Below are 274,309 nucleotides of genomic sequence, written 5' to 3' on the forward strand. Positions count from 1 at the left end.
GGCGCTGCGCTTCCTGCGTTTGAAGTGCGCGCCCTGGGGCAGCGCGCGCCCGGCCTCGGTCACTCTGATGGGCGTCACGATCTCGTGCGCTCCAGTGTGCTGCGGTGATCCGGCTGTGGATGAGCGTTTGGAGATGATGCGTTTCAAAGACAGACAGACAGAATGCGTGCAAAAATGCACAATAACTTTACAATCACTGGGGGCTGACTGAAACTTTTCACAACTCAGCACTATCAGGAAAAAAACAAAACACTTTCCTAGTCTAAACATTGTGTCAGCATATTTTATCTACAAAGGTCCATGCAGTGTAATATGAAAGCATGCAATCAAGTAAGTAGAATCATCATTTATATTGTAAAGCGCGACATTTTACATTGTTTTGATGAATGCAGCTAATAATTAAGAAATACTGTAAAATATCTATAGTCCAATTTATAATGATTAACTTTTCACACCACTGCATTATATATATATATATATATATATATATATATATATATATATATATATATATATACACACACACACTTTCCTTGTCTCTACATTTGGTCATTTTAAACTCTATCTATCTATCTATATATCTATCTATCTATCTAGATCTACGCACTAGATAGATAGATGTACGATAGATGAAAGGTGTACGCAATATAACAAAATCTTATAATTAAGGAATAATGTATAATATCCATTCTAAACGTGCCGGTGATACCGTGAAAACCGTGATCATAATAATTCTGAGTCAAACAGTTTATTTTAAAGCATCTCCCGATTGATTATTTGACACAGACCAAGGAATCATGCACAAAACCCATTCATTCTGTCCCATCGTCTCTTAGGCGGAGCGCACGATATACCGGGAAGCCGAAAATGAATGAAACGAAAAAAGTTTTCCTTACCCTGTGAGGAGTGTTCTGGAGATCTGACGGTCCAAGCTGCTACATTCACGAAGTAGGGGAGTAAGATGATGAACGAGCCCAGACCCCAGGGAAAAGCGTGCATGATTAACCTGCAAAATGAAAAGTTCGCAAACAGCGCGCGCAAATCCACTACAATGTATCCGGAAGGCTGTTTGATCTTATCCCTCTTATCCCTGCTGCTCCTGACCGCTGCTGCTGCTGTTGCGCTCAGGGGCGGATTACATGGTCGCGAGCGTGCGTCCGTGCGTGCGCCGGGGTCCGCGAGCTCTGTCCGAGTTCTTGACAAACTTGTCTAGCCTATTAAATGGGAGGGAGGGAGGGAGGGGAGGAGGAGGGAAGAGGAGGAGGGTGTGGATGGGAGTCGAGTCGTGGTGGGCTCCGGTGCCCCCGGTTCACTCTGACTGAGGAGTGAGAGATCAGGGGCGGGGATATCGGGGCGAGATGAAGGTGTGTGTGAGGAAGAAGGTCCTCATGCACAGGCGGGGCTTGGGCTTTCCCAGTACTGCAGCTTGGAGTTAGAGATTATTTAGAATAATTTTTTTTTTTTTTTTAGGAAATGCATGCTTTTCTATCTAAGACACTAAGTGTCTAAGTGTGCATTACATCACTGTATATCACTTTTAGCCAAGAAATTCTACTGACTTAACAAGCTATCTGGTAATTCCAACATAATATGATATATATGAAAGATCTTTACAATAACATAGTCATCATTCATCATTAAGTGGTAGTTTATATATACAATACGCCTCAAAAGTTTGGGATAACTTAGAAATTTGATTGTTTTCCAAAGAAACACACAATTTTAGTCTGAATGAAAAATATACACTAGTAAAAGGACAAGACATGCTGACATTGTCAGAGATAGAAAGAATTATTTTGATAAAAATGATAAATGAGTTTTCTTAAACGCCTTCATAAAAAAAAGTCCATCAGACCATAGGCATTCTAATCTGATGAGATTTCTCCTCATGCTTCCTGAAGCATCTCCCACAAGATGGATTGGCTTGATGGAGTCTTCCTCTGTACCGCACGGTCAGGCTGTGCCCACAACAGCTCAGTAAAGGTCAGGAGAATGTGCTGGCCACTCCATTACAGTCAGGATTCCTTTAGTTAACTTGTGGAATGGATAAAATTGTTTGTGAATTGCATAAAAATGTTTTTATTCAGAACACAAAGGAATTTGCAAGTTCTTCCAAACTTCTGAGCAGTAGCGTGTATGTATAGTTGTCATTGGTCTTTCAGCTGCTCCCATCAAAGGGTCACCACAGCTGACCATCTGATCCACAAACAACTTGCACACCTGATTCCCTTCCAGATGCAACCCTCATGTTTTATCCAGGCTTGGGACCAGTACTGCTCGGGTTTGGGCATTGGCTAAGAATCGAACCCGGTCCTTCCACATGGGAGCCAAGAAACCTATCTAGTGAGCTACCAATGACCCAGCATCCTAACCGAAGGTAAAAGTAAACAGCGTCCTCACAGAAGGTAACAGTGGGCGGCATCCTCAACAAATTTAACAGTCGGTGGTGTCTATACTGAACATAACAGTGGGCATTTTTCTTTAATATTTGGGTTAATCCCCCCGCCCAAAGAACCCCAAAACTTTCCCAGCAGTTTGGTACTTGGTTGTAAAATTGTAAAACTTAAAAAAAATACATTAAAATTTTAAAGTTTTTAAAAGTTTTACTCCTTGAGTCTGTGTGCATGGAGTTTGCAGGTTCTCCCCGTGCTTGGTGGGTTTCCTCCTGGTTCTCCAGTTTCCTCACATAGTCCAAAGACAAGCAGATTAGTCTAATTGGCATTTCCAAATAGCCCGTAGTGTGTGAATGTTGATCACCACAGATCACCAAATGTTCCTAGATAGATGGATGAAGTTATTTCTAATAAGGGTTAAGATACCTAACACCAGCCATTAAACACATTTCTTAATAGCTAAGACTTTTTCCCTTTAAAAATGCTGTATAAAAAGTCAAGGAAAGGGGTATTGATCACATGACTGAGAAGCTGCTAATTAGGTCCAATTACACCTGTATATTAATTGAATTGACGTTGTTTGTTCGTAAGGGTTTAGAGGCTAAAAAATGTGCCAATGATCTGAATTTTATATGAGCCAGAATAATACAGTGAGTGTGAATGACTTGTTTAATAGCCGTACATGTTCTTCTGCTTTGCTACAATATGATAGTTCAGGCACATGTCTCAATTTATAACTCAGTCATCATCATCAGATATATTTCTAACAAATTGCTGATAGATATATATTTTTCACGTTTAATAAAAATTTACCACACACTGATTTGCATTTGTAAAGATCCATAAGCACAATAATGTTATAATGTAAATATTATTTTAAATTCCACATTACTGTCAGGTTTATTTATTGTACTTGGAGAGTTGACTTTTCAAATACAGGTTTATATTAATAACGCTATATTTATGTAGCAGACTGCTTGCTTCACGTCTGAAACGCTGGTCTCCCAGGAACTCCTGTAATGGCTCGGAGTGAGGTCAAGACTGTACAGGGGTCGTGGCAATAACTCCCAGCTGAGTTCCTGTAATGTGCAAGTGGCATTTGGCAGTGGGCTCTGAACCACCTCGGTCAGGGTCAGCATTTACAGACGTACAGCCTTCTTTAAAACGTTTGCACCGTTCAGGACAAGCTGCATTTTTTGTTCTCTACAGGAGAGGGAGAAAAAAACTGTGAGGATATAGGAATTTTAAACACTAGAATTTAAATGTAACCTTAAATGGATAAAAAGAACAACATGCATCTGATGCTGGCAAATTGTCATGGTGGAAAAGGACTGAAAGCACTTTCTTTTGCGGGCACCGCTGCAAAAGAATCAACACTGGTCTGTATTGGATCACATCGCCGCTGATTAATTTTCCTTTTCAGCACTCACTGTGTCATGTTTTATTCTTTGCAAAGCAACCTGAAAGATTTTCAACCAGTGGCCTCCAATTAAGGTGATTATTTTAATCAGTGAAACGTGTACACACACATTGAAGATTACAAAACAGATGAAGAGCACTGGGTGACTGGAAACTAGCATGCCTGGTCTATAGGTAATTATGGGGGAAGGAGTGTATACGTTGCACAAAACAAGCTGAGAAAGCACATGTACTAAAAAACACACGTGTGATTTATGCCATTTGTCCCTCAGCAACGTAAAGCTGCAAAATGTTTTCACATGTGAAAGCCGTCACTAATTGTCTTCTGTGTAAACACACAAACACACACTCATTTTGAAAAGCAGAGTGCGGTTTTGTGCAGGTGTGCAACTAAGAACAATCGCATGGTGGAACATACTTTTTTCCCCTCGAGAACACACTTTGATATCAGCAGTGAATCTGGCATGTGAGGACACTGCATGCACACGCTACACTCCCTACAAACACGGCCATAAAAGTACCCAGAGTCGCCTCTTTACACTCATTATCTGCTGGGTAATCTATGATGCACTCGAACCATAGGCTTACATCAAAGACGTTAACTCTAACAGCTGGGGGGACAAAACATGGCAATAAGACCTAAGAGGAAAGAGAAATCTTCCTGCAATAGGAATAGACTGTGTGCTTAAAACTATTACACACACAAAAAAATTATTCTAGAAAAAGACATACTCTAAATGCATCTCTTCGAGATTGTGATAACTTAGGGAGGTTTTAAGGTCTTAGTTGTCTTTTTTTTTTTTCTGCTCTACATACTGGTCATGAAGTTTGGTCGTATCTAGTTCCGGTCAGTTCCAGGGTAAAAAAAAAGTTAAATTTGTACTAAATACACAATAACTTTGAAAGATACCAAGTTGATTTAGTTCAGTGGGTCTGCAGAAGCTTTATATGAGTCTCAGCTAACCTCTGGAGTGCATTTTTGGACAGAACGACAGTTGTGGAAGTTGGCCCCAGTTACTTACATTGTACTCGAGTTCAGGATGAGAAACTTCAGGGTCAGCTTGCAGAGGAGAAACTTGGAACTGCCAAGACCTATGGTAATGTACTTATATGTTGTTAGTCTTTCGGCTGTTCCCTTGGAGGTTTACGCCAGACACCCTTCCTGATGCAACCCTCCCATTTTTATGGGTTTGGCTTGGGTTTGGGGATTGGGTGGAAATGGAACCAGTGCAGGCGAGGAACCTGCTACTGAGCCACCATGGTGATGTACTTACAGTATATGCACCTTAATTTTGATTTAGGACAGACTTTGAAAAAAACAGAACTATCTCTTTATTGTACTCATGTACAATAAATAATGTTGGAGTTTTTGTATTGACAAATTACTCTAAGCCTAAGTCTAATAATAAACTACAAATTCCTTAAAATAGAAAAATATGCACTTGTTAATATAATTTTTTATTCTGTAGAGCATTTAACACATAGTTGAAGTTGCTACTGAATCCTTCAGGACTAAATAAAAACACTGTGGTATAAAAGGAATGAAACAAAAAAAAAGTGCAGTAATGGATATTACGGTTTCTTGAGGTTCAGGAGGCTTTCATTTAGAATTTATGAAAGGAGTCCCCAGTTTTAGAACTTTGTAATTTTTCTTACGACTTCTTAGCCACTCACTATGCTCGTTATATTCCCATTTTTATGAATATCATTGTGGACTATATATTATTTTGGAAAATAATAAATATGTTAGTCTAGCACATAAAAGTTTATCAGTTGCATTATTTTCCAGTTTTTTTTTTGATTGAAGTAAATATAAGGGGCTTTTTGCATTGCAGCAATTTTTGCCCATCCCTGGAAACACCTAAATGTTGTTTATAGAACTTGTGTGCTACTTGCTGTTCCACGTGAGTCACATTCACTGTACACTGATCACTGTAACATGGTGTCCATCTGATTGTAGAGCGCCTTTGCATCTGCAGTTTGCTGAATGAGCAATCCCAAAGCGAGGGGGGGGGGGGAGGATATGTGTCAGCGGGGGCTTTTGGTCACTCTTGAAGGCTTGACTCTGGTTCTGATCATGTGTCCCGAGTGACCTCACGTCTCTGTAAACTTCACTTCCTCTCAAGCCTGATGAGGGCAGATAAGGAGCAGAAAGTTTAAACGGGACTCTGCAAGTTGGCCCATATTCTCAAAGCGCAGAGGGACAATTTGCCAGGCTTTTAAAGCGCCCATGCCGTACAGCTTTCCTCGGAGTCACCCTGCGAGTTCTCATAAAGACTAAGCTGTCGTCACGTAATCGCGATTTTTGAAATGGGGTACTGTGCGTCAGAGAAGGGCTGGTTGTAGTTACCACCGAGGAAAGGGGATAATTGTGTTTATGTTGATGGCTTTAGTTGATTTAATGCTCAATGGATTGGCAGTATAACTTCATTTAAACACAAACTCTATCTTGACTGGACGCGAGAGTCCTTTTAACAGATATTCGATGGCAGAGTTATGAGGCTACACTAGGCTTCCTCCTAGAGTGGTCAGAGATACGCGAGCCAAAACACCAGATCTTAGCAATCATATTTTGGGTGGTTTGTCCAATCTGACGCATTCACACCACACTGGTTAAAAGGTTAAGTTTTTTCTCTTTTAGGATCAAATGTTTAAAACAGATTAGTAGAATGTAAAGCTTGCGTTAAGACAATTCGTGGTAAGGACTTCCTGGAAGACAGTATTGCTTAAGGGCAAAGCATTAATGGGTGTGTGAGGGTTTGGGAAGCAGTGTGTGTGTGAGATGGGCATGATAGAGGCTAATCCTGTTCCTGTTGGTTTGATAACTCAGCCTGAAAACGGTCTCTGACCCATTTCATAGCCATCGGGCTGACACAAAGTTAGCAATAATTAGAGCATGTGACGACCTTGGCAGGAGGTTTGAGCTAAAGGAAGTCCAGCCCTCAGTAAAAACTTTAGACAAAAAAGAAGTTAAGAACTAATAAGACTGCACCAGTTTTAATTATATTATGCATGGAAGGTGGAATGGCGGTGCATTGGGTAGTCTAATCAACTCCAAGGTCTGTGGTCTGAGTCTGAGGTTTACTGGTCTGTCTGTGTGGGCTTCCTTCTAGCTCCTAGAAAACAAGCTAGTGTTCATGTATTGCACAGTTCACAATCAATTAAAGGTCTCATATTATACAATTTCTGTACCAAACTAACACTTATCTCAGTGCTACTGATTCAGTAATGAAATGTAGATTTCAGATACTACATTTTCCCACACCTCAAACTCCCTCTGTCTCACTAATCTTCGGAATGTTTTAGGGCATTTCCAATTGATTAACCCAGGATCGTCTCGAGAACACTTCACTCCAAAGTCTGGTTCATTTTGATCAGTGAGAACACAAACGCTCCAGACGCTTGAAAAGCTGGTCTTAAAATTAAGCACGATACAGCATACTCGGGGATGGGTCGAATCAGATATGTAGGCCAATTGTCCCTGAATGCAAAAGTGGACCAGGGTTTGGAACGTGATGTCATCAGTGCTGTCTGTCTCCTTCGAAATCTCTGTATGCACGTAGCACACACCTCTCTCATGCACTGACGTACATAGCCAGGGCTAATAAAGTAGGAAGGCACATAAAAGCATTGTTATTGACGAAAATTGACTTGTTCTCTTCCTGTCTTTGTTGCAAACCAACTAGGTGCATACTGCCACCTGCTGTACCGGAGAGTGGAAATATGCAAGTGAGTACAAAGAATAGAAAAACGCTGCAAATCAATCATGCCTAGTGTGAAAGCGCCCTTAATCCCGACAGAGAACAGCAGAGCCGAGCAATAAGTCGGGGGAGGGGATCTTCTTATGTGACGTCACACAAGGACGAAAAATCTAATTGGCTTGTTTAAGACCTGGCCAATCCAAAAATGCAAAGATGACTAAAAGCACATATCCACACACTGAAGATCTGAATGTTTTAAAATGATTAAATTTATCTATAATATGTGTCCTTAAAAAAAGCAAGATAAAGACAAGGCTTTTCCATAGATAGAATGAAAAAATTTAAAAATCTTATTAACTAATTAATGAAGACTGAAAACCACTCGTTCACAAAACAGGACTGATTGTTCCGGGTCTAAACCTATACTTTCTCTCACGATTTTTTTGCTGGGATGTTTTTAGAAACCAGTAGATTATAGTGTCTTAAATTGCAGTTGTTTGGAAGCACACCAAACCACTGTTCTTGGATTCTGGGTCACCGGTCTGGCCTCCGAACACTACGAACACACGACACAGCTGTTTGGGGTCTTTTCCAAAACCAGACAGATCTCAGATCTTCCCCCGTTCTCTGGAACAGCATCGTTACTCGACCAGGGATCCATCAAGATTTATACACAAAGATTGGGATTGAGGACTCCCGAACTCACAAACGAGTGCGAGGTTTCGAACGATAACCTTTAAATTCTTGCTTTTTTAAGCCGTGCAGTGCCTCCTCACAGGATGTTTCTTGTTGCACATCTGTCTTTGGGCAAGCTGTCAGTCCTTCTACGAATCCCACAAAAATATTTATGCGTACCTTAGGCTAGAGCTGAGTAGAGCTAATCACTCAGCCAGGTTCTAGAGGTTATGAGTTTAAAATATAGGAAACTAGATGTGGCTGGGGGGGTCGGGGGGGGGGGGGGTGGTCATGATAGGAAGTCTTGCACTTAATGCACTCAATTGTATCACTTTTGGTTGATAAAGAAAGCAAGAGTAAACGGCATTGTGGTTTTATGCACCAGACATGGAAGAAAGATCAATTCTGTCCAACAAAACCTTATACTTTCTCCCAAACCCTTAACAGGACACCTAATAAGCTTACTTTAAACTGTTTATTAGAAACCCTTCTTGAGTAACACCTGTGATATAGCGGATATAAAACTTCCTTTTATTTTATTACACACACAGATTGCTTGTAACACATTGGCACTGTAGTAGAAGACTCTTTTTTCGCTTTCTTGTCTTCCCCAAGGCTTAATCCTTCTGTTATTCTTGGCAGTCTTGTGTATCATCAGGAAGCTTTTTTCCTCCCCAAGTCTTACACATGCTGTAGTGATATACTGCATTTCTTCTGCAGTGGACATAATGCAAGATGGTTTAAACACAACTTTTGATGCAGCTCTCATGCAACTGGCAAAGGGCACAGCGGTTTGGTCTTTTCTGCCTTGTTCCAGCTCCTGCTGAAGCTCCAACCTCATTCAACCCAAGTTCAGTTTTTTTGGGTCAGGAATCTCATTCTGTAGCTGTTAGAGAGGCTGACCCAAGATACGACAGCCTGATTTACCCCAGAGAAGAAAAGGAAAAGAGAGTGAGCTGCGAAAGATAAGTTAAGATGAGTCGGTGGTTGAATGAGGGAAAGAGACTGAAAATTTTGATGGAAAAAAAGGGGTAGGAGCCAAAGAAGAAAAAAGTAACAGAGAGAGCGTGAGGCAGTGAGCCAAAAAGAAAAATTCTTGAAAAAATAATTCTTCCTCAGTCTAACCCCATAGTTGCTATCATATGACTCCAGTGGGATCAGAGCGTATTGGCCAGGCTGCTAAACCATAGCTCACAATCTTAAGCTGTGGACTGTGTACAATATTTCAATTATGAACACCATCTCTACATGCTTTATTTAATCCCGTGGAGCCTTACAGAAGAAAAAAACAGCAATGCCTTCTTGCAGAAATCATGGCTTTATTTTGAATCCATTTGGAAATATTTGTGCACGAAATGTAGCTTGTTGGTGGAAATGCTTTTAAAAATAAAAAAATCGTGGTTTTCAACTTTGGTGGCTTTCTGGTACAAAATAACAACAGAGTCGACTCTCTGGAGTGGGCATGTTAACAATGTACAGTATTTCTGAGTGGCATGGTCATGGTAGAGTTGATGCCTTACTGCTTCATGGTCACTAGTTTAATCAAGGTTTTTCTTCCCACGTCCAAAGAATTTAGCAGAAGGTTGATTGTCGACTCTACATAACCAATAAGTGTGTTGGGAGCAATGTGTCCAAGAAAGCTCGCCCTGAGATCAACTGGTGTCTCCTACAGGCTGTAGTCCTGCCTTATGTCTAGTGTTCCAGACAATAGGTTTGGAATCAAACTAGTGCTTGCCTTTAATCCATTTGATATTTTCTGTGTTTATAAGAGTGAGAGTAGTATACTTGGTTATGATGTCTTCTGACATGTTCTATCAAATAACACAAGGAATTAGCAAGCAATAGTATTAAGTGAGGAAAAAAAGACGAACAAATTATGTGTCATAGTCACCGCTTACCTTGAAGGCGGCATTGTACACTATTGGCAGCCAACAAGTCCTCAAGATGTACGGGAACTCCTTCAAGTGGTTGATTATCTTCTTTAGGCTGCTCCCGTCAAGGGGTCACCACAACAGATTTTCTGGTCAGATTGGATGCCCTTCCTAGCGCAAGCCTGCTATTCTATCTGGGCTTAGACGGCACAGTACTGTACAGTGACTGTGTTTGGGCACTGCAAGAATCCTACCACTGAGCCACAAATGCCCACGGGAGCTCCTTCAAGACTGCTGGGAAATCATACCAGGTGACTCCCTCACAAAGCTGGTTGAGGGAATGCCAAGATCGTGCAAAACCCTCTACATCTTCAAAGCTAAAGGTGGCTACTTTGAAGAATCTATAATTTTGCATTATTTTTATGCTTACCACATATTTGTACATAGACTGTATGTCTTCATTATTGTTTTATAATGTAGAAAATAATAAAAAATAAAAGAAAAATATTTAGTGAGTAAGTGTGTTCAAATTTTTCACGGTATGTTATAGGCTAAGTAAATCTTCATATCCTAAAGTTCTAATAAAAACTTTGTGCTGATCAAGCAAGAGCAGAAAGGCGACGTATCGCTCCGTCCAGCTGGCAGAGGGAAGGGCTACAGTGTAATGATGCTGAAAGTACAGCTGTGAGAATGAAGAAATTGAGTCTGGTGGCTTTCTTTCTCTCTGTACCTCTCTGAGGCATTTGCATTACAACCGCAGATTATCTGCTGTGACCATGTCTGTCGCAGAAATCCCTGTAGCCACAGATTTACAATTTGCATTTTACAATGCATTTTTATGTCCTTATGTTATTTTTCTATTTCGAAAAAAGTAATACTAAAGAAACAGTGTTATACTGTACGTGCATATGAAAAAGGAGGTCTGAAACTGGTGTTCTAGTTGATATGTATGAAAAAGGAACCCTCTGTTGCTTGGTTTCAGACAGAATCCATTAAGGGCTCTCACTTAAGAAGGTGTTTTTTTCCCTCTCAAAACAGTAAGCCATGGTTCATGTCCAAGTATGTTGGAGGTAAAAATATAAGGTTAGCTCTGTAACCATTGAGAGCTTGTCTCCATGTCCCACTGGGCAGACACTTACAGTAAGAGAACATTTAAAAGCAAGTGCATTAAAGCTATTTCGAGGACGTCTGTGTGAACGCTGGATTTCAGAAGCTCCAGGGTTAGTGGGGTCTGGAGTTCAAAGGTCGGCTTAGTGTAAAAGTCTGTGGCCAGAGGTTTGGGGAAAGGCCACTTGGTTAAAAAGAATATTTATGGAGCATCAGCAGTCCCAGAGCAGGAACAATGAAAGTAAGCTGAACTGTAGTTATTGCAGTTGGTATACTTTACATACAGTGGTTTAGCACATGTTTGGATCATGAACTAAGGGTGGTCACACTAAATTAGATCCCAAACATTTAGCAGAACTTGCAGAACATTAGTTTAGGAAAGCCAGTGATCTCCACAGCTTGTGATGTACTTTATTATACACATTCACCTTACAATTTATTTCTAAATGATGATCTAACAGTTCAACACCATGTTCAATTAAGCGATGGTGAAAGCTTTGAAAGATAGAAATAGCCGAGATGATTTTTGCCAAAAAAAAATATTTATGAAGCTTTGGTTTGACCCTACATCTAAAGAACATTCTTATCTTAAGAACACAACCATGACACTGGTGTGGACAAAATAAGAATGTACAACAAGGGGTTCACAGCATAATTATGTTTGCTCCTCATGGGGAATCTTTCGAAATTTAAGGTAGAACCCTACATCAGAAGGTTCAGCAATGTTTCTTTATAGAACTTGTTCCTTTGAAAAAGAAATGCTTCATTAATGGCCATTTCTTTATTTTATAACCAAGAACTGGTGGTGACGTGATTAGAACCTCCATGGATGGGGAAGCAAATATTGCCTCTGGTCTGCATGCATGGAGTTTGCATGTTGTCCCAGTCCTCATGGTGCTATGGTTTCTACTCACAGGCCAAAGACATGTGATAGAGGCTGAATGGATGTTCCATTAGATGTATGAATGTGGCACATCATCCAGGGTGAACCATACCTTGGATAGGCGTCAGGCCCACATTTCCCTGCACAGCATAATCGGTATAGATTATGGACAGATAACCAAGAACCTTGTTGATTAACCTAGAAATCTACAACAAAGGGTCCAAGCAGAACCTCTTTAACTGGCTTTGATTCCGGAGCCATTTCAGTTTGTTGTGTAAACCTCTACATCAAAGGGTTTGCTGTTAACAAAAAAGAAATAAATCAAAATGTTGAACTGGTAACCATCCAGAAAACTTTTTGAAGAATCATTTTTAAGAGCATGACAAACACACAGTTTTTCTTTTATTAAATTACTGTGCATTAAAATCCCTTGTGGGAAGTCTCCAGTCTTTGTTCAGACAGCCAGGGGAAGTTCATCCCACCACCTGTGTGGTTTGTAGAGAAAACCAATTTTCTTTAAGCGCGTAACAGTAAACTCAAGTGTTTAGTCAAATGCTCTTGGAAAGAAAACATTTAAAAGGGTAATTATCAGTCAACCTAAGCAAGAGCAAAATTCCACAATCAAGTAATGATGCTTTAATGACAGAAAAAAACCTGCTACACTGCCGCCTAATTCTGGAACGACCCACCATTAGAAAGTGGTTTCTTTTTACAATGTACAGTCCTATGAACCTATTGTGTCTGATTTTCACTGTGAAATTGTTCATTTCTATTGAGATTCTTTTTCTGTCCTCCAGTCCTCCATAAAATGTACACTGACTGGGTCTGTAGAGTTCGGGCTTTATTTTAGTCTCTTTCATGAGACCACACTCTTCCTTTGTAGTTTGTATACCAAATGCCGTCTTGCATCTCTTCTGCATCTGTGGTTTCCTGCACCCATTCATCTGCATAAGCTTTTCAACAGCCACTAAAGACAAGTACAGACTGATACAGGATACATTTATATTTCTGCAAGAAATGTTGGTTTCTGTCTGTATTTGACATCAACAGGTCATTTGTCAAGCGAGCAAATGCGTCTTTATCATACACAATGCTGAAATTAGAACGGTTTTCCCTGTGGTGCACATCCGCTTGAAGGGATTTTTTTTTCTTGTGGGCTGATTTCTTTGATTGTGGATGGTCTCACATGGATACCTTGAAGAGTTGCATGTCCCAAAAACGAGCCAAGTCTGTACGCTGTAGATTTGCATCTAAGAACTGCGAGCATAATCATAAAGTTTCCGGTTCTCATCCCGCGACTCCACTTTAATACTATTACTCGTCACACTGACGAGATTATCTTGTCAAGTTATATGATGAAAGAATAATGTTCTGTTTACGTAATTAGTGAGTGACATCTGGGCTCGTTCCGCAAACCAGAATTTGATTGATTACAATTTTCAATTCAATTTAATTGCCAAATGTTTATTTTCTAATTTGTCCCAAGCAGCTATATTTCTTACAGAATACTAGAATCATATAAGAAATATTTAATTGCTGGGTAACATGTCTTATAAATTTCATATCTTGTACAAACTGGTTGTCTTTTTTCCCATTCCAGTCTTCTGCCCTACCATCCAATCCTATAGGTGGCAGTATTGCACCAATTGCACAAAAAAAATTACAAAGCAACGAAGAAGAGATATTCTTGAAGAGAAATTATTTTACAAAGGCCAATCTTTATTTCTGCAAAAAAGATTTCAGTGCAGAAGTGCCAAAACATGCAGTTCCACCAATTGACCACTGGGGGCTGTCTCCAAAAGTAGGTCAATCCCTATAAAACCCCATGTTAAAATGCCCAACTTTTTTTTTTAACAACAGAAAAACATGTTTACAGCCTGGTACGGAAAAACGGTTTTGGTCTCTATAGCGTATATTTATGACAACTGTACAGGGGGAGGTTTTTATGTAACTAATTAATTTAAATTATATTAAGCCATAAAACTATATGCATAATTAGAGAGTTGGCACGGGACGACGTGTATGTAAGAATAAAGGAATTTTCTAAAGTTAGCATATACAGTGTTACAGTGAGCATATATATTGTTAGCCACTTTAGTATTTTAGTTAAACTAAAGCTAAGCTAGCTAGCCTGAGGTAAGTAGGCATGTTTCAACCATCTGCCTGGCTCTGTTTGTCCCACCCATTTGCCTATTTATGAATTAACCAGAGTTTAGGAGGAGTCAGCCTCTGCCAAGCAGGCGCGGAGGCAGGGGGTGGCCGGGGGGCCAAGATGGTGACAACCAGAGCTCCGTCGGTTAAGCTTCAAAACTGCTCTTCAGAAAACTTATGGGTGACGTCACAAAGGTTTTGTTAAGTTCTTATACAGTCTGTGATGTTTTGCTTTGTAATGTTTTTGATGTTTTTTGCTACAGCTGCAATGTGTTAAATATTTCAAGAAAAAATGATCAGATTGTCCCTGATAAGCTGAGTGTGACGGGGACAAGGAAAAACAACCCGAGATGACAATAGAAAGAAACCTTGAGAGGAACCAGCCACAAGTCATCAGAGTTGTACAGGTGTCTGCATCAGCTGAGTCCAAGACCATCTTCTTGGTCAAGTGGAATCGTCCACAGTCACCACATGCATCCCGAGCAGACCACATGGAACCATCCTCAGCAACGAGCCATTTACATTTGCAAGCTTAACGATTAGCACAACAATTTGATGATCAAATAAATTGAAAAATCAATTAAATCTCAGCTCTATTGATTACCACATTATATATTTATATTTTTATTTAAATAAAAGGCATGCCTGTTGGAGCTTGGTGTCAGTGTTCACACAGACTTTAATCAGAATTTTAATACACTTCCAGAACTTTGTGCAAACATTAACCCACTTTGGCTTCAATGGCATTACTTCAGTTAGAAGGTAACATTATGCATTCTAAGAAAGTTTGGGCCAAAACTCTTAGTAAAGCCAGCTGTAAGTCTTTTTGCCTTCAGTGTTTGACGTGTCTGTATGTTGATTGTTGATGATCTCACTGTCCGCTGTCACCCAGGAGAGGACAGGTTCCATTACAAGTCTGGTTCCTCTCAAGTTTTTTTTTTTTTCCCTGTCACAGGATTCCTCATTAAGGATGTAAATCTACATCCAGATTTCTGTAAAGCTGCTTTGTGACGTCAATCGTTAAATGCGCTTTACAAATAAAATCGAAGTGAACCGAAGGAGCTAATTGTCTTTCTAAACAGGAGGGAGCAAAAGCCCTGACCTCAAAGGAAGTTCTAGATACTGATAAAAGACCAAAGGAAAGGAAGCGTTGTCCTATTACATGTTCTTATCACAGGAGCTAACGGGATCTCCTTAGGCAACAAGATGGTACAGGACAATAGGATGTTAATGATCTCGATTCTCCCTCTCTGACACCAACCAGAGCCAAATGTGAGAAAAAATGCCTTTTTCTAAAAGGTTTTACCAAAAAGAAGAAAAAAAAAACGCCAGGTTCGACCACCTCGCTCCCGAGCACGTATGCGAAGTTCTCACCTGCCTGAGCAAACACCAAGAGAACAAACACACCAGGGTCCAATTCAGACAGACTAAACAGCATGTGTAAAAGCACTTTCAGTGCACATTTTAAGTGCACACCACACTCTTTTAATGTTTGTGCCAAATGCAAATAAGTTAACCAGAATCGCTAATCTTCCAACCTAGAGATGCTATTTGCCTTTCAGTCGTACACTCCTTAAGTGCTGTGATCTGGTTTCTTTCTCTAAATTACACACCCTGTCATTTTGTTATTCTTAGGCTCAAATTGGGAATGATCGGATGACCACAGCACAGCAAAGCCGGTGCAGCAAGAAGCCAGCTGTTTGAATTCTTCCTAAAGGGACGTTTTGCTCCTCATATATTTCTGGACCGCTGTGAAGTTTCAAAGCTTTCAATAAAACAGACTGTTTTTGGATTTCTTTAAAAACTCACCCAGAAAAAGTTAAGCACTTCATCATGGAGGACAAAGGAAGCAGGATTTCTGATCTGAACACGAGTTATGGGCCGTCGTGGTTTCCTTTCGGAATTAGTGGAGTTTTCCCGTTCGGTTGTTTCCTTGCCAAGTACTAATAACAGAGTCGTCAACTCCTGACCTCGTGTTTACAGCAGATTAAAAAGTCCAAGCTACTCAATTTTCTAATATTGTCCAATATTGTTTCTAATATCGTCAGTGAGTGTATTATGGTTGTTTCTAATATTTTCGCATAATATTTATGTCATGTCTCAATCATAGTACAAAAGTTTCCTTGAGATTGCAGTCATGTTAAAGCAAAGTTACTGCTACGTTTGAACACAGAATCTTATGAGTTGAATGTTTTCACATACTTTGCCACGAATGTCCTAGTTAATTTCAGGAAATTCGGGAACTGATTTAATTTGTTTACTTTGATTCCAGCCATCATTTTCCAAAGTGACATCTGGAAGTGGCTCAGTTTTGGCTCCGTTATTGATTGTGGTGAGCCTTTGCGTTACAAAACCATATGCGGTTTAAAATTTTGTACTTTCCTGATCTATCCTATGATATCCAACCATGAATGTGTAGAGGGTTATTGTACAAATATATTCCCGGACTCTAAATTGGAATAATTTCATGATTAGTCTGTGGTAGCATGACCTTTTAAAGCAATTCTACTATGCAAAACTTAATTTAAACTGTGTATGAACTTTGCAACACATTTTTCTGCCTTACAGTAGTGACTCACGAGTCGCAAATGGACAACAGATGAACCACGACTGGTTTCAGGGTAAGGGCATTAAATGAGTGCGGAATCTGAGTAACCTAATTTCAGACGAAATCTTTTTCAATAGCAACAAATCCATGAGCCTGTTGCTGTATTTAGGTGGTCATCAGTAGATTGTAGCAGATGGCAGCCAAGTAAATATGACTTCACTATGTTTGGATGCTTGTCAGAAGATGTGTACACAACATTGAGAGGAAGGAAGTTTCTTTTTCCTCCGCTTTATTAAAAATAAACAGAAATGGTTATGCTTCTTGCAGTTAGATACAAAAGAAAAACTAGAATACAGTATCTATATTCAAACTGAACTTTCATTGCTGTGTATAACAAGCTAAGTGATGCTTCAGATGGAACACGTGAAATACACAGCAATAAAACTGATCATTGTTTCAAAGTTGTTGTTTTTTTGCTTTATTTACCATTGTGCTCTAAAACGTCTGGACAAAATAAGACAAACTCTTATTATAGATTTATTACAAAGCAATTTAAATATTTCAAGTCTAATTACAGTTTAAAAAATTAAATTTAATTACAGCTTACAGCTCATAAAAAAATCTAACATCAAATAACATATTTCATGAGATTAATCAAACAACACAGAAATGCCCATCTTCTAACAAGTAAGTCCATATTATGCACCCAATACTTAATCGGGGCTCCTTTAGGAGGAATTACTGCATCTATGCAGCATGGCACGGAGGCGATCAGCCGGTGGAGATACTGAAGCATTACTGAAGACCAGGTTGCTTTGATAGCAGCCTTCAGCTCATCCGTATGGGTGTTTCTAATCTCCCTCATAACGATACTCCATAAATTCAGGTCAGGCGAGTTGGCTGGCCAGTCAAGCACTATACTGTAATATCACGTTCCTCAAACCACTTACTGGTTTTAGTACTGTGGGTAGTTGCTAAGTCCTGCTAGAAAAGGAAATCGCCATCTCCATAAATCTTGTCAGCAGATGTTGATGACTTTTATGATCTCCTGGTAGATGGCTGCATTGACTTTGGAGATGATAAATTTGAAGCACTGAGTAACCGTCTAGGTCTTTTCTCCTTAGCAGAGGTGACGTTACCATTAGGCAAAAGTAGGCGAGGGCCTAGAGCCCTGAACTGCCAGGGCCCAATGACTTAAGCCTAACTAAGTAGTTTAGTTTTCCATCTACAGCCATGAAACGAAGTTACCCAAGTGGTGCAGAAAAAACGGAAATAACGGGAGGAGAACAGACAATTAACAGGATTTTTGGCTAAGGTAACGATTTTTCACCCCTATGCATAGTCACAAGTCACCTCACTAGAGAGGCTGTCTGCACTTGCTGTTCTCTCCATTAAACACAAAGTCAGAAAATCAGTGAATATGGAGTCAGGAATAACAAAATTTGTTGAAGCATTGCAAAGGCCAGATTTTAGTGTCCTGACCTACACTATTTACTATTTACAACATCCATGCATACAATAATACTAATAATTTAAAATATTTTTTAAATTAACATTATGTTCATATTATTCTTAATCCAACACCCCAATATTGTCATGTTTTTCCCAACCCACTAAATCTCATTTGATGAAGGAAGACTAAGCTATTAAAAATAATAATAATAATAAAAATAATAATAATAAAAACAGTTAGAAAGAATAAAAGCTGGAGAAATACAGTGCCAAAAGAGGAGAAGAGAAAGAAAAGACATGAAAATAACATTTGAGGAGAAGAAAGCAAGAAGAAGAAAAAGAGAGAGAGAGAGAGAGAGAGCATAAAATCAAATAAAATCGATAAGGGAGAAGGACAGAGATGCAAAGACAAAATATTAAAAAAAAGAGGAAAGTAAATAAAGTGATGACAAAGATTTAATGCAGTAAAATGCATTAAAAGGATTGGAAGGAGAAAAATTAAGCACTCAAGTAACAGGAGAAATACATAAAATTAAAAGCATTAAAGGGACAGAAGAAGAAGAGCAAGACAAAGACGGGAAGGCAAGGATAAAGGTAAGAGGTAATCATTTTAATAAGTATTCTTTGGTATTATTTGTGTCACTCCATTGACCTGTCATGGGTTTTCTTACTTTATTGAAACAGCATAAAAGACAGAGGGCAATCATCAACTATTAATGGGGTCAGGGGTAGCTCAGTGGTTAAGGCATTGGACTACGGAACCCCACAACCACCAAGTTGCCACTGTTGGGCCCTTGAGCAAGGCCCTTAACCCTCAACTACTCAGATGTGTAATGAGATAAAAATGTAAGTCGCTCTGGATAAGAGCGTCTGCCAAATGCCTAAATGTATTAATCTGCTGATCATGTTAAAATACAAAGGGATCTGTATCAGATATGTGACAATGAGTTACGTTCTTATTGTAGATAATTGTTTGTGCATTAGTTAACCTGTTAATGTTTTGTTGTTGTTTTACTGTTCTAGACAGCTGGATAAGATTGCTGTGGGATGATGATTAAATGGAAGTTTAAGGTAAGACTTTTAAAAAAAGCACTGAATGCAGAGGGCCCATATCCATTTTCGAGAATTTATATGGGGGGTCTCTGTTCAAAACTCACAAATATATAGCTTTAGATTTAACATAATTTGGAAGCATAAAACAAATTTTAGGAAAAATTTTGCACAGATATCCAAAGGGGGACTCAATGTTTCCAAAATATCTGCATTTAATGGTCTAAATAGTAGGTGAGTGTGTCATGTTCAAGGCACTGAAAGACAGGAAGCAGACTGGAAGTCTTGAGGTTGACTTTATTGACCTTTTTTATTTAACTCTTTTTGCAAAGATGGGACACATTCAGTTCTATTTCTCTTTTCTCGCTCTCTGTCTCTCTCCCCAAAGCTCTATCGTCTTTCCTGTTTATTTCATCCGAGACCTACTGCATTACAAAACAATCATTAGACAAATTGTCCAAGAGGTGTAACCTCTTTGTCACTCACCTCTCTCGGCTCCCCCTCACTTCATAGACAGACTGCCTGATTTGGTCTGGGGAGCCATCCAGCATGCTGACGAACCCAGCGTGTGGACTGCTTTGAACTTGACTGGCTACATGTTGGCATCCTGCAAGCATTGGAGCCATTGGAGCAGCTGCTGCTTCATTGCAGAACACATGTTATAATTGGTTAAAAGCCTGTTGGCACAGATCTGTGCTCACTTGTTAAGTAAGATCAATTAACAGATGTCTAAAAAAACTAGGCACAAACCTCCTATAATAACCAGGGAGACTCATGAACTGGTTTAGCCGTGAACCATGGACTTGTTGACCATAAGCCTTGACCATCTCAGCAATCCTTGGACAGCCTCCAGGTGACAATAGTGTCAGGATATATAACAGCATGAGTAGTGTAAGGGCGAAAAAGTCTATTAGTTCCATTAGGTCTTGAAACATAGTGAAGCGAGCAGAACGTAAAAATTGGTGTAAATGGGGCCTTGTAGTCAAGGAAATCTGCCAATATTTGTTTGTCAAATCCGATGTTGAATAAAAGCAAACCACACCTAAACAATTGAACAGTTTGTCAGTCCAGGGTATTAAGTACACGTCAACACTGTGCTGACTTTTTTAAAGCCCACACAATACCCAAACTGACCTGATATGTTGGACACAAAGACCACTGGGCTGTCCTTATCGCTGAGGGAAACACCCTCGATTACCTCTATATTAAGCATAACTTGAATTTTATGCCAAGCCACATTTTTTGTTTTCTTGCAACCTGTAGGGGGGCTGTAAATAACCACCACTGGTGGTCTCCATCTGGTCCATCTGAGGTCAGTACAACTGGGTCGGGGCAAAAAAACATGTTTAGGGAAAATCCCTACTGCAACTTGGCTGTGCTCGCTGTGATACGGAAAGCTGCTCACCGCAAGTAACCGGGTTAAATTTAAATTTACATTTAGGCATTTGGCAGACGCTCTTATCCAGAGCGACTTACAAAAAGTGCTTGAAAGTTCACAATATCTGAATACATACTTACACTGGGTTAACTAGGTTAATAAGTGCCATTAGTCCAACACAGTTGGGAAGAGTTTTTTTTTTGTGTCTTTTTTGTTTTTTTTTGTGTCTTATTGAATTGAATCTGCTCTCTACTTGTCTGAAAATAACAAGGGTTCTAGCCAGTAATCCCAATTCCAAATCATTACTGTGATTATTATAAGTCATCTGTCCGAGGATAGTAAAAACTACTCAGTTTAATCCTCCAGTTTGCAAAAAGTGCATGACCACCAGTATCATGGCCTGATCAGTCAGAATCTCTTTCAGGTTTATGACATTTGTGATGATGTGGCAGAGTGCCCTTGCAACAAGATTGTACATAGGGACACTGCTTCCAGGTGTTGCGTTATCACGTTGCAGGTATTGCAGTCCACCAAGACTCCAAGATGCCTTCATACAGTATTTTCTAATTTAATTGCCTGACAAGGCCCATGCCAAGGATTTTAATTAACAGTAAAGGGAACAATGGTACTTTTGGCCACTCTTTTATTCAATTTCATAAATGGTCTTGCCAATAATAACAAATCATTATACATTACATTGTCTTGTGCCCCCACCCTTAGTGTCCCTCTGACATGGACCTCACATAGATGGTCGGCTCCCTGGATGAAATCAGCAATAGACCACCCTCTGGATTTTTGGGGCCAGTCTTACATTTGCCCTAAAAGTCTCACACCACCATGATCAAACAGCTCAATAAAAGCCTCAGCCTCTTCCTTGGCCCACCCTTTGTGAGTATCCCTGGGCCTAGAAGTGATGTTCCTGCTTCGCTCTCCATTTGAAGGAGTTCCTCTTGTTTCAATTCAATAAAAAAAAATTTGTATATGGCTTTTAACAATTGACATTGTGACGAGTCAGACAGCTCTGGAGAGCAGAGGCGGTCTGGAGCACTGGTAGCTCAGGAGCGACATGTATAGCTCGACCGAAAGACAGGTAGAGAGGAGAAAAGAGAGAAGAGGAGAGAGCAGAAGAGAAGGAGAGATGGCAGTTAGGTATGGTCACAGTCAAACAATGTATAATGTGAATGTATATTTAGTGCAGAGTGCAAGCAAGGACTCTGGCAGGACTAACTATGACAGCGTAACTAAAAAGGAGAGCCAGAAGGAAACACAGACATGAGGGCTCCCTGAGATGTAAAGCAACCCATCACTTTACCATCAACAAACCTAACTGATCAATGAGAGTGGGGAAGACAGCATCTAAACATACAGGTCACCATAATACTCTACGTCCATGAGTCCCCCAGATCTGCTCCTTTACCTAAGGCTCATCTATTTACAAAAATGCTTGGCTAAATAAATAGGTTTTTAGCCTAGACTTAAACACTGAGTCCCGAAGATTAATTGGAAAACTATTCCATACTTTGGGAGTTTATAAGAAAAAGCTTTGCCCCCTGCTGTAGTTTTCATAATACGTGGTACTGACAAGCAGCCTGCATACTTTGATGGAAGTAGGTGTGGCGAATCATAAGACACTAGCAGTTCACTCAGATACTGCCGGGCGAGACCATTTAATGCTTTATACGTCAATTAGTAGTATTTTAAAACCGACAAGACAGTAAGGCGTTACAATAGTCCAACCTAGAGGTGATGAAAGCAGAAACTAGTTTTTCTGCATCATTTAGTGACAATATATTTCATATAAAGAATGCTATCCTGGTAATATTATCTACATGTGCTTCAAATGAAAAGGCTGGGATCTATCACACCTAGGTATTTCACTGTTGCACTTGATGAAACAGAAAGGCCATTTAAAGTTATAGTGTGATCAGAAAAATTACTTCTAGCTGCTTGTGGTCCTATGACTAGAACTTCTGTCTTATCAGAATAAAGCAGAAGGAAGTTAATTAACATCCAATCTCTTATGTCCTGCACACATTGCTCAACTTAAGTAAACTGTTTTTCTCATCTGGTTTTGCTGAGACTATTTTATTTAATTGTGTGTCATCAGCATAACAATAAAAACTAATACCATGCTTGCGAATTATGTTGCCCGAAGGAATCATGTTAAGAGAAAAAAGCAGTGGACCTAAAACTGAACCCTGTGGAACACCAAACTCCACTTGAGAACATGCAGAATGGTCTCCATTTAAATCAACAAACTGATGATGATCTGGGTCACAAGAGGTGCTTTTTTCCATGCGCCCTCTCTCGGCACCTCAAACATGCCTCCAGTAGCATACTCTCCCCAAAACACCTTAACAGGTGAAGAAATGTACCACAGCTATCTTGCCCTCAGTGGTGGCTCAGAGGGCTAAGGCACTAAGTTACTGATCGGAAGATCAGCGGTTCGATCCCTAGCTCCACCAGGTTGCCACTGTTGGGCCTTTGAGCAAGGCCCTTAACCCTATCTGATCCAGGGGCACTGTATCATGGCTGACCCTGCGCTCTGACCCCAGTTACGCTGGGAAATGCGAATAAGGAATTTCACTGTGCTGTAATGTACAGTATATGTGACAAATAAAGGCTTAACTTAACTTGCCCCCCTACATGTGGACTGCCTTGGAACACCGCATATCAAAAAGTGATCTGGGCACTGGGCACCTCATGATGTGGAGCCATTGGAAAGGTGTGTGGCTTGCAGATTTTTTTTACTTAATGAAGGCTTGTTATTACTAACGAGTTTCATTAGGACCACTAATTGCACCAGGAGAATAATCCACCAAATAAGAAATAAAAACAAAAATTGATTCCATGCTGCTAAAATATGTTCTACATACATTCCAAGAAGGTGGAAAGGGATTTCTAAAATTGTTTTAGGACATTTGCTTTTCACTGTTTATTTTCGCTTTCTTAGCCTTTTCCCTGCTCAAATCTTCACTCCTTTCTTTAAGTAAAGCAGAAGATTTAATTTAACGCTGTCTTGGTTATTTTCCACCTTCATTGCCACATCTTTCCTCCGAAGTACATGCTATACATTTCCTATTAAAATGAAAACCTCCATCCCTTTTAAATTCGTCCGGATGCCACGGTTGGTCAGTTGGATTTGGACAAAGAACATAAGCTGTGCATGTGACTACCAAGCCATAGACATTGAAGGAATAGTTTTTTTTGTGCTTCCTCACTTGCTGAGGTTTTACTGAATGTAACACCCTATCAAGGATTCATTTGCATATGGATAAAGCTAGACAGAGGGATGACATTTCTTTACGTTAGCCAGTAATGCATGTAAATCAACTCATAGATTTAACTATCTATAGCCAAGGTTATAGTTGTGGACAAATTATAACCATATTTGCTTAAAGTGGCTTAACACTTGGTCTGTCTACAGGAAAAAATAAATCACCAAACCCTTTAACAAAATTGCAAAGTGATGACAGAGGTTAGGCAACATCCAAAGGAAAGAGAAAGATGTACTATGACATTCAGTGTGAGACCAAGCCGTGTTTAGAGAAAGCCATGCTGGCCAGAGGGGATGTTGCTGGAGCAGTTGTTTAACAGTCATACCATCTAATAGAAGAGATACAGATGTGTGTCCTGTTTTTCATTTCAGAGGATTTTACCCAAACATGGTTTAAAAAAAGAAAAAAAGAAAGGCCATTTAGTACACAGTTTCTAAAAATGGTATATTATACGTACTGTACCTGGTAAAGTACTTATATGTAAATCTTTTCAGAATGGATTCGGTTCAACAATCAGGATCTAATACATAAATTGTGAAGTTCATGATTTTGAATTTAACAAAAATCTGTTTATTGGAACTATTTTATTTAATTTAGAAACCAAAACTATGGGTTGCACATTAATTCAGTTAACATTGATTTAGAAGCTTGTTAAGGTTAAAAATGTTTGAAACTATTAAAATACAAACGCATATGATGTGCATTAAGTGCTGTTTTATAAGCTGCTGAATAATTAAGCCATTCCGGTAAATAAAACCATATTTGCAGTGGCTGGTGTGATGATGGGAAAAGAGTTTGTAGAAACAGTTAAAAGTGCTAAAACCTTAAAATAATCTGATCAGCTTTATATAATCAGTAATATTATTATTTCAGGTTGAAGCCCACGTACACATCCAAATGTCTTAAAAAAGTAGATAAAATAAAGGTTACGTTTTGTCTTAAAACGACTCCAGCGTGTTAACATTCTCTTATACCGTACCACTTCAGCGCTGTTATTTCAGCGGTGAAATGATTAACTAATCATAGTCGAAATATTCAGTTTAGCTTTTTTAATTCATATTTATTGATGCAGGTGTTTGTTTAAATTGAGCAAGTCGCTTATTCGTAGCTTACTGTGAAGTAGATTATTAAATCTGACACATAACTGTTCATAACATCGCTTTTAATTAACATTTTGATTTCACTTATGGTGCAGGTTAAACTTCATGCAGATATCTAAGTACTGCAAAGGTTTCATTAAATTCTGTCCATTTAAAACAGGCCTACAGTTTAATGCATCATCCGTCATCCTTTTTCTGCATGATGAATACATTAAAAGAACATTATATGCACCTTTGGTCAGTATTTGTCCTTTGATGTAATGGAGTATTTCATTCATTGTTTTTTCTGAATAAAAGGTTTGATATTGCTTTATTCCCTTTGTTCTTTAATGACCGCCCTGACTTTTCCCCCTCTCTCCTTCTTTCCTACTTTCTTTCTATGCTCAGCCTTCCTTCTTTCCCCTTCTTTCCTCCATCTGCTCGGCTTTCGCCTCATCCTCATGCACATGCTGTAAATGGAAGGATGTAGATTACGTCCTGTTGGGTTACTTTGTTTATGGGAGAGTCAGGAACAGTTCAGATACGGACACAGTGTCTAGTCCCTGTGGTCATCGCACCGGCACCCTCCCATCCTGCCCAATGAATGAAAATCAGATTACCTCCTTCAAAAGCAGTGCTGATTATTATAATACTCTGCTCTGTACCCAGTAGCTTACCAAATAAACTTCATATTCAGGAGCATTAGACTCGCTTACTCATTGCTTCCGCTGTTCATCAATTTTTTTTTTTTTTATAAGTCTTTTTCCCCCTGTCTGTTTATTTGGACTCAAATTGCAGGTCACGGAGTGGAAGTGAAATTGGAGCATTGGACACAGTTCCAGATGTGGTGTGGAGGGTTTAAGGAAGGATGGCTGCTTGTTTGTGATCAGAAAAACCCACACACCTTTCCCTATCACTCGTATGGTTAAGGCATGCTTGTGGTGTGTTCAGGTGGTGTTTTTTTTTTTTAATGAGAGAAATTAATGAACTCCGTGTAATAATTGAGATATTATTGAGTTCGGTTTCACCTGAGAGAATGCATGAGTTTATGAAAATAAGGCGAACATTCAGGTCTGTTTACGCAGAGGAAATGCAATAGATCATTATGCAGCTGTAACCCGGGTTAGAACCCGTTCCAAATCAGAAACACATTTAGTTAAAATGTTATACTATGGTTAGAACAACAGAAGAAAGATTGGCCATAACTTTGGAAAGTTGGAAATTTATAAAGTATGAGGAATCATGTTAATGTTGGATTGAATTCCTCATTCAATACTGTACATTTTTGAAAATCTTTCTGGAAGTCCTGGTCTGACGAGGGCTTGCTTCTGCTTACATCGTCAATCAGAGCTGTGGCTTTTGTAAAGGGCGATAATATCAGCTGTCTTCCATCTCATTGCCAATAAATTGTACATCCCTCATGCAATGTAGGTGATCTTCTGTAGGTCCATTCAGTTCACTGAGTTGATGGGACAGCTCCTGGTTTTGAACTTCGGAGCTTGATTCACACTTTTAAAATGATTTATGTAAATTCTTTAAAAATATATACAGTAACAGCATCTACAAAAAAAAATACAATCCAATTATTCTTATTATGCATGATTGCTTCTTTTCTTTTTCTTTAGAGATTATGGGCAGTTGGGGGGCAAAATACCACCAACTGGATTGGAGTGTGGAGCAGAAGACTGGCAGACAAAACGACTTTCAGATTCAAATTCAAATCAAATGAAAACTTTATTTGTCTCATACACAGTATGATATGAAGTGAAATGCTTATACGACTGCCTTTGACCTTAAAAAACAAAATTAACTATTAAAAAATTAATTATAGAATAAAATAATAATAAAAAATAGTAAAACTTTAGCTATAGAAAATATAGCTATAGAAGATAAGAACAAAATATAATTTTTTTTTACAAAATATAGACACAAATATAGAAAATATAGAAATTGTTGTGAAAATTGACATTTAAATTTAAATTTAAATAGAAATGTCTGGGAAGTGTGTAAATATGCATGAATGTGTAGATGTATCAATAAATCAATAAAACAGGTTGCACAGCATTTGAGTGTTAGATACATTTGGTAGTGTTTGTTGATGCAAAGCAGTAAGTAATGTAGCTTCTTAAGGCAAATCAGACAGTAAACATTAATACTGTTGAATAAAATCAAATCAAAAATTGCAACACCCCCCTCAATAAATAAATAAATAAATAATTGAAGCAAATCAATAGTCTACCTATGATTAACAGCCCTACTAAATTGGCCATGATTCTCAATTCAGGATGAAAGAATCGCCACAGCTGAAAGAAATCGTGCTGAAAATCGTGTGGTGTAAATCTGGCTTTAAGCAGGAATTTTGGCTTCACAGTCTTGGCTTGACTTCTAATTGAAAGAATAAGCTTTCTTCTTCGATCCGAATGCAACCGTTTCCTCGATTCTGTCCAGAAAAGATCGTATCAAGGACAACGCTTCATTAAATCTTTCTGTGTACATACTCAACCAAGGTGCTTTGAATAGTTAAAAAATAAGCCATTACTTCTCAAAGGGTTTTATTTGGAATCTTAACTGATGTGGAAACCCCACTGTGCACCATTTTCTATATAAAACTAAAAAAAAGTTATATTTTCTTCTTTTTTTTTTTTTTAGGTTCTACTAATGTTTGTACCTTGGTGCAAGTCCACCAGGAGTAGGATTGTGATAACACTTTTAACGATTCCAACAAAAGGAGCAAAAGAACCGATACTGATATTAGATTTAACGTTTGCATATTACTTCTTGGCTTTCAGGGCTTCTATGAATTCAGTGTCTCATTCCTAGCATTAGTCTGCAGTCTTTCAAGGTTACAAATTAATGCAGAATCCCTAATTAACGGATATCGTTGCTCCTGCAGCTGTGTACACATTTTGTAAGATGCTTTGGATAAGAGAGCCTGCCAAATGGCTGAATGTAAACACAACGTATCCACAAGGTCACTGGTTTATTCCAATAAACGTCACCCTCTTACTGCTGTTCCGGACAAATACATTTTAAGCAAGTGAAGATGCCTTCAAGCCACCAAAGCGTTTGCCTATTAATGGTACTAATGATCACTGTAGTAATCACTGACTTTACACACAAGTCACTTGCAGGATATGCAAAGTATAATTTGCATGCCTGGATTACGCAGCTAAGGAGCGTTCATCTTGTTTAAGAGCATGCCAGTGGAATTTTGTAGGCATGAGAGTATCTTAACCACTAGGTATTGTGCCCCAAAAGGTGAATTTAATAATAAATTGATCCTCTTATAGCCATAATCACATTATTAGTTTTTTAAATTTTTTATTTTGGAACAAGTTTCTGGCTTGGCTACATTGAACACATTGTAACGAACACATGTAACTTTGACAAAGCTGATGAATAACAGTCCTGTGCAAAAGTCTTGAGCCACCCCTCATATCTTCATTCATCTTCTATACAGCATCATCCTGTTTACAGGGTCATGGAGGTCTGAAGCCTCCTGAATCAACCTGCATATATTTGGACTGTTGGAGGAAACCAGAGCACCCACTACGCATGGGGAGAACATGCAAACTCCACTCACACAGCCCCGCGGTGGGAATGGCATCCTTGACCCTAAAGGTGAGAAGCCACAGTGCTAACCATTACACCACATCTTCATATTAAATGTATTTTTATTGAATTAAAGAAATGGAAACAAGTATTTAACTGCAAAGTGCCTAAAGATACCATTAAAAAAAACGGTTGTGTATATAAAAAAACTCAGCAGCGACCTCATTTCCCCTCTCGTCTCTTTCAACCACTCAGCATTCAGCATCACCAGTATAATAATCACCGGCCTGATAATCTGCAATCATCTGCACCTGTTTCTCACTGGTTCATGTCTTAACTTAGATGTATTTTTATTCTTAAATGATTCGAAGGAGACAAACGAAAACATTCCTCTGGAACAGGTCAGGAACAGGGACTGGACAGAAAATTAAGGGGGGAGGGGGGGGGATGATGGGGGGGAGCGTGCCAGAAATAAGAGACACAAAGTCCTTCATGAAGCCCGAAGAATTAGGCCTCAAGACTACATTAAAATACAAAAAACTTAACAAAAATACAAGAAGCTAAATTTAAAGATAAGCTACAGTACAATTTATTTCCCCTGTTATGCCGACCAAACTGCCAGTTTAAGGTCCTTGAGCAAGTCCCATAACCATATCTGCTCCAGGTCCAAGGGCACCACATCATGGCTGACCCTGTTCTCTGCCCCTGACCTCCTCGGTTAGGCGAATAATATCATTTTACTGTAATGCATACGCGATGACTAAAACCTTTCTTCTTGAAGATGTATTGGGTGTAATGAAGTGTATTAGGGCAGTTGATTATCAGTATAAATGAAAACAGAACTTCTTAATGAAGCAGAGACGCAATAACATTGATGCAATCAAGTCGCACAAAATGGCAGCAGAACTACAGTGTGAAATCATGTGAAATGGAAAAGATATTCGGTGAGTTGCGCATTGGTAAAAATTGCCCTACGGGTTTTTGCGAAATCCACTTCCAAAAGCTGTTTATTTTACCAAGGGTACAGAGTAAACCTTTCGCTGGCCGTCTCACAACCAAGCTGAACACAAGCTTTTCACTAAGATCCAGACGATTCACGTGTTTTAAATCATCCACGTCTATTCAACGAATGCAGCGCTGTCAAGATCTGGTATCAGGTTTCCTTTGGTCACCCATATGCATGTAAAGAATGAGCTTGATGTCCTTATCTCAAGCCACAGAAACCATTAGAAAGAAGTTTTTCTTTCAAAAGTCTACGGCAGCGGTTACAATTCGCAGTGGAAGGCAAACATGCTTACAAGAATCAACATAAAACAGATTCGGATGAGCCGCTGGGCCGCTTATGTCTGGTGAGCTGCTTATTTGGTGATAAACCCCTCAGCTACAGTAGAATAAGTAGTGAGACTGTGTCTGGCCTCTCTATGTCTCTGGGGGGGAAAAAAAAGAGGGTTTTCTGATTGAAGAGACAGAACAGGGGGTTTGACCCTTCTTAGTGATCTTCAGCCACTTCGTCCTTGCACTCGTCTCGACCTTTACTATTACAAGAAAACTCGGCTTGAAGCCAACATCTTTCAGTAAGCCAAGTACACCTTCTAACAGTAATAGTCGAGAGTATCATGGCAGTCTGCCATGTGACTAATGTGTGTGTGTGTGTGGTACATCCCGGATGTTGGTAGAACGTCCTATATCGCTTTAGTTATTGCAAAAGAACAGTGATTCAGTGGTTTGTAGTACATTGTGTGCAATCAGTAATTTCTTACTCTTGGTGAAGTCGCATTGTAAAAAAATAAACAAGAGAAATCAGAGCCATGTTTAACAGTGAAAATACAAGCATTTCCATATGCACACAATGTAAACCACTTGTTAGTGAGACTAATCAGAAAAAGACTTCTATCTGAGTGATGGGCGTGTCAGGGTAAGGAGGGAAGCGCATGAAGCAATGCACCCATCACACATAGTGTCCACTGTACAAGCCTCTGGTGTCATAACAGTGTCGTGATCTGGGGTTGCGACAGTAACGTCAGCAACGTTATAGGGCAATAAAATGAAGTCAGCTGACCACCTGAATGACCAGGTTATCACATCTATGGAGATTTTCTTCCCCCATGGAATAGGCGTATTTCAGGACTCACGTTAACCGGACACCACGTTGTGTCCTGACCTTAAAGTCTTTGGGATGTGTTTGAGACGACTTTACAGAGTGGTTTGACTCTGGATGGGAATAAATGTCAGGATGTTGCATAAATTTCTCCAGATATTTCTTCTTTCTTTATTTATTTATTGATTTTTAATTCATCCAGGCAGTGTATAACAGATTATCAGTACGTGTGACATGAAACCATTTCACATTGATGTCATTTTAAATAGCTGGGTATCATGTCTCATATGAGTGCATTGGGTCACACAGGGGTTGGAGCAAACCTCTACCTAAAAAGGCAATCTCGAGTTATTTTCGTGATTATATCCTTGCCAAAAAAAACTTCTGCACCAAATAATGAAGTAATAAGATCTGGCCAAATAATATATTTTTTACAGATTTTTGTTTTTTCAACTGACACTGAGCCAATAGAGTTATTAATAGTTACTTTAAGCCTCTGGAAAAACACATATACGAGGTACCTTCAGGTGAAACAGGGACTTTTGATTGTGAATAACAGAACACAGCTATGATGTAGTTATATCTAACATTGTTTCTTTTCTCTTTTTTTTTTTTCAATAATGCATTTATCCCAGCATTTCACTATTGTTTGAATACCATCAAGGTGGAAATATTTCTCAGTACAAAGTAGCCATAATGCCTGCTTCATGTCTGGAACACCGGCCTCCCAGGAACCCTTTTAATGTCCCAAACATGTGGAAATGGCTTGGAGTGAGATCAGGACTCTACAGAGATGTGGCAATATCTTCCAGCCGAGTTCCTGAAATGGTCAAGTGGTGCAGCGGCCGTGCTTTGCCATTAAAGGAGTTCCTGGGAGGCCGGTGTTTCAGGCCAGGGTTTCAGACTCTGGTGTACTGAGAAAACTTTCTACCTTTATGGTATCCAAGCACTAACGAAACCCTGGACGAAGTGCATTAGTGGAGCAGGGGATTATATAGAGAAATAACGTCCCGGTTTGACTTGAACATCCCTTTTATATTAGCAGTGAGCAAATCCTACGCAAAAACATACATAGGCAGGAAAAAGCACAAATGAAACTATATGCAGACCCTAATGCAGCATGAACCGAAAGGACAGGCAGGAAAAACACACCCACATACATCTGTTTGAATATCTCACCTTGAACGTGAGGAAGGCACTGATGTGGAGCTTGGAGGAAATGTGATGTTCCTCTTACTGTAGGTGTTAGCTAACAGAGACGGTTTGTTCTTGGGCTTACCTCGCAGGATGCGCTGACTAACAGAGGAAGATTAGAGTTCATGTGAGAATCCTGGACATGTAGTTATCAGTTCTGGAGGAATGTTCTGCACACATACAGTACTGTACACATGAATAGCAAAGAGTGCTGAGATAACAGGATAAATAAAGGACAATAATATAGATATATATAATAATATAGATATATATGTCCAGGATGCCATCAAAACAAGTCCAGGATAAAGTTCTGGGAAAATCACAGACAGCATTTATGGGTTTAATTGAACACATCTGGAGCTCCGAAGAACATCTCACAGAACACAATTAAATCCAGCATGTGTCAGTGTTCATTGTGACACCAAATGTAGTGCTTGTGCCAAGACTAAACAGTTCAATCCTGGTCTCATCAGACTAAAGAACCTTTTCCAGAGTTTTGCTGAAACTCCAGCGTGCCTTTTGGCCATAGTGTCTGGGCTACTGAACAGCTTCTATCTTATCCGAGCTGTTACATCATTTAGTGTGTGATAGAAAACAATCTATTGGTTAACCTCTGTCGAAATAGCGTAAAAATTCAGCATCATCTGTAGACAAAAAAAAAATATGCAGAGCCGGGATACAGCAGACTCGACGGCGTCTTGTAGATTTCAGCTACAAAATCAGAGTAACTCACAGATCTACAGATCTACTCTCTCAAACTTCCTTCCACTTTGAGGTCAGATGCAGACATGAAGCACGCCGAGACATTTCAAGGCAGACATGACCTCCCAGAGCAAACTGGTAGAGCTTGAAATGTTGAGCAAATACAGACTTTCTTTCCAGACGATAATACAGCAACGCTTGCCTCGTGGGAAAACCATGGAACTCGGAAAGCTTTAAAACTATGCGAAGACAAAAAAACACACCAAAAAAAACCTAAGTGATGCCCTTCTTGCGTTTTGATGGAATTTAGGCATTTTACTCCAGTTTCAATAGAGTTTTATGGCACCCGCTGCAAACAAATAAATAAATAAATAATTAAATAAATAAAAGGTCCAGTCCAATCTTGTGTTTATAACTCTGAAGCAATCCATTTGTTGTCAGTTAGAAATAATAAGGGTTTAAAAATACGTCCAGACGAACCCCGGATCGGAAGCGTCCAATCAAAGGTGTCAACCTTGAGAACCGAGAGAGTGAGACAGCGTAGAAACCAATCCGCGGCTCTCACACTCTGGCTCTGCAGTTCATTTTATAAGGACGGGTGTTAATTAGTTCCATCTTCTTGGCTCACGCGTGACAGAGTAAACAAGCCCATCTTTTAGATAATCAAAAAACATTAGGATTTCATTAAACATGAAGGAAATGATTAACATTCCCTGATTGTTCTGTCTTTTATCGGTCATACCAGTTCCGAACAAGAAGCGCTGGCAAAGTCAGAGCGTGACATGAGATCCAGCTGACAACAAAAGACTGTGGCGACAGAAGAAACCAGTCACAAAACATATTTCTTTCCACAATTCACGATTGCAAATTCATTAGACGGAACATGAGTCAAGCTGATTGAGTTATACTGAATGTGTCCCCATGTTGCACAAGGGGATAAGGTTTTCCAAAATGAACATGGAGTACAGGCCAGTCGTCATCATATGACCATTAATCATGTAGTGACGTCTCTAACAAGAGTGTTAAAGTCACATTCCTTCTTCTGCTTTGCACATTTAATATACTCACTATGAAATGCATGAAGTTAAAATCCCCCTTAAAAAAGTACTTTCAGATTAATCTATGAAAGTTATTAGCTTTAAATCACGAGATCGGATCATGGTTAGGTAAATAATCTACTCATTATCTATCGATTCAATCTCGCAGGGGCTGATTAATCAAAGTATTGATCACTGTAAATCGTATCATAAATTATATGACTGTCCGGTGAAATGATGATAAGCATAAGATAAACAGCAGCTCACCCACAAATGTGTGTGTGTGTGTGTGTGTGTGTGTGTAAAACCATCTCTACAGCTGTATTCTGTGACTTTGTTGATGTTCTGCTGATAGGTCCAAACGCAAGATGTGTAAATTTTCTTGCAGTAAAAGTCTCTGACAATGTCATTGAAGTCCAGACTTCGGACCAGTTTTCTGCCTGTGGAGTGAATGACGAGTCCAGAAAGTATCTCCTGTTTATTCAGGAGCGCTTGTCATTCCAGTCGAAATGTGTTGTAACAATATATATATAATATAATATATATATATTACCTTTCTGTAATAGTTCTTGCAAGAACAGTATTGTGTCAAGTGCATTTGCAAAATCCGTCAAGCACCGTAATGAAACTGGCTCTCATGAAGGCCGTCCCAGGAGACGGAGACCAAAACCCACCTCTGCCGCAGACGAGAAGTTCATTTAGAGTCTGAAAAATGACCAATTAACAACCAGCACCTCAGATTAGAGGCGTTATGAAGTCTTTACAGAGCAGAAGGAGCAGAAACATCTCACCATTAACTGTTCAAAGGAGATTAATGCATTTTTTGGACGCCTTCAGCGTTCCTTTACAATGTAGAAAGAAATAAACATCAGGAACCATCATGGAGTTAGAAAGTGACCCCAAACTTTTGAACGGTAGTGTATATACTGTATATTAAGTATCTGATTAGATCAATTTGGTGTGGTGGGACCTGAGGAACCTCTAACATGTGCAGGGATGGCAGCAATTAAGAGTAACAGCACCGGGATATGTTTAACTACAGTATATCTATCACTCCATGTCACAGATTTTAAGTTCTAATAATCGTTAGTGACACTAAATGTTGGATGATCAAGGCTGAATTATAAATCCCTCTCTAGCCCTTGATCAAGGGCACTACTTGGTGTGTGGAACAAGGGATCGTACACCCTACATACTGTAGATAGCGCACTAGATTAGCATTTTATGCTATTTGATATTCAACCCTGAAACTCTGAAGTCAACAGTTGATATTCTAAAGTCGAATAAGTTGAAATATAAAATAAATCTGGTAAGTTGCTCAGGACGGTCCACCGGCTCCATGGTTTATTCTCCTTCCCCCCTGTGACATTTCTATTGTATTTTTTTTATTTTTGCACATTGCACATTTATGGACGTCGCATCTACACATTCATGTGTATGAGAGAAATAAATTTTAAAAGGAGCAAAATAATTGTTTACTGATAATAAATGTTTTTCGTGGAACTGTTGTATAAAAGCAACATCACACACGAATGGGGAAAGGGAATACTGTTGGGCTGAATATTCCGATATTCAGCACAACGGCACTCCTCCCTTTGTAATATTGCTTGATTATAACATTTTGCATAATTTCCCTTACGACAGTAGTTAATATTTCTATTCTTATTGTTACCTTTTTAGCGATACTTATGTTAAGTAGCTAGCAATCTAGCTAACATTAAGGCAAGTAAAACATTGTACAAACTAAAGCGCGTAGGCATATTTCCAAGCAAGCTCCCTGACACCTTAGTATGATATGATATATTTTTAGATTTATTTGTCTGATCAAATCTAACACAAGCTTTGAACTTGGATGTGAAAAGATAAGAACAAGGAAGGAAACCTGCTTGTAATTTTTAGAAATATGGATGTTGAGGAAAGTTTAAGGACGGAAAAGCACAGAGATGGCAGAAAGCGAGCGAGAGATACCGTTTATACAGTGTTTAATTGGATGAACGGATGTTCTTGTGAAAATTTGGCTGCTCGTCTTTTGCGTGGTGCTTTGGAAGACTTTCTTCCTGTCCCCCGGTCCACTCACATGGCGCGCACCGGGGATCCTGACGAACGCGCAGAGGCGGATTTTAGGGTAGCACTGAAAGTCTCACAGCGGCGTCAGGATCTCACGGGGAAGTCGCATGGCCTCCTTTATACGGGAGATAGCTGCCGCTGGTGTGGATCAAAAGCAGCAGATGTTCTTCATATCTTTTATTCTGTTCTTGTTTCTGGCCCAATGCAGGTCAAGCAGGTTGGCGGATCAAAATACTGCAAACAATCACAGAGGAGACATTGGGTCATGTGGTTGTGCTCATCTCCCTCCTGTACTCGATCCTGTCTTTCGCTCCCTTGGGCCAACAGTTTTGTCCCAGAGCCTCCAATAACAAAACTGGACTCCAGCAATTCTCTAGCATATTTTCTCACACAATGTAAACAAATCTTTTCAATTCAATCACCCCCTCACTGTCTATACTGCTTTATCCTGTATTCAGGGTCGCGGGGGGCCTGGAGCCTATCCAAGAAGGCTTAGGGCACGAGGCAGGGTACACCCTGGACAGGGTGCCAATCCATCGCAGGGCATCTTTTCAATTCACCTAAATTTTATTTATATAGTGCTTTTAACAATGTTGATTGTTTCAAAGCAGCTTCGCAAAATCAAAAGGAAGTTATAAGATGTGAGAAAATGCGCATTAATCATAATGCTCAGATTGTCCCTGATGAGCAAGCTGAGGGCGAAGGTGGCAAGGAGAAACTCCCTGAGATGGCAATAGGAAGAAACCGTCAGAGGAACCAGACTCAACAGGGAACCCATCCTCATTTGGTTGATATACATTGTTTTGCAGACATATTGTGTGTTAGAAGTTTAATATAACAGAAGTTACCATGGAGTCCAGTTCAGCACCAGGATGAGTCAGACAGGGGCAGATGGCAGATCACTGGATCACTGGGAGCTCAGGAGCAGCATGTGTAGCTCCAAACCGTCACGAAGCAGAATCCAGCTGGATCTGGTCCTTGGGAACCTCACAGTCTACTGGAGCTGGCACAATTTCCAGATGCCTCAGGATGGGTAAAAAAGAAAAACAGATGGAAAAGAATTAGCGCTGCTGCCGTTCATGATATTAGCATCACTAGTTGATGAATGACCATTGTTAATCCGGCTCAGCGCTCAACACCTCCCCACTGAAGATTATGATAAATTAATGTATGATAAACTATTGAGTCACACACACACACATGTATACACACATACAGACGCACATCGCTGTCATGCAGAGATAGGAGAAAGGTTGATGATGATGATGATGTTCATGCTCAGCTGCAAGAGCTGACCTCACACTACAGCTGCATGCCTTGAGTGGGAGCACGAGAGGAAGAAAGGAGGTAGAGAGTGTCTCTGGTTAACTCACACAGCCTCAAAGAGCAGTAAACTCAGCAGGGAGGTAAGCCGCAAACAAAAACACACAAAAAAAAAAACGATCCGGGGTTCACACACAAACTATGCGGGACATCAGGACAAGTCCTGTGCATTGGTGTGATGGATTTGTTGAGTCTGTAAAAGGCATTAGGTCATTGTTATGGAAGGTTGAGTAAAGCAGGAGGGAGGAGATAGCGGAGCGAGGGAGTGTGTGTGTGTGTGTGTGTGCATGGTAAGTGGTTCCCCTCAGTGTGAGATGTTTAACATGGGAAAGTCATGCTGACACAACAACGCTGAAATGGTGTAAGAAGAGCTTGGAGTGCACGTGAACCAGGAGAAAATAAAAGAGTGCTGTCTGTTAATCCTGAAGCGCTCTAGGGGACGAGAGAGGGGACGAGAGAGGGAAAGACAGAGAGCAGGCTAATGAGCTACGAGGGTGTGTGTGCACCCTTTACGACTGTGAATTCATGTTAATGCGTGTGTTAAGAGATCCTGGTGAGGATTAAGATGACGTAGAGACGATGGAGCGAGATCGCTCAGAGCTCCGCGCTGGGAAACGTCTCTCAACACATTCGGGACAGGCACGGTTTCAGCATGGAGCAAAAATTAGTTTGCAGAAGGGGTAAAAGTTTACAAGCGCTCAGCATGATGAGAGGGATCTTCATTATTATTATTAGATACAGAAAATGCTTTTTTTTTTTCCCAAGAAGACATGCGTTGTCCATTTAGGGAGGCATTTTTACTATAGTTATGTCCATAATAGTTGCATCCTTCACCAGCCTCAGGCCACAAAGTTAATAAGACAAAAAAAAAAACAACAACAGAAAAACAGCTTGTCTTGTGTTAACAAGAATCGATAAAACATAAACTCCTTTAATGTGAGGGAAGGTTCACTGAAACTGGAGACTCCTTCCATCACAGGCTAAAGAAACTGAAATGAGAGCGTTTTTTTCATTTTTTCAGCAAATGCATTAATGAAAGAAGACACAAGAGTCATACTTTAACGTCGATTTAGAGATGCATTTATACTGTAGTTACGTCCATAGCATTTTTCACCAGCCTCAAGACACAAATTTAATAAGACAAAACAAAAAACAGCTGGTCTTGTAGGCGGCACAGTGGATTAGTGGTTAGCATCGTGGCCTTAGACCTACAGGGTCGAGGTTTCAAATCTCACCCCAGGATCTGTGTGCATGGAGTTGAAGGTTCTCCTTTTGCTTGGTGGGTTTCCTCTGAGAACTCCAGTTTCCTCCCACAGTCCAAAGGTTAGGCTATTTAGCGTTCACAAATCTCCTGTAGTGTGTAAATGAGCGTGTTGGTGCAAACAAGGATTGGCACCCAGTCCAGGGTGTACCATGCCTGGTGTCCTCAGAAGCATGGTGCATCGTGTACCTCATGTACTAGGTCTCCTGGCCCCAGGATGTCCCCAGGCTTCAGGTCCTTCTTGAGCATGGACACAGAATAACGCAGTATAGACAATGAGTGGGTTTTTTCTTATGTTACCAAGAATACACAAAGCATATATTTCTTCAGTGTGATGCGTGTTTTACTGAAACTGGAGACTCCTTCCATCACAGACTAAAGAAACCGGAAATTTACCAACACAGTATCAATAATGAGACCTTTCAAAAACATGTATAGGTAGAGGGGGCAGTGGTGGCTCAAGCAATTAAGGCTCTTGGTTACTGATTGGAAGGGTGGGGGGGTCGGGGGGTAGGGGGGCAAGCCCCAGCATCGCCAAGTTGTCGCAATTAAGCCCTTGAGCAAGGCTCTTAACCCTACCGTATCCTGGCTGACTCTGCACTCTGAACCTGTGATTTGCATCAAATTAATTCCACTGCACTGTAAAAAAAAATACACGACAAATAATTGGATCTTATCTTACCCTAGATTGTTCTTATAACTTTCAACATATCTGACTGCAGTTCCAGCTGTTTCCATTCAGCCAATTCTAATAATACATTGTTTCCATGGTAACAACTTACCCAGAGACTTATATGAAGGATGCTCGATATAACCAGAGCCAAAGCCGTTGTCGTGTTAACAGTCAAACCTGAAGCACCATGTCGTCTAAGAAATGGTCCTGCGCATAAATTCATATCGATGCTTAATATCCGACGGCGGTTCTGGTCGAGGGATCAGATTAGCGGATACTTTAGCGTACGCACGGCGCTGTTTCTGACAGATTGAGCTTCAGAGATTACGCGGCCAGCTTGAGATAGTCAGGCTCTTGCTCGTCAATCACACATTCCAACATCAGCGCTAAAGAGAGACGGAGCGTAAATCGCACCGGACTTCATCGTGTGGGTTTTAGTGTAGACAGGGATGACGGTCTGAGTGCGGGTGATAACGGACGGTCCCCAGAAGGATAGGAATATAAGAGAAAGAGGTTGTGGAGTTATGAGTGCTTCGCTCGATATGTCTGTCTTCCCTTAGCTGTGTTCAATACACACACTTACACACACATACTGATAGCACCAGAATCTTGGGAATGTTTCTTAATGAAAACACTCTGCCTAAGATCCATGATAAGTACCACCAGGGATATGATCGAAGACAACACTCTCTTTCTCACACACTATCACCTTGTCTCTCGGCCATCATTCAGAACCCCCCCCCAGACCCCACCCCACCCTACCCTACACCGCTCCACACCCACCCACCGATCGTTCCCTCTATCCGTGAGGGAGGATGATGGATCCCACAGCAGCAGCGTTTGCCAGGACACACTAGTGCTTTTTATCTGACTACGAGGCAACAGGGAGGGATGACAAAAAGGAAGACACACACACACACACACACACACACACACATACACTAGGGGAAGGTTGCACTCGTTCACTCTCTCCACTTCCCCACTACGAAACACACCAATGCTATCTGTCCGGTGCGCAGCTGTGAGAGGATGGGAGGTCTGGTGTTTCCACAGGATGCATTCGAATGCTTTCAGTTGTTGCACACACACACACTCTTACACAAACACACACACACACACACATAAGACCTAAGTGCTTTTAGCAGCGGTCTCAGGTCCATTTTGTTTCCTTGATCAAGTGAGACAAGGACAGCCCCAGTGATCGGGTGGATGGACTTCATTAATACATAAAGACAAATACAATTGTCACTTAAAAAACTCTCTCTCTTCCTCTCTCTCTCTCTCTCCCTCTCTCTCACACACAAATAAATCTTACAAAGGAGACTAATATTATTATAACAAGTGTTCACTTTTGAGTGAAGGTGTAAACCACTTGACTTGGTCATTCTCTCCATATTACTTTCGACTGTAGCGCTGCCAGGGCTCATTGGACTCATTGGACTCAGCTTGTCCTGATCTACAGTATACAGTATGTGACTGAAGTTTGGTCACTGGAGGCTTTTCAGAGGCAAATGGATGAACTTTGAAAGCATGAACCACATGGGGTGGATTATTCCCTCCATATTACTTCTCCGTAAATCTCGGTATCATAGACGGACTTGTTGGACTCATCTTGGGCTGATTTACACTTTACTGAAGAGGTTCGAGTTTCAGAACTAGGACCCACCTTAGCTCCATTCCTGTTTGGTTGTTTCCACTAAAGACATCAAGCAGCATTGGGTTTGAGGGTATTGTGGACATCCCGGGTAGCTTTCTGTTAAACCATGCACCATGCACCATGCAGGACAGACGAGCTCTACAGAGGGTGGATCAGCTGAGCGCACCATCCGCACCGAGCTCCCTGACCTGCACTCAATCTACAGCAAGCGGTGCCGGACCAAGGCCAGGAAGATGGTGAAGGACCTCAGCCATTCCAACAATGGACTGTTCTCTCTGTTGAGGTCAGGAAAGCGATTCCGCTCCCTGAAGGCCAACACAGAGAGACTGAGGAGGAGCTTCTTCCCGCAGGCGATAAGGTCTCTCAATCACAATCACACCACCACACAGTACTGACCCACACATATGGCTTTTTACACACACACTGGACATTCATTTACACTAGTGGCCACTGCACAACTACACTTCGTGGTCATCAAATCACTCCATCACAAGTCACTTTAAATAAATCACTTTAAGCGTATTTGCACTGCGTAAGTCACTTTACATATGTGTATGATTGCACAACCATGGACATTTATTCGGCTGCTCTTATTGTTCTACATTTCTTCATATATTCTCCATATATTTTCCATATTGTGTATTTTTGTGTACAGTTATTTTATTTTTAGTTAAGTGGTTTAGGATCAATCAGACATGACCTTTAACCTCTAAGGAAGAGCTGAGGAAATATTACTAGCTAGTCTTTTGTCAGTCTGTGTTTGTGTTACAGGAAGTGTAGGTAGAGCTGCATGTGTTTCAGAGCGCAAGGAATAAAACACTTAAGACTTGGGGCTTAAGGCTTTATTGTCCACGTAGGAAAATAATCAATGATGCAGTGTTGATCGAAGCTACAGTTTAATTATTGTGATTTTTTAAAAACCATTTCTGATCACATTTAATACTGTGGACCATCTCCAAATCAAGTTCCTGCAAACAAGAAACTGTCTTTATAATAATTTATACCATTATTTATGACCAAAAAAGGATGCTAATAGCAATTATGCTAACAACTTCTTACATAAAACAAGTTTATTGTTTTGAATTTGTATGACTGATTCTTGTTCATGTGGAACATCCCTGTTTATGTGCTGTCTTTTTGAGATCAAGTACCCACACTGTTATTGCTACAAAACACTAAGGGCTAATGCGGCGTCTTACAACAGACCGACTCCAGAGCAGCGTGACATCAGCATCAGTGTTCCGATCCCACAGTTCTCAAAAGTGAGATTTACAAGAACCGTAAAAAAAAAAAAAAAAAAAGGATCCGTCTTGAGTGGAGCAGCTTCTGTTCTCTCAACACGCTGCTAATCTCATCATCTAAACATCTCACTCACTGAGAGAGAGTGCAGGCGTCACTACGCTCACTGGTTCTCAGAGAACACACACTCGGTAACGTCACCCAGCAGCCGGCCAACCGGGACGCTACGCACGCGAACGCAGACACACACACGGGCTCTTACGCATGCCTGAGGAGTTACACACGAGAGCAAGTTGTGTAACATCAGACTGGGAATGCTTTTTTTTTTTTTTTACTTGTGTGTGTGTGTGTGTGTGTGTGTGAGAGTACTGGGTAGAAGCTCAGTGTTTATGAACACTTAAATATTAGTTTAAGGAAACCCTGCACTTGTGTGAGACATGGGTTTGAGTCTGGTTAGTTGTTTGTGGAACTATAAGTTATCTGGAGGGGATTATTGTGTATTTTGGCTTGATGTGTTTTTAAAGGGAGCAAAAATTGATGATTAAATAGTAGAGACAGAGGAAAAATCAAGTCGGTTATGTATCACAATTATCTATGCATCTGTATATTTTTTATTTATATATTCTTGCATTTGGCGGCACAGTGGCTTAGCACTGCTGTCTTGCATCTCCAGGGTCCCGGGTTCGATTCCCACCTCTGTGTGCATAGAGTTTGCATGTTCTCCTTGTGCTTGGTGGATTTCCCCCATGTCTAAAGATATGCAGATTAAGCTATTTCACAACATGTTACCCTGTAGTATGTGCGTGTGCCCTGTGATGGATTGGCACTCCATCCAGGGTGTACCCCACCTCGTGCCCAAGGTCTCCTGGGATAGGCTCCAGGCCCCCTGCGACCCTGTACAGGATAAGCGGTGTAAAAGATGAATGAATGAATAAATTAATGTTTAAATTTGAGGTGGTAAAACATTGCTGTTCCTGCATCATCCTACAGGTGGCGCTCTATAAACTATTCAGACATTGGCAGGCAGCACAGCAAAAAAGAAATATGTCATCAGTATACTTATAAAATCATGATACTTACAAAATCGCAATACAAATCAAGTCTGCACTTAGGTATCGTGATAATATGGTATCGGGTGATCCCTGGAGATTCCCATCCCTATTACAACTCAAGGATGGAAAATCAATTAATAAATAGATCAATAAGTTAGTAAAGGTGTGCCAAACCCTTACTTTAAAGAAAAAATGATTAAATAAATGAGTAAGATAATAAATTTGCTAAATCATAAGCAAACGTTATAGTCATGTGACTCATTTATTATAAAGCCATAATCATTGTGACGTTAAAGTAAAAACACAATACATTATTATTATATTATTAAATCAAAGATTTCCCAGGATAACTAGTTTCACGTATTCCAGTGAAAACTGCAGGTCATCAATCTGACCCCGTCCCAGTGAGACCCTACAGCGTAAGCACAGAAAACCGTCTGACTGTGTGAACCTCATCGTTTCGTCTTCGCAGCAGGCGATCAAGATTTGTCCCGAGAGGTGACGCAACTGCCCTTTGTCCCAAAAACCTACTGAGCATGCCCGGTCGAGTTTTTCCCACAGAGCCGGAGAGTTCTGGCACTCTCACTACTCACGCTGCTCGCAACTACTCTCCCTCTCACTTCCTCCTTTTGTTGCTCCTTCACTCTACTACGTGCTGCGTCAGAGTTATGCAGCCATGTCACTTCCCTACGTGCAGCTCACGGTGTCCCGGACATCCTATCAGCACTCAGAGCATGCCTCGCTCCTCGTCCCGCTCATGAGGGAATTGCATAACAAATGAACATTCGGGTCGGGCACCACACCTTCCATTCATGTCATCTTCCACACCCGTGCTTGGTCACAGCGCAGGAGGATATGAGCCCCTCCCCGGTCACCGCCTTACTGTAAGAAGTGACTCTTTAACCAGGACGGCGCTCTGGAGCCAGGAGATTGAGGCTCGGGGTTGAATTAGTGGAAGGAAGTCCATGCACATGAGAAGGATGAGCTGGGAAGGGCCGAGAGCAAGACGCACAGCCGAGCCAAACGCAAGAACAAGGATCATGTAGGAAATGCTTCTGATAATGAAGGCGGTGTTAAAATTGGCAAATAAGTGCATAACTATAAAGTGGGTCTGCTACTTAAACTGTAATAAATTGTTGTTCCAGTTAGAGCTGTATACAACTTCTATACAACTATTTATCAACTAGTATTAACCATTTAAATTATTTATTCATAATGATACTATAAATAATAACCATCCCAATAACCAACAACTAATTCCAAGCAACCATGTGCACTTTTACTGCCAATTAGGGGTCCAAGCACAATGTAGTACCCAAGACTGATGGGTTTCCTCTTCTTCCTCATCCTTATCTTTTCCATCATCCTCTTATTCACCTTCATGTTCATCATTTTAGTCACCTTCATGTGTATCTTCATCATTATCATCTTTTTCTTCTTCTACTTCTTCTTTTTCAGTGTTCTACTTCTTTTAAACAGTGTTTAGTGCCCTAGTGGATTTCTTCATCTTCTTGTTCATCTTCATGTGCATCATCATCATCATCATCATATCTTTTTCCCTATAATTCTTCATCAGTCCAAACACTGTTTAGTGCCCTAGTGGATTTCTTCTTCTTCTTCTTCTTCTTCTTCTTCTTCTTCATTTTCCCGTTCCCCTTTATGTTCATAATTTTGTTTAACTTCATCTTCATTGTCATCATCATCATCATCTTCTTCTTCTTCAGTCCAAAACCTCTAAGTGCCCTAATAGATTTCTTTATCATCATCATCATCATCATCATCATCATCAGTCAAAGCACTGTTTATTGCTCTAAACTGATGGATTTCTGCTTCCGGTTCATTTTTGTCACCATTTTCCATCATGTTTGGTTTTCTTACATGTATGTTATTCTTCATCATGTTCCTTGTTCATTTTTTATGTCTTATTTTCTTCTTCATTATTATCATTATCTCCATTTTTTCCTTTTATTTTTAGTTTATGTCCATTCTCTCCTCCATCTTTGTCTTCATTTTATCTTTTTACATCTCCACCTTCATGTTAGCCATATTCAATCATGCTCACCTTTATATATTTTTTACCTCTTACTTTATTTATGACCCTCTTCTTTAATCGTCAATTTTATCATCTTCATGTTCATGTTCTATTTGTTTGTTATCATCTTCATGTTTATCTTCTGTTGATCTTCATCAACATTGGTATTATCATCTTTAGCACCTTCATGCTTTCATGTTCTTTTACTTTACCTTTCTTCCTGAGCAGCTTAATATTTATCCTCAGTTTTTCATCTTCATGTTCATCTTAGTCCTTATCTTGTTCCTCCTGGTCATATTTATCTTATTGTCATCATCATCATCATCATCATTATCATCTTTCATTCTCTCTTCTTCTTCTTCTTCAGTCCAAAAACTGTTTAGTACTCTAATAGATTTCCTTCATTTCTTCCTCCTTCTTCTTCTTGTTCATCTTCATGTTCATCATTTTGTTCACATTGATGTGCATCTTCAGGTGTCATTTTCACCTTTCACTTTTCAGCCTCATATTCATCTTTAACATCTTATGTATGCCAAGTGGAGGCCCGTGGCAGCCCGAAGAACTGTGCGCGCATATTTAAAAATCATTTTGTTTTGTTTTTTTGGCCAAAATTACTAACTTGCAGCTGTTAGTAATAAATCAGTGAAACAAGAGCTTTAAATAGCTCAACACAACTAATATATCAAATTATTTCTCCAAAGTCAACACAAATGGCCCTTTTAATGATTACTGCAGTCTCAGAATTATTCAACCCCTGAATAAAATCCCTTATCAGAGCAAAAAAATGTAAATCAGGTGTTGTCTCAAGCAGGGGTGATTCCAGGATTGTGTAAATATGGGGGGTTCATGGGGGGGCCATGGGGGGGCCATGGGGACCGAGAACCACTCAGGGGTGGGATTAAGGGTACATGGAAAAGTAGATTAAATTAGAAATACATACTGTAATGGTTTAGAAAGCATTAAGAATGATTTCCAAAATCTTGCCCTTTGCCCCAATACAGACGGTTTTAGGTTACATTGTGAGAGAGAACTGCAAAAATTGGGCCAAACAATTCTGTTATACAGAATAATTCTATTCCCAAACACATCCGTGATCTTTCTTCACTACAGGATTTCAAAACCCACCTTAAAACATATCTTTTCTCGTCCTGTTTTCCCAATCTTTGAATATGTGTTTAGATGAATACTGTATTACCGGTTTTCATGTTTATCTGTATTTTGTTTTGTTGTCTTTCAGATGTCTCTTTCTATGTGTAAACATTTTTGTTATTGTTAAGCAGCCTTGAGTCTCTTGAAAGGCGCTATATAAAATAAACGTATTATTATTATTATTATTATTATTATTTATTATTACTACAGTAATAAATAATAATAAAAAAATCAAATAGGCATTAATTATTCATTTAACATTTAACATACTTGGAAAATATTGATAATGCAACATATATTTTCTTATATAAGGATATATATAGTGGTAACATGTAGTTATTAATGATAACATAATTGTTCGAAACATAGTTGTTCGACTCCTTTTTAAAAACTAATTATAACTGAAACAACCCTCATCAAAAGTTAACATCCTTGTAATGGCCACATTATAAACACAGGTTGACACACACAGGTTTAAATGGCCATTAAAGGGGAAGTTACTGCACCTGTGAATGCAAAAATAGTCAATGCCAATGGACCTGCGTAATAAGGTAGTTTAACTTTATACAGCAGAAAAAAGATATAAGAAACCAACCACTACTGCACTACAGAAGAATTGTTTGGGACGCAAAGACACAAAAACACACAACTTTATGGTGTTGTTGTTTCAAAGAGCACAATAAGGAGGTGCTTGGACACAAATGACCTGCATGGACACGGTGCGAGAAGAAAGCCGTTAGTGCGCGCATGCCACAAAGCCACCCGCTTGCAGTACACCAGATAGCACGTAGACAAGCCTTACAGCTTCTAAAGCAGAGTCGTTTGGAGTGATGAGATCAAAATGTAACTTAATGTTTGGATAGGAGTCAAGAAGGTGATCATGATGGTGGATTTCTTATGTTTTCAGGTGTGTGTGAGCTCCAGTGGCACAGGGAGGTTAGTCATCATTGTTGGCAAGATGAATGCAGAAAATCAGAAGATACTGTCAGACAATTTGCGCGAAAGCTGCACATGGGATGCTCTTAGACAATGAGCATAATGCCAATGACCCTCCAATGTCTACAGCAGAAAAAGATGAAGGTTCTGGAGCGGCCATCACAGTCTCCTGACCTTAAACATGACTGAGCCACGTTGGGGGAGATCTTAAACATGTAGTGCATGCAAGAAGCCAAAACATTTACAGGAACGGGAGGCATTTTGCCAAGAAGAAAGGGCAGCTATACCACCTGATAGAATTAAGGACCGCGTAGATTATTATTACAAAAGACTGCAGTCATCATTGATGCTAAAGGAAGCAACACACGATATTAACTTTATTTCCTAATTTTCTTATTGTCATGTTTTGTTTGATGATTTTGCCATTTTGTTATGCATTACTTATGATAAGTCCTATAAGAAATAAAATCCATTTGTTTCGCCTTGTTCTACACATTTTGCTAATTCTCCCGAGGCATGAAAACGTTTAGACCACAGCTGTGGTGATTGGTGTTCATTAATAGTCAGGTGATTGGTGCTGTTCTTGAAGGTGTTCCACGTCTTCATGGAGCTCTGTTTCTATACAGGTGTACCGTCATGCCTTTTAGTTCCAGTGTAATGAAATTGTAATACACCAGCATGCAAAGACATCCTAGATAAGTTTGTGTTTATAACTTTGTGGCAACGATTTTGAAAAGAATCACATACGAGTGTGATGGCTACTGTAGGTGTCGGAATCACTTGGCCATATAGTGCACCCTGGGTTTACTGCATAAAACCCATGAAATTTAAAGCGAGTAAGGCTTAAACAGAACGTTTCTGACTCACATGTCCTTATTGGCATCTTGTGTATCCTGTCTGTATTTACTTTGTAAAAGCCGCTCGCACAGTTTGTAGTTCTCGGTCATGGATGTGTGAATTTAATGTAGGAGATAAGAACTTTCTCAGTGGACACGGAGAGAGAAGTCCCACTTACTTTAAGTCAAGGAGAATGAACAAGGCACTCTGACGCACCATTCCAAGGCTGATTAATCAACTTTACGGAAGTGTTGCTGATTTTAGGGGTGAGCTTTGCTTTATGCAGGTGGCAGCTTCACACTAGGAGTCAATCCACATCCAGTTCATCCTACAGAGAGAGAGAGAGAGAGAGAGAGAGAGAGAGAGAGAGAGAGAGGGATTACTTAATAAAAGCAGACTGCATAGACACAGTTCCTAATTTAAAGGTAAATGGAAACTGATGGAGTGCAGTACAGCAAGAAAAGCTTGCAAGTAATAAAGATGTTGAGCTGAACTGTGACTATAGAAATACTCATGCAATGTTACGGTTCCTTTACTTCTTATTTTATTTCTTTGTATATAAATAACACTGCATAAGTATTTCTTTTCTCTTTTTTATAAATATATATATATATATATATATATATATATATATATATATATATATATATATATATATATATATATATATACAGTATACAATATAAAAGAAATGTTTTTTGTCTGTACATTGGTCAGAACTCACTCTTTCAATGAAATCGTTATGTTTTATACATTGGAAGACGCGAAATCAGTCTTTTTTGTCTTTGTATGTCTGCCTGTATGTACTGTACTGTATGTCCAGCATCAGTCTGAACTGGATAGACAAAATTTTATGAAACTTTGCCAGTCCTGCGTTTTCATTTGCCTGAACTTAAACCTGCACCTTAAATCAAAATGACTGAGAAGTGAAGTTATGAGCAGTTAGAAACCGCAAGTTTTAACAGCGTACTGCGCATACTGTACATCAAATTGTGGGCGTGTCTTAATGACCGCTGGACAGAATTATTATTTCTTTTATTATTATTTTGGATTTTTTCCCCCAATTTTCTTCCTAATTTAGTCGTGTCCAACCCCTCCCGTCACTAAAGGGCTCCCACATTAAGGCTACTACTACCACTCAATCAGGATAGAAGACTATCACGTGTTTCCTCGGAACCACGTGACGCCAGCCGAACACATCTTTTCGAACTGCACGCTCACGCACCGTTAGGGGCGGAGTAACACACTCGGAGGACAGCGCTATCCGCTCCTTCCGCTTGCGTGAGCTCACAGACGCCCCTGATTGGCTGTAGAGCCGTGATTAATGTGGGAGCACTAAGTACCGCTCATCTCTCCCCTCTAAGAGAGCTCGGCCAATCAGCTCTCTCTAGACCTCCGGCTGCGAGAGGTTACAGCATCACCCGGGAACCGAACTCGCGATCTCCAGATGATAGGGCGAGCACTTTACCACTGCACAATACTTTCCAAAGAACAAAAAAAGAAAACATGTTCTTATCATCATAATCATCTATATTTATAATATACGTCCTAAAGAAGTAAAAGAATCCCTGCTGGGATCGTCGGAGCTGCACCTCCTCCCGAACATCACCCGAGTCATTCTGTCCACATGGTGAGAAGCCAGGTCTTTACACCGACTGATTAGGACATACGCTGCCATAACAAACAAAGCTAAAGTTTTATGAAGACAATTTTGAGCCAGGAAAAGAAAAAATCTGAAGATTGTTTGGTCCTGTGAGAAAACAATGCTCAGTGGAGTCTAGTCAGAATGTGACAGCGCTGGATGATGCAATAGTGCAATGTTTAGGAATGTTTACTCAAAATGATTTGGCTGGAGGTTTTTTTCTTTTTAAACCACATATCTGTATGTGTGTGTGTGTGTGTGTGTGTGTGTGTGTGTGTAGCTCAAGGCATGACAGCAGCAGATGTGTGTATCGCTGTTCGTTGTTATCACTGGCAAACGCTCAGGTCAGTCAAGGCTTCTGTGAAAGTAAGTCTAACAATTCTCCAGTAATAAAATCCTAAACCAATTTACTGTGTATTATAACGTATGCATGTTGGTGGGATTTCATTCTTATCTGTTTAAAAAACAGCTTCGCTTTAGCTTTTAGAGGACTCTTCCATTCATCTTGGCAGGAATGTTCAAGCTCAACCAAGTTAGAGGGGAAGCCTCAGTTACCAACTGATTGCAGGTCTCTCCAGAGATGCTGTATTCCGTTCAGGTCCAGACTTCAGGACTTTCACATAGTTCTTCTGAAGCCCCTCCCTTGTGTTTTCTTGCTGTTATGGTCTTGTTGAACTGTAAACCGATCCTCAGCAATATTTTTCTGTATCTGTTTTTCCCCTTTATACTGACTCATCTCCCAGTCCCAGTTGCAGAAAACCATCCCCACAGCATGACGCCGACACCACACTGTTTGACTGTAGGAATGGTTTTAATAAGGTCATGTGCACTGAATGGTTTCTCAAATAGTTCAATCTTTGTGTCATCAGACCAGTTGATGTTGTTTCTCATGGTCTGAGGGTCCTTTAGTTGCTTTCTGGAAAACACCCAGCGGTCTGTGATGTGCCTTTTACTGCGGAATGGCTTTTGTCTGGCCGCTGTACAACTGGTGGAGTGCTGCAGTTCTGTAAGTCTCTCCCATCTCCACAAGGGAACTCGCGAACTCATTTATAGTGACCCCTGGGCTCTTGGTTAACTGTCTAACCAAGGTCCTTCGTCTCTGATTACTCGGTTTGGCTGAACAGACAGATTTCTGAAGATTGTTGATTGTTCCAAGTCCCATCAATTCGAGCATGATGGAGGCTACCGTGCTCTTGAGGACTTTCAAGACTGCAGGAATGTTCTTGTATCCTTCCCAAGATGTCTTGATATAATCCTGTCTCACAGGTCTACTGGTAATTCTCTAGACCTCATTGTTATGTTTTCACTCTGATGTACTCCATGTACGGTGACTACCTTTATATGGTATACAGACAGGTGCATGCCTTTCCTAATGATGTCCAATGAATTCAGTTAGGCACTGGTGGACTTCAGTGAAAGACCTCAAAGACCTCAAAAACCACTGATAGCAGCAGGATGCACCAGATCTCAGCCACAAGTGTCATAATAATGGATCTGAATACTTCTTAAGATGAGTGAAACATCAAAATGTGGAAAATATAAAAGGATTAAAAAATATTCCATCAGCACTGTGTGGGGTGTGTGTTATGAAGTTTAGAGAACAGGTCAATGGTTAACATGTATAGAAACCTTAGCATGTTTTCACTGGCTGCGTTAAAATGGATATTACATAATAATAATAGGAATAATTGCCAAATAGGAATAAAACTGCAGCATGTAAACACATTAATTAGAAGTTCAGTAGGTAAATTTCAGGTATGTAAACTCTTGATTTGGTTGTATTTCTCTTAATGGAATACATTTATTCTGTCTGCATGTTTGCTGCAAGTGCATGTAACATATTAGATGATGGTTTTGAAAAGGAAATTTCTCTCCCACCTGTCTTTACTTCAGACTTTTATCCACTGGGCCTCTGTCTGAGAAAGGGGCACTGATTGGCTCATATCTAACATGTAGTAAAGCCTTTAGCTAATCAAAGATGAGATTGAATTCTTGTAACCAAAAAAGATGGGAAACTACTTTGCACAATTTCAAACACTCTGATTTCCCCAGTCGGGATAACTGCTGGTTGGCCGAGACTCCATGAGCCGCATTGAGGAGCCTGCAGAAGTCCATTCTGCCACTCTACCCACCAGTCGAGTGCCCACATGCCAGCTGGGCATGGTCTCTAAACCTGCACATGCACATCCTCACTTTTTTCCTGCCCTCTTTTTCTCCCTCCCTCCTTAACTACAATGCCTTCCTTTCCCTTTTCTCATTTTGTCTAACGAAACTACCTTTCCCCTGGCAGCCCATTTGCCTTTGTCCACTTCTCTTTAAGGCTGTCAACTATAAATCATCCATAAGGCGCTGTAATGTGTTGTCCATACTGCATTCTAATTTATTTGAAATTCTCTTGGAACAGAAACACACACACACACATGCGTGCTAATTGCGGTAATGCTACAGATAAACAACGGCTTATGTTCAACTCTGAGAAACCACTTATTTGATGCAAACATTTGAACATTTGGGCTTTTTTTTTTTAGACACATAAACACATGCCAAGCTAAACCCAGGCTCAAGTCAGAATAAAACAAATCCCCAAACATTAGACGTAAACCCTCAGAGAAGATTTCTTGCTAATGCAGTGTTTTCGCAGATAGCCACACTCTCTCTCTCTCTCTCTCTCTATCTCCGTTATCACTCAGTACAACCAGCCCTTACAGAGCTCTCCATTGAACATGTGCTGCATTTCACATCGATGAAGGACGACTTTGCTTGAATCGCAATTAACGATTTGTAAATGAAGCCGCCTGCGATAAACAGGGAGTTTTAGGAGTTTATGCTTGAGAAGCTTATAGCGGAGTCAGTCTGGAATAAGAGCAACGAGATAAACAAATACATCGCTCCAGGACATGACAGCTCCTTTGCAGCTATCTGAGAGCTAGTGGTATCTTTAATGAATGATAGTCTTAGCGAGCCTCTCGATCACTTCAGGAGTCCAGTAAGGAGAACCACTGACCCCGAATCATCACATAAATCTACCTCAAAGAGAATGAGAGCAAGGACGGAGTTAGGCAGATGTACAGTACAAGGTGAAAAAGCGAAACATTCTTCAATCTATTGTGTTGCGCTTCGTCTTCTACATGCCTTAAATGATAATCTTAACATTAATACAATTAAAATGATCTACTGTAAGAGTTTACATCAAGTATTAAATAAATAACTGCACTTAGGGAAGCTGATATATGTTGTATAGCTGATAAATGTTTTCTAAATTTTTACATGGCGTGCATTTGTATTCAGCCCACCTGTACTCTGATACCCCTAACTAAAACCCAGTGGAACCAACTGCCTTCAGAAGTCACCTAATCATTAAATGCAGCTGTTCTTATACAGTAGGTCAGGACTAAAGTTGTGGAGATGTTTAAAGTAGGGTTAGGTTATTTAAAAAAATGTGTTTCAGAGCACTGTTCATGGTCATCATCAGAAAATGGACGGAGTATGGCACATCTGCAAACCTACCAAGACTTGGCAGTCCACCTAAACTGACAGCACTAATCAGAGAAACAGCCAAGAGGTTTATGGTAAAACTGGAGGAGCTGCAGAGATCCACAGCTCAGGTGGGAGAATCTGTCCACAGGACAACAATTAATCATGGCCTCCACAATCGTGCCTTTATGGAAGAGTGGCAAGAAGAAAGCCATTGTTGAAAGAAAGCCATAAGCAGTTCCGCTGACTTCTTATGGTTTTCTATCACATAAAATAAAATACATTTACATTTGTGGTTGTAACATGACAGAATGTGGAAAAGTTCAAGGGGAATAAATACTTTTACAAGGTACTGTATATTAGAAAGCAAGTGAACAGGCAGTCATCAAAGTTTCTTTATGGAAGGACAAAAAAATGGGCATGTGTAATCAGAGATTTTGACACGGGCAAAATTGTGTTGGCTAGACAACTAGATCAGAGCATCTCCAAAACTTGGGGTCACCTGAGGTTTTCTCAGTATGCAGTAGTCAGTACATACTGTACAATAAGCAAGCCATGGACACATTAATATCACCTAGAACCTGCGATCAATGGAGCCCAGAATGCTGAAAAGATTAATGCTGGCTCTGATAGAAACTTGTCAGAACTCTCAGTGCATCACTGCTTTGGTCAGGGTGTCCATGCTGATCCATGTCCCCCACAAGGCGCCTACAATGGATAAACAAAAACATTAGAACTGGACCATGGTGCCAAGGTAAGAAGGTGGCCTGCTCTTATTAATCATGTTTTATTTCACATCATGTGGATAGTCAGATGGGTGTGCGTTAGGTACCTGGGGAATAGATGGCACCAGGATGCACTATGGGAAGAAGGCAAGCTGGCAGACGCAGTGTGATGTTCTGGGCAATGTTCTGCTGTGAATCCTTGGGTCCTGCCATTCATGTGTATGTTACGTTGATACGTACCACCTGTCTTAACATTGCTGAAGTCATGGAACTGCTGTTCTCTTATAGCAGTGACAACGTTCGGCAAACATTGTTTAGGATTGGTTTGAGGAACATGACAAAGTCGAAGGTGTCGACCCGGCTTCCAAGTTCTACAGAACTTACAGATAAAAAAACTGAAATCTGATCCATGGAGGCATTACTTTAGAACTTACAGGACTTAGGATCTGCTACTGATGGCTTAGTGCCAAATATCCACACACACACACACACACACCTTCAGAGGTCTAGTGGAGTCCATGCCTGGACAAGTCTGAGTTATCTTATCTTCGATATTTAATGAACTTGCCAGTATTCAAGATATTTTCTACTTGTTGTAGTATCAAACTGTTACATGATGCAATGGGATGCAGAAGAAAAACAGAACAGCAAGATAAGAAGACTTGTGTAAACAGTGTCAATTAATATGGTGATCAAAATCATTCCTTAATAATGATGCATTTTGGTTCTTCTATAAAAAACAACTTTGACACAAGCACACTAGTGCACTCATCTACAGTAGTGTTCTAGCTGAGCAGGATGATCCTGAAGCAGTTTGTATGAATAATAAATTATTCTGCGCTTTATTATGTTTTCTCCTAGTGTGCCTGTAATGCGGCATTATAACAGCAGAGGGCTCTTCTCAACTGCTTTACCGCCCCCCACACCCCCCAACAAACACGCACCCACCCACACACACACACACACACACACACCCCTCAACCCTCCTCGCCCGGAGCAGACTGAATGATTTCTGTGGCTGCTGCAGCTGCTTTCTCAATCTTCTGATCAATAGATAAAAGAGATGCTATATTTATCAGCATGCTGCTTCTCAGAGACAAATATTTGACAGTCATTGATCATGCATGACCGGTTCTGACAATTTGGAAACATTAGTTGTTTGTATCCGAGTTTTGGTGGAGCATTCTGTAGTGTTGCAATGGTTTTAAAAGACCAGAGTGTGACAAGAAAAAGACAAAAACACAAGGTTGATGTGGCTGGGTTTGTTTATTTAAAAATAATTAGTTTCTTGTTTGAGCAGTAAAACTATATGGAATGAACATACCATTAGGTGGCAACTAAGATGCAGTGATGAGATGCTCATAACAGAGTTTTATCCAGGCAAACACCTTAACAAGTGTTTTTACTAAGAATAGACAGTTTACGCCCCATGTGACTTACAGACTCTTATGTCTGCTAGAGCTCAGTGGATTAGCATTAACACAGCCCAAGCATATCCTGCTGACCGATCATATTTGCTAATCTGTTCTGCAGCACACTTGTCTGCCTTCTTTGCTTACCCACTAGTAAGAGGCTACACAGGACAACAGGACAACACGGGACAACAGTTGCTAATCGTCAGACATGAATGGCACAGAGGGCCCAGATTTCTACATCCCAATGTCCAACGTGACTGGGGTTGTCAGGAGTCCTCACGAGTATCCTCAGTACTACCTGGCCGAGCCATGGGTGTTCTCATTCATCAGTGTCTACATGTTCTTCCTTATCCTTATCGGTATTCCCGTCAACTTCTTCACACTCTGCGTCACGGTCATGCACAAGAACCTGCGCACTCCAATCTACTACATCCTGGTAAACATGGCTGTGGCTGACCTTCTTGTCCTCCTGGTCAGCTTTCCTTTTACGACACATGCGGCCATGCATGGATACTTTGTCCGCGGACAGGTGGGATGCAATTTTGAAGCCTTCTTCGGAGTCCACGGTACCCACATTTCGTTATGGTCCTTGGTCGTCCTAGCTGTCGAGAGGTGCATGGTGTCCTGTCGACCAGGTATAGACATTCGCTTCCGCCGGAGGTTTGTGGTTAAGGCTATTGGCTTCACCTGGCTTATGGCTTTCAGCTGTTCTTTGCCTCCTCTGTTCGAGTGGTCACGTTACATCCCTGAGGGTTTGCAGTGCTCATGCGGTGTTGACTTCTACACCCTGAAGCCTGACCTCTTCAACGAGTCCTTCGTTAACTACATGTTCACTGTGCACCTTATCGTTCCGTTAATGGTCATCACTGTGTGCTTTTGCAGATTGCTGTGCATCGTTAATAACGATGCGATTGATAAGAATGAGCGAGATGCCAACCGCTGGACAGTTGTCATGACTTTGGGATTTTTCATCTTATGGCTGCCATACTCTAGCATCGGCTGGCAGGTCTTCAAAAACCAAGGGAGTGCTTTTAGTCCCTTGGCCTTGACACTGACCTCATTCCTTGCCAAGGGTTCGGTTCTGTACAGTCCTCTCATTTGCATTTGCATGGACAAGCAGCTCCGTCAGTGCATGGTCACCACACTGTGCCAAGGAAAGAATCCTTTCTCAGATGACGTCGGAGCCTCAAACACCAAGTCCACGTCTGCTTCGTCCAGCTCGGTGGTTCCTGCATAAGCCTAGTTCTCACAATCCCTAAGCGTTTCAAGTTTACACATCTGTGAATAGATATCAGCACAACTCTTTAAAATCTGATTTACTGTACCTCACTGATACAGTTGCCTAAAACTCCACTTGGAGATCTTTTGGAAACTTTTATGTTTCTTAATGTCTGTTATGCTAGGATCTCGTAGGAATAAACAGAAGAAGGAATAAATGTTCTTGACTGCGCTTTGAATGCAACTTTACTTCTATCGTTGCAGACAGGCTGTACGGATTGAACTTTTTCTTATAGAGAAAAAAAAAAGAGTAATAAATGTACTCACCTGTCATATAAAATAATACAGAAATTTAAGTGGATGTATGTAATGTGTCCTTGACATTTATGACATTAAAAAAAGTTGACTGGAGTATTAAGGGCTTGAACACTTATGTCTGTAATCTTTTCCCAAGGTCATGTTGCATAAGGAGATGATACTGATTAGGACTATCAGATCAGTCTGGATCTATCTGAGATAAATCGCTAAATTATAATCACCAGCACTGATATTGAAAAGATATCCAATAAACTTTTAGGCAAATTTTAACTGTTTTTTTTTTTTTTCATTTTAAATTTTATTATTTTAGTTTAGACTTGCATTGAAGATGTTTGTGCAAGTTATCAATTTTTCCCCAACTAGTTTATTGCTTATCATACCTTCGAGATATCATACTTTACAACTTTTTAATAATTAGAATGTACTGTAAACAGAGAGTCCTGGTTGTAAACGCCTGTCCAAAATAAATAAATAAAAACAAAATCCAATGCAAAAACTTTAGAGCCTTTAATATTCTATAGAGATTGAGTTCAGATTGACTCTATTCCAGAGCGAACATCTTTGGGATGTGTGTACTGTGCATGATGGGGATCATTTCATGTGTTGCCCTTCTTACCCCGACGCACCCGTGATTCATAGTGTCCACTCCACAAGCCTCTGGAGGCAGTCGTGTTATCAGGTGTTGCTTCAGTTGCTCAGGTCTAGGCTCAGCAACATTAGGTGGCAAGAAAATGAAGTCATCTGACAACCTGAATGTACTGAATTCCCCGTGCTGATACTCGGTTGGTACTGAGTTTTTCTTCCCTGGTGGCATATTGTGATCCTCAAACTGTGAGTGGTTCTGGAAGCATAAGGAATCATTTTCATACATCAGTCCTGAACTTAACCCCGCGGAAACACTCTGGGAAGTGCTGCAGAAGACTTTACAGCGCGGTTTGACTTTCCCCTGTCATCAGTAAAAGATCTCGGCCAAAAAAACAAAAACAAAATGCAACTCCGGAGGGAAATAAATGTTATGGTGTTGTAAAAGGTTGTAAAAACAATGACACTGCAAAACGCTAAAGGTGGCACAATGAAATATCAGAGTCTGGATCAGACTCATACCCTCATCAATAACTTTAGAGTCAATTAACTTATAAATTATGGAACAGCCGTAGACCCTGTTAGGAGTCAAAGGAGTCATTGTTAGACTTCTTATGTGAAGAAGGTTAATAGAACGCAGGGAAAATTCTTCACTGCAGCCCTTTTTATATTGGAAACTAAGAGTTCTAATATTTTATATCCCATTATACAACAAAGATGGCTTATTAGTTAGCACTGTCACCTTGCACCTCAAGGGTCCGGGTTCGATTCCTGCCTCTGTGTGCATGGAGTTTGCATGTTCTCCTTGTGCTTGGTGGGTTTCCTCCGGGTACTCCACTTTCCTCCCACAGTCCAAAGACAAGCAGATTAGGCTTATTGATGAATTGATGTTCCCAAATTGTCTGTAGTGTGTGAATGCATGTCTAAATGTGTGCCATGGATTGATACCCTGTCCAAAGGTCCAAGGTGCACCCAACCTCATGCCCAGAGTCTCCTGGGATAGGATCCAGGCCCCCTGCGACCCTGTACACAGGATAAAGCGGTACAGACAACAATTATACTACAGGGAGTGAAATTCTGCTAATTTGACAAGACAAGCAGTGTTCCAAGATGGACAAGTACACTACTGAACCATTTTACAGTTTGCATTGTTCTTCTTGTATGTGTTCACTATGTAAAATTCCAACTCTAACAATGGTTTGTTGCATTAAAAATATGAATACATTTGCTCTCGGCTGTCAGTTAATCTGTGCATTGCATAACATTACAGAACTCTATATAACTCTAAAACACACACACACACACACACACATATATATATATATATATATATATATAAAATATTAAATATAAATATTATATTTTATATATTTTGGAATATCAGCATGGATATGAATAACTATGGCATTTTATCTTCTGACCAATCACAGTCATGTTAAATTCTTGATTAATTAGTCAGAAGGTGTTTATTTTTATACTAATCTTCTCATTCTAATATGTTCTAGTTTCTATAGTAACAGCTCATTCACATGGACTCGTATAGGGGCGGTGCACAATAATCTCAAACTAAGAAATAAATTGACAAATGATTAAAAAAAAAAACCTTGTCAATTATATGGACTGTAGGTTTTTACTTACCATTATGGAAAGAGTCTCCAGTGTCTGCTTTTAGTAAATTTTTCCACCATTGGAGATTTTTTTATGATGTTGACAATGAGACGCTGCTGACAAGATACGTTTGACATGGGACAACTTACAGTAATTCCATATACACTCACTACCCACTTTATTAGGTACACCTAGCTAGTACTGCTTTTACAGCTACTTAAATTCATCATGTCACAGATTCAACATTTGCTGGAAACATTCCTTAGAAATTTTCATCCATATTGAAAAGTCATCATCAAACAGTTGCTGCAGGTTTGATCCATGATGTGAATTCCCTGTTCCACCACATTCCAAAGGTGTTCTATTGGATTAAGATCAGGGGCCTCATGTACAAAGACTTGCGTTGAATTCATACTAAAACATTGCATACGGACAAAGCTGTAAATGTGCGTACGCAGTAAAAAAAATCTGATGTATGAAACACTGCGTACGCGGAATCCCACGCATATTCTCTTTGTACATCCAAATTAATGTGAAATTGAGCGCACGTGCACGAGCGCAAAACCCCTCCCTGCCTCCTTCCCCGTATAAATATGTTAATGACTCCACTTTGGCAAAACCAAACGAAAAAGCAATGGCAAAAAACAAGCAAGAAGAGAAACTCCACAGAATGTGAATTGGAGGTGCTCCTATCGGAGGTAGACCAGAGAAAAACTGTTATTTGCAAGTTTGTCCTCCGGAATTAATAACAAAATAAATTAAAAAAAAAACTTAGCTGGAATAATATCTTTAAATACATCACTCACCAAGAAGCCACCCATCGCGCACCCTGCCACCTTGGAGCCTCATCCCAACCATGCTGTTTGTGAGGATGAATGAATCATGGGTTGACCCAGGCCACCTTGCCACAATATTTGTTAGGCGCATTTGAGCATCACATATTATTTGCACATTTATTAATTGGAAATATTTCCGATTCACGTATGCAAATTCGTCTTTAGATGGCGCCTTTATAGCAGTGTGCATGCAGTCGATCGCTCCGATTACATTAGGAAAACCGGCGATCGCTGCAAATTGTGCTTTAATGTTCGGCTGGTCAACTGGTATGGAAACCTTATATAGGCTACCTGCTAGACATGCGGATGATCCCATCCCATACAGCTGGCTCAAAGACGACTGGCTTAACCCCGAGCGGTCTGCCAGTTCCCTTTGGACAGAACCAGTTGCCAGGAAACCAAGCGTTGTCAGCACCTGTAAGGGAACGGGTAATGCGTGGCTCCTCGCTGTCTCTCTTTCCAAATTTGGACCCACCTCAGCACAGAGCTCCAAGAGAATAGCTCTTGGAAATCTGAAACGGCTAATAAGCCGGTCATCATCGTGGGCCAGAAAATCACTGTGATCCCTAAAACACGTCCCTTCGGATTTGGCCATTGACAATGTCCTCTAATAAAGCCAACACTGCCATTGCCATAGACTAAGGGTTGTATACATTTGCAAATGCTTTTATATGATCTAAATCAAATAATTGGTAGAAAAATATTGTGTTAATTAACCCATTTTATCAATTATAAATTCATAGCAATGTTTTTCACGTGTTGGTGCGACACTTTGTAGTGTGCAATTTAACATAATTGCCTCTAGGAGTCGCCAACGGAAATAAAACCAACGCACACAAGAAATACACGTACGCCGGACATGAAGTTGGCGTGGAAGAACGCACATTCTCACGTTAATTTCACTGTTAGTGAATCCGACCGTGAGCGTGAAAACTGGTGTAAGCAAAGTTTTTGTGCGTACGCAGCGTTGATACATGAGGCCCCTGGTGACTGTGGAGGCCATTTGAGTCCAGTGACCCAATTGTCATGTTTAAGAAACTAGTTGGAGATGAGTTTAGCTTTGTGACATGGCGCATTATTGTCTGGTCATAACCGTGGGAAGGACACGGTCCAAGTAACAATACTCAGGTAGGCTGCGACAATTAAACCCTGCTCAAATGGTACTAAAGTGTGACAAGAAAATCTCCCCCACACTATTACACCACCAACAGCAGCCTGAACCCTGGGTCCAACAACCATCATGCAACTTTCAAAATGACCCATTCTTTCCCATTCTGATATCTTGACCATGTCTACGTACATGCTCTGCAATGTGATCAAGCAGGTGTACCTAATGAAGTGGCCGGTGAGTGTATTGAGAGAAAAAGAGTGCCTTTTATTTACTGATAACAGGAAGTAATCTGGCTCGAGGACATGCGGTATCTCATGCTGTTAATCAACTTCTGCTTCATAGAGTTTGCATAACGCATGATATTTTTGATAAAACATGCATAAATACTGTAATCATAATCAGTGGCTAGGAATTTCATGCTTCTCTACTGTAAAGGTATCGACACCGCTGGGCATTTTATTGCTGTCGTTTTTTAAGTCTTAAAATAACTGTACATTTTCATAATAATGAAGAGACCCAAACTCAGTTCAAGGAAATTAAGAAAAAGGCTGCTGATATTTTTTACTTTTCTTTTTTGTTTTGTCATGGAAACAGCCAGATGATGTTAGGGTTGCCGTGGCAACCCCGATGCCTTCCTGTTTTTCTTCCACAGATTATTACTGTGCCAAAGACTCCATTAACTCCCGAAACAAGATTTACAAAATGATGACTTTTTTTTTTTTTTTTACAGAGCAATACAGCTTTAGCGTGTGTGTGTGTGTGTGTGTGTGTGTGTGTGTGATGCTTGCTACTGCTTTTGTTGTTCACTCAGCCAAAAAGTGAGTGAAACGTTAGCAAAATACACGGCTTCAACCAAAGCATTCAGAAGCGTAGTGTTTGCTGTGTCTTGTATTTCAAATAAAACCACACCAGCACTTAGATCGCAGGGGTTACACACTATACTCGGCTGTTTGGCCGGCGATGTGTTAAAATGCAATAAAAAAATTTAAAAATCTGCTCTTAGTCAGGACTGAAATGATTTCCATGTGACACATTTAGACTTCAGGGTCAAATTCAAGCCGGTTACATGAAGCAGGCGTGTGTTGGGGGGAAAACAAATCAGACATGGTGATGAGTTCAGTCTTAGCATGGGGTGTAAAGATTAAAGTCCTAAAGAATTTTTTTTAAAAAAAGGACGTTCTGGAGCTGATCAAATCACTATCCTGGAGTGAGGCTTTGTATGTATCTCACTCCTCTTCATGTATTTAAAGAAATTCTGTATTTTGTTTGAATATAATGAACATATAATGTATTATACACACAATCCTATTTTGTTTTTAATATTTCTATATAATTCCACTCAATTACAATATCACACTTATGGGTATGCAGATTAATGTACAGTACATAGCAAACGTCCGAGTGCTGTTACAGTCTATTATCATCACTCATAATGACGAATTGTCCAATCAGATTATTTGGTGGAAACTAAGTGTTGTGTAATAAGTAATAAATGTGTAATCTACTTCACATGAATCAGTCCATGCTGCTTAGGTTTCCTATTTTAAACATCAGAAATGAAACTAGTACTTGGGCTACTAGTTATTTAAAATTGATTTATTTAATTTAGCTACCTTGGTTTAAATAGTATTACAATAAAGAGTTGGTTTTGCTTCAGTTGTAAGTTAAGTACATGACACTGATCTCCTTTCAGCGTCAATTATCTCATCATTTACTAGATTGAGACAATAAAGATAAATTTATGCTCCATTGTGGCCTTTTTAGACTCTTTGTGTAATTTTTGAGTTGTTTTATACAAAAGTCACAAATTCCACAAAAAAAGTATAATAATAAAAAATAATTTGTACTTACAGTAGAATACACTTACTGTAGTAACAGCCCATCTAAAGCACACGGGGCAAACTGGGATTCTTCTTTTAAATAGCGGACATTTCTTTACTGTTTAAAGTGAACATGTCTGCGCAGACTTTAAAAATATAGAAATCAAAACACAGCTATCACACTGCTGGCATTTTGGATCCTTTTTTTATTTTTGTATATCTCAAAAATTCTGACTTCCTACATTGTGAGATTTTGAGACAAGACCATGGCTATGTATACACTCCGCCGAATATAACCGTGCCCTGTTTTTAAATAAAGTAACACGGAGAAGTACTTGATGCTCATCTCCTGTATGTAGTGTTAATACTTTTAGCAAGAAAATAAAGTCGCAAACATTGTCTGCAAAATAAGCAAAACTGAATTTCTCTTAATTGATTGATATTGTAATATACAGATAATGTACTGTATGTTTGGCCTTCAGGAAGCAGCTTTTTCATACCAGGAAACAAACTGCTGGATGGATTTACAAGCATTCTGGATAGTTCACTATAGTTCGGAATACTTCAAGGCAAAACATTTACTTGCCTAAAACCCCTGAATGTCAACGTGCAACTAAAAAAAAAAAAAAAAAAAAAGTTTTTAAATATGGCAAGGCCCAGATATCATGACTAATTAACTATTACAGTATTAGTTTATAAATATTTACATGTTTAAAATAGGGATGATGGAGCGTCTTCATTCCCCTTATTCAAAGAAGCACACTTATACGTAAAGGTTTTTGTTTTAGGCCTCATCTTCCACCGAGTATACACTGTCAGCCAAAACACAGTATTGGTGCTGGTTTTCTTTATTTTTATGTTATGCATGTAATACAGAACATGTGTGTGCCAAAGAAGCTACTACTGAAGTTTATGCAACATGGAAGTAAGCAATCTCGCTTCCCTAAAAAAAGTGTCTGACTTTTTTCCGTTTTGGAGAGATGATTTTATATGTGGCCCCAAAATGGCTGTTTTTCAGTGTTATCCTGACTCACTTCAAACAAGAATCATTTAAAAAGCAAATTATTCATATTTCTGTATTGTATTGGATTGAGTATTGATACTAAAATTGGTGAAGCTTCTAGAAGCATGTGACCTGTAAAAAAAAAAAGTTGTTACCTGAAAAGTTTTGTTTTTTGGTAAAAATAAAAAACAAATAAAAAATCTGTAGTGTCCGTAACCATGTCAGATTCATGTTGCGATATCCTAACAATTTAGCATTTTAGAATAATGCACTTTTTTAGGTTTATGTTTTTTCATGTGAAATCTAAATTGGCCGAGTTTCATCTGAATGACAGTTAAGATCTTTGAAAGATTTTAATTTAAAAAAAGTTACGGACACTATGGGCATAAAAGGGTGTGAAATTGTATTTAGCAAATGTGTTTTTTTTTATCTGATAAAAATAAATGTGTAGCACATTTACAAAAAACAAAGCATGGATCGGGAGATAAAAAGCATCAAGTATTATGCGAAATTGTCCTATATGATTCTATCTGAAAATTCACTTTTTCATCTTAATAAAGCACACATGAACTTTTTTCCATAATACCATACCATTTAAACTGAACCTCCAGTCTCGCACTTGCTCATATCATGCTTCATTAATCTTAAAGTTCACATCTTGTTTTGCTATTGCTAGTAATGTCGAGCTATCGTTTTTAATTGTCTAATGGATGAGCTGTGATCCACTACCAGAGTCCCTTTGTGCTGTCAGACCACAAAAACCTTCTGTATCTGTGCCTGACTAATTTTATCTAGCTCTGACAGAGAGAAGTGTTTTTGCAAGCCTAAAAGCCTTTCCTTTGCTCCCACATTTATAAAAGTCCACCGAAAGGCATTTTACGCGGCGTAGATCATCCACTTGAGTGGTTCCTGAGCTGGCGCGCGTCGCCCTGACAGTCCTGTAATGGTAATTCTCAGTCAGAGCCGAGCCAGGGTGTCTGGCCAAAATTGGCAGGAAATTTGCACATCATTTGTCGTACGCCAGCTCAGATGCGTCAAACGTAGGCACGGTGCTCCTTAGGCATGAAATGAATCACAGTGGAATCAAAGACGAGAGACAAGGATGATCAGTTTGATCAATAAGGGGACATCTGAATCAGGTACGATGAGGCTTTTTGCTGCTAAACATATAAATCATTTATTTCTCCCTTTTTTATGGAAAGAAGACGTGAATTTCACTGTGTCAGGGAAGACGTGGCTTAAGCCAGAACCCCCAGTTCCCAGCAGACATCATGGTCTATAAACATACCTGACAATAACTGTATTACACCCTATACACCTTCTGTCTTTGCTTTCTTGCTGATCTCCTGTTTTTGAACCATGCTTTCGAACATGGTTTTGGTATCGTCTGCCTTGGCTTTTCCATTTGTGTCATCCTGTCCATACCTAGTGTGGAATTTGTATCTTTACCCAGTTGCAAATTGTAAGACACAGAGATAACAGCCATACAGCAGTGACGAGGTGATCCAGCTGTTGGGTAAAATCAGCAAAATAACAACACAGGCTTCAATCGCTTGGGTAATTCCTACTGTACTGTGTCTGTCCAAAGAAAAGAACCGAAAACTCTCATTTGTTTCCATTATAGTGGAAGTGATGTCTAAGGTAGGTTGACATTTACAGTAGTGATGGGATCATTTTAGTGACTCGGTTCTTTGAGTCATTCAGTTTATTTCGTTCTTTTGATCAGAAATAGAATAAAATGTTGCATTTTTAACAAACAGACCCCAATATGTCTACATGCACAAATATTGGCTATAGTTCCAGTATACAATGTAGCTAAGGACCTATTATAATAAACAGAATGAGTAGCTCACCTCTCATATCTTCTAGTCTGAGTCGTTCGTTGTTTTGAATCTTTTGCACCGTACAGTATAGCGTCTATGGGAGTCACGTGACAAAGGAACGAACGAATCGAACTAAAAGAGTCATTGAGAAAGAATCGCTCAATTTTGTTTCCTGTACATAACCTACGGAGGTTTTGCGATGATTTGCGTGTGCGCGCCCAGTAGAAAACTCTCTGAGACTACTCGTTCTTCTGATTCACGTTAAAGACTTGTTCATAAAGGTGAATCGTTCATGACTGACCCATCACTAATTAAGAGAGGCACAGTGCGGTGATGAGACTCTCATCCACAGTTACGCGCTTTAAAGAAAGCCGTACGTCCGTGAGTGACGAGGTGACAGGAGCCCACTGCAGTCATACCCGTGAACATTAAGCAATAGGTAACGTCACTTGTCATACCGTAACTTGTCACCAACTCGTGGAAGAGACGCATCTGTCTGTGGGAACTGTTCACACAATTATTCACCAACACCACTTGCACACTACAGGAACTCAGCTGGGAGTTATTGCCACATCGCTTGTACAGTCCTGACCTCACTCATTTCTACATGCTTATGGCTTTAAAGGAGTTCCTGGGAGGCCAGCATTTCAAACATGAAGCAGGCAGGCAGTCCAATTATGGCCCCAAGGTACTGAAAAGACTTTCTACCGTGATGGTATCCAGACGCTAGTGAAACTCTGATGTAAGTGCATTAGTGTAGCAGTGGATTATATAGAAAAAGAAAAGCAGTCTCCTAACTGCATTCAGTTATTCTGCACAACCAAAAGTCCCATTTTTACTTGACAGCCCAATGCATTTAGATATACAGCTATACGGTAAATATGGCAAATTAATCCTTTCAGAGATGGGAATAGTTTTAACATCTAGTTTTAACATAATCTAACATCAGATTGTGCACGGATACCAAAAAAACACAAGTCACCAGATTCATTTGAATCGTATTATTCTAAATGTTGGGAAAGTTGGGTAAAGCTATACAAGAAGGATATAAAAGAGACTTTCTCTTGGGTGTATAAGTTGTTGTTTTATAGCTATTAACTACAAAGTTGTGTATTGTTTTAAAATTTCCTGGTAATTTCGCTGCAATTAAATTTCAGTTATAACTAAGCAGGCACTGATTTTTTTTGATTAAAACAAAACCAAATAAGAATCCACGATTTGGTATAACCTGATAATGTTATCCTAAACATTGTTTTTTTTTTCACAGTGCATTTGGTTAAGACTAAAGATGTGCATCACTGCTGGGATCCCCTGGGACTTGTCTGTGGGAGGTGTCTATGTTTATGTGGGCAAGCAGTCAGATATTTTAGGAAATGCAACTATTTCAAGCTATTTGTTAGGAAATATAATGGAATACAATAAAAAAATAAGTTTGTGATTGGGATTTTGTACTTCTTTGCATGTCTGTATGTTGAAAAACTTCAGAAAATTAACATTGGCATTCAAGTTTAAAGAACTTTTGGTTTGGATCAAGCACACTAGAGATCCAAATATTTCAAGTCCTGTTCAATTTAAGATACAAGAGATGGCATTGCATTACACCTGTACTAATATATACAGTGTACTGTGGAAGTAATCTCCCTTACTCATCTATACTGCTTTATCCTGTATTCAGAGTCACGGGGACCTGGAGCCTATCCCAGGAGACTTAGGGCACGAGGCAGAGTACATCCTGGACAGGGTGCCAATGCATTCCAGGGCACACACACATACACGCACACTACGGGCAATTTAGGGAACGCCAACTAGCCTAAACTGCATATCTTTGGTCTGTGGGAGGAAACCGGAGTACCCGAAGAAAACGAGACAAGGGAATCGAGCCTGGTCTGGAATTGAACCCAGACCGTGGAGGTGCAAGGCGACAGTGCTAACTACTACACCACTGTAAATAGATACATAGATACATCTACAGTTATGGATGTAAAAAAACATAGATGATTCTACAGTATTATAAAGGCAACCACAGATGCGACCGAACTCCTTTAGAAAGGAAGGTACCCCACTGGATATTTAATCACCGGATTATATAATCTTTCCTATCCTGTTTGAAATAGATTAAAGATATGCTCCTGTCTCTTCCAATCAATTTGTTTTAAGCCACATTAAAATGATCTGTCTACTTTCTCTGCTGTCTGCCCCTCTCTTTGTGTAGACTATACAGGAATAAAATAATATAGAATGAAAAAACAGACTACAGAATAAAGATTTATAGCAATTAAGACAAACGTGAAGATTGTGTATATATTTTATTCTCACATTATCATATTTGAACTTCGTATCCTCTTCATTCTCGTAAAATGATCACCTCTGAATGTACACGTACTGCAAACTGTCAAAAATATACAAATGAATGCAGACTTGTGCTATACTCTGGTCAAATGTGTAAAAATCATTGGCACCGAGGAAGAGAAAGAGAGAGTGAAATAAAGAAGAAAGACACTGAAAGTCTATAGACATGCACAGCATACATGTGAGCACCCGGTGAGGAGAGATGCTCGGTGCATGGGTGTGGTCTCTGAAACCGAAAAAAATACTATAATCAGACAGTAGTTCAAAAGACTGCCCTTTATAAAATAAAAACCATCAAGAATGGTACTATTAGGCACATAATCGTTTTCTTTATACATATTTGTCGATCTCTGATAGATGTGGAACTGTTTGTGAAATTGTAAGAAAAGAAAATTTATAATAATAATAATAAAAAAAAGAAAACAGCCAACAATTCCTGGAACGTACAGCAAAACCATTCTTCCGCTGTTTGTTACAAGTTGTCAAGTAATCTGTCTAGGAAAACACAGGAATGTCAAATCCATAGCATAGTATACAGAATCCTCAGAAGAGGGCTTGTATGAAGCAAGGGCGTGTTTGCTGCTCTGCACCAGTCTGTCAGATGCTGAGATCTTTGGAGTTCTCTTTGTAGGCCTTCCTCTTGGCCTCAGGGGGTGGGTCGTTGGCTCTGCCATAATTGGACTTGAGTTTGCTGTAGTAATTTCTTACACTGCTTTCCTTGTCTTCCTCATCTGAGTCGACCCTGTTTCGGGAACCTCTTGTAGGCAAAAGGTCTGGGTCGAGGCTCCTGGCTCTGTAGGGTGCTGCTACTGGGGAGTCCATTCGGGAAAACTGGCTCGTTCTCTCAGGAGATCGACCTCTTAACAGTGAATTGTACTTCTGGAAAGCTGATTCAGAGTCAGGGGTTCTAATGCGGGGAAGACTCTGGTCCTGGTAGGTTCTTCTGGGCAGGCTGTCCCCCTTGTCCGTCCGCTCCATGGTGGAGAAGCGGTCTATTGACTCTCGGGGAAAAGTACTGCTTTCATAAGACCCTTGGCGGAGAGCTCCGTTTCGGTTCACACGGTCATATGACAGTCGGGGTAGAGTGTCATCATGGTTTAAGTGGTCGTAAGACCGTCGGGGAAAGAGGTCATCGCGGTTCCAGCGGTTATAGGACTGGGGAAGGCTATTACTATTGTTTACAAATTGTTGTGGGAGGGTGTTGTTACTGTTTAGACGACTGTAGGACTTTCTTGGGAATGTCAGGCCATTGCCATGTTCTAAACCATCGTATGTCATCCGAGGCACGGGGCTTTCGCGGTTTAGCTGATCCAGTTCAGGCAACTCATTCAGGACACTGTCCAAGTGGGAAGAAGGCTCAGGAGATGGAGGCTCCCTCAAGCTCACATCCTCATCCTGCTGTGGTTTGCCATTGCGTGGTTTATAAGGAGGAGGGTTTGAACGCCGATGCGGGGATTGGTGTCTGGAACGATGTGGGGAGCGATGTGGTGATCTGTGGCGGTGAGGGGACCTATGGCGGTGTCCTGAGCGATGAGGTGAGCGGTGCCTTTGAGGAGAGGAGTGGCGATGGTGGCGTCTTTCCGGTGATCGGCCATGCCGACGTTCATGTCGGCTGTCCAGGGTGTTTTCGGCACTTCTTGCCCGGCGTCTCCTCTCCGGCGAATGGTGCCTCCGGTGGTGCTGATGGTTGTATGAATCATCCTTGCTGTACCTCTTATCGCCTCTCTTGTGATTAGAACTGCTCCTACCTTTCTTATGATGGTGTCCGCTCCTGCCCCTTTTGTCAGGGGAGTGGTGTCTGTGGTTGCCATGGTGATGGTTGGAGCGGTGGCCATGTTTGCGCTGACCTGACTCTTGTGTCCTCCTGTCCTCATTCCGGGATGTTTTATGAAGGTCTTGTGGAGAGCTGGAATCTAATGGTGTGTGGTGCTGACTGTAAGGAGGTGCTGTGTTCACTTCCGAAACAGTTTGAGCCCTGCTGACTGGGCCATTGTTGTCGTCGTTGCCGTCTGGAACATACACAAGGAATCAGGTGTAAAATAAAGCAAAAAGAATCAATCTACCCCAGCCTACTTTGCCCAGGGTTTATTTTGGTTTTCCTACAAATGATTAATACAAATTATGTTGGAAATTCAGGAGGGGAAAGGTTGCTGTACAATTTTGTCATTTGCTCCCGTCCTAGCACACTTGATTTAACTTAGCATCTAATTTTCCTAGTTCTTGACGAGTTGAATTATGTGTTTGAGTTCCCCAACACCCCAGCTCTTAAGCCATTAACGCAGAAAAATATACCAACATATCTAGTGGCATGACAAAGTAGTCATTAATCATGCTAGCAAAACCGTATGAATCACTTTAGCAGGTAGTAATGACTTGTCCCTAAAACTAATTTTGGCGAAGAGACAATGAATTATTAGTAACTGTAAGCCAGGATCCAGTGTCTGATCTGATGAGCGCTGATGATTCAGGCAAATTGTATATAGAATAAATGATACATGGTTATATGAATAATGGTACAGCAACGATTTTAAGCCATGGTGGAGAAAATGCCTGACTGGAATGAAATTTCTCATGGGTTTAAAGCAAATCTAATATATAGATGTTTATCAATTTTTTTCTCACTTAAAGTATATAAGTAGGGATTGGTCTGTAGTTTGACGTGAGTTTCTTGAATTTCTTGGGTAAAACTACTCATAGCTAAACTTAAATTCACACCTCAAGCTTTTATGCCCAATTATGGTTTTTGGCTCATATAAGATCAGTCTTGATTAATTTTTTTTAATTGACACCAAATCAGCCATAACATTATGATATAAAACATTAAGCACAGTATTGTGTAGGTTCTGTTTGTGCTACCTGGGCAGCTCTGGCCCTTGTGGCATGACTCCACAAAACCTCAAGTGGTGTGCTGTTGTGTCTGGAACCAGTATGCTTACAGCGGATCCTTTTGTGTTGTGGTTTGCAGGATTTGGGACTCCACGATGCTCGATCAGATTAGGATGTGCAGTTTGCGCTTGAACCCATGCAAAGCTGGTGGTGCATTGGGTGTTCTGGTGCCTTTATATTGTAAAAAAGGCTAATATTGCATTATTTTTGTTAAGGAACTTATGATCCAATGACCCTTCTGTGGGACCAGACAGCCTCCCCACAGGCATAGATGAGCCTTAATTGCTTATGATCCTGTCAAAAGTTTACTGGTATACAATTGATGATCGGTATGTGGTGTTAATTAGGGCCCAAGCTTTATGACATCTGCCTTATGTTTTCTTTACCACCATCCGGGGCTTTTTGGGGGTCTTAACATGCTCAAGAAGTTATGAAAATCAGCAGACAGGTTGAAATCTGCTGTCATTAGGATGCCTGAGAGTCTGGGCCCCTACATGAGATTTTGCTACATAGCTCATACACACTTATGCACACAAAACCCGGTATACATTCAGAGCTCATTGAGCGGAACAACTTTTGCATTGCATGCCATGGGCTCTACTCAACAGGAAGTCAGTTATTTTGGGTCATTTGAAAAACACACCCAATGGATTTTGATGTACTCCTCCTAAAGAATTTATACGATGGCCATCGGGCCAATGTGATGTAAATACATTGAGGATGCAATATGCAGAGGGATTTATTTATATCTCAAACGGGTCAGTGCCTTAAACTTATGCCAAAAAGTCGTTAATAAAGTTTTGTGTGACATTACATTGTAACATCACATTGAGAGACATCATAGGGTAATGCTTTATTTCCTAGCATCTGGGACTTTTTGGAGGGTCTAAACATAAAATACCACTTTTCCTAAAATTATTGTCATAATGGTATTGGTATGTCCCCTTTTAAATGCATTTGGCCACTGTGCCCATTGTCTTTCTTGTGCGACCAAGTGGCGATGGCACAGGGTGCTCATATTTTTATGGCTGTTTTGTGTATACCCATCCCTTATGTGCATGTGATTTTATTTTTTTAGTCAATTTTAGCGGCTTCCTTTGAGACTGATTGCTTAGACTGATTCTCCAAATATAAAGTCACCGTTTTCCCTCCGACACCCCCTCCCCGCCCCGTCCTTCCACTTAATAAAGTCATTGCCGCACTGTAGATGCACTGCATGATGACGAAGCAGTGATAAGCGCATACAGATTGAAGTTGGTCTAAAGTGAGGTTGGGGGCGCCGCATCCAATCTAATGCCTAAAAGTATCTGAGTACCACATGTAAAAAGTGATTTTTACAGAGAGAAATAAAGTCAGGAATGTGTGATCACAGATTAAATGTGTGAATCAATTGAATTTTCACTTAAATGAGACGAGAAAGGAATCACAGAATTGGATTGCAATGCATTGTGGAGGAATGACGAGAATGAAGAAATGACGGAACGGCACGGAACGGCACGGCACGGCACAGCATGGACACGGCAGCTACAAACCGTGGTCTGGTTTTGGAAGAAACCAGCCTCTCCTGCCTTTTCGTTTCTCGCGCCGGCTGTGGCTTGTGGAGCGGTCATCGCTGTGAGAGGAGGCAGAGAGAGACCGCCACAACCGGTTTAAACCAGAAAAGAGAAAGAAAGAAAGAAAGAAAGAAAGAAAGAAAGAAACAGAGAAGCAGATCATTTAGATACCAAGAACCCCCAAAATAAAATAAAAAAATGAAATCCAAGAGTAATTTATTTGCAATGGAAAAAATGTTTATTTTGTTCAGAGAGAGAGAGAGATTGTCCATAAAATGTCCCCCACCACTGAGTGAAAAATAAACATTAATAGGAGACAGATTTCCAGAACACCCAAAAACACCAGATACACAACGCAGCAGCAAACACTTAGACCCAAGCTGCATAGATAATGTGCAACATACATACACACGCGCACACACAGTGAATAATGCAATGAACTTTGCAAACAGAGCATGGCAACATGTGCATGAACGTAAAAGAAAAAAAAGTAGAAAAAAAATGGTACAAAAATATACAGAGAGATCATTTGTAAAAAAAAAAAAATATATAAAAAAATGTCACACATTCTGAACTTGACAAAATACATGGAAAAAAAAGAATGCATGGAAAAAAAAAAAAAAAACAAAAAAACACTGGCAGTTTAGCTACAGTATCAGAACATTTAAAACGAATCTTCCATAAATATTATGGATTTTTTTTTTTTTTTACTGAAGACATCATGCAGCAACAGACATTGTGGCTGGACTGAAATCATATGACCTGACGAATCCTAATGGTCAACAAAAGTGAGTGGACTGTACCGAAGCGTCTGTGGACGCCGACTATGCACGGCGAAAAATCCGTGAACGGCTTTACTACAGTATCTTTGTGGAGTGGATGCGTTCATAGTCTCTTTAAAATCTTCTCAGTAGCGTATATTCACCTTCAATAAATAGCATAAATATATGTTACTTACACGGCACTGACGCCGGACGTCCATCAAGTTTGCGTTTTTCGAGTACTTAACGGCGTTAAAAACCTACAGCTCTGTGAGTCCTTTACGAAGTAATAAATCCAGTTATACTTTTAGAAATAAATCTTTCTATAGCCTGTCGCTTATGTGTTTTTTTTAGCATGTGCGCATGGAATTTTCCCAGCGTCCCCTGCACAGATGCAAAGAGAAAGCCAAAGGCAACATGGAGAAGCCCATCACCAAATAGCAGGCGGCCATGACAGAGAGGGCTGGCGCGTGTGTGTGTGGGGAGGAAGAGGAGAGGAGAGAACAGGAGGAGAGGAGGGTTGGTGCTCTGTCATGGTGTGAAGACTGGCGAGAAAGGGATGTTTTCGTAGATGGACCCACCATATTCGGGTACGGAGCCGTCGCCGCGCTTTAGCACGAGGTGCGCCGTCCGGCCGCCGCTTTTGATCAGCTCGATGGCACGTGTGTGCTTCATGCCTTTGGTGCTCTCTCCGTTGATTTCCAGAATCTCATCTCCTACCTGAGATAGAAAGAGAGAGGGAGAGAGAGAGAGAGAATATGAAAGATGATGTACAAAAGTAAGTCTACAGTACTGTGCAAAAGTCTTGACCCTCGTCATTTATTTATATTGTGCTTCCAGAGAGCCAGACTTTCTTGTATTTTTAAGGTAGTCTTCAGGAATAGTTCCCCAGGCTTCCTGAAGGCCCAGTACCTGAGCAGTTTTAGAGGAATGTTTTATAAAATGTTTTATGTTTGTTAAGAGACACAGTTACCCATAAAATCACTCAAGCATTAACACCAGTGAGAAACAGGTGTAGATGATGAACAGATGATCAGGCTGGTGATTAGTATACTGGTGATGCTGAACGCTGAGTGGGAAAGGAGGTCGCTGCTAAGGTTGTTACAGTGGGGGAAATAAGTATTTGATCCCCTACAGATTTTCTAAGTTTGCCCACTTACAAAGAAATGAAGGGTCTATCATTTGTATCGTAGGTTTATGGCAAAGGATTGAGATAGAATATCAACCCAAAAGCAAGAAAAAGCACATGATACAAATGTTATGAATTAAGTTGCATTTCAATGAGGAAAAAAAGTATTTGATCCCCTACCAACCAACAATAATTCTGCCTCTCACAGACTGGTTATGTGCTCTTGTGGTACACATTAATTTAAGAAGGTGCGCCCAACAACAATGTGGTTATGTGTATAAAAGCCAGCTGACCACAGAATCTCTATCTTCCATTTAAACCTCACCACCATCGGCAAGACCGAAGAGCTGTCAACGCAAGTCAGGAACAAGATTTTAGACCTGCACAAGGCTGGAATGGGCTACAAAACCATCATCTAGAAGCTTGGTGAGAAGGAGACAAGTGCTGGAGCGATTATTTACAAATGAAAGACATACAAAGTAACCAATTAATTGCCCTATATGCAAGATTGCACCTCATGGAGTAAGAATAATCATGAGAAAAATGGAGGACCAGCCCAGGACTACATGGGAGGAGCTTGTGAATGATCTCAAGGCAGTTGGGAGCACAGTCACCAAACAAACCATTGGTAACGCAATACACCTGTACAGTCCCATCTGATGTTTGCCAATGAGCAGAGAAAGATTGGGATAAACTGCTGTGGTCAGATAAGACCAAAATTGAGCTCTTTGTCATCAACTCGACTTGCTGCTTTAGGAGGAATTAAAATGCTGACTATGACACTAAAAACACCACAGTCCCTATAGTCAAGCACGGAGGTGGAAACATTATGCTTTGGGGCTGTTTCTCTGCTACAGAGGTACAGATTGACTTTGCTGCAGTGAGGGGGCCAATGGATGAGGCCATGTGTTGTACAATTTTTTATAAGAACCTCCTAAAGATGGGTTGTGGATGGGTCTTCCAGCATGAAAATGACCACAAACATCCTGCCAAGGCCACTAAGGAGTGGCTCAAGAATAAGCACATTAAGGTCATGGAGTGGTTCAGCCAGTCTTCAGACCTTAATCCAATACCAAATTTACGGAGAGAGCTGTAACTTTGAGTTGCCAAGCAACAGGCAAAAAACTTTAAACATTTAGAGAAAATCTGTAAAGAATAGTGGATCAAAATGCGTCCCAACTACAAGAAACGTCTTCCCACTGTGCTTTCCAGCGAGGGTTTCTCTACCAAGTACTAAGTCTTGTTTTGCTTGGGAATCAAATACTTATTTCCCTTATTTTAAATTGTATCTTTAGGCACTCTGCAGCCTGTCCCAGTAAAACCATCCAGTAAAGATCCAGTTTCTTTAACTTCTTCATCAATTAATGGGGGTTTAAAACTTTGGCACGGTACTGTATATTGTCTACATTAATTTTTTTTTTTTCCAGAATAAATTTGCAATAAAAGTTGCAAAAATCTCTTTGGGATAAAAGTACCAAACGCTCTTTAATGACCCGGGGTAGAAGGGAGTGAGAGGAGTAACGGTCAATATAAGAATAACTGTAGGGTTTTAAACATAGTAACAGAGTGTGATGGAAAGGCAGGGTGTCTGAAAACATCAGATCCAAACATTTTACCATCTGTATACGACTCAACCTGACGATGTCATCTTGCTGACATCTTTTCGCTATATTCCCGTTCTTTCCTGTTCAGATCCATATATATTCCTCTGCTGGTGACGCCGCCATGTGTGGATCAAGCGGATTCAAACATTTTTAGATTTTCATATTTCCCGGTTGACCGTTCGAAGCTGCCGCTTTCTTCTGCTTCCAAGTCGGCTCTGAGCGCTCACGCATACTTTTTTGGAATCTTTTTTTCATAGCTGGATCCATGAATATTTGATGTCTAGACTTTTAAAAACAAGCCGGTATTATATTCTTTCTGCAGTAATTTCATGGGGGAGAAAAAAAGATGATCATATTTCAGTCTGTGCCAAGAAAAACAAAAAATAAATGTTTTCTTGTAGTTGCAATTTCATTTCAAAATGAAAATCAAATGAATGCGGCGCACACGGACCAAGGAACAGCTGGAAATCAAGAACATCTTCATACATCAGTGACAGCACAGAAGTCAGAGAAAAGCGTCGCTGAGACATCAATGCAAATGAAAAAACAAAGACAAGGTACTGTAGGAATCCTTTTGTTCTGGTTTCCTGCTTGCCTTTAGGTTATCCGTCAGTCCTGTTCTCCAGGGAAACACCACTTCACCGGTGTTCCAGCGTTCCTGAGCCCGAGTGCCGTTACCTTCTCACATCCTCCCTCAGCTTTAACTCCAGCACAATCCAACGCTAACTAGCGATCTGAGCTGCACAGGCGGCTTATTACAGGAGCTGGAGCTCACGATTGCTCCAGCTGACCCTTTCACTCAACTGAATGAAAAACTACTGACGTCATTTTTATTTTTCTCTTTCTCACTGCATCGTAGTGTTCTCTGAGTGCTCAGTGCACAGCCAAAATCAGTGAAAAAGTCAATGTCACTTTGGGAAAAAAAAAAAAGGATCAGATCACATACAGATCAGCACTTAAACTGGAAAACTGGCAACCGTTCACATCCTCTTCAGCTTCAGCTTCAGTTCATAGTGTACAGTATGTAGCTGTTGGACAACACGATTTGGTTGCCTTGGTAATCTCCTTTATATTAACTACGGTCACATTTCAAGTGCCATTTTTAAAAAAGATTATTATTCACTCATCTTAAGATTCCATGCGCTTTATTTCTGTGGATGTGGAGTCTGTTGCAGCAGCACCGGGTATTAGGTGGGAATACATTCTGCATGGAAATGCCAGTAATTTACAGAACAGAAGTTAAATAGTTTTATATACAGTAGTACTGTGCAAACGTTTTGCAGCCTGAATCATTTCTTTATATTTTGCTTCCAAAGAGATGTTCATGTTTTTTTATGTAATTCTCCAGGACGACTTTTTGTCTCTCGTATGTTTTTTGTTTGTTAAGCCACACGGTGACCTCTGAATCATTCAAGCATAAAAAACCCATCTGACCTAAAGCATGGGTGCAGATGATGGCAGATGATCAGGCCGGTGATTAGTACACTGCTGATGCTGAATGCTGAGTGGATGAGAGGGGAAATGAGGCTGCTGCTGAGGGCGTTACATAAACACCCGATTTTTAAATGATATCTTTAAGCACTTTGCATCCTGTCACAGTAAAACATACGAAAAAATTCACTACTTTTGGTCAGTACCGTATGGAGATGATCAACTTCAGGGAGCTTAGAAGAACTCCAAGTTTCTGGGCTTTGTAAACGTTCACTGCGGTGCTGTTTAAGATGTTCTGTACTACGCTGTGTTTGGGATACTCATCCTTGCAGGCTCAAGTTTGTCTGTTTAGTATTCAACACATCTGGGTTTTGGGGGTTAGTCCAGTAGTTGAGGCTGGAACGCAACCTAATCAATCAACCTGATTAAGATCTGTCCGGACGTACCCTCATCTTGCCGTTGCGCCCCGCCGCTCCGTCTTCGGCCAGTCTCAGCACGTACAGGTCCATGTTGTACTCACGTCCCCCACGCAGACTGAAGCCAAAGCCTTTACTGTCTCTCTCCAGGTCCACTGAGTACAGCTCCCCCTCCTAAACACACACACACACACACACACACACACACACACACACACACACACACACACACACACACACACACACACACAATTAAGCATGCGAGCACAGATCAACATGTATATAAACACTTTATTAAACTCAAGGTCAGTAGGGCTGGGTGTGTTTATTTTTCTCTCTCTTCTAGTTTAAAGCTCAGCTCTGGTTTCCTAATTCACCTGCAGGAAAGTCACCCACAGAGCTGATAGCGGTGATGACGGAGCCACAGTATGAATAATAGATAACAGCAGCACACTAGAGTGTGTGTGTGTGTGTGTGCGTGTGTGTGTGTGCGTGTGTGTGTGTGTGTGTGTGTGTGTGTGTGTGGGATGGAGGTATTTTTGGTTAGGTATAAAGTGGAAGGAGAACAAAACAAGGGGACATTGTGTCAAGTGAAAGGTAGATGATGGATTACCTCTATTTGGATCTTAATCGAATGTTAAACAGATTTTAAATTGTTTATGTTGATGCTGCTAGTCAATACTTATCATTATCCTTATGATGAGGATGTTGTGGTTGTTGAATGAGTTTAACTTGTGTACGACACGCAGAACAGAGCAACATGGAAAGGTGGTAATTGAAAGGGGGCAATGTTACGGTCACGCGATTTCCAGAAATCTGACACCAAACTAGAAAAGTTGGCAAACAACAAAACCACAATGAAAACACAAGCCGCCTTTTCGAATTTAAGACATGAAGCAGGGACTGAGTGGATTCTAGCTAACGATACGGTACGGACAAAAGATACAGTACTGAAACTCGCTCATATCGGCGGACGAGCACATGCTTTTATAGATATGGCATAGCTGCAGAAACGCGTGTTCCCAGTAGTAAAAAGGAAGTTGTGTTGTGCATCTGTAGGGGAAATGAGTCTCTTGATTATTCATAATTAACTATTATTTATTCCTTCCCATTCCCCCGATCCTGCTCAACGCGATGCCTAAATGTGGAGAATGTTGAAGGAGAGTGTGTTCAACTGTAAAGATCTGCCAAGAACTGTGCCTGCATTACGCGAGCAAGTCGTCTCCTTCTAGCCGAAGTCTGCAGCAGGGAGACGATTTGCTCCGGGAATCCGAGTTAAGAATCTGCGTGAATGAAGTGAACACACTTCGAACACTTACATTACGCATACTGTGGTAAAACAACACGCTAATAGTGTGTATGTTAGTTTTTTTAGGAAAAATAAACTCACAAATGACCGCATGTTAATACTGTTTGTCTTTTCATTTCAGTACTGTATATTTTGGCGCATACTGTAATGTACCAACGGACCGTGCTAGGAAATAATACAGCCCAAAGATCAGCCTTATCAAGCGACCCCTGGGTATGATGACCAAAAAATAGTGTGTGTGTGTGTGTGTGTGTGTGTGTGTGTGTGCGCGTGTGTGTGTGTGTGTGTGTGTTGGGGTTCTACTGTTGCCACACTTCTACAGACACGTTACACCCAAGCATTCTTCAGGATCGGACAAGTCGTCGTCTTTGTTAACCCATCAAGGTTTAGTTCAAAACGGTACTGCTGGAACTCAAACATCAAACGAGTCCTTCCACTAAGATATTCTACGTTTATTTATACCACATCTTGTTAAATTCTCCCTTCTGACTGGTTTTAATTAGTTTTCTATAACAGCAGTTTTAACAGTTACAACCCAGTTTCTATAGTAACTTCATTATAACGTTGGTTCTACACCAACATCATTATAACACCGTTTCAATAGTATAGTACGTTCAATAGTAACATCATTACGACAGTTTCTATAGCAATATCATTATAACATCGGTTCTATCGTAACATTATTTTAACACTGTTTCGATAGTAACAGCATTATGACATTGTTTCTATGGTAACGGTCTCATATTATTGGCATATAGTCCACATAAATCATTTAAAGAAAACTATATATATATATATATATTCCATGCTGTTTATTAATAAGAATATCTATAAAGCACTTAAATTCTAAGTGTGAGGTTTTCTGTGTGGGATTTCTTTAGTGTTTACACTCCTTCAATTTCAGCACTTGGAAAAGACAGAGGCTGGCGTGGCTTTTAGGGATTTCCCTGCATTACTTTTATCTTATTAATTTCAAGAAAGGGTAAAGAAGAGAATCTGGTGAGGGAACTATTTTACATGACATTAAACATGACTATAAACTGATAAACAGGAAAAACAAAAACTAAATTATTTTGAGTGCTTTAGTCTGGTACAGAGGGCAAAACGAAACTTTTGAGAAAAGAATAAAATATTAAAGGAATGGGTAGTAAACTAAATTCTGCTTTATGCCAGGCTGCATCATTGATTATTGCGCAATAACAGCATGTCTTCAAGAGTTGTATTGCAGCTGTGAAGCCGTAGTGTAATTTTATAACTTCTATAGATTACTCTAGTCGTCTACTTTACTATTAATGGTAGATTTGATTATATACACACACACACACACACACACATATATAGTATGTTTATACTGTATTAAGGCAGGGAATCAGTGATACTGTACATTTACACGCGGCGATTCAGCTTGCACTGCTCGATCTATTGATTGTTTTATCATTTTATTGATTGATTTTTATAAATATCCTAACTCTAAACGAACGTTCCCTTCCACACAAGATGCGGTACTGCCTGCCACCGTCTGAATAAATTAGAGCACGCCACGCCACCTGTAGGATTATAAAGGAACGACAAGATTTTCCCACCACAAACACGAACAGCGATACATGAACTGACACACAAAAGAATCCTGATATGAATCTCGATGTATTTTTTTTCTCCCTCAGCTCACTCACGGCAAACTCAGATCGAGTGTGTGTGACAGTGTGTGTACCTGGTTGGTAGCTTGTGTGGGGGCTGGCGGAGGAGGAACCTGAGGCGCTTTGAACTCGAAAGATTCCTGTTTTGGTTTGCTGTTGTTCCTGAGATAAACAGACAAAAGTCATGTTGAGTGGAGGCTTGTAAGAGCAAATATATATATAAAAAAAACAATCAACTTTGACAGAAGGTTTACGTTTGAGTAGGAGCAAATATGAACGTGTGTGTAGGCGTGTGCGTGTCTCGCCTACCTTGGCTCAGGTGCAGCTTGCTGTTGAGGTGTGTGTGTGGTAGTGATGGTGGCGATCTTCTCAGCGTTGGTCAGCAGCGCCGCGTTCGAGGACTCTGAGGACGGACGCAGAAACGGATGGTTATGGCGCAAGAATAAAGAGAGCGGCTGAGTAAAGTGGAGAAAAGGTCAGCACATAAATGGCTTCGTGCATTTTTATTATTTTTTTTCCTGTGTGTGTAAAACAGGGTTCTTTGACTCCTGCATGAGAAAAGCATTTCCACTACAGTGAAATGCTAATGCATAAACGCAGCATATAGATTAAAGCTCTGCTCAGGAGCTGGTCTGACACCGCTGAGGTGTACCTGGGGAAAATATCTGTATATATAACATCCATCAGAGCGAGGGAACGCTGTCTGCTGTCTGCTGTCAGCGCGGCTGCTGGATTTCACTCTACGCAGATGCACACTCTCGGAAATAAAGGTAGGAAAAACTTTTTTTCCCGTGCCGTCGTGGCGGTGTTAATCAGCGTAAACATTTTTAAAAATATTAACTTTAATACCAAATTATTAAATCTGGGATCACTCCAGGTTTCATTAAATGTAGCCCGTCGATCCGTGCATTTTTCCTTCCACGAAATTCATTAAACCTCACCGGAGATTAGTTTTGCAGGTCGGTCTGGTCTGCACCACCACCCTGACTACGTGATCACGTGAGTGTGTGAGAGCGCCTCTCTCGATTCACCTATTCCTCTGAGCCTCTCTCTGTCATTTCCACTCCGCTGATCATAGCAGGCTTTTGTTTCTCACTCACTCTTTTTTTTTTTTTCCCCTCCTTCCCGACGTCGCTGAAAAATTCAGCGTGCCCGCTCACGTGTCTCAGGCACAAGAGGAGTTGTTGTTGGGAAGATAAATTTACAGCGAACCAGAAGAAGGAAAGCTACATTAGAAATATCCACAGGAGGACAAAATTACATCCACTCGTCTCAGTCACTGTGCATACAGACCACGAAATAAAGAAATAAATAAAAAAAAACGGCAACATGGACTATCCTTCTCCTCTGATTAAAGCTCAGACAGATGCCACCGGCAACAGAGAGTTCGCCATCATAAATTACTCCTCTTCGCTCCACCATGCTGCAGTCTCTCCAGTCTCTCCACTCCAAACAGCTTGAGCTAGATGACTTGTCTAAAGAATCAAAGTTCACCTCTGAGTAAAACATACTGCCTTCTTCAGCAGGTTCTCTCTTCATTACGCAGCTCTTAATGAAGCCCAGGTCCAGGCTTTAGCCACACACACACACACACACACACACACACACACACGCTCTTAGTGCAATAAGCTCTAGTGACCAGAACAAACCGGAGCAGAACTGGCTCATGCTCATTATAAGCTCATTGCCGTGTGCACTAATGGAGAATTAAGAGCTAAATGAGAAAACAGGTCTGGATTAAAAGAGGGAGCAGTTTAACACGGCAGGGAACGATGTGCGTAAAAACAGCTCAGTCGATTAGGATAAGCAAACTAACGCTGAACAGGCTTCAGGTTATAAACAATACAATACACAACCCAGAACATAGATTGGTGCATGAAACATACATTTAAAGTAGGAGTACTGTATTATCTGGAACTGTATACATGTGAAAATGGACAGAATCCAGAGACTTCAGCACCTTCTCCAGGACTGACAGGATCTGACAAACACCACACCTCTTTACAAAGACCGACTAGAGTCTCACCACTGATCTTTAATAAAAGTGATGGAGCAGAAGACATAACTCCTTAACTTCATATGTGGTTAGTGGTCTAACAGGGACCCCTGCCACATATGACACGCCTCCTTCACTGGGTCTGGCGGAGGCCACGCCCCCTTCACTGGGTCAGGCGGAGGCCACGCCCCCTTCACTGGGTCAGGCGGAGGCCACGCCCCCTTCACTGGGTCAGGCGAGGCCACGCCCCCTTCACTGGGTCAGGCGGAGGCCACGCCCCCTTCACTGGGTCAGGCGGAGGCCACGCCCCCTTCACTGGGTCATGCCTCTGCTTCTTTGGTCTAACAGTGGCGAAGTCTCATTCACTGAGCCCGACACAAGCCACACCTCTTTCACTGAGTCTTTTACTGACTCTCATCCTTTGGGCCTCTTTTATTGGGTCTGACAGAGACCACGCCTCTTGGAATAAGAATGACAGGGTCAGAGACTACACATCCTCAGTTAAGATTTACGGGGGTCTCACAGAGGTCACATGACAGGGCCTAATCTCTTACAATAACGCAACAGGGTTGGAGGTCACACTTCTTTCCTTCATTTCAATAAGATTGACAGAAATCTATAAGAAGTCACACATCTGGCGTGAAGACTGATGGGGGGGAAACGGCCACACCTTCTGCACTGCCGCTGACGGATGCGCCACAGCTCCCTTACGGATATAGACATTCACAAAGGCCATGCCACCATCACTAAACTGGGTTTATTAAATATTCTGAAATGTTCCTAAATAACAAAAATGAGTAATAAAGGAAGTCGTGTGTGTGTGTGCTATTGGGTTTACTGACATACTGTAACCTGTCCCTGATGCACACACAGTTAATATAGGTTAAAAAATGTCTAGATGTTAAATAACTATTCTGTGAATCTCACCGTCTCCTGGAATGATGCGCAGCGCGACCGTGTTTCCGGCCTCTTTGATGAGGTTGACGATGTCCGAGTGGGACTTGTTTGTGATGGAGCAGCCGTTGACGGCGAGGATGCGATCTCCCACCTTCAGCTTCCCGCAGCGGTCCGCAGGACTGCCCTCGATGATCCTCCCTATTTTATGAGGCATGGCCACACATGTGTTTCCGGCTTTTTTGGCATTTGCAAAATGGTGTTTTTCATAAAGAAAATGGATAGGTCCATAGAGATGTAATAGAGAGAGAGAGAGGGAGAGAGAGAGAGAGAGAGAAAGGAGAGGAAGAGAAGGCAGAGGGGTTAATACACCAAGCCACCCAAGATGGAGTGAAAAAAAACTACAGTGTAGAATGACCACGTGTTACAGTGTAGAACGATCACAGCCCCGATTCCCAAAGAGATCAGTGCGTAAAAAAAGACAGTAAGAGAAAGAAAAAAAAACAAAAGTAAGGAAAGAAAAGGACCAGACCACCACTTTTGTCATTATTTCAAGGTGGAAAGCATTAACTCAGCGCTGAATGAAGAGAGCAGAAGGTGAAGACGTTTTCCCCCTTTAAATACGTCAGTGGCTCATATTTAGCGTTCATAATCTTTTCATATCCAGAGTCTCTAAATTATTCAATATATCTTTTCAAACTCGAAAAAAAAAAACCTATATTCCAAACACTGTACAGCTGTGCGTTTGTGCCCTCACAGTGCGCGCGTGATGAATTATGGAGAACGCAGAAATAAATTCTCAAAGATGCTTTAGGGGAAAAAATGCACCAGGCGTGCCTGTATGTGGAAGATCATTACACAGCTAGCAAAAGTCACTCAATCCTCCACAGACACTCAATTAGAAAGGAGGGGGAAAAAAACTGAAATGAAATAAATTATCTGAAATATTCACTCATAGGTCGCTATTATTTACTGTACAGATTATATTATTTAGATGTTCTAAAGTATTCAGCACGTTAACCTTGTAATTAAGAGAAGAAACACTTTACGGTATGAATAACGTTGACATCTGTAAATACTCAGAAATCCTCTTAAATAAACCAGACGCACAGCAGTACTTGCTTTTTTGTGAAATATGGCCTTGTGTGCTGCATAAAGAACTGAGTACACAAGACTCTCAGCATCTCTGGCTTTGCCCCGAGGCTTTCTTTCCACCCACACGCTTTACTGCCCTGCGCCTCGATTCTTCATTACCGAGAACGAATGAATGCTGCTTCCCTCGCGCTTCATCACTCCTGTAAGACGGAAACCCTTCAACCGCTCGCTGTGCGTTGTTTCAGAGGTGAGAGATTCTGGTTGCTGGATTAGTCGACGACATCTGCTCATAAACTGAGCAAACAGACATACGGTAAACACCGGTTATTGGAAACGGAGAGTCAATAAAATTCCTCCGTTCTCGCCCTTTTCTTCCGAGTTCTGCCTTCTGTGGCTGTGAACACCATAAACTGTTCTCGTCCCGGCGTTTTTACCGATCCTCTTGGTGTTTTTCTTTCATGAGAGCTTTGAATACTAAAGCAGGGCGTGCTATTAAGATGCTACAAATTCGGCACTTCTGGTGGAGACGCTGCGAAAAACCTACGGCATGTCCTAAATGGTCGACTTTATCGACTATTTCTTATTATAAAGACTGCAACAAAACACACGCACTGATCAGCCTTGGAATTAAAACTGTAAAATATTATGCAGGCTCCCTTTATGCCACCTGAACCCTTTAGGGGCGTGGCTCTGTAAGACCTCTGTAGGCGTGCTGTGGTGTCTGGCACCGGGACATTAGCAGCAGAGCCTGGCGTTGCAAGGTGGGACCTCCGTGGATCTGACTTGTGTGTCCGGTGCATTCCATTGATACTTAATCGGATTTAGATCAACGACTTTGAACTAAGGCCCTGAAATGGGTGTCCTGATACATTAGCTACATCTGCTACATTAGCTTTTCTGTGGGATCAGACTGGACGGACTGGCCTTTGGTCCCCACGTACCTGGAGTGCCATTCCTCCAACCTACACCAATCTACACAATGCACAAATATCTGCCAGGACAATAAAACTAAAAAGCTTACAAATATTAAAAGAGCTCTAGAAACCGGTGACTTCATTTTAAATATGATTGAATGTCATGTTATATTAGAAAAAGTTCAATAAATTTGACTGGCTGTCAGTTTTCTGCAGTGCACACTCCAAAGAGGCGCATAAAGAAACCTAAAGTTGATCCAGAGTTATCTGGTCAGAACCAGATAAAGGGTTCCTGACACCCCAAACTCTGGTATCCTCCACCAGAAAGCAGAGTTCATCCATCATCGCATGTTTTATTGTTAACTTACTGTAAGAGTAAGACACTCAGGTTGTGCTGCCAAAGGAAAATAATCAAGGTTGGGGGTAGCAGCGTGACACTGCCGAGTCAAGTCACATTATTTGTATAGTACATTAAATAACAACCACATGGTTGATCTAAGCGCTTTACAATGTTAATAAAAAAGTTGTTGAAAATAATAATAATAATAATAATAAAAAACTAAAGACATTGATTAAAATCAAATCGAATAAAATAGTGTAAGGAATAGAAATTCCTCTCGGACGGACGTGGAGAGGGGTAACGGTGTAACATAAAATCCTTAAATGTTTTATTTATTAGAGAATGACACTACACTTTAAATAAAAATAAAAAAATTCTATACATTAGTAATATGCTGAGCATCCGCAAACGTCTTCAAAGACTTCAGACAACGACCTCAGACTGTTACTGGAGACTCCTTACAAAATATATATTCTTAAAAACGTATAGTTTTCTCACGGACGTTAAACCATATCATCAATATTTTCATGATTAGTTTTAGATTATGTAGAGGCTCGGCTGTGCCTCGGTGTAAGCTTTCGCGATAAAGGATCAATAATGCATTAGAACGGCGGGATTATACGCCTTGTAGCGGTGCTCTTGTCACAGCTGCTCCTACGGTATGCCAAATTAACTATCAGCTTTGAGACTCCACAGCGCTGTGGTTTAAAGTGCGCTGACAGAACAGAAGAAGTTTAAAGATTCAAAAGTAACCCTTCAGCCCCAGAGCACTAGGAAAGTCCATAAAGAAAAAAAATGTCTCCACCAAAGTGCATCAGTAATAAAAAATAATAATAAAAAAAAAAAATAGCAGCGTTCATCTTACCAAAAGTCGTCCCTGCGTCGGGTCTGGAGACGGACGAGACGATGACGAACCCGAAGCCCTCGTTCTCTCCGCGCCGGATCTCGACGTCGTACGGTTGGATTGCACTGGGCACCACGCTGCTGTTGCCACCTAGTCCTCCTCCACCGCCGCCGCCTCCGCTGCCGATACCGCTGGTGGAGCCTGAGCCCGAGCTGACCGTGTTCAGGGAGTTCTGGCTGCCCTGAGGCGTGCGCTTGTCCTCGGTCAGAGACGCAGCCTGGGTGCTGCTGTGATGGGACGAAGCCGGAGACGGAGGAACCTCACCGTCTACCTTCGCTACTGAGAAGATCAGGAGGTGCGAGGTATTAATATTACACAACAACTGCCATAAGACACTGTACAGAATCAAAAATAAATAAGCATCATGAAACCGATCATGTGGGTCTGAATACTTGTCTTTACAGTAAATACTGATATTAATAGACCAACATTAGCATCTGTTCTGGAAACATCAGCCATCATTTGGTGCCCTGAATAACATAATGGAGTGTAATCATATTTTGTCTCTCTCCATAAAGAACAAATCGACGTTTTAATTAATTTTTCAATCTGCAAAAATGCTCTCATCAAGTCCAACCCTTCATGAACCCAGAAAATTTCAATGCTTAATAAATTATCTCATTATTATGAGACTAGAATAATATTCTAGCGTTTCAGTTACTGTATACAATGTTTCTGTTGCTGACTTCTAAAACAAAACAAAAAAACACTTGCCTTCATAATTGGAGATTATAAATAGTGCTTTGACAAAACCAATAATAATAATAATAATAATAAAAAAAAGCCTGTTTATGTACTCTAGGTTCTTTCCCCTGAAATTGCTGATACCACTTAAACTGTCAGAAAACCTTCCGAATGAGTGTTTCCCTGCCTTCTTTTCCTTTTTAGAGAGCCTTAAAGCAGTTAAGAACATTGCTTGATGTTGAGTTGTCCTTTAATGCTGACTTCTAGCTAACAGAGCAACGAGGCAGCGTGCCAGGAAGTCGTGCTTCACTGCTGCTTGTTGGAGATGTATAGCATGTCGTCTCAAGGGGATTATTTAGGATTACGTTTGAAGTCATTCTATGGATGTTTTCATGGTTTGCATGCATATTATTATTATTATTATTATTATTATACGACAGATAAATGGAATTGTGCCAGCTATATGTAACGCTCCCCCAAAAAAATAGTGAAGTACACCGAAATCTGATTTGTATCCTGTTGGTCCATTAGGAATGAAGCTCATGAGTGCACACACATTATAAAATTATCCATTTAGGAAATGAAAATCAAATCAATAAGGAGTCCGAACTTCCCTTTTAAGATGTCTTCCTCCATATCATCGGTTTCCATCCTAACCCAAGATGATACATATTTGGAAACCGGAATAAACAATACTGGTTGCCTCCATTTTGCAGCAGTCCAATAATAACTCGTAAGGTCCCTGAGGAACGAGTTGACCTATTTTCTTTTTCCGCTACAGTCTACTGGCTCCGCTGTCATGGATCAGGCACGGAGCATGAGCTGGAGGTTCGGCCACGGTGGAGGGAGATTCGTGAACGTAAAGCCGCTTAGCGGTGCACCATTATGTCATAGTGTACAAAGTCTGGACTTTTTCATCAGCTGGCGGGACGAGGAGGAGGAGGGGAGGCGACTGAAGCACGCTCGATCATGTTTACGATCGCTGCTCAGCCTCCCGTCAAGGCTGCAGAGACATTTTCACACCCACAACAAATGCTCCGAGCTTGGTTCTCGATTCATGCCGTAAATGAGGCATGGATAATGTCAGATGTTTAAAGAGATTCTCAGAGGGTGCCAGACGGGGGTTTGTTTTGGGATGGCATCCACTGCCTTGCAGTTCCATGCTTGCTTGGATCCACCGCACTAGATCACTCACGTTTGGAGCAGGAACACCATGAAGCTGAGCGTGGTCGCTATTTCACATGGTCCCTGGAACAGCTTGTTAAAGAGACCGGAGCCGGGGATCCGGAGATGGCTACTTCATTAACATGCAGTGTGAACCATCATTTAAATAAAATCTGTCCTGTACAGATGAATAATTAGACCATGTTTTGAATTATTTATAATCCCATTAAAAGGGGCACAGTCACAGGGTGTTACAGTACATTAGGAAGGCAGGGCAGGACTGTAATATCAATTGTACATAGACCTGACACCTCCTGGATTTTGCTAAATAAAAATTATTCCAAAGACGGTGCTTTCATGAAAAACTTTGTTCTGAACATACATTTCCGGCACATCATCCTACAATGCCACAAATAATAGTAGTATAAAGCAACACCCGAATACATCTGCATTCATCTTCAGTGATTTTTACACAAATTAGTCACGACGCTGTTGTGCCAAAGGATAATCTCTGATAAATGTCTACACTCTTAGACAGAGCCAGTGTGTGAGAGTAGGTCGGTGGGTCAAGGCTCCTTTCTTACTGATCAGAAGGTCAGAGGTTCATGCCTCATCTCCACCAAGTTGTCATTAACCCCGTTTCCTCCAGGAACACTAATCGTGGGCGACCCATGGGTGCACTCTAACTCTACCTGAAGATAAAATGTTTCACTGTACTATAATATAAATTTAGTATCGACTAATAAAGACCATTTCTTCTACACACATGGGTTCCTCACTGTTTTTTTTCCTTCATCTAGTTAAGGGCTGTTCACTTTCCACAGTGTTACTTCTTTTTGTACTTTGACAAATCCAAATGATTCGCTCTTATAGATATCACTTTCGGAGAGATGTCTTCAGAAGGAGTTTTTCAGATAGTTGAGGGTTCTTCACTTTCCAAGGAACCTTTTCAGTTTGTTCTGGGAAATGTACTGTAGCCTGAAGTGACCGATCCAAATGACAGACTCCAGTAAATTCCTTCACGCTTGAAAGGTAACGTAGGTAAACACTTCCTCAGATTCATTTTTTAAAATAGGATTTCCTTGGATTGGAGTGCTTCCAGAGGATACTTGAGCGTGATAGTTTAAATAGTTTTTATAGTGATTGGTAGATTCTCACCTCCATATCCTGTCTTGCGTCTGACAGTCAGGTTGACGTGGCCCTGCTTGGCTGCCTGTTGCATGAGCTGTACCACCAGCTGATGGGATTTGCCCACCACCGCCGTTCCGTCCACGCAGATCAGCTCGTCTCCGGAGCGCAGGCGCCCGTCTTCGTCGGCCGCACCGTACTTCACAATGTGGCCTATGTAAATCTGGAAAGAAGGAGGAAGGTAAGTCCTAGAGACTGTGTTTTTGGACAAAAAAAAAAAAAAGATGGTTTTACTCTAGGTTCTCACTCAAAGAACCTCAGATCGATGGGTGTGACTTAAATAAAGGAACATAAGCATTTTATTTCTTGGCTCAAGAATAACCTTTTTTTGTGTGTGTGCCTGTACTGTATATAACGTTTAAAGAACACAACAACAGAAAGAGTTTGTCTGTGGATGCCTTGAGGCTTGGCTGCATATCTGCACTCAAATTTCAGTTTAATTGTGAATAAATTGAGGGTTGGTGCTCTCCGTATTAGTACACCCCTTATAGACCAAATCCCTGTGGAAAAACTCAAGCCGAGTAACCAGCACGGCCATCTGAATCAGATTCAAACTAATTTGGCATCCTGATTGGAGAACATGGGTGGCCTGGGAGATTTTATTTTTTATTTTTTCTCCTAAGACAGGGAAGCCAAGATGAAAACACACACATACACACGCGGCACAAGTCCTTCTAGAGATCGAGGCTCTTGTAATGTGGCACGCTGCGCTCTCTACATGGAAAGGGGTTGTCATGAGCGAAGCGCAAACGCTGACGGTGAGACCTGCCAAGTTACATTTGGAGCATCTTCAAAAGGCTCTGGATTCATCTTTGTTACCCTGTGAGAGGAAAGGCACAGGCTTCAAAAGACTGAAGAGCCCCAGACTACGCTAATTATAATATTTAAGAGCCGGCACGGTGGATACAGTGGCTGTTATTCATCAAACCTGCCCAGAAACGAGCACAGATTCGAGCGCACAGGATGACGTCCGAGCAAATCTGTGTCTGATTCATGAAACCTGTGTGAAATGTCGATTCGGGCGCAGATGGGGGAATCAGCTTCAGCTGCACTGGATTAAGCTCCTGCCCACTTATTTGCTCTTGTACAATTTATCTTCATAGTTCATATAGTTTACAGAAAAATGTTCTAGTTTATGCAGGTGTAGCAAAAATGGGCTGATCAAAGGAAATCGCTCAGCAGGCAGTCCAAGATCGGAGGAAATCAATGATTAAAAAAAAGAAATAAATAAAAGCAAACAGCTCGTCGAAGCAGAGTTAGTGGTGCTTGTTGCTGCAAATTAGGGCTGCATGATTTGATTAGAAACAAAAAAAAAAAAAAAAAACACACTGTGACCATTTTGACACATATTGCGCTTGCAATTCAAACTGTGATATGTAACTATTAAACGCACATTTGTGTTTTAAAAATAATTTATTTCGGCTAAAAGCAAATAATTGGACAAATGATCTTATGAGGATGCTTGCCAATACACAAACTATACACGAATTCCCGACTGTTTGTACATCATCTGTAATAAATTGTAGCCTTCTGTGATTTAATAATTCAATAATCACGATTTAGATTTCTACACGATTAAGTGTGCAGCTCTACTGCAAATAAATAAACAGTTATAAAAATGCACCGTTTCTCTCTATATAATGCCGTTTAACATGAAGATCAGGTAGATGACCTTTTAAATCGTCTGTTGTTACATAAACTCTATTTATAGCTGTATTTATCTTAGTCCTCAAATAGGACAGCAGTGACGTGGTGATTCTTATATTATAGAAACAAAATGCTGTCAAAAAAAAAAAAAAAACACCACAATAAAATTAATATTAGATATAGATAAAACATTGGTGTCTGGTTGGTTTTAGTCTTTGAATTAGAATAGCAGGACCAAAACTCTACATCCTCATCACATCTTAGTGTCGCCTCTTCAGCAACAATGCTCTTATTACTAAACTAACCATTAAAACTTAAGCAGATACACAATATTGATTAACAACAATTGATGAACAGTTCATGAACAATAAAAAAATAAAAAGTGACAATAAAAGCCTACTTGGCTTGACTACTTGGCTTGATATCAAATGTATCTGTGCTGTTTCTTCGCCTATGTGACTTATTTTTATTTATTTATTTTTCTTCTTAGTGATGTTTGTATAGGATAAAATGTAATAAAATTCAGTTCATCATATTGCCTAGGACGTGCTGAAAAAATTTGACACACAGTAATGCAAAAGGTTTAAGGGTTAAAGGATTTAAAATCCGATTAAGATCCATATCTTCACCTTGAACTCAGGTTAGGTTCCTGAGCATCAGTGTGCTGTCCATCTGTTCATATGACAAACATAATACTTCAAGACATAATATTGAATTGGAAATGAGGTGCTTTTCAAAATTCAGGTTTTTTTTTTTTTACTTTTATACATCTTGCCGTATATAACCTAAATAAATAAGAACCAGTATGATCTGGATTTTTAAGAACGTGATTTGTGTTATATTTAAAAAGAGAAAAGATTTTTTTTTTTTTTCCAGAATGTACCCGGGATGTCCTTGAGAAAAACAAAACAAAAACAACAACAAAAAAAACAAACAGATTTGTCAAAGTACACCCAGGACAAATGTTAAGATTCAGGTTGAAATTTCAGCTGTACTGTGTGCTGCAAACGGTCAGGGCCTTCAAGAAGGACATTACTCATAGTTTCACACAAAGCAAAACAGCAGCTAATTTGTATTACTGACTGCAGTCGTGATGAAGTGCTTCATAACCATGCATGACTATATGGCTGAAAGACTGTATGGCATAAATGATATTTACTGTAGTGCATAAAATGAAACGGTTGATTACAGAGACTATGATTGGTGTTACTGGAGGGAAAAAAACGGGGAAAATTTCATGAGTCTTAGACGCATAGTTTATTTTTTATTTGGAAATGTTTACAAGAAGCAGTCCAAAAGATTTCAGTAGGTTTAACCACAAACATTAGTGACACTGCAATAATTCCTGCCAGAATCTTTTCATTTTTTGGAAACTGATGGCTGTCATGTAATTCTCCAACAATAACGGACTTACTGTAAAAAGCAGCCAAATTCTGCCAACTGTGTCAACAAGATGCAAAATTAAAATATTTTAGATATTATTTGTAGTAGGTTACATGCAGTTTTTAAAATTCTGCTCAAATTCTTGTTACCAAACCAACATTCTGTAATTTTTCTTTTTTTATTTCAAGGAGAAAATCTAATTAGAATTGCTGTTGGGCTGAGTGGTCTGGAAACACAACATTCTTTAAAAACAAGAGAAAAAAAGAGAAAACAAATACAGTTTTATGATACTATAATTTGCTTTGATGGAGAATAAAAGTTTAACCAATTGATGATCAATTAATAAATACTTTGACTGCACAGTACAATAGAGTTCTTTGATAGTTTTTCTCCAAATACAAGTAAGTAACCAAGGCCAAATTCCACAACCCTTGTCCGTGCAAAAATGTGTTCCAAAGTTCAACCGAGATTCATACGAAGCGTCTTCAGTCACACTGAGCTAAATCAATTTGGTATCTTTTAAAGTTGTATTTAGTACAAAAGTAACTATTTTCCTTCCTGGTTAATTATAGTGCTATATTAATTCCAGTTAGCCGTAAAAAACAACTGTGTCATGAGCAAGAGTATTGCAAAAAACATGCAACATGACTTGTTTAGGAATTTTAACGATTAAAATTGATCACCGTTCTCCAAATTTAACTGATCGAATACAACCGAAATTTGTCCCATCAACAGTTAACACTCATGTCAAGCGTCGAAAGCTTAAACAGTGCTAATTGTAATGTGTGTATCATTTCTCCAAGATAAAGCATTATCGCTGCCATTATTATATAAATAAAATAAATAAATAAATAAAAAAAACTTACTGGCTCTCCTGGTTCGTTCCCTCCAAGGATCCTGAAACCGAAGCCTGTATCCTTCCTCCACAGGAAGATATCCTGCTCCTGGGAGTCTGGGACTGAAAAGGAACAAATAACCCAAGGCCACGGTCAATTCACATGCCGCATGATGCAAATGGTCTTAATCATTCCCACTGTTCTGCGCTCGGCAAGTTCAGCAGCAGCCACGAACGCCGGTAAAAAAAAAAAAAAGCGGCATTGGCGCTAATAATGTCATCATTTTAACAGTTGCACCTGGGGTTGGACCCAATCAGAATTACGGTCAGGTTCAATTTTTCATAAGGCCTTACAATCGACAGCCAGGCCTGCAGCGGCAACTATTACCCTGTGAAAATGATCCTGTAAATCATTCTAGCCTGAATGAAGTAATAATGGACTAGAAGAAATGAGCAAAGAGTAGAATGCAACATATATCTTATTTATTCAGGCTTCTTATATACTGACAGGAATAGTAACTAATTAGCATTAACCCGGACCATGGGATAACACCCAATCATGCTCTGAATATAAATGCCATTTTGGACTGAGTGTGTTTTTTTAAGGTTCGTTTACATATGCAGCGTTTTTGCCTGTTTGAATCGAACCCCGGGTGCTCTGGAAATTTGACTGTAAAAGAAAAGGAAAAAGAAATAAGCTCTGGATTAGATACACAAAAAGTATTTCACGCTATACTTTACTTATATATAGTTTTCTCATCATTTATTGAATTCATGTTCTCAAGACTTGCTCGCTTGTTCAAGATTCAGCCAGCTTCTTTTCATCAATGGATTTTCACAACCCTTTAAGATTTTTTTGGCCTTTCCATTAAACACATGGAATCAGAAAACAAGCCAAACCAAATAGCGAACAAATGAAAACATAACTCTTTCAAACTCTTGAGTTTGAAAAACTAGAGCAATACCCGTCATCTACTATAATTCCACGTCTAATCAGTCTAGACAATTGACTGAAATAATTCTTTGCCATATGGTTCGATCCTACATGATGCTACTGCTATATGCAAAATTTCACGACATCTTCGAAGATGGCAATTAATAAGAATCTGTAAACACATGGTTACTCGTGAGGTACCAGCTTCACTTCATTTGGAATAATGACCTTTAAATCATCATGTGCTAAAAGGCAAATCACTAGGGGCATTAAGATTAACATCCCAGTCAGAGCCAAGACATGTAGTTAAGGCTAAAATCGTTGAAGTTAGACATTAGTGTTTTCTCGACTCAAAGTTTTAAATCGTTTCCCACACGAAATCGAGCTTTAAATTACGGTTACCAGACCTACTTGTTGGAATAGATGGTATTGTTTGACAGAGTCATGGGATTGGATGAAGGGATTTGGGTCTATTCGGCGCACTGGAGTTGATGCAGCAGGAAGCATTATGGGAGCACCAGGAACAGGAGCAGATTGGGCTGCAATCTGTCCACTGAATCATCAGCAGCCTCTTTTATCGGTTATTCTGATGAGGGTGTTATCGTATTTCCCAACGCCAATTAGCGCAAGTGTTTTCTCCACCGACCCAAGCAGTGAACTACTTTGTTATTTCTCCGACGCTCTGCAGTGATGGAAAAGGTAGAGTCCATGAAAGATGAATGGAAATCATCTCATGTCAAACGGAGGTCAAGAGCTAGCAATGCTGGAACTAATACTATTCTAATAATACTGTTCAGAACCATTTAAACCTGCCCTGGGAAAGAGAACAAAAAGTATTAGTCTTGTCCAGGCAGTCATGAGATCAGCAGTGATGTCAGAAATCTCATGTTCTGGATTGTTTGAAGTTACCAATAAAATGAGACTTGAATGCAACCTTGTCATGACTTTGTATCTCTTTAAGGCACTTGACCTCAAAAGGGGTTCTGCGCTTCCTTGGCTGTTCTGCTCCCAGTGCATATGATGCAGTGATCTGGAAATTAAGGCTAAAACTGAAATGTCCATCGCCCAGGCAATAAGAGGCAGAGAGCTCCATGCAAAATGGCCGCCGTTGGGAGTGGTCAGTTTTCCCCAAATCATTCAATTTCCATTAAGCTGCAGAAATGAGTCTTCAAATTGTCTATTATGGTGCACTCCAGCTTTCAGCTTCCGTTCACTTAAGCTGAAGTCACTTAATGATACTTTTGTGTGTTTAAGCTGAACTCTGTAATTCCCTCTCAGGGATGCTCAGGCACAGCTTTACAGACTTCTGGCTGGCTTCAAAAGCAGCGATCGACCAGAATCTAATTGATCTACCTCTAATTACGTCTCACTGCAAAGAGATTGGCTGTTCTTGGAGTGAGACCTCATGTTTCAACCCAGCTCCAAATCATGTCCCCATTGAATATACGTAGATTTTAAAAAGAACATAGTTAACATAAGCTGTCTCAGAAGCAACTTTCTCTTTATCTAATCTGCCAGGTCCTCTTTGATACACCGCCCCTGCTCAGATCCGTGGGCAGTGCTGCTTCTCATGGCCCGTCTTTGCTTTAAAAAGTGTTCAATAATGAAAGAGTTACATAAAAGCAGGGGTCACTGGAGAAATGATTAGCCGCCGAACTCTCCGGACCCGAGAATCACGTGTCCTCTCCTGCAACTTCTGGCTGATGAGCGAAGGGTATTCCGGCTAATTAGCTGACCTGTCTGTCTGGCACATGAAAGAAATATGGGATTTACCATCTTCGGCTTCCATCAGTTATTTGCAAATGTGTCGGAGGGCCGTGATTTTGAACAGGCACTAGGGTGTAAAAGAACACTGATGGAAAGATGAAATATAATTGGCCCAAAGAGCCGGTATAGTATTGGTCAATTTCTGGCACCTTTGTTCTAAACGGTCCAGATCATAAAGAAGGCTAATTATTACTACACAAAGTGTGGACAGCGGAGCATTGCAATATAATGGTCCCTGACAGCAAAATCACACCGCGGATTCTTACACAGAGCTAATGGCTTGCAGAGCTATATTCTCACCGATATCTAACTGTGCTGGAGTTGGGCCAAGGGCACTAATGGCGAGTTGTGACAGCTGACAGGCACTAGAAAGTTTTACAGATTTTATATAATATTGAATCTAGCAAAACATAGCAATGCTTGTAAGGTAGTTCAATTAAATTGACACTCAACCAATCAGCAAACATCCTCCACTCTCCTGATGCACACAGAGATAGTATTATGACAGGGATATTGATGGATCTAATGGAAGCATTGGCAAAGACAGCTGTTGTTCGACTACAAGTTCTGGATCCGACATCACTGAAAAACGGCTTACACACTATGAAGTAAAAGTGTACACCGGAAAAGCATCCTAAATGGCATGGAAATGACCAATAGGGGGGAGGGGGGTAATTGATCGTAGATTGCTGCCACAGAGTATTAAAGCGACTGGAAAGATTTGAAAGCTAATGCCAAGCTCGCTTTCCAGTCTGGGAGGTCATTATTTTTGCTTGTTAGGTTTTCATGTAATTTCTATCCGCTGGAACTGAAACACTATATCATAGACTGCATCGTTAGCCAAACAGGAACCCCACTTGGGTGTCCACTGGTGTTCAGTCGTTCGCTTTGATGTGCAGACTTTTGATTCAGTTACCGCCGACACAGGGGCTTTCAGGATTGGTGATGCTACACCGCCATACACTTACACAGCAACTGTAGAACAATGCTTTGGAGATAGCGACATGATGGACAGCATGAGATTTGAAACACAGAGTATGCAAAATGGAAGTTTGTGGTTAGCAAAATGGCCAATGTGGATTACAGAGGCTTTAACCTGGATGCGGATTTTTTTTTCCATTTTCCCTGCCTATTGTTTTCTGCAATGGTTGGAAGAAAAATAAATACTCTAACTAGGGGGAAAGGGTCAAAACCCTGAGAATAAAAAGAAAAAGTGTATCAAAGCCAGGAATAATCAGAAGCGCACCAATTTCCTCCTTCTTCCAAGTTATTGCCCATTTATTGACCCCACATTTCCCCAAAAGCCCCCCAAGTACCCGCCACCAAAATCCCATATTACTTACGCCTACTTTCATACATGCTCCTGGACTGGGCCCAAATTTTGAACGGGTCTGGTTTCTTGGCGAGCGTGCCGTCTGTCGCCGGCTCCTGAGGGGGCAGGCCGGGCAGCGGCTGGGCGGGCGGAGGTGGGGCCGCCGTCTCCGTGGATGGAGCCTGCGAGGAGTGGAGAGGCGAGTCCGAGGGAACGCTGCGGTGGCTACCCTGGCTGTCTTTTCTCTCCAGCGGTTGCTGTGGGCATTCAGACGAGTACGCATGTTGAGATTTAAGTGCATATGAGGGGGGTGAGAATATAGAGAATAGAGAAAAATATATAAAAAAATAAAAAAAACACAGAGAGAGAGAGAGAGAGTTCAAAAGAGCAATCTACTACACAAGCTGAGAAGTAGATGTTGTTATTGTAGCTCAGTTTGGATTGAAGTACACTCAAACTAATCCACTTGACTTTTTGTATGTCCATTCTCGAATGTGTTTCACGTACATTCGGAGCTACAGCTGTGGTCACGAATTAAAGGGGAAAGAATGAAGTGGGTCTGTGATGATGTGGGTGCGTTTATTTATTTCCACTGGAGTGGTTTGGACCACTTGTCCCTTTGAAGAGAATCGTCACTGCAAAAACAAAACATTAAGTTCTCCTGACTGATCGCCTTTATCCAATAAAGCAACGGTGGGTGATTTTTTGATCTTGTAGACAAACCATTCCTTGCTCCAGTGCATTCATTAACAGAAAGGTGAGAATGGCCGCCTAACACACTACTATATGTTACTTTTTTTCGCTTTAATTTATAACGCATCTCTACGTTTCCGCCATGTAGGCATCAAGCACTTTTTTTTCCCCTTCTTGAATTCTTTTCAGGCCTGTTTTTGGGATAGGTAAATCATTGGCTCATCCTAAACAAAACCCACATACACGGTATCAAGATTACACCATTAGTCCTGTCCCGGTTTGTACACACACATCTACTTGAAACAGTTGCGAGCTGAAACAATTATCTCGTATCTGTAGAGGAAACCCAAGAAGAAGGAAACAACAGATCGCTGGACGCAGCTGAACTAAATTAAAAAGACGTCTCCGCGTGCGGTAATGTGCCAGCTGAGATCCGGGATAATCGTGAAAGCGAGAGCGGGAGTGAAATCGAGGCGCTTCCGTATCATAACTACAGTTAGCGCATTAGATAACCAACAACGGCGTTCTCGGGGACTTGGCCCACATGGTGCAACTCCACAGGGAAACTGTGGAGAAAGAGTGTTCACATATTTCCAAGAATGTGAACAAACGCGGCTGTATTTGAAACGTATTGTAAATGTTAAACCCGCCGTTACAGGGTTGTGTGTAGACGAGCCAAATCGATGGCGCCTTTAGGGGGATGCATAGATTAAACCATTTCTGTGTCTTATTGCATAAACGGATGATGAAATAGCTGAAAGTTCTGCTTTAAAATACAGCATTATAAATAGCCTTCCCCATAAAACAGATAAGCTGAAGAACTCCTTAAGAAATCCCTTGAGGAGCCTCGAATGTGCTGTAACATTTTCATTTTCTGACATTAAAGAAAAAGAATCTATGCATGGTTAATTAGATCTGTTCAATCTTGGTCTATTAGGTGTTTTATTTTTAAAAAGGTTGTTTCTATACTAAAGCTTTAATAAAGGGGGGGGGGGGGGTTGTCTAGGTGACGTCTCGTACCCTTAAGGTTCTTAGGATATCCAAAAAACTTTAGTGGTCCTACTGTATCTAACCTGAACACATGCTATCCAAAGAACGCCTGAAAAGCCTTTTAATATAAGAATTAAAACTTAATGTCTTCTTCTAACAGCGTGGATCAGTAGTGCCCTCTGTTGCACATCCAGTTCACTAATATGTATGATGGCTATCTACAGTATATTGCTATAACTATGCCATGTGTAGCCTTGCACCTTTTAAGCGCAAGAAATATGGGTCAGAGACAGACTCTTTTTTTTTTTTTTTTTTTTTAAACAGCTGACATAACCACTATCTTTAAGCACACGCTCCTGTAGGAGGTGCTCTGGAGCTCTTCCAGCTCCTCTCCGTCTTTAGAGACGTCTCTAAAACCTCGGTGCCGAGACGAACGCAAACAAACCCTCCTCCCGGCGCAGCATCCCAGGATTCCTCACACTGATCACTGACAACATCCAAACCCCTCCAATTATCTCTGGCACATATAGAACCTCAGCCACACACTTGCAGGCGAACGAACACACATGCACGCACAACACACACATACACACACACAGCAAAGGACACACAAATATAAAAGGAGCTAAGCAACAGTGGATAAAAACAGCAGAAATCGAGAAATAGAAACAGAAAGAAAAAAAAAAAAGAAAGTGAGAAATCTCGTAAATAGAATACTCACCAGTTTTGGGCTTTTCTTGGCAGGAGCCACCCCTAAAAAAAGAAAGAAAGAAAGAAAAAAGCAACAGAGGAAAATGTTAATATCGCACGCTTAAATGTCACCTTCCCCACAGGCAACAGCAATTCCAGACTGAACAGATTTGACTGTAGCGCTCAGCGCAGAGGCAGCAACAACCTCCTCTCTCTCCCTCTCTCTCTTTCTGTCTCTGTCTCTCTCTGTCTCTGCTCTCACTCTTAATCTCCCGCTCGCTGTGGCGAAAAATAAATGAATAAAAATTTTTTTTTTTTAAAAAGCAGCAATCTCGATCAGCATTCAACACTCAGAGCAGGAACAATCCACCGAACCCGTGCAAAATTCAAAAGACAGGCATGAAAACATCCGTTACTCTAACGCTTACGCTGTGAAAGAGACAGGAGGGGGGAAAAATAAATGAATAAATGAATAAATAAATAAATAAATAAATAAAGGGCGCGAGAGTGGCAGAGACACCGGACAGGTTCTAATCTTTTACCCATGGAGAAGGAATCCAAGCTACTGAACATTAAATTATAGGCAACGCTCAGTTCTCCTCTTACTGAGACCATCTTCCAGCATGCCAGCTCCTCGTGCCTCCTCTTCTGAAGCCTCCCGAATCTACAGGCTCCCCTTCGCTCGTCTTTTTCCTCCTCCCTCTCGTGCTTTCGCCTTTCGCCCTCCCCCTGCTGCGCATCCATCACAAGCTCTCTCTCTCTCGCATCCTATCTCGTGTCTCTTCCATCCTGGCTGTCGGGACCACAGGGACATATATGTCTCCCCTCCCCTCCCCTGCTCTTAATTCCCCTCTCTCTCTCTCTCTCTCTCTCTCTTTCTCCGTTCAGCTCAGGGATGTGGGTTGACACGTGGGGCGTAAATTACGTACTCGTAGATGAACGCTTCAAAGATCGATAGTAACAAGAGAACAGGATATGACACGTAACGGATATGACACGAAATAACAACAACAAAAAAAACATGAGTGGGGGAACACACCCCTTCATCAGCACCCCTTTATTATTGAGACAATTTCAGGATAAAACATGTTTTCATAGTTTTCATTGTTAATCAAAAATTCTGTGACAGTTTGGTGTGTGTAAGAAATACATAAACAAACATGTTTACTTGTAGATCAAGTCAAGTTCATTCTCAGTGAAATGGTCTATCTTACAGCTGGGTGTGTGTGTGCGTGCATTTGTGTGTCCTGATTCTATCTATGCCCGGATAGCACGAAAATGCTTATTGATTGTGAACTGTCCCAAGGGCAAAGCACTGCTGGATGCATGCACACACACACACACACACACACCTATGGCAGCTCTTATTATATCTAAAGCTTATTCGCATTCCATAAGTGCCTTGGTCTGGTTTCATTCATCGTGTCTATCGCTCATCCTGATGTTGAACACGGTGAATGAACATCGAGTCCGAAACACGCATAACAGGGACGCGGCTTTTAAGAGTAAGTTAACATTTGACAGTTTGCACACTTTCATGCTGTATTCACACTCATCCGTTACGCTGCCAATAAACGAGGACACTAATGAGACAAAAAGGGGTTTTGACTGGAGCATGTTTTTTAAGGTCAATCACCACCAGAAAACCGAGGGGGTGGGGCTAAAAGTGAAAGGTGAAAAGCAAGGTCAACTGGGTAATGCTAAAAGGCTGAGGGGCGGAGCCAGGGGGAGACCGAGGGTGAAACTCACCAGAAAGCTGAGGGGGCATGGAGAGGTGAAGAGAGAATGTGCTGTACATGAGAGGACATGACCTGCTGGGTTTCACACGAAATCTGAGAGTGTAAACAGGACAGTTTAGCGCCAGGGCTCATGGGTGACATCAGAAAGCGGAGTTGGTGAAACCTGGAGGACGACATTAGAAAGCTGAGGGGGTGGGGCCTGGTAAATGACAAAGGAAAGTTTAGGGGGTGGGGCCTGTTGGATGAGATTAGAAAGCTGAGGGGGTGTGGCCTGTTGGATGACATCAGAAAGCTGAGAAGGGGGGGTGGGGCCTGGTATATGACAGAATAAGGCTGAGGGTGGGGCCTGTTGGATGACCAAAAAGAGCTGAGAGGGTGGGGCCCAGTGGATGACATTAGAACGCTAAGTGGGTGGGGCATGGTGGATGACACTAGAAAGCTGGAGGTGGGGGTGTGGCCTGGCGGCTAACAAAAGAAAGCGTAGGGGTGGGGCCTGGTGGAAAACTGAGGGGGTGGAGCCTGGTGGATAACACTAGAAAGCTGAGGGGGTGGAGCCTGGTGAATAACATTAAAAAGCGGCTGCGGAGGCAGGGCTTCATGTATGAAACTAAGGGGGCGGGGCCTGGAGGATGAAACAAGAAACTTGAGAGAGTTTAACCTGGTGGACAACATCAGAAAGCTGAGAGCATGATCTGATGGGTGACATCACAAGGCTGAGGGGCGGGTCTAAAGAAAAAAAAAAAGTGATTTCACAGCTTCTTTTTCCCAGGTGAGTCAGGGATAACTTGTTACAGCAGATCACCAGATCCGCATACATGTTGATGTGAAAGAGCTTTTACACTTTTCCCCTTTCAGAATCAACCCTCCTTAATTAATCTGGGCATGAGTGAACTAATGTAGTGATGCCCCAGCAGCTGCGGTATGGAACCTGGCCCGTGGTGGTGAAGGTGCCCTACCTCTTTAGGGGTACACCACAAAAATCCAAGGCTAAACTGATCACGTCAGAGTGCTGAGGGGTGTGGCCATGTGGCTAATACCAAGAAGCTGAAGAACAACTTGATGAACATTGATGAAGCAGTCTCAAATGTCTTGAAGCATCTACAAAGTCAGGGGGTGGGGCCAGGTGTGAGTCTCAGTATAATGAAAGGTGGGCAGGATCAGAGATTTTGATGGGGAGGGTGGGTGTGGGGGTGCTGCCTGATCGCTCCAGAGAGCTGAGGGCGTCGTGCTTAAACAAGAATCTGTTGAATTAGTGCACTGACCTATTAAAATTCATGTAAAATCCTACACGCGATCAAGTGAAAAAGTGCTGATTGACAGGTGACACATAATGATTAAAACTTTAGCAATGACAGAGCAGACAAGTTGAACTTCTTTCCCTTTCAAGCACTGAATCACACTTTAACAGCATCCTGCCTTCCTTTTTCCTTTTTCCAGCAGAGATACAGACCATTAACGTTAAAACTCCCTCCCTCTTTCTGTCTCTCATTGTCTTTCCTTGCTTTTCCCGCTTGCCGTTCCCTTCATCTGTTCTTCGCTCTGATCGGCGGACGGCAGAGGAACGGTGCTCGTTCAGACAGACGTCAGCTCAAAGGTGCGGTGTGAGGAGACAGCAAATGAGCCGGGCTGTACGGCACGGACGGCAACGCAACCACGCACACACACACACACACACAGACGAGAGGACGAGCACAAGGTGAGCGTGGATAAAGACAGTAAGAACCCACAAGGAGAGCCATTTCAGTCCCGTCATGTACTCTTTTCTACCATGTACGTGGAAAACAGTGAGGCATTAAAGTGCACAAAATTAAATACACATCCAGACACGTCTGACTTTGCAGGAACAAGAGATGAAACCGACTCCAACTCGCCTCTGACAAAAACTGTCTAACCCATTCCGAGACACAAGTGCAGCGTGAGAGACGGCTGAAGAAACCCGTCCTCATGACACAGTTTGCTTGTAGGTGAGAGTGTTAATCATTCCTAAATTATTGTTTAAACAGAAATCTGTTCCAAGTGCAATAAGAGTAAGCTGAAATATTTTGTTTTATCGTGTGTGAGAAGTTGAAAGTATGAAATTCTAACTGATTTGTATTTTGGAATATTAAAAGAAAGTGTGTGTAATGATAAGAGTGATAAAGACTTTTTTTTTGCTGATTTATTTAAATTACAGTTAGAAAGAGACGCAAGTTGTAACTAACGTATATCATCGATAATTATCGGATATCAGGTTCTAATATTGAAGGACGATTAAATCTGCACGTTCGTACTGTATATAAGCTATTTTCTAGGAGAAGGAGTCCGTTGGTCCAAGGTGTCGCGTCACACCTGATGTTCGACTGATTGGAATATCAGCTTAATTATCAGAATCTAGAGAGTGAAGTTCAACCCGATGAGAAAGGCATCTCTTTTCAATAAACCGTCCACTGAAATGGAGCCGAGCTCACACTGTGTCTGTGGGTGAAGACCAGCATGAACTGGAACATCATGACCATCGTCAGGCTCAGTGGAAACTAATCGCCGTGTTAAATGAGATGAGAATGTGTGTGTGTGTGTGTGTGTGTGTGCATGCAGTCATACTGTGAGGGACGAATTCCAATGGTCAGGTCCATCTGGTGACACAGGAGCAACAGACTGTTTCCCTGGAAACCGATGGAGCCTGACCCAGTGCTCTTGAGGTATGAAGACACACACGCACACAAAAACCTGCTGCTCAGCGCCTAAGCCCTCACGCCTACACGACTTCACAGCTCGACTAATGTTCCTCTAAGCGAGCGCGGAACAGTCCACTCGGAACCGACGGAGCATACGGGAACGTTGAAAGGATGCAGCGAGGTGAAAGGAGACGCGCCGACACACAGCAAGCCTTCGAGTGATGTAGCGGCGCTCGTCAACTCACGCGGGTACCAAAAGCTTCCTAAACATCTGTTCTGATCAAGGCCGCACACACACACACACAGAGCTTGCCAAATATAAATAAATAAATAAATAAATAAAAGCATGCGTCAGTTCCTAACAGTTAGGTAAATGTTTGAAAATCTCTCCTGTGTAGCGGTCGCAGCTGTGACGAGACACGGGAGCCATAGACAGCTGTCTGTTCCTGTCTAGCGTCTCTCTTTTGTTGCCATAAACAGAAGGTGCGCACAGGGTTGCGGTTGGCGGCTCTGTCATTATCGGCATCAAGCGTTTCTCCGGAACGTCTCAAGAAGCTAGGAGGAACCTTCCAACTAGGAGGAATCAAAGGTTATGACCCCGAGGGTCTTTTCAACTCTGAGGTCATTAAATCATCATGGCTGCTGGGTAAATAAATAAATAATGCAGACACGTCCATGCTGTTCATGCATTTCGCCGTTTCTGTAAACACAACCAAATACGTTATAAACTCAGACTCAGTAACACTGTAGTAACACCATAATGGTGCTAAAGGAAGACGGAGGCGCCTGTGCATAACGAGCATCACTCCAGCATTAACGTCTGTGGAGATGAACGCTACCTTCACTATCTTACCCAGCTGCAGAGTTCACTGCAGTCGTTCCTGTGAACATTCAGCGAGTGGAACGCTAGGTCCCTGAAAATCAACAAAACTTGTCAGCAACTTGCATTAGAGACGCATCTGCCTATGGGATCCCTACACAAAATTATTATCGCCAACACCACTTGCAATTTAAAGCAACGAGGCTGGGAGTTACTGGTGAGAGCAGAGAGTGATGGGAGCAGATCAGGAAAATATTCTCAATGAAAAGTGATATCACTGATCTCGGATCAGGCATCACATCCAGCTCAATCTCCGGTACAGTCCTGACTTCACTCCGATCTATTCCCACATGTTTGGGCCATTACAGGAGTTCCTGGGAGGCCAGCGTTTCAGACGTCCGGAGTTCAGTCAGGAGAAAACTTTCTACCGTAGATGGTGTCCAAGCACTAGTGAAACACAGGGATAAGTGCATTCGTGTAGCAGGGGATTATTGACAGAAATAAAGGAAGACTTTGATCAAAATCACAACCAAAAGTCCCGGTTTTGACTTGAACGTCTTGGCGTCGCACTGGCAAACTTTGAACTACAACAACGCAGGAGTACATTAATGGATGTTAGAACATAAGGAAGAAACAAAACTGCTTGTTTTATCGAATAAGCAAGAAAGGGAAATTCGGTATGAGATCGAGTATAACTCAGAGTCTTGGTCACACAGGGCCTTACGCCACATTGTTTATGGAAACCAGCCAAACACCATCGCCACATGAAGTACACTAAAGCCTTTAACGATCACCGTGTCTCACTGACACTCTTGACTGTGTCTGACACACAGCCTTTGTAAAGTTATAAATTTTGTTATTTTTTTCGCCCCCCCTGAAAAACCCCAGTGCCGTTAATTAAAGCTTCGCACGCCGTCAGCAAAACCTTAATGTATAGAGTAGAGGGAAAGCAGCCTGTGCCTCTTCTTTTAAAAACGCTAAATCAATCCCCCCTGTCTGCTCTGCGTCACTCTCATTTATCTTCTCCGGGTTCTTGGCAGGCCCGGGTGTATATTTGTTAGTTACTTATTTGTGGTGAAAATTATACCGATATAAATGTCCGAAAATCCATCAGGGCAAAAATCTAAGCGTGTTTAGCGTGACAATTATACACGATGAGAAATACAGTAAGGTCTCGAGGTTTAAAGGTGCAGTGTTGTACTATGTTTATAAGAAGTTAACACAAGTCTCAGAGCTCCTGCAAAATGTGTGTGTGTGTTAATGCGCGCAGATCAGGCATTTATACATTAAACTCCCTTTATTTCACTCTTCTTCTGAACACACCATTTTGGTGTCTATGTAAATAAGAGGCAGCCCACCAGGAAACAGCAACAAAACAGGTGGAGGGGCGTTTCTTATATGAGGTCACAATAGGGGGAAATCAAATTGCCTTGTTTAAACTTAAGGCTTGTTTTTTTTTTTCAGTTTGTACTGGAGACCTGTCTGGATATCTAAAAATGACCTTAAACCTATAAATCTCAGAAGAGGCAGAAAGGACCTTTCTGTTAAACCTTTGAACAAAGGTACAGGATTCAGTGTTTCCTCTAAAGTAGCTTCTTATTTTCTTTTTTTTTCTTTTTTATTTGAAATTCTGGTTCAATCCCTGTTTATTGCTGCCGAATCATCCGCCATCTTTAATTCAGACCTTGGTGTTTGAAGGTGTGTTTAATCTCACATTGAAAAATTGTCCGAGATCAGCTGTATTATTAACGTCATATTCTAAAAATAGAATGAGATCAGCGAAGGCATGCTAGGCTTGCAAAAGATAAGCCCGCACACACACACACACACACACACACACACACACACACACATACACACACATACACACACATACACACACATACACACACATACACACACATACACACACACACAGACACACACAGACACACACAGACACACACAGACACACACACACACACACGGTATCTCATCAACGTCTGTCCTAATTAAGTTAGCCGAGACAGCCGTGTTGCACACAGCAGATTTCTAGCGCGCGCGGGAAACGTGCGCAGACGTCACTGCTGACTGACTCGAGTAATAGCGAGTTTAAGAAACCTACTGTAGACCAGATGGATCATACAGGACTCGTCCAGAAGCCATGCGTCTCACTGGGGACCAATTAAAGCAACTTAGACCTTATCAGCAAAGCTTACCATAGTAAGGAAGCTGACACACACACACACACACACACACACACACACACACACACACACACACACACACACACAGAAAAAGATTGTTGCATGGCGACCAATTAGGAGTCTAGGAGCCAGAGTATAGCCATAATTGGGGAAAAAAATATGATGTGCCATGTCCTTTCCGTGCCTCTAAACATAAAGAGGCTATAATCCACACATACACCTGTACTGACTCTCTGAGGACGCTAGCTCAGCATGCTAGCAAAGCCTGAAACACATTTTAGCACTTGAACCTCTCTGTGGGCGAGTGTGTGAATTTTAAGTACAACCGGAGAGCCAGTGTTGCGCCTCTAAAAGGATCTTGGCTATAAAAAGCTCGGCTTCTCGGCACGTGTGTGTCTGGTGTGTCGAGCTCTTGGTTTAACAATTAAATTATTCTGTTAAGCTTCTCTGGCTTTTTACCTTCCTGATAACCGTGCTGTATATTCAGTCAAAATCATTTCCCTCGCCTTCCCTCTCTCTCTCTCTCTCTCTGTCCCGTTCCTCCCATGAGATTCTGGTCGTCTGCTAATTTGTTTTCAGAGATGGCGCCAAGGATCTGGTCTAAATGTCATCGCACCTAACGCGCAGTGAATGGAGAAGCAGGCATCTGCTAATGCTGGAGAGAAGTCAGGTGAACTGTGTGTGTGTGTGTGTGTGTGTGTGTGTTGGAGGGGGCAAACTTTTGTGACTGACACACAGAGCTGTAATTAAGATTAAGGTGAGAGCAGATCAGGCAGATATTCCCTCCAGGAGCGAAAGGAAAGCAGAAGTGATATTACTGATCTCAGATCTCAGACATCACATCCATCAGGAAGCCTAAAGCTACAAATATGTTAATAACTTTAAACATCTATATCAATAAAAGAAAGGTTTTGTCTGTACGTTGGTTAGAACTTACTCTTTCTGAGGATCTGAAACCAGTCTCAGAATATTTCTGTCTGTTTGTCTGTTTAACCGGATTTTGTCACAGCATCAAGCAAAACCGTCTGGACAGAATTAATGAAACTCTTGCAGTACTTAGATCTCTGCCTCAAGTTTAATCTGCACCATAAGTGAAATCGGAATGTTGAGTAAAAGTGATGTTATGAACAGTTATGTGCTGGATTTAATGATCTTTAAACTAAGCTCCTAATGCACTACTGTCTCAATGTAAACAAACACCTGCACCAATAGATATTAATTAGAAAAGATAAAGTGAATATTTTGACTGGGATTAGTTCATATTTTCAATTTGGCTGAAATAACAGCGCTGAAGTGGTATAAGTATAAGTTAATTTTTAAGACAAAACTTCTTCTTTATCCGATCTACTTTTTCCATTTCTCATCTGTGAGTCACTCTCTGATTACCGAACAGGGAGTGTATTAGTCTGACGATAAAAGAGGGACAACTTAGTGTAAACAAGGCGTAAGATACTCAACCTTACAGAATGGGATTTCTTTGTATTAATAAGTTAGACAGAGAGTTCTGCTGTACAGAAATACATGTACGTGGGCTTTAACCAGAAATAATAATAATATCACTGATTACATTAAAGCTCAGCAGATTATTTTAACCTTTTAACTCTTTCAATTCATGTACCACCACCACACTGACTCCAATATCAATTGTTGTTTTTTTGTTTAAATGAGTTTAAAATATGTTTGTTTGTAAAAAATATTTGGTGAAATGTTGGCCTTCCTGTACTGTACGATCCTGCACGTGGTGCACTTTAAACTATTTACACATTGGTAGGTAGTTCGACATCCTGTGCAGTACTGTAGGAGCGAATTGTTTGTTAAGTTTTACAAAGAATTTTAGCAAAAAGACATAAATTTACTTATCGGCACGGCTGTATTGTGATATCATCATATCGGAAGTTCCTTGGTGATTTCCATCCCTTAATATCATACCCATACACACAGATAAAATAATATATATAATAAAATATCTTTAAAAAAAAAAAAAAAAAAATTTGCCAAGGACTTACAGAGGGAAAAAAAACCATTTAATCCTTTTTGGTTTTGTTGTTTAATATATTTTGAGTTTATAAAACCACTTAAGATTTGACACCGATATCTTCTGACGTGGCCTTGAAAAGATTTTCTCAAAGAGTCCTATTTATGTTTTTGGCTTTATGTTCCCAAAGAATTTCCTTAATGCTCGAGCGTGAATATTAGATGCACGTGTCTGCTTTTAGTGTTTCAGGCGGAGGAGTTCTGCGTGATGTGTCGGACACGGGATTATTGCAGCGCAGGTCATTGCTTATTGTTATCTCTTAAACTGTTGTAGAGCGGCCCCCGCGCCATCCTGCCACATTATCAGTCTTAAGTGCTTCCGTGAAGTTCCTACCTGCACATTACTGAAGCGGATGTACTTATTTCGAGGGATGAATTCCTACTGTACGTCTTGGCCTGCGGCTGAACAGCTTTTTGTGTCCGGACGTTGTTTAATAAGGCTGTCCTTTCATCGTGATTGCTTTTTCTTGTACTTCCTATTTATAATTTGAAAATCTTCATGACACCAGGTACAGAGTGTCTTTGCTTCATTTGTCCAGAGATCTTGATTTATTTCTAAGGAAAGCACCTACTGATGTCAAGGTTTAAATAAAATGCATTTATCCGCAAAATGTATGAGTTATGCATTGGCTTCTTGTTTAGTCCTTGTTTAATCATTCTGGTCCAGCGTTGCATTGCTTAAAGTATCTGAACAACTCTTCAAGGTCTGCGATCAGATTCTACCAAAAAAAAATCGCAGCTCAAGGACACAGAAGGCTCTCTCCCTCTCTCTTTCACACAAACACTGTATGGCTACAAAAGCATCTCTGACATCCGCTCCCCGGCTGTACTTCAGGCATCAGGTTACAAAAGGGCTTCACGAAAACGACGAACCAACAAGTGTCTCTCCTACGCAGGGCATGAATGCACCACGTGCTTCCTTTACGGACCATAATCCGGCTAATTGGAGCGATTAAGAGGAAAAGAGAAAACATACTGTAGAGAGCGTTTGCTGGTAAATGTGCTCAGCCTAAATAAAAACAACTTGAGTGTGTTTTTTTGTTTTTTTTTTCTGGTGCTGACGACCTTGGCATTTTCAGTGACTAATCCATCAATTCAGTTTCACCTGCTCGCTTCCTTTGAGACGCCGCATCAACCGACAGTCAGAGTATTTCAGGTCTAAATGATGATGTACGTGCGGGCGCACGTGCGGGCGCACGTGTGGGCGAGCGGTAGCGCGTACTGTACATGCAAGCATATATATATTTATGTTCTGACTTTCACGCGCTGACGTACGAGCGTAGGATGATGGACGTACACGTGGGCAACTCGCAGATTGGGATCAAGTCAGATACCCATCAGGATTACGGATCAATTGCGGATGGATTGAGCTCTGGGATATTTCACTTTCATTTCATTACGCATCAAACAAATACGAATGCAACTTGAAATACATGCATGACGGTTCGAAAAACTCCTCAGACCCCTGGCACATGCAACATCCTCTAGCGTCTCTTAACAACCCACACCCAGTATCGACTACATTAGCGCACTGACGGTCCGTTATGAAATATGCATTATCCCGACTGTTCCCAGTCAATAATAACAAGCTTATAATGCTCAGATTTCCTCCTATATCACGATTATATTACTCTTTGCTGATACAACATGACAAAACGCATTACACTGCAGTGCCGTGGAGTTCTCACAGCTGATTGGTCAGAAACAGCAAGCTTCCCGGTTTATAACGCACTTGTTGAGATAATGAGCGGCTCTTTCGTTGACTAGCAATTTCGTTTGAATATCGTTTACGCAGTTTACTCCTACCTGTTTTTTTTTTTTTTCAGTTAGGGATTAAATTCATATTGCTTAATGTGAGGGGTTTATTCATTAGTGTTAATTTTACTTAACATTCAAAAAGCATCAATCGATGATGCATGTGTTAATTACTATATCGTTAATTGTGTGTAATTTATTCTGAAGGTCAGGGTTTTCTTCATGTCAATTAATGCTGCAAATTAATGTAAAGTGTCACCGCACTCCACTGGATGGTTCACAACTGAAGTGTGTGTTTGTGTGTGTGTGTGTGAGAGAGAGAGAAAGAGAGAGAGAGAGAGAGAGGAAGTAAAGGAGCAAGGGTGACAGCAGAATGTCTCCAGGAGGGGGCAGGACTGAGAGACGCCATAGTCATGAAGCCTGTCCTTCACCCTAAACTAAATGTCAGACCATCAGAGTCTCTCTCTCTCTCTCTCTCTGTCTCTTGCCACAATCAATTCATCTCCTTCATACAATCACACTCTCCTCTTTCACCTGCAGTGCTACACTAGCCTTTCATTTCTTTCCATTCATTCGTATTGTGCTTTCTGTCCAGCTGTCCTTTCTTTCATTCCTCTTAGTTTTACTCGTTTCTTTCATAGTTGCATTTACATTGTTACTTTCTTTCTTTAATGCTTTTTTGTAGGTTCATGCTTCTTGCCTAAATCCATCATTCCTTCTTATCTGCTGTTATTTTCTACCTTTCTTGTTTTCCAGCTTCCTTCCTTTCTGTTCCTGCTTTTTCTCCTCTCATTTTTCCCATTATTCCCATTCTTACTATTCTCCATACTTCCTAATAACCCCACTGTCGCTTCTATCCTTTCTTCTATTTGCCCCTTCCTGTTTTTCCTTCCTTCTTTCCTCTCACTCTTTATTCTTCCCTTCTGTTTCCTTTCCTTTTCGTTCGATCCGACTAAAAGCCGATAAGGAATCATGTGCGCTCACCTCTCTGGACCAGCATGGTGACTTCGCTGCCTTTGGGGCACTTGCTGAGCAGATCCACCACCTGGTTGTGAGTAAGATTCTGCACGTTTCTCTTGTTCACCTCCACGATGATGTCGCCTTCCCTGAGCCCTCTGCATCGTGGGTAATCCACGATCTGCTTGACCCGCTGTCCGCCGCCCCCCGGGCTGTCCGCGATGGTGAAGCCGAAGCCCTTGTCCCCTTTCTCCATGTGCACGGTGATCAGCTCGGGCTGCGTGGCGATGGACGACGCCAAGGTCACGGCATCGCCGGCGAAGCGCTGCTCCTGTGTACCGTCCGGGGTGGGTTCGTGGGCAGGGCTTAAGGGGCGCGGGGGTTCGCTGGTGCTGCCGTTATGGCTGCCGTGGCTGGACGGCGAGTCGTAGGACTCTTGGCCGTTGACGATGATGGGCTCCTTGTCCACGATGGCCACAGAGGTCACCAGGCTGGTGTTGGGGTCGTCGGGGTCAAAGGGCAGCGGGTAGCCCCGGCACAGCTCCAGGTCCACCATGGAACCGATGGGAATGGACTGGAAGATCTTTACCACCTGTGCATGTGTGTAGCCCAGGACGCAAGTGTCGTTCACGCTGACGATTACGTCACCTGAAGAAAAAAGACGAAGATGGAGACATTTAGGGGTAACTACAGCAGCCTGCACTTTATGCGACTTGAGGCAGCCATGGATGTTTGGCTTTCCATTATGTCGTATTGTTACACATCAGAACATTGGCACAAAGACGTGCAACGGTTCATAATTTCCTTTTTTTTCCCACCGTAATGAAAATGCTTAGTTTTCTATTCGTTTGCAAAACAAAATCAGAGCTTATTATGAGAACAATATCGAGGCTAATGAGTCCGATATCTCACAGAAAGACACCTAAAGTGCAACACATTTATGAAATAATATCTGCAAGATGATGTCGAAATTTGTTTTGTAAAACAGTCATTACCATTAAATGGGACGGAACAGAAAACTTCAGGGGTGGTTGATTTTGCATTATGTTGGGTTTATTATAGTAAACTCACGGTGTATCCATGAATTCACACATCGTGGAGGCGGACAACAAGAGGCTGGATTGTACAGAGCAAGCGGCCTTTAGTCAAGCGGATCACCATGGCGGTGAACCAGATTCACTAAAGCAATAGTTCACCTCGAAATCGAGATGGAAGTCAGGCCTGACGCATCTTTCTGGTTCATAATCTGAAATCGTGACCAATCCAGCAGACCTTTAGAAACCAACGCTCACCTGTCTCCATCTTGCCGTCCAGAGCGGCCGGGCCGTCCAGCACCAGACTCTTAATCTGGAGGAACTCGTCTGGCTCGTCTCCTCCGACCACCGTGAAACCGAAACCGCGGCGGCTCTTCTTCAGCTTGGTGTTAATGAACGTTCCCTTCAGCTCGGCTGGGTTCCGCGTGAAGAAAGGCTTCACTCCTGTGAGGAACAACGAGCAATAAAAAATAAAGCGGGAATAAACCAGCCATACGGCGGATGATAACTTTGTTTCCTGGTGAAATGAAGCAAAGATCTACAACACTTCAGAGCTGGTGTGTACATACAGCCTACAAACATTTTATTTTAGACATTTTAGAAAGAATGGAACACTGGGTCAGGAAGGAAAACGCAGATAACATCAGATAAGCAGAACCCAAGGAGAGGCACAGGAGGCAAGAAACGCCACGGAGGACTGATGGAGATGTGAGACTGGCTTATCCAGACCTGAGTGACATCACACAGAGAACAAGAGTATCAGAAGGATCCAGAGATCGGCATTTTTTCTTTCGGAAAACCATCTCACCGTAAATAACTGCGTCTTGAGATATTTCATAGCACTAAAGATCTAATCAATGATGGAAACTTTAAAGCACTCTTGTAAAGTCGCTCGTGATAGGAGCGTCTGCCGAATGCCTTAATGTAAATGTCAAAGAAGTGGGATACATTAAGTCTGAAAAACTACAACCTATGTGGTGTGACCTATAAAACTGTGCATAAAGAGAGCTGTTAAACAACTTGCCAATACATTTTCTTTGTTATTTTACACAAATAATAAGACAGAAATGAAAAATGCAATAGTAGAATAACAGTTCCTTTTTTGAAACATCTAAGTATTGTGTGTGGAAATGCACTTTCCCTTAAAGAATACCATAAAAAGAAATGTTAATGTCATCCGATAAAAGAGGCACATTTACAGGCTCCGCGTCGGGCCTATCAGTCACGACCACATGACCATCTTACACCTACGCTGGAGCCATCGAATCAAATGCTGCGAAAGAGCTGAAAGACCTCATCAGAAGTGATGCTGGGTGGCGTGCGAGAGAGCTATTATCCTATTATTTTAGCCTGAATGTGTTAACTGTGTGTCATTCACAAAGCCTAATAATTGATATAAATTGGAGGGTTTTCAAAGCACAAGAGGGAGAACAAGAACAAGAGAAAGAGAGCTGAGAAAAAGGGAGACGGGGAACAAAATGATCAGTACGTGATGTGCCGGCTTCTAGCGTAACCATGCCTCACTTGGAAACCAGCTCAGAAAGAGAAAGAAAAAAAAAAGGTGTGTGGAGGGGGAAGAACAAAAAAAGAGAGAGAGAGAGAGAAGAAGAGTAAAAGTGAGCTGAGGATAAGGTGCAGCCTTTTAGATCTGTAAAGACGATTCACATACGTTTGGCCTCTACTGAGGGTAAAGGAGGCTCGGGGCTTCTGTCCCGCCGAATGGTGGCGTAGATGGCCGGCGGTGCTCTCGGAGCGTTCTCCTCTTTCCATTCTGAAAGATTAAGATCTGTCTGTCTTACCACAATACCACAGATTCACCTTCTTATGCTAATCAGTGCAACAGGTTTTTGTAAGAGCCGAGGTGGCTGTCAGCGTCTACACAACACTCTCGCTGGTCTCGGGTGCAATCTCGGCACTACAGCAACCGAGGGCGGAATGAAATTTCCCAAAAAAAAAAAAATAAATAAAAAAATATGTGCCAAAGAGAGAGTGAGGGAGGGGGGTTAAAAAGGAAAGGTGGTGTGATAATGAAGGTGCTGTTTAGAAGGCTGGAAACGGGGCCTGAGCCAAGTCCCATGGGGACAAGCCTGCATTTAAAGTAGGGCCTTTCACAGAGTACGTTAAATGCAAAATAGGGCAGGGACAACAGGCTCGATACTGTACACTCTCGGCGGCTAAGAACAGGACAGCAGCTCGATGTCCATCCTACAGTATATAATAAGCTTACACGTAATATATGGAATGATCCGGTGACCGTAAAGGTCACATTGTAGGCTGTATAATCACTGAAGAGCTCCATCTGTTCAGGTTATTCCCAAGTACACTATCCATCAGACCAGAGGGCAGGAGTATTACCGTCCAGGTATATTCCGAAAAGGAAAAGTTTTAGAGTCGTATCTAGAGTCGGGTTGTACAGCTGCGTGGTCATTCCTACAAGGTTGCCAGATGTTTGTTTTTTTGTTTGTTTATTTCCTTTTGATAACATTTATGCTATCAGCTTTAAATACAACCTCTTGGTGAAAATGAATATGGATGGATGAAAGACGGAAACACGATGTAACACATACTGTATGAAGTTATATGAAGAGGAAGAAGGTGCTAAAATCAACTCGTAACACAAGTCTACAGTGTGTATTAACTGTAAGCTACGGTATGTGGGCGATTTTGGCATTAACTCAGGATTCAGGCTGTAATTTGGGTGGGTCGTTATTATCAGCACCGCAGTCCATCATCAGGGTGAGTTTCTGACCACAGCACAAAAAGAAACTGCTGGCTGATAAACACCATGCGCGCCCACGGGGACGTCCTATGGTGCTCCATTAACACTGATGGATATGGCAGGGTGAGGGGGGGGGATGGGGAGGTTCACTTAGTCATGTGCAATATGTTAATTCTGTCTCATTACAGGAAATTATATTCAAAACATTTTTTTTTTTTTGCTAAGATATTTCTTCTTTTTTCTCCCCCCACCTCTACGAGTCTTCACAAAAACATTATTCAAGGACATCTTCAGTTGGTCAGGATTTTAAACCAGCATGATTGTGATGGAAATGGATAACAGCGGAAAAAAAATAGAAAAGAAGGAACAAATCTTAAATACACCGCTCACCTTCTGCAGGCTGTGACTGTTCCAACTGCTTCTTCCTCTTAGCTTCCAGTATGGGATTCTCATACTGCGTCTTTCTGTTGACGTGACTGATAGAGAGACGGACAGAAAGCCAAACCATAGTATAGGTGATGATTTATTTTTTTTGTGTTGTACATATAATACAGAATACAGACCAATCTTACTAAACATTTCAATTTGCCGTTTTGGAGAGAAGATTTTTCCCGTAAATGGCCATTTTTCAGCGTTACGCTATCTCGCTTCAAACAACAATCATTTATAAAATGCTAATTAATCATATTTCTTCCTGAGTACTGATACTAAGATTGGTGTAAGCTTCTAGAAGCATATGACCTGTAAAGAACTGATGCTTAAATTTAAGCATTCGTGCAAAATTAAGGATTTCATTTTCTCCCAAAAGATCTGTAGTGTCCGTAACCCTGTCAAATTCATGTTGCAATATCCTAACAATTTAGCATTTTACACTTTTCAGGTTTATGACTTTTTAATTTAAAAGTCTGAAAATCTAAAAATCTGAAAATAGACTTTTTTACCTAGGTGACAATTTTTAGCACCGATACCATGATTTGGCTGGAAAAAAAAATGTAAAGGCAGACTCTGCTGTTTTATTAACAGTGTAAAATAAAGTAAAGGAGGATCAGGATCTCGGCTTTGGTGCTGGAGGTGAAGTATGTGTAGCCTCTGTTCATCAGTTTTTGGTGAAAGAATTGTTCTTTCTATGCTCGTCAGTCTTAATGAAGATGGTCTGGTCTTGTTAAAATATTATTTTCATCTTGGATAAAGACAAACATCATATTGTTTAATTAAGTTGTAAAGCGTCTCATTTTTCCTATGTGATAAGTTTTTCAGGCTCAACTCTAGACGTGATATACCTAAGGGCCCTGCTGATCCATAAACAGCACTTTTCATCTATGTGATTTAGGAAATCAGGCCTTGGATTACAGTAAATAGCGTCATATTATCACAGCAAAGTGGCATCATGGGGTGAGGAAATGCACACCAGGCTTACAGTACTTTTTAGAATTATGAGTTAGAAAAAAGCACGATAGGCTCCGCACCTCTGGGACATGGTGAAAAATACCTGCCGTGCACTGATGTTTATGCATAATGTGTGTATAAACACACACAAGCAGGAAGACAGAGACAAGTTTTAAAAATGATGTAGACATCAGCCGAAGTTTCGATCAGCACGAGTACTGGTCTGGGTCTGTGTGTGAGGCTTTAGACCAGAATCAAGGCACAGGACTCGACCCTGAGGGGAACCGGAGGTGCACTTTAGACGGACTCATTTCATTACTTACTCTACGTAATAAACTCCGTACACTGGATCGTCGATCCTTTCCCAACCAGCGGGCAACTCTGCAGAGAAAAAGAAGAAGAAGAGGAAATGAGCTCCACTGCTGCTGCTAATGAACAAACACTAATCCTCCTATCATTAAATAGTGGTGTGGTGATCATACAGGCAGGAGGACAATAATACATCATTTATACCGTGATGAGGGAGGAAACAGAACAACACAACAATCCTGAATCTAAACCCCGGTGCTATTTAAAGAACCATGCAACAGATATGGATAGGATCTCTTTAGAAAACAAAAAGTCTTTAAAAATCCAAGGTACCTGTGAAGAGTAAACTGAACCGCGTGTTTGATAAAATTTAGTGTATGACGGGGTGCGCTGGGGGAATTCAGAGTATGATGGGGTACGATGAAAGAATTTAGAGATTTAGAGTACCATGGGGTGCGCTGAGGGAATTTAGAGTACAATAGGGTGCACTGAGGGAATTTAGAGTACAATAGGGTGCACTGAGGGAATTTAGGGTACAATAGGGTGCACTGAGGGAATTTAGGGTACAATAGGGTGCACTGAGGGAATTTAGGGTACAATAGGGTGCACTGAGGGAATTTAGGGTACAATAGGGTGCACTGAGGGAATTTAGGGTACAATAGGGTGCACTGAGGGAATTTAGGGTACAATAGGGTGCACTGAGGGAATTTAGGGTACAATAGGGTGCACTGAGGGAATTTAGGGTACAATAGGGTGCACTGAGGGAATTTAGGGTACAATAGGGTGCACTGAGGGAATTTAGGGTACAATAGGGTGCACTAAGGGAATTTAGGGTACAATAGGGTGTGCTAAGGGGGATTTAGGGTACAATAGGGTGCGCTGAGGGAATTTAGGGTACAATAGGGTATGCTGAGGGAGTTTAGGGTACAATAGGCTGCGCTGAGGGAATTTAGGGTACAATAGGATATGCTAAGGGAGTTTAGGGTACAATAGGCTGCGCTGAGGGAATTTAGGGTACAATAGGATATGCTGAGGGAGTTTAGGGTACAATAGGCTGCGCTGAGGGAATTTAGGGTACAATAGGGTATGCTGAGGGAGTTTAGGGTACAATAGGCTGCGCTAAGGGAAATTAGGGTACAATAGGGAATTTAGGGTACAATAGGGTACGCTGAGAGAGTTTAGGGTACAATAGGCTGCGCTGAGGGAAATTAGGGTACAATAGGGAATTTAGGGTACAATAGGGTACGCTGAGAGAGTTTAGGGTACAATAGGCTGCGCTAAGGGAAATTAGGGTACAATAGGGAATTTAGGGTACAATAGGCTGCGCTAGGGGAATTTAGGGTACAATAGGGTGCACTGAGGGAATTTAGGGTACAATAGGGTGCGCTAAGGGAATTTAGGGTACAATTGGGTACGCTGGGGGAATTTTGAGTACTATGGGGTGCGCTCAGGGAATTTTGAGTACTATGGGGTGCGCTCAGGGAATTTTGAGTACTATGGGGTGCGCTCAGGGAATTTACAGCGTGATGGGGTGAGTTAAGGGAATTTAGAGTACGATGGGGTGCACTGGTGGAATTTAGAGTGTGACAGGGTGCTCTGATGGAATTTATAGTATGATGGGGTGCGCAGAGGGAATTTTGAGTACAACTGATTGCGCAGAGGGATTTTTGAGTACAGTGGGGTGCATTGAGGGAATTTTGGGTATCATGGGGTGCGCTGAGGGAATTTAGAGCATGATGGGGTCCGCTGAGGGAATTTAGAGAGGGACAGCACTGATGTGTGATAAGTTAGCATGACAGAGGGATATAGAGCACATGCTGCTTTTGGAAAACAATCATTGGGATGAGTGAAGAAGAAGCACAAATGTTAATAAAAAGAAAAAAAAGAAAAGTTTTTGTGGCACATCCACATGACCCATCTGCCTGTTATAAATAAAAACGTTTCTTTTTCTTAAAATAATGTGTTTCCCAGATCATTGGATTAAACTCCAGCTTGTTTTAATTACCATAAAACAGGACTTGGGCCCCTGCAGCGGTACACCTATTTGGTAGTCGAGACTGTCAGTGTGTGTTTTGCTGTAAATCCCTCTAACGCTGATTCACTATAGCACATCTGATTGAAAGCACAAACTGAAGTGCACTTTAATATTCACTGCTACAAAGCGCAATAACGCCGCTCCTGTGAGCGATGAATACCAAAATCATTTGTGCTGAATTATACATAAGCCTCGCACACTGCTACGCCTGTGCGCGCAGCGTCTCTTTCGCCGCTGTGACAGAAATCACAGGCGCTTCATTAGCATAAGGTCCGGCTCCAGCGGAACGTCACCGGTCCTGCTCTGGGGAGCCGGCGTCTTAATTCTGTCGCCTGTTAATTGGATGGCGGACGTATCAATTTGCTTTCGTGGCCAAACCGGAGTCGGTATCTCTCGCTGGCAGCGCGAGAACAAATTAGCCTGACTGCTGCTCTGTTCTAATGAATCCATAAATGTCAGTCTACGCTAATTCACGAACAATTAACAGTCTTCGGGTGGTTTCGTTCCTCGCAGCGTGTCTGCTTGAGTTTTCTTGACCTTCACCAGCATTTACCTTTCCTGTATTTCTGCTTGTTTACTCAGTTGTTTGTTTACTGAGAAGCTGTGGAGAGCCAAAACACAGCACAGCTCACGTAGTGTATTAAATCGGCTCCACCTGCAGCACAATCACCAACATCACTGTGTCCAATTCCCTCATGCATTATTTAACAATTTAACAATGTCGCCTGAAATGACTCGGACGCAGAGTTACCAACGGCGCTTCCTCTTACGTCTACAGTACATACGTGTATAAATTTTGGATATGCATTACAGACTAAAATAGCATTTGTTTTAAAAACAGCTTTAATTTAAATGCAAATTCGCAAAAAGAATCTTAAAACGTAATCATAAAAAAAGCATAATATGTAAACTTTTTGCCGCGGTACATTTCGAAATTTAAATGCGTTAGAGATTGTTTTAAAAGACTTACTAAAATAAAACCTTTTAGATTTTAGACAATAATAAAAGATAAGATTTAAAGAACATATTTAAATATAAAAATCTTTACAAAATCTCTGCTTCTCCCTCTTTATGGTTCAAAGTAAAAATGACAAAATGAACTACATTTACATGGACAGTTTTTCATCAGTCGGACTGAAATCATTATGATTAAAGATCACGACTTAAATTTTTACCTGGACGCTGATTGATCTGATCATTGAGGCTGTTCAAAGTATTTAATCAGAATATTACTTCTTTTTTTTAACATGAAACTTTTTAATTGTAGAAAATATAACACAACTTGGAATAGTTTTTTTTGTCCCTCTGACTCTAAATGTAAGTTTAGTTAGACTTGTTTAGATGTCTATGGTTAAACCTGCCATCTTTTTCCGCTTTCTACGTTTTGTACACGAGTCTCCAATAACAATAACTGTTGAGTCTGGTTCTTCTTTGGGAGTTTTTCCTTGCCACTTTCGGTCATTCATACATTAAGTAAATCTGAACTAAACGGAATATATGATTGGCTAGATTTTAAATTTATGTGAAATGTGAGCCAATCAGTGCGCTCCTTCCTCCTCCAAAGATCATATTTGAGTGTAAAGTATAAGAGTCTGAAGGACAGACAGATGGGGAGAGTTGTTTGTTTCTGCTGAGTTTACTAAACCGGAATGAAATAAAATTTCGATTCTGGAAAAAATCAGATCAGTGTTAACATGGCTAATATTTACCTACTGAACACATTAATAAAAGTTTACACCCCCCTTTCTTTCTTATTGGCCTGTAATAGGTCAGACGGCTCCAACTGAGACGTTAACATGATCCATTTTTATTCCAATTGGGCCGTTACTCCTATTATTAGTGGAATACAGGTAGTCCCCGACTTACGAACAACTTCTGTTCTGGAAGTTCCAGTTCGTAAGTCCGATTTGTTCTAAAGTCCGACAAAGTGAGTCTTATACGCAGTCTACCTGAGCCTCCAAAAATAGAATGGACTCAATTTTAAACTGTAATACTGAACTTCCAGTCTCACACAGAATGATTAGGATCAATCCCTGCTATCCGTTTCACCCACATGAGGATGGGTTCCCTGTTGAGTCTGTTTCCTCTCAAGGTTTCTTCTTATTACCATCTCAGGGAGTTTTTGCTTGCCACTGTCACCGTCGTCCTTGGCTTGCGCATCAGGGACAGTCTTATCATTTCGATTTATACACGTTCACATTTCATACAAACTTAAATAATTGTTTTGATTGAGTAAAGCTGCTTTGCGACAAAGTTAATTCTTAAAAGCGCTATACAAATAAAATTGAATTGAACTTTAGACACTAGACTATTCATCTTAAAAGGTGTGCAAAATAGCTCCTCCCCCAACCTGGCTTCTACAAACGGGAATTGGGAACATCCAGGTTAAACATGTTCAAATTGTGAACATCCAGGTTACCATTTGTGTTTTAATCATCTGGAAGGAGAACGATATTTGGGATAAGTATGGGAGACTTTATAATGACTTACTCCTGGTGGCATCTCTTACACACCCGAGTTACGAATAAAGGTCGTCAGGCGGAAATAGTACAGAGCGTGTAAATGTCATCGTTTTTTATCCGTGCACATGATTTATTGATTAAAAGTGTTCCGTCACACATCTGACTTTACGCTGGCCTTTATTTATTGTGTTTATTTAATGAATAGTGCTGAGAGGAACACAGCCGTGTGTATCACCGATTCTGGTGTATTATTACTAGTAGTAGCAGTAGCAGGAAACAAAGAGGAGGAGGAGGAATGTTGTCCCCTACGTGCAGCAAAAGCTGATTGTAATTATTATGTCGATCCCACGTACAGCTGTTCTCTTAGTGTCATGCTGTTTTTAAAAAAAATAATCAATGACAGTGGAGTGATGAAGCAGAGCTACTGTTAACACTTCACATGTGTTTATTAATCAATAACAACAGATGCTAAAGTTTCTTACTCGACTGAACCAACAAGCGATTTTAACAAACCTTAAAGTATAAACTCGTGTGTCTCGAAATGCTGACACTGGAGACTCCTTTAAAAAATATTGTTCAATATGTCCTTAAAATAAATGTCGTAACAGTTTTACAAGGTTTTTTATCCGACTATTTAAAGGGTCTACTGTTCAATCCATCGTATGAACTTACGAGTTAACAAGGGCATCGATATGCGCCTATTATTTACAGCTGAGAAAACTATTAATCATTTCTGACCAATTAAATTGTCGGACTTGATCGCAATGGAACCATTATTCTTACTTATCAATCTGGAAACTATTTGTAACTGGGCTGTTATGCAGTAATCATGTATGATTTTAATTGTTATTAAAATGCTATCTGATTTTTTTTTACATATAATAAACATTTTTATCTATCTATCTATCTATCTATCTATCTATCTATCTATCTATCTATCTATCCATCCATCTATCTATCCATCTGTCCATCTGTCTATCTGTCCGTCTATCTGTCCGTCTATCTGTCCGTCTATCTGTCTCTCTGTCCGTCTATCTGTCTGTCTGTCTATCTGTCTATCTATCCGCCTGTCTGTCTGTCTATCTGTCTATCTATCCGCCTGTCTGTCCATCTGTCTGTCTGTCTATCTACCTACCTACCTGTCTATCTACATGTCTGTCTATCTATCCATCCATCTATCTGTCTATCAATTTATCTGTCTGTGTATTTATCTGTCTATCTGTCTATCTATCTATCTATCTATCCATCTATCTATCCATCTGTCCATCTATCCATCTGTCTATCCATCTACCTACCTACCTGTCTATCTATCCATCCATCTGTCTATCTACCTACCAACCTGTCTGTCTGTCTATCTATCTATCTATCTATCTATCTACCTACCAACCTGTCTATCTACGTGTCTGTCTATCTATCTACCTTCCTATATCTGTCCATATATCCATCTGTCTGTCTGTCCATTTACCTACCTACCTGTCTGTCTGTCTGTCTATCTATCTATCTATCTATCTATCTATCTATCTATTTACCTACCTGCCTACCTGTCTATCTACATGTCTGTCTATCTATCTATCTATTCATCCATAGATCTATCTATCCATCTATCTGTCTATCAATTTATCTGTCTGTGTATTTATCTGGTCTATCCATGCATCTATCCATTCATCCATCTATCTACCTATATCTGTCCATCTGTCTGTCCATCTGTCTGTCTATCTATCTACCTTCCTATATCTGTCCATATATCCATCTGTCTGTCTGTCCATTTACCTACCTACCTGTCTGTCTGTCTGTCTATCTATCTATCTATCTATGTACCTACCTGCCTACCTGTCTATCTACATGTCTGTCTATCTATCTATCTATTCATCCATAGATCTATCTATCCATCTATCTGTCTATCAATTTATCTGTCTGTGTATTTATCTGGTCTATCCATGCATCTATCCATTCATCCATCTATCTACCTATATCTGTCCATCTGTCTGTCCATCTGTCTGTCTATCTATCTACCTTCCTATATCTGTCCATATATCCATCTGTCTGTCTGTCCATTTACCTACCTACCTGTCTGTCTGTCTGTCTATCTATCTATCTATCTATGTACCTACCTGCCTACCTGTCTATCTACATGTCTGTCTATCTATCTATCTATTCATCCATAGATCTATCTATCCATCTATCTGTCTATCAATTTATCTGTCTGTGTATTTATCTGGTCTATCCATCCATCTATCCATTCATCCATCTATCTACCTATATCTGTCCATCTGTCTGTCCGTCTGTCTGTCTGTCTGTCTGTCTATCTATCTATCTATCTATCTATCTATCTATCTAACCTTTTTACGGTTGCGCAATTGCTCCAGTAACCTCGTGCATTCAGTAAAATGAAAGAAAAAAAGGCATTTCTGAATCATTATTTGATCTTTTAATTATTAATTAATCTTCAGCAAATAATTTAATCTTGGTTTCACAAATGCAACAAGTATGACATTTAAATTGGACGAAGCAGCCAGAGTTACTCAGAAGCCCATATTTAACATATTAAACTGACCCCTGAACCAGAAGATCATGAGCGCTGCAGGATGAATTGGTTGATTAAATAATTACATTCTGACAAACATTTGGATTAAATCTCATCTCAGACTGAGAAAAAGCGGCATGTGCAGACGCCTGGTTTTTCTCCCCTCGCTCGCATTTCCGTTCCACAGAGACCCAAGCGGCACGCTTTTGTTAAGCCGTTCACGTTCCTCTCTGATCCAGTCTGTGCCTCTAAAGGCCTGTCACATCTAGTCCTGATGCTGTCTGGCTAATGTTTCCAATTTTGCAGATCAATATCTATTGACCTCGGCCTTCCAATGCGCCCGGGCTTCGGAGGCACCGGGGCCGATGCTAACTACGTGAATTCCATTTCCAGCCCTGCTAAGATGTTTTACTTATGTTCTGTGTGTGTGCTAGACTTCCTGATATGAGAAACGCGCTCAGGCAGGAACGACCGCATCGTTTCCGAGAGCATGGATCATATGGGAAACGCTCCGACTCCGAGAGGGTGATTGTGAACCCTGCTTAGGTGCGAGAACCCTGATAAATAATGTATGTTATTTGGTTTCTGCGGCCGCTCCTGGGTCTAAATAATACAAGAAAAGAAAATAAAGAGAAGCAGAAAAAAAAACATTGAATGTTAATGCAGGAGTTGCGTCATGCAAATAATACACCTGTGCTTTGAAACTGATCTGAGATCAGCCCTGTGCTTCAATTCTTAATAGCTATAAATAGGAACAAGAGAGCAAATTAAAGAGAGAGGAAAAACAAATCAGTTCCCCCAAAAGACCCATGTCCTACCTAGATCATTGTCCAGTTCCTCAGTATGAACCCCTTCTTCTCAAGAGCAAGGCAGAGAGTGCGGAAAAAAAAGAGGATAGAGGGAAGAGAAGCCACAGTGAGAACGTGTCAATCATTAGTCAGCGCAGTTATGAGGTTAAAGATGCCCAAGTGTGGATTTGCTCATCAGAATAAAAAACGGGAGAGTTTCCTCTAAATCCCAAAAAATCTAAACTGGTGCAGGTGTTGTGAACGCCCCCCCCCCCTTTTTTTTCTTCCTCCAATAATGTGAAAAATATTTTCAGACTGTAAGATGTATTTCTCCCTGCAGCAGGTGCTGTAAATTATGCAACGTTATAAATTCTGCATCAGTGTAGCGTCGTCGTTTTTATTTTTAACCAAGGAAAGGATGCGCATTAGCAAGAGTCAGCCATCTAACCAGGATTTTTTTTTTTTTTGTTCCCTTCCTATCGTGGAAAAATACATAAAATCCTTTTGGTTTTTTTTTCTGCATTTAAATGACGTAATGGAATATTAACAATGCTCTAATTTCCATAACACACATCATTACATCAGATTTACATCAAACACTATAAAACAGGATCTCAATAATAAGGTTATTTTATAGATTTCCTTTGTAAAAATATGTGTTTTAATAATTTAGCATTTCAATTTAAGACTACGGGGAGGAATAAGGCGAGACGTGTCTTCTTAAAAGGCAAAAGGAAAGAAAACGATTTATTTTTTAAAAACGGTCGATAAACAGGAACCTCGTTAGCTGACGGGATTACAGGAAGTTGTTAATATTGCAGGAAAGCATGAACTTAATAAGAGAGTGTGTGTCTGTGTATGTGTGAGTACGTACTATATACGGATGTACAATTTCATAAAGAGAGATCTATAAATCACCACTTTAAATCTTTTTCACATATTGGACGGGTGTTAAAATAATCGATGGGATTTAAAAGAAATCATAGATAACATTTAACTGGCAATAAATCAGTAAATCACTAAATGTGGGAGATCAAACACTCTACTGGTTAGACATCTCTCTATCCTATGTCATAACCATCCTCATCAATAATAAAAGGTCCAATGCAATTTATACAACAAATCAAATTGATACAAAGTTTTAATAGCTTTCTCTTTCTCTCTCCTTTGAACTTTTTCTCTTAAACTCTCTCACAAGTCTGGAAAATACGACAAATAATTATTTTGTTCGATTCTTTTGCTCCGTTCATGACCTCTTCTTGAGTTTTGTAGGGAGAGACGGATTAGACAGATGGGCATCTTTACACTCAAAGCAAAGTTAGAACAACAGAAAGAGACAGAAGATATTTTTTTTGCCAAAGCACAGAGTTATGAAGGAAAGCTTAGTAATTAATAAAGACAGAAAGCCATATTGTCTGTGTCAGTTATGGTAAGTTTCCTTTCAGGAAGAAGCAAATGGAAATTTATATAATGTGAGCACCTCACAACGATTACTTGCAAGCTCTAAATACTGCCGAGAACTAAAAGTTAAAGATCGTTCCGCTCGTTCACGTCATGTCGCCTGCGAGTTGAGGCCTGACCGATTCATTCATGTGAATCTCGGGACTGAAATTACAGCTAAAGAGAGAGGAACGAGGTCATGACGGACAGCTGTGTTAGACCTGCGCGTGAATCGTAAGCCTCTCCTGTCGCGGGTCTTAGTGTGAACACCTGATATGCAGGCAGGAGTTTTAAAAAGACTTTGTTTGGGAATGAAAGTGATGATCTGAGACACGTTTTTACACTGAAATGAATGTTGGCTTGAATCAGAATCAGTTTAATTGTACAGACTAAAGCTCATCCATGAATAAGTTCAGAGGTTTAACGTTATTATAGTGCTTTATTAACCATCCTTGAATCGGTTAATCAGATTAGTCATGAAATAGATTCTTTAAATCAGATGAATCAGGAAGTTCAAAAGTTCATCGTCCTGAAGCAGGTTGAACTTGGTTTTTAAACATCTCTTGGAAACACAAGCATACAAGCGTATAACCAAAGTAATAATAAGATCCCTAGCTATTTTATGTTTTAGCTGTCCGATGTCCTGAAGACTCGTTCGAGTGAGTCTGCTCCGTGACTCGTTCAGATTGATTCACTCGTCTCCGCTCTCCCCGCAGGAGCGTTCCTGATTCAGCTAATCGATGTCACTTATTTTTTGCTGGGTCTATTTATTCAAGGTCAACTTCGTATCGCTTTTGGCTACTTTCTGCTTCGCATTTGCATATTCAATCTGATCCTGTCGATGTCTTAACGAGGAGAAGAAGGAAAAAAACGCCTGCCCGAGCCGGGGAACGCTGAGAGTGCTGAACTCGCTCGGGCTTCTATGAATTCTTTTATTTAGCGTCTGCTGAAAAATGAAACGGTGTGTACCAGAAAACTAAGCTGCACTTTGTATGCAGGGTTTTGTGTGTGTGTGTGTGTGTGTGTTAGATTAAGACAGACAGCCTGAAGACGGAGTGGGCACAATTTGTGTTGGGTAATGTGACTAATCCAGTCTGTTCTGAAGGATTTAAAGTGTGTGTGTGTGTGTGTGTGTGTGTGTGTAATGCTACTGTAGTGCAACAGTGCCACCTACAGCAGCCATGAATGTCTGTATAGTATATTCTCTCTTTCTCTCTCTCTCTCTTATAAACACACACATTCCATACAGTACGTACCTTTGTTTTTAGTTTATTTTACTTCCAGTATCAGTGCGTTATTTTAAACTGTAGAAAAATTCACAAGAACCTTCTCTGCTTAAATAAAATCTGTCTCACACAATGTAGGTCCGCGACAAACAAACGCTCATCACACGATGCTGAGAATGCAAAATAAATAGAAGACATGGTGTCCGTACCGTCATCGTCACACTCCTCCAGGGGTTTCTGGGGCTTGTCCAGGCACCGAGGGTCGATCCATGACGTGGTCTTTGTGTTGTGGCTGAAACGCAAAACGTGCAGGAAGAAAAACGAGTGAGTTTTAGAGCGCTCGGTCACACAGATACGCCACCGTCAGCTCGATATCACGAGCATCAGGGGGCCTGAGTGAGTAATTAACAGCTGGACATCACACCAGCACTTTATACCGGCACGTCATCAGAATATGGGATGTTTTTTATAGATTTTAATAGATGGATAAATAGATAGACAGATAGATAGATAGATAGATAGATAGATAGATAGATAGATAGAGAGAGAGAGAGATAAATAGATAGATAGAGAGAGAGAGAGAGAGAGAGAGAGACAGACAGACAGATACTTTATTGATCCCGAAGGAAATTCCAGATATACAGGATCAATAGAGACAGCAACACAAAGACAGGTTATAGATTTCACACTATATATCTTGATCAGTAAACACAGGGCAAAGTGACCAGAAATTACTAGTGCAATGCTAAGAACAAAAAACACACAATATAAAAAAAATATATAAATAAGGAATATAAATCACAATGAAAAAAAAAAAATATATATATATATATATATATATAAAGATATATAACCTTTTCACCTAACACTTACCACATGAAAGGTGCCAATAATTAATATCTATAATATCTTTTTTTTATATTATTTATATATATATTTATTTACACACATTTTAATTAATTAATTAAAAAAATTGCTTGTGATTTATATGATTTATTTATATGGTTCTCATATATCTTATAGTTTTTGTTCTTGGCGTTTTTTTATATAATTTCATCCACTTCAGTTAGGGGTGTATGCAAAAGTCACGATCCATTATGTTTTTTGGTAATAAAACAGTGAAATGAAAAAGAAAGCATGACATTTTCTATTTATTATGAACTTAATTTAGCGATCTATTGCAATTTCTTTCTCTGTGGTAATTCATGCTTCGCCACACTAACACTTTATTATTATTTAATTTATAAGCATCTGAGGTGGTAATATGCTGCAGTTCCTCTATAATCCTGCAGGTGGGGTGCTTTAAACTATTCACACATTGGCAGGCAGTACAGTGTCCTGTGTAAAGCTTGTTTGGAATTTTAACAAAATTAAATAAAATAAAATAAAATAAATAAAATTATTGAATTGGGGTATTTATAAAAGACCCCGCACTGTAGTAAACCTCCTGTACGAAAGCTACAGGTACGCGTAGGGTCACGCCCCTCCTCTCAGTGTAAGTGAACATCCGCTATAAACTTATTCGTATTTTTCAACAACTCACATTTCTCGTTTCAAGTCGAAGAGCTGGTTTTAAAAAGCTTGTGCAGACCAGACAATTCTTCAGATGATGTAATAACTCGGAAATGTTTTTTTTCCTGAGATTCTGTGCCAAAATATATTTTTCTTCTAAGCACGAATAAAAACCCTTTCACTTTTTTTTGTCTCTTAAAGATTTTGGTTCTGACATGGGTTCATTTTTTTCATAAAATCTTTTTTTTTTTCTTTTCCTAACTTTTTTTTTTCTTCTTAAGCGTGCACAAAAAAAGAGAAAAGTTTTAATATTTGGTGTAGTACTGCAATGAAACTAAACTAACCAAATAACTAATAAATAAATAAATAAACTGATTCCTAAATAAGAGGTAAATCCTTTCATTTCGGTTTTGTTATTATCCCGGTCAATAGCATTTAATAATAATCAGCGCATTTTAATGCATGGTTAATGTTTTTTAAAGTACTAGGTAAAAATGTTATATCTACAGCACTATGCAAAAGTCTTGACCCCCCTCCCCCCTGTCATTTCTTTATATTTTGCTTGCTTTATATACTGTTAATATAATGAGGAACGTTTTTAGTTTTAATGAGGAATACTTCTACAGGCTTCCTAAAGCAAAGACTTTTTTTGTCCAGTCCCTGTACCTGAGCATTTTCAGAGGAATGTTGTTTGTTTTTAAGCCGCACAGTGACCCATGAATTATTCTAGCATAAAAAGTAAAATAATAATAATCTAACTTAAGGCATAAACCAGTGTGAAACAGTGATTAGTCAACTACTGATGCTAAATGATGATTGGTTGGAACAGACGAGAGGGGAAATGAGGTTGCTGAGGTTAAAGTACTTTTTTTTTACTTCTTTACATCTGCATTATTAAATTAAATTTCACAGTATAGAGACTCAACCAAAAAATAAATAATTTATTGCTATACAGTACATTATATATTAATATATATGATAATATTAGGACAATAATAAAATAATGTTATTACTATTGTATTAATATACATCATACTATTGTTCTTTTCCTGATCTGAATATACTTTTTTTTTTGCCTCACTCTGTGTATAACGATTTGTATCATCAGTGAAAGATCTGAAAACCGACCAAAAAGATTTTTTTTTTAATGTTGTAAAAAAAAAAAAAAAAACGATATTAGGTTTCTAGTAGAAATATGAACAGATCATGAAGTTAACACCTGTGTGTCACTTCATTTCTATGACTCAAAATGTATTCTCAATAATCAGACCTATGGCAGATGAAGCTTCATTCTGTCAGAAATAAAACAGGAATTAAAGCCACTGTTTCCGCGTGCTACTTAGCCTTTACGCTACAGATTAATTACGGTCGTAATGGACCGTCAACAATAAATCATCTTCATTAAACGGCGTAATTATCGCTCGGTATATGGACCGGATGTCGTTCTGTGTATTAAAAACACATTAGCGGTTTTCATTACTACGGGATTTCCACTAGAGATGCTGAATTAATCATATTCTAATCATATTTCAGATTCTTCGGTTCAGACGTGAAATCTTGTTCACACATCCGCATCGAGCGTCTATCCGGCTGCGGCGCTGTATTTATTTATCACTAATAAACACTTCCCTCGGCATAATTAGGCGCGTACTTACCATTCGTTATAGAGTCACAAGTGAGGGCTGATTATTAACTAGAGCGCTGGTTAAAAAGCCTTTTCTATTAGTTTAAAAAGTTAATATTATAAACAGAACGACAAAGCGTTAGTAAGAATAAAGGTGGAACTTCTTCCTTACTCTATGAAGTAGACCTCGCCGTTCTCGGTGTAAGCCATCTCCCAGTTTTCGGGTAGAGGCCCCAGCGGGTCCTCGTCCGTGGGGTGGCTGGGGTGTGTGTGTGTGTTCTGCGTGCTCTCCGTGGTTGCCGTCGGGGCGCTGTTGAGTCGGTGAGGCGGGGCGTAGGGGCGGGCGGGGGGTTGTTCGTCCGGTTCACTCGAGTCTCCTACACATGGGTACACACACACACACACACACACAGGGTTAAACCTCAGCCCAACCCCAGTATATAGTGATACACACACACACACACACACACAGAACTGTTTCCTCAGTTCACCTCCACCAGGGTCTGGGAGTGGTGGGGGGCGCTCAGTTAACAGCTCCGCCCCCTCACTTCCTGACCCATCTGTGGTGATCCAAAGCCGTTTACACTTACTGTACCTAACACCTACGTGTCTGTGTGCCAACGTCAAACACACACACACACACGAAATCAACAAGCACGTCTCCAATTAGCAAACATGCTGAGGTGAGAGTCAAGAGCCCCACACACACCGATTAGTCTATAACACACACACACACACACACACACAGATTTGGATGTAGCTTTGCTGGTCATGAAAATAAAATGTCAGGAATTTAATCTCACTCGATCAAATGTTGCCAAAATGCAGCAAAAACAAACACTTTAGTCAAATTCAACATAAAAAAGGAATATAGTTTAAGAAAGACTGGACATGAAGTCCACTATGGTGGAGCTAAAACACCCTACAAAGGGAACATACAGAGAGACACACACACACTCCTCTCTCTCATCACATTTAGCTAATTTATTTTATTACAATCCCTAATTAATTAATTAATTACAATACATAAAGGAGCTCGTTTAAATGCTCCTCTGCCTCTATTACTAAATAAATAAAAATAAACCTCCATGAAATAATTTCCTCCTCTGTTGCTTTCTACCAACATTCTACACGGATATCGCCCTCGACCACCAGATGGCGCCCCTGCGTCTCCCGGTCTTGCCCATCCCTCACCTGTGAAGCTGCTGTTCATTTCAGGGAACTCGTCCTCATCCTCTGTGTCGGCAGGGGCTATTCCAGCATTCTGCATCTCATTGTAGGACTTGGAGCGGCGGGGCGTGGTCTCCTCGGGGCGGGGCCTGTCGTTGGGCGACGCCTCTCCGCCAATCACTTTAGCAGCGGGGGGCTGGCTCGGCGGTTTGGGCGTTCCATAGTAGTTACCTAGGCAACAAGGGCATATCAGGAGTGATTCGAAGAGGAAAAGAGAAGTGTGTGTGTGTGTGTGTGTGTGTGTGTGTGTGTGCGCGCGTGTGTGTGTGTGTGTGAGAGAGAGAGAGAGAGAGAGAGAGGGAGAGGGAGAGAGAGGACAGGGGAGGTGAGTGAAATCGAGGAAAGGCGGTGTGTACAGGCTGAGGGGAGCTTTTTGGTGATTTTTGGAGGAAGAGGCAACCCTGAGTGAGGTTAAACTGTGAATTTTATCTCTGCCTCAATTCTGATCATCATTTATAGATCATTATAAACCGATTATAGATTATTGATGTTAGACAAAAGCATTTTGGACGAAGTGTGAGCTTTTTTTTAATAAAGAAAAATAAAGGTTTTAATCAAAGACCCGTGTCTTTCAAAGCTCAGCGTCTGTTATTGTAACTGAAGCATTTATTGTTTGTTTGTTTGTTTACTGGGGAACATGTCCTTGTCCTTGACTGTAGGAGCGGTACGTACAAGAACCTGCCAGGAGAGACACTTTTAATGATTAAAAATTTTATTTGCTGTTTTTTTTTAGACAAGGGGAAGAGAAAGACAGAGAGAGAGAGAGAAAGAGAGAGAGAGAGCAAAAAAATAGAGAGAGAGACTGTATATAGAGAGAAATATAGAAGAAGAAGAAAGAGAGACACAGTGGAGGAGAGATGACGAGAGAGAGAGAGAGAGAGAGTCAAAGAGGTAAAAGGAGACAATGAAGCAGGGACAAAGACGGGGGAATGACTGAGGCAGAGAGACAGAAGAATGAATTGAGTTAGAAAGAAAGACAGAGACAGGAAAAAAAATATCAGGGAAAAGAGGTAGAGTGATGGACAGACAGATACTGGAAGAGACTTGAAGAGATTAAGAGAGACTGGGCGCTGTGTGTGTGAGAGAGAGAGATGAGTAGACATGGAGTTAGATATAAAAAAGACAGAGAGATAGTCTTAGACTGGAGAGACACAGAACAACAGAGAGACAGAGGGATAGATGGGCAGAGAAATATCAGGGGAAAGAGAGATGATAGAGAGCGACAGAGAAACAGGGAGACAGTGAAAGACTGGTAACGATGGAGAGACTGGGAGGCCGACAGATACGGGAAGAGATATAAAGAGAGACAGGGCGAAGTGAGAGAGAGAGAGAGAGACATGAGTAAACATGGTGGTAAGACAAAAAGAGAGACCAGAAAAGACAGGAAGATGTTTTGTTTTGTTTTTCTCCATCCCAGACTAACAGAAAAAGACAGAGAGGGAGACGTGGAGAGAAACAAAAAAGAGAGAAAGAAACAGAGTGCGAGAGAGAGAGAGAGGGTGTGATGAAACCGTGTGAAATGTCCAGGGTCTGTCCAGTAATCCCAGCTCAGGTGTTCTGGACAACACATTTATCTACATTCACATAAATTCCTCAGCGAGACAACGAGTTTAAGGTCGTTCCATGAAGGACAGGATGGAACGGACAGGAAGTGGCGTGAGAAGACAGGAGTGGGGACGTTTACCTTCGTAAGAGCCGATCTCCAGGAGCGTCCCGCTCTGCTCGAGCTTCAGGAAGTCCTCCACCGAGAGGAAGTTATAATCGACTCCGGGAACCTCTCCGTCACGAGGAAGGCGGGTCGTACCTGTGTCAATCAAACACACACGCACACAAATTCAGAAATATTCAGGATTCGGATAAATTGGCATTTCCATCTGTAGCGTGTGTTGGTCATCAATGCATAATTAATCAATCATTAATAATAAATGATACAAACAAGACAAACCCCGTTTTCATTTTTATATAAATAGTTCTAGTGGCGCAATTACATCATCATAGTTAGGTTAAACAAATGAATCAATAATTATTTTTTTATAAATTATTAAAAACACCGCTCTCGTCTCACTGCCCTTTTCATGGAGATGACGTACATCCTCATGTACTGATTTAATTCAGTCGAGCTCATGGTTGAAACTAATCTGTGACTCCTGTAACATAGCATGTGACTCATGTGACTCCTGTGACTCCTGTGATTCATCCAAAACCTCTTAAAAAAAACAACAAACAAACAAAGTCTCGTCTGCAGCGTGTGATTTTGTCCGTGATGATCCCAGTGCAGATAAACAGCACCACACTCAGTGACGGGTCTGAGCCTGATAGATGAGTAACGCAAAAAAAAAAAAAAAAAAAAAAAAAACATGCCATCGACGCCCATAACGCATCATGTGGCACATTTTGGGTTCGATCCCTGATCCGGTTCGGGTCCGAAATCAAAGGCGCGTTCCTGCGCGATCCGGTGAAGAGAACATCATGTGTTAATGAGGAACTGTGAACTGCAGAAGCTGTGAAGCCACATGACAGAGTGGAGTCAGAGCAGAGCTGAGCGATTGTGTGTGTGTGTGTGTGTGTGTGTGTGTGTGTCTCTAAGGCACGAAATGCCCAAAAATACACAGGTATGAAGATGAAAGGAGACATTGTGTAGCCCTGAGTCAGCCGGACGTCCTCTCGTAATTCAATTTAAGGAAGAAAGATACGGGCTTGAACTGCACTCTGAGGAACGATCCCGCATAGCGCATTACCCTTCCACACACACACACACACACACACACACACACACACACACACACACACCCTGTATAACTCAAAAATACATCAATGAAAAGAACTGGAACTGACCCTCACATGCCAAACACATTTCTGTTCTCCATCCTTATTTCTTCCAGCTAGTTTTGATTCCCCTCCTTTCCTATTCCTCTTTTAATTAAGTTTTTTTTATTATTATTTTATTATATAATTTTACTCAATCTCTATGAGGCTGCTCATAATCCTCACTTTTTCTTCACCCTGCTTCATCCATTCATCAAGATGTAAGCAAATTCGTCACCGAAACGTCGGCGCTCGAGCTCATCCCGGGTTCCCGGCTCTCGTCGCGGATAAGAGACAACAACGGCTCTTTGTCACGGACCCGATCTTAACTCATCTCGAGACAGAGTTTCCCAGAACACCGAGCAGGTTAAACAAACCTACATGTCTTTGGACCGTGGGAGGAAACCAGAGTACCTGAAGGAAACCCACCAAGCACGGTAGAGAACATGCACTCCATGCACACGGAGACGGGAATAGAGCCTGGCCGGGAATCGAACCCAGACCCTGGAGGTGCAAGGCGACAGTGCTAACCACTACACCACCGTGCCGCCACCAAGGCAGACATTCCTAAACTAAATCTTGTGCGGTCTACCCGAAACCTTAAATTTTAAACTTTGTATTTAATTTTTTGACCCCTTGGGAAAGATCCTCAACCCTACACCCCTCTGTACAACCGAGAAACCCGAGGCCCAGTCTCAGTGGGGGACAGGAAGGGGATTCGGCGTACGTAAATTAGAAAACAATCTGCGCCAGATCTTGTGGATCAAACGATCCGATGGGGCGACGCCTGGGATAAAAGGGAACGAAGCTCAAGAGAAAGAAGAGAACAAACAAAAATTAAAATATAGTTGTAAGGAACGATGACGGGCCCAAGCACCGCGCGCCATCGCCGGCACGGGTCCACCGCACAACTTGAACACAGCAGATTCCAACCTGTAGGCTAATTTTCATGAGTTTTTGAGCAAAAAAAGCCCAAAAGTGTGGAAAAAAATGTATTCTTGGGAAAACTAGAGGGTCCTGGTGCACACTATAGTGCTTGGGCCCTAATAAATGATGACTCTCAGACCACTTGCAGTACTCATATGACCCACTAGGGGGCTGCAGCTGACACTTAAGGAAACGCTGCACTAAGCAAGTTCTCGTTTACTTCAGATTTTACTTCAGTTGTTTTTTTGCATGATTAAGGGCACATTTTCCGTACAGCACATGCACATCTTAAGCTACATGTAATAGATATAAAGCGCAGGATTTGTCTAAAACTACTTTATAATCACTTTTCACAAAAACCCAACACAAAAACATACTTTCAAAATCAAAACTATTTTCCAGCTTTTCTATTGGCTTGGCTTAAACAAACCAATCCGATTTTCTCCCCCTATTGTGACCTCATATAAAAGAGCTCCTCCCCCTTGTTGTTGTTGTTCTTCATGGTGTTTAACGGCGGTTGACATCCCCGACGTCGCGTTATCGCCTGATCTTCTTTTAGTTTGAATACTTTTCATCTCTCTGCATCCGCATCAGACCTTTACAGTACTACAGCATCTCTAGCTTTGATGTTCTCTGATGGGCGTGGCTTAGCAGTAGCTCATTTACATACAGTAGGTACTGAAACGGCACATTTTGAAGGAAAATATTAGGAGCCTGAGGTATGAAAATTATCAGAGGGGTTTTTTAGCTTGCGCATTAATATGCGAGCACACACACACACACACACACACTATATAATATTATATACAGATATAGGACCTTGAAATCAAACACTTACAGGAAAATAATCCTCCATACGGTGACGAGCTGCAGTGCAGAGATACTTTTAACACAGAGCTAGATATTTTCCCCCCCAAACAGTACACTCTGAAGTGTGTGAAGCGTGTTTACCCCTCTTACACCACGAACGGTGAAACCGGAGACTCCTTACGTAGACACAGAATAAATCTCTCCTCATAGAAACCCCGAGTAGGAAGTACAGGCTCCTGCCGTTACCATAGCAACCATAATGTACCAGTCCTGTCTATTTCGTATGACTCTTTAAGTGTTTCTAAGCCTTGCTAAGTTTCATTCACACACACACACACACACACACACACATCATGTGCAGTCTGTCTGTATATACTCTAACAATCTGATGCAATAAACTGCTGTCTGGTGATCACACACACACACACACACACACACCAGTGATGCCAGAACGCAATATCACTGCAAGGAAAAAATAAAATAAAACTTTAATTAGGGAACACCCCGAATCCTGTGTGTGTGTGTGTGTGTGTGTGTGTGTGTGTGTGTGTGTGTGTGTCCATGGCCATATCCAAATGCCACATCAACTCAACTCTGAGAATCTGGCCACCGAAACCGAGAAAGAGCAGAAAGATTTATAAAGAGGTGAGGAGAACTTAATAAAGCAGCAGCAGCACACGCGGTCCAGGACCAGAGCACACCTGCTGGGAGTTAGAGTCTGGGCACTGGGACAGAGGGAACCACCACACACACGCGCACACACACACACACACACAATGCTCTGTTTTATAAATCCCTATTTTTTAGACTGTAATGTTCACGAGTGTTTATCTCTGACTGTCTTTGCAGAACTAAATGTCTGTACTCTTTCATTTTATGGACATTTATTTATTATCACTCCTTTTATACTCCAACGTTTTCATTTTCTCTCTTATTTATTTATTTATTTATTTATAATTCTGTTATTTTCTTGTGATTTATTTCTGAGTTTGGCAATAGCAATGTAAATATTTGTCATGCCAATGAAACATCTTGAATCGTGTGTGTGTGTGTGTGTGTGTGTGTGTGTGTGTGTGTGTGTGTGTGTGTGTGTGTGTGTATAGTCAGGAGGTCAAAACACACTCAACATTGAATTACTCACGTTACTTGACTAATCACTCCAATACTACAGAAGTGTGTAAGAGCTGCAAATAATAAACCTGATGCAGAAACTCTATGGGATCTGCACACACACATGCACACACACACGCACGCACGCAAGCACGCACACACACACGGTGTAGTTATGGGTCAGTGGATCAGAAACAGTGAGGACCCTGCAGCCAAACATCTGCATCCACATGACCCAAAAAACACAATTATCTAATGAGAGTTTAGGACTCACTCACACCTCATCAATAAGGACACACACACACACACACACACACACACACACGCGTACACATATATGTGTGTGTGTGTGTGTGTGTGTGTATATATGAAGCAAACAAAAATACATACACATACACAGAGAGACAGACAGATACAGACACACAGACAGACAAGCACACATGTAAAGAGAGAGAGAGACAGACAGGCACATACACACAGACACATACATACAGAGAGAGAGAGACAGACAGAAACATACACAGACAGACACATACGTAGAGAGAGAGAGACAGACAGACAAGCACAGACAGAAAGGCACAGACACAGACAGATAAACAGAGACACAGACAGGCAGAGACACACAGGCACGTACATAAAAAAGAGAGACAGACAGACAGACAAGCACATACATTAAGAGAGAGAGAGACAAACAGAAAGACAGGCAAGACAGACAGACACATACGTAGAGAGAGAGAGAGAGAGAGAGAGACAGAGAGACAGAAAGGCACAGACAGATAAACAAAGATACAGACAGGCACACAGAGACAGAAGAGGGACAGACAGGTACACACAGACAAACAGAGAGGCACAAGCAGACAGAGACGGACACAGACACAGACAGACAGACAGCATGCTGCAGTGTGTGTGTGTGTGTGTGTGTGCAGTGGAGTTCTCTCCTCAGCCGTACACCTCAGATCAGTGTGAGTTTGTATAAAGGAGCCGTGGAGAGTCTCAGTGAATCAGCGGCTCTACACCGTCCTCCAAACATCAACACTCCTAGATCGTCCCAATCCTCCCTTTACCCAAGAACACACACACACACACACACACACACACAGTCTTCATCCGTCTGTGTTTCTACACCGGTCTGGCTGCGGTCCTGCCCCAGTCCCTCGGCTGATCCGGGATCAGCGTCTCACGGCGTTGGGTTTGTTTCGGATCAGCCCTGATTATTCTCCTTCCATCTCTCGTATCCTTTTTAACGAGGATATATCGCCGCTCGCTCACACAATATACATTTCTGGGTGTGATGTGAAACACGCTGACCGCTCTCAGTTAGCAAAATAGTTGTTCGGGTCAAACCGGGACTTTTGATCATGATGAATAACAGTTATGAGAGAGGAAACTCCATTTCATTTCTCTATATAATTGGCAGCTTCACTAATGCACTTATCCCAGTGTTTCAGTACTGCTTGGACACCATAGGTACAGTGGAAGGTTTTCTCAGTATGCCGGAGCCATGATGAGACTATCTGCTTTAACATCTGAAACACTGGCCTCCCAGGAACTCCTTTAAACATGTGGAAACGGCTTGGAGCAAAGTCAGGTCGGTGCTTAAAGTCTTTTGTAAATATCAACAAACTTTTATGCCTTTATTCACCAGAAATTTCATCACAAGACCCGTTTCGACTTGAAACAACGTCCTCGTACAACATTCTGGAACCAAAGGAACTTAAAAATGAACTCATTTTCTCAACAACTCAGCCCCACCTCAAACTTTTATTACTTCCTGCTGTTCCAGCAAAAACTCTGCACCTGAAACATTTACTAATAAAACAGTAACCAGAATTAAAGCTAGACTTCCAGGTTTCTCATACTTCATGCAGTCTGAGCTGTAATAAGCCGGAAAGCCATACGCTCGGAGCCCAGGCAGGAAGATCTGCCGCTGTATTTAAAACAAGGCTTTAATAAAAGCAGCAGCTCGAGTCCTGACATATCCAGCCACTGCTAAAAATAACCGGGTGTGAAAAATCCTTTTTAGTTCTTCTGTGAAAGAGTCCTCGAGTCGCCTCGTCCCTGGAGCCGGCTGTTCACTACGCACGTCCGAGGTGCGTTCACGCGCTTGTGCACACTGGAGATTGACTTCCTCCTGGATGTGATTAAGGAATCGATCAGGGTTGCGCCGTTATAGGATTTAACTGTCTGTGTATTTTTAAATGAGGGTAGAGTTTTGGATTGTCTGTAATTGACACTAACACTTAAATGACGATCCATGAACCGGATTATCCTGATGGTGGCGCTCGGGTTTTGCATTGTGTAAAACTGAATCTAATTCCCAAACTACATGCAAAACAGTGTTATAAATTGTATACATTTTTCTAACAACTTGATACTTGAATACGTTAATGAACAATCGGTTATGCGCTAATTATCGATAATTTTCTTTTGTTTGTTTTTTCCACAACAGTTCTAGCAGCAACAAATTAGCTATGTAGTTGCTAATAATAGTGCAGGCGCAATCTTCATCTTCCTGGACCACAAGTCCACCCCCTTGTGGTGTACAAGTCGGTAGACACGTGAGAAATATTATGCAAAACAAACATTATGACAATGCATTTTAAATCCGCAAAATCCTTGATACAAGAGAACTGAATAATAATTAACTATTAAAATAACTAGTAGGAAATAATTTACTATTTACCATTTAGCTCCACCTACTCAGCCTTATTTTTTTTATAATAATAATAATAATTATTATTATTTTTTTGCATAGTCTGTCCTTCAACAACTGCAGAAATAACTTGCCACTCAGATAGCTGTAGTTCAGGAAGTGTTCCATGAATTTGGATGAAACTTGAAGGTCATATTTAGGATGTGAGAAAAGCTTAAGTCATGTTCATTCATAAGAGGGATGGAGTTCCTCCAGGAATCCAAGCCAGCGTTTCTCAGGAAGTTGACTCCACTGCATGTCTGCACCGAAAACTCTCTAAAGATGGACCGGTTTATTAAACACGTCCGCTTTCATCTAAACAGCGGTGACAGACATAGAATTGAGATATCTTGATGAAACTTGAACAGTATGCACATTTGTGATCTCCTTCATGTTCTTGGCACGAGCTTGAAGTACTGCTTACCTTTGAGCAAATCACAGCTGGTTGAAATATTTTCTGCCATAATCAAACAAACAAATGCAGATGAAGCATTATTAGGAAGTTTTTTTTGTTGTTGTTTTTTTCCACCCAGACACTTCAAGCAGCTCAACTTTCAGACGGGATAAAACTCATGCAATTAATAAAGAAGTTTTTGTAGAAATTGGACATCGCAGCTCCATTTCCGTTCAGCACTCTAACTCTGGTTTAGCAAAGTGAATAACAACTGTAGTTAAAGTTTTAACCAATGGTTTGTGGTTTGTTGTGTCCAGGCTGGATCGTAAGAGCTGTGCTGCAAAAAGTTTGCTGGAAAATATTACTAAACCAGCCATTTTTTAAAATGTATTGTGCAAGAGTTCTGAAGCAACTTAAAACATAATACAATCTAAGTGCTGAGAAAATAATAAACATCAAACACGCAGTAATCACAAACATAAAAGACACAAACAAATCGTAAGGGAATTACAATAACATGTAAAGATAAAACAATTTTAAAAAAAGTTTAAAAAAACTAACCCGTCGGGTTCACCAGCATTTTATTTACAAGCTGTAAGTGATTCCATGCATGTTGCAAATAAACACAGGAACTCACTCAGATTCATACGTGTGTTTTCTGCCCACATTATAACAGCAGTCACACCTCAGACCCGAGCAATTTCAGCCAAAAATAATATTAACCTTGCTTATTTGCCACCTAGTGGGATTTCTTCAGACATGTGTAGATTGGCGTCAGAATAAATGCAGCTATTAAACCAAACACGGGTGATGCTTCTCGATCCGATCCTCAGAGCCTCACACGGTCCCTAATTAATGTAAAACGCAGCCGAGTACAGGACGTAGAGCTGAACTATTTCAACTGCACTTTTCTTAGAGATAGGATAGCTATAGCTATAGTTAACAATAGTTAAAAGTGTCCATCAAGTTTCTGTGTCCTCAGAGAAACGTCTCGAGAGCCAGAATACGTCAGGCCAGAATATTAACGTGCATACTCATCATCTGAGCAGGAAATCTTGGAAAAAAAATATCTCTGTGATGTTCTGCGTTAGATTGTTTCTGCTATTTTGTTATGTGTACATATTGTAAATTTTACAGCTAAAAGGCTTTCATATTTTTTATATTTGTATAACTTTTATTTTTATTTTATATTCTTTTTTTTAATACTTATTTAATCTAATTTCATATTTTATGACCATTTGAATACTCTATCTTTCTTTTTTTATTTTATTTTAGGTCATGGCCGATCATACAGTCATTTCATTGCATATCATACTGTGTATAACTGTGTATGTACTGTATGTGACAAATAAAATTTTCATTTGATTTGAGACGGTCGGCGGTTCTTAACCCTGTCTGCTCCAGGGGGCGCCGTTTCATCTCTCTGATCCGAAACAATCTAGTGTATGATATTCAAAGAAAAGAATGTGCAGGGTCTGACGAATAAAGGCATACGCTCAAGTGCCTATAGAAATGTCAAAGTCAGGGTGCCAATACTTCAGCTTTTAATCATGCTACTCTACAGTACTCTATGTAGCGACTATGTCTGGGGAAAAGGAAGCCATGCTCTATACACTGAGCGATCCTTAAAGGTGGCGGCGATTACACCGATGATCAGAACAATTGTCCGAATTGAAAACCTCAGGGTTGAGCTAGCCGGCGTCCCAAATCGCCCGTAGTGTGGGAAAGACAATCGGGCGTCGAGCTGGCAACCCGACCTCCTAAGTACAGTACCTACCACAGAAACGGCATGAGTCAATTGTTATTTTAAGACTCGAAGGTCAGTTGCGTTTCTGGAACAGTTCTTACAAGAACAGTATTGTGTCGTTTGTTAAACCCATCGAGCTCCATGATGAAACTGTCTCTCATGAAGACCTTCCCAGGAAATCAAGACCAAAGGGTACCTCTGCTGCAGAGGAGAAGTTCATTTAGAGTCACCAGCCTCAGAAATCATCAATTAAACAAATCAAACAGCGCCTCAGATTAGAGCCGTTATGACGGATTCACAGATCATGAGTAGAAGATAGATCTCAATATCACCTGTTCAGTGGAGATTATTGTGTATTTTGGATAAACGCCTTCGGTATTGTTTTACAGCAATGTAAAGGAGAGTAAAAATCATGCTGTAAAAAAGTAAAAATCAGTCCTGATGTGCCGGATGGCACGTGGACGGTCCGATTGTGGTAAAACAAACTAGAAATGAAGTAGAAAAAGAAAAAAGAAAAGATTCTAGCTAGCTAGAGGGAAAAGAGATATTCATCTAAAACAAAGTCTATTGCATTTGCGCTATCTGTGATTTGTTGTGTTCCTTGCTTAATACATATGTCTCACTTAGAAACAAAAGCAATTACAGCATTACAGTTTTGTGGATGTACCACCGTGCCCGGAGACATTACAGACAGATGATTTTGGAGACGCCTGGCCGCCGAAATAAGGATTCTGAAAATGCTCTTAAGCAACGCCGGGGTGGCGAATCCAATCATCAGCGCTCTGTTTGATTTGATTGATTTATTTACTGTTTCTGCAGCAGCTGTTTGGACAAAGTAAAAAATCCATGAAATGATCACTGAGAGAGAGACAGAGAGAGACAGAGAGAGAGAGAGAGAGAGAGAGACAGTGATAAATGAGAACCCAACTGTGTGGATTTCTTTGGGGAGTTGAAATGCTCTGCATTCATAAAAGAGCTGAAAAAAAGGTAACACAGCTACGATCTGAGATAATATCTAAGAACTCAAAAATTCCATGAACTCAGCAGAAACTACCAGGTACTCGGGCGAGTTCACGGCCTCGGATGACCTTTCCATAGCATCGGTCCGTCACGTACGTTACAGATCAGAGCGCTGAACTAAGCTGAACACACCTGGGAATGTTTCCTAGCTGGAATTACTGCTCAAGTTTCCTAGATTTTAATAATATAATATAATATAATATAATATAATATAATATAATATAATATAATATAATATAATATAATATAATATAATATAATATAATATAATATAATATAATATAATAAAGAGCCAAAACCTCGGACTTTCTAACCGTCTGATGCTGGTTCCAGCCAGAGCCTCTGAACCAACTTTTCCATCCACTTTCTCGCTCACTGTAACAATCTGCTGAGACATCAGTCCAAAACGTCCTTGTCTGTCTCTGATCTCCATGTCCTCTTAGGTAATTCTTATTGGGTAAAAAAAGATTTGAGGAGAAAGACTTGGGTAAAGATATTTATGAAAGAATACCTACAACCAGGTTTTATCCCTGTTGCTAATTGAAATTATTCTATGTTAAAAGGGAGGAGACAATCAATTCAGTTACGATTATTGTGTGTCGACATACAGTAGGCTCTCCAAAATCAAGTTTTCTTCATTTATTTTTAATTAATATATGTTTGCATATACTGTATATTTGCAGTTCCCCTAATATCCTGCAGGTGGTGCACTCTAAACTATTCCAAGTTTGTTTAACAATCTGATATTTATAAAATCATAACACTTCCAGATCTGCAATCCAAATCAAATCGACACCTAGGTATCGTGATAATATTGTATCGTTTCCCGCCTCTGATGTCTCCATCAACGGTATGAACTCACTCACATGAGGATGCGAGTATAGAGTAGATATCAGCTGATACCTATTCATTAAGAACTATAATTGACAGCATACAAAAAAAAAGAAAAACATTGCAACTAATATAGAAAGTTTTACGTATTTATGAAACATGGACTGTGTAATAACTTGAACATTTTCTCCCAAACTGCACAGCGTTACAGCTCACAGCTTTTCTGTTCTGAATCCAACTGAATATAAAAATTAAACAGGGAATGTGAAAGGCTCTCGAGTGCGCCCTTAGAGACACGAGCATCATGATTTAAGATCAGCATGCACGCCCATCCAAATCTTACACACGTATCGCATTTCCTTAAAGTCCTTTAAAGCGATGGCGTTAAATACCAAATGTGAGAAATTACAGACTACATAGTAACAACCTGTTTGTGCCTCATATACTCAGTTCTCATTCACGTTCAAAGCATCATGCGCAAATCTGGAAGGCAGAGACGCTTTGAAAAAAAAAAAAAACATCACCAGGAAATAAATTCCATTACCGACACACAAAATGCTGTTTTTTTTTTAATGAACATGAGATTTGAATGTCCAAAAAAAAAAAAAAAAAAAAAAAAACACACGCAAACAAAAACTGTTGGAAAAACAGCCGAGTCTACTGATTAGACTTATCTGATAACTCCTATGGTTGCCCAATATTCTAAAAAATCACCTTTGACCACAAAGCAAATGATAAACATATTAGGCTACGTTTTCATCAGTTGAAAGGTGTGATTAGTGAAGCAGGTTTTTGCCTGATATTACCCACAACAAAAAGGAAGAATTTCTGGCAGCTACATAAAAAAAAAAGTCACCAGTTATTCATTCGTACACACTCATGCACCCTGCAGCCAACAAATCCAACATGAACCACATTAGAATGAGACTTCTAGTAAACTCGGCCTCCTACACAAAGGAGCAGCGCCGATACCGAGGAGTTCATCACCGCACGGCGATAAAGCCCCGAGAGCCTTTAAAAGGCAGACCGAATGAGTAACATTCCTTCCTAAAAATCTGGACTGCGAGCCTGATTTCCTCGTTCTGCCCCCGTACGCTGACGTCATGGAGATTTCCAGACACCGCCGCCAATGTGACGGGTGTAGCCGGGGATGATTGCACACCTGAGATGCAATAGCACAGCGGCAGGCGGGTAATAAACCTCCCCAGCTGCGGTACACAAAGAGAACCAACCTATAACGACAAAGGAAATCAGGAACAATGGAAATCCTCCGTCATTAAATACTGGGTATCAAAACAGATAGACAGTACGTTTTATTTATTAGTGTTTTGAGTTTCCTAAGTGCACGTTTGAGTAGAATCAGCTCATCAACCAGATTCGTTTCATTTTAAATGTACACTTGTATACGGCAGGTACAAAAACATAAAAATCCTTCAGCTCTCCAATACACATGATTTTCCCTCGTGTTTTGTAATAAACAATACATTTACACAGAGTTTAAAAAACAACAACAACAACAACAGATTAAACTGATAGGGAAATAAATACAATTTGGCGATCTCTTTTATTAATACTCGTCAGAGCCACATCACTGCTGAGTTGCCACTGTTGGATCCTTGGGGCAAGACCCTTAACCTTTAACCCCTAGGTCATCATCAGTGCCCTGAGGAAAGGGCGCATTGTATCAGTAATGGCATTCTGAGTAAATCATGTGTCAATAATTTACAGATGGAATGATCTGGTATTGTGACCCCTAGAATAAGCTTGGTTTTTTCATCAGAGTGGGAAAGTTTTCAGCACCATGTAGGGGATATTTCGCGGTGATCTGGCAACCCCGATGAGCACAAAATAAGCAGGGCTTACGGAGTTTGAGCGAGCAATGAAATTTCATCAATTAATAGCGTGTGCGGGTTTGAGTGAGCGATAAATACAGTTTGTAAGCGAATAAAATGTAAGGGTTTGTCTCAGCACCAGGTCCAAATATAACGCCAAAGAGGGGCCATGATCCGTAACACAACAAATAATTATAATTGCATACTACAAATCTTATATTGTGATGCACGTTCATAGTTTTTTTTTGTTTTTTAGTATATACTTTTTAAAAAGGTTAGTATTTCACAGGTTTCACCCCATCCTATTTAGATTTCATTATCATCATCATCATCATCATCACAGTTGCATTTCTACTATTAGCGATTGTGATAATAAAATAGACCCCTGACCGATTTAATAGGGACGTGACAGGAAGTCAATTATGAGGCAGGTAAGAAGCTTCAGTTAATATTTACATTAGACATCAAAATAAAGGAAGAAATGTGATCACGGTGATGTTTTCACCTGTGGCGGCTCCGCCCCCTTAAAGAATGATGCTACTTTAACATGTAATTATTTATTTTAATAATGAAATAAGGGCATTTAGCCACAATATGCCGCTGTATTTCTTAATATATTTTATTTACAATTTAAAAAAACGTTCCAAACTGTATTATGGTTATTTGTGTTCGTGTACGCGGAGCGCCGGACAAACGAGTGTTTATGCAGGCACGGAAATTTTTGAAAAGAAGGTGATTTGGGGCTGAGCTCTAATTGGATTTTTTTAAAATCATCCTTGGGACTCAGCTCTGTGCGCCCTGAACCCTCCCACTTTTGTTCTTAGCGAATCAATATTGTTTTTAAATATTTGGGCTCACGTGATTGGACCATTCTCAACAAATCTTATTAACCGCCAGCAGATTGTTAGTTAATGTATTGAATAGTGATTGATGTGAAAGCAGCTAAATATGGGAGGAAATTCTGTACAGCAAATATCTGTACTTTTACTTCACTACATTTCTGCATGGCATTGCGTTACCCAACGACGGTGATGTGTAGTATTTGTATTAGTTCGCCGACTAGATTGAAAGCAACTTGCAGATAACGATGTAAAACACTACGCGCTACATACCTTGACGTATGTGTAATTGATTGCATACTGTACCATGCAATGCTGGAAGTGATCTCCATTTTCTGCCAGACCCATTTCAACACTTCCTGAACTTACAGTAACCAGTGAACGTTATCTGACTCTTTCCTCCCTATTGGCACGATGGTTATGGTGGCCTACCACATCTCGATATCCCGCAGTGTTCGAAGCTCCGTATACTGAGGAGCACATTGTACGTGGTTTCGATATTTGCTGTACAGAATTTCCTCCCATATTTAGCTGCTTTCACATCAATCACTATTCAACTTAAATGAGTAGTCCAGACAGTTCAGAGTCATCACATCACTCCTTAATCTGACCTTCGTTTTGATTGTTTTTGCAAATAACCTCCATAAATATTTAATACCTAAAAAAATTCTGAAACTGTTATGTCGTAATCGCAGTAGCAGCAGCTCATTAGAAGGAAAGCCAACATACTCGTCATGCGCAAGCGGTTATAATTGAAATAAAAACGAAGCCCGTCCCTTCCGACTAAAGATCTTTTTCTTTTTTTTGCCCCTCCAGAGTTAAAGCTCACATCTCTGAAGCTTGATTTAATTTTTCATAAGCGTGACCCAGTGAGTAATATCGGCCACTCGAGCTCTCTCAGCAGGCTTTTTCCACTCTCTCGCCTTTGGTTTTTCCTCGGCTCCATCTTGCATAGATACTCATCTTGATCATTTCTCCCCCCTCTCTTTCATTCTCCGTATACATATATTTTCCCTTTTCATTATTCTCCTTCGCTTGCTAATAAATGAAAGAAAAGATTTCCATTATGCAGTCTCGAGAACCTTATCTACTTCTCGATTAATAAAAATCTTTAGCATTGTACTCAGATCTGGGGAAATGAGACGTCTGGATCCAGAAGCACGAAAACAAACATGTGGAAAGGCTTTTTTCTCCCGAGATCAATAAGATGATGAACATAGAAGCCTTCACAAACAGGCGAGCATGTGTTCTTGTGTCTTGTAACCTTTAGCTGTACCACAGGAAACGTGTCTGTATTCCCTACAGTGAGCGTGTTCCTTTTAATCATCCTAATGGTTCTGTACAGTCTGCTACATTCCCACGTGCTCCGTATAGCCAGCTACAGTGTTTTACTTTACATTACAGCTTGCTATGCATCCTCATAAATTATATACGTTTTCTTACAGTTCTTCGTGATTTTCCCCCATGGTTTCGTTCACTCCTTAATTCCTGGATTATTATGAATTATTATGGTTTCCTATTCTACCTTTCTCCAAATGGTATTTAGTGCTCACTCATATTCCCAATGGGTTCATGCACTCCCCGCGTTCCCAGCGGCTACAGCAGACCTTTGAGTTCCTTAAAATTTGCTTTACTCCCTAGGGGTTAATACAGTTCCTCCTGGTTCACTCTCCTAGTCAATATTCAGCATGGTATCCTGTGTTTCCTCTGCAGTTCACTCAGCTTACTTTACAGTTTCCTACACTTTTCCAACTTCCCAAAGGCATTCCCCGTTGTTCTTGGGGTTCACTGTGATTTTCCACACTTCATCATCTTCTCCTATGGTTTCAACACTTCCCCATGAACATTTTTTTTGCTATAGTTCACCATCACATTTGTTTTCCTACATTCCCTCCCTGACTTCCTATTAGTTCCCTGTATTTCTTATTGTGTGCGTCACTTCAAGGTTCCCTAAGGTTCAGTACAACTAAAATTCCCCAGAGGCCAACAAGGTTTTAGATACTTCCAGATGCTCTCCGATGGTTTTAACACATCTCCGAGTTCACAACCCTTCCATCTCCAACGTTCCCAAGTTTTCATGTGTTCCCTATTGTACTTCTTCTCCCTAGCTTTCTCATGTTTCTAAAAATTCCCTAATTGTGTTCCCTACAGTATGCTTTGCCTCTGCATGGCTGTCCTATACTTCCAGATGTTTCTGAGAGAAGTCCGGCAGACACCTGTTGTTCAGCCATTCTCTATTTTCAATGTAGATTCCCCACAATTCACCAAGTTCCTCAAATTTCATTACAGATCCTCATGGTTTCCCGGGATTTGGTTTGGGTTCCAACACCATCCTAAGTTTCCTATACAGTTTGCACAGCTTACAGTTTGGTTTCTCCATCTTGCAGTTACAGGTAGTCCCTGACTTAAGAACGAGTTCTGGCCCGGGAGCAAGTCCGTAGGTCTTAAGTCCGGTACTCCTTTGACATGACGATACATTTACATTTAGGCATTCCTCAAACGCCCTTATCCAAACGACTTACATTTTTATCATCATACATCTGAGCAGTTAAGGGTTAAGGGCCTTGCTCAAGGGCCCAACAGGGACAGGGACGACTAGTGGTCCTGGGATTTGAACCTGGGACCTTCAGAGCCGTAGTCCAATGGCATACCAATCCACTTGAGTGGTATTCCAAAACCGTGATCGTGCCTAAGGAAATGAAGCTCGCACATGAAATCTAATAGTGTTGTCTTTACGCCTTTAAATCGTGAGGGGAATCTCGGACGCAATTCTTATCTCTAAGCTGTTTTCCACTGTAGACGGTCAGACATTTTCTACATGGTGCTCCAGTTCTGATTTATTGAAACAAACTCAATGGCCGACTCATTTCTCCCGCACCCACACACACAAACACAAACGCCCACACAATATACTGGACTTTTAAATTTTTTACATTTCACTTATACACTGAAAATATTGTAGATAGAAAAATTTATAACTGCAAAAAAAAAAATATTTCCGTACCATACGCAAAAGCTACTTCTGTGATTAAAGTGGAACTGTGGTCCGTTCATATCTGTAGAAATTTGTAACTCGAATGTTTGTCCCCATCGTATTCAGTATCCTCTTGTCCAAGTTCCAAGTTATGGCTTCCAAAACTCTACTTGGTTTGATATCTTTTCCCAAATCTTGCCACGTTCTCCTTACTTTTCACTTGTCTTACCCAGGTATTTCGTGGTTTCTTACACTATACAATGTCTACTAGGGTTTTCTTCCATTGCAAGACAACAACTTCGAACGTCCTACAGCTTCACATGCCATCACAGCAAAACTAAAAACACCTCTAACACGAACCAATGCTTAAAATGTTCTGAGACCTTTTCTGCAAGCGGCATGGAAATTCGTGAATCCTTAACCTATATTGAGACACGACAGGGTTAACACATCTTGTATTTATTTTTGATATTTGTGTTCACCTTGATGGTATCCGGTATACTGTAACAAGATGCCAAGCTCGTCATCCAAAGTACACGCATTTCTCTCTGTAGCTCCTGACAGAAAAACTGATTTTGCCCCAGCAAATACAAATCTTCCCCTGTTTTTTAACTTGCACTGAAAGTTTTGTTCCTGTGTAAAAGGAAACATCTGAAACTGTTACAGGTTCTGCATGTTTATGGAACAGAATAGCTTCAGGGCTTTTTTTACTCTCAGTTTATCTTCGAATTCAGTCGTAAACATTTATGAAGTGCACACACACACACTTTAATAAAAAAATAAAAAATACACAGGTGACCAGGAGGAGCTACCAATGCAGGTTGAGTGCAATCTACACTGTAGTGCACAATTCTTAGAGATATTGCAGAGCCTCATTGGGGTTGACCTTCAATTTCTTATTATGGTAAACTGTGTCAGACGTATCTAGATGGACTGCAAAAAAACAACAACAGTGTACAAGCAATCTCATCATGGAGGTGCTTTAAGATGATTGGCTGTTTTGATAGATAGTGTCCTGAAACCTGTTGCATCATCTTTGCTGGTTATAATCCCAACCCATTGTAAAACACCACACAGTAAAGCCGTTTTAATAAAACATCGCTCAAGGGTACTGTAGCTTGTGCCGTGCAACGTTGAGGACATCTCACCTTAAAAGTCCTGTCACTGTTCCTAAAGTCTCTCCCCTGCCTTTGTTCTTTAGGCTTAGGACAATTGCAAACAGCATCTCAAAATCTGGCAGCGGTTTTATACTAGTAGCATTTCAGAAAACAATACAGAATATTTTACTTCCTTTCTATCTCGCTCTTACAAATGTAGCTACACCAGACATTCCCAAAGAGTTCTATGAGTTCCTACGGTTCCCCATTTCCGATTAAATAGATTAACACTTACAGTATACCTTCTTGAACTTCTACACCTTCTGTGGTGCTCTGTACATGTTCCAAGCTTTCCATGGTTCTCTGCACTTCCCCATCTTCCTTTCACCTTCCCAAATCCCACATGGTTCTCTAGACATCTCCATGTTCCTTTAGGGTTCGCTAGAAAACACCTTATCCTCTGACATTCCCTAGGTTTTCATGTTTCCAAGGTTTACTAGATATCCTTTAATTGCCTGCTTTTCTCAACAGATCCAAATGTACCTCAAGTTTCATAGACTTACCCATAACACTAACACCCCTGTTCCATCCCTAAGTTCCCTAAAGCTTCCTAGAATTTCTCTTTCCCCCACAGCCATATGGTTCTATAAATTTATCCTGATTTATTTATAGTTCCAAATTGTTCCCCATCTTCCCTACGTACTTTAGTGTGATCCATAGCACTTTCTCCCCATTGAATATTCCCGCCTTCTTCTAGAGTTCCACAGTTCCCTTCTTCACCATTCCTACGGCTCCATACATTCCTTATGATCTACTTACACAGCTTACAGTCCTTGTGGTTCTAAGTACTTTTACTTCTGAGATCTCAAAGTTCCTTAGAGATCAAAAACAAAGCGGAAAGCATTACATCAAGCACAAGCAGCTGAAGGACAAGAACATGTACAGCATCAGTACAACAAGTTATTCAATTTCTCAGGGGTAACTCAGGTCGTTAAGGCATTAGACTATGGCTCGGAAGGTCCCAGGTTCAAATCTCACGACAACCAAGTTATCCCTGTTGGGCCCTTGAGCAAGGCCCTTAACCCTTAACTGCTCAGATATATAATGGAGAAGGGCATCTGCTAAATGCCTAAATGTCAATGTAAATGACTCCTCAAAGCCCATCCTGACTCAGAAGCCTGAAGATACCCGATACAATATCTTTGCACAATCTCATCAGCAGCTTCCATCACTGAAGTCAATCAGGTTAGCTCGGCTGTAGATCTGCCTCCTCAGTGGTCTATCAGGAGGAACTGGATCAACCACGGTCTCAGGCAATGTGCGTCAATCCAGTGTGAGTTAGTAACCATCTAGTGTTTCTTTTAATGGAATCCATGCTCTAAGGACGTGCGTGAAAATCCCAACTATGCTTCACTAAACCACAGAGCCGGGATCAGAGCGAGAAAGGGATTTGGCACAGAGAGCTTGGTGTGTTTGGGAAAAGGAAAGGCTGTGGGATGAAGAGGCTTCGGGATGGGAGCCCATGTTGACTGTGACAGACAGGCCTTCTGGCTCAGCGAGAGAGGGAGCCATCTGTCCTAGCAAAGGGTTAATCCACAAACAGCCAGCTAACGTTCCAGCATTTTCTTCCCAAAACCTCCCAATTCCAACTCATGCTTAAATTCAAACCCTAATCAGCTCTACGTGAGCCTGCTCGAGCATGTACTGTAGTTAACGGTACCGCCGGACTAATCAGAACCAACAGATGCTAACGACGTGTACCATATTTTTTAAACCGCTGGATAACAGCGTGCCTTTAGAGCACTGGGACCAGCTTGCGTTCGAATTATCATCTGAGTGCACGGTCTAATCTGTTTGAATACTTTCAGACATGCAGAGGGTGGAGGGAAGAGCAGACGCTAAGCGCAGACCTGTAGGCTACATAAAACTCAATTACCCAGAAAGCTGGCTAAAATGCAGTCCAGACACAAAGATGGAGCTCTTTATCCCAGTGAATGCACATTGTCTAAAGGCACACTAAAAGCAAAAGGAGTGAGCGCGAGTCGACTGCGGCGAGGGGTTCGAGGAGGGGTTGAAAGATGCCGACATCCTCGAATCCGTCCTGATCGCTTGCCACCCAGCGGCAACACGCACGTAATGGCCTCCAATATGTCAGTGATCACGGCTTAACTCGGAGCAACGGCACCCTCGATCTGAGCACTCACACACACACATACACAAAACAAGGAGTCCTCACTCCATGCCTTTACAGCTGGGATGTACACCTAAGGCACACACCTTACGCCTGACGTCCGTCTGCATCCATCGTGACACTGCTTCCAGCTTCTCTTACACACACACACACACCACTTCCTTCCGTCTCTCCATCTGTATTATACTCTTTATTATTCTCCGATTCCCCACCCCCACCCATCAGGACCCGGAAGCCGAACTATCACCATCATCACCATCATCACAAAGGAAAGGGATGAAAAAAATTTCAATCAAATACCTTAAAAAAAAAAAAATGTCTGGTATCCAAACGCTGATGGAAGCGAGGGATCAAATCCAGCAATTATCTCCTTCTCTCGAAAGCATCGGGTGCTCTGATCGCAGCTAGCACTGCCCAGTCTGTTCCTTCTCCTCCTCCTCCTCCCTTTCTTTTTCTCTTGCTCTTTCGCTCTCCCTCTCTCCTCTGAGCCAGTCGTCCAGTCCAGCGTTGAAGCTTAGCCAATGTGAGACTCGCACGGCAAACACCGTCTGACAGAGAGAAGCTCGCTCACCCACATTCGCCCGCCCACTTTCTCTCTCTCTCTCGTCCCCCACCTCCCTCTCTCTCTCTATCTCAGACACACACATGCTCCCTCTGCGAGCAAGACATTCTCATAAATCTCTGTCTCGCACACACAAGGCATGTGACCAAGCAAACAGGCAGTCTGCAGTCAGAGAGGAGAGGAGAGGAGGAACGCTGGACCAGAACAAACATTTCAAGGAGACGGAGGAGACTCGAGGCTTGTTGTGTGTACAAACCCTGCCTTTGTTTTGCTTAAACCTAGCCAGACCAGGGCAGTAGGGCACAAACCAGACGAAAAAATAAATACATAAATGAATAAAAATCACAGTCGCGACCCCACTTCACTTGTTTACACAAACCTGTTTATATTACATTTATTACTGTTTGCCTTGTTTCAGACCGCAGTGCTGCTGAATTCTGGGTTCTGCCCGGTCAGTTCTGACACAAGTTGATACTAATGCACTACTTATTGTTTCTATGGTAACCGCTTACATTGGACGGAAACCTGTTTATTTATATATTTATAAGAAAGGTTTTATCTTTACATTGGTCAGAAGATGCTCGCTCAAAGATATCTTTATGTTCCGTACATCAGAGGATTAAAAATCAGAAAACAGAATTTAATGAAACTGTGGCAGTACTCGGGTATTTCCCTGAAGTTAAATCTGTGCCACAAATGAAATTAAAATGTTAAGTTATAAGCAGTAATGTGCCGGATGACGTCACAGCATCTTCAGCGCCTCTTCATCTTCAGCGCCTCTTCTTTTTTTCCCCTCCTCCTAAAGTTAGCGCCTTTTTCCTCGAGGTGGGCGTGGCTATACACGTTTACCATGAGTTTACCGCAAGTATGCGGAAAACACAGAAATGATGATAATGAACATACAAGCCAATGAAATTCTCAAGAATCAGAAGCGAAAGTGACACAGCATGGTTTACTCCAAAAAAACAAACAAAAAAGGAAAGTAGACATGAAAATAAAACCTTCAAAGATGGATGGACAAATTAACTATTTATAAAAACTCTTTTCACTTGCAAATCAAAAAAATAAAAAAATAAAAAGTTTCCCTACAGTAGCATTTAAGGAAGGAGTCTCCAGTGTCAGGGATTTGCAACATTTAAAGTCTGCAATATAAACGGAATAAAGCACCTCAGGATATGTTTTGTCTAGAAAATTAATCATGTTCATGCTGGTAACATTATTGTCACCATGTCCCAAAATATTTTATTGGATATGGGATCATGTCTTGGTGTCGCTGGTTCTACGTTGGTTTGCTAATCGATTAAACGTTTGTCTGTAAAAACCGAGGAATGCTTTTTTCTTCTCGCCGTGTGCGAGAAGTCTTTTGAGGATACATAACCTACTCGTAAATGTAAATGTGTGTGTGTGTGTGTGTGTGTATAATGTATCTATAGTGCGTATATCTGTAACGTGTCCATTAAAAACATTACATACTGTACATATCGATATACATCGCATGCTTCAAATCCTACTAATTAAATTTTACTATATCGTACTGAGCGCTGAGACACACACACACACACTGAGTTCACTTCCTCCGTCTGTCTTCAAACACAACATGAGCTGCATCCTGAAGAAACTAGGCCGCAGGTAGCCTGCTTGAGCGCGGCGTATCCCAGGGCTTCTGTCTGGTCTGCTATTTTCGGGCTATGAATTATGATTCGTGTGTTATCTCTGCGCAGAACCGGCTCCTGATTTGGAGCTCACCTCGGGACCGAGCTGCCTTACATAACGCTCAACTTTTGACCCTGCGCGGTGTCGCTCACACCAAGATAAATGTGATGAGACGATAAACTGTACTGATCGGAATCGAGGATACGTTATAAACCGACCGCCGCCGATGAAGTGTTTTTTTAAGCCACTGCTACTGATCGGCTTCTAAAGCGTCCAGAGATGCGGACGTGTCTGCTTTTGCGCCCGGCTGTGTGTGATTGATCAGCCTGAGCGTGAATGCAGGTCACGCTCACGGAAGATTAATTACCACGACCATGCGTAGGTGTGAATTTTAGGGTTTAAGCTCTGATCCGAGGTCAGTTCCTTAAAAAAAAAAAAAAACAGACGCATTGCAAACCCCCTGCCATATTGTATAGTTGACCCCTGACTTTTTCAACGCAAGGCGACGAGATGAACAGGGCGGTGTTTACGGCCGCATTCTTCTTCTTCTTTTGTTCTCTAAAGCGCTTGTTCCAAAGAGATGCTAACTCTCAGGCTGAAGAGGTTTTTTTTTTTTTTTCTGGTGGCTTTTCACTTGCAAATTAAATTGGGAGTGGGATTTAGAGTGTGTTTGTGTGTGTGCGCGTGTGTGTGTCTGACAGATCCAAAATGAAGAAACACTACAACAGTAAGAACATCCACATGGTTGGATTTTATATGTTTCTGAAGTCAAAACCACTTCAGACTAGCAGATGTTTAAATATTATGGGAATCAGATATAAAAGCAGCACCGTCGTCGCAGTCGCCACTGTTTGTTCCTGAACTTTTACTGCCACTGTGAGCTGATACGATGATACTCGCCTTCAACGATCAAAAAAATTGTTGTATAATTTTAATATGTGCAAAAAATGTTTTCCAACTGAACTACATGTAACAGGGTTACATTATACTGTACTGGTTTAAGTCGAACAGACAATGTTTGCACTTTCTAAGCTCTTCTCTAATTTTAGACCACTCCTAACCAGGGAGGGTGAAGTTTAAACACCGCTACTCCCTGACTTACGAACAAGTGCCGTTCGGGGAGCCTGTTCATAAGTCCGATTTGTTTTTAAGTCCGACAAAGTGAGTCTTATACGACTATGTTGTTCCACTGTATTGGACTGTGAACTCCGTCTCGGTGAGGATTTTCCGAAATTAGGATTATTCACCATCAGGACAGCTTTAAAGGACATTGCGCTCCCGGACTGATTCATTGAAAGTGGTATCTTTTCAAACTGCTGCTCACGCACCTTTTGGGGGCGAATTACACACTCTGAGGACTTGTCCCGCTCTGATGCTTGAGCTCACACATGCAAGCAGACCAGCTGATATGATACCTAAAAAGTATCACGACTTTGTAAATATCCCAATGTGATATTTTATCCTAAAACTGTTATACATTTATAACCTTAACAATTAAAACTTCAGCTTTATACCATGAAAGCTTAATTTGAATTATCTAAGCTTTGTCCACTGCCTTGTCTAACTTGTGATGGTGTCGGGCAACATGGGCACGTATTTTAGTTGTATTACCGTAGAACTTAACTTCAGCATGATATTGTTCATATACCAAGCCAAGGTTCCTCCATACATACAGACCATTTAGAGGACCAGGGTGTAAACACAGACAGCTTTGCAACCTAGCTATTTCCTATTATTCCAGCACATTTTTAAGGAGCGAAAGTTAGTCAGATTCTAGGATCTGGAAAGTTAGCAAAAAAAATCGGTAAGGCAGCCACAGTAGAGGCGCCATGTCACAAGATAGCAAGGAGTTAGCTCAGTGGTTAAGGCATTGAACTAGTGATCGGAAGGTCTGAGTCAGAACCGTCAACTGTTCAAATCTATAATGAGATAAATATTCTAAGTCGCTCTGGATAAAGGTGTCTGCCAAATGCCGTAAATTTAGTTACTAAGCGCTAGGACTGTAACAATCGGTCAGTGACACTTTTAGAGCTAGTGTATTTGTAAAAACCCATCAGCTTTTCACAAAATTTTTTCACTGTGCATGCATTAGCATCTCCTCAGGGGAAGAGGAAAAAAAAAACTCTCTTGGTTAAAAAAAAACTAAACAATTGCAGGTCGAATCAGCGCTGCGAGAGAGAGTCCAGATAATTTAACACATGCTTGATGGCAGTCGGACTTTTTCAGTCGGTGTCTTGAAATAGTTGAAATTATATTTTTCCAGTATTACAGTAATATTTTCTGCAGTGAGTTCATGGTCCATTCTCTCAATCCCCAGGCGTTATTCCAGGCACGGACAACTAGTTAGAATAAACATTTCCATGGCACAATCCAACAAGACAAAAAAAAAACAACAATTATTCTATCAATCTGCGAACAAATTGATTCATCCGAGCCACTTAAGAGAGTCGGTAAAAACGATTCTGAGAAGTGAATCAGATGACGCTGACTGATGTTTCTTAGTAGGTTTGTTGACATTGAAAAGCTAACAGAGCACACACACACACACACACACACACACACACACGAAGAAGCACACACAAAGCACCAGGAATCGATTTGCTCTTGCCGCTCGGTCACAGAGCACTATTGTTCAGGTGACATCTGGAGCTGATCACGGCTCACACACCCTGCCCCTTCACCATTCCATTACACACACACAGGCGCATGCTTCCACACATACACCACACACCCCTGCAGGAATAACGAAGCCTGTGCCCTAATAGAACTGCACACAATAGCCACAGGATAAATTGGATTGAGTCAAAAAAAAAAAAAAAAAAACAGCATCCACGACCACGAGGCCATCTGTCTTTCAAGGCTTTCGTGTGACTCTAGCGCTCTTTTGCTATGCCTTCATCAACCCAACCACCCCCCCCCAAATCACCTCACGCCCAGTCAGTCACCCCGCCAGATATCCTAACCCCCACCCCCCAGCCCCCCCCCCCACCCCCACCCGGACCCAGACACAGAGGTCCTGTTTTTCACTCGCACATATTTTATCACGCTCTCAGATTTAAGAAAAGAAAAGATAAGAAAAAAACAAGACGAAGAAAAAAAAAAAAGAAGAAGATGCAGGAAGAGTAAACTTGCCTCTGTGCAGAGAAAGATGGAGGCTTTGCTAAAGACGGGGTATTAATCCGGTGCGCTGGAGACGGAGCAGGAAGCGGCAACCTGAGTGTCGAGACAGGCGACTGCTGAGCTAGAGCCGAGAGAGAGAGAGAGAGAGAGAGAGAGAGAGAGAGAGAGAGAGAGAGAGGAGGGAGGAGACGGCCAGAGGAAGGGTTTCAGAGGTGAACGCTGTGCTGTTGTGTCGTGATGCTCAATTGACCAACTAGTTGAGAAAAGATCTGCTGCCTTCTCCCAAAACACACACATACACACACACTCATGTACACACACACACAAAGACTACATTCTGTATACTAGTGAACAAATTTCAGGTTGTCTTGTGCACTACGGAGAGGAAAAGCACCTGTTCACATCCCCTGAGGATGAGAAATGCCAGAGAAAAAGGCGACAAAGAAAAAAAAACTGAGAAAGAAAAAAAAAAAGCATGCACGCAAACATGGACTCACAAACATATAAGAGGATTAAAGAGACGAAATAAAGACAGCCATAAACAGAGAAGCAGAGATATAGTGTGTTTTCATGGCAACCATCTTGTTTCGCAGAAACACACACACAGCTGCTCTAACTTAAAGGGACAGCGCCGTGTTTTTAATCTCTTTATTTGTATCATTTTTTTTTTTTTTTGTGAAACCTGAATGTCACTATATCCACTAACGTCAAGAAAGAAAGAAAAAGAACAAATGAATAAATAGTTAAATAGATTTTTTTTTTTTTTTTACAAAAACTTCCAGCAAAAAGAAGAAATTCTCACACAGTAGTGAGAGTTGACCTGCTTCAGGGTCACGCATCCTAATTGTCACCCTTGGCTTGCTGGCGTCCCCCTCTTTTCTCTCTCTCTCTCACTGTCTCACACACACACACACACACACACACAGGCCACCTGGCAAGGCGACTCATGGCTCAGGCCATCAGGAAACAAAGAGGCAGCTGCAACCAACAACACAGTCATGCCTCACTCTGACTGACCCACAAACACACACACACACACACACACACACACACACACACACACAGCTGTCCGAGGTTTCCAGACACATGACCGGACTTCTGTTTTAAATATAATAAGCCTGATTTTCTTACGTTAAGACGACTGATTCAGGATCAGTGTTCCCTCACCTCCCTGTACAGCTGATCTGGAATCAGCCGGGTCCGTCTGTCTTTACGGCCGGATTTAGCGATTAGAGTGACGGATTGGATTTTCTGATCTCACTCGAGCTGACGCCTCCTATCCAGCTTGCCCAGCTGTCCCCTGTCCATCAATCACATGAACATTATCCAATCAGCTGAAAGAGTGAGTGTTTGTTGTGCTGCTCTCTGGTGGGATGAAAAAAAATTTATGTGTGTGTCCCGGAGTCTGTTTATTACTTTTGTTTACGGACACTCTGGCGCTTTATAACATAACATTGGTGCTGTACGGAGACGTCACTAATGTGGAAAATTGTAAATCTAAGTCTAAATGGACATGATGGCATTTCCATCTCTTGCCTTGAAATCATACACATGTATTTTATAGATCCTACGAGACGCCCGTGGAGCAGAGGTGGCCCAGTGGTTACGGTTTTGGACTGCTGGCCAGAAGGTCCCTGGTTCGAGGCCCGACGCCACCGTGTTGGACCCTTGAGAAAGGTCCTTCAACTTTCCAAGTGCTCAGATCCAATTGGACGTCGAGCTGGCAACCCGACCCTGTAAATAACTGAAATGCCACAGAAATTACACATATAGATGTGCCGGGCAGTATGTATACAGAACATGACATGGTGAGGTGACATGCCCACATTTCTTTATTTAACCTCAAAGACAAACCCACATGTCCTTATCTATCCTCAAACACACCCACATGTCCTTATGTAACCTCAGACACACCTACATGTTCTAATTAACCTCAGACCCACCCACTTGTCCTTATGTAACCTCAAAGACACACCCACATGCCCCAGTCTAACCTCAAAGACACACCCACATGTCCTTATCTAACCTCAAAGACTTACCCACACGATCTTATCTATCCTTAATCACACCCACATGTCCTTATGTAACCTCAGACACACCCACATGTCCTTATATAACCTCAAGGACACACACACATATCCTTATATAACCTCAAGGACACACACATGTCATAATGTAACCTTAAAGACACACCCACATGTCCCTAATTAACCTCAGACACACCCACATGTCCTCGCATAACCTCAAAGACACACCCACATGTCCTTATGTAACCTTAAATACACACCCAAATGTCCTTATATAACCTCAAGGACACCCACATGTCCTTATATAACCTCAAGGACACACACATGTCCTTATATAACCTCAAGGACACACACATGTCCTTATATAACCTCAAGGACACACACATGTCCTTATATAACCTCAAGGACACACACATGTCCTTATATAACCTCAAGGACACACACATGTCCTTATCTAACCTTATTTATACACCCACATATCCTTATGCAAATTCAAAGACACACCCACATGCCCTTATATAACCTTAAAGACACACCCACATGCCCTTATATAACCTCAAGGACACACACACATGCCCTTATATAACCTTAGACACACATCCGCATGTCCCTTATTAACCTCAGACACACCCACATGTCCTCACATAACCTCAAAGACACACCCACATGTCCCTAATTAACCTCAGACACACCCACATGTCCTCACATAACCTCAAAGACACACCCACATGTCTTATATAACTTCAGACACACTTACTTGTCCTTATGTAACCTTAAATAGACACCCACATGTGCCAGTCTAACCTCAAAGATACACCCACATGTCCTTATCTAACCCAAAGGCACATCCACATGTCCTTATCTAACCTCAAACACACCCACATTTCCTTATATAACCTTAGACACACCTACATGTCCTTATGTAACCTCAGACACACCCACATGTCATAATGTAACCTCAAAGACACACCCACATGTCCCTAATTAATCTCAAACACACCCACATGTCCTCACATAACCTCAAAGACACACATACATGTCTTATGTAACTTCAGACACACCCACATGTCCTTATTTAACCTCAGACACACCCACTTATCATTATGTAACTTCAGGCACACCCACTTGTCCTTATGTAACCTTAAAGACACACCCATATGTCCCAGTCTAACCTCAAAGAAACACTCACATGTCCTTATGTAACCCCAAAGACACACACGCCTGTCCTTATGTAACCCCAAAGACACACCCACATATCCTTAATTAACCTCAGACACACCCACATGTCCTTAATTAACCTCAAAGACACACCCACATGTCCTTATATAACCTCAAGGACGCACACATGTCCTTATATAACCTCAAGGACGCACACATGTCCTTATATAACCTCAAGGACGCACACATGTCCTTATATAACCTCAAGGACGCACACATGTCCTTATATAACCTCAAGGACGCACACATGTCCTTATATAACCTCAAGGACGCACACATGTCCTTATATAACCTCAAGGACGCACACATGTCCTTATATAACCTCAAGGACGCACACATGTCCTTATATAACCTCAAGGACACACACACATGTCCTTATATAACCTCAAGGACACACACACATGTCCTTATATAACCTCAAGGACACACACATGTCCTTATCTAACCTTAATTATACACCCACATATCCTTATGCAAATTCAAAGACACACCCACATGCCCTTATATAACCTTAAAGACACACCCACATGCCCTTATATAACCTCAAGGACACACACACATGCCCTTATATAACCTTAGACACACACCCACCTGTCCTTATATAACCTTAGACACATACCCACCTGTCCTTATATAACCTTAGACACACCCACATGTCCTTATATAACTACAAAGGCACACCCACATGTCTTTATATAACTAAAAAGGCACACCCACATGTCTTTATATAACCTTAGACACATACCCACCTGTCCTTATATAACCTTAGACACACCCACATGTCTTTATATAACTACAAAGGCACACCCACATGTCCTTATACAACTACAAAGGCACACCCACATGTCTTTATATAACTACAAAGGCACACCCACAGGTCCTTTCCTAACTTTAGAGACACACCCACATGCCCTCATATAACTTCAAAGACACACCCCCATGTCCTTATACACCCTTAAAGTCACACCCACTTGTCCTTATATTACCTCAAAGGCACCCATATGTCCTTATATAAACTCAGTAAACGTTTGCACGATACGTGTTAAGAATCGGACTGACTCAAATGAATCGCATCAACTTAAATCAAACTCCCTGAATCGATTCTGCATCTTCAATATCTGAAAAACATCTACACTGTACCAGGAGTATTTCTAAACATTCAGCTGATTGCTTGACGTACCGATTCGGCACACGTGAGCAGCAAAAGTTTTTGATCTGAATTAAATTTCATAAAGGTGATGAGCGGAATATAAAGCAAAGAGAACAGCCGTCAGATCTGTACCATCAACACACACTTGGGATATGATGATATATAAATCATTGTACCTCTTAACAGAACATGGCTGTCACCCACTCAAACTCTGAGCGAATTCCCCAGCAGGTCCTTAATGAAAACACACGCGCACACACACACGCCACACACACGCACTTCGTCCACCCACACAGAACACGCTGGTGCACACACTGACAGCCCGTCAGTGACAGCTCTCACCACACGAGCTAGTGCTGGCTGAAAAACAACACACACCCTGAATCCTTTGTTCATCATTATTAAGTCAGTTAAGTGCGTGAGTGTGAGAAAGAGCAAGTACAAAAGTTTGTACCCCCCTCCTCCTCCCCAGCGTATAGCTTCACAATGAACAGACCTAAAGTGAAGTTGAAAAGAGAGAAGAAGAAGAAGAAAAGAAGGATGACTCACAAGGCACAGCATGGCGGTACAGGTTATCCCGTATGGTCTGTTGGAGCTTGTGGTCCTCCGAGGATTTCTGAAACCTCTGGCTGAGGTAGAGCTTGAGGTCCTTAGTCAGCTTATTTCCTAAGAAGCACAGAGAGAAACAGAGTGATTCAGAGAGCTCTAACTTACAAGCTTCTTCAGCAGACTGTATTTAATGTGCGTTTCTTTTCCCACCAGGAGATCACCGAGCCAGGTTACATCATTACATCACTTTAACGAGCTTCCTGAAAAGAGTTTTATTTTACATTTATTGATTTGGCAGCTGCTTTTATTCAGAGCGACTTGGCAGAATGTGGTCGAGGAGCAGGCAGCGATGCACGCCTACAAGCATAAGCTTCCTCAAACTGACCAACAACAACAAGTGCAAGACAGCTGAAGGAGGAAAAACTGAAAGCGCCAAAAACTAATTAAACTCGAACACAAAGTTATAAATAAAGGCAGAGCGACTGAGTGAGATGCAATGACCACGCAAACGCAGAAGCAAAGCAATGTGACTACCTGCATTTTTACTAGAATTTATATTTAAAGATATTAGATTTATAGAAATTTACTAGCAGGAATATGTTTATTCAAACACGAATACGTTTGCCTGACGGTCAGATGAGTAGCTATTCTATAACTATTCTAGTGAACGGAAGTGAATCTCCATCACGATCAAAACGATTCACGTGGTAACGATTTAGCAAACCTTAGACACACCCACCACCAGGCAGTCTAAAGACGCACCCATCAGCCTGCAGTCTAAAGACACGCCCATCAGCCTGCAGTCCAAAAACACGCCCATCAGCCTACAGTCCAAAGACACGCCCACTAACCTGCAATTCAGACACACCCACCAGCATGCAGTCTAAAGATATGGCCACCTGCTTTAGGTCTAGACATGCCCACCTGCTTTCAGTCTAGACACGCCCACCAGCAGACTACTCCATCTATTTAAACGAGTAACGAAATCATTTATTTAATTCAGTTTTTCCTGACGGGCTTTGCTGGGTTTCTGCTTCATGATAGTGGTACGTTTATATACGTTTCATGATAGTGGTACGTTTATATACGTTTCATGATAGTGGTACGTTTATATACGTTTCATGATAGTGGTACGTTTATATACGTTTCATGATAATGGTACGGCTTATAATATCGCTACTTTTCTGCCTTAAAACATTTGTGGGTCAGATTTGCAGTTATTTCTCTGCTGAATCGGTGTGGCCCTTGTTAGAGCGGTGAATCGATTCCATCGTGATGATCGACTTCTCTCTCATCCACAGAAGCGCAAACCTGATCAACGTCTGCCCTAGATGGTCACGTGATCAGCGGAATCCTTGAATGAATGAACTTAAAAGGAATCGTTTAACTGAGCGTAATCCAGGTCAAAGGTGAGCGATGAGGTGAAAAAAAAAAAAAACTCTGCAGGTGTGAACAGTAATGAGCGCAAAAACACCACCAAAGAGAACTCTAAGGCCAGAGCTTTGGCATTGAGACACAGGGAATAAATACACCACACCATTTGGATCCGCAAGCACTAATTAGTTGAAACATAGACGCGTATTCGTTAGCGTATGGTGCTGAGCCGTCTGAGCCAAATGACCGACGTGACCTATGAGGAAAGTCTCTGTAACTAAGGCGAGGCTCATCATTTCCACTTACCATTACCAACGGCTCATCGAATTAGCAGCGCTGAAGGAAGCCGTATTTTGTATTAACTCGCCTCTCACGAGACTTCAAGCAGCACTGAATCCGTTACCATAGAAACAAGCTAGGCTTATCAGCAAGCTGACTATCCTCTTGTTTGAAGATGTGGAGCCTTTAATCAAATAGCTTTGGTCAATAAATATTATTCTACATGGCACTGATCAGTCAAATCAAATATTATTCAATATTCATACAAACAGAAGGGGATAAGTTCCATTTTTAAATATTATTTTTACCCAAATAATTAATAAACTGTCTCAAATTATATATTTTCTACAGAAACAGGACTCTACTGATATGGGCAATGTCATGGAGACCAGTTTTAATAAGGTAAAAAAAATAAATTCCATGGTGTCCCAGAAGGCTGTACATGTGTCCAGACACACACTTCTAACGCTGGTGTACTTTAATAAAAAAAATGACATAATAATATCATAAAGTGTTTTATTCATCTTTTAAAAAACAAGCTTGTTCATATTATCACTGGTGCTTTACATACTGTATGCACTGTATACACACACACACACACACACACACACGCGCACGCAAACACACACACGAGACATTCCAACAATAGTGCAGTCACACACACAACATCCTGACCATCCAGGCTGCAATGTAGACTCGCCCACCTGCCGGCAGTCTAGACACGCCCACCAGCATGCAGCACAGACACGCCCACCAGCATGCAGCCCAGACACGCCCACCAGAAAGCAGCCTAGACACGCCCACCAGCATGCAGCCCGGACACGCCCACCAGAAAGCAGCCTAGACACGCCCACCAGAAAGCAGCCCAGACACGCCCACCAGCATGCAGCCTAGACACGCCCCCCAGCAAGCAGCCCAGACACGCCCCCCAGCAAGCAGCCCAGACACGCCCCCGAGCAAGCAGCCCAGACACGCCCCCCAGCAAGCAGCCCAGACACGCCCCCCAGCAAGCAGCCCAGACACGCCCACCAGGACACAGTCTAGACACGCCCACCAGCACGCAACCTAGGCACGCCCATCACCCTGCAGTCTAAAGACATGCCTTTCAGCCTGCAGACTACACGCGACTACCAGCAAGCAGTCTAAACACACACCCACCTGTTTTCATGCTAGACACGCCCACCTTCCTGTAATCGAAGACATGCCAGGCTTTCAGTCTAAAGGTACTCACATTTGCCTCCTGCTCACCTGCTTTAAGTCTCATGACACACCCACTTGTCTACGGTCTAAATATACACTAACCAATCTGTAGTCCACACACACACACACTCATATGTTTGCAGTCGTAAGACACGCCCACCTCTGCAAAAAAAAACAAAAAAAAAACTGTTGAATGAAACGCTCTGCCCATAGAGACGAACACTCGACAGCCTTGAACGGGAGCCGAACGACGCAGCTTTTAACACCTAGTGCTACACTTTCTTTCACACTCGTGCCATTACCTGGCAGTGTGCGCGCGTGTGTGTCTGTGTGTCACTGTGTAAGCTACACCATAGCAGGCCATGTGAAGAATTTCCCACCCTCGGCTCGACCATCTGCTTCTAAGACACAGATCGCTCACCCGGCGAAGAGATGGCGACGGCCAAATGGTGTTTATGTGTTAATGCCAGTCCCCTGGGTGCTCGGTCCAACGCCAGCCCGCTTATTAACACGCACAACACGCCTCAGACTGGAACAGTCAGGAGCTGAAATAAAGGCTGGGTCACAGACGGGAATGTGGAGCAGCCGCTCTGCTGAAACCGAGCTCCCTGAGTTAGGAGGGAAAAAAATTATATATATATATAAAGCAAGGGTGTGGAACCAGTTCCAAAGCTTTTTGAGGTTCCAGTGACTGGGATCTGAGAATCGACTCAGGGATTGACTGATCAGGAGTGAGAGGAGGAAAAGAAAAGAAAAACAAAAATGATGATGATGCATACTTGGCACTGGAATGCTGAGGGACATCCCTGCTTCTAAACAGCTTCTTTTTTTTTTTTACCACTTTATAAAGGAAATTGCATCAGTTCTCGGTGCCCTCTAAGTAATTCTGTCGACACTCATGTTGCCTTCATCTCCCAGCCGTCTGTAGGCCTGGGCTAACACACTTCCTTTAATCTGATAACATAATGCAACGGTGACAGGGTTTTGTCTAAAAGGAGTCGGCCAGGGCAAGTCGACAAGGAATTGTTTAAAACTGCATTAGCACGTCGGGAACGAGTAATCCGTCTCGTGAAATCCGCCCGGCAAAAACCGATCTGCGTCTTGGAGCGACACGGGGTCTGCTGGAGCGAAGGAGGCGAAGGAGGCTGTTGCCATGGCAACACCGAGAGCCGGATCAGTAGTAAACAAACCTGCAGGCTTTAAACCAGATGATGGAGGCTTCGGCGTCGGCTTCTTTATTGCCCTTGCACAGGCTCGGGATTTGGATGCCAGTGTTCTGGGTTCAGACCTTTGTTCTTTAGTCTTGTGCTTGAGCTTGAGCTGCCTGTTTGGTGCAGAGATGAGATGACAGGTCTAAAAATCAATCAATCATCGCACGCTCCCATCAAACTGCGTAATTTCTCTTGAAAGTATTTGGAAGATGAAAACTGTACCATCATCCGAATAAAGTTTTCAGATACAAAGTGACGCCCAGCCGGGTCAGAACGTCTCAGAATCCAAACGAGCAACTGATTACAACGAGGCCTTGTGGTTTACACAATCCTGAACTCATGGCTACAAGCTAACAAGCATGGCTATTACAGTATTCTTCGACTTGCTGTTTCAAAAGAGAAAAGAAAAAGCCTGGGTTTTATGAGAAGAGAGACATTCTTTCAAAGACATGTTACCTTTTAAAGTAACTAATTACATTACAAAATTACTGTCTTTTCACACACACACACACACACTTACAGATTGGGAATGACTGCTGTCTCGCTTACGGATTACATAAATTGTCGTAATAACAGATTACATTTTTGAAAATATAACTAAATAACTGAGTACTTAAATGGCGGACCTAACACGTTAGATTACTCGTTACATCAAAAAAAGTAATCCAAGTACTTTAACGTGTTACTCGTAACGCGTTACACCCAACACTGGACATTCCACAACATTGCAATGCAACAAAAAGAAGTATTTGAAAAAAAATAATAAATTAACACCACCCTGACGCTCATTAGTTTCCCTTTAACAGCATCTAAACAGACACTTACTGTATAATAAAACCTAGTTGCAGTTTGATTTCAGCTATTTTATGCACTACTCCAAGTAACTAAACATGTGTATGAGAATTCAACACTCAGACACAGAGTGTCTTCTGCCGTCTGCTGGAATTTGATACGGACCAGAACGAAGAGTCAATCACAGACTCGGACAGCCCGATTCCTGGATCAGACACATCGTCTTTCCTATAACGCAACTATTCCCAGTGCGTGCATTTATCTCTGTGCTGGCTTTCCTAACAGCTTAGGGGGAAAAAATATATTAAACCTGATTAGCTAGACACTGGCCTCGTTTTCCAACGAATACACCTTGCAGTAGTGAATGCACTCTGAATGCACTGTGTCCTACTGTATTTGAGTAATTAGGCCTGGAAAAAGAATGAGAGACAGAAGAGAGCGAGAGAGAGAGAGAGAGAGAGAGAGAGAGAGAGAGAATGATTACGCTCCAGTTATGACTGTGTGTGGGAGTGAGAAGGATTTGTTGGAAGTATTATATACACACACACACACACGCGCGCGGATGTGTCGATGTGATTTTTACAGTAATTCCTCATGTCGGAGATGTTCGTAACCCTGGATATACGCCACGATCACATCATCAAACATCACAAGGAACAAGCTGAAGCACTGACTTCTGTAATCTACTGTAATTTATTACAACCTTCACAATGGTGAGGAAGTTAAAATAAAGTATAAAACACTACTTAAAGTTTATTACATTCCAACTATTTTTGTTTTTATTTACTGGTTTTCTTCAACTTGTATAAGTGATGAATCTTTTTTTTTTTAGTCAAAATAAATGTAAAATTTCCAATAAACAGACCCCCAACACATCTACATACAAAAATCTAAGCTATAGTTCCAGCAATGAAAATATTCCAAAGCAGCCGAGGACAAACAGAATAAGCAGCTCACCTCTCATATCTACTGGTCCGAATCGTTCCTTCTTTTGTCACATGACTCCCATAGACGCTGTGCTGTACAGCGCATCACACACTATTAGCGTCTGTGGGAGTCACGTGACAAAACAAACGACAGACTCGTAACGGAAGACTATGAGATGAACCGCTCATTTCTGTTTACTGTAAGTAACATACGAAGGTTTTGCGATGCTTTGCGCATGCACGGCCAGTAGAAAAATGAACAAATCACTCTTCGAGTCGTGTTAAAGACTTGTTTAAAAAGAATGAATCGTTCACGTTTGAGCAAACATTAAGGAAGTTCCTGGGAGGCCAGCGTGAAGTTTCAGATGTGAAGGAGGCGTTCTGATCATGGATCCGGCGTACTGAGAAGACTTTCTACCTTGGTGGGGTCCAAGCACTAGTGAAACACTGGGCCGTAAGTACGGTTCATCATGATTCACGAGTTTTGGCGCTGTGATTAGGTTTCCATCTCTTCATGCGTCGGTCCTCTCATAGTCAAACCACATAGGTGAGATAGGGGTATAACAGCAGGAATAACAGAGAGGGGCGGGTTATCGGGGGCGGGGCTTGTAGGACGACTTTCACAACACACACAAACTGATTGGGAATGACTGCTGACTGGCTCACAGATTACATAAACTGTCTGAATGAATGATACAATTTTTAAGAATATAACTAAATAACTGAGTACTTAAATGGCGGCTCTAACTCGTTAGATTACTCGTTACATTAAATAAGTAATCCGAGTACTCTAACGTAACTTGTTACACCCAACACTGATTATAACTGTGTTCTGTTACTCTGGATAATCAAAAGTCCATGTTGAACGCCCGTTCTATTGTAGTTATAAATTCATTATCAGGACCTTGCGACTTTTAAGGTGGAAAATCAACAAGAAGCCTTGTGACCTTTAACTCTTTCGCTTACAGTCTGATTACAAGGATGACACAAAATCAAATAATATTTATTTTAAAAAAAAAGGTATTTTGAATAAACCAATGTGATTTTATGCTTAAACACAAAAACAACTTATTGACAGCCGGCTTACGGCTAAGAACCTCCTACAAAAGTAATTAAGCAGTCACATCTCAGCTTTAATCATAAGTGGTCTCAAATTTTCCTTACCAACAATAACTTTTTATAAAATGTGTGTGCATGTGTATTTCAAAGATATATGAACGCACACACACTTTATAACAAAACTAACATACATACTGGTCCTATATAAATAGAACCAATATGTATGTGTTTATTGTACAGCTGCTATACTGAACGAACACACACACACACACACACACACACACACATTATACAAGAAATTCATTTAATCTTGCATTGCTTTCAGCAATTCCTCCTTATCCAAACACACACACTTACACAGAGCAAGTGGATCGTGTGTGTGTGTGTGTGTGTGTGTGTGTGTGTGGTGTAGTCTCTCTCCGGGCCTAATTACCTGCGTACGGTGGAACGGCGTGTTCAGTGTTACTGCCGTTTACACCTCCCTCCTAGCTGTCCTGCAGAAAAACCCTCTAGAGTCCTGAACACGCCGTGGCGCACTACCAAGTGCACTTCAGTTCTCACAAACGCAGCAGAATAACAGCCTGCAGTCCTTAAAATAGGCAAAAAAAAAGTCATCCTGCGAGTGAAAAAACGTAGAGATGCTGCTTTTACTTTTTTATTTTCTTAAAAATTTTTTTTTACCTGAATAACTTGGCAACCGCCTGAGACTTGTTCAACACACTTCTTAATTAACGTCTGGCTGACGTGAGGTAGTGCGCATTAACAAAAAGACAAAAAAAAAACAAGTGAGTTCTTCCTTCTGTCTCTGCACCAGGTGGCGTCACACGAGGCTATTTATAACAATTTTTTTTATGTCATTTAGAAGACAGATGACGTCGTCCTCCAATTAAATTGCCAAATACTGTAAAAATCCGATCACAGACTGGTCACCAATGTGTGTGTATCTCGTTCCTAAACCCCGGTACAGACGATGGAACAGTGGAAATGGCTTGTACATGCAGACCGTTTAGACCATCGTTAACTCCTCGTAGAGTATAAAGTGTGTTATGGCTCGAGTAACTCAGTTTTATTATCGATCTGAATGTTCTCATCGTTAACGACGTGAAGGAAATTTTACTTCTTCTGAAGGAAAGATAAGTGTAGGTAGTAGGGTGCTGGAGTCGTTCAGTAAACTAAAGTAAGTAGTAGCATGAGTAGCGGTAGTAGTAGCAGTACTGGAAGTAGCAGGACCAGTAGTAAGAGTAGCAGCAGAATTATTAGTTACAGGAGTTGCACTATTAGCAGTAGTAGTTACATAAACATTGGTAGTTACAGCTATAGTACAGTATCAGCAGTAAGAGCAGTTGCCATAGTAACAGTAGTAACACAAGCAGCAGTAAGAGTAGCAGTAGAAATAGTAGCACCAGTACTAGTATCAGAAGCAGAAACGGTAGTAAAAAGAGCAGCTGTTGCAGCAGTAATGTTAGTTGCAGTAGTTGCACTAGTAGCAGTATTAGTAAAGAGTCAGCAAGAGCAGTGGTAGTTGCAGTAGTAAGGCCTTGTTCACACGGGCGTTAAAATCGAGCGTTTTTTCTTGCGTTCGTAGCGTCCGGTGAGCGCGGATCAAGTGGCGAGTGTTTTCTACACATAGGAGTCAATGAGAGTGTTCACACGGGCTTTGGTAACGTGCGTTTGTCCGGCTGCGTGTTTATACGGCATCAAAAAAACGTTGCATGGCGTTCAAATCCCAACGAACGCAAGGAAACTGCTTCTAGTGCGTCTTCAAGTTCATTTTACGCTTCAGAGGACCGGATATATCCCATGATCCTACATGCTATACATAGGGAAATGTGGAAAAAGGCTAAATAAAATGAAATAAATTGTTGAAAAACATACGCGGAAATTTTCGCATTTCTTCATTAACCACAAAAAAAAACTTCCTTTAATCCGACGTTGTGCAGTCAGAGAGTGAACCCGGTAGCGGCGGGGTTTCATATCCAGTTTCCGGCACACTGCCCCCCACAGGTTAACACACAAACTACAGTTTGGGCTGCAGGCTGACGTTAGACAGAGACAAACGAATGCCGGTGTAGAAATCAATCGAGCGCCACTACAGAACACAACATAAACGTCTAGGACGTTCAGAGCACAATTGTTTATCCAAAAATCTTACGCCCGTGTGAACAAGGCGGAACAGTTGCAGCAGTAACAGCAGCAGTAGTACAGTATTGGCAGGAGGAGCAGTTGCCCTAGTGACAGTAATAGTTGCAGTAGTAACAACAGCAGTAGCAGTAACAGTGGCAAGAATAACACAAGCAGTGGTAGCAGAAGTAGTAACAGTTGCAGTAGTAACACAAGCAGTGGTAGCAGAAGTAGTAACAGCAAAAGTAGTAACAGCAGCAGTAGTAGAAGTAGTAGTAACAGCAACAGTAGTAATGCAAGCAGTGGTAGCAGAAGTAGTAACACAAGCAGTAGTAGCAGATGTAACAGTAGCAGAAGTAGTAGCAGAAGTAATGCAAGCAGTAGTAGCAGAAGTACTGTAGTAACAGCAGTAGTAGTAATGCAAGCAGTAGTAGCAAAAGTAGTAACAGCAGCAGTGGTAATGCAAGCAGTGGTAGCAGAAGTGGTAACGGCAGCAGTAGTAGCAGAAGTAGTAACAGTAGCAGAAGTAGTAGCAGTGTTAACACAAGCAGTAGTAGCAGCAGCAGTAAGAGCAGTAGCAGCAGATGTTGTAACAGTAGCAGCAGTAGTAGCAGTAGTAACACAAGCAGTGATGGCAGAAGTAGTAACGGCAGCAGTAGTAAGAGTAGCAACAGTAGTAGTAACAGCAGCAGTAGAGGTTGCAGCAGTTGCACTAGTAGCAGTAGTAGTTGCAGTAGTAAAAGTAGCAGCAGTAATACTAGTAACAGCGGCAGGAGTATTAGTTGCACTAGTAGTAATAAAAGCAGCAGTAGTAGCAGTAACAGCACTAGTAGTAATAGTAATAACAGCACCAACTGAAACAGCAGCAGTAGTTACAATATTAACAGGGGACATGGTACCTGTAGCCGTAGTAACAGCAGCAGTTGAAGTAGCCGTAATATCAGTAATATCAGTATGAGTCGTAGTAGAAGTAGAAGTTGCATTCATCTCCTCAAACCAGTGTACAGTCAGTGTACAAGTGAAAGTGTCTGTATTTCTACACATGTATATAACATGTAGTTAAACGCGGCGTAACTCACAGGACGGCGGCCATCGTGCTTTACACCACTGTTCACTATTAAAGCACATCGTTTTCACGTGTTTCAGTGTGAAATATATCTGTATTTATTTGTGTTAAACAACAGTTTCGGATCTTTGCGTAACGGTTCTCACATGAACTGTTTAATATGAAGCGTTACTTTAAAAATCCCAGAGAGAGTCATGAGGTCGTTATTACGGAATTCACACTGTGTGTAAGTGTGTGAGTGTGTGTGTGTGTGTGTGTGTGTGTGTGTAGGGGTTCATCACTGCTGCCTGCTGCACAGTCTATATCGCAACCTCGTCACCATGGCAACCCTGCGCCGACCAGCTCGGCTGCTCTGCCTGTGTGTTTGAATCTGCTGCACCCTGCTGGTGGACTTTATGTTCGCTCATCATATATACATACACACACACACCTAAAATTAAGTACAGGTGCATATACACACATACGTCATACAAAACATGCTGACTAACACTCAGCCATATGTGCCCACACACACACCTCATAAATATTACAAGATGGATAAACACACCACACACACACACACACACACACACACACACACACACAGATCAGATGTATAACGTTAACACCGCTGACGGGTGACGTGAATAACACCGAGGCATCTGTTACAGGTTGGGAGACGTACTAGGCAGAATGTGAACAGTCATCAAGTTAATGCATTATAAGCAAGAAAAATGGACGAGTGTAAGAATGTGAGTGAGTTTATCAAATGCCAGGGTCAGGGTGTCCACAATGACCCGTGTCCACCACCAGTAGACACGTGAGCATCAAATCTGAACCATGGAGCAAAGAAAAGAAGATGGTGAGGTCATTTCTTCGGCAGCACCAAAAAAGCGAGTACACCCCTGTGAAAAATTTCGGCAGACATTCTTAGCATATCTTCTCAAAGGACAATAATACAGAAGTGAAACTTATCTATATATATTTATTTATTTTAGAGATTGACCGTCTCATTATTGTCAAAATAGCTGGCAACAAAAGCTAGAACACCCTACGTGAACAACGCCGGGCTGTACAACTTTAACCATGCAAAGTCACATGTTCTGTTCATCATGTTCATGTTTGTCGGTGTCCGAGTACGTCTCCAGACCCGACCTCTATTGAGCACCTGTGGGGCGTCCTCAAGTGGAAGGTGGCGAAGCACCGTGTGTTTAACATCCGGCAGCTCCGTGATATAATCATGGAGGAGTGGAAGAAGATCTCAGAAACCACATGTAACAGCTCTGGTGTAACTCCAGGCCCAGGAGGATTAAAGCTGTGGAAGAGATGGCATCAGGATGGAGAAAGCCGTGGGAGTTTGACGCTCCGGGCGATGTTCTGCTGGAAATCTTTGCGCTCTGCCATTCACGTAGATGTTACTTCGACACCCACAACCTACTGAACCTAAGCTTTGTGGAAATGGTGTTCCTGATCTTTTAAGTAGCACCCCTGAACGACTCCACACACATTGTTCAGGAACGGTTTGATGAAAAGTTCTAGATGTTGGCCTTTAAGTTCTCCTGATCGGAATCTTACTAACTGAGCATCTGTGGTTGACGTGCCGAAGAAATAAACTCATCTGATCCATCACAACTTCAGTTCATGACATTAAATATAGACAGCATTTTCAGTTTTGTTTCGCCTAAAAACCTTTCACTTTTGACCCGAATTCTATAACCGATGGACACCGATGTGTCTTATCCATTTAAACTGTTTCTTTAGTGTACTGAAGCTCTGCGGACGAACACCACAGCTCACTCTTACGACACGGGAAGTCGATTCTCGCTCTCGAATTTATGGCATGATTGAAGTAACAGGAGGAAACATTTCCTCTAGAGAAATCTGAGCAACAGGAGAAAGCGAGGGACAGCTACTCTCTCTAGTGGCAGAGGAAATTGTTTACCACTCTGCAGATTGCTTTTATCGATCTGAAGCCTTCTTAGCAGAAATATGCTCCTGAGCATTCGTCTTGGACAAGCGGCGCTGTCATCGGCACCGTCTCAGACAGACTCACTGAACTGTCCGAGCATCCGGGTCAACGCCGTCTTTTGTATCGAGAGGAGCATGGACGGACGAGACGGGAGTGCAAATATATATATATCTTGAGTAGTTTTAATGGGCTGCTTCGTGTTCCGTGGACTGGAGCTTCTGGGTTCTTCCCAGCATTTTGGTCCTTTTGAAAATAAAGGAAACTTTGTTTCTTGTTATTACTTGTTTAGAGTCCAGGTCTGATGTAAGCGCCGGAGAACGGAGACTCGTTTGTTATCCTGATGCGTTTGTAATGAACTTGCAGAACCAGTCTGTTTTCACTGCAAGCAAACCGGACAGTTCCACCAGCACACAAGAACTGCGAGGTTAAACCTTAATCAAGCGAGGCGCCATGCCGAGGCGAAGCTGAGTAAAACTCATTAACCCGGTTTCGCCGTCCATCCATCAGCACTAAACGACTCCTTTAAGACCGAGGCCTGAGAGGAACGACCGGAGAGAGCGGATTAGCGCCGTGCCGAGGAGTCGTGCGTGCTCCGTCCTCGGCGAGAGCCTAAACGAGATGGATTTGCACAGACCTATTGATTTAGTGCCATTACAAACGCACAAAGAGAGAGAGAGAGAGAGAGAGAGAGAGAGAGGGAGAGCGCGCGGCCTGTGATTAGCTCTCAGGTGGCTTTCATCAGGCTCGACAGCTGGTTAACCGCAGATGAGGGTGTGTTTATATACACTCCATGTTCTGTGGGTCTGATCAACTTGAAGTGGCTACATGAGGAAATCCATTTCTGAACCACAGACATGGCTCGAGATGGCTTTAGTGCTGGAAAAGCGAGTCATGTCCGAGACCCAGAGAGAGAGAGAGAGTCGGCCAGCCGACTTAAATTCCCTTGTTAGCCTTATTGAATACAAATTATTGTTCCATAATCAATTATAACCGATATGTGATTCGTTTAGTTTCAATCGTTTCGTTGATGAAAACATGATAATTACTCTCCTAGTATTAACAGATATAATTATTAGGGATGGGAATCACCAGGAGTCAGCTGATACAATCATATCACGATACCCAGGCGCTGATTTGATTTGTATTTCTATTTTACGACCATTTTATAAATATGGCCTTAATTTTTTTTTAATTTTATTTCAATTCTAAACAAACTCCCGCAAATAATTCGGTCCTACCACACAGGACGCTTTGCCTCCTGCCAAAGTGTGACTAGGTTAAAGTCAGCCACCTGCAGGATTGTAGAGGAACCGCTAATTTTACCATCTCGAATGCAAACAAACATACACTGATCGTTGAGTCGGGCGACATGGAAAAAAAAATCCACCCGAGTCAACGATCAGGGAAGTTTTATCACTGGACCTCCAGGGTCCGGGTTCAATTCCCAGCCAGGTTAAATACATGGAGTTAGCACGTTCTCCTCGTGCTTGGTGGGTTTCCTCTCATAGTCCAAAGACAGGCTTAAGGACACGTCCATGCCCAAACAGCCCATAGTGTGTGAATGTATGAGCGAGGCCCGCCTGGTGCCCCATGTCTCCTGGGATAGGCTCCAGGCCCGCCATGACCCTGTATACAGGATAAAGCGGAATAGATGTTGAGTGAGTGAGTGATTGTGGAGTCAATGCATGAATTTGAATTATGATAAATAACCAAGTTTTTCTTCATCATCATCATCATCATCATCCTAAAGTGGATTATTTTTATATGTTTCATTTATTACACAAACACCACGTCACATATTTTAATTTTCTTATAATTAGGCTTGTACAAGTTAGCACTTATTTTAGCAATTATAAACGGTTATCCTGCCTCCCGCTCGCTCCCTCCTGAATACATTCCTTATATAACATCTAACTGTGTTTCTGTTAACACTTTTAACACTTATAATTAAGTTAAGTCTAGCAGTATTACTAGAGAAACCATATCATTCACGAACGAGCCTGTTGATATTGATCTGTCGTTGATGTCACAACTTTCTGAGCCGTGTGTATATACAAAAATAATACACCAAGCAGATTCAAGAACATGACCGACACTGAGAGTGGAACTCACACCTCCTCTCTGTCTCTCTCGCCGAGTCGACATGCTGTTTATGTGTGCATCCGCTTTGATAAGAGCCCCATCATCTCACAGCAATACACCTGCTACCTGCAGTTCTCTCTCTCACACACTCACACACACACACACACACGATGGCACCATGCCAGTCTCTCCACAAGAATCCTTGTCCGTCCTTCCCCTCTACATAACACTGCCTACGGTTTCCGTCTCCACCAGCAGGGGGCGCAATTTATTAACATCAACACGCCACCAAGCAAACACCTTTACCTGTCATCTCTCTCTCTTAGGAAAGAAGGGAGAAGTTCTGTATCTAACTGCATAAATGTTGTTAAAGTTTGGCTCAGATGTGCGTGTTCATTTTCGGCAGAGGGAATCTCTATCTTTGATGAATTAAACAGAAATAAATCGATAAATACAATAATAAATCAAGCTGAGACGAAACAAATACAGATTTCAGGTCACTGAAAGCTAACAATTTCCATAATTATCGCATCAATATTATTATTATTATTATTATTATTATTATTATAATAATAATAATAATAATAACCGCCCACTTTTACACCTTTATATGTAGTCTATCCCTCTTTCTCTCCTCTCGACATTGAAGCTTTGACCCAGTTTCTGCAACGTTGAGAACACACACACACACACGCGAGAGAGTGAGGGGACAGTCTGCTGTGTCACATCTGCATCCATCCAATTTTAGTTACAGGAAGGCAGACCGTCAGAGCGAGAGCAAAAGAGAGAGAGAGAGAGAGAGAGAGAGAGAGAGAGAGAGAGAGAGAGAGAGGACATGAGCTCAACCAAAACACACACTCATCTTTAATCATAAACACTGTACGCTTTATACCGAGCTTTCTTTTGTAACACACATACTTGAAATGTTTTTTTTTCCCAAAAATATACCACTATTTCTTCCTTCCTTTGTTTCTCTCCTTTTCCGTCCCTCCCTCTCTTTTTTGACCCTTTTTGTCCCGGTGTCTTTTTATCTGCCTCCTCCACATCATCACATTATCATTTTTCTCCGTACTCGGGTACACTTGTGTATTTTTTGCTCTCGTATGCTCCTAGTTTTGGGATTGGATGCCGCCATTTAACACAAAGAGAAGAAGAGAACGAGGAAGTCGATCTCCGCTCCATGACTAGTGTTACTGATATTTGTGCCTTTCTACTTCCTCATCTATAGCAGTGTAGGTCAGAGGATGAGATCGGCGTGTCCTACTCACACACGGAAATTTCAGAGAGACAGACGACACTAATGATGTTGCAGCGTTTCGAACGGTGGATTTCATGTCCGATTCGATCCATGGCCGATTATGTCGTAGCGTGCTCGGGAACACCACAAGGCACAGTTCCCAGGCCTGGAACGTTTGTGTTCACACTGATCAAAATGAACCAGACTTTCCGGGGTCAAGTGTTCTCAGAAACGATCCCGACCTTCTAATATGAATACGCTTTCTCTCTCTTACACACACACACAGCACATGTATGTGAAAGCTGCTTTAACTCTCCAAAGGGATCATCTCCAATCTGGCAACCGCAGCGTCATATTCTGTAGCTTATGAGCACCAGACGCCTGAGTCGCTCTTTAAAGCATATAAGAAATGTGTGAGACCGAAGTTGGGAAAAAACAAGTGTATTCACATCACACAACCACACACACACACACACACACACACACACACACACACACACACACACGTGCACATGGAGTCATCAGCTGGCTGTGACCAGGATGAAGCCTTACAGAGTGTGACATTCGGGTCGGGTTAATCAGATCCACAGGGCTGGAGCAGGAGGAACCTGAATACAAAAAGAGCACACAGAAAAAAAAAAAGTGTGTGTGTGTGTGTGGTCTATTCGGCCCTAACATCACTCTGATCTCCCTCCAGCGCTGTTTTAGTCGTGTAGTCAGCGCTGTTGCTGATTCATGCTGGAGCGAGCGCCTGGCCAGACGATTCTGCAGCGAGTTGGCAGCTAAAGGAAGCTCGTTTGAACCCAAACAACTTTGCAGAGGTTCTGGAATTTTCTGTGTGAAACATGTACAGGACCCAGACACCAGGCTTCAGGAGAAGGAATTTGTTTTGGTGAGGGCTTACCACTTAGGCCAATTGCATCAGATAGAAAACACGTGCAGTAACAGGAAATTAATCCACGTTTCAGTGTGTGTGTGTGTGTGTGTGTGTGTGTGTGCATGCTGGATGAGAGACGAGTCTCCTGACTTCTGCTTTTAGCAAAACCTCTTTACATTTATTCATTTGGCGCAGGCTTTTAGCTGCTGAGATTTACAGCCGAGGTCGTATACAATCCAGACATTAAAATGTACAAACGTTAAACCTTTCGCTTTAATAAGAACGCCGTGTTGGAGCGGAGAACTGATGGCTCATGGGTTTTTTTTTTCTTTGGAGTCTCCTGCAGGCCGTGTAGGAGGCTGTTACTTAACTGCTTTATACATTCATCACATACACCGAGACGAAACTCAAGGCCAACTCTAATGTGTGATTTTTTTTTTCAATTCATTTAATTATTTTATCAAAAAGCGGTCATGAATAACCTATTTAATCTCTTTAAAATATTAAACCGAATAAAATATTTAACCAATATATATATAAAATGTCTTATTTTCCCTCTAACACACCGATATGGACAAACTGAAGGCTGCTATCGAAGCTATCTAGTCTTTGATAACCCCTGGGCAGTGCCACAGGCTGATCGCCTTCATGCCAGGCCGCACTGACGCTGTAATTCGTACTAAAGAAGCACCGAAATGTTTCATGTGCATAAATTAACATACACTTTTCGTTCATTTTCAAAATTTCTGTATAATAAATACTCTTTTGATTGATCTTAACTAATAATTAAATACTTTGAAACACTGGATTTTTGATTTTCATGAGCTGTAAGCCGTAACCATCAACATTAGAAAAATAAATAAATAATTATATACAAACACACACTACCGTTCAAAAGTTTGGGGTCACTTTCTAACTTCATGATGGTTCCTGATGTTTATTTCTTTCTACATTGTAAAGGAATGCTGAAGGCGTCCAAAAAATGCATTAATCTCCTTTAAACAGTTAATGGTGAGATGTTTCTGCTTCTTCTGCTCTGTAAAGACTTCATAACGCCTCTAATCTGAGGTGCTGTTAATTGGTCATTTTTCAGTTCAAATTGGTAGGTTTTGGTCTCGCCCTCCTGGGACGGCCTCCATGAGAGCCAGTTTCATTATGGTGCTTGACGGATTTTGCAAATGCACTTGACAATACTGTTCTTGCAAGAACTATTACAGAAAGGCCGACCTCTGTGACTTAAAATAACAACTAACTGTTGTTTTTGTTGTTGTTGTTGCGTAATTACCTAATTCCGTATGTGTTATTTTATAGTTTTGAAATCCCCAGTATTGTTGTAGAATGGAGAAAATAAATCACTAAACAAAAACAAAGAAATGTGCAAGTGACCCCAAACTTTTGAATGGTAGTGAAAAAGAAAAAAAAAAGATGCAATAAAAGTTTCTTGTAAGTAAGAAACTGAGCGCAGCAACGTAGTATTAATGTAGAACTTTTGTACCAACTTACAGTCCAACACAGATGGTTTTAAACCAAAGTCATCAATCTTAAAGGTTTCTGCTGTACTGGACGAATATCATCTAAATTTTCAGCACGTGTCTGATTATCGCTGGTGGTAGCCGAGCGCGTCCGCATTTAAACCATAGCAAGTAAAAACACAATAAGTCCTTTTATTTATAAAACCAAACATGGAAGAAACTTTTAAAAATAAAATTTGCAATTCTGCACATTTAAAACTAAACTCTTAATCAAGAGCCTTTTATTATTTCTTTATTTGAATCGACTGCATTAATACCTAATCTAAGCTAAAATGTAATCTAATCTAAGTTTAAAGCTAGAACCTTGTTTTATGGAGATGTCGTCACGCTTATAAAACAAGGTTCTAGCTTTATAGAGACTTTACTGACCTGATTTCTGCTGGAATGTGAACACGGCTCATGTTTTTTACACACACAGGATTCTTTGCAAAGCACAATGTGTTCTGATATTCGCCAGAAGTCATGAAACCATCAACTCCATTTTCTCTCTCTCTCCATCACACACACACACACACACACACACACACACTTTCTTTCTCTCAATATTCACACAGAAAAATGAAGGAGTTAGCCTGACGAAGTGTCCTGTGCAAATGATGACAGACGGGCACTGATCCGGGCTCATGTCTCAGTGAGCTCATCACGCTCTGTCAGACTGACCTTTGACCTCGTCAGTGAGAGCCTGCGGGATTGCAGTGAGAGTCTCCGCTTCATTCAACAACAACAGAACCAAACACAAATGAGGAGGTGTTTCCACTCTTAACATCTTCAATTTCTTTTCCTCTCACACACACACACACACACACACACACACACACACACACACACACACACACACACACACGTACAAACACTTACAACACACTGGCTCTCAATTCCTTAGTCATAAATGTCAGTATCTTCATTTCACACAATCAATCTAAACACATCTGTGGACTCAAAGAAACTCGAAGGAAGAAATAACCAGACAGAGACGTTCCGATTAAAGACAGGCCCAGAAACAGTAAAAGACAGAACACAAACATGATGTCTAGAAGTCCTTTAATAAATCACTTGTCTCATGTGGAAACGTAATGGCTGATCTGATCTGAACAGATCTGCTGCTCTGAGCGATCTCAGGCACAGACGAGCAAAACACACAAATCATTTAAAATTTAAATGAATAATTAAATTTAAATTTAGGCATTTGGCAGACGCTCTTATCCAGAGCGACTTACATTTTTATCGCATTACACATCTGAGCAGTTGAGGGTTAAGGGCCTTGCTCAAGGGCCCAACAGTGGCAACTTGGTGGTTGCAGGGTTTGAACCTGGGATCTTCCGAACCGTAGTCCAATGCCTTAACCACTGAGCTACCGCTGGCCACTAAATCGTTCTTCGTGTAAAAATCTGATGCTTTATTGAAATAAACCGAACCAAAAATGTTTAGCGAAAGTCTTTTTGTGTGCTAAAATAAAAAATAAATCAACCTCCAACCTAAAATATTTTCAATAAATAAATAAATTAATTAATATAATAATAATAATAATAATAATAATAATAATTATAATAATAATAATCATAATTTTTTTAAGCAAAAGTGTCAAAAGTCGAAATAATTATAATAAAAAAAAATCAACCTACAAAAGCTTAAAATGTTAGCTAAAATTGTTACATTTTCAATAAACATATAAATATAAATGTTGTTTGTCTTTCTGCTGCTCCCGTCGAGGGGTCACACCACAGCGGACCATCTGATCCACACCACACTTGGCACAGGTTTGACACCGGATGCCCTTCCTGAACCAACTGCCCCTTTTTCTAGTTTATTAACCTGACAGCTAATAGCGCTCTTGGCCAATTAATCTATTTAAAAACTTTCACCTTCCCCCCCCCCCCCCATTTACTTTGATCATTTTAAAGTACCTTCAGTGCATAAATTAAAGTTCGCAATATACTTGTTAGCCAGGTTGAATGCAAGACTTTATTTGGAGCAATAATGAACTCGAAACATTCTCCATTTCACTTCGGAATGGAGCGAGAGCTGCAGTCATTCATGATTAAAATAAGAACATCTACTCAAGGTGATAAAAAAAAAGCATCAAGCCAGAGCCTCACTAAGCTAATAAGGAGAGGGAGGAGGCGGGGCTTCCCGAGGAGTTAGGAGTTTACAACGCCGACGTAACGACGAAGAATAGCGGATTTGTACAGTAAGCGATAACTCTAGGCAGTGTGCTCTGCCTTTTCCTACAGTCTCTCCATTGCGCTGATCTCTCCACCCGTCTGTCTCTCCGTCTCTCGCACCATAGCAGTGAAATGTGAACTGTACACACACGGAGGTCGTGCAAATTCCACTTGGAGCAGGGGACGGGAAAAAAAAAAAAAGGACATGGGGAGGCACACTGGATGCTGAGAACCAGTCTGGCTTCCAGTGGGAAAGCAAATAGGCAGGATGGAGAATTGCCAGGAGCGCACACACACATACACATAAATACACCTATACAGTGCTGACGGAAAGTTTTTAAACCATTTTAACTTTTTGTTATGTTTCACATTATGACGTTTATAGTGCTCTATATGTTTTATAACATATAAGATGTTCACTCTTGTCCTCGTCAGCATGCTTAGTCAGCATTAAAGTCAGGGTTTAACGATAATTCAGCTAATAATCATTATAATGTTAGATGAATGAAGTCTAGTGGAGATAAACGCTCATCCTTTTTCTCTATTTCATCTCTTCACGCTGCAAATGTTTCATTATCATCACTTCCCCTTTCTCCTAACGCTAATGATTCACTTCTACTAAACCTCATTGTACACATCTCTCTCTCTCTCTCTCTCTCTCTCTGTCTCTCTCTCTCTCACACACACACACACACACACACAAATGCGGTGATGTGGTTAAAGAGCAGATTCACCCATAACTGCTGCCTGTTAGGGACAAATGAGAGAGGGCTGGGAAGTGAAGTGTACAGACGGCTCTCTATGATTATTTCCTCAGGGGCTCATGCCAGCAGAGACTGACGATGGCAAACAGCCAACACACCTAACCCCACACAAACACACACACACACACACTTACACACACTTTGCCTCGCAGTCATCCAGATGTGCCCAGCTGCAGGATGTGCTGACTAGAGCAAAACGTTTGTGTCTTTTTACAGATCTAAAGCCAGGGACACCTAAAGTCTACACACACACACACACACACACACACACACACACACACACCAAAGCAGGAAAAATATGTCAGACAGAAATTTGGACAACTTTTTATCAAGGGCGTGTTTGTGTAGCGAGACATACAGCCACGTAGCTTCTTTACTTAAAGCACTTTTAGTTAGCACCTCGACTTGTTCGTTTAGCGACCTAGCCTTAGCACTTTTAGTTAGCATCTTAGCTTGTCTAGTTAGAGATCTAGACTTAGCAACTTTAGTTAGCGCAGTAACCTGTTTGGTAGCCGACCTAGCCAAATACAAATTTGAATAAAAATGCACGGCACACTTTTTAGATATTTATTTGTAAAAAACCATTGAGCATTTTCCTTCCACTGCACTTATGTGCCACTTTTTTTTGGAGTATCACATAAAATCCCAATAAAATACTTTTACATTTGTGGCTGTAACGTGAAAAATTTATAAAAGATCAAGGGGTGTGAATACTTATTAAAGTACCTTGACTTGTCTGGTTTGTGACCTAGTGTTACTTTTTAAAAGTAACTAATTACATTACAAAATTACTGTTTTTAGAAAGTAACCAGTTACATTGAAGCGTTATTTTCTGATAAAAGTAACTAGTTCGAGTACTTTTCCATTACAGAAAATAAAAACTTCTTTGTGATTCCTCATGCATGTTGTTTAAGTCAAGACCTTTATAATTATTCTACCATCATCACAAGTTTGGCCCATAATCTGTTAACTACTAATACCCCTATCTCACCGACGCGGTTTCGCGCGGTGGCTGTAAGTACAGTACGGTTCATCATGATTCACCGCGAGTTCTGGCGCTGTGATTAGGTTCCCATCTTTCCGCGCGGAACATCGCAGAACGTCGGCGGTCACTCGAGGCGGCTCACGGTGCCTAACACTGCTTCTCACCGCGAGTCAAACCGCATACGTGAGATCAGCAGGAATAACAGAGGGAGGTGGGTTATCGGGGGCGGGGCTTGTAAGACAACTTTCGCACACACTAACGGAATCACTGATGTCTGAATAACGGATGAATTCTTTCTTTAAATATAACTAAATAACTGATGTACTTACATCAATAAAGTAATCCAAGTACTCTAACACGTTAAAACCCAACAACGGCAACCTAGCCTTAGCACTTTTAGTTAGCAGCTTAGCTTGTTTGGTTAGCGACCTAGACTTAGCACCTTTAGTTAGCACATGTTTTTTTGGTTTATTAACACGGGGGGGGGCTGAATACAAATGCACATCACATTTTTCACATATTTATTTGTAAAAAAAAAAAAATTGAAAAGCATTTATCATTTTCCTTTTACTTCACAATTATATGCCAATTTGCGTTGGAGTATCACATAAAATCCCAGTAGAATAAATTTACGTTTGTGGCTGTGACGAGACAAAATGTGGAAAGGTTCTAAAGGGTGCAAATACTTTTTCATAAGCAATGTCTTGTTAAAACCGAGTCCCATCACTGTTAGACCACCCTGACCTCTGACAGCCACACACACACACACACACACACACACCAAGCTGGAAAAAGTCAAACAGCTTTCAAAAGCCACTTGAAACCTAATCTAAGCTACTGTATCTACTGCACACACACACACACACACACACACACACACACACACACACATTCTCCTGTTATACATTAGATGGCTCTAAAGATCCAAAATACGGGAAATGATGAATCGAGGGGTGTTTCGTTATTTTGAAAAGAGATGATGCAGAGAACTTGAGCCTGGCCTTCCGGTCTAGGAAACTGTCTGGTTTTTTTTTAGTTTGATTGTATATAAAACCTCAGTGTTATTTCAGACGCGGCCCGAGTGTTTCCAGCTCCTCTGGCCCGATCTCCAGCTGTCTGAAGCGCGCTCGAGTTTTAGCGGTTTAGCCGCGGATGAGTGTTGAGCGTCGGGGGCCGGCTGTGGATCGTCAGCTGGCGTGTGAGGGAGCACTCTGACACGCTGCTGTAAAGCTCGTGGGCTTTAAGTGGAGAAAATTATATTTTCACAGCAGTGTGACAGCTGCAGTTTAGCTCAATATCACACAGAGAGAGAGAGAGAGAGAGAGAGAGAGAGAGAGAGAAGAAGGACTGCTCATAAATGTAATGGAGAGAGGAAAGCCTGGCCAGGTCTTTATCATAGCACCGTGTCAGCACTCTGGTACGCCTCCACCTCTACCAGACGCGGTACAAACCAGAAACAAAACACACTACTCTAAATCTAATCAACCACATCAGTATCTGTCTCTACTGTCCTACAGATGTGGTATATCACACACACCACAACACTCAACATCTGCCTTTCTTCCTGTTGGAAGGGAAAACAAAACAAAAAACCAGACAGGCCTCATGCCACAGGTAGAAAGCTGCATGTACTGAATTAAGCACCATTTCTATCCAGTGTAAATTGTTATGCGTCTCTGGTATTCTGCTGCGGGGAAAATAAATAAATAATAAACATATCTCTTACCTTTAGAAGAAAATCAAGAGCAGAGATTCAGGGCGTCATTGGAGCAGGTCATGGGGGGAAAAAAGACAAGAAAAGGTTTAACATTTGACTTTGACAACGGTGCAAGTTTTTAAAAGCGGTCTTTAAAAGTGTCATGATCATAACCTGATGCAAAGAGCTTGAAGTATTTTTCGGTACTCAATTAGAAATGGGTCAAGGCGATGCATTTACAAAAAAAAAAAAATTCGATTATAGAAATAGGCACTGGAGTGCCAAAACGTGCAGAATGTTGGTTTGTTTCAGTTTCTCAGGTCGAGACTCAGCAACGTTATGTGCCGATAAAATGAAGACAGCTGATGACCTGAATGTACAGAATCACCAGATTATCACATCTATAGAGTCTGTCTTCCCTGATGTAACAGGGTGTATAAGAGGACTCGGTGAAACACTGAAAGGGTGTTTCTGGGAACGTGAGAAAACATTTTCACACAGTGAACTGGACACCACATTGGGTTGGATAATCTACCTTCTATACTGTACGTATAATAAAACTGTAAAGTGGGCACGTCTGTACCTTGAAGATATTTGCAAAAAAAAAAAAAAAAAAAAGGGGGGGTAAGACAAGTGATGGAACACAAAGATGGTCATGATGTCTGTGCACAGATTACGTAAAAACTGAACGAGGTTTTCATTTTTCACAGGTGTAGTTGGCCGAGCTTGTAGGTGAGGTAACATCGCAATCGGCACACGGGAAGAAAAGATGTGCTACTTTTAAATTTTAATTGAAAACATAAAAAGAAAAAAAATAATCAACCTCGAAAACATTAACAACCTTAACAACATAATCGCACACTTTGCAATTTAATTCTACACATCGCGAGCACAACTAGTCAAAACTAAATTGTGATTATTATTTTTTTTGGCCAGTAATTTTTTTTATAGGATTATCATCATCAAGTAAAGAATAAAACTTGTGCTTCTTTCTTTTCAGAGTTGACAATTTCAGCATCACTTATTGACAAACTTCAGCACATGATGTTAAAGAAAACTAGTCAATAAGTGCTGCTGAAATTGTTATATTTATTTCTTTTTCACTCCACTTACAGTAACATTTACAGTAACGCTGATGATTTAAATGCAACAATTTCCGTCCAATCAGAATCTTGTATTTTTAAAGCTCAACTTCACGACAAAAGGATTTGATCTTAAAAATGCTTTATACAGCTCCTGTTGACTTTTAATACCTTAGAGCCTCCGCTAAAACCCGTCGAGTCCACATGAAACCAAAGGCTTTAGATATTCTTCTTTATTTATATATTAATTTATATATTATTAATTTTCGCCGTACTACTGTTCGAGTCTGTGGAACTGGAGACTCAGGAGAGACATTGTTCTGTGGCTTATCGCCTCCATTGGCAGACCCTGCACGAGGATGAACACGCATGTCAACGATAACACAAACCATGTGTGTGTGTGTGTGTGTGTGTGATCGTGTGTGACAGGCAGACCGCTCGGCCGTCACCCAATCTAAACATTTTCCAGCACTCGCAGGTTTTTGCTGACATTTATAGGTTGGAGTTTTGGAGTTGAGAGTGTAACACACCCTTCCATGCAGTGCTACAGTGTGTCTCACACACACACACACACACACATTTTCACCTTTTGATAAAGGACAGAGGCACCTTTGAATGCTCTTGTGAATTTCTAATAACTATAAAAAATCAGGTAAAGTAATCCCGCATATTTGTGTGTGTGTGTGTGTGTGTGTGCGTGTGTGTTTGTGTGTGTGTTTGTGTGTCAGATTTTTTGCATTTAAGCCATAAATCTTGCAGGCATAAAGATCTTAAAGTGTCAGTGGTGGCAGTGGCGCTCAGCAGGGGGCGGGACTTTAATCTGTCATATAAACGACCAGTGAATCCTGATTCTTGACGGCTAACTGCACCAGAGAGCCAAACCCTGAGCCACAGGGGGGTAAAATAAATAAATAAATAAATAAATAAATAAATTCAAAGATGGCACTGATGCCCATGATCTGAGAGCAAGCTATTTTTGATGCGTTAAGCGCTTTACTTCTGTAGGAGTCGACTCAAGATCCTTGAGAGCTTTAATCGTGAGCCGTACACATTCACATTCCAACAAGTGTGACGTTTAGGAAAATCAGCTATCGAAGTCCAGTACAGGAAGTAAAACACACCAGAAATCTCATGCTGATATTTTACAAACTGATAAAAAAAAAGGTCGCCATTTCAGAAAGGTCAAATTATTGGGCCTTATCATCAGACAAAGAAAACAACTTGGCAGATGTGAAATGACTGGAACTGGGTTAAGAACACGCCGACACATTACCAAGGATAGTGCTGAACTGGCAACCTTTGTAGAGTAAAAAAAAAAATCAGAAAAAATATCATGAATGAAGATCACTTAAAGACTTGGTGAAGTCGCATGATAAATACACCAGAGCTGTGTTTAAAGGTGAACGTAAGAGCATTTCCATACACACATAATGTGATGAGAACTCACAGGATTGGGATTAAATAGCAATAAGGCCTTGTTTACACGGGCGTTAAATTATTGGATAAACGAACGTGCTCTGAACGTCCTAGACGTTTATGTTGTGTTCTGTAGCGGCGATCGATTGACTTCTACACCGGCGTTGGTTTGTCTCTGTCTAACGTCAGCCTGCAGCCCAAACTGTAGTTTGTGTGTTAACCTGTGGGGGCAGTGTGTCGAGAACTGGATATGAAAGCCCGCCGCTATCGGGTTCACTCTCTGACTGCACAACGTCGGATTAAAGGAAGTCTTTTTTTGTGGTTAATGAAGAAATGCGATAATTTCCGCGTAAGTTTTTCAACAATGATTTTTTTTTTTATTTGCCCTTTTCCGCATTTCCCCATGTATAGCATGTAGGATCATGGGATATATCCGGTCCTCCTAAGCGTAAAATGAACGTGAAGAAAACGCACTAGAAGCGGTTTTCTTGCGTTCGTTGGGTTTTGAACGCCAAGAAAAAGCTGCATGCAACGTTTTTTTAATGCCATATAAACGCGCAGCCGGACAAACGCACGTCACCAAAGCCCGTGTGAACACTCTCATTGACTCCTATGTGTAGAAAACACTCGCCGCTTGATCCGCGCTCACCGGACGCTACGAACGCAAGAAAAGCGCTCGATTTTAACGCCCGTGTGAACAAGGCCTAAATGTGCCATTTTTTTTGGTCAGGCAGTGTATTTTAGGAAAAAATATCCAGATTAAAATGATCAAATAAAAAAAAAATTATAATAAATATTCCTACAATTTTTCAAAAAGACTTCAGTTTTGCAGCACTTAGTATTTCTGAGTATTTCTGAACGTACACAGTCTAATGTTACAGTCTAATAAGTGCCGGATACAAGTCAAGTCAAGCTTTTTCGATTCAGAACCGATTTGGAAATTATTTTGTGTTTTTTTGTTTTTTGTTTATGTTTTTGTTGATTTCCACCCATCTCTTAAAGCACGCCCCAATCAACAGCAGGCAAGACGCACGCCTTTTTTTTTTTTAAACAAATTATTTACAAAATGTTAAACAGTCTAAAATTCTGACATATCTTTTAAAAATACTGTACACCACAACATTTGCAGAAAATTCAAGTTTTTTCGCTTATTTTTTTTCTTTTTGCAAGTTTATGCGCAACCAGTGCAACACTGCCCCCTAATGGACTGGAGCATAGTGGAGAAGATTCACGGGAGAAAATATATTTTTGTTCAAAACATGACTTTTTTTTTTTTCGAACAATCGATAATACGAGTTAAAAGTTGAAATTGGAAATGTTATTTAATTTTAATGCAGATTTTTCCTAAACATTTCACGGAAATCACACCTCTTCACATGACTAGAGCCCGTTATAATATTCCAGCTAAAATAAAACAGTTGCGAGCAAAAAGCAATTAGGAAGTAGGAAACAGACGTCTTGATAAATTCTTAATCAAATCTTGAACCAAAACAAGTTTAAATGTTCAGCTAGATTTAAATAAATCGCAAGCCTAAATGGATTTGCTCTTCCTTCTCTAAGTTTTACTCACACTGTCTACCGAACCTAACTTATTGTTTCTGATGAACTACATTCGATATCCAGTCAGTTGGAGAAACTTTACATCAAGTAGCTTTAGCGTAAATCTCATGACTCTAAATTTTCACGCAACAGACTAATCTCTAGTTTATCGGTGTACAATCCCGGTCTCGGAGTAACAGGGAACGCATACACTCTTGTTTACTCGTCCCTGCCTCATCATCCCGAGGTCACATGCTTCACATGCCAGCTGCCGGCTCCACCCATCGGACGAGCTCGGAGAGGAAATGGTGCGTTATCTCTCTGGCACTCCGCCCATCCTGCTACACATCCTTATATCAAGACCTTAATGATGTGTACACACCCACACACACACCCACACACACACACACACACAGACCGAAAGAGGAAGAAGATGTAGCAGAGATGTATGCTTAATGAGATAAACAGCCATGCACAGATAGGAAGAAAGCGGTGATGTAAAGGCTAAAACACAGAAGCGGTCAAGTGAGAAGTCCGTGTTTGTTTTTCCTCGCCCAGTTTGCCCAGGAAAAGGAAGAAATCACATGCCTGAATAAAGATGGCATGAACCAATGGTTTAAAAAAAATTTTTTTAAAGGAGAAGAAGCAGTCTGTAAGATACTACAAGTGATGCTTTGTTTTACAAGCACCACTGATAACATTTCTTTATAAGTGAGATATTAACCTTGTTGAATCTGTGCTAAAAGGAATTAAGGCAGATCTGATGGCAAAAGAGGTCCGATCCAGTTCCAGCAAGGTCTATCTAATGAAGAGGCCCAAAAAAATCAGTTTCATAAAAATTTTTTTAAAAAATCAAATGGAGTTAATTAGCGCTACATTCACATCGCCAGCTTTAATTTAAATTTTTCGCCGTTAAAAAACACAAATCTGATGTTTTTCAGATCGGATCAGAGTCACTTTCCTATATGTGGTCCTAGATTGGATATATATATCTGATATGTGGTCATATGACTTGAATCATAACCATCACAACCGCATTCATTGTTTAAAAGAAGTGGCGTGTTTTGACCCGGAAGGTGCGAGCAAAGACGCGTTCAATGCCTGCATGCTTGCCGTTTCGGGGGAGATGTGCGTCCATATTAGAGTCAGCTAAAGTCACTTTTAATCACGGAGTGTGAAGCGTCAAGACATGCAAATCCAATGAATCGTAATTATACAATGCGGCTTTTTATGTGTTATCATGCTATCATGTTAAATCCATGTACAAAACACACTAGTTTTTTTTTTTTTAACTTAAGTACACATGAAAACCAAGGACTTCTACCTTTACTTGAGTAATACTTGCCCTGGGGAAAACTCTGCTTTTACTCAAGTATAGGACTTGTGTACTTTACTCACCTCTTGCTTTAACATATAGCCGTATTACAACTTAACTCTCACACATAATAAGTTTATTATTTTTTTTATAAACAGTGTTTTGCATTTTCCTTTGATTTCTCCGGAAAAAAACTATAAGTCTTCATTTTTATAAAGTGCGCTGTTTCATATCTTAGTATAATGAGCTTGAGAGAGAAAGAGAGACTGCGTGTGAGTATTCCTAAAGAATATATAATAAAAAATTATGTAGAATAAATGAAACCTGGAACGTGTTTCTCAGAAAGCAAGAAGAAAGAAGTTCCTGCTAGACATAAAGCCCCTATTTATTTGTTCCTTGAGTACAGTATGGAAACCAGAGATCTTATTTACACTAAACAAAGAACACCCCCATACACACACACACACACACACACACACACACACACACACACACACACACACACACACATTCGAACTGCGCATGAAATTCCTCCAGATCATGACAGACAGCGTTTACTGGGAATCTACAGGATGTAAAACCGTCACCCTGCTGAATCACATCAATGCGTGATGTGTCATTAATTAAGAAAACACCCGTTAAATTGTTGGGTGTAAAAGGAATTGAACACTTTTGATTCGTGCAATTACTGAAAAAAAAAAATGTAATCAGCCAAAAAAGTTCACTAAGAGACTCAATCCGAGTGGCGTTAAACCCTTATCAGGACCCTCATGCGTGTGTGTGTGTGTGTGTGTGTGTGTGTGTGCATGTGTGTGTGTGCTCTAAGAAATGGTTCATAAACATCTAGGCTGTGTTGCATCACAGGAGACTCGGGAACGATTTCTCGTTATTTTTTTACTCCTCCGTTCGCGAAGGCGAGGCGTGTGAGCGAGTCCATTAACGAGCTAATGAAGCGTGTGTGTGGTCTGCTTCGATTACATCACACACTGCTTTTGGTCAACTACAAACAGCTCTGCACATGGCCTGTACGTTAACCCTTTATATCCCTCAGTGTGAGTGTATCTGTGTGTGAGGGCATGTGTTACAGAGAGAGAGAGAGAGAGAGAGAGAGAGAGAGGAGATGAGGTCAGATAATATGAACCCCCCACCCCCCCCCCCCACAACAAACACACTGATGATGTTCACACACATTTGTTCTCCGAGGCAGAGCCGCTGTAGTTAATTAACTTCAGATGCACTCTCACATAGAGAGAGGAAAAAGGAATGAGGGATTGTATAAAGTGATCTTGGATCAAGAAAGGGACATAATGTAGAAAAGAAAATAAGGAAAGTCAGGGTGAGTAGGCAAAAAAGAGAGGGATAGAAAAAGAGGAAGAAGAACAAGTGATGAAGAAACAAAAAAAGTCAGAGATTTTTTTTAAAAGTATTAAGAGATGTAGAAAAGAGCGAGGGATGAAAAAAGGGAAAAAGAAAAGAGAAGACTTGAAGGGAGAGATGAATGTTGGAGCAATAGATGGAAAGAAAGAGAGGATGAGAAAAAACAAGGGAGGGAGAGAAGAAAAATGAGAGACTGAGAAAGGGTCGGAATGGAGAATGCCAGAGATGGTACATTAGAGCGAGAGATATCCGAAAAAAGAGTCGGAGACACACACGCAAAAAAAAGAGTGAGATAAGGAGAAAAGCAATAAGAGAAATAAAACCAGAGAAAAAGAAAAGGGGAGGGGGAAAAAAAAGCCATAATGACAAGTTGTATAAAAGATGGAGTAAACAGATGAGAAAGAGATGAACAGTGATGGAAAAAAGGAAGATGCAAAGACGAAGCGGAATTAAAAAAAGAATGGAGCGAGGGAGGAAAAAAGAGCAAGATTTGAGAAAGTGAGAGATTGAAAAAAAAAACTGACGGATAAAGAAAGAGAGATTGAAGAAAAGATTATGGAGGAAAAGGGCTGGAGTTTAAGAAATGGATGGAGGAGATAAAGTGGAGGTAAAAGAGAGAGAGTGAGAGAGAGAGAGAGAGAGAGAGAGAGAGAGAGAGAAAGGGAGGGAAAAGGAAAAGAGAAAGAAATAAAAAAAGATGGATATGGGACAGTAAAAAAGATGGACAAGTAAGAAGGACTGGGAAAGTGAGAAACGGCGTGTATGTAAGCATCAGGTGTGTGTGTGTGTGTGTGTGTGTGTGTGTGTGTGTGTGTGTGTGTATAGGAGGGGGGAGAGAGAGAGAGAGAGAGAGAGATGGAAATGTAAGACTGCAATAAATCCTATTAAAAGCATTTTTTTAAGGTGGAAGTTCCCACTATTCGACAGGATGTGAACCGATCTCTTGGTGTGTGTGCGTGTGTGTGGGTGTGTGCGTGTGTGTGCGTGTGTGTTTAGAAATGTTTAAAGGAGCTACAGGACGGGTGTAGATCAAACCGGGAGCGTGCGATGATCTGGCTGTGTCTCACTAGATCAATCAAAAGACAACAAGAGTCTGCGCTCAAGTGACCTCCTCAACGTCTCCGCGTCCACGACGTTAAACTCCGCCCATGTTATGTTTGAAACACCCAGCTGACGAGGACAGGTGCTGCGGGAGACACGACCCCGGGTGTGTGGAGGCGCTTTATTACCCCCCCTTCAAATTCCCAAAGGAGTATTTTATCCGTCTGACTTCTCTGGAAAACTCTGAACGTTACTGAAAAGCTGTCGCAACAAACATAACACCGGCGGAGTTTAACACGTAGACGCGGAGACGTTGAGGCGGTCACGAGGGGGAAAGCGCAGACTCTTGTTGTCTTCTGATTGATCAAGTGTGTCTCTGTGAACAAAGTGTTCTTGTGTGTGTGTGTGAGAGAGAGTTTTTGTCATCTGTTTCTGCTTCGAGCATGCGAGCAGAGCAATCACACACACACTCTCTCCTTTTTACACACACACACAACCAACTAACGCAGAGGATAATGTTTTAATTACTATTTCCTTAAAAGTGAAAAATAAAAACCACGACCATAATACAGATAATTGCCACTGGTCATACTGGTTCTATTTCAGACGACAAAAGATCAAAGCGAAGATGGCGGGGACGAATGACGTCCACAAAAATTTTTTTAATTAAAAACACGTCCAGATGGACATTGGAGTCTCTTTCGAAAGTGAGTACGGAGACATGAGACAGATAAGAGGAGGGATTTAACCAGACATGCATACAGTGCGTGGGGGTGATGTGGAGTGGGGTGGCGTGGGGTGGCGTGGGGTTGATGGGGGCAGGGTGAGGTGAGGTGTGGTGAGGCGGGGTAACATTCCTGAGGATGAATGCTCAGGAGGAATGGCACGAAACCAGTGAGACTAAGATAAGATAATGGAAAGGAATTAGGGACAAAGAGACTGTGTGTGTTTGTGGGGGGGGGGGGGGGGGGGGGGGGAGGGGGGGGTTTCGGCTGGTTGATCACATGACCTCCTGACGAGTCCCAGGGTATCAGGGGGGGTCAGAACTGCACTGTTAGAAAGTTGATTAAGAATTTCGCAGGAGATGAGACTTTTTAAGCCCTTATTGCAGACTATTGCTCTTATTTTGCCTGATCTGATCTGGGAACAGTGTTCTCCAAGGGTACTAATAGAAGGAAAGCTATTTAAAGAGCTTGAAGCTGTTCTCTGATCAGTTTAAAGAATTCCCCAAACTGGGATGCGAATAAATAATAAAAAAAAGAAAATGGGATGAATTGAGGTTGAAAAGTCAGCGAAAGGTATTCATGGAAACTAAACTGAATCATGTCTGGTGTGTGTGAGAGCGTGTGTGTCTGTGTGTGTGTGTGTGTCAGGGGGGTGTTAATCACCAGGTATTATACACACCACTGTATGAAACGGACTTGTGTGTTTAGGTTGGCTATTTTCCGAGCCGTGGCAGCAGACACGAGCATCTGGAGGAGACTGGGGATAAAATGCAGGAAGTGCATGCCATATTACACACACACACACACACACACACACACACACACACACACACACACACACACACACACTTACACTTTCTCTGTAACGGTTAACTCAGCCCTTTTGTAGCATTACTCAGACCTGGGTGTGATTAATACGAACCAGATGAGGTGTGTGTGTGTGTGTGTGTGTGTGTGTGTGTGTAGGTGTGTGTTCAATAGAAAGAAACCTGATCAATCAAATTCCAAACTCTGCCTCTTTCCTTTTCTTTCCTTTTCAAGTGTACAAATTATTCAACCAAACACTCTGAAACCAGAAGGTTAGGAGATCAAATGCCAGTGAAACTTGAACCTTGTAGTTGATCTAGTTTTTCTTTTTTAGGGTTCGACTTATCTTTTGGATGCTGCGATTTTTCGATTAAATTCAACAGTTTATTGTCTAGTTTGTCTTAAACAGATATACAGTAAGTCCCCAACTTATAAACATTCAAGTTATGAATTTCTGGAGATACGAACAGACTGTGTGTATCTGCAGTGCACCAGATACCAATATTTACAATTACATACAATATTTTCAGTGTGTAAGTGAATATATAACATGTCTAAAGTCAGTTTATTGTATGTGTGACGAGAGAAATGAGTCGGCACTACCAGTTTCAGTAAATCAGTCCAGTAGCACGATGATAGAAAATGTCTGTCCTTTAAATCTGTCCTGATGGTGAGTAGTCCTCATTTCCAATGAATCCTCAACAAAACAGAGTTTACAGTCCAACAGAGTGGAAAACAGCTCTGAGACAAACGTTTGGAATTCCCTTCGTGATTTAAAGACGCAGAGACAATACTGTTACACGAGAGCAAATCTGACTTACAAACATGCTGAACTTATGCACGTAAATTGGGGATCTGTTTTTTATACAGATTTTAAAGTATTAAAAACTATTAAAGTATTATCTAATAAACACTGAAATGCTATGGAACCTTGTTGTTGATGGTTTAAATGTCAGGTTCCATATAATGCAATAATCTTGTCTTCCCGGCCGTTTTTCCGCTCCACACTCCAGTCCAGTAGGTGGCGATAGTGCACAATCCCATTAAATCAGAAGACAGAGACAACACACTCAAAAAAAAAAAAAAAAAAAAAAACTTTTTAATCTAGCTTGCTTGTCAAATTAATCAACTGAGTCGCTTCGAGTTACATACTCTTAGTGGAGTATGCAACTCCATGCATAGTGGAATTGTGATGCACAGCAATGCCAGCAATAAAACCCCTTAATCTCATTTCTGGGATGGAATAAAAAATAAATAAATAAACATTTCTAGTGTGGAACTGAGGAAACGTCGCTCTATAGGACTGATTCAAAGCCTGGATCGAGACATGTTTGTCGTATTGTTGGGGAAAACAAAACTGAAAGTTAAGGATCATCGCTTGCTTTGTCGCTCACTATGCATGAACATAAAATTGGTCATCTTTAGAAACTCCAACATATACCTTCGTCTTTCTCCTTGCTTTCCCTGGACAACCGCCACAGTAATCACACGCTGCCACAATCAGACACAACGGGTATTTTATTGCATTGCCACATGGGGTCAGTTTAATTGCCGAGGAAATAGCCTGGATCTATTAAAGATCCAATAAGCGGCTCCGCTTGGGTGCCTCGCGGTGACGCAATATAATCCTCCAGGCCTCCATGGACACTATAAAAACTTCTGACGTCTTGCAGTGTGTTTGTTTTACTGGAATCGACAGGGGGTTTATCAACCGAATCCAGCAACCTCGCTGCGGCGCAGGAAATCAAGCCAAAGACCACAACAACAACAGCGATGACGACGACAACAAAAACAACAAGGGTGACTAACGATCTTCTCTGCAGCTGAGTTGTAGAGAATCGGGTGCTGATGAGCACTTTAATCACAAAAAAAAAAGAAAAAGAGAAAAAAAAAGGCCGGTTAGTTTCAATCTAATTAAAAACGAGACCAGAAGGCAACACAGAATTTAATTAGCTTCCGAGTATTTGACGGGGGACGACCTAAACTGAAGCAGCGAATCAGCCTGTGTGTAAATCACAACTCCAGTAAATAAAAACATGGATTTCCCCCCACCCCCCCATCTTGTGCGTCTGTTGCCCTCACCAGCAAACAAACTTGCAAAGCAAATCCGCTTAAAGACAAACAATCCATGCATGAGATAACTGTTGGCGTATATTGAAAAGATGAAACACACTATACATAAGCTGTATATCACACTTTGATCATGGATCGCGGCTGTGAAGTAATCAGGGCGGCTGCGGGTTTGGAGACGATGCTGCTGCATTAAGCAGGGTGGAGAGCCGAGCGGATCAATGAAGAGTGAGAAAGATTTATAATCCAGAAAAAAGAAAAAAATAAGTTCTCACTTTCCTTGGATGCAGCTATGGATTCATAACATTTTAATGTATCCATGCAGCAAATTAAGGTTTCTTTAAGCTATTGATTTGTGTGCAGTAATTTATTATTTACATTTATGCACATGTTGCCCTTAGGAAAGCCGACGTGTGGAAAACCCTAAAGCGAGGTCCTTCAAGTTTTTCTCTCTTTGAGGAACCATCTAATATACTACAGAGGTTTTTAACTAGATTGATTTCAGGACATCATTAATACAGTTAAACAAGCTCGTCAGTTGAAGCGACTGATTTTACAGCTATTATTATTATTTATATGTAAAAAGTTGAAGAAAAGAGCCAGTGTTTAATTTGAACGAGTGATAAAACACTGGAATTTACATGCCATGCTGCCAAATCCACTGCTTGATGGACAGCTAGGATCCGCCTACTCTTCTCTAGGTTTTATGAACGCTTCTCGATTTTTTTTCTCCCCTGAGGAAACATAAACTAGGGATCATTGCAATGCCACCCATGTATACATGCAGTTTCTTAATTTTTTAAGGAGATGTTCGAGAGCCAACTCTAAAATCCTGACCACATCTGTGCATGTACTTCTTCATGCCGGACCAACAGTCAGATGTCTTCGGGAGAAAATAAATTGGACTTGGACTCTCGAACTGAGATTCACAGTCAGTCAATTCAAAAATAAAACTGAGGCACTGCACTTAAAGGTTCTACGCTAGTGACCGTAAGGATGCCAATACTAATTGCAGGACTGAAAACAAACCATGCTTGCCTTAACAATCATCTCAAATCTGGAAAAGAATTATTTTGGTTTTCTTTCTCAGATAAAGTTTCAAGCAGAAGAACCTTTCAGGAAGTTCAGTCATGAATAAACTATCATTTCCTGCTAGGAAACAAACTTTGTCCAATTCGATTGTCAAGAACCCTTGAGGAACCCCAATCAATCGTGAATAAACTACCATTTGCTACTAAGAAACAATCTTTGCCCAATTCGACTTTTAGGAACCCTTGAGGAACCCGAATCAATAGTGAATAAACTACGATTTCCTGCTAAGTAACAATCTTTGCCCAACTCGACTCTCAGGAACCCTTTCCACGTTTTTGGGTTCTCCAAGCTTGCAGAAGCCTGAACTTGGTAAAGCAAAACCACTATCGTGTTTGTGAAACATGCATCTAGAAACCACTTTTGTTTTTACTTTTAGTTTTTTGTACCACTAGCATTTTTCAGAAATTTCTAAACATTATCCTGCTTCATTTTTTCTTCTCCCCCCCAAGCCTGAATTTTTCAAGAGCTGAATCATCTCCCGTAAATCTAAATTGTAATTTCTCTCCGGGTGAATCTGGTTCGTTTTCATCAACAAGCTCTGACACAACATTCGAAAACCAGAGCATTGCCAGAGGAAGGAACTTGCTGACAAACAAATAATTAAACTCAACCCTCACACATGTCCTGAGTCACGAGGCCTTGTTTCCTGGCTGCTGGGTAGTAAATTATACAGATGGAAATCTAATAGGAAGACACCGAAGGACAAGTGTTGGACGGTTTAGGACAGGATGAAGGACAAAGTAAGGATAAACAGAGAACAAACAGACTAAAACAAATAAAAATCCAATAGCAAAAAAATCAGTTTTAAGCATTATTTACTCCATGCTGTAGAAAAAATGAATATTAAAGAAATAATATATTTCAGTATAAAATAAGAGACATAAACAACAAGTAAGAACTGGGAATAGAGAGCAGGTACAGATTGAGCTGTCCAAATAACACTCTGTTATAAGAGTGCGTTCCGTACAGTAAGCTTCATCAGTCAGGACTAATGACTTCCTCCCGCTGACTCCAGGGGCAACAACGAGTCATCCGGGGGACGAGCGCGAATCGACTGAATGCTAATAATGAGTCTTATTACAAGTATTAGCAATTATTCACACAGGGTCGAGGAGGTTCGCTTAAATCCACATGACGTTTGAGACGTGCATTCTTCACCGATTTCATTTGTGGTTTTTGATTATTTGTCATTCTGAAGGCAAACACTTTAAGGAGGAGATGAATTGGTGCTTGTAGTGCCGTTCATTTGCTGCTCTCAAAATTAAGACGCCAGTGCCATTAAAGGAGGCGTGACTTGTGCAGAACATATAAAGGAGGTGTGGCTTATAGAGTTAAGGGGGCGGGGACAGTACACAGTGAAGTACTGTTCAGTTCCAGTGAAAGGAGACATGGTTTGTACTGTGCCAGTAAAAGGGGTGTGGCTTGTACAGTATCAGTGAAAGAGGTGTGGCTTGTACAATGCCGCAAAGGAGGCGTGGCTTGTATAGTGTCAGTAAAGGAGACGTGGCTTGTGCAGTTCATATGAAGTGGGTGTGGCCTATACAATAAAGGGTGTATGGCTTATACAGTGCCAAAGAAGCAGGTGTGGCTTTTATAATTCTAGTAAAGGAGGCGTGGCTTGTAAAGTACCAGTAAAGGAGGCGTGGCTTGTACAATGCCAATTAAGGAAGCATTGCTTGTGCAGGCATATGAAGTGGGTGTGGCCTAAATACATTGGAGAGTGCATGGCGTATACAGTGGTGTGGTTTGCAGGAATGGAAATCACCAGTCACCTCCCAAAACCTCGGAGCCGATTTAATTAAAATTGGAATTTTGTAACTTTCACGATTTTATAAGTATGTTCAATTTTTTCCTGATTTTGCTACAAATTTAAACGTTAAAATTTTTGTATTTTTTAGCAAGTTTGTATTGTTTAAATGCTGAACTTGGTTTTTAAGCGAGAAACCTAATGTTAAAAGTAACGGGCTACATTTAATCAATCGCGAAAACGTTTTTCAAGATTTAACTGTATCTCCATTACAATTATTATTTAAAATTGAAACTTAGCAAATAATTCACTCCTACCACACAGGATGAAAATGTGCACAGTGAAACGTTCAAGAGTGCGCCACCTGTAGGATTATAAAGAAACGGCGACGTTTTACTTCCTCAAATGCCTCCCAAGTCGAAAGCGAGCCGAGTGCCTGCCAACACAAGCAGGCGTGGCTCTTAGGGCGCCGGTGAACGAGGTGTGTGGCGAGGTGCGTTTGTCATCTTTAATGGAGGAGGTGTGGTCTCTGCACCTGTCATTCATAGTGAGGAAGAGACGGTCCCTCTGTGTCGGCTCAAGTGAAGTGAGGGTGTGGCCGGCATGGGTTTCTGTGCTTAGTACGTGTGGCATGTATCTGCAACAGTCTTTGTCAGAGGCGTGGCCTTAATTTCCTCAAAGCAAACACATTTTCCCAACATCATACTGTAATCCCACTGTATTTACTGTTGTAGACACTTATATTTTTAAAAGCTATACCTAATTTTAAAATACTCACTGTGTGTTCACATACTGCAACGTTCTCCAGCTCTCTACACTCTGCTATTGTTTTCACCACTTTTAAGGCTTCCTCATAAATCAGAGATGTTTTTCATAAACCAGGAGAGAAATTTATTTCCTTAGTTTGACTGTGCATGTTCTGGGGCTTTTCATGGTACAGGCAACACGCTAAGTTTTAAACCCAGGCAAATAAATCTTGAACAGAAACTGAGATAAGAAAACGGACGACCCAGAAACCGAGCGGCGGCATTCATGAGCGGTGATCTCACGGAGCGCGAGCGTTCCAACGGAGCAGGTTCATCAGCATGGCTGGCATGCTCACACATTTCTCTCGTTTCTTTAACTCCTGCATGTGTGACATAATCCAACTGTTTACATTAAACCTACAAAGTTCCTTAGACTTCTAAAAGAACAGAGGTTTTTATTCCTTGTTCCACTTTTCTTGGCAGACCAATTCTTTCCACATTTTCATGACTAGCATATAATTGAGTTTCATTACACTCTTATTAGTCACAGATTAGCCAAAACTACGTGATAACGGCCGAGACACCATGAGTCCCTTTGTATCTGAAAGTAACAGATCACTAAAACAGGGGTAAAAGTCAAAAATTAGGAATTCAGACGCAACAGTACGAGCCATTTGCTAAAAAAAAAAAACAAAAAAAAAAAACACATGCATCATCAAAAAAAAAATTTCACTGCAGAAAGAAGTCTGGACCAGCGCTTTATCAGCAGCTGGCACCGTCTACGCTTCATCTGCGAGACGTCATTTGATAAAAAATGGTTCGAGAGGATGTGTTGAGAATGAGAAAATTAGAAAAGGCATTTTTGGAGCAAGTGTGTGTGTTGAGAGTGGACTAAAGACCATAAAACAAAAGCAGCAACATCGCTGTGGAGTTCTTATATTTGAACCAATCAGGAGGCTTGCCAGATTCTGTATGTATGTATGCACTGTATAAGCACATTATCTCATCTCACTGGATGGAAAACCTGCAGAAACAAAATGTGCGGAAACTCCGACTAAGGACGGAACATTATTTCTAAAGAAGAACTAATAGTGGTTGAATCATTAGAGACTAAAAAATTTTTCCCCAGATTTCATTATAATCAGAGTTGGGCGTAACGCGCTACGTTAGAGTACTCGGATTACTTTTTTTTTTTTTTTTTTTCAAAAATGTAATCCGTTATTCAGACAATTTATGTAATCCGTGAACCAGACAGCAGTTATTTATCCGTTAGTAGGTGTAAAAGGTGCCCTTCAAGCCCCGCCCCCGATAACCCGCCCCCCTCTGTTATAGCCGTCTCACCTATGCGGTTTGACTATGAAAGGGACCAACACGCGGAAAGACGAAAACCTAATCACAGCGCCAAAACTTGCGGTAAATCATGATGAACCGTACTTACGGCCACCGCGCGAAACTGCGTAGGTGAGATAGGGGTATTAGTAGTTAACAGATTATGGGCCAAACTTCACTGAGTGATGATGGTAGAATAATTATAAAGGTCTTAACTAAAGAGGAATCACAAAGGAGTTTTCATTTTCTGTAATGGAAAAGTACTCGAACTAGTTACTTTTATTAGAAAGTAACGCTGTAATGTAACTGATTAATTACAACATTACTGTCTTTAAAAAGTAGTTACTTTAAAAAGTAACGTCGCCCAACACTGGTTATAATTCTAAACAAATTTAGCGAAGAATTCACTTCTACCTCTATATTTTAGACTGCACCACCTGCGGGATTATAGTGGAACCACAACATTTTACTATTTCAGATGGAAACGTCTATAAATTATATCGTTTAAAATTTTACTTTATCAGTTTTGGAGTCAATAAGCGAATACTCAAATTGCCCCCCCCCCCCCCCCCCCTCAAAAAAAAATCGTGTTACGTAACCAAATACATTTTTTTCCTCCATCCCTACTGGTTAAAATCGCATGTGATTTTCTATTAATCATGGCAGTAAAATTTTAAATAAACACTCTAAAAGAGTCAATCAATCAATGCAACGATCAACGGTGAGAAATGCAAAATAAAAAAAGAAAAGCATGCCTACATCGACTTCCTGTACACATGCCGTGAACAAAATGGTTTCGACACGTCTATGAATGTATCCCGACTGGTTCGGGGTTTTGTTTTTGACACAAAAGCCTATCACAACGCAGAGGCGACCCTGACGTTCTTTCAACCTTTCTCAGTCGGTCTAAGCTGCAATAAATGGTCTATTTATCATCTACGTACTAATCTGACCGCAGTTTCACCGTTTTACTTTTTTTACTTATTATTTTTTCCCAGAGTATTATGATTGAGCCTTTGTTTAGATTGGAATGTTGAATCTGGGGTTCCCCTCCTACCCCCGCCACCCTCTCCCCCTCTCGCTCAGCCTGGATAAACCCAGGACATCCGTTACTAATGACCGCACTGGGGCTTTGCCATCACACATCCGTCTTTAACAAAAAAATAAATAAATAAATAAAAATAAAAATTGTATGACACACAACCGGGAGGACTTAGCCCTCTCAGGTAACCCCTAATCTTGTCACTTGATCTGGGTCTTACTGACTCAGATCTCATGAGGCTAACAAATCTACTTCTCCCAGATTAGATCCACTGACCTAGCGATAGACCAGGGTTACAATCCAACACACTACTATCTAAAAGGACGCGAGTTTGATTAGTGAGCTAAAAACGCACAACCACTGCCTCATTACCCCAGGTACAAATCAACATTTTATTTTACAGACATTTTTTCGAGACTGATGGCTGAGCATCCTGCCGTGAGGGCGATGTGTCGCTCGATCATCACTCTCACCGACTGATGAGGACACAGCGCTAATAAGGACATGACCAAGCCGAGATGACGATCCCGAGGTGTTAATAACAAGGCCTGCATCTGCAATTATTATTTATTATTATTATTATTACGTGTGGCCTGAATTTCACACCAGTTCTAAAGTTGGTTCCTCACTGAGGGGCTTCACATCCTAAAGAACAAGACGGTTCATGTACAACTGAATCGACACGGCAAAAATAAAGGGGCTGTAATTTTGGCAAAAAAAAATAAATAAAAAATCTAACAACATTACCGAGACAAAAACTGAACTAGAATAAAAAAATATATATATTGGTTTAACACACACACAAAATAATTTTAAACTGTGCAACGTTACCTCGTTAGTGCAATCCTCGTTTGAAAGTGTAACTATTGTGCTGTTTTTCTTGTGTATTTAAACACTGTCCTGTCCCTACGTTACATTTGCACATTTTTCTTTGCTGCTGTAACAGAAATTCTTTATTGTATAGATTTATATTTATTTATTTTATTTATTTTTATTGTACAATAAAGATATATCTCATACGATTCTATTAATTATCATTCTATCCTTACAAATCATTTCTGCACTTCAAATCAGTTCACAGTTAAAAAAAAAAAAAAGCAGTTAATAACAATTAATAAAGTACATCCATTAATAAGTTTTTGTTTATTCCATTTTTGATCTGGTGAGCAGGATTGATATTGCAATACTGAAAGGTACCTCTGCAGAAATCCAGAACTACGCAGAACCCCATGCTGTACATACGCTGTACACTAGGCAGATCCACAAACATCTGGCAGCATCTGTTTGGTACGGATGAGTGATTTAAGAGTCTCTGCTCGTTTCCGAGTTCCCGGCATGTACAGACAGTTTTACACTGAAACAGCACGTAAACGAGGAGCGCGCTGCTGTTTCTGCCGTACTGTACTGTACTGTGAAAACGGGTGCTTTATGGATGCGGATCTGAGTTACTAATGAGCAGCCGGAGAACTGGGGTGAAGAAATCTGAAAAAGGAGAAGAAAAAGGAGAGGCAAAGACAGAGAAAGAAGATGCTTATGCATCTCTCTCGCTCACACACACACACACACACACGCCTTGGGGCATGAGGACGAACATAAAGACAACATCTTATTACTTCAGCTTTATTGATCCAGTCAGTGCATTAAACTAATAAGTAGACTACTTCAGTCAGTGAGTTTATCCAGGAGCTAAAGACAACAACAGTCACTACAGCTGTTCTGGAAACAACACTGAGTTTATACTGGGATGTGACGAGTGTTTTAGGGGCTTGAATGTAAACATGGGACATGTCGGAACCGGTGATGGAGGTGTGGCCACTGAACTGGTAATTCACAAGGAATGGGATGTGGAAAATGAACCAGTCAGTCCCAGTAAAAGTGGCGTGGCCACTAAACCCGTCAGCCCCTAGTAAAGAAGGCGTGGCCAATAAGCCAGTCAGTCACAATGAATGAGATGTGGAAAATAAACCAGTCAGTCCCAGTAAAGGAGGCGTGGCCACTGAACTGGTAAGTCACAATTAATGAGATGTGGAAAATGAACCAGTCAGTCCCAGTAAAAGAGGCGTGGCCACTGAACTGGTCAGTCACAATGAATGAGATGTGGAAAATGAACCAGTCAGCCCCAGTAAGGGAAGTCTGGCCACTGAGCCAGTCAGCCCCAGTAAAAGAGGCGTGGCCACTAAGTCAGTCAGCCCCAGTAAAGGAGGCGTGGCCACTGAACCACTCAGTATGAGGGAAGGAGGCGTGGCTACTAAGTCCTAGTCCTAGTAAAAAAGGCATGGCCAAAAAACCTGTTATTCCCAATGATGGAGGCATGGCCACTGAGCCAGTCATTCCCAGTAAAGGAGGTTGAGGCAACTAAACACGTCAGCTCCAGTAAAGGAACGTGGTGACTAAACTAGTTATTCCCATTAAAGGAAGTGTGGTGACTAAATCAGTCATTCCCAGTAAAGGGTGCAGAAAACAGGCGTTTCTGTCCGTCAGTCCTTTTAGGAAAGGCTTTTGATCTCTCCAGTTCAGTATAGGAGACGTGGCCTCGGTAAGATGCGTTTTAAAATCTTTATTAACCTGTACAGTATTAACTACTAGAAGAAGGGACACAACAAATAGGCTTTGACAAATCACATTACTCTCGAGGATAATATTACTATTATTCCTGTTACAGTAAAGTGTGATGTGATGCCGAAGAAACATTGGTTTGCGGTAGTGTGACCTGACAGCTCATGTGGGGAAGTAAACTAAAACTCTACACAAGTACACAAACACACACCAGGTTCAGGTATAGGAGACTACTTCTTCAACCTCAGGTTTGTCTGACCTCGCTCCATGGGGAATGAACGTCACATTACGGTCAGGAGCTCGGAGGTTTGCTGCATCTCAGTCGTACCTGAGATCTGGATGTTTCGCCCGTGAGTGAGCCTCTGTAATGCAGTGACAGGATCGATAAAGTTTAACTAATGAGATGTGGTTTGTATATTGGTGTCTTGAGAGAGATGCGTGTGAAACGTGTGGACATATACAGTCAATGAATCTTAGCATCCTTACGACTCTTTAAGTGAGTTTACATACAAACAGCTCTCTCTCTCTCTCTCTCTCTCTCTCTTTAAAACAGTTATTTGAGCATTAGCAGCTGTTAAAAACACTGCAAAATCAAAAGCAATTGCATGAGATATAGACTCGAATATGTGTTACACTACAAAGTCTAATTGTTTTTAAGTAGTTAATTTGTACTCAATATTGATTATTCTGGCCGTGAGAGAATTAGAAAGGCAGAGAGAGAGAGAGAGAGAGAGAGAGATCCTAACAGGAGAGAAAAATAAAGAAAGTAAAACATACATACAGGTTTAAGGATGCAGTGCATCAATGCAACAGCACACACACACACACACATATACACACTCAGATATGTGAGCGGAGAGGTTTTCCCATTCCAGAAGGCTCAACTGTAAAATTATTGCAGTAATACCGCCGACTTCCTCCTCCAAGCTCCATTAGTAACGTAATGCTCTCTCTCAGTCCCATTCACACACCCGATTCCCCCCTCACACACCCGATTCCCCCCACACACACCCTTACAAACTCATTTACAATGAACTCCATGACACGTCTCCAGTGGTGGGAGACAGAACCCTGGGGTGGACTTGGACTGCCTCTAAATGTGAGACGAAAGAAAGAAAGAAAGAAAGAAAGAAGTAGCAGGGGACGTGCGAGGTCAGGGAACGTTCATCTGCCTGTTGCAGAGACCAGAAAGTTCCTCCACCCTGAAGCAAAGGGTACTACAGTCGACCCCCTCGAGGTCACGGTTCAGTGTTCGACGCCTCAGTCGTTCACAGATTTTAACTAATAATTTCTAGCTAACTATTGTTCGCAACATCCTTCGCAATTTTTTTATGTCAATATATTATTTTTCATGCGTTTTAACACTAAATTATTAAGAACAATATAAATTACTAATTTTGTAACATGAATATTAACGTAAATTCATCCAAATTTCCAACTGTAAAGGAAAAGGAGGCTTGGGAAGGTGAATTATTACTAGGGATGCACCGAAATTTCGGTTTCGGCCGAAACGTAAGAAAGCGCCGAAAATAAAAGCCGAAATTGTCGCCACGCCTCTCCCATCCTCCCGTCTCGTTCGCGCTGTCATTACGCATCAAACACGGAGTATGTCGGCGGTTTGGAAGCACTTCAAAGTTTCAGATGAGGACAGCAAAGTTGCAATATGCAACATTTTTTTAATACAAACAAAAAGGAAATATTTTAAACATGTTTTTTAATGAAGCCATTTTCGGTTTCGGTATCGGTTTTCGGCCAAGTGCATCCAAAAATTTCGGTTTCGTTTTCGGCCCAGAATTTTCATTTCGGTGCATCCCTAATTATTACCATATTTACCGTACAGGACTTATACCAAAGAAAATGCGCTTGCATGAATTACAGTACATATAGGGGTATCCTTTACATTAAAAAATACCTACTGTATATTTTACATTCTAGCACTGCGGGAGACACAGCAGTACAGTACTGTACAGTATATTTAAGTGTATTAAGCGGTGTTTAAAATGAAATGAAATTGTTTTGGGAGCATATTTAGTGTTTACACTATAAAAACAGGAATTTCGTTTTTGACCACATCCAAAACTTATAGTTTTTCCGCAGTTTGCAGAGGTTTTTGGGTGTTGACTGTATTCAGACCAATGTATTCTGCGATCCAACATCACTGTATGCAGCAAAATGCCCTGGAACCAATCAGATCAGATCACCTCAGATCAGATCCTGCCCTGATATACGCCATCACAACGCCTCAAGAACACAGTTCCAACCCCAATAACGCGATGAATGATCACACCACAGCTCCTGTCTCTACTGCCAATGTAAACAAACAATCCTTGGAAAAACAAACCTTGAAAACCATACGCCAGTTACTAAACTACAAAAAGGAAAGAGTAGGAATTCATGAGACGATCCAACGAAGCCCGAGTGTGAGAAGTGTTCAGCTTGAAACTCACTAGCGCTAATTACTTCAACAAAGCCAGGTGGACCGATTCAGACTAGGACGGAACATAAAGCTTTAAATTGTGCAATCATTTACCGGAAAGTGCGACAGGCCTGGCTGAAGTGGATAAATACATTTAAATTTCATTAAATCTGCTCTCCAAGCAGTTCCAGTCTCTGTTGGTCCGTTTTCAAATCACGGACGTTTAAAAAGAGCCTTTTTCTTGGCACGTGACCTCAACTTTTGTTTGCCAATACCGGATTCCAGGCCGTGCTGAGACCATGAGAGCGAATGTATTGACCTTCTTGCCTTGCTTGAGAAGTATGACATCAGTTAGCGTCCCAGAACTTTCCGGCCAACAAAGCTGATCAACGTCGTTATATTTCCCGCTCCTCCTCCTCCTGTGTAAACAACACGACTAAGGCTTGCATTTCTGTTTTTCCTCGAAAAGCTCTTTCAAAACACTTCTGCAGAACCGGAGACCTGGAGGACGTGAGGCTGCATTTATGTTACAAGACTTCATCAGCAGTATTTGACGTAACTATATAAAACATTCCCCGGATAAGTCGAATTAACATTATTACAGGATAAGCTAAATGTGTTTGTGTTAATTATTAAAGCTGTAAGTTTCAACAGCACTAATGTTTTACTGATTGATTAGTATCAATCATCTCTTTGATTAGAGAGTTTAAAGTGCAATTCTTTTATGATTAGAAGTGGCTCTGTGGTTAAGGTGCTGGACTACGGGCCGAGAGGTCCCCGGTCCGGAACCGACGCAGACGGGTTGCTTCTTGTTGGACTCTTGACCAAGGTCCTTCACCTCTATCCGTGTATGGAGTAGATGGAACCATCTAACGACCATCTAACGACCAGTGCTGTTGTGATAAATATTAGCACGGTTGTGTTGCTGTTGTAGGCACAAGGGTGCAGCCTTAGTACTGAAGATTTCATCGATCTTTTATACAACAGTTTCACAAACACCATTTTTTTATTATATGATAATTTAATCACATTATGTAATACCAGTATTTTACAAAATGTAATACCATTTATTACAAAATTTAATACCAGTTACCAACACATATCCTTCCACGAACGGGTGGAACTGACCAAACGCAACTAGCGGAGCTGGCGACCGACAGTTAGTCTGCTTAACAGAGTTGGAGGTAGTTTTAAATTCTTACAGTAAATATGTATACGATTTAAGATCGTAGATTTAAGATTTAGGATTTAAGATGGAGTTTCCTAAGAAACTTACAAGATTCATTCTATGATTCCTCTTTTGAACAGCCTCAGCTAACTAACGGCTCTGGGGTTAAATCACAAATAACGTTAAATGGAAAAAGCTAGCACGCTATGCATGGGGGAAAATCCCTCGTTCTACACATCATGTAGCGCATGTGGTCATCGGTTAACAATATTTATTACAGCACTTGTGAACTGGAGCGATACTGTGCAGTACATATAGTTAAACTATGCTGTCTCAGTGCTGTTATACTCTATATCAGCACTCGTGGAGTGTGTTTTGTCAAATCAAATTATTTGGGGGGGCCGGGGCACAAGATGAGTAATAGAACATTCAATCATGATGGTTTGGGGAATTTTTGTCTGTTTGTGTAGCATCACGTTAAAGCGACGGAAGAGATGTTAACGCAGACTGAACGCAATCGCGAGTTCGATTCCCAGGTGATGCTGTAACCTCTCACAGCCGGAGGTCTAGACAGCGCTGATTGGCTGAGCTCTCTCAAAGGGGAGGGATGAGAGGTACTTAGTGCTCCCACATTAATTACGGCTCTACAATCAATCAGAGTCGTCTGGAATTATTATTATTTATTTATTTTTTGTCTAAATTATGAGTGTGCAATAGAAATCTACTTCAATCTCACACCTTTACTCTGCGCACTTTACAGAAGCACGAAAAAAAATTTAAGTTTAGTCCAAAATTCAACAGATGCTGTTGTACATTTTTTTTAAACGCGCTTATGAGCATCACGGGCACAGCTTGTTGATGATGAACTGAACTGTTGCATTAAAAGGCGATAATCTTTGGTTCCCCCCTTTCCAATCGTCTGTTCCACCCTCCACTCCCGTAGGTGGTGGTATAACACCAAGTGCTATAAAGCAGGTGGAGTGATCTGGAATAATTAGTAGTGTGTGTAAGTGGAGTATTAAAATGTGTGATAATTGTTTAAAAGTTTAAACATGGGTACAGTACATGTCAAAAATTAATTTTAAGAAGTACAAGTTTATTTCTTTGTCTTATTCTGAACAGCCGTGATACACAAACTATTTATCCCGGGATACTGTCGTTCTCCTGCATTCACTGATAAAACACTGGCTATGAGTAAGTGCATTGCATAACTTTGTATGTGTGTGTGTGTGGTGTGTGTGTGTTAGTGTATGTGATGCATTAGCAGGTACTCCAGTAAACACTGAAGCTCTAAAAACAGCCCTGCTGTTTGTTTTGTAACAGGAGAGCCGGTGAAACGTAAAGTGTGTGTGAGTGTGTGTGTGTGTACACATGTGAGCGATAAAGTCAGTTTCTCTCAAACCAGTCTGACCGGTTCAGGCAGAAATGTCTGCTTGACGGCGACCCACAGGGTTGAACCTGTACAGCACGGATGTCTACAACGCTAGCCTGTCTTGTTGTTTTTTTTTCCTCTCTCCTTTTATATGTGCACACTTTCACTTCAACTCAAACCATAATAGGGAAATGACAGGGAAATAGGACGTGGCCATGCGCACGAGCATGCACGGGCTCATCAGGTCAGCGAGCCAGACGCACTTTTTAAAGGGTTGGAAGGGGTTGAAATGGAAGTAAAAGGAAAGAGACACCAGGTTTGCGTCCTCCTCCATTTTGTTTCGCAGTTGAACAGAGAAAGGTGAATCCGTTTTTTTTTTTTTTTTTTTACAATAGAAAGACATGGACAAAATGTTTATGTAGTAGGTGTGTGTCCCGATGACTTCATTCAGGTCTTCCCTTCATCATCATCATCATCCTGCCCCTCCTTACAGAGAATATTAAAGAAATTAACTGGGATGCACACATCATCCTGAGTCATCTTTCTGAAAAATCTAAATGAAAGCGTGTACGAGGATGGACCCGAGACAAAGAATGAGATAAAAAAAAAAAAAACAGCGAGTGAAAGAAACATAGGCGTGCTCGTCAAGAGCGGAGATAAACCTGAAGCGGCGGAAACCGGCGGGACCGGATTCCTGGCGTTCCGGAGCACGTCGAGATACGTAAACAAGTTAAAGGAAGGTTCTCCACTTGTTCACCTTTTCTGGTTAAACCCACAGGCGTTATCTGAAGCGCGGCCGATTCGAGGAACCTGCTGAATTCCACTCGTTCACCCCCCAGGGGTTTCTAAAATCATATCTGACTGACTCCAGAATCAGAATCCAACTACAGCATGAAGATGAGCAGTTCAGGGATTACTCAAGGAGATGAAATCATCAAGTCTCCACTGCTGGGATTTAAACTCATAACCTTCAGGGTGCTACTGTAGATATCGTCCAGAAACCATTGCAACCCACAGACAAAGGAATAAACAAACAATAATAATACAAATTAATTTTCCAATTAATGTGTTTTGGAATTTGTACCTTACATTTTGATTAAACTTTCCCTTCCCGATGGGCGTTCAGGTCAAACCGGGACTTTTGAATAACAGAACACGGTGATGAGAATAAAATCTCAAGTATTATTTTACACTGTTACACTGATGCATTTATCCCAGTGTTTCACTAGTGCTTGGACCCCATCAAGGTAAAAAGGTTTCCCGAAACGTCAGAGCTTGCATGCATGATGGTCTGAAGCACTGGCCTCCCAGGAACTCCTTTCATGTTTCCGAGTTCCTGTAACGTGTAAGTGATGTTGCTTGATGATTTTACCACAGACAGGTGCGTCACTTCTGCAAGTTGTTTTTTTTTTAAGGATAAGAATAGGTACACCTTAATTCATCCCAAAGCGGGTGGATCGTCATTCACGGATGTACGGGTTTCTAAAAATGTTTGCATCCAATGTTCAAAAACTTTTACTGCGGCCAAGAGTCTCATCACCGCACCGTGCTTGAACCATTTTGTGAACGTCAATCGGCTTTACAACTTCATCCACCAAAAGTTTAATTAAACGTCCTGGTTTGACTTGAACGACACTCAAATAATGTTTTTTTTTATTTTTTTTTTTATAAAATTATCAAAATTTCATATATACTTTCAGGTGAACTTTAATAATAATAATAATAATAATATCAAAATAAATAAATAAGAAATTACTCTCTTTGGGGAGTTTTGTGTCGCATCATTTATGACTCTTTTTTTTTCCCTGTAGCAATCTTTGTATAGTTTTTGCAATACTCTTGGGACAAAAAACCTGAAACAAAAGTGCTATAAAGCTTCTATAAAAAAAAAAAAAAATCAATAAACAACAAGAAACAATATAATAATAATTTTACCCTGGCATGTCGTAACAAAATTTAATAAACAGTACCTATATATATGAAATATCAATGACGCCGAGATCTTTAAAAAGTAAATCAGGTCAATTACGTTCTTAAATCAGTGCTTCCCTTAGACTATCATAAATGACATCATAAAGCTTAGAGAGGATCCTCTGGAAAAAAAATAAATAAATAAAAAACACCAATCATACTATTACTTTAAAAAGTGGTTTTGGATTACAGAATAAACCGTCTCAACAGCCGAGCTGGAAATAAAGACGATGTGAAAGAGACACTGTCACGCTGTCACGGCTTTGAATCCTGGCAACAAAAAAAACCCCACTTCAAAGCTGTGTATTTTCCTCCTCAAGGACGGGACTCGTCTTGGCGTCCTTTACTCACGGCCACGATTTAAAACCAGGTACAAACTGTCCTGTTGTCTGTATATTATTTTGGGATCAAGCTAGCGTTGTCATTAAAGAGAAACTTTTTCCATCAAGAGAAAAAAAAAAGAGAGAGAGAGAGAGAGAGAGAGAGAGAGAGAGAGAACGGAGAGCTTTAGAAGTGGCAGATCTTAAAAGTGATGGCGGAATCACAGACCCGACTCGCTGTTACGAGACCACATGAGAGATTTCAGAATAGCATCAAACGCATGACGGTTCTGCTGCACACGCTCGGTTTGGGCTCGGGTTCAGGACGGGTGATGACGGCATGCATGGGGTAGGCTTTTTTTTTTTTTTTTTTTTTTTTTACCAAGGCCATGTACGCTGTTCAGAACTGCTTGGAGTTCTGAAGTTATTAAAAATGGATACTGATTTTTATTTCTCTCTACACTGTAAAACAATGCTGAAGGCGTTTATCCAGAATATGCAATAATCTCAGGCATAAGTTTTGGACTTTTTTTTTTTTTCCTGTGAAGGTCTTCATAAGAGAGAGTTTCATGGATCGTTACTGTACTTGAGTATTAAAAATGTATAAGACGTTTCACTTCTGAACTGTACTTCACTTCATTATTCATTGACACGAAGCCCAAAATCAAAATAAAGACATGGGGAAAAGAAAGTGAAGCATGACAGGAGTCAGGAGTGCTATTGTACAAACCCTCCTACACCAAAGTAACTCTCATGACCCTAAAGAAACCTCTCTTTTCACAGACACACACACACATACACACCGCATCCTCTCCAAGGTCACTTGTGTGGTCAGGATTTGGGCTAACCACCCGGAATTAAAGGGAATGAAACAGTACCATATAAAGAGAACGCCCATGAGCGACTCTAATCAACACCTTAAAGTTAAACATCAACATGTGCCAGAGTTTATGAGAATCTTTAAAATAAGTTTAAAATAAAAGAAGTTAAATGTTGTTTCGGTAGCAGTCAAGAGTCTTGATACTACGATACATAGATGCAAATCTATTACTTAGGAGCTGGGGTAAAGCGATAAAAAAGTAATATCACGATACTTAACATTTATACAGTTTGACAAAGATGTGCATCCTTGGTATCACAATATATAGTTTTGCAAACAAGCTTCCAGACAGACAGACAGACAGACAGACAGATAAACAGATACATAAAAAAAATACAGACATATAGAGACAGACAAAGACAGACAGACAGATAGATAGATAGATAGATAGATAGATAGATAGATAGATAGAGGCAGACAGACAGACAGACAGACAGATAGATACAGACAGACAGATAGATAGATAGAAGCAGACAGACAGACAGACAGATAGATAGACACAGACAGACAAATAAAGAAAGACAAAGACAGATGGATAAACAGACAGATAGAGACAGACAGACAGACACACACACACACACACACACACACATAGATAGAGACAGACAAGACAGATAAATAGAGACAGACAGACAGATATGGCTGCATAAATTACAGACGGCTAGACAAAAGTTAGTCTCTTACTAAACAGAACAATGTGTGTATCTAACTATTGCCTAAATACGTTCCCCTCCTTCATTCCTGTGACCTCCCTCACACACTGTACAGATTATAGTTGTGTCTCAGTAAACATATATATAAAAAGCACAGACTACATACATACTTTATGTGTTGGACAAATCGTATTTCACTTTTTACAGCCGAGTCACAGCATGTGTGTGTTTCAGCCAACTGCAGCTTCTGTCTCCGGTTTCAGAGGTCGTGACTAAAACAGTTCTCTAGCAAGGAAAGTCTAAGATATTTGTGTTTTTAAACTCTTGCTGAACCGTATTTTATATCTCTGACATCTTTCCTGAAGCCACTAATCATCCTTTGTGTCAATCATCAGCAAAGAGATAAATTAAAAAAATAAAAAGACAATCCCAAAAATAAAGTTTGTGTCTTGTGCAAAAGCTGTCTAGCTGGCTGTAAAGCTGAGGCACTTTATACGCAGGGAATAAAACACCTGTTGGTGTGCAGGTATGGAAAAATAATCAAGGACTTGATGGTGCGACAGAGCTCGAAAGGAAACTCAACATAAAATGTCTTATTTTTCCTATATGACAAGACCTGGGAATGTTTCAGGAATCAATTTTAAAGGAACCGATTCCCAATTCAGGACATGACCTGGGTGAATACTAATTTCTAGAGCGTCTGTCTGTGTGTGTGTGTGTGTGTGTGTGTGTGTGTGTGTGTGTGTGTGTGTGTGTGTGTGTGTGTGGGGTATGACTCCTAGCAAATCCCAGATCTGGATCCTACATAAGTGAAGACATCTTGTGCTTGTATCCTTTCCCTTTCCATTAGCGGGTCTGGAAAAGATCTGCAGGCGCGCTCTATTATTCAGCAGTCTGCTTTTAAACCCTCTGAGCATTTCAGACAGGACTTGGACACCGTTCATCGAAACAAGCATGCGAATGCTTCGTTAGCAGAAGAGAAAAGAGAAAGTAGAATACACCAGGAGAAAAGTGTCAGAATTTGGATGTGTTGTGTGTTCATGACGTGAAACGTGAGATAAAAAAAAAAGACACGTGTTTGGGAAAGGGACAGTTTGACCTAGTGGCCTGATAATTAATCACACTGTGTTATCAAAACAAAGCGAGGTTTGACGAAACAAATAGAGGAAACTCGTTAGCGCCAATGAACCAAAGACAAAATCTTTCAAAGCTGTCAGCGTGGACAAACGCGTTGACCGTTTGCTCTTCGCTGTACTCGACGTCGCAGGAGCAGGTCCTGGCCTCGTTAACTGGAGCCGCAGTAACGTTAAAGTGGCACGGCTAGTCAAGGACAACCCCTCAGCTTCTCAACAACCCGTTTGCTAAGACGTCAGTGTAAACACAAAGCAAAGATAAACACACGCTCCAAGGCTGAGACTAATGTTTCCGTTTATCAAAAGAAGGACAAGCATGTGTACTAAAAAGAGAGGGACACAAAGGGAAGAAGAGAAGTAACCGGGTTTATATTGCAGGTTTTAGATTTCAGTCGTCAGTCGTTTGTGTACAAGTGCTTGCAAGACTTGTAATTTTCAACCTCCGACTAGGGGAAGAAAAAAAACAAACAAATAAAACGTTTCCTGAATGGAGAATTCTTACTCAGGAACTCGTGTGGTCTCCTAAACCCGGAGTTCCTCCAAATTCAGCAGGTGACGTCGTGTCAAAATGGCTGCATTGTTAATAATAATGCAGCAAATAAATAATTCAGCGTTTACTTTATGTAAGGCATCAGCTTTAAATCAATCAACATACAGAGATACTTGCTTTCTTACTAAATTCTTAAGACTGAGTGTACTCTTCACTGTTTAGGGGTTGGTGGTAGTGCTGGTGTTAGGGGTTGAGGTTAGGACTACGATTAGGGTCTAGGGTTGGGGTTAGGGGTTTGGGTTAGTGGTTGGTTAGGTTGCTCATTTTGGGTTTTTTTTGTTTTAGAACACAATGCTTACTAAGATAACTAGACTAGGGCTGAAACGATTCTTCGAGTAACTTGATTACAAAAAAGTATTGTTTGGGAAAATCTTCTGCCTCAAAGCTTCCTTTAATTAATTTTAAAAGCTTGCGTTATGTTTTTGCGCAATTATTTGTTTGGCGTGAGACAGCGCGCTTCCGGATGAAAACCGCCAAATAACACCGATGAAGAAGAAACGCTTACGTCACCCACAAAGCGGAAGGAGACGCAAACAGTTCGCTGTGTATTGATTTAAGGGAGCATTCTGTTGCGAAGTCTGTTGAGATTATTTAAATTTTTGGTAGAATACTCGATCACTAAAAGACTCAATCGCTACAGCCCTAAACTAGACATTACCTACTCTTAAAACAGAGCATTTTATTTCTACCCCCATGTCTCAGGTACTTTTAATGCTTTCTTTTAAGAGTGGGTAATGTCTAGTTATCTTCAGTTATCTTCTAGTTATCTTCAGTTCAGTTATCTTCAGTGTTAAAAAAAACAAAACAAGAAACCTAACCACAACCCAAACCCCTAACCCTAAACCTAGTGCTAACCCCAACCTCAACCCACTAACACCAACACCAACCTCTAGCACCAACACCAACACAAATCCTAATCCCCAACTTTAATCCAAACCCCAACATTAATCCCCAACCCAAGAAAGTTGTTAATCTTTTGTCAGGCGTAACAATATCAGGAAACAAACAAACAAACAAACAAACAAACAAACAAACAAACAACATCCCCATGTATCTTCTTCTTCTTCTTTGTCTTTCGGCTGTTCCCTTTCAGGGGTCGCCACAGCGAACCCTAACCCTATCCTCTGCATCCTCTTCTCTCACACCAACTAACTTCATGTCCTCTCTCACTGCATCCATAAATCTCCTCTCTGGTCTTCCTCTAGACCTCCTGCCTGGCAGTTCCAACCTCAGCATCCTTCTACCGATATATTCACCATCTCTCCTCTGAAAATGTCCAAACCACCTCAATCTGGCCTCTCTGTCTTTATCTCCAAAACATCGAATATGGGTTGTCCCTCTGATGAACTCATTCTTGATCCCACCCTAACATCCACGTGTATCAGCAAGCTTTATCTCTGTTTTACCAGATTAGCTAAAATGCCTTTTAATCATTCATTTTCTCTGGAAAAACTCATTTCATCCATCAGGACCAGGTTCTTCTAGTTCCAAGAAAAAGGTACAACTAGTCTAGCTCTAATATTTTTAGTAAACATCACTGACATGCTCTAAAAATAACCCAGAAACTATTTACCATCTTACTACTAGGAAGCATTTAAAAAAAAAAAAAAAAAAAAAAACTCTACAGCTCTCAGTTTTAGCTGTCTAGACACACTAACTAGCCTACCAACGTTGCAGCGTAAGGACTGGAGTAACGTCTACCGTTCTTTATCTGTAGTTCCATATGATAACAGATCTCTGATATGACCTTACGTGACGACCGGAACGTGAAGGAAACGAGCCGAACAGGTGGAATTGGGATACGAGGAGGAGTTTATGTAATCCGTGGTGATCTTTACATCCCAGTACAAATCAGGATCCCGGATGTGACTCTGTCGGATCATGGCATAGAACAAAACCTTAACAGCTTAGCAGCCGGTACAAACACACACTGCACAGTATTTAAACGAGTCATTTTTAATTGGAGCAAACATGACACCCACTGGGTTAATCCCACTGAGATCAGGGAACCACTGGGTAGGTTTTCTTGCTCTCGGCGATTCCGCCGCAATAGAAACCAGGGTAGGGTTCGGTCCTCTGCTGATTAAACGCAGGTGCTGAAAGGAAACTCGCTGTAATTATAATTCCAGCTTTAATACGTGGCTCATGGCGATTCTGAGCGGCAACCTACTGATAAAATTCAAGAAGAAGGAAAAAAAAAAAAAACATAATAGGCGTTTGGAGATATTTCTTCAGGAACCCTTGAGAACCATTTCCACAGAAAAACAGCCACTTTCATCCAAGGCGGAAAAAAAACCAAAGAAAAAAAACACCTGTGGGTCGGTTTATGGTGTCGGTCTCACTAGATCACATTCTACTAAATCTTAAGCCTCTGTGTGCATCGTTAAACCCCGATCCGTATAAAATAAAGCACATAAAGAGGCTGTTATAGGAAAATAAATCAAGAGGGGGCGTGTCGTGATAAAGTGGTATACCCGTTACCACTGCCAGGTTATTTATTTTTCTATAACAGCATGCCCTGAAATGTGTTATTCCTCCTGTATAGCCTTTATGCCAATAATAGAATGACTTTATTTAGTTTTTGTCCGCTTACGGTTACGTTAATGTTGCGTAACGTTTGCTAAACAAGTTATACTGACTATAAACACCCATTTCATCACTAACTATTTTTCTTTTATCTTTACAGAAGTTATTAAGACTGTGTCAGAAAACTTAAAAGTTATATTAGCTCCATCTTGGCTTCTATAAATATAATATAATATTTATATATTATATATAAATATAAACCTGTGTTTTGCCTGGTAGCAAAACAGTCAGATCAGCTGTAAAAGAAAATGAAGAAACGCCGTCTGACCAAATCAGTGTTTCAACTCAATTTAAAAGCACGATGGCTTAAAGCAATCGAATGTGACTCCGACCCCTCACGGTGTCCCCCACCCAAGTCTCAAAACTGCACTTCTTGCTGTTCTGCTCATTAAACAGGAGCAAATCCAGCGTCCAAAATTCGGCCCGTCTCCAGTCAGATGGCTCGGGTTAAGAGCGCGGCGGTGAGATGGGATCTGTATGAGGGAGCAGGATCAAAGGATAAGCCCTAATGTGATTTTAGACCGAGACATGGAGACAGGAATCCTGTAGAGAGTTTGTGAGGACAATAAACACCCTTAATACCCTAATACCTGTTTTAAACTTACAATTTTTTTTTTTATAAACTGAAATTACTTACACTAATGTCAGCATTTCAAGAAAATCTGTGGATGTTTATAAAAAATTTATCACTTAAGTCTACATTTAGCTTTTTCTACTACTTTTTCTTCATTTAAATTGTTTTATAAGTGATCACTGCAAGCTGTTTCAAGCTCGAAAAAATGTATATAAGAATAAGAATATATAAAAAAGTAATATAAGAATAAAAAAATTTCAAAAGTTATATAAAAATAATATTAAATATAAAAAAGTTATAAAGAATGAGAATATATAAACAAGTTATATATCGATGAGAATATATAAAAAGGTATACAAGAATAAAAATATATTTTTTAAAAAGTTATATAGGAATAATACTAAATGCAAAAAAGTTATAAAGAATGAGAATATATTTAAAAAATTATATAAGAATGAGATTTTTTGAGAAGTTATATACAGTAGGAATAAAATATATAAAAAAGTTATGTAAAAATATAAAACTTTTGCAATAGATTTAAAAAAAAATAAAAGCCTGTATAAAAATGTATATTTTTAAAAAATATATAAAATGATACAACGTACAAGTTTTTAAACACTCTGAAAAATACCACGCACCATGCTGAACAATCTCATCATAATACTTCTATAACCAACATCTTGTCATAAATCTGATACTCTGCTGCAATATCCTTTTAAATATTTGGATACGTTTTCCCTGAAAGGTCACATGACCGCACATGCAAACTGTCCGCCTGATTCAAAGCTCATGAGGCCACAAGGTCGTTTGCAAGTCAATTGGAGCCGGCCGCCGTATCCGTAACGCCGAAATCGCTCGCTACAAAGACGGCAGGCGAAGGAGTTCGAGGGTCAAGCGGTTATGACACGGAGAGCATTCCTGCCGCGTCTGTAGCCGAGTGCTGCGGCGAATCACAGTTGCTGCCCGGGTTTAAAATTGATGACTCTGAGAAAGTTGTTTTGTCAACAGAAACAGAATATATCCTTCTAACTTGTTTTTATGACTTCATTAAGCAGAGGATTCAAAAAGGAAACCCGTCAGCGGAATGGAAAATCGATAAAGATTAATAGGTGCGTCAGGTCTCTGCACTGCGGCCGATGCTGGACCGAGCAGCCGATATGAAGGCCGTGTTTAATTTCTTGAGTACAGAAGATACAGCCAGGGTCACTTCACATTATTCCTATTATTCTGCTGTGTGTGATGAATTCATGTCTTTATCATCAGCTTACAGTTACATAATTACATGACTTCACATAATAAAAAAAATTATTGTGTCATGAATTTCCAGTGTTGCATCACGCTTTGTTTAAGTGCTGCTTTGTGATGATGTCATTTCGGACCTCGGGATGTTCAACGTATGAAGTGAGGATGAAAAAAAAGGGCACCTTAACGAAAGCGGAACTTAACCCAGCTAATTAATGTTGTTCACGTTTATGAGTGATGACCCCAGTGTTCAGTGAGGTTAAAGTTAGAGATTTAAGCTCTGTACCTTAACTACACTAAAGGCCAATGTTGCTATAAACTTAGAAAAAGATTAACCAATAGTATGCACAGTGTGAGCGGCCATGCTGATCTGACATCACTTAGCAAACAAGGAAGAAACTGGTGATGCAGAAAACTACCCCTCCCCCCCCGCCGAGTTGAAATTTCGTGTTCGATCAGGTGTGACTTTTACTAGTCGGCGGCGAGAAATTACATTACTGTACAAACACAGCATAACTTTGTTGTACAGCTGCATAGCACCCTGGGTCTTTACACGGAATATCTTCACTATTTCTCTGTTTAATTTCAAATCAAAAACAGATGCAAGTCCTTCAAGGAGGTCGTGTGTCACCTGTACAGAGAGAAAGAACGTGATACATATTTTTTAATGCTGTTCAGGAAAAAAGAGAAGGTATAAAAGAAAAAAAATAGTTAGAGCTTATCCTTGCTTCCTAATGCAAAGTTCTGTGAAGGTTTGGTTAAACAGTTTAGGAGGACACTGGACATAGGCGACGACATCACCGACATGAGATTCTTTTTTTTTAAACGTCTTGGAAATCAGATTAAACCTCACTGAGCACACAACAAACCAGAACGGCTAAACACATCGCAAATGATTCGATTTAGATTTTAGTGTTTTCCGGACGGAGATTTCTGCAACAATTCAATAACAAGTGTTTGTCCAAAGATAAGACAATAAACGGACTTGTTTTGCCAAGCACATTTTCTCCATTAGGAGCCGGAATTTTCCAGGCACGCTGAAGAAAAGTGGAACTAAACACCGGGTTTTGTGGCTCTGGGACAGAAATGGAAAGAGACTGAAAAAGAGAGAGAGAGTTGGAACAAACTGCCAGCAGTGCTTCGTGCGCTTGAAGTGGACTGGCTCGGTTCCTGACATTGTCTGAAGCCGTGTGGTAAAACGAGAACGAACGGGCGGGGCGCCTCAACCTCGAGCCCGCTCCATAACTTAAACCATGTGACGAGAGAGAGAAGTCTGGAGGGAGCCGTCAGCGTGCATCAGCGAGAAAAACCCGACACAATACACACTCTGTGCTTGCTCCATCTAAGATTTACAGCTGGGACACTGACGAGCCGGCCTGCAGATATGATTTACGGCTAAACAGGGAGCCGGAGACTGAGAGTCGGCACTAAATCGAGAACCCTTAGATTTAGTCCTCCTAGTTGGGTTCTCTTTAAAATGTTGGGAAAAAAAGTTCCAACTATAAGCATTAAAGTTAGGTGTAGTCGATACTACGGTCAATGTAGAACCCTTAGGGGGTCCTTCACTTGTTGCTCTTGGAGACGTCTCATGGTTTCGAGGAAAACTGTTTTCCTAGACTTGCAGTAGGTGCAAGGTGCAACCCTAGGGGAAACTATAAACATAGAACCGCAACGCGTTGCTCAGCTGTGACATTTATAGGTTTATGCAGTATAAACTGTTCTCCTATGTGACAGGATTCACGTAAAAACTTTTAACCGTGCATAGTGCAAAGGCTCAATCTAGGACTCTTATGGGTTCTTCAGAGATCATTTTGGCCGTTTATTTTCCTATCTGAAACGATTCAGGTAGGACCCGTTAAGGTGAAGGTCACAAAATCCACAGATGGTCCAACCTTTCATCTGGTAAAGATTCTATGTAAAGTGTCATCTGAATGACTCCAAATAAAAGTAATTTTAGGTACCCAATCTAGATTCTTTTTAAATAGTTATTTAGTCATGCTTTTATGACAGGCCTGATGGGTTCTATATAGTCGTTTCCTATTTATAAGGTGTTCAAAGAAGAGCGTTTTGGGTGTAGGTGATAAAAGGGACAATCTACAGTATAAACAATAGGGATTCTACAGCTGGCTGCCTGGGAGAACCTGTACGAGTTCTGTGTAAAGTCATATTTGAAATACTAAATCTAAAAAGCTTACAATGAAAAAAAAACTCCATAGATGATAATGATAACCTGGTCAATCAGTACATGTAGGTTGTCGGCTGACTTTTTTTTTGCCTCAGCTGACTTTTTTGCCACATATTTTATTTTCTGAGCCTAAACCAGAGCAACTGCTTCCAGAGGCTTGTACAGTGGCCACTATGCATGATCGCTTCATGCGCTTCCCTCCTTACCCTGGCGCGCCTAGCACTCTGGATTCATCAGACCACATGACCTTTCCTCATGGTGTCTAGACAATATATGCAACATGTTTCTTGTTTGGAAGAGTGTCACACGAAGCACATGCTTATTATCTGTTTTAATTCTTATAGGTTATAAAGTGTCCTAAGCAAAACCTTCCTAGTGGTACACTATATGGACTAAGTATTTAAGCAAACCTGTTAATTATTGAATTCACATGTTTCAATCAATCAGGCCCCTTATCCGCAGTGAATGGGAATCTTCATGCTGCAGCATACCAAGACATCTTGGACAATGCTATGCTTTCATCTTGGTGGCAAAAGTTTGGGCAAGGCCCTTTTCTATTTCAGCAAGGACTATAAAGACGGTTTGATGAGTTTCGGTGGGGAAGAACTTGACCGGCCCGAACACAGAGCCCTGACCTCAACCCCATCTAACACCTTTGGGATGAACTGGAATGGAGATTGCAAGCCAGGCCTTCTCGTCCAACATCAGTGCCTGACCTTATAAATGCTCCACAGAATGAATGAACACGAATTTCCACAGAAACACTCCAAACTCTTGTGGATGGACAGTCTTCCAAAAAGAGTGGAAGCTGTTATAGCTCCAAGTCCATATTGACGTGCAGAAATCCACTATATAAGAGCATTAAAATTACAAAATTTCTAACATACAATTAAGCATTTGTGCATTTTCTATCGTGGAAATTAGATCATATGCCCAATGTGGAACATCACATTTCGGCAATATGCATTCCAGGATGTCCGGACGCAAGCGTAAAACTGAAGAAGCTGGTACTGTTCTGAAGCACCAAGCAATAACGATGGAGATAAAAGTAAAAATAATTGAGAGAATGAAGCTAGGTGAAAAGTTGGTAGACATTGTTTGTTTTTTTAACATGAATCATTCAACTGTCGATACGATTCTAATGAACAGCATACTTCTTGTAATGAACATGTTAGTTTTATATTGTGTATAGACGTTTGTGTTAGCACACTAGTACCTAGTCGATGTGTGTTGAACTTACGAATGAGCTCTTGCAACAGAACCTGTTTGTATGTTGGGAACTTACTGTATATGTATTTGGATAAATATTCACTAACTCATCATCTAGACCGCTTTATCCTGTGTACAAGGTCACTGAGACCTCAGGAGACTGACAGCACGAGGCGGCGTACGCCCTGGATGGGGCACCAGTTCATCGTAGGACACACGCACACACAATTATTCATACACTATGGGCAATTTGGGAACACAAGTGCATGTCATTGGACTGTTGGATGAAACCCACCAAGCAGGAGGAAAACATGCAAACTCCAGGCACACAGACGGGAATCGAACCGATACCCTGGAGGTGCAAGGCTACGGTGCTAACCACTACACCACCACGCTGCTATTTGGCCAAATACTTTTAATAATAAAATGACCAGTATGTAGGACCTTTACAGGTGTAAGTGATAAGGGTTGCGATCTGGAACTTTAAGAGTTGTCACTCTGCATTGGTTCTAGGAACTTTTTGTCATCATCAGTAAGAGTGAACAGAAGGTGTGTAAGAAAAACAAACTTTTTTTGTTGTTGTTGTTAATTACAACATAAACACAAACAGTGCAGTGAGTTTCCGCTCTGCCGGTGTGTACCTGGGCGCACGGTTTTGAGTGTGACGGGTCCGGCGGGGCTCCTCACGGCGCTCAGGACGTCGTACAGCGGTAATCCGGACACGGGCAGCGCGTCCACCTCGAGCACCAGGTCTCCCTCGGTCAGAGAGCCGCGCTCGTAGCTGACGGAGCTGAGGACGTGATCCACGCGGCCCACGTACACGAACTCGCCGTCCTCCGCTCCGCCCTGCAGGGGCACGCGCGCGGTCGCGTCCCGCCGCACCGCGCACTCGCTCACCCTCGCGCTCCAGTGGCTCTTTTTCGGCACCGCTTTGGACATGATGAGAGAGACGAGCGAGAGACAGACGGGTCCGAGAGCTTAAATCTTCACTCGCGCGCGCACAAACCGGTGGTTTCAAAGTTTTTTTGCCGCTCTCCCCAACATCAGCGCGCGCGCTTCCCTTTTATAAGGAAAATAATAATAATAAAAAACAAATTAGAATTAATAATAATAATAATGTTTTTTTAAGTATAATAAATCCTCAAGCCATCCTGAACTGAAATAAAATTCTCCAGCTGCTTTCAGTTTACACCCGCTGTAATTTATTTACTCCGCATCTTCCGCTCCGACCACGGTTACCATCGAGACGGCTCGCGCGCACCGCGTTTATTTTATTCCACAAGTTATTTTCGTGTCTGTTTATTTGCTTCCAGTTTTTGTTTGTTTGTTTGTTTTACTCCTCCCGGATGTCCTAAGCCGACTCCCAGCTCCTGTAGGCAGGTACAGTCCGGTCCAGCAGCTCCGCGTCCCTCGGTGTGTTTTCGTGACTTTACGCTCCGCGAGCGTCTCTGTTTACTGTGAGCGTGCGCGTGTGTGCGCGAGCGCGAGCGCGCTCACCGGCTTGTAGTTGCGGAGCGGCCGCGCATGCGCATGCGCATTGCTTCCTCCTGTAGACGCGTCCTGAGAAAGAACAGAAGGCGCGTGGAGAGAGAGCACTTCAATCGTGCGGTCCTAGCGCCCTCTGTTTGATGAAACAATGAGTGTGATATTGAGGGCGCTAGGACCTTTTATAAGGTTCAAGCTAAAAATGAGCTGATCAGCTTTAATGCAATCAGTGATATTATTGTCGAAATTGGCCACGAACATGTCTCAACTCTCTGTCTAACTTATTAATACACTCGAGGTTGTGGCCCCTGGGAGCCACCACACACTTCATGAGGGACAGTATTAGGGACACAGTCAGGTGGAAATGATTTGGTAATCTTATACCTCACTGTCTCTTACAGCAGCAATGTTTTATTTTCCCCTCTCTTCACCATTGAATTTATTTTGTTGTAAACATTAGAGAAAATACCCCAAAAAGAGAATAACATGTCTTTATATATTACTTATGTGTTGATCTAGATTACCTTACAACATTTTCAGGGCGTCTAAGTTGTACTTCTTTCATCGTCAGCCAAATACACTCCCTGTTCGGTAATTAGAAAGTGAATCACAAATGAGAAATGGAAAAAGTTAGATAAAGATCAGATAATTAAAAAAAAAAAAATTAAGTTTGGTCTTAAAATGACTCGAGTTAAAATTCACTTATACCACTTCAGCGCTGTTATTTCAGCCAATGTGAAAATATGAACTAATCCCAGTAAAAAATATTCAGTTTAGCTTTTCTAATTAATATCTATTGGTGCAGGTGGCTTATTATTAGTTGCTTATTTTAACGCAGATAAATAAATACAGCACATAACTGGTTATAACATCGCTTTTACTCAACATTCTGATTTCACTTATGGTGCAGGTTAAACTTCAGGCAGATATCTAAGCACTGCGAAAGTTTTAGTAAATTCTGTCCAGCGGTCGATTTAAGACGCGCCCACAGTTTGTCGCATGCGAGATATGCTGTCAAAACTTCCTGCCAAAACTTCCTTAGTACTGGCAAAGTTCCATGAAATTCTGTCCAGTCAGTTTTGTGTGATGCTGTGGCAAATTCTGATGGACAAACAGACAGATGCATACAGACAAAAAAAATTCTGAGTTGGTTTCTGGTCCTGCAATGTATAACATGGAAAGATATCTTTATAAGAGTGAGTTCTGACCAATGTATAAGCAAAACTTTTATTAATATAGATAATGCAAGATAAAAGTATTTAGAAGTAAAGACAGTGATGATGATGATGATGATGATGATGATGATTATGATGAAGATGATGTTTTATCTCTTTTTAATTTTTTCATCTCCATTTTCTGGCATGTTTGTTTGCTGTCTTGTGAAGTTAATGACTGACGTTCCCACTAACATTTAAAGAGCTTAGACTAAGGGCGATTGGTTCCAAAATAAAGCTCTAAACACTACCAGTAAAATGGGAAAAAAGTTTATACCAGTGTTTTCAGTTAAAACTCCTTGGACTAATCAATATATCATTATTAATGTTGCGACACAAATGACAGAAATTATTTAGATATTAATAATATACATAATGCATCCTAGAGTTTGTGGGATAAAAAAAACAAAAAGTGAATACAATTTAATTAATTAAAATACTTTAACTTAAAATAATAATAATAATAATAATAATAATAATAATAATAATAATAAATCAGAAATATAAGTACTGTAAATATTATGATTATTTAATATTATCCATAAATTCTATAAATATCTTTGTACATATGTTTAATACATTTTATTAATAACAACAATTAAAACACAGCTCGAACTTCTTTAGTTCCATAACCTGAAATAATTTAGGGAAAAAATGTCCAGTGCAAACAATTGATAGAACTAATACCATTAATACCATAACTTTCCTGCATTTGGTCTATAATACCAAACCCTGTGCCGTACTACCCACAGAACCAGTTTCAGCCGTCCACAGAGGAATGCAGACTAAAAGTGAGCATTTCACACAATGCTCTCGTCACTCAGGTTCAACCAGATTGTCCTTTCTGTTCTTTAGGATTTCCACTAACTCCAGTCCTTCTGCACATTTGCGTTCCAGTCTGACAGGTTCTCCACGCAGGAGCAGGGCCAATCAATGACATCATACTGATGTTTCTAGGGCTGGGACCAAAACCAAGTCTTGTTCCACAGGTACACATGAGAAACTTCTGTTTTATTTCTTTTTGATAAAAAAAAAAGTCATTATTGATAAATAATTGATTATTGATTGGTATTGTAATGTCAGATTTCAATGAAATCTCATAGTTTTTTTTCTGTTCATGTCACACGTGTGGCTCCACAGGGGCCTGAGAAGCATGGACAGGTGGTGCTTCAATACATCCATAACAAGCAACATACAGTATATAATGTCAGCTTTAAGCTAATGTAAACTCCTATAGGTGGCTAAACTATTCACACTCACATGTGGTAGAAGCAAATTATTACCTGCGTTTAAGAATTGTAAGACAATTTAAAATAGTGTAACATCAAATCAAGATCTTCATAAATTAATGATATTAACGGAATTGCAGTACAAATGGAATCGTAAGGAATTGTTATAATCTCGTATCAGTTGGCCTTTCCCTAACTTATCCCTATTACTTTTACATTTTTCGGAAAGTTTTTTTTTTTTGGTTATCGTTAACAGGACAGATTAAAGGAACAAAGAAGAAAACAATTATCCTATAATGTAAATCAGACCCGGGACTAATTAGATTTTTGAATGTAAATAATTTTTTTAATGAGACTCTAATTAAATAAAAAATCTTAATTGTTGTTCTTTTTTATATATAAATAAACATGTGTCATCATTGACAGGAAAGAATTAGCATTGCTGTTGTATAAGAGAAATTAAACACAAACGTTTATCTTGGAAAATAATCAACATCAGGGTGGAACCATTAACGTTGCTTAATCACACCATCATCTAGTTGACTGTTTTCCAATTAAATCACACCCACGAGGGGATTTCCATTTCTACCCATTCCTGCTAGTTTCCTCTAGGGTTAGCATTTGTCTTGTTTTTAATGTGATCCTTTAATGCGAATATAAATTATGATAGATCTATCGTTTTTTTTTTTTAATAAGATTTTTTCTTTTCACAGATGAATCATGACCTCCTTGTCTATTTCTGTAATTTCACATTCGCTGGTAAAACATTACAGGAAAGCACATGTACTGTAACGACTATCTCTGTGCGCCGTGCTAATTCATCCCCGTCAGCTGCGTCATTATCGCTCGCACAATAACACTTTAATCATGAGATTATTTGCAAGTCAAATATTCACCAACAACACCATCAGAAATTAGCGATTGTTCTCATTTTCCTCACCGTGGTCGTCTTCATGCATATTAAACTGTGTGTGTGTGTGTAAAGGAGAGAGTTTCTCTGTGTTGTGTTTTATATTTTTTGTGCTCCTTATAAAACAAAAAACAATATGCCTAACATGCTTTATAAGCATTAACCCATGTGCTTTTTCCCAGCAGAGACAATAATGGCACAGAGCGGGCACGTCCTGCCAGGCCTCCACATCTGGGCTCTGCGATCAGCAATGATGTAACCCATCTAACCTGATTTGCATCCTGAAAGAGATGGAAGGGGGAAAGCATGTGATGATCAAGCAGCCTCGAGAAACACAGATCAAGCCTGCTGATCCTTCCGCTATAGCTGAATAAACACACACACACACACAAAGATTTTGCTATTGATTTTATGCTAATCAGCTACGAAATCAGAGTAAAAGCACAAAGGATCGTTCAATGCTCAAGGAATAATTCAGAGAGAAATCTACAGACATTCTGTACATCACTTTATCCTGATCAGGATCATAAGACAGAAATACACAAAAATACTCCTTGTCTCTCTAATAATAATCTACCAAGGACACTTGTTCTTTTTAAAAATAAACGATTAAAGTCATTCTTCAGCTCTTTAAGCGTTTCCCTCCCTACTTAGTCCCTGAATCACGATGCACTAATATTTAAGTCATGATCTGCAAGAAAAGATTAAACCAAGCCAGAACGGCGTTCATTCTAGCCGACGTGTCGTCTCAGCACATCTGAGAAGCCATTTGAGTAATTGCTAATTAATCAGAAGTGAAAAGCTAGTGTATTATCATCTACAGAAGGAGAATAAGGTTATGTTCTTGTTGGAAAAAGTTCAGTCTGCAGTGTTAAATGTTGAAGATCCAAAGAAGAGCTGTGTACGGCTGCCAAGATTTGCCGAGATCCAGTGAAGACCAAAAGGGTCAACGATCAAGACTGAAACACGTCTAAAAACACGTCTGAGAACATGTATATGTGTGCTTGTGTGTGTTTGATGTTGGGTTTTCTCCAAAGACATGCAACGCAGATGGATGATTTGTGCTTCTAAATTGCCTGTAGTGTGTGTTTTTCTGCATGTATGGAAAATAGACGAATGGATCTGACCTCATTTTTGCTCTTTGCCCAGACCTGTTTTTTAATACATCACCTGACCTTTGAGTTGAACACTGAAACAAAATGGTAAAATATTATATTCATATACCATTTCTCCAGCGTACAGGGTTACAGGAAGCCTGGAGATGATCCCAGCAGGCTTCAGGCACAGAGCTGGATACACCCTGGACAGGGTGCCAATTAATTCACACACTACGGGTAGTTTCCGAATGCCAGGTTGCCTAAGGTGCATGTCTTTGGTCTGTGGAAGGAAATCTGAGTTCTTTTTGAAACACGGGGAGAACATGCAAACTCCATGCACCCAGGAACCCATCACACCCTGAAACACTATCAATTCTGCTTAATAAAAAAATGTTCCACATGCTTCTACTGTAGATTGCAAGTTCCATTAATGTATCAACCTCTGTATTCCAACTAGGGTCTGTGGAGGCCAATGGTAACCACTGTATTTACTCCCAATAGTGGTAGGACCTCCAGTCAACATTCACACACTCATTCACACACTATGGGCAATTTGGGTACGCCGATTAGCCTAATCTGCATGTCTGTGGACTGTGGGAGGAAACCGGAGTACCTGGAGAAAACCCACCAAGGGAGAACTCAATGCATACGGACCCAGAGGCGGGAATCGAACCTGGACCCAGAAGGTGCAAGATGCCAGTGCTATAAGTACATAAATATATAAAGTATATATATTTTCTCATTTTGTGCATAATTAATAACTCTACACACTGATGCAAAATAGACTGCGAATACAAATAGATAAAGTAGATGCTATTTATTTTTAAAAAATCAAAGTGAAACATCACAATCTGAGACAGCAAGAATGCAAAAAATATATACCATGCATGAATAATCTACAACGTTATAAAATTATGACACTATCAAACGTAACTCGACCTGACGGATATGGAGAGAAGGATTCTAAAGATTATGAAGTTTAATATATTATTGATTATTCATCCACGCGAATGTGAACATTTCCCACTTTTTTTTTTATAAGTGTAATATATCTAACTGGGGTGAGTGCGCAGAGTGTTATTACTGAAGTGTATGTAAATTCCTTCTGTATATTACTGTAAGTAGTTAAAGGGCCTTGATGCTGTACAACAACAAAAAATCTCATTATTGTTTATATATTGTGTACTGCATAACAACTAGATTAGATTGTGTGCAGGTGCAGGACAATTCCAGATTTTAGTTTTATATACTGTATGCATAGGATCACATAATTATTGGAACATTTAAACCAAACTGCAGTTGCACAAATACATACACATACACACACACACACACACACACACACACATATGACTTTTCATAAAAGATTTAAACTTTTGCTAATTTTTTTATTCTTTTTATCGACTCCTTTGGTCTGTCTTGAGCTTCTCAGACCGAAGAGATGAAGACCGGTGCACATGGGAACCCTACGACCGTGTTGTCTATGTTGCATCGACATCTCTTTAGTGCACACACGCACGCACACACACACACACACACACACACACACACACACACACACACACACACACACACATCTAAGTAAGGACAGTTTGAGCTCTATCATGTTTGATGTTGTACTAAACATTTCCATGAGGTTGTTTTACTTTGGAGAATATATATATATACTGTATAATAATATATATGCATTTTTGAAACCGGGGTATCCAAGTCATATTATCTTCTCATCTGAAAATCTTCAGAGATTGACCTTTGAGCCAATTATTTAAATTGAACATCTCGGGTTTCTATAATCAGAAACACTTGATTCCATAAAGACTACACAGGAAGCAATGAAAGGCAGACCATTGTTAAAGACGTTAAAGAGCAAGAAATGTCCTTTAATCTTGTACAATTGATTGCCATGAGAGATAAAGTGTCAAAATGATGACTTTTATATAAACACACACAGTTGTAAAACTCTGGGCTGATGTCAATAATAATTTGGCCTATGCTTATAATAATGTTTTTTTTGTGTGTGTGTTTCTGTTCTGTCCTATGTTGCAGGTAAGCCCTTTGTTACTGTACCTTTGAACGAGCACAAATTTAATCATTTAAATTCATAAATTTATTTCATTTTTAATTAATACGCTCCTTTCACTAGACAGATTCTTTTTGTGAAAAAAAATTTTTTAAAGGCCTACAGACAGCTAAATACTCAATAAGAAGAATTTTTCAGTACTTACAGTACATGGACCAACAATAATACTTTTTGGGAAACATCAATTAAATTTAACTAAATGTAAATTTTAGAGTGATTAGAAAAACTATAAAAAAATTTAGTTTGGTTGATGAACCTTGAATATGAAATTTCCTCAGGCAGTAACGCAGGCTAAAGATCGTGACCCTGGAGCTATGACACGGCGAACCCTGTCATCCAAGTGACTGTTATACAATGTTATATTCTGTCAGATTTGTAAACACTGTATGCCTTTTTAAATCCAAACTCATAAATTAAAGTCTTTTGTGACAAAAACAAACTCGCTTAGTTGTAGGTTGATCGCTAGCTAATTTGAGAGGTAGTTATCTAGCTAACCAGCTAATGTTGGCCATGTTAAAAAAGGCCAGGTTCGAGTCTCGCCTCAGGGTCTGTGTATATGGAGTTGCATGGTCTTCCCGTGCTTGGTGGGTTTCCTCCGGGTACTCCGGTTTCCTTCCACAGTCCGAAGACATGAAAATTAGGTTAATTGGAATTTCCAAAATTGCCCGTAGTGTGTAAATGAGTGTGTCCAGCTGTGTGTGTGTGTGTGTGTGTGTGTGTGCCCTGTGATGGATTGGCACCCTGTCCAGGATGTACCCCGCCTCTTGCCCCTTGTCTCCTGGGATAGGCTCCAGGCTCCCTGCGACCCTGTACACAGGATAAAGCGGTATAGATGATAAGTAAATAAATGTATGAATAAAATTATATTATAATAAATAAAATGAATTATAATTTCAAATTCAAATTCAAATTCAAATCAAATCAAATCAAATTCAAATTTTGTATAATCTATGTGGTTTCTAGATTATTGGAAATTTTTCATTCTTCTATTCTTCTTTTAGACATTTTAGTTTTATTTTTGGGGAAAACCATATGGTCTTAAGGTATGATCTGCAGTACAATGCCAAAGAATGTCAGAACCAGTGATGATGATGGATTTTTTTAGTGCGCATATCAGTCCTTTAGGACTGGGCTGCTTTAAAACAGCATGTAAAAACATGATATGCATGTATCCTTCATCTGAGCCAACGGTAATCTAATCGAACATAAAGTAGTAATATGATCTCTGATCCAAGTCCAGCACTGACGGTCTCCAGCGAGTAGCCTGCAGATCACACATCTTAGCTGCTCCCTCACTTTAACGTCCAATGCCAAATCCTTGCAGGATATTAGAAAGATAAACACCGAGCATATGTAGCACACATGAAGCCTCAGATCTTGCCGTGGGAAGTGAAATCATATCTCTCGCTCACTTTATATACAGAAAAGACAGTCAGGAACGAGGAAAGGCGGATATAATGAGATACAAATGTTGGGAGGATGAAAGCCGAGTCGTTAAAAAGTGCATAGGTTCGGGTTCAGGATCAGCTTTGATATGTGAAAGAAAAAAAACTTTACGAATACAGGTCGAGATGTTGCTCTGGTGCGTAGTGAAATGTTTGTGAATGGTTTGTAGATCAGATCTGAGAACAGTCTGAGACCAGGATCAGGCTCTAAACCGGCTGTAGGTGGATCCTGCTTTAACTGTGGGTCTGTGGAGCTCAGAGGAGAGAAAGAGAACAAAGAACTTGAGATTTGTCGGCTTGATGTGGGTGTGGATGGTGTACACATTTCCCCCTGTTTTAAAATACAGAAGTAGGTGACCGATCTGGTATGTCTCAAGATGCAATGTGTTGGCATCAATGGAGGTCACAAGGGATTTCTGGCTGCAAGATACTTGCACACTGCAGGGTGTGTCTGGTCTCGGTAAGCAGGGTGGCCTTGCACCTCCAGGGTCAGGGGTTCGATTCCCACCTTGTGTTTGTGTGTATGTTCTTCCCAGGCTTGGTGGGTTTCCTCCAGGTACTTTGGTTTTCTCCCATACAGGAGAGGTGTTACCTGTAGTGTTGGAATAAATATGTGTGTGTGTGCTCTGTTATAGACTGCCACCCCATCCGGGATGTAACCCGCCTCATGCCCAAAGTCTCCTGGGATAGGGTCCAGGTCTCCCCGCGACCCTGGAGAAAGTGGTCTAGACAACGATAAGTGAATGAGTGAGTTAGTGTGTTTTGAACCAAAATAACTTTCACAGAGAAGCCTGGGACTTTTGTGGGCGTGGCCAAATGCAAATGAGCTCTCGAAATCTCGAAAATGTCAGATTCCTTCACTGAACGTTCATTAAAGTCAGAGCTTATTACTCATGCTAATACGCAGGCCGAGGATTAGCCAGCATACGCTAGCACTTGGGTTTATGCTAATGTCTATTGTAAGTGTTAAAGTGGCCCTGGGGGATTCCCTCTGGTGTGAATCTCAAGTGGAGATGCACAATAATGCAGAGTGCAGTGCTGGAGCCGGTCCAGATCCACAGCCACGGGCTTGAGAAGGAGGGTTAGAGAGAAAACAACAAAGCAAAAGAGAAAAATGTAGCAAAAGAAAAAATGAGCAGAATTACAGAGAGAGACAGAGACCAAAAGAGAGAGAGAGAGAGAGAGAGAGAGAGAGAGAGAAGGAGCATGGTGCCAGAGTGAAGTGGCGTGTGGATTGTTCTGTAGTTCAGCTCTGGGTATTTCCTCAACATATAGAATTTCAAACCCGAACGCTTGCCAGGAAACGGAATAATTTAAAACAGGTCCGGAGACGTCGAGCGCAATAGCTGCGTTACAGGACAGGGAAGAGAAAGAGAAAGAGCGTGTTTAATATTATCATCCTTTTTCCTTTTGATCACTCATGAATAAGCAAATAAATTCTTTGTATTATTATTTTTCATCTCTACTGTATGTTTTCAATAAACTCTGATGTGACGGAGTGCTTTGATCTGAGAGATGAAATGAAACCTTTCTTTTTTCGTGTGTTTTCTCCTTCTTAAGTCTGAATCTTGTTTCCTAAATCAGTATCGCTCATCAGACCAGGCTCCTCGAAACGTCTCACCTCAGGGACAGTGAACTCCTGTCAGGGTCAGAGTTGACATTTTGTTTTGAACAAGACGCCCCCCCACTCCTCCTCCTCCTTCCTCCTGAAGATCAAAGCGATTCATGTAGCAAAAAAGCGCACACGTAACTTGGATCCATTTATCAGGAGGAAAGATTGAATGGATCGTTTTTAAGGGCATTCATGGTGGTCTAGAAATCACAGTCTTTTACTTTGTTTTCAAACACTCCCTTAATTCTCCTCACCACACACACACACACACACACACACACAAACACACATACCGGGAAAGTCAGAGAATGTCGGCACGCAACCAAACCAGTCGATGTGTGGGCTGCGGAAGTTCGGCTCTGTTTTTGACCAGAGAAGTGTGCACTCCTGTTTTTTATTCAGTTGTGGCTTGTGTTATTTTTTGTATCTTTTCTTTCTCTGGAGGAAGCATTACTAGGCCAGGTTCCTGTCACAGACATACAGTACACTTCCTCAAAAACATGCAGTATAGAAGAGTAGAGAAAGATGGCATGCAATCATTTACTGTAAGTGTTTAGGATCCAGTGAGTCCTATACACCCCTTTTCCACCAACGTGGTTCTGGAGCTAGGACGGAGACGGTGCCCGATTGCCAACCAGTTCCTTGTACTCAGACAGCCACAGCACCGACCCTCAGACATAAAAACTGGTTCCATGGTAGCACCAACACTGCGCTGGGCTAGAATGAAGAATCATTTATGTCAGGCGCTGAACAACCGCGCCGTTTAGCCTCACGACTAACTAAAAGTCTTTGGCCGCCATCTTTAAAAAAAATTTGGACTTAAATACTTTGCAGTAGTGATGAAGCCAGGAGAACTGCTCGCAAAACCATGTTGAAGAATTAAAGTCATGTTGATTAGCATTCCTTTTCCGCTAGCATTGCAGATAGCATTTTTGCTAGGATTGCTGGGAAAGTTGAGACATACTGTATCATACAGCGTATAACTGAATAACTACACGCCCTAAACAAACGAGATTAAATAGGCTTTATGTTGAAAAAAAAAACTAGTTATTTTTTTAAAAATTCCAACAACATTTTTAAACGGATATAGATTTTATAACCGATTTCACAAAGCACCTTTTTACCTATGTGCACCTGATATCGATATCTTCTGGTGGTCTTCTGGAGATACAGTACTGTGCAAAAGTCTTAGGCACCATATTATATGCTGTACCAATTTTGTTATATATGTTTGTCATGTCTGCATAATTATGTACAGAATCATTCAATAGTTCCATAAATAACTTACATTACAGGAGAATATATGCATGGCTATAAAGAAAAATATAGATATAGTACAAGACAGACCAGTTTTTTATAGTTTCCACAGTACTATGGGTAAAACAGCTGTTAGGTTTTACTGAGCTTGCTGGAGAATATTAGTTATTCTGGTAACTTTGTCACTTGAGGGGGGGATGTGGGGGGATGGCATTCCCCTTGTCAAAAACAATCACCTCTGTAAAACCACTATCCCCCTCACCATCCCCTTCAGATTAATAATGCTGTGTATTATGTAAAATTTGTCATGAAATGAAATAGAAAAACTCTCTATGTATGACCATCTAACAGTGTTTAGCCAATCAGAATTTTTTAAAAAAATCCAGAAAATCAAATTGTGGGATTTTTAAAGAATTTATTTGCAAATTATGGTGGAAAATAAGTATTTGGTCTTCTACAAACTAACAAGATTTCTGTCTCTCACAGATCTGTAACTTCTTCTTTAAGAGGGTCCTCTGTCCTCTACTTGTTACCTGTATTAATGGCATCTGTTATCAGTATAAAAGACCCCTGTCCACAACCTCAAACAGTCACACTCCAAACTCCACTATGGCCAAGACCAAAGAGCTGTCAAAGGACACCAGAAACAAAACTGTAGACCTGCACTTGGCTGGGAAGACTGAATCTGCAACAGGTAAGCAGCTTGGTGTGAAGAAATCAACTGTGGGAGCATTTCCATCTTCCATCAGAAAATGGAAGACATACAAGGCTCCACGAAAGATCTCACCCCTTGGGGTGAACTGTGAGCAAAAATCCCAAAACCACATGGGGGGGGGGACCTACTGAATGACCTGCAGAGAGCTGGGACCAAAGTAACAAAGGCTACCATCAGTAACACACTGCGCCGCCAGGGACTCAAATCCTGCAGTGTCAGACGTGTCACCCTGCTTAAGCCAGTACATGTCCAGGCCCGTCTGAAGTTTGCTAGAGAGCATTTGGACGATCCAGAAGAGGATTGGGAGAATGTCACATGGTCAGATGAAACCAAAATAGAACTTGTTTGGAGGAGAAAGAATGCTGAGTTGCGTCCAAAGAACACAATACCACCTGTGAAGCATGGGGGTGGAAACATCATGCTTTGGGGCTGTTTTTCTGCAAAGGGACCAGGACGACTGATCCGTGTGAAGGAAAGAATGAATGGGGCCATGTAGCGTGAGATTTGGAGTGAAAACCTCCTTCCAGCAGCAAGGGTATTAAAGATGAAACGTGGCTGGGTCTTTCAGCATGACAACGATCCAAAACACACCACCCGGGCAATGAAGGAGTGGCTTCGGAAGAAGCATTACAAGGTCTTGGAGTGGCCTAGCCAGTCTCCAGATCTCAACCCCATAGAAAATCTTTGGAGGGAATTGAAAGTCCGTGTTTCCCAGCGACAGCCCCAAAACATCACTGCTCTAGAGGAGATCTGCATGAAGGAATGGACCAAAATACCAGCAACAGTGTCTGAAAACCTTACAGAAAAACATTTGACCTCTGTCATTGCCAACAAAGGGTATATAACAAAGTATTGAGATAAAATTTTGTTATTGACCAAATAATTATTTTCCACCATATTTGCAAATAAATTCTTTAAAAATCCTACAATATGATTTTCTGGATTTTTTTTTTTCTTATTTTGTCTCTTAACTATATATATATACAGTATATACTGTATACCTATGATGAAAATTACAGGTCTCTCTCATTTTTTTAAGTGGGAGAACTTGCACAACTTGTGAGATAATAAAAACATTTCACATTTCTTTAACATACAACTTTTTATGCTATGTATAATTTACAATGATGTATACAGTACTTAGTAACCAAGTACTTAGGAGGTTCACCCTTGAACCGGCACTAGCACCAGACGTGAACTAGGACCTGGTTCACTTTGGTGGAAAAGGGATAATAGACATCCGGCAAACCACAGGAAGTATTGCCATGTAAATAATAAGGAAGAGCTCAAGGAAACAAAGATAGGAGGAGCATGCAAGAGTATTACAGAACTAACAGATGGTTTTCTAATGGCGGTGGAGCTTCTTTTTATATTGAGTATTTTCTTTTTGGTTAAATCTCCATGGCAAGCAAAAGAGATTTTCTCTCTCTCTCTGTAAAAGTCTCTATCCTGCTCTGATACACCAGCTCTGACACTAGTTACAGGTGCAAATTGGAAGTTATGCATATTCATGCACTCACTTATGACAGTATATTGTTTCTATAGTAACAACATACACAAGGACGTACAGCTCAGACTTGCAGTTTTGTTTGAGACAAAAAAGAGAATCTGTAAAGGAAACGTAGTCTGTGTTTCTGTTGTTATCCCATAACATATGAACTTATCATACAGACATTCCACAACATTATTCCACAAGTGACTATATATATATATATATATATATATATATATATATATATATATATATATATATATATATATATATTATATTAAATATAAATTGCTGTTGTGTGGGAGGAATAAAACACCTCTGACAGGACGTGTCAGAAGTGTTTTATTATACAGTGGGAACTTTAGCTTTGCTCATTGATTGTTTTCCTATAACAGCACATACCCGAGTGTTTTATCACTAGTTGATTATATTCTAGAATACGACAGTGGCTGGGGTTTAAATCTTCCTCACTCAGTTTTATGGTTTGTAGGGAATTATGGAACGTCTCTGCATCATATTCAATTACGATTAAAGAGCTGGCTTTGGACTCCCAGCCCTGAGTAGTAGATTTTATCTCAGTTTTCATGATGCAGTGAAAGTAAATTCACTTATACTGTACATCTCCAGCGTTTTTCTGTTTTTTTTTTCCTTGCTTGTGCGTGAGGATAAACATCTCCATCGCTAAATATCCACCATATGTTTATGTGGCACGTGATACACAGTACTGTATCATGCTCTATGCTTCAGGAAGCATGAAGAAATTTATGACGGCATTGTACAGTATATTAAACTGTACACCGAGCATCATCAAAGAAACTTATATCATTGGCTTTCCAATAACACTGGTGTTTCAGGATTTTTTAAAATTATTTTTCCATACACAGCAAGTGGAAACCACCTCCAACTGGTCATGTGCAAGATTTTTTTTTTAAATATATGTGGTTTTATCTCTTTCCTGTCAGATATTTTGGTTCATCATGACCTCCTACAGATCTACAGAGGACGACATTGAAATGTTACATGCAATTTACGTTACACAATAGTAACTCATCTAGATCGAATAAACACGTAGGCCAAGGTCACTTAAAAATAAAGACTAAATCATTGCCTTCAACCCCGAGTGTTGGCCTGTATGTGGATTCTGGACTTATTATTTGCATCTTTTCGTGCTTCACTCTCTCTATCAGTCCGTGCTCCACAGGGTTGTGTCCTCAGCCCGCTCCTATACACCATATACACTCATGATTCCTCTGATAGCACTACTGTCTTAACACGTGCAAACGACATGGCTATTTTGGGGCTTATTTAAAACAATTATGAGACAAATGTGCTCATTGATCCGGCCTAAACAACCGGCGCTATTATAATGTAAACCGAACACTACAGGAGGCGGCAGGAAATTCAAAACAGCCACTTTGCTTTCCAATTAAAAGAAAGCCTATGGAGAGGGAGCCTCTTCCTTAAAATATCATGGCAGTAAAATTTCTGATGATGGATCTTTACTGGGAAGCACAAACACAGCAAAGATCCCCTTTTTGTCCAGCGCTGTGGAATAGAGAGCATGTGTCGCTTATGCTATCACTGTTTGGGATAGCATCTATACAGCTGAAGACAAAAAGTCCCTACAAAGCAGCTCAGAGAATAATTTGGACCTGTTCTTCATCGTGAATGACCCTTCATACCCCCGGTCACTATCTGTTTACCCCCTAATAAAAATAATAAAAACTCATCCAGAGCAGGTTTTTAAGCTTCTCATTATAGTTCCCATTACAGGTTCCACTTAAAACGCATGAATATAGACAGTTTTAACAATTCAACAAACTCATTTCCTGTTACATAGTTACACATTTTATCTTATGGCATAATGGATGGGACTTATTTATAGTCTCACCATTCAAATGAGAATAGGTTCCATTCTGAGTCTGGTTCCTCTTGTGTTTTCTTCCTCTAATGTCTGGGACTTTGTCCTTGTCACCAGCTTGCTCATCAGGGATAAACATTTTTAAAACACTAATAAAAGTTGAATTTTTTATCTTGAATTTATGTTTATAAAAAGTCACTTTGTGAAAAAGTCCAAGGGTAAAAGTACCATACAAATATCACCAAACTAAAATTATGTTAAATGTGCAAGTCAAATTCTGAATGGTCACATACACAACCATATGCATTATGACATGCAGTGAAATGCTTATACCACTATCCGTGCCCTATAATAGAGAAATTTACGCTAGAAAATACAATTAAATTAAAGATAAAAAATGTAAACTAAGTCATGAAATAAATAAATTTAAAGTAGAAATTTAAATTGCACAGGAACATCATAAAAAAAATTAAGTGCAAATTGTGAGAAGTATGACAATTTAAAATTGTAATGTTAAATTATTATCAGGTGGCATGGTGGTTTAGTGGTTAACACTATCGCCTTGCACCTTTAGGGTCTGGGTTCGATTCCAGCTTTTCGATTCGATTTTTTCCCCTCCAGGTACTTTGGTTTTATTTCACAGTCTAAAGACATGCTGATTGGTGTTCCCAAATTGCCCATAGTGTGTGTGTGTGTGTGTGTGTGTGTCACAGGGACCACTTAATAACGTAAAGGCTGAAATGTATTCTAGAATCTAAAAAAGCCTAATATAATCTAATAAACACCAGCACACACTATAGAGCGTCTATTCCTTTTGTCCAAACATACATTTTTTTATTCTTTTTTTTTAAAACAATGTCTCCATCTATTGGTACCAAGGTGATATTTCACTTCTTTTTTCTTTTGTTTCTTGATGACCAACATTTTAATTTCCCTTCTTTGGTTTCACATATAAAGACACAGGTGTGTATTGATCGTGGCAGGTTGCTTGTGCGGGTGTGTGTGAGACGTTCTTTAAATGCGTTCTTCTGGTCAGGGTCACTTTAAACATCTGGGGAACTGAGCTCACCTGTGGAAACTCTCAGCTCTCAGCTGTGGAAAAAAAAACCCCACCTTATAACGACTGCAGAACAGTGAATAACTGGTTTACCCTTTTGGTACATGGACACGGGTGATCAGTCTAGACTGGGAGGTCTGGATGTGAAATACTGGAATACTAACAAAGCCCAGAATTGTGTCCATTAGTCACTCCCTAAGCAATTTCAGTAGCCTGTTTTGTCTTTAACTTGTAGTGCAAATATTCTCCTAAGGTGTGTTGGGGTAGCAAAATCTTGCAAGCAAATAACTTGGTAAACCAGTAAAGTATTAAGGAAACTTCAAATAACCCTGCAGCTTTCGTTCAAAGGCTTACGATCCTTTACAACTTGAGCTGATGAATAACTTGTCCACACAAGGTAATATATAACACCACTATAGAAGGTATAGAAGATGAATGAATGAATAAATAAACGAATGAATGAATACAAAAAGCCTTTAATTCCTTAAGTTGAATTAAAATAAATTGTGCCTGTAATCCTGGGACAGGGCTGGAGGTTTGCACATTGATCAGAATTTGCTACTCTGACCACCAGATGGAGCATCATTTGAACCAAAGTTGGTGTAAAAACACTTGCAGAGAACAAATAAATCATGCAACAATCATTTCACTCACTATGTCATATTCATATAAGGTACACTCATTGTGTTCTCTACATACAGCACATAAGAAGTGTTAGTTATTCACAGTGACGTGAACACTTACAGCTTACGCCTGCTGAACATAATAGATGTTGTGTGAAAAAAGGGGACAACAGACCATTAAATGAGTTTGTAAATGAGAGAGAGAGAGAGAGAGAGAGAGAGAGAGAGAGAGAGAGAGAGGAGAAAAGCTGGAAATTTGTCATGGTCATGAGGAAGGAAGCAGTGCAGATGAAGCCAGACTCTCCTGCTGGGACACAGCTATATTTAGGCAGCGTGCTGGCTGAGGATCAACATGTCACAGGTAGATATTTCATCTTGCAGCTGAGATGACAGACGCTTCTGTCTCTGTTCTGCTCACCTGCATCAGTGGAGCACCTGCGGGGAAGGAAGCATGTGTTTATACAAATTAAACAATTCTCAGCAGTTTAATGTTAAGGAGCTCAGTTTCTGTAGTCGTAATTCAACTTAATTATATTATTGTGCTATTTCTAGTCTTTTTTCTTCATGGGTACTTCTGTTTTAAGTTTGGAAACATGTGTAAGCTTTGCAATGGTAATATAGTTGTTTCTGTAAGGAGCCTCCAGTGTCAGTGCTTTGTAGCAGGTGTAAAACTGTCATGAGTAAGGATGCAGTCGATTCTGCATCCTCGATTCTGACATGACAAAGTCTTTAGAATCGAGGAGGTTTACATTTTTTGGTTTCTCAGTAACATGTTTTATTAACTTCTTGAGAAAGAAAATAAATAGAGAAGACAGATGTTATTATACTGTAATATATTTATAAATAAATATATCTACTGTATGAAGATAGCTATAAATGTAATTTAAATATGGCAAATTTTAATAAATGAAAAAGGCAAAATTCCATGGTGTAAGAGGAATACACAATGGGTTATGATGCATATATGTAGAAAAAGAACAAATAGAAGGAACCAGTTTTCTCCGGTGAAAGAGAACAGCATAAGGCATAAAATATGAGAAAATAGGGATAAAATAAAATAAAATGAAATCAAGAGGCATACATAAAAAAGCATAAAAAGGCATAAATAAAATAAAAAATAAATTAAATTAAAAAGCATAAAATAAAAAGACATAAAAATGTCAAAATTATAATGAATATAAAGTCATAAATTAAATAAAATTAAGAGGAATGAAAATGCATAAATAATATAAAATAAAAAGGCATTAAAGGGCATAAAATAAAATAAAAAGGCATAAAATCTCATAAATAAAATAAAAAACAACATTTAAAAAAGGCATAAATAAAATAAAACACACTGCATTAAGTAAAATAACATGAAATGAAATAAAAAGGCATAAACTATATACATCTTTCTTTCTTTCTTTAATTATTTGTTTGTTTGATTCTTTATTTCTTCATTATTTTTCTTTTTTCAGGTAACTAATAATGTTAAGACTTTATTAATATTTGCACGATTATTTAGTTATTTTAATTCTACTATCATATAAGTAATAAATCTATCATCTAATTTAAATCTTACTGTAGTAGCCTTTGATCTACTTCACTCCATAACTCCGCCCAGATTCTAGAACGTGACCGATATCTCGTGACGTCAACACACCGCGACAGGCTCTAACATGGCCGCGTCCTTCATCGGTGTGTTTTTGTTTGCAGTGTAAACCCATGTGTGTGAAATTGTCAGAGTCGGAGGCTTGTTCAAGTTAATGACAGAGTGAATTAGTTCCGGGTCGAAGAGAGAAAACTGGGGCTTCATACAACATGGAGAGACGAGAGTTTATAGCATCGCTTGTGGTAATAATGCCATTTTTATTTATTAAACAGTCGCTTTTTAATGACGTCACCGCAGTTAAAATAAAGTCTTTATCTTATTTATGCGCCAAATGTCGAGTTAGTTGTGATTATTATATATGTGGGTAATTGTTTAGCTGTAGATAATTCTGATCTAATAATTTTAAGCTTTAATTCGTGCTTGTTAAAAGATTTAAACTTTCATTTTCTTCTCATTAATGTAATTTCTTAGTTTTTATTTAAACATTGCTTTGATCTATTCTATACAATTTCATCTGCAGGAGCGTGTCCTGGTTTAGATCACTTTATGGCCACATAATGACAAGACATGAGCTTTACGTGATGTAAATATGAGATCAAATCCGCAGTAACACCACCGAGAAAACATTTTGTTGGTCACAAATTTTATACGAGAGGCGTTCCAGTCAAACCAGGACTCGTGATGAAATATCTTGCAAATGAAAGAGTAAAAACCGATGGATGTTTATAGTGCATTAGTGTTGCAGGGGATTATATTGAGAAATAAAGGGAGACTTTATTCTAATGACGATATAGTCTAAAGTCCCGGTTTGACTTGAACACCTCTTGTATTTACACACTCACCACCAAATCATTTACTGTAGATATTCCTTCAATCCCTGTAAAATATCTCTTTTATTTAAACCCAGTGTATTAAATTATTATTTTTTTGAACGTATTTCAATTTAGTCTCAAACGTCTGCATTGTCATCAAGAGGAAGACGGAGGGTCACAAACCATTAAGCAAAGTTTGATTTTTTTTGCCAAAGAAAAAAAGGGTATAAATTGACCCAACAGTGATGTAAAAAAACAAACTGGGGGAGAGCAAGCCAAAACGCATAAAAGTTGTAATTGCAAATCAGGGTTTTTCCACCACATTGTGACGTTATTCAGCCAAAGCATTAACACAGTTTGTTTGCAAATGATTTGCATTTTGTTTTATTTGAGTTATTAAAGCTCTGGAGAAAGCTCTGATCTTGGGTTATTTTGCTGTGCTGTGATGATGTCATTTCCTTTAAATATACACTCTAAATAACAAGACTTATAGCTTGAATTTAGGAAAAATATTGTAAAAAAAATAAAACATAATAAACAAAACTGTTTATCTCACCAACACATGCACCTGTAAAGAAAAAAAAAACATAAGTAACTACTTATGTTGCAGTCTCTTATTTTATTCCAGAGTTGTATTTATTTTGTAGCTTTACAAAATAAAATTCATTTTTTGTACTTATATTTACAATGCAAAAAAAATTAAATGGTTTTAAATAATTGTCATTATTTAAGTGAAAATGTAATTAAGTTTGACAAAAAAAAGCAACAAATCCAAGATAGAGATCACTTCCATGACTTCCAAATGTTTTTTCCCCCCTTAAATATTAGCTCCCTGCTGAACTGTTTGCTTTTACTGACTCGCGTTCGCAGATCCTGTAGATTTCATATAAATTACTTATGTTATAGGCCCGATGTGGCCTTCAAAATCAAGGATGAGTAATTTTTTTTTGGTCTCTCTCCCTCTCTCTTTCTCAGGCTGGAGGCTGTGCAGGCATGTGCGTTGACCTCACGCTCTTCCCCCTGGACACAATTAAGACGCGTTTGCAGAGTCAGCAGGGCTTCCACAAGGCCGGGGGATTCAGGGGCATCTACGCCGGAGTGCCCTCTGCTGCCGTGGGATCTTTTCCAAATGGTACGCCTCACTCAGACGCTTAGCTTGCACACCTGTGTGAGGTGGTTCTGTGTCAGCTTGTAAGGTCAGTAAGTAAACCATGTCCGTGTTTGGTTCTAGCTGCTGCGTTCTTCGTCACGTACGAAAGCGTCAAGTCTCTGCTCGCAGGCTGTTTCTCCACACGCATGGCTCCAGTCACGCACATGATGGCAGCGTCGCTCGGAGAAGTCGTAAGTTCTCTCTGATTTCTCATAATCTCAAAATTGTTTTCTTACAATTAGTAATGAATTAGTAATGATTTTTTTTTTTTTTTGCAATTTGAGTTTATTAAGGATCACATATTTGTACATGGAGAGCTGTCTTTTTTCTTTATATATGTTTTTAAACATGTAACTGTAGAATATAAAATCTTACACTTTCGTTTATAAGGTAAATATTACAAAAAATAAGAAGGCAATCATGTAAAACAAGGGTGTTAACTCTTATTTATAATAAACTCAACTAACGGCAATATGTTTTAAATTTATTATTAAGTTAAACAATTTAAATCTCAAGATATGTTAAACAAAAAAATTTAATAAAGAATAATCGTTTGCATTTTTATGTAAAATAAAATAAAACTAAATATTTAATATAGTAAAAAATTTCCTATACGTTCACCATAAAAAATAATGAAATATTTTATTTATATATATATATATATATATATATATATATATATATATATATTAAAGGCCGAAGAGTATTTAAAATAAAAAAATTCTCTTGAAGTGAGACAGACTAGTGACATGCCTGATGTACAGGGGCAGCTCGTAACGAGTTTAGGGGCTTCTACTGAAAAGGCACGATCGCCCCGACTCTTCAAGCCTGATTTGGGAACTGTAAGTAAAAGCTGATCACCTGACCCGAGAAACCGTGCTGGACTCCATGGCTGCTGAAGGTCAAAAATATATGGTGGTGCTAGATTATTCAGGGCGTACCAAGATCTTGAACCTGAACCATACAGGAGGCCAGTGTACGGATGCCAGGACAGGAGACACACTATAGTATTTGGAAAACCTATAGTATACTATAGTATAATTAACAAACCTGTTAATTATACAATTCAGGTGTTTTAATCAGTCAGGCCTCTTATCCCCAGTAAAGGAGAATCTCAATGCTTCAGTGTACCAAGACATCTTGGACAATGCTATGCTTTTATGCAACTTTGTGGGAACAGTTTGTTGAAGGCCCTTTTTTATTCCAACATGACTGTCCCCCAGTGCAAAAAGGAAGGACCATAAAGACATGATTTGATGAGTTTAGTGAGGAAGAACTTGACCGGCCTAAACGCAGAACCTAACCTCAACCCCATCTAGCACCTTTGGGGTCGAACTGGAACAGAGATTCTCGCCAGGCCTTCTTGTCCAACATCAGTGCCAGACTTTGCTTATGTGTTCTGATAAAAAAAAAAAAGGTGGGAACAGCAGCATTTTGGATCATACTGCTCGTATAACCTTTTCAAGATTGTTTTTTTTATTTGACCTTAAAAATGATCAAGTGAATCCATGGCAGCATCCGAGGCATCGTTTTGTTTAGAAGTAGAGGTCCAAAGTAGACTGTCTGTCTGTCTATCTGTCTGTTGGACTACTGGACTTTACTAAGAGATGTGAGTGTGACACTTGAAAAGGCAAAGGCCGCAAGAAGGGGTTACGTCACGGCCATTTCCTCCCAGCCAGGAAAAGCCGCCCAGCCGCCGGATGTCTGAGAGGACTCCCGTCTGAGGCCACGCCGACAGAGAGAGCTGGGAGGGGTCGGTCCGGTCACCCGCGAGAGGGGAGGCAGGAGCTGCTGTCCACGCGGGCCCACGCTGCCGCTCTGTCTGCTGTCCACCGCTCACCAGCCTGTACCCGCATGCCAGCGGGGCACTGCCCACCAGACCTGCACGAGCACATTATTTCCTTCCCTTTCTTTCCGTCCTCCCTCTTTTAACTCTTTCCTTCTCCATTTTTAAAAAATAAATGACTCTTTCTCCCGTAAGACCTTGCCTCGTGTCTGTGCTTTACGGTGCTGCCCGTTACACGCACTTTGGGTCCTCTGGTGTTTAAACACAGTGCTCGCATTAGACATGATGTATAATATTTAGATTCCTGATTGCTGTGATATGAAACACACATCCCATAACGTACATTGTTCCTACTTTCATCTCAATTAAATTGCAGGATGTAAAACTACACAATATGGAATAACAAGCCCCAGGGGGGTGAATACTTGTTACTTATAAAAGATAATGTTGAATAAAAAGTATAACTTGAGTGTACCATGTGATCAACGTCCCTGCTGCGTTATGGAATTAGACAGGATTATAACTCTGCCCTCGTATGCCGCAGCGTCCTCAGTAGCACGGCTAAAAGAGAGCTGACGGAAGCTTGCGGCTGGTTTATGGTGAGTTGAGGACGAGGTCATCCCTCGGTTTAACCCTTCGCCCGCCTCACAGGGACTTACGATCTTCAAAGCGCGGATTTAGCACCTCAGATCCAAGCCTGTGTCTCTGTGTGCTGGGAAGGAGCTCCACCAAATCCTGTAATCTGAGGTGTTAGGGATTAAAGCCGCTGCGTTCGGGGTCAGGCAGAGAGCGAGACGAACGCACCTCTCTCCGGGGAAATCCGGTCATCTCTCACGCTTCGTAACAAAAGCAAACGAAACGCTGATCAGTTTGTTTGCAACAGTCATATGAAGCGTGGGATTTTCTGTTTATTGAATGATACGGTGAGTTTTATCGTGTTTGTGTTTCAGAGCGTTGGCTGAAGTCTTCGCTCGGGGATTTGTTCCAACTTCAGCTGCTGTGTTGATCAAAAGCAGACCACTTTAGAGGTTCAGAGATCGAACTCTTCACCTCAGAAGTTCAGTAGAAGTAAAACTTTCTAATATGCTTTTTTTCCTCTTTTGGTGAGGTTTTTAATAATAGCTGCTGCGTATCTGTTTCTTTGTTAAGCATAAGAAAAAAAAACTGTCAAAGATTTATAGTGTAAATAAAAAAACAGAAATAAAGAAACTAAATAATATTGCAAAATATTTAAGTGGTACTTAAAGTCACGAACTCGAGTATAAAGTATAATTAAATATTTAATAAAATGTGTCCGGATGAAAAAAGGAAAATATAAAGGGTAATAATTATGCACTAGAAATGAAGACATTTAAAAAAAAAACATTTTTGTATAGTGATTTGTACATGTTCAAGTTCGTGTATTGCCATACAGACTTTAAATTATTATTATTATTTAACATTTTAAAATACTATTTCAATTTACAGTGGAACCTCGGCTTATGAGCATAAGTCATTCCAGAAGCGGGCTCGTATTCCAAAACACTTGTAAACCAAATAAAATTTTCCCGTAAGAAATCATGGCAACTTAAATTATTCGTTCCACAGCCCCAAAAATAAATACATAAAAATAATTAACACAAAATATAAAGTAAAAATAAAACAAATAGCTGTTCTTCTATAATCTTACAGATGGCACATGCTGAACTATTCACACGTTGGCAGATAGCACAGTGTCGCATGTGATTGAAGCCAATTATTTAAAATATAATTGTAACGAAAATAAAAAATAATAATAACATTGGATCGGTGTATATATACAGTTTGCAGATCAAATCGAATCAGTGCTGAGTATCGTGATAACATCGTATCAACTGGTCCCTGGTGATTCTCATGACTGTTATGTTTTAATTTGTTACACATGTTGCATGTATTGTTATTGCATCATCTATCAGAGAGCTCAGCTGTAAAGTTCTCAATTCTGATCTTTATTTATTTATTTATTTGTGTGGTCTTTGCTGAAATTTCCTCCATTTCCTGGGATTCTCAAGGGCCAAAAGTATCTGAACATTATCAGGAAAAAGCTTCAACAATCTACAGAGCTCGTTACAGCGAGACGCTTATTAAAGAGCCGGAATCTAAACTGCAGATTAAACACAGATGACTTCTACCCACACTGTCGACACTCTGCAAAAGTGTCGGCTTTAAGGTGTTAAAGCGTCCCTCCCTATAATCCTGACCTCTCGCTCTATCTGACTTTCTCCTCTTCGGTCTCCAGTAAGCAGCCCTACGAAGATGAAGATTCACTTCTGATGAAGAACCGGAGACAGCGGTGCATCCGTGGGTCGCAGTTCAGAATAAAACTTTTTAAATAAGGGAATATATAAGACAGATGAAAGTGTATCGTAAAGCAAGGAGATTATGTCAAAGATATAAATTCATCTTGTCTAAAAGTGAATTTACTGAAATGCTACCAACAGTGTGTGGGTAATTTTTGACTCACCCTCGTGTGAATACATATTCCGGTGTTTAAACCTCTATTTTTTAAATATGTCTATAATATTTCATGACATGACTGCTGTAGAAATGGAATTGATCTTTGCTTTTTTTTTTCACCGTTTGAATTTCCGCAGAAAGAAAAATATTTTTTTTCCAGTGACCTTTCTGAAGGACTTCTGTGGGATTAATAATTGAAAAAAAAAAAAAAACAACACATCATATCCTTGCTACGCCTCTTGCAATGTCACTGCTGTATCATTGTGTGTGTGTGTGTGTGTCAAACTTAGGCATTGTCTACAATAAAGAATGCCCCGGATGATGAGCTCTGTCAGGGATGGAGCAGGCCGTTATCTAGCCATTATGTCAGATTTATCTTCATTCCCGTTCGCTCGACGTTTCCTCCTAGAGCTCGTTTGTCAAGCCAAAAAATCCCCGAGGGAGTGAAGGGGGAAATATACTCGGTGTGCCCGTCTCACCTAGGCGAGCTCGCTTGGCATCCGTACAACGTGCCACAGCGCCAGAGCCCCACCTCGACCTCGAGTAAAAGGTGTCGCGTGATTTATCACTCTAGCGTCCCTAAAAGCTCCCGGCCGCGTCCAGGTTTTGGCCCGGACCGCCCGGCACGCTGTCATCTGGACCGCGGGGGTCAAACCGTAGGCAGATGATCCTAATGCGGACTGGCAGATGGAAAATGTTATGTGTCTGCATAAGTAATGGCGCTATTACAGCCCAAGCGGAGGCTGTCGTGGCCAGATATTGCTTTTTTTTTTTTTCCTCCTCTGTCAGATGGATATCCAAAGGCAGCGCCGCTCTGTGACACCTTAGGGAGAGGTGCAGGTGAGGTGGAATAGATTTAGCTTTTCTTTTCTTTTTATAAATTTTTTTTCTTTTTTTTTTTTTTTAAGAGCAGCACCTGCAGGATCTCGTGTTTAATGTGTCTGATGGATCTCTGCGCTCGAGTCTTTCAGCAGGGCCTCTCTGAGAACAGGATGCGATCAGGGAGACGGGGACCTGCGCTTCAGGCGGAGGTTATTCCTCGAAAAAAGATGCAGTTCACAGCACGATCGCGAAACTGACGAGAGAAAGCGACGGAAATTACATGAGAAAAGCGACGGAAATGAGATGAGGAGAGAGAGAGAACAGTGAAAGATGCAGAAAGAACAGAAGAGGAAAGGAGGAGTGCAAGGGACAAATAGAGGGGTGAAAAAGAAAGGAGGAAGAAAGAAAAAAGGTAGGGTAGAGAGAGAAGGGATGGAGAGAATAAGAATGGAAGGATGGAGAGAGATGGAAAGGAGGAAAGAAGTTAGAAGGAATTCATTAAAGAGTGATGGGGTGAAGGGAGGGAGATGGAGGGGACAAAAAGAAGGAGAGGCATGAGAGAAAAGAGGGATTGTGGAAAAATGGAAGAGGAACGAAAGAAGCAGAGAAACAAGGAGGAATGAGGTGGAGAGGTAAGAAATAAGGAAGAGAGGAAAGAAAAAGAGGAGAGGAAAAGAAGAAGAGACGCAGGAAAGGAAAGTGAGATAGAGATGAATCAGGGGAAGAAAAGAGGAAACGATGGAAAGGAGAGAAGAAATGTGTGAGTTGGAAAGAAAGAAGAGTTCCAAAAAAGAGATAGATATGAGTTAAGAGAGAACAAAAACAAAGAATGGATGCAAGGAAGGAAAAAGGGAACTAAGAAATGAAATGCCTGAAGGAAGGATGAAACATGTAAGGGGAAGGAACGAAGAGAGGTACAAGGAAGGAAAGTAAGAGAAAGGAAATAGGGACGGAAGGAGGAAGGAATGAAAAGAGGAAGTAGAGAATGGGAGGAAGGAGAATGGAAACGAGGAAGGAGAGAAAAAAATAGGGATGGAGGAGACAAAGATGGAAAAGAAGAAAACAAACAAAGGAATCAATGGAGGGGATGAGAAGAGACGAGAAAAGAGAGGGACGATGGAAGGAAAAAGAGAAGCAAAGGACAGAAGACAAATAAATAAAAGAAGAGAGAAAAGAGCAGGGAAGGAAAAAGAGAAGAAAGGATGAAAAAAACAAGAAATGGGGAACGTAAGAGAAAGGAGACACAGGAAGGCGAAAAAAGACTAGTGTTAATAAACCAGTGTTAGTTTGAACTTCACTACATCCAGAGCCAGAGTTCGAACACCGATACTGATAACGTTTTAACCCACGTTTCATAATCTTAAGTTAGAACAAGACCCACCAATCTGGCCACCCATGTGGCAGGTCTTCTTCTCACCACCTTTGTGTAAATCATCCAGAAATAAACAACGTCCCTAATTTATCCGCTCTATTACGATGTCTCTCAGGAGTATCTCTGAAATTGCGCCTCACCCCCACCCTGCAATTAAAGCGGGAATTGCTTGTCATATCTAGTTCCCTGCTTGTTTAGCGCCGTAATTTCTGATCCTTCTGAGAATTAGACGTGATGTACGACGCTTCAGTCCATAACGCAGTGACGCGGATGGAAAAAAGGGGGAACGGTAATGAGATCAAGGAAACGCGTCTGTCAGATCGTTTAAACGGAGGTGCAGTGGACGTGTTCGGCCACCGAGGGGCACTCTCGCTACACGGCTCAGGAGTTCAGTTTCTCTCACACACACACACTGGTTCTATATATCAGGTATGAGTTCGGGTTTGATAAAAGACTGCAGCTGGTGTAGGTGTGTGTGAGGATATGTTTAAAAAAAAAACTGTAATGGAGTATTTATAAGCACAGTGTGTATCATAAAGTTGATCAATTTAATAACCAATTTATTGACAGGTAGGTGTTTATTTATTCATTTATTTATTTATTAATTATTATTTACTTTTTAATGCAATCTAGTATAATCAAAAATATTACCGTAACGGAAAGTGTTGCTACACGGTAATACCACATCACACCACAAGGGGGTGTGATGTGGAAGTTGTTTTGCTATGATGCCGCTACCTCGCTGCACTTATTCTCCTCAGTAACAAGCGGCACAAGGTACCATTTATTCTTATTAATGACAGGATTTTAAAGACTAAACTAATCCCCACATTTAAAACATCAAAACTAAGCATAGTACAGAAGTAATGGCACCCTGTATAAGGAGAACAACACCGTGCTCGTTCACACCCGGCAAAAAGACCAGTGAAATATTTAAATGGCAAGTAAGACGGGAAACGGAGGAAATGAAGAGGGAGTGAGAAAGGAAGAAAGGAAGGAATGCAAGAGACAAAGGAGGATGCAGTGGAAGGTGGGACGGAGAGGAAGGAAGACAAGGTGAGAGAGAAAAGAAGGAATGAAGGAAGGAAATACAAGGCAGGGGTTGGAGGAGAGAGTGAGAGATTAGGGGATGGAAATAGAGTGGAAATTAGAAAAGACAGAGAGAGAGAGGTTGAGGAATGAGTGAGGCGAAAGAGGGAAATTGGAAAAAGTATATATTGGAAAGAAGAGAGGAAAGACAAAAAGAGACAGGAGAAAAGGAAAGAGTGTAAGGAAGGAAACAGAACTAAGTAAGGTAGGAAAGAAAGAGATGAGAGAAGAAAGAAGCAAAGGATGTAAGGAAGAGAGTAAAGAAAGGAGGCAATAAAGAGGAGAAAGAGATATCAGAAGGATAGTGAGGAACAAGGAGTAAAAGAAAAATAAAGAGTGAGAGAAAGAAAGGAGAGAGAGCGGACAGGATGTAGGTGCTCTGATAAATAAAGGATGAGAATGTTTAGACATTCAGTCTGCAGGAATATACCAAAAACATGAGGAAAGGAAAAAATTATTCCCTGCCTTTTGTTTAAGCCAGCTGGAATTCCTCCTTTGTGACCTCATATAAGATGAACTTCTCCCCCTGCTTCTTGCTCAGCTCTGCTGTTCTCCAGAGGGGCGTGGCTTAGCAGGTGGTCATGGAGTAATGCATTATCTGAGGGAGTTTCGATACATTGTTACAGATATAGTAAAATATGGAACCTTTAATACGAGTCCTGATTGATCCAGTCGAAAGCAAACAGCGCTAAGTGCAGTTCCAAGTGAACTGTATGAAATGTATCCTGCTGTGAGGCGATCACTTATACTTATACTTGCTGTATTTTATATTTATATATACAGTGAAACCTCTGATTACGAGTAACTCGGTTTTTACGAGTGTTCCGCAAGACGAGCAAAGATTTATAATCAATTTTGACTTGGAAAACGAGCACTGTCTTGGTTTACGAGCACCGAGTATCATGTATCATGCATGCGCTTCTTGATTTGATGCCGGGTATCACGTATTCACAACTGAGCCAACGGTTTTTCTCTCTCTTGCGCTGCGGGTAATCATCTTCCCTGCTGGGTCTTAGTGCTCGTCTCCTACTAGTGTTCGCGCGCACACACTTTTTCTCGTCGATAGTGTGTGTCAGTGTTTGAGTGTGTGTTGTGTGCGCGCACGTAATTTTGACACCGTGCCGGTTCACTCTTTCTCTTTCCTTCTCTCTCTCTCTCTCTCTCGCCTTTAATGTGTTTGTGTGTGTAAAACACACAAACACATTAAAGCTTCACTTACACACAACTGGCACGGTGTCAAATAATGCTTGTGCACACACATAACACACACTCAGCAGCGCAGGAGAGAGAAAAACACACACACAGCGCCTGTGCGCATAAATGGAAACACTTATCTGTCAGGATTTTTTTTTTTTAAGGTAACGTGCAGGTTAATTTGTTTTATTTTATTTTATATTTTGTGTTAATTATTTTTATGTATTTATTTTTTGGGGCTGTGGAACAAATTATTTTAATTTCCATTATTTCTAATGGTAAAATGTGCTTTGATTTACGAGTGTTTTGGAATACGAGCCCACTTCCGGAATTATGCTCGTTATCCAAGGTTTTACTGTATATGTTTTTTTTTTTGTCTCATGTTAGGTTGCGTGTTTGATCAGAGTCCCGACAGAAGTGGTGAAGCAGAGAACTCAGGCCTCTCCCTCGCTCCACACACACCATGTCCTGCTAGCCACTCTGCGTGAGGAGGTATGAATACATACACACACAAGCACACACACTCTTCATGTCTTTCTGGAAACCTACAGAATAACTGTCATATAGAGTTAAAGGCAAATCGAGAGGCGGATCATGCTGATGTATACAGTCATATGGAAAGATTTTATTTTATTTTTTATTTACATACATCTTGTGTGCAGGGAGTCTGGGGACTCTACAGGGGATTTGGCAGTACAGTTCTCCGAGAGGTGAGACCGTCCATTCACAAAATAAACAAAACACGTACGATTAATGTTCACTTATCACACCTGCTACTTTCCTTATATGGTCAGTGTTTCCTGGTCAGCTCACCTGTAGCCATGGTAGCTGATTGTTCTCAGCTGTTTGGTATTTCTGATGTTTTTTCTGTTTGAGGGTTTAGATACAGTCTAATTCCAGTCCAGTGCTCAATGGATGAGTGGATTAGAGGACAGATTGGGGAATTGAAGGATGGATTGGAGAATTAGATGTTGAATTGGTGGATGGAGTAAAAGAGTTGTGGGTGGATGACAGGGTTTCTGGATGAATAGAGAATAAATTAAAGGATTGAAAGAGGGAGTAATGGATAAATAGATTGGTGAATGGATTTGATGGATTGAAGGATGGATTGGAGGATGGATTATAGAATGCATTGGTGGATGGAGAAGAAGATTTTTGGGTGGACGGTAGGGGTTTGGTGGGTGGATGTGGGGTTTGTTGGGTGGACAAGAGTGTTGGTTGATGGAATAGAAAATGTACTAGAGGATTGGTAAAGGATTTGTGGATAAACTGGTGGATTGATGGATGGATTGGAGTATGAAGGATAAAATTTGAGGGACTGGAGAATGTATTATGTAATTTATTGGCAAATTATAACTGGTTGGGAAGTTTTGGTGGACTGCTGGATAGTGCAATCTGGATAGATTAAAGAATAGATTTAACTACAAAGTGAAGGATGGCTTGGATGATTAGTGGATGGAGGAGAGAATTGGTAGGTGGATGGGGGTTGGTGGAATGCATGGAATTAGATAATGCATTTAAGGATTGGTGATGGGATTTGTGGGTAAACTGATGCATTTGTAGATGAGTTGGACGATGGATAGGGGGGTTGGTGGGTGAATTGGAGGGTTGTTGGGTGGATAAAACGGTTGGTCGATGGATTAAAGGGTTGATGGGTTTGGTTATACAGGTGGAGGGTTTGGCGGATCCCATTAAAAATAAAATTACAATTCATAACACCAAATGTGTTAAAAACATTGCATTAGTGGGTGAGAGCATAAATATGAGTGTCACTTGAAAGATCTTTTAGTGGGTAGCTAAAAGAGGACATACAGTAATTAAATGCATTTGAATGGTACTAAGTACAGTTTTTAAAAATGTATGATGTGATCATTTTTTCATCGTGTTTTTACTGGGCCGGCTGAAAAACTAGACGGAACATTCCAAACAAAAAAAAAACTTAATTCCTGTTAGCTTGCTTGTGTGATTCTAAGATAATTGACGTCATGGGAGAGAAAACAAACTCCATAAAACTTCTCACACACACACACACAGATTCCTAGTTTCAACAGTTTATTAGTTATTTGTGGCCTTTTGGCGTTTAGAAAGTAATAAATTAGAGTTTTATGTCTTGGAGTATTGATTGACTTGCTCATGTGGGAATCACCCACAGAATTTCTTTTACCCGAATCTAAGCTCTTGGTTTTTTTCCCCTCTACTCATCTTGTATCAGAAATGTGTCTAATTAATTAGAAATTAGACAAAGAAGGGCCGAGAGGTGAAATTAAGCGGCGCCGTAATGAGGCCTCGCTCTGATATAGATCGCTCGTCCTCTCGCTCCTGCTTGTGCTTACCGGCTCTTTTTTTTTTGCCCTTTGATGAATCCTGGTGTTCTGTGTGATAGCGCTTTAATGAAGGCTGACAGAGAAATGCACTTTTTCATTCACTTTCAGATGTGTGTATAAAAGAGAGAGAGAGAGAGAGAGATTGGACTTTGTTGTTCCTTCATGCCACAGGTTTCAGTAACCAGAATAAAAGGGAAACTTTTGGTCCAGATGAAGGTGACACTATTTTGCGTGTGTGTGTGTGTGTGTGTGTGTGTGTGTGTGTGCAAGGGCGTAGGTGTGTGTGTGTATACACTCCCACACCGCTGGGTGATCCTGTATCTATTTTCCGCCTCACTTAACCCACAATATTCCATCTGGACATGCCGTTTGGGGCGAGGGACGGCACGCCTGTGTGATTTCTCTGGAGCTTTCAGAATAAATGAATACATTTGGATAGCAGGAAAACGATTTCCCAGCATGCCGTGGGTTCGAGTGAGATGCCGTTGGGATCGGCCTGGCGATAGGCAGCACCGTGTGTCACAGAGCTCATTTGTTTCCTCTGCTCTTGTTACGTACACCGGGGCTGCGGCCCTGTCAGGATAAGTTTATTTAATCTGAACGTCTTTAATTAGAGTAGCTTTCATTTGGGTAATTAATCAGAGGCTTCATTACGCATCCATAAAGTAACCCTGACCTGGGATCCGTATGTAGACAGGTGGTGTTTGTAGACTGAGATGTGGACACACAAATGGATCCCATACTTGGGATATTTGTTTTTTGGAGATGTTTTCCTGAAGTCGTATGCTAGTAATCAGTAGTGATGACCACAGCTGGGGTTTGTGGATGGATGGGTGGATGGATAGGTGGACTGTGACAGATATAGGTGGATAAATGGGTGGACTAAGACTTCGACCGTATGGGAGCAATGTATAGATATCTTGATGGAGTAATGGACCAGAGTTTGGACAGATGGACGAATGAATTGAGGGATGAATATATAGACTGCTGCAGGGATGGATGGGTGGATGGATGGTGTAAAACAGGTATGGGTAAATGGATAGATAGTCTCTTCCAGGCATGGTTGGATGGATGGATGGATGGATGGATGGATGGATGGATGGACGAATGGAGGGACTGCAATAGGATAGCATATATGGATGGATTGGTGGATGGATGGACTGTGACAGGATAGGAGCAATGTTAAGATATGTTGATAGAGTGATGGGCCAGAGTTTGGGCAGATGGATGAATGGATTGAAGGATGAATAGCTAGACTGCTGCAGGGATAGATGGGTGGATATATGGCTTGATGGATGGCTGGATAAAGTGCAACAGGTATGGGTGGGTGGATAGATAGATAGTCTGTGCCAGGCATGAATGGATGGACTGTGAAAGGAATGGATGGATGGATGGCTGGATGTCCCCAGATATGGGTGAATGGATAGATAGTTAGACTGTGCCAGGGATAGGTGGATGGATGGATGGATGGATGAATTGATAGAAGGACTGTGACAGGGATGGATGGTAAATGAATGTATGGATGGTGAATGAATGGATGGATGGACCAGCAACAGGTATGGGTAAATGGGTGGACTATGACTGGGATGGATGGATGGATGGATGCACTGCGACAGGATAGATGCACTGTGTAGATATGTTGAAGGAGTGATGTGATGGACCAGATGAATGAATGGATTGAAGGATGAATAGCTGCAGGGATGGATGGATGGATGGGTGTGTGGATAAATGTTTTAATGAATAGATGAATTCATATATTAAAAATGCACATTCATTTTTAACAGTTTTTTTTTGCTTAGCACAATAATAACACTTTTTAAATGATGGAGGAAAAAAATGTTAATATATTTTGGTAATTGTTAAAAAGACTGATGAAAGGATGAAACTAGAGTTTGGTTGGATGGGATAAAGTTGGAATAAAGAGGTCAGTTTTCTGGACTACTGCTAGGTTTGGATAATTAAATGTAGTGCAGTTAGTACTGTTTGTTAAATGACAAAAATAATAAATCAAGATTGAGTGATTATCCTGAATAGTGGCTTTGAGCAATACTTTGGTTACTTCAGTTGAGCGTTAGCAGTGCAGTATAAATATTTGCACCCGCGCTATCCGAAGGAGGTTCAGTTTGGTATTGTGCCACTAGAGGGCAGAATAAGATCAAGACTGAGAGGGGAGTCGGACCAGCTTGAAAAGTCCTCTGGATCAAAAGCGTCTTTTAACAATAAAGCTTTAATTAATGTAATGGGTCAACATAAGGCGATTCCTGATTGGAATGCTAATTACAAGTGACCTGCCGAACTTGGTTTTCTTGGCTGTTTTAAAAAGTGAACTGCTTAAGGCTTTGGGTAAAGGAGAAAGCTTTCTTTAGATGTAATCAATCTGAGCGTCGGACAAAAGGAGAAACGATATCAGAGCTGCGGCGTTCGGGGGGGAGTCGGCGATGATTAATAAGAAGTCAGCTTGACCTGATCTCTTCGTACCTGCGTGAGTGAGGAAGGCTTTTCCCCCATGGCCATGTCCTCGAACCGATCAGGTGGTAGGAGAAGAAGGGAGGGTGAGGGAATGAGAGAACGAGGAGCGGAGACGAGACGAGAGCAGATGAGAGGAGAGGAGCTGAGTTGGCAGCAGTAACACTTGAAGAATGTTGTTATGAAACACCTCAGCCTGGAGCGCTTATCCTGCCAGAAATGATCCTGAACCACCATCCAAAACCCCACACACTCGTACATGAATCGCTTATGATTACACCGCTGGCTTACGCAGTGCTGCTTCTGACACGACCGAGACGTGATACTTTGGCTTATCGTTCATTTCTATTTGTTTAACTTTCTTATAGTCTCATTTAAAGGAGTAGTTTGCATCGAGCCTTTTTTCAGGGTCAGAAAAGAAACAAATCCAACAAGCTCAGTTTCACAGTGATTATATAATTCAGGTCTATAACTTTTATTATATTATATATTTTTAAAGGGGCGGTGTGTAAGGGAAAGTGGATCAGCGATGGGGACGGAGTCTATTTCAGGGCCTGAAAATGTAAAAAGATAAAAAATAATATCTAATAAGATTCGTAGTACTGGTTTAACTTGAAAGGCTCAGATGATTCAGGTCTGTAATAAATATTAAAGCAGCAGTTTGTAAAGTCATCACAAGTGAAGCCTGAAAACAATAATAAATCTATAGAGATTCGTAGCACTATTGGTGTGGAAATTCAGTTTTTAGTCTTGTTTAGATGTCTAGATGGATCTCCAGGGTGTGTGTAAAAAAAAAAAAAAAACATAAGGGAAAAACATTCCCCTCGTTCTTTGTCTTTTAATGTTTTTGTAATGGAAGAGGCTTGAATGAGGCAGCTCGATTTTTAATTAATTAATTAATTAATTTTTTCACCCTTTTGTGACCTCATATAAGAACAGCCCCTCCCCCGGTTTCTTGCTCTGCTCCGCTGTTCCCTAGATGGGCGTGGCTCAGGAGTAGCTCATTTACATAGACACTGAAGCAGCACGTTTGGAGGAGGAGTGAAATAAAGGTTGCCTTTAGTTGCTGCTAACTTTTGAGATGTGAGAGACTCTAAGGTGAGAATTCTTATATATAAATTCTGTATAATCTATTTAATCAGCGCTGTTTACCCGGGGGTGGAGCCTGTAACAAATTAAATATTTCCAGCTATGATAAAGTCTACAGAAATAAAAAAACACCCTTTAAACTTGGATTTTTTTTTTTCCTGGGAAATCCTCAGTCCCCTATATGACATAATGCCAAAATAACCGCTTGTATCGTAACTGATATTAAACCAATCTTGAGTTGATTTCATACTGACATAGATATCATACTGCTGTTTTCTTTATCAGCATACGGACACATCGCACATTTTACATCTCACCCCATATCACTAAAGTTAGCAAACTTGCATCTTTTTTTTTTTTTTTTTGTTATTTACATGTAAACTCTCAGCTGTACAGAGATGAGCCCCCGTCCCCCAATGGCTAGTTGACCCTCAGGCCAGGTCGCTCCGGGGGTTAACGCCCATCCGAGAGCAATTGTCCTGAATTGCCTTCATGTTTGTTCACCTGCAGGTTGAATTTTATTTTATTTTTTCGCAGCCCACTGTGCAGTAAACAGGTGGAAGTAAGTGTGTGTGTGTGTGTGTGTGTGTGCGCGCGGAAAACAGACTCTTGATGAGTGTTTCATCTGGTCATGGTTAAGTACTAACACCTGATGAACACACGGCCTTAACGTCAGCACGAAGGAACAGTTCACACGATAAAGGATTTCGACTTTGACCAATTAAAAGAGGTCGTATTAGCATAATGAAGCTTTGAAGGTTTGGAGTTCTCGAATCTGATTGGTCAGCTATATAACATAACATTTATGTTAATGTGCTAATGCGTTAAGAGTTCTTTTTTATGGCTGATGAGGGAAAGACAAGGACGCTAGCGCTAACAGGAACTGACATGTCTCACTGATTTCAAGTGTAACTCTTTTAAATCTCAAAAACTTGTAACAACAATTTCAAATTTTAACAACAGCAACAAGTGATGCGTGCACAGACACATGGCCTTCTTTAAAACGATTGCACTGTTCAAATGTTTGTTTTACTGCGGCTCAGTGTCTCATCAGTTCATCACAGAGTCCCAGTTTGACCCGAACACCCCTTGTGTAACACATGTATATGTATGTATGATTAGTACAGCACAATAAGGCATTTCTGATTTTGTAATGTCCAGCAGAAGATGGAAAGTAGACCAGGGTTAAGTACATTTAATTAGATTTATTTTTTTTTTTTTGCGATCTTGAGGCTCTTTTATGTTGTTTTTTTTTTTTTGGTCTCTCTTATTGTATTTCCTTAATTATAAGTCCATCTGTTTTGTCTTATATATATATATATATATATATATATATATATATATATATATACTGTACAGTTGCTGTGCATTAACCGCACTTCTTCCTTTCCAACAAAAGTCTGGTGCACATATGTCTTTACATTTGTGTGTGTGTGTGTGTGTGTGTGTGTGTGTGTGTGTGTGTGTGTGTGTGTGTTTTTCTCAGTGACCCATCCTGTCCTCTGTTTATCTTTCCTCTTCTGGCTGGTTGGCTGGTAGTGCGGCCATGTTTTCTTATTTTTCTCTTTTTCACTACACACGTGTTATACGAGCGAAAAGTTTACCCTGCGTGTGGAGGCGTGACCGGGTCGGCCTTGTCCCCAGCTTCAAGCTTGTACCACCATACGATGAAAGAGAAACGTAAATTTAAAAAACAAATACTTTTTATCATCAGACAACTTTATAGAGTTGAGAATCACCATGACGATTTCGATACAATATTATTACGATAGCCACGTTCTTATTCAATTCATTTTGATATTCTGTAAATATCTCGATTTTATAAACATCCAGAATCGATATTAAGATTTTTTTTTAAATTTTTTTGGGTTTTGTAAAAATCCCAAGCAAATTTCAAACATAAATAATTTGCGCCTACAACACAGGATGCTGCACTGTGTGAACAGTTTAGAGTGCACCACCTGCAGGATTAAAGAGGAACTGCAAGATTTTACCGCGTAAAATGCAAATGTACAGTGTATGAATAAAAAATGTACAGCAGTACCTTGGCATACAAGTTTAATCTGTTCTGGATTCCGGCACGGCGAGTCCTTAAGGCGGATATTTTGTGTTGTGGAACACATTTTCCCCATAGGAAATAACGTACATGCAGATTAACTGTTCCAGTCACCCAAAAATATTAACCAATATCACCAATTTCCAACACTATAATCATATTTTTGCATATAAAACCAATCAAAACATTTAAAAAGAAAATATAAAATAAATAGGCATTAAACCTCACTTAACCTTAATTTATGATTCCTCTTGGCACCGCCTGCTTTGAAAACTAAACTGAAAGTGAAGCGGCTCTATTTTCTTCTTAATGCCGTTATGTCTTCACTAAATTTTGCACAAACAAAAAAATAAATAATGTAAACTCGTTTACGTCAGTGGAAAGACAAGCAAACAAGTTTTGAACAGCTCCTAGACGTACGCGCAACTTAGCTGGCAAAAAAGCTTTGAATCCCCCCCCCAAATACTAGATATTGCTTCTGTGCTTTTTTTTTTTTTTTGCTGCTAGACAAACGTTGCCTTTATAATGACAGTTGTATATTATATATATACTCAGCAAAATAAGAAACGTCCTCTGACTTTCAACTGTTTTTACTTTCAGTAAACTTAATGTGTAAATATTTGTATGAACACTAAAAGAGTCAACACCATAAGACATAAACTAAACATGTTTCACAATGTGTCCCTGAATGAAGGGAGGCTCAAAATCAAAAGTACCAGTCAGTATCTGGTGTGGCCACCAGCTGCTTGAAGTACTGCAGTGCATCTCCTCCTCATGGACTGCCTATTGCGGACAGTCTGAGCACTGATGGAGGGATTGTGTGTTCCTGGTGTGACTCGGCCAGTTGTTGTGGCCATCCTGTACCTGTCACGCAGGTGTGATATTCGGATGTACCGATCCTGTGCAGGTGTTGTTACACGTGGTCTTCCACTGCGAGGATGATCAGCTGTCCTTCCTGTCTCCCTATAGCGCCGTCTTAGGCGTCTCACAGTGCGGACATGGCGATTTATTGCCCTAGCCACATCATCAGTCCTCATGCCTCCCTGCAGCATGCCTAATGCACGTTCACGCAGATGAGCAGGGACCCTGGGCATCTTTCTTTGGGTGTTTTTCACAGTCGGTAGACAAGTCTCTTTAGTGTCCTGTGTTTTTTTAGAACTGTGACCTTAAATGCCTACTTTCTGTAAGCTGTTAAGGTCTTAAGGACCATTCCACAGGTGCATGTTAATTAATTGATTATGGTTAATTGAACATGCAGGGAAAACATTGTTTAAACCCTCTACAATGAAGATCTGTAAAGTTATTTGGATTTTTACAACATTATTGTGGAAATACACAGTCCTGAAAAAGGGACGTTTCTTTTTTTGCTGAGTATATATATAAAACTATGTACAGCTGGAGTGATTATCATGTTAGCTAGTTAGCTCTACTTAAGCTTTCATTAGAGAATTTATTTAGACGAGTTATCGGCATTTTATTCAAGTTACCTTATTATTTGGGTCGATTCTGATATTTTCTTTTTTTTTTTTTATTTCAGGGTGTGAACTAGTCGATAGACCAGTAGCCCACCAACCCCCGTCCCCACCCCCACCCCCGTCTCTGTCCACCGTCGTCTTCTTCTTCACTGACTTATGTATTTTCTTTATTCGTCGCTCCGATAACAAATGAGCGCGAGTCTTTTAGCAGATTCCATCCATTACCGCGTCCAGACATCGGCACAGTCTCTAAATCTGCACCAGGTCTTTAGAGAGACACAATAACTTTACTATAATTGCCAGCAAGGAAGAGAAATGGATGAAAGAGCGGGTGGGTGATGGAGGATATTCTGTGTGTGTGTGTGTGTGTGTGTGTGTGTGTGTGTGTGTGTGAAGGTAATGGATAGATAGGAATGCTTTTGTAGAAATGTGTTTCCAAAAGCTTTAATCAGACAAAATGGTGTGTGTGTGTGTGTGTGTGTGTGAGGGAATGATTGATACCTAGACAACCCTTTGTTTGCTATTTGTTGGTGTTTATGTGCATATGTAAGTGATAACTAAAAAAAGAACAATAGACCAAGCAGTAAATTTTTGCCAAAGTTTAAAGCAGTCAAGATGTGTGTGTGTGTGTGTGTGTATATGCGAATGCACGTGTATATACGTGTGTATGTGTGTTTGTGCGAATTCCACGAACACTTTGAGGGGTTGTTCTTGTTGTACTCTTAGCCCTCTCAGAGGGACTAGCTTTGGCAGGTCTGCTGGTGTGTGTTCTGTACAGCATCAGAGCTCCACATTTACACTCTTCACCGACCCAGACGTTGGACATATACCTAAGCAAGCCTAAAGCCTGGTTATGGAATGTATGCATACACCCTCTCTCTTACACACACACTGGATTTATGCAGCTCAACCCAGCAGCGTGGACTTACTCTAAGTTCTCTGTCTTAACTAACAATCGCGTCACTTTCCTATAAAGCGATAGATTTTTGAGTTTTCTGGAACACAAGGGAATTGCTTTCAGTTACCAGGTTACCTTTTATCATTATTTTATTAATTTTTTTCCCCAAATTTTTTCCCTAATTTAGCCACGTCCAATTCCTCCCCGTCACTAGGGGGCTCCCACATTAAGGCTACAACTACCACTGAGTTGGGAGGGCGAAGACTATCACGTGTTTCCTCCGAACCACGTGATGCCAGCCGACCGCCTCTTTTCGAACTGCTCACAGACGCCCCTGATTGGCTGTAGAGCCGTGTTTAATGTGGGAGCACTAAGTACCTCTCATCCCTCCCCTCTGAGAGAGCTCGGCCAATCTAGACCTCCGGCTGCGAGAGGTTACAGCATCACCCGGGAATCAAACTTGCGATTTTCGGATGATAGCGCGAGCACTTTGCCACTACGCCACTCGGAGGCCTTACCACGTTGCCTTCATCAGGACGCTGAAATACTGCCAATGTGACCGCTGTGTACACAATACGGACAAAAGTATTCGGCCAAACCTGCATTGACGTTGTATCCAAATACATACTGTATACCTCAGTATGGGTCAGTCTGCCTTTTGCAGCTGTAACAGCTTCCATTCTTTTTGGAAGGCCGTCCACAAGATTGTTAGAGTGTTTCTGTGGGAATTTGTATTCATCTGTAGAGCCTTTATTAGGTCAGGCACTGTGATGTTGGACGAGAAGGCCTGGCTTGCAATTTTCGTTCCAGTTCACCCTAAAGGTATTCAGTGTGGTTGCGGTCAGGGCTCTGTGTTCGGGCCGGTTGAGTTCTTCCACACCGAACTTTTGAAACCATGGCTTTGTAGTAGTCCTGTGTTGGTGTGCTAAAGCATTAAGATTGCCCTTCACTGGGAATAAGGGACCTGATTGATTGATTGAAACACTGACTGAATTAATTAATTCACAGGTTTGGCTAAATACACTTTTCCGTTTAGCGTGGGTTTAGGTTTTAGAGCCACTCCTCCTGATTGGGATGCATTTGATGGATTCTTCTTTCTCGTGTCATTTAGAGAAAAAAATTATCTGATCGAGACAATGTGCTGTTTTACATCAGGGTATGACGATGGAGAAAACAGCTTAAAGTTTTAAAAAAAAGTTGGTTTCTTTTAGCAAAAATTCCCTCATGATATTGGACGAATATTTGAAGTAGGTGAGGTTGTTGACTTCAGGAAGCAATGACACAAATGTAGGGCTGTTAAAACCAAATGTGTTTATACTGGTAACATGTGGTACTAGTGGTATACAAAAAAAATCAAACCATGTGGGTCACGCAGTGGCCAAAAGTATTAAAACAACATATGCCATGTATTATATTGCAGTTCTCGCTGTGCACAAAACAGACGATGGCGCTAATGAGTTCACACCTATCTGCCTGAAGAGTTGTGTCAATTTGAATCAGCTCGTTTAGTTAATTGAGGGGAGCAAATATATGTGTGGCAGGACTTTTACCTGTCCAGTGACAAAAACTTTTAAATTCTCAACTAAATTGCGTACTTCTTTGACAACTTTCCGTGCATGATCTTCAAGATGAAATCAAGCAGGGATGGTTTGAGCGAGTGACCAGACTACTGCAGAATCTTTGAAAAAATGGGTTTAAAAAAATGAAGGATTTCATACTCGATATTCTTTGCTGTATAGCGATTTTATTGCATAAAATAACAGATTATTTTTATCATCTTGTTATTTAATATTGTCTCAGTGCGTTTAGCCACTTCTGTATAAGTAGCTGACTTGGCCGCAGTACCTTATAAAAAACACTGTGTGATCTCTCATGCAGTTTCTATTTTGTTAAAAAAAAAAAATGAACATCCTGAACGTCTTTAAATGAAAAATGACAAAAATTCTGTCAGTTGAGGCGACGCACCTGTGCAAACATTCGAGCAAGCAATTACGTGTCAAGTTTCCAACAATGATGTGTCATAAGTGCTTGATTTTCTTTACACCCCTGCGTCTTGGAGGATTTTAAGAACTTGCTTACTAATGCGTCTGAAATGTGGACAAGAGAACTTTGTTTAAAAAGTACCTCCAAGATTCAATACAGCATGATAAAAAAAGTAATTTCTTGTATACAGCTACTATACAAGAAGTCACCGGCTGGCCTCACATCAGATGTCCGGACTGTAAACGCCAGAGCCGTCTGGGTCGTGAGGACAGAGCTGTAATTCATTCCCATGGCCCGGTGACGTGCGTTACAAAGACGGATCTTATGCCAAGTCTCAGGCCGCTCAATGACTCTGTTGATTGTTGTTTTGTTTTGCCTTTTTTTTCCCCTTTTCTGTTTGTCTTGGCTTGCAGACGGAGCCCTCAGCACGACCCTAACTTTTATGCTTCGGTGTTCGCCTCTGCAGATTATGTCATGAGCTACAACCCAAACACGGATACGACGTTATAAACCACCAGCGATCCCAAATTTCCCATTCTGGCCACAACCGAGGTCAGGCATATCTGCTGAGAAGATTGTGTTGTAGATGAAACCTTAATGTTGCCAAGTTATGTTTTTTTTTCTTCTGATTTTACTGGAACGGCGTATTGGTTCAGGAACCGAGACCTTGCGGTTCCTAATTAGGATCCCTTGCAAGGTTGGAGTCCTGTTGCTTCCCACAATTTTCTGCATGTTTGCCGCAGTTGGAGCACAAAAGCTGCCCGACTCACCCCCCAGCATGTGTTTCTAATAAGAGAGAAGCTCAGAGAGAGAGAGAGGCAGAAGAACAGAAAGGGAGAGAAAGCAATAGAAGTGGGATGGGGAGGTGGGGTGGGGTGCTCTCGGCTGCCTTGCAGACCTGTGACCTGAACAGGAATTTGCCTCCAAGGAGAAACAGCATCTCTCTGCTAAACACACATAAGTAGTTCGTCTGTATTTTGTCCAACTTTGACATCACTTTTAAATGTGTATTTTTGTCCAAGATCAAGATCTAAGATGAACCGCTGTACTTGATAGAGTTGTTCATATTTACAGAGGGATTTTCACCAGCGTTAAAGTACTTCAGTAAAAGATCCATTAACTCATGTCTTTCACTCTTTCCATTTAATTTGGTTGGTCTTCTTGCCATAATACCAAAAATACCCAAGAGGAGCATTTGGATTGAAAAACAAATGGTGCAGACCATTACCCGGTCAAATGCTGAGTGTCTTAAGAGTGTCACTTTTGGTTTCTCCCTATACCATATGGTGACCCTAAAGAAAAAAATATATATGTATGGTTGGCTCCTAGCAGGCGCCTTGTTTGTGCAGCATATCTACATGGAGTTCTACGATCTTCGCAGTGTGTATTGGTAACCAATTCTACGTAGTTGCTTGGGAAGTTCTTTCCTGACCCCACAGCCTGCATACAGCCCCTTCTTCTGTTACAGGTGCCATGGGGAAGGAAGGCAGGTACACAGGTACCCAACCAGAGGATGAACAGTTCTAGACTTGGATTAGTATCTTTACCAAGTTGTATCTGTACTCATTTTGAACATTTAATAGAACTGTCTCATTTAGGGTACAGGGGTTAGTGACAATCGGACATCCTTTACAACTTTTTCTGGTAGAATGAACAGTGCAGCTGTAAAGTGCTTGCCCTGTCATCCGGAGGTGGTGTCCCTTCAGGATAGACATGATAACCTTCGCCCTCCCTGGGAGTTAGTTGTAGCCTTGATGTGGGGGTGCCCTGATAATGGGTGGGAACTGGCCACGACTAAATCAGGAAGAAAATCTGGAATAAAATCCCCCCCAAACAAAAAACCTAACAGGCAATTCCTAAGATTTGTTCCACTTCAGACCGATGCATTTGCAGAAACCAGGCCAATGGAACAAGCGATAAGAACGAATGTATAGTACACTCCCATTTGCCATAAAGTATTTTCTAAACATGAACCTCCTCTGTAATAAATTTCGCAGAACAAATTGGCAATTTCCCCCTGACTGGCAGAGCACAAAGGTGACTATTGTGTTAGGAGAGAAGCGCACAGAAGCGTTAAGATTTGTTGCAACTTGTCACAGCCTGAGGAGCTATGAAGAAGCAATGCACTTGTGTGAGTCATCTCAAATAGACTCTTAAATTTAGGGAAGACACAACTGACAGTGATTTGTTTAAAAGAAAAAAAAAACCTGATTCAGCACTGAAAAACAGAAGAACTGTTTAACAACCTGAGTCCATAAAGTCCTAAATTTTTGTTAAAAATTTCCTTGAAAGTTTCCGTCTTAAGCGTGTTCATCTTATCATCCAGAGGTCACGAAGTCGGTTCAGGGTGTTGCTACTGCCATCAGTAGCTGGGAGTCCAGACTGCAAAATGGCCATGCTTCCTAAGGGGTAAAGGTGGCAACACCACACTCGTATCTCATATCAATCATGGGGACACTTGCCATGCTTACAGAAGTTTCCTCAAAGTGAGTTCCACCAATCGAGAAGATGCCGGTGGGGCAGCGTCTTTGAGGAAGCATGTGATTGTCTTCACCCTTCTTGGTTTGTAGTTGAGGGAGTGTCCATACAGAAAAAGGAAAGAGCAAATGGAAGTAAATCAGGGAACAATTCAAATGTTTAAAACTGATGATTATGAGGTGTGGGTTGTCCTTCAGATCATGATCGGGAGTACAGTTGAGGCTTCTTGGACTCACAAAATGCCAATTGGGCTGGTTTGGCCAGCAACCTTACAAGGATGCACCCTCTAGTGAGTTCCGACTTTCTATTAGACTCCGAGATCTTGACGTCTTGTTCCGGCTCCTCATGATGTGCTGTTGGAGCAAATAAAGAAAATCCTAAAAACGAAATTAATCGGATCGACAGTCCGCCCTTGATTCCCAGCTCCACAGATAAGCCTGGGTGGAGCTTCTCAGTCTGCTGCAAACCGCGATCTTGATCTCTAACGCATGTTTGAATTGTCACCTTGTGGTTGAAAAAACCCCAAACAGTGCACTGCGAACAAGATTGTCTTGAGATAATTTGTAAAAGAGATAATATGTAAGAGGAGTGTGTGTATTCATGTAAAAGATTGCTTGAAACGAACAAAAGGAGTGTGAGGTTAACCTCTAATGACATGGTGAAGCTCTCCGCCGAGCACTTCACTATGACTTATTTCTCTCTCTTTCTCTCTTTCTCTCTCATCATCTCTCATCGTTTTTATTGTCTCTCTCTCTCTCCCTCTGTTTCTCTCCCTCTCATCTTCCTTCGTACCCTTTGCGACTGTGTACCTAGTCTCCGCTCCCCTCGTCAATATCCGAGCCAGAGAATTAAGTCGTCTCGTAATGTGGCCTAGTGGTGTAATTGCTGCAAATAGTGCTTAATGCATTCGCTTCATCTTGACATGCAACCTCAATTATCTTCCATTATCTTAACCGCTTGGCACTCGCAGTCTAATTACAAGTGTGTTCGCTGGAGCACATCGCCATAAAGGCACTTTAGTTACCACAACATGCAGGAGCGAGCGCTGCTCTGGATTAAACCCCGCGGGTCACGTTACGCATCACGTTACGCTCTAACACCCGCTTCGAATCAGCTGATTTCAAGATCCGTCGAACGTGTGATTACGCTACGTTATAATTATTAATCGATTGCGGTGTTTTTTTTTTTTTTTAAGACAACCAGAGATTTCTGATCAACAGTAATCACAGACGAACTTTGGGTCAGACGTCCAGACCGGAGACCCCCTGAGCCGTCTGGGTGGTGAGGACAGAGGGAGTGTAATTCATTCCCAGGCCCCGGTGACTCGCACTACAAAGAGCGATGCTTTTCCAAGGCGCAGGTCGCTTGCTCGCTCTGCTGATCATTGTTTTGTTTTCCTTCTTCCTCCTGATTGTCTTGGCTCACTGACTGAGTCCTGCGCTCAGCCTCACTTATAGGTCTCAGTGTCTGCCTGTGCGGGTCAGGTCCTGAGCTACAACACACACACACACACGTTTGTGGTGAGTCTTTGAACAGATGTTACATTAAGAGTTTGTGATGTGGTGTGTAATGTGCAGTCAGGATTATTAAACTCCTCAATACAGAGGCGCAGCCGTCATAAACACCAGCTGATCTCCTCTTCTCTTTTTTATTTCTTTTATTCTCATCCCCTCTCTTCTTTTATGTTTCTTCTCTTCTCTATTTCTTCTCTTCTTTATTTATTCGCTTCTCATCTCTATCGTTCATCTTCTCTGATGTTCAATTCTCTTATTTTTTCTTCTTTCTTTCTTTTTTTTTCTCTTCACTTCTCTTCTTTTCTTTTCAATATCCATTATTTCTCTTCTCCTCTTTTTTGTTTTTTTACATCTCTCCTCTTTTCTTCACATTCTTCGCTTGTCTTCTTTTTTCTTTTTTTCTTCTTTTCGATTTTTTTGTTTCTTCTCTTCTGTTCTATATTTATCCTCTCTTTTTCTCTTTTTTAAAAAAAATTTTGTCCTGTTTTTTCATATTTTCTCTTTTTTTCTTTTATTTTGTATTTCTTGTCTTGTTTTCTTCTCTTTTGTATGCATCAAAATAAATTTTATTTATATAGCACTTTTAACAATGGTCATTGCAGCTTCACACAATGAAAAGAAAATTTTAAAAGAAAATTTATGGAAGTGTGTATGTGTGACAATATGTCTAGGTAATAATAAAATGTCTCTGATGAGCAAGCCAAGGGTGAAGGCGACAGTGGCAAGGAAAAACTCCCTGAGATGGCAATAGAAAGAAACCTTGAGAGGAACCAGACTCAACAGGGAACCCATCCTCATTTGGGTGATGACAGATAGAAATTATATAACATATAATAATATTTAGTGTTGATAGTGTTCAATATAAGTTTTTTTAAATAAACATGAAGTCCAGTTCAGCACAGGGAGTCAGCAGGTGCAGAGGGCAGATGGGGTCTGGATCACTGGGAGCTCATCATGAAGCAGAATCCAGCTGGAGCTGGTCCTTCTCTGGATGCCTCAGGATCCTCGCAGGGTTGGCCTTTGTCTACTGAAGCTGGCACAATCTCCAGATGCCCCGGGATGAGTAGAAAAATAAAGAACAAATGGAAAGAATTAGCGTAGTTGCCATTCAGGATAGATGTACTGGAGTATGAGGTTATGGGATGAGTTACGCGTATGCCAGATTCAAGAGATGCGTCTGGAGTCTACTTTTAAACTGGGAAACGAGTCCCGAACATTGGCTGGAATTGGCTGGTGGTAACAGTACATCCTTCTAAACGCAAGCTGAATTGTGAAAGCTGTTGTGTACTGGTTTTTGGGCCAATAAGTAATATCTCTGTCTTATCTGAATTTAGGAAAAGAAAGTTATTGGTCATCCAATCTTTTATATCCTTGACACACTCAGTCAGTCTAGACAGCTTGGGTATTTCGTCTGGTTTTGTTGAGATGTATACCTGGGTATCATCAGCATAACAATGGAAACTAATCCCATGTCTTCTAATGATGTTACCCAAGGGAAGCATGTATATGGAGAACAGCAGAGGGCCCAAAACTGACCCTTGTGGGACCCCATATTTCATTGGCATTACACCAGACAGTTCTCCATTTAGATCTACACAAGGGCAGCCAAGGACTAACTGGAGGCGAAACTTTGCGAACGACCTGAGAGTTGTCGATCTCACATGGGACGAAGCCGAAGCTGCGGCTGCTGATCGAACACAATGGTGAACACTCGTTGCCCTATGCACCGATCGGTGTGGGAGGTCTTAAGGGTAACAGTGTGAATGCAGCACTAAGATCAAGTAAGACTTGTATTGAGATGCAGCCTTGGTCCGAAGCTAAAAACACATCATTTGCAATTTTAACTAGTGCAGTTTCTGTACTATGATGGGGCCTGAAACCTGACTGAAATTCTTCGAGGATATTGTTTTCCTGCAAGAATGTGCATATTTGATCATATTTGTTCTGATACTACCTTTTCTAATATTTTTGATATAAACAGAAGGTTTGAAATTGGTCTGTAATTTATTTCATTCGGGCCTAAATTAGATTTTTTTTTAAGAAGAGCTGTAATAACTGCTAACATGAAAGGGTGACCTAGATATAATGAAGAATTAATAATGTTTAGAAACACCTCTCCAACCGTATGCGCCACCTCTTTTAAAAATCTGGTTGGGATTGGATCTAACAAGCACGTTGTTGATTTAGCCGAGGTGATAAGTTTATACAGCTCTTCTTGGACTAGGCTGGGTCATGAGATGCTGTTAGAGGTTGAAACTCTGTTATTTTCTTCCTGATACTATCGATTTTTTTTCATTGAAGAAGTCGATAAAGTCTCCACTTTTAAACTGTGATGCTCGATCCTAGCA

General features: G+C 40.7%; 4 protein-coding genes across 12 annotated transcripts in view; 2 read left to right on the forward strand and 2 right to left on the reverse strand.

The window, feature by feature from the left end:
• adamts9 (ADAM metallopeptidase with thrombospondin type 1 motif, 9) overlaps positions 1-1,156 on the reverse strand; it is a 62,770-nt gene extending 61,614 nt beyond the window's left edge. The window contains exons 1-2 of the mRNA XM_053484174.1: positions 897-1,156; positions 1-113 (exon numbers count right to left, since the gene is read on the reverse strand). The exon at positions 1-113 is cut by the window's left edge and continues 273 nt beyond it. Of these exons, the coding sequence (XP_053340149.1) occupies positions 1-113; positions 897-999 (216 nt within the window). The 5' untranslated portion in view covers positions 1,000-1,156. The remainder of the gene's footprint in view (positions 114-896) is intronic.
• Positions 1,157-55,221: 54,065 nt separating this feature from the next.
• On the forward strand, positions 55,222-56,503 carry rhol (rhodopsin, like). The gene has a single exon (XM_053483876.1). It carries the CDS (start codon positions 55,259-55,261, stop codon positions 56,285-56,287), a length of 1,029 nt encoding a protein of 342 aa, XP_053339851.1. The 5' UTR covers positions 55,222-55,258; the 3' UTR covers positions 56,288-56,503.
• An 11,157-nt stretch (positions 56,504-67,660) lies between these two features.
• On the reverse strand, positions 67,661-226,262 carry magi1b (membrane associated guanylate kinase, WW and PDZ domain containing 1b). Of its 9 annotated transcripts, XM_053483965.1 has the most exons (24): positions 225,952-226,262; positions 163,857-163,973; positions 133,993-134,112; positions 132,273-132,479; positions 131,251-131,455; positions 128,152-128,234; positions 125,307-125,342; positions 117,482-117,539; positions 116,163-116,248; positions 114,723-114,824; positions 113,312-113,497; positions 112,047-112,667; positions 99,906-99,937; positions 97,533-97,758; positions 93,520-93,611; positions 89,594-89,786; positions 86,549-86,866; positions 83,368-83,571; positions 80,754-80,847; positions 80,519-80,606; positions 77,529-77,672; positions 73,500-73,638; positions 72,137-72,216; positions 69,521-69,727 (listed from the first exon to the last, which is right to left on the reverse strand). In XM_053483965.1, exons 1-24 carry the CDS (start codon positions 226,247-226,249, stop codon positions 69,671-69,673), a joined length of 3,786 nt encoding a protein of 1,261 aa, XP_053339940.1. In that variant the 5' UTR covers positions 226,250-226,262; the 3' UTR covers positions 69,521-69,670. The 9 variants fall into 9 exon arrangements, with proteins under 9 accessions (XP_053339934.1, XP_053339933.1, XP_053339936.1 ...); XM_053483959.1 differs by lacking the exon at positions 72,137-72,216 and having other exon boundaries at positions 67,661-69,727; positions 97,539-97,758; XM_053483958.1 differs by lacking the exon at positions 72,137-72,216 and having other exon boundaries at positions 67,661-69,727; positions 86,549-86,863.
• An 18,782-nt stretch (positions 226,263-245,044) lies between these two features.
• The window catches only part of slc25a26 (solute carrier family 25 member 26), a 54,957-nt gene continuing 25,692 nt past the window's right edge, over positions 245,045-274,309 (forward strand). Inside the window, exons 1-5 of the mRNA XM_053484698.1 lie at positions 245,045-245,220; positions 246,766-246,922; positions 247,022-247,131; positions 256,066-256,170; positions 256,341-256,388. Of these exons, the coding sequence (XP_053340673.1) occupies positions 245,188-245,220; positions 246,766-246,922; positions 247,022-247,131; positions 256,066-256,170; positions 256,341-256,388 (453 nt within the window). The 5' untranslated portion in view covers positions 245,045-245,187. The remainder of the gene's footprint in view (positions 245,221-246,765; positions 246,923-247,021; positions 247,132-256,065; positions 256,171-256,340; positions 256,389-274,309) is intronic.

Source organism: Clarias gariepinus, chromosome 23 (assembly GCF_024256425.1).
Source record: "Clarias gariepinus isolate MV-2021 ecotype Netherlands chromosome 23, CGAR_prim_01v2, whole genome shotgun sequence".
NCBI lineage: Eukaryota > Metazoa > Chordata > Actinopteri > Siluriformes > Clariidae > Clarias > Clarias gariepinus.

Excerpts from the sequence above, each read along its gene's own strand:
- rhol (XM_053483876.1), top strand. The coding sequence starts at position 55,259 with ATGAATGGCACAGAGGGCCCAGATTTCTACATCCCAATGTCCAACGTG.
- magi1b (XM_053483957.1), bottom strand. The coding sequence starts at position 226,249 with ATGTCCAAAGCGGTGCCGAAAAAGAGCCACTGGAGCGCGAGGGTGAGC. Across the intron at positions 125,343-128,151 it reads GGAGGAGTGTGACGATGACG|AAGGGGTTCATACTGAGGAA; the intron begins GTACGGACACCA and ends GCTCTTGAGAAG. Across the intron at positions 114,825-116,162 it reads ACAGTCACAGCCTGCAGAAG|AATGGAAAGAGGAGAACGCT; the intron begins GTGAGCGGTGTA and ends TTAATCTTTCAG.